Genomic DNA, 250650 nt, shown 5'->3' with positions numbered 1-250650 from the left:
TTATCGTCTGTTTTATGTTTCCATTCTGTTCCTCATTTCTTACTATCGTTCTGACTTTATTTTTATTTCCATGGGCTCCTTTTTTTCTTTACTACTACTAAAATATTTTTTTCCCTTCTCCTATTTCTTTTTTTCCCTTCCATTTTCCCTCTTTCCCTTCTCTTCCCTTGTTCTTTCTCTACGTCTTTTCTTTTCTGCGTATCCCTGTTGCAGGTCTTTTCCCTCCTGCTCTTCTGTTTCCATCTTGTCTCTTGTGATCTTTTTTTTCCTTCACTAAAATATTTTCCAAATCCTCGCAGTTTGGGAATATCTCTCTTTCTTCTTCTTTGAACTGATTCTTTCACATACCACTTTGTTTGGCTGGTTTTTTGTTTTTTTTTTTTTTTTTTTTTTAAATCTTCTTTCTACATCCTTCTTCCTTTCTCTTCTCCCTTACTCTCCTCCTTTCTTGTCGTTGCCTCCCCTTCTCTTCTACTTCCATACTTATATCTTCTGTACATTCTTTCCTTCAACAAAATATTTTAAAAATACCCACAGCAGCCCTGCCACGAACTACAGACACACCCTTGGGCCAGAGTCTCATTTCTCCTCTCTATCGCCTCCTACCCCAGTAGACAGGAAACAACTCACTTGCTGTCCATGCACCTGCAACTTCCCCTCCCTTCGGGATGAAGGTCACACTCTTCAGCCTCCAGTCTTCTCAAGGACCCAGCAATAACACAAGGCAGTCAGATGGCAAAGAACATCTCTGCTACATCAAAAGAGGTTCACCATCCTCTGCCACACAAGCTGAAGCCACAGTTATTGGGTCATCTGTGCAAACTGCCTTGAAAGAGCCCAAAGCCAGGAGAGTTTCTCATTCAGGAACTCAAACCCGTCATAGTGCAGCATGACAATCCCCCAAGAATGCTGAAAAAACACTGGGCAAACACAGCCCCTGAGGACTCGTCATGTACCTCGATCCTTCCTGATTCACTTTCCACCTGCATTTTCAAAGTTCTCTTCATTTCTGGCAGACACTTGCTGCCGAGACAGCACACCAAGAACCTTGGTGTCCATGGGCATTAGGCCACATGGAAAACCACTCAGTCACATTGGAATGATCCACTTGTCACACAGTCAAACAAAAGCCACGAAAGTAACACCACAACACTGTCACTAAGAACAGCCTCTTGACCTCCTACACATCTATTTAGTGAAATGGATTTTGGTCCCTCCTCCGTTCCTGCCTGCTGTCACCCACTCAAGCACTGCCTGGAAGCATCAAAAAAGGAATGAGAGCAGGCAACTGTGCTTTATTGGTGCAATAGGGTGAACATTCTGCTGATTCAACAAAAAGATGCCACAACTAACAGGAACTAAAGCACACTTGTCTCAAGAACATCCACTTTCAGTGTACGACTTACCTCTTCTTAACTGGTTCCTTCTTCAGAAAAGAAATATTTTCGGGGCAGGAAAGTTGGTTTTAAAGGATATTTGCCCATAACATTACCAGTGTTTCTGAGGAAGCTGGACAGAAAAAAATCACCTAGGTTCAACAAAAACTGGACAGTGTGCAGTGCCCATTATGCACTTCTCTCACAGGGGAAGAAGGAAGCAGACCTGTAAGCTACAGAAATGCTCTCAAAGTGACACTTAGCTCAGGAGAGCAGAATAGACATGCCCACGCTGATGGGAAGTGGCACAAATATCTGTCACACTGCCAATGAGAAACAGGAAATAAACCAAACAACAAACAAACCCAGCAAAATTAAATCATGTGCAGTTTGATGGAGAAGAGAATAAAACAAACCCCCCCCATTCTGCTGTATTGAAATGCAAGTTTTGGCAACATCTTGAATACAAGACCAATCTAGCAAGACTAAGAGCAGAGAGATAATGAGGGAAAGATTCAGAGAAGGCACAGCAGCATGATCCAAATGTCAAAAAGCTTCTCTTTGACCAACAACATTCCACATCAAACCCATGTAAAGGCACTCCACAAGCAGCAATACCAGAAAGAACAACAGTGCCCTAAGATATGCAGAACTTCTGGGTGTCCTGAGAGGATCCCAGGAGAGCAGCACTGTGTGGTGGGACCCTCCTCACGATATTCCACTGTAATCATCTGTCTTACACCCTGGGAACTGGGATCTCCAGTTAAGCAGACATTCTCCATTTCCTCCCCAATTATGCATTCAAATCCTCCCCTTCCCCCATGCCTGGCACAAAGAATATAGAGAGTGCTGCAAATCCATTCTGTGACTCTTGGACTCTTTCCACATGCCAGGATGCTTTGTGTCTTTTCAGCAATTTCAAATACAAATCGAGTTCTTAAAGGTTTTGTGGTTAGAGTCACGAACAGTTCTCATCCCAGTCCCCACAGATCTCCCCCTTTAAGAGACCACACCAAAAGATGAAGCACAAGTGCACTCAAAATGACAACTGGGTGGGAGAATTTCTGCAATAGAAAACCAGGCTTGGGCTGCTCTGTAGATGAGGATGTTTGGTGTGTACAATCCAGACACCAGAATGAGCCGTGTGTGATAACAGCACACACCATCTCTACCCACACTGACTCTGCAAGAGCACAGGAAGGGGAAGAAAAGCTCAACAAGATTACACCCATCTCCTCAACTGCCATGAAAATCGTGTCTGAAGAGGAGCACAGACCCACCATGGCAGGAGCTGTGGGAGCTGGTATAAACGCCCTACAATACACATGGAAAGCAGTTTGAAGTGCTACCCTCCCACAACACCACTCCCAAAGCAGCAGCAGCAGCAGCAAAAACGTTCATGAGTCTGAATGTTACCAACTCTTATCCAGCACATTCCACATGTCAGGCCAGTGGCAGCACAAGGGACTGTCTCTGATGGCAGATATTCATAACCTCAAAGGACTCTGTGGCCATTTCAATAGCACATAATATCTCAAGATCCAGAAGGCCTCCAACTTCACACCCTTGGAACTTGGGAAAGGATCCTGGGCAGAAACACTCTGTGCCCCTCCTGGCTCCTGCTTTCCTCTAAGCATCCTCCATTCCCCAGTCCAAAACAGCTATTCTCCAGAAAAGGACATCATTTCCATTCCTCTCCTCTTATGACATGACCCATTCTCTTAAAAATTATTCCAGGTTCCCTCAGACAAGTCCTCCCAGTGCTCAAGGTCACCTTTCACATCAGGACATAGCCGGACCCTTCTCAGTGTCACTGCCACCTTCACCTCTGTGACAAGGCACAATTTGCTTCCCCTACCTCAGGAATCAATTTGACTTTTGCTTACCCTTCCCAGCAATGAGAGCACTACAAAACCCACACAGGTGGCATCACATACATGGGCTGGCAGACTCTGCAGCTGCACCTTGAGCTCTGGCAGTGTTACAGATCTGACACCAATATTTTCTATACAGGACTGCTCTCATGGCAATGGACACTGATCTCTTGCTGAGAGAGACCAAACAACGTGGTGATGAACACACCAATACAACGGATATCTACTGTGTAGAAAAAATTGGTAGTATGATTTTTTTTGTCGTTGTTGTTTAGAAGAGGAATTGCAAGGAAATTGTAAAGGTGTTCCAAATGTAAATATTGAAAAAACATGTCAACAAAAGGTCAGGCTCCATCAAGCCACCTCTCCAGCCAGGAATGCAAGTTAGCAACTGCAGCTAACAAAAACTGGGCGCGAAACAAAACATGAAAAGACCACAAAGCCTTCCCAGTTTTCATAATGACGTGAGAACACAAGTCCAATTGGTCACCTTGCCTCGCATCTCTTGTAGAGGACACATGACAGAACATGAGGGCACAGAAGAAACCACATGTGATACCACCACAGTCAGCGAAGGCAATGAGGAGGTACACAGCGCTTGGGGGACTGTCACTGTCACAGCCTGTCCTGCACAGCTTCAGCAAGCTCGGGTGGAAAATCTACACAACCAGCAAGCAGGAGCGTTGTCTCCAAAACTGAAACCTGCAGGCATCACAGGACAGCTCCCATGGCAACCAGCTGTGATTTCATTCTAGGGCAGAACAACTCACATCCACACCAGCAAATCCCAGGTGCGTACCCAGAGCGGTTACCGCCGTACCTTTACCCTGCAAGGACGAGGCAGCAGACACAAAGGTGCAATTAACACACTTCAGCACCCACCGCCCTCAGGCCGAGAAGGCGAAGCTCGGCTAATAGCAGAGACAGGCTGGGAAATGAGGGAGAAGGGGCAAAGGGAAAGAGAAAGAGTAGAGGCGGGCAAGGCGGTGCCACTGACCGTGTCCAGGAGAGCGGAGGGCTCCGGCTGCGTGTCCTTGGCCGCGGGGCCGGGCGGCGGCGGAGGGAAGTTGGGGCTGAAAACCATGAGGTCGCTCTTGCCCGCGCCGTCCGCCACGCACAGGCTCCGGCTGTGGCGCTGCGAGTACGACCAGCTGCCCACTTCGCTGGCGCACACGAGCGTCGTGGGCCCGGGCCCCGACAGCACGGCCGCCCGCGGCGCCCAGCGCGACGCCCCGTACAGCACCACCGCCAGCAGGAACAGGCTCGACACGGCGCAGATGGCCACCACCAGCCACACGTTCGTCGCCGCGCTCGCCGCACCGGCGCCCAGCTCCGCGCCCGCCGCCGACCGCGACGACGACGATCCCGCGGCCGCGGCCAGCGCCGCCTCGGCGGCCTCCACCAGCGACACGCTGAGCGTGGCCGTGGCCGAGCGCGCCGGCTCGCCGTGGTCGCGCACCACGATCAGCAGCCTCTGGCGAGGGCCGTCCGCCTCCTCCAGCGCCCGCGCCGTGCTCACCTCGCCGCTGTAGAGCCCCACGCGGAACGGGCCCTTGCCCCGCGGCTCCCACAGCTCGTAGCGCAGCCACGCGTTGTAGCCCGAGTCGGCGTCCACGGCGCGGATCTTCGCCACCACCTGCCCCGCCGGCGCCCCCCACGCCGCCCACGCCCACAGCGTGCCCGACACCGAGCCCGAGCCCGCCGCCGCCGCCGCCGAGCCCGCCTCGCCCGCCACGCCGCCCGCCTCCGGCGCCGAGCCCGCAGGCGGCAGCAGCGCCGGCGCGTTGTCGTTCTCGTCCAGCACGAACAGCTGCACCGTGGCGTTGCCGCACAGCGGCGGCTCGCCCGCGTCCACCGCACGCACCTCGAACTGCAGCACCTGCAGCTCCTCGTAGTCCAAGGGCTGCAGCGCCCACAGACGCCCGCTCTCCGCGTCCACCGACACGTAGCTCGACGCCGGACGCCACCCGCCGCCCACGCCGCCCTCCCACACCGAGTAGCTCACGCGCCCGTTGCCCGCCTCGTCCGGGTCCCGCGCCCACAGCCGCGCCAGCTCCGCGCCCGCCGCGTTGTTCTCCCGCGCCAGCACCGTGTACACGGCCTGCGCGAACGCCGGCGCGTTGTCGTTCACGTCCGACACCGCCACCCGCAGCCCGCGCCTGCCGCGCAGCGCCGGCGCCCCGCCGTCCTCCGCACGCACCTCCACCTCGTACTCCGACACCCGCTCCCGGTCCAGCGCCTCGCGCAGCACCAGCGAGTACGAGCCCGCGAACGTCGCCTCCAGACCGAACGGCGACGCCGGCCACACCCAGCACCGCACGCGGCCGTTCGCCCCCGAGTCCCGGTCCGACACGCTCAGCAGGGCCACCACCGTCCCCACCGACGCGTCCTCCGGCACCGGCACCGACAGCGACGTCACCCACACCTCCGGCGCGTTGTCGTTCACGTCCAGAACCTCCAGTTCCACGCTGCAGTGACCCGACAACGGGGGTGTCCCTTTATCTGTAGCTTCGATTTGCAGTTCGTGTAAACGAACGTTTTCGAAGTCCAAAGTACCCGTCAGTCTGATCTCGCCCGTCTTGGTGTCAATGGCAAAGAGTTCTTTGTTACCGACAGGAATCGAACTCAAGATGCTGTAAGAAAACTCCTTATTGCTGCCTTCGTCCGGATCCGTGGCATTCACACGCACTACGAGCGAACCCTGTGCAGCGCTCTCCAATAGCCGCACTTTATAGACAGAGTGGTTGAACTGGGGTGGATTGTCGTTTGCATCCAGCACCGAGATCACCAGCTCCATGGTGCCCGTCAGAGACGGCCGGCCCCCGTCACTCGCCGTCAGCACCAACCGGTGAACAGGAATCGTCTCGCGGTCCAAAGACTTTGCGAGCACCAGAAACAGAGACTTCCTGTTTTCATCAGAGGATTTAACATCCAGTGTAAAATGCTCGCTGGGGCTGAGTGTGTAGGAGAGCTGCGCGTTCGCTCCGATATCCGCATCCGACGCGCCCTCCAGCGGGAAACGAGACCCCGGCAGAGTGGTGAATTCCGCGATGCTGAGGTTTTTGCGGGCGGCGGGGAAGATGGGGGCATTGTCGTTGATGTCGGTGACCTCCAGCTGCACATGGAAGACGCGCAGCGGCCGCTCCACCAGCACCTCCAGCCGCAGCGCGCACGGCGCGCTCTTGCCGCACAGCTCCTCCCGGTCGAGCCGCGAGCTCACCAGCAGCGCGCCGCTCGCCCCGCTCACCTCCACGCTCGCCCGCCGGCCCTGCGCCACCAGCCGCAGCCGCCGCGCCTCCGCCTCGCCCGCCTCCAGGCCCAGGTCCTGCGCCAGACGGCCCACCACCGTGCCGGCCTTGGCTTCCTCCGGCACCGAGTACCGCACCTGCCCGCCCGCCAGCGCCCAGGCCGCCTGCAGCACCAGCACCCGCACCACCGCACACCAACGCTCCCCCATCGCCGCCGCCGCCGCCTCTGCCGCTGTGGCTGCCGGCCCCGGCACGGGCCCCGCACGGCTCCCCGCCGCCGCCCGGACGCACCGGCTCTGCTGCCCGGCCCGCGCCGCCCCCCCGCGCTCACAGCCGGGCTCTCCGCCGCACCGGGGCGGAGCCGCCCACACGCCGTTCCTGAGCCTGCAGCGACACCGTGCGCTGCTCCGCCGCCTCACACGCTCCGCCACAGCGCCTGCGTTTTTGGTCTGTCACGGACATCTCCTCTGCTTTTTCGTCTTACGGTACTTCCTTTTTCTTTTACTTCTTTTTCTTTGTCGCCTACTGTTTCCTTGTAAATATTTCTTTCTTCCTTCCTCTTTCTCGTCTGCATTTCTTTCCATATTTTTGCCTTCAGTTTTCTCTATTGAATAATTTTTATTTTCCCTCCTCTTTTCTACCTCTTTCCTTCTTTTTCTCTGTGTTCTTTCCTCCCCTTCCGTTTTCATTCTTACCTTTGCCTTCTTCTTCCATCCTTCTCTCTTCTTTACCCCTGCTGGCAGCTGTCCAATCGCCTCCGGCGCTCCTTCTGAGACCATAAAATTCCGAGTCATCAGCGATAATTACGGGACTTCAGCTCCAAACGCGCTGCTCTCAGCAAAGGGGGAGGCTTTTGGGGACCAGCTCCGTTCAGTGTCTAGAGACAAACTCGGTGCATGCTGGTCAGCTCTTTTATAATCTCTACTGTTCTTTATTTCTTTCTTTGGACTTGCATGGAATCCTTCTTTTCTTCCTAATTCCTTCTATGTCTCCTTATGCTATACTCTTTATACACTTTACCTCTTCCCTTTTCTTTTTTTTCTTCCTTTTATCCTTCCTTGTTCTCCTTCACTTTATCTTCTCTTTCCTGCTCTATTTTCTTCATGTCCTTTTCCATTCCCATCCTGGTCTCTCTATTCTTATTTTCTACCTGCATCAAAATACTTTCCAAATGTCTACAGCATGCTTGCAATGAAGGATGTAAATGCCTTTTCGAAAGGCTCTATTCCTCTTGTTTGCCTTGATTCCTCAATTTTTTTTTTCTTTTTCTCAGTCATGGTTCTACCATCTGGAACAGAATCTCAAACCCCAGCTACCGAGATATCTAATTAAAAAGTACACCGAAGATTACAAACAACCCAAGTGAGTTTCTCATTTGGGAATTCAAAGCCATGACAGCCCAGAACACCAATCCTCCAAGAATGCTGCAAAAACTCTAGGCAACCACAGCACCCGAGCATTTCTCATATACCTTGATGGTATATTCTTCCAGTATAACCACCAGGGGAACACCACGGCCTTGCCACTGAGAAAATCTGCTGCATGCCAAACACATCTAATCCAAGAAAGCCATTCGGGTAATTTCTCCATCTGTCCTTGCTTCCACGTGCTCATCCTGTGCCAGGAAGCAACAGGAAAGGAATGGGAGCAGGCAGTGGTGCTCCAAACCCACGGGCATTTCAATCCAGGCAACATTCAGTTGATCCATCATGAAGATACCACAGCTGAACAGGAACCAAAGTACATCTGTCTCTCACACACAGCCTCTTCAGGTACAGGCGACTTACCTGTAGCATCACTAGTGTCATCTTCAGAAAAAAAAACATTTGCAGAACAGGAGAATGGGTTTTAAGGGACATGGTCCCCTAATGGTATGAGCAGTTTTGTCGCATGCTGGACAGAAAAAAAATACTCACATTCACCAAGAGCTTTGAAAAACAGGGAAAGTGAGTAGTACTTCCTTTTGCACTTCTGCCACAGGTGAAGCAGGAAGGACACCTGAAAGTTAGTGATATTCTCTCAACAGCAGCCTCAGCTCGAGAGAGTGGAAAAATTTTCCCAAGACCAATGGATTACTGTCTAAACACCTGCCACCTGGCAGCTGCCAATATTTCACCATCTGCATCTCCTCCACTGTTACCAACACATTGCCAATGTGAGAGAAGAAAAAAGGGTGAGTGTTCTCTCTCAGACAAGAGAAGAAAACAGAGGAACCCATCCCACTGTACTGAAACACCAGATCTGATAATATCTTGAATATGGACACAGTTTCTTCCCCTCCCTAGCAACACCAAGATCAGAGAAATTATTCGGGCAACATTCTGAGAAAGCTGACACAACTACACAAATTTCAAAAAGCTTTTGTTTGTCCAACGATATTCCACAACAAAGACAAGCAATTAAAGGCATGTATTGCAGGTAACTTTATAGGCAGTAACACCACAGAGAACAGAGCACGAGGATATGCAGAACTGCTGGAGGTCCTGAGAAGATCCCAGAAGAGCAGCCCTGTGTGCTGGGTTTTTCCTCAATGTTTTCTACTGGCATCCTCTATCCTGTGCCATGGGTAAACAAGACCTTTACAGCTAAGCAAACATTCTCCATTTCATCCACAATGACACAGACTATGTTCTACTCTGCGCCTCCATTCCCCTGAGGCAACGCTCTTCCCCACTCAAATTCCCCCTCCCCATCATACAGGTCCAGGCCCTACTTGTTGCCATTCAAAGAATCACTGCCAAAATATCAAACATTTCTCAACTCCAGCAACATGTCCCATCTGTAAATCCCACTTTGCATAGGATCTAGGCCTTGGCACCTCTTCACCTTCCCTCATGATCACCACAAAGGACATACGAAAACTCTTCAAAGCTACACAGCCTTCAGCAGGCTCTTCCCACCTGCACAAACATCACCATGAACACTTTGCTTCATTTTAGCAATCTCACATGGAAATAGCACAGAGCTGCGTATTAGAGCTCTTAGAGATTCTGTGATCAGAACAGGATTGAAATCAGCATACATGGATTTTGTTCTTCAAGATAACCACACCAAATATCATAACACAAGCGCTCAAACAAGTTCAACACAGAGAGTTTGTACTGCACAAATCTTGAGCTGGGACGCTCTGCAGGGCTCGCCCTGTACCTGCACATGTCAGTACAAGCCATGTGTGACAAGAAGACACACCATTTCTACCAGGTTCAAGTGCACAAGCAGAAGAAGTCGAGTGGACAAACATTGCACTCACCACCTCATTACAAGCACTGAGATAAGAACCAAAACGCTGACAAGCACAATACCATAATGGATTATATTGAGTGTGTAGGAGAAATTGGTTTGGGTTTTGTTGATAGGGGTTATTTTCTGGATTGTTTGTTTTCTTTCTTTTTATAAAAGATTATTTCCACGGCGTTTGAAGTGATACTGCTGTCGATATAAATTTTGATACAACATCAAAAGACTACACCCTATTTCATACTACTTTTCTGGCCAGGAAAGCGCATTCACAACCCGGGGAACAGCGGAGCAAGGAAAAGAAAATTCCACTTTCTAACACTTACCCTTGGAGAAAACTCCTCACTTGGAACACATACTAATTCTAAGCAGAGATTCTTGGGAATAGATCATAGGAAAGGCACATCACATCTTCCTGTTTCATAATGTCTCTAGCGTTAGAACCAAATTTGGCAGCTTATCCTTCCATGGACTGCAAAACGGTGAAGTCCCAACCTTGTTTAACATTGTTAGAGAGCAGAATCAGAGGATGAAGTCAGGTTTTGTTGGGAAAAATCTAAACACAAGACTGTCCAAAAATCCCTGGGAACTGTGAACACCACAGCCGGCATGTCTTTGCACTCATGAAATAAGATCCAGTGAAAATGCTACCCATCAGAGGGCATGTGCATGTTCTGCAAAGCTGACACCTCAGGGCACCTCTAATCGCAATGCTCAGTGATTTCACTCTAAGGGAAAATTCACACCTACAACAGAAAAACCACACCTACGGATAATAGCTGCCGAGGAGTGCCCTAATTGATTTATTTCCATTCTACCACCTTCACCACCTCAGTACACGAGCAAGAGCCGAGTGGCTCCGGCGGCAGAGGCAGAGGTAGGATTCACATCCTTAAGAACTCGTCATGCATCGATCGACCAGTGGACGCGGAGCCCGGCTCCAAACAGCAGCAGTAAGGAGGGCGGGAGAGACTGGGCAGAGAGGGGAAGAGGCGTCAGTGAACGGGCAAAGGAGAGCAAGGGAAGGCCACTGACCGTGTCCAGGAGAGCGGAGGGCTCCGGCTGCGTGTCCTTGGCCGCGGGGCCGGGCGGCGGCGGAGGGAAGTTGGGGCTGAAAACCATGAGGTCGCTCTTGCCCGCGCCGTCCGCCACGCACAGGCTCCGGCTGTGGCGCTGCGAGTACGACCAGCTGCCCACTTCGCTGGCGCACACGAGCGTCGTGGGCCCGGGCCCCGACAGCACGGCCGCCCGCGGCGCCCAGCGCGACGCCCCGTACAGCACCACCGCCAGCAGGAACAGGCTCGACACGGCGCAGATGGCCACCACCAGCCACACGTTCGTCGCCGCGCTCGCCGCACCGGCGCCCAGCTCCGCGCCCGCCGCCGACCGCGACGACGACGATCCCGCGGCCGCGGCCAGCGCCGCCTCGGCGGCCTCCACCAGCGACACGCTGAGCGTGGCCGTGGCCGAGCGCGCCGGCTCGCCGTGGTCGCGCACCACGATCAGCAGCCTCTGGCGAGGGCCGTCCGCCTCCTCCAGCGCCCGCGCCGTGCTCACCTCGCCGCTGTAGAGCCCCACGCGGAACGGGCCCTTGCCCCGCGGCTCCCACAGCTCGTAGCGCAGCCACGCGTTGTAGCCCGAGTCGGCGTCCACGGCGCGGATCTTCGCCACCACCTGCCCCGCCGGCGCCCCCCACGCCGCCCACGCCCACAGCGTGCCCGACACCGAGCCCGAGCCCGCCGCCGCCGCCGCCGAGCCCGCCTCGCCCGCCACGCCGCCCGCCTCCGGCGCCGAGCCCGCAGGCGGCAGCAGCGCCGGCGCGTTGTCGTTCTCGTCCAGCACGAACAGCTGCACCGTGGCGTTGCCGCACAGCGGCGGCTCGCCCGCGTCCACCGCACGCACCTCGAACTGCAGCACCTGCAGCTCCTCGTAGTCCAAGGGCTGCAGCGCCCACAGACGCCCGCTCTCCGCGTCCACCGACACGTAGCTCGACGCCGGACGCCACCCGCCGCCCACGCCGCCCTCCCACACCGAGTAGCTCACGCGCCCGTTGCCCGCCTCGTCCGGGTCCCGCGCCCACAGCCGCGCCAGCTCCGCGCCCGCCGCGTTGTTCTCCCGCGCCAGCACCGTGTACACGGCCTGCGCGAACGCCGGCGCGTTGTCGTTCACGTCCGACACCGCCACCCGCAGCCCGCGCCTGCCGCGCAGCGCCGGCGCCCCGCCGTCCTCCGCACGCACCTCCACCTCGTACTCCGACACCCGCTCCCGGTCCAGCGCCTCGCGCAGCACCAGCGAGTACGAGCCCGCGAACGTCGCCTCCAGACCGAACGGCGACGCCGGCCACACCCAGCACCGCACGCGGCCGTTCGCCCCCGAGTCCCGGTCCGACACGCTCAGCAGGGCCACCACCGTCCCCACCGACGCGTCCTCCGGCACCGGCACCGACAGCGACGTCACCCACACCTCCGGCGCGTTGTCGTTCACGTCCAGCACCTCCACCAGCACCTTGCAGTGACCCGACAGCGGGGGCGTACCCTTATCTATCGCTTCGATTTGTATCTCATATGAACGGATGTCTTCATAGTCCAGGGTGCCCGTGAGATGGATCTCGCCCGTCTTCGCATTTAAAAGAAAAACTTTTAATCCATTTTCAGGAAAAATATTGCTTGCACTAAACACCAGTTCACCATTGCTTCCCAAATCTGGATCCGTGGCGTTCACACGCGTCACCAGCGTCCCTTCGTCCGTGCTCTCCGGCAGCTGCACTTTATACACCGTCTGGTTGAACTGGGGCGCGTTGTCGTTTGCATCCAGCACCGAGATCACCAGCTCCATGGTGCCCGTCAGAGACGGCCGGCCCCCGTCACTCGCCGTCAGCACCAACCGGTGAACGGGAATCGTCTCGCGGTCCAGAGGTTTGGTGAGTACTAGAAACAGGGATTCTCGGTATTCCTCACTCGATTTTTGTAAATCCAGAGAGAAGTGCTCGCTGGGGCTGAGTGTATAAGAGAGCTGCGCGTTCGCTCCGATATCCGCATCCGACGCGCCCTCCAGTGGGAAACGAGACCCCGGCATTGTAGATAATTCCGCGATGCTGAGGTTTTTGCGGGCGGCGGGGAAGATGGGGGCATTGTCGTTGATGTCGGTGACCTCCAGCTGCACATGGAAGACGCGCAGCGGCCGCTCCACCAGCACCTCCAGCCGCAGCGCGCACGGCGCGCTCTTGCCGCACAGCTCCTCCCGGTCGAGCCGCGAGCTCACCAGCAGCGCGCCGCTCGCCCCGCTCACCTCCACGCTCGCCCGCCGGCCCTGCGCCACCAGCCGCAGCCGCCGCGCCTCCGCCTCGCCCGCCTCCAGGCCCAGGTCCTGCGCCAGACGGCCCACCACCGTGCCGGCCTTGGCTTCCTCCGGCACCGAGTACCGCACCTGCCCGCCCGCCAGCGCCCAGGCCGCCTGCAGCACCAGCACCCGCACCACCGCACACCAACGCTCCCCCATCGCCGCCGCCGCCTCTGCCGCTGTGGCTGCCGGCCCCGGCACGGGCCCCGCACGGCTCCCCGCCGCCGCCCGGACGCACCGGCTCTGCTGCCCGGCCCGCGCCGCCCCCCCGCGCTCACAGCCGGGCTCTCCGCCGCACCGGGGCGGAGCCGCCCACACGCCGTTCCTGAGCCTGCAGCGACACCGTGCGCTGCTCCGCCGCCTCACACGCTCCGCCACAGCGCCCGCGCCTCCGCTCCGTCATGGCCATCTCCTCTGCCGTGGCTTCCAAAAGTGCTCCTTTTTTATTTTATCCTTTGGGCTTTTTTTCACTGCTCTCTTCTTTATCCCTTCTGGTATCTCGCCAGTCGCCTCCGGCGCCGCGCGGCAAACAAAAGAATTCGGATCCACCAACTCTAATTACGTGGCATCAACGCTGGAGCACCGGATTCTAATCCAGGCGGAGGCTGTTGGGAACCAGCTCCGGCCGGGAGTTAGAGGCATCCTCGGTGAGTAATCCCTTCTCTTTAGCATTTTCCATTCTTAATCACCTCCTTCTGTCATTTCTTCCTAGCATCTTCTTTCTGGTTTACTTTCTCTTCTTCCTTTCCGTTTTTTCCTTCCTTTCTCCCCTTCCTCCGTTTTTGTGTAGAGTAGAAGTGTCGGTGACACGCCAGTAAACTCAGTTCCAGTTTCTCCCTTGCTCTCTCTTTTTCTACTCCTTTCTTCCTTGCTTCCAATTTTCTTCCATTTCCGTCCTCTATTCACTTTTCCCTTACCAAGGAGGGAGTAATCTTACCATGTCTACAGCATTCTCGATGTGGTGTAGGAACATATTCTTTGGCAAAAGCTCTACTTCCTCTTCCCTTCTGCATTCCATCTCTCCAGAGAAGTAAAAATCTTCCTGCTTTCCTCCTGTCCATGCACTTGCAACTTCCCCATTTTCCAGGATAAAGGCCACACTCTTCAGCCTCCAGTACTCTCAAGGATGCAGCAATAACACAGCAAGGCAATCACACGCCAAAGAACAGCTCTTGTGTATCAGAACAGGTTCCACCACTCTCTGACACACCAGGTGAAGCCACAGCTACTGAGACATCTGTGCAGGCAAGCCTGAAAGAGTCCAAACAACTCGGGGGATTTTCCTGTTCAGAAACTCAAAGCTATCACAGCCCAGCATGACAATGCTCCATAAAAACTTTAAAAAGCACTGGGAAAACACAGCTCCTGAGCTTTCTTCGTGTATCTCGATTCTTCCTGACTCATTTTCTAGCTACAAAATGTCAAGTTTATGCCTTCCCTTTAAGGCAGGAATGCACTGCCACAACAACACACCCAGAACCTCAGGATCTACGAGCATCGCTCCCCACACAAAACCTCCCAACCATTCGCATGATGCACCTGTCACACAGTCAAACAAAATGCACCGAGGTAACACCACGGCATTGGCACCAAGAACATCCCCGGGACTCCCAACACAGCCACTCCCTGAGGTGGAGTGCGGTCCCTCCTCCATTCCCAGTGGCTGCCACCCACCCAGCTGTGCCTGGAAGCTGCAGGGAAAGTACGAAAGCAGACAATGATGCTTTGGTTGTCCCATAGGGTCAACATTGTGATGATTCAACCTGAAGATGGCACAACTGAAGAGGAGCTGAAGAACCGGTCTCAGACACATCCACTTCAGGTGAGTGACTTACCTGTGGCATGACTGGTTCCTTCTTCAGAAAAGAAACATCCTCAGGGAGCGAAACTGGTTTAAAGGGATATTTGCCCTTAACATTATCAGTATTTCTGGGGAAGCTGGACATGAAGAAAATTACTCAAATTCTGCAAAAACTGAACAGAGTGCAGAGCCCATTATGTATTTCTATCACAATGGAGGATGGAAGCAGACCTGTAAATTACAGACAATTCTCTCAAAATTAAACTGAGCTCAGGCAGAAAAGGGACTCCCTACACCAGTAGGAAACAACTCAGCGTCTGACACCTGACAGCTGCCAAAATCAGGAATCAGCATCTCATCCAACATTACCAACACTTTGTCAATATGACAGGGGAAAAAACAAAAAAAATAACGAAAACACTGCAAAAATTAAAAGGTTGGGCAGGTCTTATTAGAGAGGAGAAAAGAAAACTAAAATGTTCCATTCCACTTTATTGAAATGCAAGTTAAGGCAACATCTTGAATACAAGACCAATCCTTCCACTCTCTAGCAAGCCTAAGAGCAAAGGTAATCAAGAAAATGCTCAGAGAAGGCACAGCAGCATGATCCAAATGTCAAAAAGCTTTTCTTTGACTACAACATTCCACATCAAACCCAAGTAATTAAAGGCACACAGGGCAGATGTCCCCACACGCTGCAAGACCAGAAAGAACAACTGTGCCCTAAGATATGCAGAACTTCTGGGTGTCCTGAGAGGATCCCAGGAGAGCAGCACTGTGTGGTGGGACCCTCCTCACGATATTCCACTGTAATCATCTGTCTTACACCCTGGGAACTGGGATCTCCAGTTAAGCAGACATTCTCCATTTCCTCCCCAATTATGCATTCAAATCCTCCCCTTCCCCCATGCCTGGCACAAAGAATATAGAGAGTGCTGCAAATCCATTCTGTGACTCTTGGACTCTTCCCACATGCCAGGATGCTTTGTGTCCTTTCAGCAATTTCAAATACAAATCGAGTTCTTAAAGGTTTTGTGCTTACAGTCACGAACAGTTCTCATCCCAGTCCCCACAAATCTCCTCCTTTAAATGCTCACACCAAAAGATGAAGCACAAGTGCACTCAAAATTACAAGTGGGTGGGAGAATTTCTGCAATAGAAAACCAGGCTTGGGCTGCTCTGTAGATGAGGATGTTTGGTGTGTACAATCCAGACACCAGAATGAGCCGTGTGTGATAACAGCACACACCATCTCTACCCACACTGACTCTGCAAGAGCACAGGAAGGGGAAGAAAAGCTCAACAAGATTACACCCATCTCCTCAACTGCCATGAAAATCCATGTCTGAAGAGGAGCACAGACCCACCATGGCAAGAGCTGTGGGAGCTGGTATAAACGCCCTACAATACACATGGAAAGCAGTTTGAAGTGCTACCCTCCCACAACAACACTCCCAAAGCAGCAGCAGCAGCAGCAGCAAAAACGTTCATGAGTCTGAATGTTACCAACTCTTATCCAGCACATTCCACATGTCAGGCCAGTGGCAGCACAAGGGACTGTCTCTGATGGCAGATATTCATAACCTCAAAGGACTCTGTGGCCATTTCAATAGCACATAATATCCCAAGATCCAGAAGGCCTCCAACTTCACACCCTTGGAACTTGGGAAAGGATCCTGGGCAGAAACACTCTGTGCCCATCCTGGCTCCTGCTTTCCTCTAAGCATCCTCCATTCCCCAGTCCAAAACAGTTACTCTCCAGAAAAGGACATCATTTCCATTCCTCTCCTCTTATGACATGACCCATTCTCTTAAAAATTATTCCAGGTTCCCTCAGACAAGTCCTCCCAGTGCTCAAGGTCACCTTTCACATCAGGACATAGCCGGACCCTACTCAGTGTCACTGCCACCTTCACCTCTGTGACAAGGCACAATTTGCTTCCCCTACCTCAGGAATCAATTTGACTTTTGCTTACCCTTCCCAGCAATGAGAGCACTACAAAACCCACACAGGTGGCATCACATACATGGGCTGGCAGACTCTGCAGCTGCACCTTGAGCTCTGGCAGTGTTACAGATCTGACACCAATATTTTCTATACAGGACTGCTCTCATGGCAATGGACACTGATCTCTTGCTGAGAGAGACCAAACAACGTGGTGATGAACACACCAATACAACGGATATCTACTGTGTAGAAAAAAATTGGTAGTATGATTTTTTTTGTCGTTGTTGTTTAGAAGAGGAATTGCAAGGAAATTGTAAAGGTGTTCCAAATGTAAATATTGAAAAAACATGTCAACAAAAGGTGAGGGTCCATCAAGCCACCTCTCCAGCCAGGAATGCAAGTTAACAACTGCAGCTAACAAAAACTGGGCGCGAAACAAAACATGAAAAGACCACAAAGCCTTCCCAGTGTTCATAATGACGTGGGAACACAAGTCCAATTGGTCACCTTGCCTCGCATCTCTTGTAGAGGACACATGACAGAACATGAGGGCACAGAAGAAACCACATGTGATACCACCACAGTCAGCAAAGGCAATGAGGAGGTACACAGCGCTTGGGGGACTGTCACTGTCACAGCCTGTCCTGCACAGCTTCAGCAAGCTCGTGTGGAAAATCTACACAACCAGCAAGCAGGAGCGTTGTCTCCAAAACTGAAACCTGCAGGCATCACAGGACAGCTCCCATGGCAACCAGCTGTGATTTCATTCTAGGGCAGAACAACTCACATCCACACCAGCAAATCTCAGGTGTCTACACAAAGAGCGGTTACCGCACTACCCTTACCCTGCAAGGACGAGGCAGCAGACACAAAGGTGCAATTAACACACTTCAGCACCCACCGCCCTCAGGCCGAGAAGGCGGAGCCCGGCTAATAGCAGAGCCAGGTTAGGAAATGAGGGAGAAGGGGCAAAGGGAAAGAGAAAGAGTAGAGGCGAGCAAGGCGGTGCCACTGACCGTGTCCAGGAGAGCGGAGGGCTCCGGCTGCGTGTCCTTGGCCGCGGGGCCGGGCGGCGGCGGAGGGAAGTTGGGGCTGAAAACCATGAGGTCGCTCTTGCCCGCGCCGTCCGCCACGCACAGGCTCCGGCTGTGGCGCTGCGAGTACGACCAGCTGCCCACTTCGCTGGCGCACACGAGCGTCGTGGGCCCGGGCCCCGACAGCACGGCCGCCCGCGGCGCCCAGCGCGACGCCCCGTACAGCACCACCGCCAGCAGGAACAGGCTCGACACGGCGCAGATGGCCACCACCAGCCACACGTTCGTCGCCGCGCTCGCCGCACCGGCGCCCAGCTCCGCGCCCGCCGCCGACCGCGACGACGACGATCCCGCGGCCGCGGCCAGCGCCGCCTCGGCGGCCTCCACCAGCGACACGCTGAGCGTGGCCGTGGCCGAGCGCGCCGGCTCGCCGTGGTCGCGCACCACGATCAGCAGCCTCTGGCGAGGGCCGTCCGCCTCCTCCAGCGCCCGCGCCGTGCTCACCTCGCCGCTGTAGAGCCCCACGCGGAACGGGCCCTTGCCCCGCGGCTCCCACAGCTCGTAGCGCAGCCACGCGTTGTAGCCCGAGTCGGCGTCCACGGCGCGGATCTTCGCCACCACCTGCCCCGCCGGCGCCCCCCACGCCGCCCACGCCCACAGCGTGCCCGACACCGAGCCCGAGCCCGCCGCCGCCGCCGCCGAGCCCGCCTCGCCCGCCACGCCGCCCGCCTCCGGCGCCGAGCCCGCAGGCGGCAGCAGCGCCGGCGCGTTGTCGTTCTCGTCCAGCACGAACAGCTGCACCGTGGCGTTGCCGCACAGCGGCGGCTCGCCCGCGTCCACCGCACGCACCTCGAACTGCAGCACCTGCAGCTCCTCGTAGTCCAAGGGCTGCAGCGCCCACAGACGCCCGCTCTCCGCGTCCACCGACACGTAGCTCGACGCCGGACGCCACCCGCCGCCCACGCCGCCCTCCCACACCGAGTAGCTCACGCGCCCGTTGCCCGCCTCGTCCGGGTCCCGCGCCCACAGCCGCGCCAGCTCCGCGCCCGCCGCGTTGTTCTCCCGCGCCAGCACCGTGTACACGGCCTGCGCGAACGCCGGCGCGTTGTCGTTCACGTCCGACACCGCCACCCGCAGCCCGCGCCTGCCGCGCAGCGCCGGCGCCCCGCCGTCCTCCGCACGCACCTCCACCTCGTACTCCGACACCCGCTCCCGGTCCAGCGCCTCGCGCAGCACCAGCGAGTACGAGCCCGCGAACGTCGCCTCCAGACCGAACGGCGACGCCGGCCACACCCAGCACCGCACGCGGCCGTTCGCCCCCGAGTCCCGGTCCGACACGCTCAGCAGGGCCACCACCGTCCCCACCGACGCGTCCTCCGGCACCGGCACCGACAGCGACGTCACCCACACCTCGGGCGCGTTGTCGTTCACGTCCAGAACCTCCAGCTCCACTCGGCAGTGACCGGACAGTAGAGGTGTCCCTTTATCTCTCGCTTCAATCTCCAGGTCATATGACTGAACGTCCTCGAAATCCAGTTCGCCGGCAGTCCGTATTTCCCCGGATTTTCTGTCAATTTTGAAAAGTTCCTGAATTTTGGCAGAAATCGCGTCGCTAAAAGAGTAATATATTTCTCGATTAATTCCCGCATCTTTGTCAGTCGCTGTTAGCTGGAAAAACACAGTTCCCGGGGTCGTATTTTCCGGTAGCTGAACTTTATACACTGACTGGTTGAACTGTGGTGCGTTGTCGTTTGCATCCAGCACCGAGATCACCAGCTCCATGGTGCCCGTCAGAGACGGCCGACCCCCGTCACTCGCCGTCAGCACCAACCGGTGAACGGGAATCGTCTCGCGGTCCAAAGATTTCGCTAAAACGAGAACTACGTATATTTTGTTTTCGTCCTTGGATTTCACTTCCAAGCCGAAGTACTCGCTGGGGCTGAGTGTATAGGAGAGCTGCGCGTTCGCTCCGATATCCGCATCCGACGCGCCCTCCAGCGGGAAACGAGACCCCGGCAGAGATGACTCCGCGATGCTGAGGTTTCTGCGGGCGGCGGGGAAGATGGGGGCATTGTCGTTGATGTCGGTGACCTCCAGCTGCACATGGAAGACGCGCAGCGGCCGCTCCACCAGCACCTCCAGCCGCAGCGCGCACGGCGCGCTCTTGCCGCACAGCTCCTCCCGGTCGAGCCGCGAGCTCACCAGCAGCGCGCCGCTCGCCCCGCTCACCTCCACGCTCGCCCGCCGGCCCTGCGCCACCAGCCGCAGCCGCCGCGCCTCCGCCTCGCCCGCCTCCAGGCCCAGGTCCTGCGCCAGACGGCCCACCACCGTGCCGGCCTTGGCTTCCTCCGGCACCGAGTACCGCACCTGCCCGCCCGCCAGCGCCCAGGCCGCCTGCAGCACCAGCACCCGCACCACCGCACAACAGCGCTCCCCCATCGCCGCCGCCTCTGCCGCTGTGGCTGCCGGCCCCGGCACGGGCCCCGCACGGCTCCCCGCCGCCGCCCGGACGCACCGGCTCTGCTGCCCGGCCCGCGCCGCCCCCCCGCGCTCACAGCCGGGCTCTCCGCCGCACCGGGGCGGAGCCGCCCACACGCCGTTCCTGAGCCTGCAGCGACACCGTGCGCTGCTCCGCCGCCTCACACGCTCCGCCACAGCGCCCGCGCCTCCGCTCCGTCATGGCCATCTCCTCTGCCGTGGCTTCCAAAAGTGCTCCTTTTTTATTTTATCCTTTGGGCTTTTTTTCACTGCTCTCTTCTTTATCCCTTCTGGTATCTCGCCAGTCGCCTCCGGCGCCGCGCGGCAAACAAAAGAATTCGGGTCCACCAACTCTAATTACGTGGCATCAACGCTGGAGCACCGGATTCTAATCCAGGCGGAGGCTGTTGGGAACCAGCTCCGGCCGGGAGCTAGAGGCATACTCGGTGAGTAATCCCTTCTCTTTAGCATTGTCCATTCTTAATCACCTCCTTTTTTCATTTCTTCCTAGCATCTTCTTTCTGGTTTACTTTCTCTTCTTCCTTTCCTTTTTCCTTCCTTTATCCCCTTCCTCCGTTTTTGTGTAGAGTAGAAGTGTCGGTGACACGCCAGTAAACTCAATTACAGTTTCTCCCTTGCTCTCTCTTTTTCTACTCCTTTCTTCCTTGCTTCCAATTTTCTTCCATTTCCGTCCTCTATTCACTTTTCCCTTACCAAGGAGGGAGTAATCTTACCGTGTCTACAGCATTCTCGATGTGGTGTAGGAACATATTCTTTGGCAAAAGCTCTCCTTTCTCTTCCCTTCGGCCTTCCATCTTTTCAGGGAAGTAAAAATCTTCCTGCTTTCCTCCTGTCCATGCACTTGCAACTTCCCCATTTTCCAGGATAAAGGCCACACTCTTCAGCCTCCAGTCCTCTCAAGGATGCAGCAGTAACACAGCAAGGCAATCACACACCAAAGAACAGCTCTTGTGTATCAGAACAGGTTCCACCACTCTCTGACACACCAGGTGAAGCCACAGCTACTGAGACATCTGTGCAGGCAAGCCTGAAAGAGTCCAAACAACTCGGAGGATTTTCTCCTTCAGGAACTCAAAGCTATCACAGCCCAGCACGACAATGCTCCATAAATACTTTAAAAAGCGCGGGGCAAACACAGCTCCTGAGCTTTCTTCATGTACCTCGATTCTTCCTGACTCGTTTTCTACCTACGAAATGTCAAGTTTATGCCTTCCCTTTAAGGCAGGAATGCACTGCCACAACAACACACCCAGAACCTCAGGATCTACGAGCATTGCTCCCCACACAAAACCTCCCAACCATTCGCATGATGCACCTGTCACACAGTCAAACAAAATGCACCGAGGTAACACCACGGCATTGGCACCAAGAACATCCCCGGGACTCCCAACACAGCCACTCCCTGAGATGGAGTGCGGTCCCTCCTCCATTCCCAGTGGCTGCCACCCACCCAGCTGTGCCTGGAAGCTGCAGGGAAAGTACGAAAGCAGACAATGATGCTTTGGTTGTCCCATAGGGTCAACATTGTGATGATTCAACCTGAAGATGGCACAACTGAAGAGGAGCTGAAGAACCGGTCTCAGACACATCCACTTCAGGTGAGTGACTTACCTGTGGCATGACTGGTTCCTTCTTCAGAAAAGAAACATCCTCAGGGAGCGAAACTGGTTTAAAGGGATATTTGCGCTTAACATTATCAGTATTTCTGGGGAAGCTGGACATGAAGAAAATTACTCAAGTTCTGCAAAAACTGAACAGAGTGCAGAGCCCATTATGTATTTCTATCACAATGGAGGATGGAAGCAGACCTGTAAATTACAGACAATTCTCTCAAAATTAAACTGAGCTCAGGCAGAAAAGGGACTCCCTACACCAGTAGGAAACAACTCAGCGTCTGACACCTGAAAGCTGCCAAAATCAGCAGTCAGCATTTCATCCAACATTACCAACACTTTGTCAATATGACAAGGGAAAAAACAAAACAAATAACGAAAACACTGCAAAAATTAAAAGGTTGGGCAGGTCTTATTAGAGAGGAGAAAAGAAAAACAAAATGTTCCATTCCACTTTATTGAAATGCAAGTTAAGGCAACATCTTGAATACAAGACCAATCCTTCCACTCTCTAGCAAGCCTAAGAGCAAAGGTAATCAAGAAAATGCTCAGAGAAGGCACAGCAGCATGATCCAAATGTCAAAAAGCTTTTCTTTGACCAACAACATTCCACATCAAACCCAAGTAATTAAAGGCACACAGGGCAGATGTCTCCACACGCTGCAAGACCAGAAAGAACAACTGTGCCCTAAGATATGCAGAACTTCTGGGTGTCCTGAGAGGATCCCAGGAGAGCAGCACTGTGTGGTGGGACCCTCCTCGTGATATTCCACTGTAATCATCTGTCTTACACCCTGGGAACTGGGATCTCCAGTTAAGCAGACATTCTCCATTTCCTCCCCAATGATGTATTCAAATCCTCCCCTTCCCCCATGCCTGGCACAAAGAATATAGAGAGTGCTGCAAATCCATTCTGTGACTCTTGGACTCTTCCCACATGCCAGGATGTTTTGTGTCCTTTCAGCAATTTCAAATACAAATCGAGTTCTTAAAGGTTTTGTGGTTAGCGTCACGAACAGTTCTCTTCCCAGTCCCCACAAATCTCCTCCTTTAAGAGCTCACACCAAAAGATGAAGCACAAGTGCACTCAAAATGCCAACTGGGTGGGAGAATTTCTGCAATAGAAAACCAGGCTTGGGCTGCTCTGTAGATGAGGATGTTTGGTGTGTACAATCCAGACACCAGAATGAGCCGTGTGTGATAACAGCACACACCATCTCTACCCACACTGACTCTGCAAGAGCAAAGGAAGGGGAAGAAAAGCTCAACAAGATTACACCCATCTCCTCAACTGCCATGAAAATCCATGTCTGATGAGGAGCACAGACCCACCATGGCAAGAGCTGTGGGAGCTGGTATAAACGCCCTACAATACACATGGAAAGCAGTTTGAAGTGCTACCCTCCCACAACAACACTCCCAAAGCAGCAGCAGCAGCAGCAAAAACGTTCATGAGTCTGAATGTTACCAACTCTTATCCAGCACATTCCACATGTCAGGCCAGTGGCAGCACAAGGGACTGTCTCTGATGGCAGATATTCATAACCTCAAAGGACTCTGTGGCCATTTCAATAGCACATATTATCTCAAGATCCAGAAGGCCTCCAACTTCATACCCTTGGAACTTGGGAAAGGATCCTGGGCAGAAACACTCTGTGCCCCTCCTGGCTCCTGCTTTCCTCTAAGCATCCTCCATTCCCCAGTCCAAAACAGCTATTCTCCAGAAAAGGACATCATTTCCATTCCTCTCCTCTTATGACAAGACCCATTCTCTTAAAAATTATTCCAGGTTCCCTCAGACAAGTCCTCCCAGTGCTCAAGGTCACCTTTCACATCAGGACATAGCCGGACCCTACTCAGTGTCACTGCCACCTTCACCTCTGTGACAAGGCACAATTTGCTTCCCCTACCTCAGGAATCAATTTGACTTTTGCTTACCCTTCCCAGCAATGAGAGCACTACAAAACCCACACAGGTGGCATCACATACATGGGCTGGCAGACTCTGCAGCTGCACCTTGAGCTCTGGCAGTGTTACAGATCTGACACCAATATTTTCTATACAGGACTGCTCTCATGGCAATGGACACTGATCTCTTGCTGAGAGAGACCAAACAACGTGGTGATGAACACACCAATACAACGGATATCTACTGTGTAGAAAAAATTGGTAGTGGCATTTTTTTTTGTCGTTGTTGTTTAGAAGAGGAATTGCAAGGAAATTGTAAAGGTGTTCCAAATGTAAATATTGAAAAAACATGTCAACAAAAGGTCAGGGTCCATCAAGCCACCTCTCCAGCCAGGAATGCAAGTTAACAACTGCAGCTAACAAAAACTGGGCGCGAAACAACATGAAAAGACCACAAAGCCTTCCCAGTGTTCATAATGACGTGAGAACACAAGTCCAATTGGTCACCTTGCCTCGCATCTCTTGTAGAGGACACATGACAGAACATGAGGGCACAGAAGAAACCACATGTGATACCACCACAGTCAGCAAAGGCAATGAGGAGGTACACAGCGCTTGGGGGACTGTCACTGTCACAGCCTGTCCTGCACAGCTTCAGCAAGCTCGTGTGGAAAATCTACACAACCAGCAAGGAGGAGCGTTGTCTCCAAAACTGAAACCTGCAGGCATCACAGGACAGCTCCCATGGCAACCAGCTGTGATTTCATTCTAGGGCAGAACAATTCACATCCACACCAGCAAATCTCAGGTGTCTACACAAAGAGCGGTTACCGCACTACCCTTACCCTGCAAGGACGAGGCAGCAGACACAAAGGTGCAATTAACACACTTCAGCACCCACCGCCCTCAGGCCGAGAAGGCGGAGCCCGGCTAATAGCAGAGCCAGGTTAGGAAATGAGGGAGAAGGAGCAAAGGGAAAGAGAAAGAGTAGAGGCGAGCAAGGCGGTGCCACTGACCGTGTGCAGGAGAGCGGAGGGCTCCGGCTGCGTGTCCTTGGCCGCGGAGCCGGGCGGCGGCGGAGGGAAGTTGGGGCTGAAAACCATGAGGTCGCTCTTGCCCGCGCCGTCCGCCACGCACAGGCTCCGGCTGTGGCGCTGCGAGTACGACCAGCTGCCCACTTCGCTGGCGCACACGAGCGTCGTGGGCCCGGGCCCCGACAGCACGGCCGCCCGCGGCGCCCAGCGCGACGCCCCGTACAGCACCACCGCCAGCAGGAACAGGCTCGACACGGCGCAGATGGCCACCACCAGCCACACGTTCGTCGCCGCGCTCGCCGCACCGGCGCCCAGCTCCGCGCCCGCCGCCGACCGCGACGACGACGATCCCGCGGCCGCGGCCAGCGCCGCCTCGGCGGCCTCCACCAGCGACACGCTGAGCGTGGCCGTGGCCGAGCGCGCCGGCTCGCCGTGGTCGCGCACCACGATCAGCAGCCTCTGGCGAGGGCCGTCCGCCTCCTCCAGCGCCCGCGCCGTGCTCACCTCGCCGCTGTAGAGCCCCACGCGGAACGGGCCCTTGCCCCGCGGCTCCCACAGCTCGTAGCGCAGCCACGCGTTGTAGCCCGAGTCGGCGTCCACGGCGCGGATCTTCGCCACCACCTGCCCCGCCGGCGCCCCCCACGCCGCCCACGCCCACAGCGTGCCCGACACCGAGCCCGAGCCCGCCGCCGCCGCCGCCTCGCCCGCCTCGCCCGCCACGCCGCCCGTCTCCGGCGCCGAGCCCGCAGGCGGCAGCAGCGCCGGCGCGTTGTCGTTCTCGTCCAGCACGAACAGCTGCACCGTGGCGTTGCCGCACAGCGGCGGCTCGCCCGCGTCCACCGCACGCACCTCGAACTGCAGCACCTGCAGCTCCTCGTAGTCCAAGGGCTGCAGCGCCCACAGACGCCCGCTCTCCGCGTCCACCGACACGTAGCTCGACGCCGGACGCCACCCGCCGCCCACGCCGCCCTCCCACACCGAGTAGCTCACGCGCCCGTTGCCCGCCTCGTCCGGGTCCCGCGCCCACAGCCGCGCCAGCTCCGCGCCCGCCGCGTTGTTCTCCCGCGCCAGCACCGTGTACACGGCCTGCGCGAACGCCGGCGCGTTGTCGTTCACGTCCGACACCGCCACCCGCAGCCCGCGCCTGCCGCGCAGCGCCGGCGCCCCGCCGTCCTCCGCACGCACCTCCACCTCGTACTCCGACACCCGCTCCCGGTCCAGCGCCTCGCGCAGCACCAGCGAGTACGAGCCCGCGAACGTCGCCTCCAGACCGAACGGCGACGCCGGCCACACCCAGCACCGCACGCGGCCGTTCGCCCCCGAGTCCCGGTCCGACACGCTCAGCAGGGCCACCACCGTCCCCACCGACGCGTCCTCCGGCACCGGCACCGACAGCGACGTCACCCACACCTCCGGCGCGTTGTCGTTCACGTCCAGCACCTCCACCAGCACCTTGCAGTGACCCGACAGCGGGGGCGTACCCTTATCTATCGCTTCGATTTGTATCTCATATGAACGGATGTCTTCATAGTCCAGGGTGCCCGTGAGACGGATCTCGCCCGTCCTCGCATTTAAAAGAAAAACTTTTAATCCATTTTCAGGAAAAATATTGCTTGCACTAAACACCAGTTCACCATTGCTTCCCAAATCTGGATCGGTGGCGTTCACATGCGTCACCAGCGTCCCTTCGTCCGTGCTCTCCGGCAGCTGCACTTTATACACCGACTGGTTGAACTGGGGCGCGTTGTCGTTTGCATCCAGCACCGAGATCACCAGCTCCATGGTGCCCGTCAGAGACGGCCGGCCCCCGTCACTCGCCGTCAGCACCAACCGGTGAACGGGAGTCGTCTCGCGGTCCAGAGGTTTGGTGAGTACTAGAAACAGGGATTCTCGATATTCCTCACTCGATTTTTGTAAATCCAGAGAGAAGTGCTCGCTGGGGCTGAGTGTGTAGGAGAGCTGCGCGTTCGCTCCGATATCCGCATCCGACGCGCCCTCCAGCGGAAAACGAGACCCCGGCAGAGATGACTCCGCGATGCTGAGGTTTTTGCGGGCGGCGGGGAAGATGGGGGCATTGTCGTTGATGTCGGTGACCTCCAGCTGCACATGGAAGACGCGCAGCGGCCGCTCCACCAGCACCTCCAGCCGCAGCGCGCACGGCGCGCTCTTGCCGCACAGCTCCTCCCGGTCGAGCCGCGAGCTCACCAGCAGCGCGCCGCTCGCCCCGCTCACCTCCACGCTCGCCCGCCGGCCCTGCGCCACCAGCCGCAGCCGCCGCGCCTCCGCCTCGCCCGCCTCCAGGCCCAGGTCCTGCGCCAGACGGCCCACCACCGTGCCGGCCTTGGCTTCCTCCGGCACCGAGTACCGCACCTGCCCGCCCGCCAGCGCCCAGGCCGCCTGCAGCACCAGCACCCGCACCACCGCACACCAACGCTCCCCCATCGCCGCCGCCTCTGCCGCTGTGGCTGCCGGCCCCGGCACGGGCCCCGCACGGCTCCCCGCCGCCGCCCGGACGCACCGGCTCTGCTGCCCGGCCCGCGCCGCCCCCCCGCGCTCACAGCCGGGCTCTCCGCCGCACCGGGGCGGAGCCGCCCACACGCCGTTCCTGAGCCTGCAGCGACACCGTGCGCTGCTCCGCCGCCTCACACGCTCCGTCACAGCGCCCGCGCCTCCAACCGGCGATGAGCGTCTCCTCTGCCGTCTGTTCCTGCCATGCTCCTCTTCCTTTTTCTTTTTTATTTTTCGTATCTCTTGCTGTTTCCTTGCAAACAGTCGTTTATATCTTGGTTTTACTTCGTTTTTCTCATTTTATTTTGCTTTCTTCTTTCAATTCTTTCTTTTTAGTCTCCTTTCGTTTCTTTTCTCTTTCCTCCTTTTCCCCCCCTCTTTCTACTCTTCTCTTTACTTCTTCTCCTTTTCCTTCTCCCTCTATTTCGTCATTGCCCTCCCGTTCCCTATTCTTTACTTCCTGTTTCTTTTCTTTCTATCCTCCATTATTCTTTAGTCCCTCTGAAAGGTCGTCCGTTGCCACCAGCGCTGCGGCACCGATCATCAAAGTCGGAGTCATTAGCGCCGGAACCTGGTGCTATAGCCACGATGGAGTCTTGTTAGGTACCAACTCCGCTCAGGGTCTGCAGACAAGGTAGGTGTGTTCTGGTCATCTCCTGTATCGTCGCTTCTATTTTTCCATCCTGTTCTTTTCTCTCTTACTTTCCTTCTGGCTTTATTTTTACTTGCATAAGCTCCTTGCTTGCTGTTTAATTTCTTCTTACTTCCTTTTGTTATTCCTTTTTCCCCCTTCTGTTGTCTCTCTTTCCCTTATCCTTCCTTGTTCTGTTTTCCTGTCTTTCCTATTTATCCCTGTCCTATTTTGCCGCCTCCTCTTCTGACTCCACCCTCTCTATTCTTCTCCTATTTTTTTTCCTTGACTAAAGTATTTCCCACGTGCTCATGATGAACAGTGTAAATGTCCTTTGGGAAAAGCTCTCATTCTTCTTTTTGACACTGGTTCCTTCAAGTCCGTATTAATTTTTTTTTAATCTCCTTTCTACTTCCTTCTTCCTTTCTTTTCTTCCTCTCTCTCTTCCTTTCTCTTTGTTTTCCTTCCTCGGACTCTATGCCTTGTCATTGCCTCCCCTCTCTTCTGCTTCCATCCTTGTAACCTCTGTTCATTTTTTCCTTGAACAACCATTTTAAGAATACCTATAGCACCCCACTATGAAGCATGGACATATCCTTTGGAAAGATTTCTCATTTCTTTTCCCTACCACCTCCTATCCCTGTTGATAGGAAACAACCTTTCTTACCTCCCACCCATGCACCTGCAAATTCCCCTCCCTTTGAATAAAGGCCACACTCTTCAGCCTCCAGTTCTCCCAAGGATCTGCAATAGCACAGCAAGGCAGTCAGGCGGCAAAGAACATCTCTGCTACATCAGCACAGGTTCCACCACCCTCTGACACAAAAGCCAGAGAAACAGCTGCTGACGCATCTAATAAAAAAGGCTCCAAATACTCCAAACAACACTGATGAGCCCCTCATTCGGGAACTCAAACCCAACACAGCCCAGCACGACGATCCTCCAATACTGCTGAAAAAGCACTGTGAGACCACAGCTACCGAGCAGCCGTCATACACTTCTGTGCAGAACTCTTCTTCCTGACTCTTGGTCCACCTGCAAATCCAACCCAAAGCCACAAGTGTAACACCACGGCCTTGCCGCTGAGAACACCTGCTGCATGCCCAACAACACCTACGCCAAGAAATGCATTAATGTCACTTCTCCTTCTGTCCTTGCTTCCACGTGCTCACCCTGTGCCAGGAAGCAACAGGAAAGGATTGGGAGCAGGCAGTGGTGCTCCAAACCTACAGGCATTTCAATCCAGGCAACATTCAGTCGATCCAACATGAAGATACCACGGCTGAAAAGGAACCAAAGTACACCTGTCTCTCACACACAGCCTCTTCATGCACAAGTGACTTACCTGTAGCATCACTGGTTGCTTTTTCAGAAAAAGAAACTCCAGCACCAGAAGTATTGGTTTTAAGGGACGGTGTCCCTTGATGTTACTAGCAACTTCCTGTCCCTAGCAAGACCAAGACCCGAGAAATAACCGAGGAAATGTTTCAAGAAGGCTGGCAGAATGATACAAATTTGAAAAACCTTCTGTTTGACCGACAACAGCCCACACAAAATACAGGCAATAAAAGGCAGGTAATGCCACAAGCAGCAATGTCACAGGGAACAACAGAGCACAAGAATATGCAGAACTACTGGAGGTCCTGACAGGATTCCAGGAGAGCAGCCTTTTGCACGTGGGCCTTCTCTCAAGGTTTTCTACTGACACCCTTTATCCCATTCCATGTGAAACAAGATCTCAACTCCTTCCCAATGACATAGATTGTGTTCTACCCAGTATCCACATTTTCCTTAGGCAACACACTCCCCCACTTAAACTCACCCTCCCCACCACATGACTCCAGGCCCTATTTAGTGCCACATGCAGAATCACTGACAAAATATCAAACACTGCTAGAACCCAGTAACATGACCCAGCTGTAAACTCTGCTCTGCATGTGATTCAATTCTTTGTACATCCTCACCTTCCCTCGTGATTGGTGTAGAGAACATACTGAGGGCTGAAAAGCCGCACAGCATCTTGGCAGACTCTTCCCAGCTGCCTGTTCACCACCAATGCTTTGCTCCTTTTCAGCAATCTCAGGTGGGAACACCACAAAGCTGCACTTAGACTTCATGAAGATTCTGTGGTTAGAATTGTGACAGATCTGATCCCGGTCTACACATCTTTGTATCATCAAGAGAACCACAGCAGAAAACAAAGCACAAAAGCACTCACATGGTCAGTTCAGTGGGAGAATTTGTATCACATGAAAGCAGAGCTGGGCTGAAGTGCAGGTTTGTGCCTGCAAATATCAGAATGAGCCATGTGTGACATCAGGACACACCACCTCTACTGCCCCACCTGTGCAGTGCACAAATAGGGGAGGTTGAGCACATAAAGATTACAGCCACCTCATCACGTGTCCTTATAAATCCCACCTGAGGAGGGGCAAGGAACCATCGTGGCGACAGCAGTGGCTGTGAAAATGACTATAAATGCCCACCACTACACAAGGACAGCAGCTTGAAGTGTTCCCCTTCCACAACACCATTTCTGAAACAAGCAAATCATAAAACAACATTCAGCACTCTCCATCTCACCAGCTCTTACCAAGGCATGGTCTCTGTCAGGCAGGAACCACCACAAGGGCCCGTCTCTGATGAAAGATACTGAGAACCTCAAAGGAACATCTGTGAGCATTTCAGTATCACACGCTGTCTCATGATCAGGAAGGCATCCACTCCAAACCCTTAGGGCCTAGGAAATGATCCTTGGCAAGAGCATTCTGTTCCCATCCTGCCTCACGCTGTCCTCTAGGCATCCTCCACTCACCACTCTGAGATGTGTTCTCAAGGTAAATATATGATCTCATGTTCTTTTCTTACGTCATGACCCATGGTCTTCCCATGGATTTGCAGTTTCCCCAAAAACATGTTTTCCCACTTCTCAAGATCACCCTCCAGATGAGGAAATGGCCAGGCCCTACTCAGTGTCACAGACCACAGCTTCCTTTCCTATCTCAAGGCTCAACACGGCTTTTGCTTATCCTTCTCAGCAACGACAGCACCATAAAACACTCAGAGACGGCATCATCAACGCAGTTTACAGCAGAACCTCTGCTGCTGACATTTCATGTCTAGTAATGCTTCAGCTATGTCAGATGGAAGTGTGGCAGACCTGGGAGCAAAACTCTTTCTAAAGGTAATATTGGGACAATGGGACATCACTGATGTCATGCTCGGAGAAAAAGACCGAATTGTTGGTGAGAGCACCAGTGTAACACATGACAGGGACCATGTAGGAGAGTCTTATTTGAGACTTGGCTGGGAATGGTGGTTCTTTCATTTTTGGGGTTGTTACTTTGTTTCTTCATTACAGAAGAGATTTCCAGAGCTTTTGAAACGATGTTGCCATTTATGCAAATTTTGAAAAACATCAAAACGGGCCAGTGTATTTCATGCTATTTCTAAGGCCAGGAACACAAATCCACAATCTCAGGTATAGGGGCAGCAGGAAAAGGAAAAAATGTCTTGCTTTTCACACCTTCCTTGGGCCATACTCCTCTGGCCCTACACTTCATGCTACCAGTTAAAGCAACATGATACGTGGAAAAAGATCACGGAAATATGTAAATGGTAGCCACACTCTCTCTACTTTCTTAATGACTCTGGTAGAAAGAATATAGTGAACTTTTGTCCATGAAATACAGTTGTCACCTTGTATCAGATCTTCTCGTGAGCAGAATTAGAGAAGGATAAGAATTTTTCATATGAAATCAGATTAAAACCAGCACGGTTAGCAGTCAATAAGGCCATAAGGCAATACACAGTGCCTGGGGGACTGCAAACATCACAACCTACATTTTTTCGATCCTTGAGCAAGCTTGGGTGGAAACGCTACACACCAGAAGCCAAGACTGTTTCGAAAGATGACGCTTTGGGACACCTCACATCGCAATAGGCAGTGATTCCACTCTAGGACAGAACAATTCACACCTAGAGCAGCAAACTGCAGCTGCGGACCATAACTGCTCCGGGGTGCCGCAATATTTCCATATTCCCCCTAAGGGCAGATGCAAATGTGCCACTGATATCCTTAAGCACCCGTCAAGCGCCCATCGCTCTCGGGCCGTGGGAGCTGAGCCTGGATCTCAGCAGAGCCTGCGCACCTGACGGAACAAAAGGGTTGGGTGCGGGAAAGAAACGAGCAAGGGAGGGGCACTGACCGTGTCCAGGAGAGCGGAGGGCTCCGGCTGCGTGTCCTTGGCCGCGGAGCCGGGCGGCGGCGGAGGGAAGTTGGGGCTGAAAACCATGAGGTCGCTCTTGCCCGCGCCGTCCGCCACGCACAGGCTTCGGCTGTGGCGCTGCGAGTACGACCAGCTGCCCACTTCGCTGGCGCACACGAGCGTCGTGGGCCCGGGCCCCGACAGCACGGCCGCCCGCGGCGCCCAGCGCGACGCCCCGTACAGCACCACCGCCAGCAGGAACAGGCTCGACACGGCGCAGATGGCCACCACCAGCCACACGTTCGTCGCCGCGCTCGCCGCACCGGCGCCCAGCTCCGCGCCCGCCGCCGACCGCGACGACGACGATCCCGCGGCCGCGGCCAGCGCCGCCTCGGCGGCCTCCACCAGCGACACGCTGAGCGTGGCCGTGGCCGAGCGCGCCGGCTCGCCGTGGTCGCGCACCACGATCAGCAGCCTCTGGCGAGGGCCGTCCGCCTCCTCCAGCGCCCGCGCCGTGCTCACCTCGCCGCTGTAGAGCCCCACGCGGAACGGGCCCTTGCCCCGCGGCTCCCACAGCTCGTAGCGCAGCCACGCGTTGTAGCCCGAGTCGGCGTCCACGGCGCGGATCTTCGCCACCACCTGCCCCGCCGGCGCCCCCCACGCCGCCCACGCCCACAGCGTGCCCGACACCGAGCCCGAGCCCGCCGCCGCCTCGCCCGCCTCGCCCGCCTCGCCCGCCACGCCGCCCGCCTCCGGCGCCGAGCCCGCAGGCGGCAGCAGCGCCGGCGCGTTGTCGTTCTCGTCCAGCACGAACAGCTGCACCGTGGCGTTGCCGCACAGCGGCGGCTCGCCCGCGTCCACCGCACGCACCTCGAACTGCAGCACCTGCAGCTCCTCGTAGTCCAAGGGCTGCAGCGCCCACAGACGCCCGCTCTCCGCGTCCACCGACACGTAGCTCGACGCCGGACGCCACCCGCCGCCCACGCCGCCCTCCCACACCGAGTAGCTCACGCGCCCGTTGCCCGCCTCGTCCGGGTCCCGCGCCCACAGCCGCGCCAGCTCCGCGCCCGCCGCGTTGTTCTCCCGCGCCAGCACCGTGTACACGGCCTGCGCGAACGCCGGCGCGTTGTCGTTCACGTCCGACACCGCCACCCGCAGCCCGCGCCTGCCGCGCAGCGCCGGCGCCCCGCCGTCCTCCGCACGCACCTCCACCTCGTACTCCGACACCCGCTCCCGGTCCAGCGCCTCGCGCAGCACCAGCGAGTACGAGCCCGCGAACGTCGCCTCCAGACCGAACGGCGACGCCGGCCACACCCAGCACCGCACGCGGCCGTTCGCCCCCGAGTCCCGGTCCGACACGCTCAGCAGGGCCACCACCGTCCCCACCGACGCGTCCTCCGGCACCGGCACCGACAGCGACGTCACCCACACCTCCGGCGCGTTGTCGTTCACGTCCAGCACCTCCACCAGCACCTTGCAGTGACCCGACAGCGGGGGCGTACCCTTATCTATCGCTTCGATTTGTATCTCATATGAACGGATGTCTTCATAGTCCAGGGTGCCCGTGAGATGGATCTCGCCCGTCTTCGCATTTAAAAGAAAAACTTTTAATCCATTTTCAGGAAAAATATTGCTTGCACTAAACACCAGTTCACCATTGCTTCCCAAATCTGGATCCGTGGCGTTCACACGCGTCACCAGCGTCCCTTCGTCCGTGCTCTCCGGCAGCTGCACTTTATACACCGTCTGGTTGAACTGGGGCGCGTTGTCGTTTGCATCCAGCACCGAGATCACCAGCTCCATGGTGCCCGTCAGAGACGGCCGGCCCCCGTCACTCGCCGTCAGCACCAACCGGTGAACGGGAATCGTCTCGCGGTCCAGAGGTTTGGTGAGTACTAGAAACAGGGATTCTCGGTATTCCTCACTCGATTTTTGCAAATCCAGAGAGAAGTGCTCGCTGGGGCTGAGTGTATAAGAGAGCTGCGCGTTCGCTCCGATATCCGCATCCGACGCGCCCTCCAGTGGGAAACGAGACCCCGGCATTGTAGATAATTCCGCGATGCTGAGGTTTTTGCGGGCGGCGGGGAAGATGGGGGCATTGTCGTTGATGTCGGTGACCTCCAGCTGCACATGGAAGACGCGCAGCGGCCGCTCCACCAGCACCTCCAGCCGCAGCGCGCACGGCGCGCTCTTGCCGCACAGCTCCTCCCGGTCGAGCCGCGAGCTCACCAGCAGCGCGCCGCTCGCCCCGCTCACCTCCACGCTCGCCCGCCGGCCCTGCGCCACCAGCCGCAGCCGCCGCGCCTCCGCCTCGCCCGCCTCCAGGCCCAGGTCCTGCGCCAGACGGCCCACCACCGTGCCGGCCTTGGCTTCCTCCGGCACCGAGTACCGCACCTGCCCGCCCGCCAGCGCCCAGGCCGCCTGCAGCACCAGCACCCGCACCACCGCACAGCAACGCTCCCCCATCGCCGCCGCCGCCTCTGCCGCTGTGGCTGCCGGCCCCGGCACGGGCCCCGCACGGCTCCCCGCCGCCGCCCGGACGCACCGGCTCTGCTGCCCGGCCCGCGCCGCCCCCCCGCGCTCACAGCCGGGCTCTCCGCCGCACCGGGGCGGAGCCGCCCACACGCCGTTCCTGAGCCTGCAGCGACACCGTGCGCTGCTCCGCCGCCTCACACGCTCCGCCACAGCGCCCGCGCCTCCGCTCCGTCATGGCCATCTCCTCTGCCGTGGCTTCCAAAAGTGCTCCTTTTTTATTTTATCCTTTGGGCTTTTTTTCACTGCTCTCTTCTTTATCCCTTCTGGTATCTCGCCAGTCGCCTCCGGCGCCGCGCGGCAAACAAAAGAATTCGGATCCACCAACTCTAATTACGTGGCATCAACGCTGGAGCACCGGATTCTAATCCACACGGAGGCTGTTGGGAACCAGCTCCGGCCGGGAGTTAGAGGCATCCTCGGTGAGTAATCCCTTCTCTTTAGCATTTTCCATTCTTAATCACCTCCTTCTGTCATTTCTTCCTAGCATCTTCTTTCTGGTTTACTTTCTCTTCTTCCTTTCCGTTTTTTCCTTCCTTTCTCCCCTTCCTCCGTTTTTGTGTAGAGTAGAAGTGTCGGTGACACGCCAGTAAACTCAGTTCCAGTTTCTCCCTTGCTCTCTCTTTTTCTACTCCTTTCTTCCTTGCTTCCAATTTTCTTCCATTTCCGTCCTCTATTCACTTTTCCCTTACCAAGGAGGGAGTAATCTTACCATGTCTACAGCATTCTCGATGTGGTGTAGGAACATATTCTTTGGCAAAAGCTCTACTTCCTCTTCCCTTCTGCATTCCATCTCTCCAGAGAAGTAAAAATCTTCCTGCTTTCCTCCTGTCCATGCACTTGCAACTTCCCCATTTTCCAGGATAAAGGCCACACTCTTCAGCCTCCAGTACTCTCAAGGATGCAGCAATAACACAGCAAGGCAATCACACGCCAAAGAACAGCTCTTGTGTATCAGAACAGGTTCCACCACTCTCTGACACACCAGGTGAAGCCACAGCTACTGAGACATCTGTGCAGGCAAGCCTGAAAGAGTCCAAACAACTCGGGGGATTTTCCTGTTCAGAAACTCAAAGCTATCACAGCCCAGCATGACAATGCTCCATAAAAACTTTAAAAAGCACTGGGAAAACACCACTCCTGAGCTTTCTTCGTGTATCTCGATTCTTCCTGACTCATTTTCTAGCTACAAAATGTCAAGTTTATGCCTTCCCTTTAAGGCAGGAATGCACTGCCACAACAACACACCCAGAACCTCAGGATCTACGAGCATCGCTCCCCACACAAAACCTCCCAACCATTCGCATGATGCACCTGTCACACAGTCAAACAAAATGCACCGAGGTAACACCACGGCATTGGCACCAAGAACATCCCCGGGACTCCCAACACAGCCACTCCCTGAGGTGGAGTGCGGTCCCTCCTCCATTCCCAGTGGCTGCCACCCACCCAGCTGTGCCTGGAAGCTGCAGGGAAAGTACGAAAGCAGACAATGATGCTTTGGTTGTCCCATAGGGTCAACATTGTGATGATTCAACCTGAAGATGGCACAACTGAAGAGGAGCTGAAGAACCGGTCTCAGACACATCCACTTCAGGTGAGTGACTTACCTGTGGCATGACTGGTTCCTTCTTCAGAAAAGAAACATCCTCAGGGAGCGAAACTGGTTTAAAGGGATATTTGCCCTTAACATTATCAGTATTTCTGGGGAAGCTGGACATGAAGAAAATTACTCAAATTCTGCAAAAACTGAACAGAGTGCAGAGCCCATTATGTATTTCTATCACAATGGAGGATGGAAGCAGACCTGTAAATTACAGACAATTCTCTCAAAATTAAACTGAGCTCAGGCAGAAAAGGGACTCCCTACACCAGTAGGAAACAACTCAGCGTCTGACACCTGACAGCTGCCAAAATCAGGAATCAGCATCTCATCCAACATTACCAACACTTTGTCAATATGACAGGGGAAAAAACAAAAAAAAATAACGAAAACACTGCAAAAATTAAAAGGTTGGGCAGGTCTTATTAGAGAGGAGAAAAGAAAACTAAAATGTTCCATTCCACTTTATTGAAATGCAAGTTAAGGCAACATCTTGAATACAAGACCAATCCTTCCACTCTCTAGCAAGCCTAAGAGCAAAGGTAATCAAGAAAATGCTCAGAGAAGGCACAGCAGCATGATCCAAATGTCAAAAAGCTTTTCTTTGACTACAACATTCCACATCAAACCCAAGTAATTAAAGGCACACAGGGCAGATGTCCCCACACGCTGCAAGACCAGAAAGAACAACTGTGCCCTAAGATATGCAGAACTTCTGGGTGTCCTGAGAGGATCCCAGGAGAGCAGCACTGTGTGGTGGGACCCTCCTCACGATATTCCACTGTAATCATCTGTCTTACACCCTGGGAACTGGGATCTCCAGTTAAGCAGACATTCTCCATTTCCTCCCCAATTATGCATTCAAATCCTCCCCTTCCCCCATGCCTGGCACAAAGAATATAGAGAGTGCTGCAAATCCATTCTGTGACTCTTGGACTCTTCCCACATGCCAGGATGCTTTGTGTCCTTTCAGCAATTTCAAATACAAATCGAGTTCTTAAAGGTTTTGTGCTTACAGTCACGAACAGTTCTCATCCCAGTCCCCACAAATCTCCTCCTTTAAATGCTCACACCAAAAGATGAAGCACAAGTGCACTCAAAATTACAAGTGGGTGGGAGAATTTCTGCAATAGAAAACCAGGCTTGGGCTGCTCTGTAGATGAGGATGTTTGGTGTGTACAATCCAGACACCAGAATGAGCCGTGTGTGATAACAGCACACACCATCTCTACCCACACTGACTCTGCAAGAGCACAGGAAGGGGAAGAAAAGCTCAACAAGATTACACCCATCTCCTCAACTGCCATGAAAATCCATGTCTGAAGAGGAGCACAGACCCACCATGGCAAGAGCTGTGGGAGCTGGTATAAACGCCCTACAATACACATGGAAAGCAGTTTGAAGTGCTACCCTCCCACAACAACACTCCCAAAGCAGCAGCAGCAGCAGCAGCAAAAACGTTCATGAGTCTGAATGTTACCAACTCTTATCCAGCACATTCCACATGTCAGGCCAGTGGCAGCACAAGGGACTGTCTCTGATGGCAGATATTCATAACCTCAAAGGACTCTGTGGCCATTTCAATAGCACATAATATCCCAAGATCCAGAAGGCCTCCAACTTCACACCCTTGGAACTTGGGAAAGGATCCTGGGCAGAAACACTCTGTGCCCATCCTGGCTCCTGCTTTCCTCTAAGCATCCTCCATTCCCCAGTCCAAAACAGTTACTCTCCAGAAAAGGACATCATTTCCATTCCTCTCCTCTTATGACATGACCCATTCTCTTAAAAATTATTCCAGGTTCCCTCAGACAAGTCCTCCCAGTGCTCAAGGTCACCTTTCACATCAGGACATAGCCGGACCCTACTCAGTGTCACTGCCACCTTCACCTCTGTGACAAGGCACAATTTGCTTCCCCTACCTCAGGAATCAATTTGACTTTTGCTTACCCTTCCCAGCAATGAGAGCACTACAAAACCCACACAGGTGGCATCACATACATGGGCTGGCAGACTCTGCAGCTGCACCTTGAGCTCTGGCAGTGTTACAGATCTGACACCAATATTTTCTATACAGGACTGCTCTCATGGCAATGGACACTGATCTCTTGCTGAGAGAGACCAAACAACGTGGTGATGAACACACCAATACAACGGATATCTACTGTGTAGAAAAAAATTGGTAGTAGCATTTTTTTTGTCGTTGTTGTTTAGAAGAGGAATTGCAAGGAAATTGTAAAGGTGTTCCAAATGTAAATATTGAAAAAACATGTCAACAAAAGGTGAGGGTCCATCAAGCCACCTCTCCAGCCAGGAATGCAAGTTAACAACTGCAGCTAACAAAAACTGGGCGCGAAACAAAACATGAAAAGACCACAAAGCCTTCCCAGTGTTCATAATGACGTGGGAACACAAGTCCAATTGGTCACCTTGCCTCGCATCTCTTGTAGAGGACACATGACAGAACATGAGGGCACAGAAGAAACCACATGTGATACCACCACAGTCAGCGAAGGCAATGAGGAGGTACACAGCGCTTGGGGGACTGTCACTGTCACAGCCTGTCCTGCACAGCTTCAGCAAGCTCGTGTGGAAAATCTACACAACCAGCAAGCAGGAGCGTTGTCTCCAAAACTGAAACCTGCAGGCATCACAGGACAGCTCCCATGGCAACCAGCTGTGATTTCATTCTAGGGCAGAACAACTCACATCCACACCAGCAAATCTCAGGTGTCTACACAAAGAGCGGTTACCGCACTACCCTTACCCTGCAAGGACGAGGCAGCAGACACAAAGGTGCAATTAACACACTTCAGCACCCACCGCCCTCAGGCCGAGAAGGCGGAGCCCGGCTAATAGCAGAGCCAGGTTAGGAAATGAGGGAGAAGGGGCAAAGGGAAAGAGAAAGAGTAGAGGCGAGCAAGGCGGTGCCACTGACCGTGTCCAGGAGAGCGGAGGGCTCCGGCTGCGTGTCCTTGGCCGCGGGGCCGGGCGGCGGCGGAGGGAAGTTGGGGCTGAAAACCATGAGGTCGCTCTTGCCCGCGCCGTCCGCCACGCACAGGCTCCGGCTGTGGCGCTGCGAGTACGACCAGCTGCCCACTTCGCTGGCGCACACGAGCGTCGTGGGCCCGGGCCCCGACAGCACGGCCGCCCGCGGCGCCCAGCGCGACGCCCCGTACAGCACCACCGCCAGCAGGAACAGGCTCGACACGGCGCAGATGGCCACCACCAGCCACACGTTCGTCGCCGCGCTCGCCGCACCGGCGCCCAGCTCCGCGCCCGCCGCCGACCGCGACGACGACGATCCCGCGGCCGCGGCCAGCGCCGCCTCGGCGGCCTCCACCAGCGACACGCTGAGCGTGGCCGTGGCCGAGCGCGCCGGCTCGCCGTGGTCGCGCACCACGATCAGCAGCCTCTGGCGAGGGCCGTCCGCCTCCTCCAGCGCCCGCGCCGTGCTCACCTCGCCGCTGTAGAGCCCCACGCGGAACGGGCCCTTGCCCCGCGGCTCCCACAGCTCGTAGCGCAGCCACGCGTTGTAGCCCGAGTCGGCGTCCACGGCGCGGATCTTCGCCACCACCTGCCCCGCCGGCGCCCCCCACGCCGCCCACGCCCACAGCGTGCCCGACACCGAGCCCGAGCCCGCCGCCGCCGCCGCCTCGCCCGCCTCGCCCGCCACGCCGCCCGCCTCCGGCGCCGAGCCCGCAGGCGGCAGCAGCGCCGGCGCGTTGTCGTTCTCGTCCAGCACGAACAGCTGCACCGTGGCGTTGCCGCACAGCGGCGGCTCGCCCGCGTCCACCGCACGCACCTCGAACTGCAGCACCTGCAGCTCCTCGTAGTCCAAGGGCTGCAGCGCCCACAGACGCCCGCTCTCCGCGTCCACCGACACGTAGCTCGACGCCGGACGCCACCCGCCGCCCACGCCGCCCTCCCACACCGAGTAGCTCACGCGCCCGTTGCCCGCCTCGTCCGGGTCCCGCGCCCACAGCCGCGCCAGCTCCGCGCCCGCCGCGTTGTTCTCCCGCGCCAGCACCGTGTACACGGCCTGCGCGAACGCCGGCGCGTTGTCGTTCACGTCCGACACCGCCACCCGCAGCCCGCGCCTGCCGCGCAGCGCCGGCGCCCCGCCGTCCTCCGCACGCACCTCCACCTCGTACTCCGACACCCGCTCCCGGTCCAGCGCCTCGCGCAGCACCAGCGAGTACGAGCCCGCGAACGTCGCCTCCAGACCGAACGGCGACGCCGGCCACACCCAGCACCGCACGCGGCCGTTCGCCCCCGAGTCCCGGTCCGACACGCTCAGCAGGGCCACCACCGTCCCCACCGACGCGTCCTCCGGCACCGGCACCGACAGCGACGTCACCCACACCTCCGGCGCGTTGTCGTTCACGTCCAGAACCTCCAGTTCCACGCTGCAGTGACCCGACAACGGGGGTGTCCCTTTATCTGTAGCTTCGATTTGCAGTTCGTGTAAACGAACGTTTTCGAAGTCCAAAGTACCCGTTAGTCTGATCTCGCCCGTTTTGGTGTCAATGGCAAAGAGTTCTTTGTTACCGACAGGAATCGAACTCAAGATGCTGTAAGAAAACTCCTTATTGCTGCCTTCGTCCGGATCCGTGGCATTCACACGCACTACGAGCGAACCCTGTGCAGCGCTCTCCAATAGCCGCACTTTATAGACAGAGTGGTTGAACTGGGGTGGATTGTCGTTTGCATCCAGCACCGAGACCACCAGCTCCATGGTGCCCGTCAGAGACGGCCGGCCCCCGTCACTCGCCGTCAGCACCAACCGGTGAACAGGAATCGTCTCGCGGTCCAAAGACTTTGCGAGCACCAGAAACAGAGACTTCCTGTTTTCATCAGAGGATTTAACATCCAGTGTAAAATGCTCGCTGGGGCTGAGTGTGTAGGAGAGCTGCGCGTTCGCTCCGATATCCGCATCCGACGCGCCCTCCAGCGGGAAACGAGACCCCGGCAGAGTGGTGAATTCCGCGATGCTGAGGTTTTTTCGGGCGGCGGGGAAGATGGGGGCATTGTCGTTGATGTCGGTGACCTCCAGCTGCACATGGAAGACGCGCAGCGGCCGCTCCACCAGCACCTCCAGCCGCAGCGCGCACGGCGCGCTCTTGCCGCACAGCTCCTCCCGGTCGAGCCGCGAGCTCACCAGCAGCGCGCCGCTCGCCCCGCTCACCTCCACGCTCGCCCGCCGGCCCTGCGCCACCAGCCGCAGCCGCCGCGCCTCCGCCTCGCCCGCCTCCAGGCCCAGGTCCTGCGCCAGACGGCCCACCACCGTGCCGGCCTTGGCTTCCTCCGGCACCGAGTACCGCACCTGCCCGCCCGCCAGCGCCCAGGCCGCCTGCAGCACCAGCACCCGCACCACCGCACAGCAACGCTCCCCCATCGCCGCCGCCGCCGCCTCTGCCGCTGTGGCTGCCGGCCCCGGCACGGGCCCCGCACGGCTCCCCGCCGCCGCCCGGACGCACCGGCTCTGCTGCCCGGCCCGCGCCGCCCCCCCGCGCTCACAGCCGGGCTCTCCGCCGCACCGGGGCGGAGCCGCCCACACGCCGTTCCTGAGCCTGCAGCGACACCGTGCGCTGCTCCGCCGCCTCACACGCTCCGCCACAGCGCCTGCGTTTTTGGTCTGTCACGGACATCTCCTCTGCTTTTTCGTCTTACGGTACTTCCTTTTTCTTTTACTTCTTTTTCTTTGTCGCCTACTGTTTCCTTGTAAATATTTCTTTCTTCCTTCCTCTTTCTCGTCTGCATTTCTTTCCATATTTTTGCCTTCAGTTTTCTCTATTGAATAATTTTTATTTTCCCTCCTCTTTTCTACCTCTTTCCTTCTTTTTCTCTGTGTTCTTTCCTCCCCTTCCGTTTTCATTCTTACCTTTGCCTTCTTCTTCCATCCTTCTCTCTTCTTTACCCCTGCTGGCAGCTGTCCAATCGCCTCCGGCGCTCCTTCTGAGACCATAAAATTCCGAGTCATCAGCGATAATTACGGGACTTCAGCTCCAAACGCGCTGCTCTCAGCAAAGGGGGAGGCTTTTGGGGACCAGCTCCGTTCAGTGTCTAGAGACAAACTCGGTGCATGCTGGTCAGCTCTTTTATAATCTCTACTGTTCTTTATTTCTTTCTTTGGACTTGCATGGAATCCTTCTTTTCTTCCTAATTCCTTCTATGTCTCCTTATGCTATACTCTTTATACACTTTACCTCTTCCCTTTTCTTTTTTTTCTTCCTTTTATCCTTCCTTGTTCTCCTTCACTTTATCTTCTCTTTCCTGCTCTATTTTCTTCATGTCCTTTTCCATTCCCATCCTGGTCTCTCTATTCTTATTTTCTACCTGCATCAAAATACTTTCCAAATGTCTACAGCATGCTTGCAATGAAGGATGTAAATGCCTTTTCGAAAGGCTCTATTCCTCTTGTTTGCCTTGATTCCTCAATTTTTTTTTTCTTTTTCTCAGTCATGGTTCTACCATCTGGAACAGAATCTCAAACCCCAGCTACCGAGATATCTAATTAAAAAGTACACCGAAGATTACAAACAACCCAAGTGAGTTTCTCATTTGGGAATTCAAAGCCATGACAGCCCAGAACACCAATCCTCCAAGAATGCTGCAAAAACTCTAGGCAACCACAGCACCCGAGCATTTCTCATATACCTTGATGGTATATTCTTCCAGTATAACCACCAGGGGAACACCACGGCCTTGCCACTGAGAAAATCTGCTGCATGCCAAACACATCTAATCCAAGAAAGCCATTCGGGTAATTTCTCCATCTGTCCTTGCTTCCACGTGCTCATCCTGTGCCAGGAAGCAACAGGAAAGGAATGGGAGCAGGCAGTGGTGCTCCAAACCCACGGGCATTTCAATCCAGGCAACATTCAGTTGATCCATCATGAAGATACCACAGCTGAACAGGAACCAAAGTACATCTGTCTCTCACACACAGCCTCTTCAGGTACAGGCGACTTACCTGTAGCATCACTAGTGTCATCTTCAGAAAAAAAAACATTTGCAGAACAGGAGAATGGGTTTTAAGGGACATGGTCCCCTAATGGTATGAGCAGTTTTGTCGCATGCTGGACAGAAAAAAAATACTCACATTCACCAAGAGCTTTGAAAAACAGGGAAAGTGAGTAGTACTTCCTTTTGCACTTCTGCCACAGGTGAAGCAGGAAGGACACCTGAAAGTTAGTGATATTCTCTCAACAGCAGCCTCAGCTCGAGAGAGTGGAAAAATTTTCCCAAGACCAATGGATTACTGTCTAAACACCTGCCACCTGGCAGCTGCCAATATTTCACCATCTGCATCTCCTCCATTGTTACCAACACATTGCCAATGTGAGAGAAGAAAAAAGGGTGAGTGTTCTCTCTCAGACAAGAGAAGAAAACAGAGGAACCCATCCCACTGTACTGAAACGCCAGGTCTGATAATATCTTGAATATGGACACAGTTTCTTCCCCTCCCTAGCAACACCAAGATCAGAGAAATTATTCGGGCAACATTCTGAGAAAGCTGACACAACTACACAAATTTCAAAAAGCTTTTGTTTGTCCAACGATATTCCACAACAAAGACAAGCAATTAAAGGCATGTATTGCAGGTAACTTTATAGGCAGTAACACCACAGAGAACAGAGCACGAGGATATGCAGAACTGCTGGAGGTCCTGAGAAGATCCCAGAAGAGCAGCCCTGTGTGCTGGGTTTTTCCTCAATGTTTTCTACTGGCATCCTCTATCCTGTGCCATGGGTAAACAAGACCTTTACAGCTAAGCAAACATTCTTCATTTCATCCACAATGACACAGACTATGTTCTACTCTGCGCCTCCATTCCCCTGAGGCAACGCTCTTCCCCACTCAAATTCCCCCTCCCCATCATACAGGTCCAGGCCCTACTTGTTGCCATTCGAAGAATCACTGCCAAAATATCAAACATTTCTCAACTCCAGCAACATGTCCCATCTGTAAATCCCACTTTGCATAGGATCTAGGCCTTGGCACCTCTTCACCTTCCCTCATGATCACCACAAAGGACATACAAAAACTCTTCAAAGCTACACAGCCTTCAGCAGGCCCTTCCCACCTGCACAAACATCACCATGAACACTTTGCTTCATTTTAGCAATCTCACATGGAAATAGCACAGAGCTGCGTATTAGAGCTCTTAGAGATTCTGTGATCAGAACAGGATTGGAATCAGCATACATGGATTTTGTTCTTCAAGATGACCACACCAAATATCATAACACAAGCGCTCAAACAAGTTCAACACAGAGAGTTTGTACTGCACAAATCTTGAGCTGGGACGCTCTGCAGGGCTCGCCCTGTACCTGCACATGTCAGTACAAGCCATGTGTGACAACAGGACACACCATCTCTACCAGGTTCAAGTGCACAAGCAGAAGAAGTCGAGTGGACAAACATTGCACTCACCACCTCATTACAAGCACTGAGATAAGAACCAAAACGCTGACAAGCACAATACCATAATGGATTATATTGAGTGTGTAGGAGAAATTGGTTTGGGTTTTGTTGATAGGGGTTATTTTCTGGATTGTTTGTTTTCTTTCTTTTTATAAAAGATTATTTCCACGGCGTTTGAAGTGATACTGCTGTCAATATAAATTTTGATACAACATCAAAAGACTACACCCTATTTCATACTACTTTTCTGGCCAGGAAAGCGCATTCACAACCCGGGGAACAGCGGAGCAAGGAAAAGAAAATTCCACTTTCTAACACTTACCCTTGGAGAAAACTCCTCACTTGGAACACATACTAATTCTAAGCAGAGATTCTTGGGAATAGATCATAGGAAAGGCACATCACATCTTCCCGTTTCATAATGTCTCTAGCGTTAGAACCAAATTTGGCAGCTTATCCTTCCATGGACTGCAAAACGGTGAAGTCCCAACCTTGTTTAACATTGTTAGAGAGCAGAATCAGAGGATGAAGTCAGGTTTTGTTGGGAAAAATCTAAACACAAGATTGTCCAAAAATCCCTGGGAACTGTGAACACCACAGCCGGCATGTCTTTGCACTCATGAAATAAGATCCAGTGAAAATGCTACCCATCAGAGGGCATGTGCATCTTCTGCAAAGCTGACACCTCAGGGCACCTCTAATCGCAATGCTCAGTGATTTCACTCTAAGGGAAAATTCACACCTACAACAGAAAAACCACACCTACGGATAATAGCTGCCGAGGAGTGCCCTAATTGATTTATTTCCATTCTACCTCCTTCACCACCTCAGTACACGAGCAAGAGCCGAGTGGCTCCCGCGGCAGAGGCAGAGGTAGGATTCACATCCTTAAGAACTCGTCATGCATCGAACGACCAGTGGACGCGGAGCCCGGCTCCAAACAGCAGCAGTAAAAGGAGGGCGGGAGAGACTGGGCAGAGAGGGGAAGAGGCGTCAGTGAACGGGCAAAGGAGAGCAAGGAAAGGCCACTGACCGTGTCCAGGAGAGCGGAGGGCTCCGGCTGCGTGTCCTTGGCCGCGGGGCCGGGCGGCGGCGGAGGGAAGTTGGGGCTGAAAACCATGAGGTCGCTCTTGCCCGCGCCGTCCGCCACGCACAGGCTCCGGCTGTGGCGCTGCGAGTACGACCAGCTGCCCACTTCGCTGGCGCACACGAGCGTCGTGGGCCCGGGCCCCGACAGCACGGCCGCCCGCGGCGCCCAGCGCGACGCCCCGTACAGCACCACCGCCAGCAGGAACAGGCTCGACACGGCGCAGATGGCCACCACCAGCCACACGTTCGTCGCCGCGCTCGCCGCACCGGCGCCCAGCTCCGCGCCCGCCGCCGACCGCGACGACGACGATCCCGCGGCCGCGGCCAGCGCCGCCTCGGCGGCCTCCACCAGCGACACGCTGAGCGTGGCCGTGGCCGAGCGCGCCGGCTCGCCGTGGTCGCGCACCACGATCAGCAGCCTCTGGCGAGGGCCGTCCGCCTCCTCCAGCGCCCGCGCCGTGCTCACCTCGCCGCTGTAGAGCCCCACGCGGAACGGGCCCTTGCCCCGCGGCTCCCACAGCTCGTAGCGCAGCCACGCGTTGTAGCCCGAGTCGGCGTCCACGGCGCGGATCTTCGCCACCACCTGCCCCGCCGGCGCCCCCCACGCCGCCCACGCCCACAGCGTGCCCGACACCGAGCCCGAGCCCGCCGCCGCCGCCGCCGCCTCGCCCGCCTCGCCCGCCACGCCGCCCGCCTCCGGCGCCGAGCCCGCAGGCGGCAGCAGCGCCGGCGCGTTGTCGTTCTCGTCCAGCACGAACAGCTGCACCGTGGCGTTGCCGCACAGCGGCGGCTCGCCCGCGTCCACCGCACGCACCTCGAACTGCAGCACCTGCAGCTCCTCGTAGTCCAAGGGCTGCAGCGCCCACAGACGCCCGCTCTCCGCGTCCACCGACACGTAGCTCGACGCCGGACGCCACCCGCCGCCCACGCCGCCCTCCCACACCGAGTAGCTCACGCGCCCGTTGCCCGCCTCGTCCGGGTCCCGCGCCCACAGCCGCGCCAGCTCCGCGCCCGCCGCGTTGTTCTCCCGCGCCAGCACCGTGTACACGGCCTGCGCGAACGCCGGCGCGTTGTCGTTCACGTCCGACACCGCCACCCGCAGCCCGCGCCTGCCGCGCAGCGCCGGCGCCCCGCCGTCCTCCGCACGCACCTCCACCTCGTACTCCGACACCCGCTCCCGGTCCAGCGCCTCGCGCAGCACCAGCGAGTACGAGCCCGCGAACGTCGCCTCCAGACCGAACGGCGACGCCGGCCACACCCAGCACCGCACGCGGCCGTTCGCCCCCGAGTCCCGGTCCGACACGCTCAGCAGGGCCACCACCGTCCCCACCGACGCGTCCTCCGGCACCGGCACCGACAGCGACGTCACCCACACCTCGGGCGTGTTGTCGTTCACGTCCAGCACCTCCAGTACTAACTTGCAGTGGCCGGACAGCGGGGGTGTCCCTCGGTCTCTCGCTTCAATACGGAAATTAAATACCTTGACTTCTTCGAAGTCCAGGGCTGCTGTGAGGTGAATCTCCCCGGTATTCGGATTGACGGAAATCACATCTCTTCCACTCGGGGGAACGAAGTTCGTCACGCTATAGGTCACCTCACTGTTAATACCCTCGTCCGCATCCGTGGCGTTCACACGCGTCACCAGCGTCCCCACCTCAGCGCTCTCCGACAGCTTCACTTTATACACCGACTGGTTGAACTGGGGCGCGTTGTCGTTCACATCCAGCACCGAGATCACCAGCTCCATTGTTCCTGTCAGAGACGGCCGGCCCCCATCACTCGCCGTCAGCACCAACCGGTGAACGGGAATCATCTCGCGGTCCAGAGATTTCGTTAAAACAAGTTCGGGTTCAATATTTCCCTCATTCGATTTTTGTAAATCCAGAGAGAAGTGCTCGCTGGGGCTGAGTGTGTAGGAGAGCTGCGCGTTCGCTCCGATATCCGCATCCGACGCGCCCTCCAGCGGAAAACGAGACCCCGGCAGAGTGGTCCATTCCGCGAGGCTGAGGTTTTTGCGGGCGGCGGGGAAGATGGGGGCATTGTCGTTGATGTCGGTGACCTCCAGCTGCACATGGAAGACGCGCAGCGGCCGCTCCACCAGCACCTCCAGCCGCAGCGCGCACGGCGCGCTCTTGCCGCACAGCTCCTCCCGGTCGAGCCGCGAGCTCACCAGCAGCGCGCCGCTCGCCCCGCTCACCTCCACGCTCGCCCGCCGGCCCTGCGCCACCAGCCGCAGCCGCCGCGCCTCCGCCTCGCCCGCCTCCAGGCCCAGGTCCTGCGCCAGACGGCCCACCACCGTGCCGGCCTTGGCTTCCTCCGGCACCGAGTACCGCACCTGCCCGCCCGCCAGCGCCCAGGCCGCCTGCAGCACCAGCACCCGCACCACCGCACAGCAACGCTCCCCCATCGCCGCCGCCTCTGCCGCTGTGGCTGCCGGCCCCGGCACGGGCCCCGCACGGCTCCCCGCCGCCGCCCGGACGCACCGGCTCTGCTGCCCGGCCCGCGCCGCCCCCCCCGCGCTCACAGCCGGGCTCTCCGCCGCACCGGGGCGGAGCCGCCCACACGCCGTTCCTGAGCCTGCAGCGACACCGTGCGCTGCTCCGCCGCCTCACACGCTCCGCCACAGCGCCCGCGCCTCCGCTCCGTCATGGCCATCTCCTCTGCCGTGTCTTCCTACCGTAGTCCAATTTCTTTCTCCCTTTGTCTCTTTTGTCTTTCCTTCTTCTTCTTCTTTCTTCCTTTCTCTTCGTTCTTTAGCCTTCTCTAGTTTATCTGTTATCTTTTCTTCTTTTTTTTTTCTTTCTGTTCTACTTCCCTTTCTTCTTTCTTCTCTTTGTTCTCGTTTTCGTCCTCGCCGTGCCATGCCCTCTCGTTTACTCCCCCTGCCCTTCTCTTTCGATCCTTCTCTCTTCCTTACCCCGCTGGTTGGTCGTTAGTTGCCTCCGGCGCCGCGGTGGAGATCATCAAAACAGGAGGGATCAGCCCTAATTACGGGACATCAGCGCCGCATGCGGTGCTCTCAACAAGGAGAACGTTTTCAGAGACCAACTCCGTTCCGCATCTAGAGGTAATTTCGGTGCGTTTTGGTAATCTCGTCTGCTTCTCCCCGTCCTTTCTTCTTTGCTGATTTACGGATATATATTCCTTCTTGGCTTTCTCCTTTATTCCTGTATTCTTCTGCTATATATTTTGTGCACTCTTGTAATCTAATCTATGTTTCATCCTATTTTCTTGTCTTTGTAATCTTTTTTGCCTCCTTTATTTCTTCCTTTCTCACATTCCTTTCTTTCTGTGTACAGTGATACCGACAATGACATGTCACTAAAGTAGTTTATGGTTTCTTCCTTTCTCTCTCTCTTCCCATTTATTGCTTCATTCTTCTTCTCTTCTCTTCTCTTCTCTTCTCTTCTCTTCTCTTCTCTTCTCTTCTCTTCTCTTCTCTTCTCTTCTCTTCTCTTCTCTTCTCTTCTCTTCTCTTCTCTTCTCTTCTCTTCTCTTCTCTTCTCCTTTTTTTTTTCTGCATTGTTCCTTCCTTCCTTCTCATAGTCTTCCTTTCCCCCGATTCCTTCTCTTCTTCTCTTTTTGCCTCTCCTTTATCTCTTTAACCAACTAATTTTTCATATGATTACATCACTCTCGACATGGAGTGCGGACTCTTTTGGCAAGAGCTCCCCTCCCTCTTTCCTGACGACTTTCATCTCTCCAGGTGAGGAACAAACTTCCGGCTTTTCTGCAGTTTATGCAAGACAGACTGTCCCTTCTCCATCGCTTCCCTCCCCTTTTGGAAGACGGACACATTCTTGAATCCGTTATCTCAATGAAAAGAATCCACCTCACTCTGATAAAAGTAGCCCAAGCCCTGGCTACTTTGACATCTGACCAAAAAGGCTTCAGTTACACCAGAGAAACCAGGGGATTGTTTGAATCTTTCCTTCGGAGATTCAAACTCACCACAGCCCAGCACACCAATCCTCCAAGAACGCTGAAAAAAGCACGGGACCACCACAGCTCCTGTATGCTATTTATAAAGCTTGATACAGGTTCTTCCAGCCTCCTTTTCCACCCGCATGATGAATGGCAAGCTCTTGGTTCTCCTTTCTGGAAGAGAAGCTCTGCCAGGATACAGCAAGAACCTCTGTATGCAGGGGCAGAGGTCTCCAACTAGGCAACCATTCTACAGCTCGTCACCAGTGACACAGCCCATGTGCTACACAGCATCTCCTTTCCTCAGGGAAGATTCTTCCTCGCTCAAACGCAGCCTCCCTGTGACAAATCTCCAACCTCTACTCCGTGCCACTCAGAGAGAAGGATCACTGCCACACTACGCAGGTACTCCCCCACCACAACAAGATGCCTCATTAATGGGAAAAAAAAAAAAAAAAAGATGTCGCAGTCTCCCCATCTCCACCCCGGCAAAGCCGGTTGCGTGGCTGTGGGAGGATTTTCTACCACTATTTGAAGCTTCAGGGCAAAATCCTCCACATGCCAGCAGAGCTCTCGTCTGCCTTCGTTCACATTCACCACCCGTCCCCGGGCCCCGCAGGCAGCGGCGCCGCGGCCACAGCACTTCCCTCAGGAGGCCTAAGGATGGCTTCTGCCGTTACATCTGTAGCTTCTGTACACAAACCACGGTTCAAAACATCATAAAATACGATTGTGCTACTGACCTTTTTGCGTTCCTGCTTTACTGATCTCCGTGGTGCCTCCAGTTCATATGGAAACCTGCCACTGAAGGCAATCAGGCTTTCTGTGGACATTAATGATGTCTTGCTTCCAGATCCATCCCTGATGCCATTTTTGTCTGGCCTATGCCATCAATGCAAAGATGAACTCTTCCTACTGCATCTCTGTAACTTACCTGCATTTTCATATTGCAGACAGGGACAGGGTTTTCTCCCCGAGGAAGACATTCAGAGAGTTTTATGTTTCATATCCCAAATCCTGGGGGAACCAGGCTTTGAAGATAAAGACTGGTCTTCCCCTCCAGTGCTTCTCTCGAGTGGAGCAGCCCACGGTAAACAGCAAAAGGAGCCTCTAGCAGGCACTGCTGCTGCCGAGGACTCGGGTTTATTAAACCCATTAGCACATCCTTTTCTCATTCCTACCATCCACATGGGTTTCGTCCATCTCTTCCACGGATTAGGTTTGCAGATTCACACTCCCATTACTCCATAGACCACAGGTAAACAGACACAGGCAAATCCATCCTACCAAGTAGAACAGCATTTGTTAACTTCTTCCAGGTGCAGACAACAGAATCGATCTTTTTGATAACAGAGGACTGTCAAGAAAGATCCTGAACAGCTCGATTTTTGTCAGGTTGATCTGGAGACATGTTCACCACCTCTTGAGTTTCCTGGAGTCTTCTGGCACTTTTTAAAAGTTTCTGTAGCAAAAGGAAATAACTGTTTGGGTAGAGATCACTGTCTTGACTTGTGGACAGGAAGAGATGCTGGGGATGATCCTCTACCAACAAATCAGTCACATTTCCTCCATGTGAGTCCCAGACGAGAGGTTTAAGCCAGACAGATTTTAGCCTTTGGCTTGGGTTTTTTTGGTTTGTTGGTTTGGTGTTTGTTTGGGTTTTTTTTTTTTGTTTGGTTATGTTTTGGTTTGGTTTTGCTGTTTGTTCGGCTGGTTTTGTTTTTATTTTTGTGGTGAGTTTGTTTTGGTTGATTGGGGTTTTCCTCCCTACTTACCTGTTTGCTAAATTAATTCACTTACCTGGAATAAGTAGGTCTTCTCTGGAGGAATATTTCATGCCGTATTCATGGAGATGAAAATGTAATGCCAATGTCAGCAAATTCAATCTACAAGTATCTTAAGAGCCGTAGTGAGTTAAGATTGCTGTATGCAAATTGTAGTAGGATGTTTTAAATCAGTAAAACAGCTGTTCATGAGATGACAAGCACTGACGTCGAGGACATAGGACACGGTGTCCTTTTTATTGTGGTCTGAACACCTGTCTATATCGTTTTCATATCCAGCAAGTAGCAGCTTCAGTAAATGGTCCCACAACGCCGGACATCTGAGCTTAACTAGAAATAAAAATGCTCCTATATGCAAAGACAGAGTCAAAGACTCCAAGATCACCTACAGGAAGAGCTGTTTCTTGCTTACTCGAATCCAGTCCATGTGAGATTCTCACACTGATGAAATGCAGCTACTTCCTGAGTAGCAGTGGGGTAGTGGGTGACACTGGCAAATCCTTAGGCATTGTAGTGTAGCGTTACTACCACAGATGCACAACTAAGTGCCTTTTATATCACCTGCACCTATAACGAGACCCCACAAAGGTCATAAAAAAAAGCTGAAATGATCCTGCAAAAAGCTCACGAGTTGGTGGAAGGCTTGGTTTAGCTATTTCAACTTTGGTCAGTCTCAGAGCATTCCCAGTGCTTCTGACTAAGCAGCGAGACATGAGGAGTGGTGATCCACAGCGGGGATCTGTAGAAAAAATCAGTATAAACTATTCATCTTAAGGTCGTGAAAGCCCATCAAGTGCCTGAGCGTTACTTTGAGCCTCCTTCCTTAGGCAGGAACAGATGAAAGCCTGGTTAAAGTCCTGAAAAATAATAACCGCGTGTTTCGACATCCCAAGTTCAGTTCATCCATCGGAGCTCACGGACTGATCGCTGGACTCTCAGAAAAGCAAGTGCAGCCCAGGGGCAAACACAGGTCAAAAGGTTCATCTGCTGTTCTTCTTTAGACAGCAGAGAGACACACAGACTTCTCGAGGGGTGTTCAGAATGCTCTGTTTAGACCCCCGCTGAAGTTAGATCATGACTTCAGTTACACTTGGAGACAAGAAACTGAGAATTGGCAAGGGAAAGGAAAACAGCAGCTCCGACAGAATCGCTCCCGTCAACCAGGACACTCGCAGCGCTACCATCCCAAAATGGAAAGTACCGCACAGCAGCTCCACATCAGCCGGCTCAGGGACACTGCCTCCGCCGACGAGGATCCGGAAAGAAAAGCCCGTCCCCTCCAGAAGGGCAAACGAGTTCCGAAGTCGCATCGTCGCGTTTGTCTTCGTGTCCTTCTCACTTCTTCAGCGCAGTTTAGCGGCTAGAGCACGGCACAGAAAAGCCGGGTCTGGTTTCAAAGCCTTCTGAGGCCGAAAGCTTTAAAAACAGCCTCCGATATCATTCAAGAGTACCCTAAGCACCGGGAGAAGAACTGCTCACACGGGGACCATCGGTCTTTCAGCGAGGCACTCCTCCCTGGACAATGCGGGTGGGGGGCGAGGAAGGAGATGACCTGGTGGCACAGCGGCTGGAGCACACACCGCCGCGGCGTTTAGTCTTCGCTTCTGCACATCACCCCCAGCATCCACCGAATAGAAGGCGGCAGGCTCAGAGAGCGGGGGACGCACAACAAACCCGTCCCCTTCCACCTCTGTCTTCGGGTCGCTGGCACAGCTGAAGTCCCGATCTTCTTCAGGAAGCTGCCGGCGATGCTCGTCGCCGCGCCCCCAGGCGCTGCTGCTGCTCGGCCGGTGACGGGACCGCGATCGGCCCTGAGCTGTCCCGCTCTCCAGGGGGACCCAGCGCCTTGTCAGCTCCTTCATTCTCTCCGCAGCGGCCCGGCTCCCGGCTCGGCCGGGTATCCATGCCGCAATCCGCAGGAAGAGAAGAGCGGCACCAGTCGGAAAGCGCGTAAATAAAATATATAAAACAAAAGAAAATGAGATTTAATACTAATAAAACAATAACAGCCACTGCCAAGCCACTCCCCAGGCAGCGCGTCCGTCCCGGGCGCGCACGGAGCCTCTCGGTCCCGGGGCGCTCCGAGGCGCGGGCGGAGCCCGTTTCCCTCCGCTTCCCTCCGCTTCCCTCCGCCTCCCTGCTCCGGAAGCTCCCGGCAGCCTCCGCTCGAATCGCGGCGGCGGCAGCTCCGGTGCTCGTTCACCGGCAGGAGATGGTGCTGTCACCCCGAGCGGGTCCGGGCTCTCGCTCGTCCCCCGCGGGCTGATCCCGCTGGCAGCGGCTCTTCCCTCGCTGTCTCTCTCTCCTGTCGGTCGAGGTGTCGTCCTCATGTGCCCTTTATTTCGGCTGGAATTTCTCTATGCGGGGTTTGTGGGAGCCAGGATTTTCTCACGTGTTAAGAGTTTTAGGGACATAGTGCCCACCGTCTGGCCGCTCCTGGATTCTCCCTCTTAGGGAAGGCATGTCTGCCCACACAGACTGCGGGCAGGCGGAGATGCCCTTCAGCTAGAAACATTTTGGCTGCTTATTCCGCGATGAGAGCTCATGCGATAACCACTCCACGCTCCCAGCCTTGCTCAGTTAACATAAGTGACATCCAGACATTCGCGGTAGCCCAGGGAGTCCCCGCTTTCCCGGGGGACAGGCGGCACCGGGCGCCGGCCGTGGGCTGAAGGAGGTCTGCTGTGCCCGCTCCTTCGCTGCCCAGCCCGGGGAGGAGCTGAGCTGAAAATCCTCCGAGAAAGCACATGGGGCACCGTTACAGGTGGAGGATAAAACGTGGAGAACAGTATTTATGTGCGGCAATTAGCACTGACCCAGAGGAAAAGCGGGCGAGATGGGCGTCCTCGCCCAGGGGGGGGACACAAGGCAGCCCCTGGGAGCGGGGGTTTCTGTGGAGCAGGACCCTTTGGAAAGGATCTCGATAAAGAGCGTGAGTTCCCAGGGAGCTGGCCGAGCCTACGAGGCTTGGAGAGATGATGCCCACGCTGGCCTGAATCCCTGTTCTTTGCGGATCCATGCGGGTCCTGCCCCGGGGGTGGGGGAACCTCTGCGTTGTCCCACTATGGAAAAGCCCTGCGGAGACCGGGCACTCCGGGAGCCTGGCTGGCCGATCCCATTGCTTTTCATTTGCTAAGTTCATTCTCCAGACACCATTAGAGCTGCCGCTCGGGAGCAGATGGTTCCCCTCCGTCCCGAACTTCATCCCGGACAGATTGCATACAATTTATTAATAACCCAACAGATGCTGGGGCACTTTCCAGCTCAGATTATATTTCCTGATTGCTCAAATCCCGGCGGGGGGGAGCTGTTCATTTATCTTCCACCGTTCCTCTTTGTGCCTTACCGGCACGGACCCGAAAAGGAGGGAAAGGGTGAAATTCTTGTGTGCGTGCCCCCATCCTAATTCAGTGTGTAAACGTCTGATAATGAAACGTGGCCTGATGCCAGCCTTGGTTCGGCCCTCCCAGCCCCGTGCCCGGGAGAACCGCCCTTGTGTGCTGCCGGGGCCGCCCCACTTCCCCCCGGCACTGCACGGACGGGGCCCCCCGGTGCTGCTGCAGAGGCTCCTGTTAGCAGCCAGTGTCTGGCAGGGAGCGACACGTCGTGATTCCTGGTAAAACATCAGGGACTTATGCCCTTTACTTCCAAGGGTTATGCTAATTGGGCCGCGAAGAGGCAGCTTCCCCCTCCCGGAGCTGTGGGGATTGCTGTATCCAGGTGAAATTAAAACAACATCATGAAAAAACCCTCGACACGAACTCCCCCAGCCTTGGGCAGTACGGTCAGTGAGACAGGCAGAGCCGAGGGCCAGTAACCTCTTCTCCCTCACGAACACAGGTTCTTAAGAGAGGAGTATTTGTATTTTAAGGAGGGGGATGTATGAGAAGATGTACAGGGCATAAGCCCTGTGAGACCCCGTCCGGAACAAGATAAAATGCTCTGAGCGCCAGAAAAAGCCATCACAGACCTTTCAGCAATGTTATGTTCAATTTTAATGTATAAAATGGGCTTTTCTTTGCTCTGTAGGGAGAAGCACAAAAGCAGCAGGTTGTTTATCCTACTGAATAAACTAAATGCAGGTCTCTGAGGGATCTTATGCAAACCACTTACCTTGAAACACAACCCCACGGGAAAGTGAGCTATGGAGAGAGGCATAGTTAATGTTTTACATCTTCAAAGCAGCATCCAAATGCCTGGCTCAGCACCAGTAACCATCAGGCATCACAGAAGATGGGGACTATGGCTATAATTAGGAATGTAGGAACTGCTTTTAAGACATAGGTAACAGGATATTTGGGGCTGGAGTTTATCAGAGGCTGAGGTAGGGGTTAACCCTAAGGGCTCAAGACTAAAATTAAGTCTTGAAGCTAAAGGTTAATTGCTAAAGAGAGTGTTTGGAGGGAAAATGCATTTATTATTAGGATGCATGCCACAGTGTAGCTTTAAAATAAAAATAGGCAATCATTTCTGCTCGGTGGTAAAAGGCACTTCACTTTCTGTGAATGCAGGTGAGAGACGCTCTCAGCAATAACAGCAGAAGAATATTAAAGTCTGTTACATTTTTCATAGCCCTTGACATTTGCAATATAATTCCACTTCCTTGCCTTCACCACGCCAAACAGATTTAGTGCAGGGGGGAGTTTTCTTCATTTCAGCCTCTGTAAATAAAGTCAGAGAATGATGCAGTTGCAGGAAAAACAGTTCCTTCCTCTTTGCTCAACAGCAAGAGGGAAGAGTGGCATGAAATGAGGCTGTGGAAAGGGAAATCAGGGTATAAAAGCTGAGGAGGTTGTGTTAAGATGGCCAGAGAAGATGATGCAAAGGGGGGTTGTGGGCTGTCAGAGACTGAGCTCTTTGCAGTTTCAGGCAGAATCCATATAATACCGTGTACCCTGAACCCATAGCAATTTCATTTCTTATCCTTAGGTTCCCCTAATACCTCAGCTTCCCTGAAATGCCCACCAGAAAGGAAGTGCAGGGAAATTCCAACACTGGTACAGATTTCCTGGTCAGATAGAAGCTTTCAAATCCAGTTTTTAATGTTTTGTCCATCCTTCTTCCTTGCTTCTATAATAACAACTACAAATATTATCCAGTGGCAGAAAGTCTTAGTTGGTTAAATCAGACAAATATCTACCCATAGTTCTTTTCTTTCACTCTGCTGAACACCAGCTGTGCAGGTCCTGAAAGCCATCTCCTTTTACTTTCACAGGCCTTCCAAATACTTAAATCTTCGATGAGTTTTCCTAGGTCACAAAATAAAAGCAGAGAATGAGCAAAACCTGCAACAGCAACAAATCATTTTCTGGATTGCTTAACGTTCTTCAGTCACTCACCACTTTGTGCCACTGGCAAATTGTCACCACAGGAAGTAAATCTTCTTAAGTCACACATGCATTTTAAGGGAATGATGTAATGATGTGATGTGATGCTGTTTTGCTTATTTCTAGTCCTGACCTCCTCATCAATGAACTCGAGAAAAGGGAAATACAAGCACCACCAAAATAACAGTGTTGCAAAATAGAACCTTGTAACAAACCAAACAAAAATTGGAAGGATTCACTTCCTCCATTTTTTTCCTTTGTTCCCATCACAGTTGCCTTGTGAATGAAAGGCTCAGCTGTACTATTCATCACTTGGAGGGAAGAAACATCCATAAAGACCAAATGGAACCATCCTCTGAAAGATCAGCTGGATGAACTTGCAGGAGAGAACTCAGTTGGGAACTTCAGCTGTCACCAGAGAAAGGGCACGTGGAAATGTTAGGGGAAGAGAGAAAGAGGTGGGGAACTAGGGCTCATGCAGCAGTTATTCCAAGGAAAAAATGTTCATTATCTGCAGAGTGTTTCTGCCTGTACAGATTTCTAAACCAGCACTGGTAGTGATGCAGGCCAGGCTCTGAGGGTTGTCCTTGTACAGTTTGACAGGAAGACACTGAAGTTTTCTCTAAGGTACAAATGTGGTACAAACCTCTGTCTATATTGTAGACAGAAACAGCTGAATTATAAGTGATTGCAGAGGCTTGTGCAGTTTGGAAAATTGCTATGACCAGTTGGCCCTCTTCCACGTCTTAAGTCACACTACAGTCTTAGCTAAAACTCTCCTCTCCTCTCCTCTCCTCTCCTCTCCTCTCCTCTCCTCTCCTCTCCTCTCCTCTCCTCTCCTCTCCTCTCCTCTCCTCTCCTCTCCTCTCCTCTCCTCTCCTCTCCTCTCCTCTCCTCTCCTCTCCTCTCCTCTCCTCTCCTCTCCTCTCCTCTCCTCTCCTCTCCTCTCCTCTCCTCTCCTCTCCTCTCCTCTCCTCTCCTCTCCTCTCCTCTCCTCTCCTCTCCTCTCCTCTCCTCTCCTCTCCTCTCCTCTCCTCTCCTCTCCTCTCCTCTCCTCTCCTCTCCTCTCCTCTCCTCTCCTCTCCTCTCCTCTCCTCTCCTCTCCTCTCCTCTCCTCTCTATTCCCAAAACTTCCAGTGTTTAAGCTCAGGTGAAGGATCCTGACATTGTCACTGAGACAATTGCTTCTGCTCCAGCGGTACCAAAATTACGAGGTTGCCCTATATCTGAGGTGGGAGGCCAAAAATTTGGGTCAGCCAGCAGAGCCTGATGGGTGTGCAACTAATGGGAGGCATGATTAGTGCAGGGCACATCCAGGCTTTGGGAGATTCCTGGGAAGCTTGGCTCCAAATGAGAGAAACAAACAAAAAAGTTTGCTTGATAGCTATGTGGAATATTGCCCTGGGCTGTGTGTTGTATGCAAATGTGATGGAAATACGGAAGTGTCCAAATTGCCTCATTTCTTGCTGTGGCCACAGCAATGTGTTTGGCTCTTTTGGGTTAATGAAAGCAAAAAACTGTCATCACTGAATCCCAGAACAGCTGTGTTTGGAAGAGATCTCTGGACAGTATTTAGTGTGTCATGTTGTGTCCCCTTCCTTTGTTCAGAGCAGGTTCCTCAGGACTGAATCCAATCAGTGATTTTACTGTTTGTTTCCTTGGGATCAGCTTTTAGCATTTGAAAGCTGAAAAAAAGTGGATTTATTTGAAAGGTTTTGCTTGGTTTGTTTTGAGAGAGATGTGTCCCCATCATTCTCGTTTCAGAGGCCTTTCTGTGTACATGAGCTTAAAAATGTTCCCTGCCTTTGTCAAGCCTGCTGCTCTCTGCTCATCTTTAAGGCAACAACCAGCTGTATGTGTGCCAAAAGGTTTTACTGGGAAAAAAAACCCATAAAGCAGCAAGCAATCCAGTTAAGCCAATGAATGACAGCACCACAGCCCCAGCCCAGAAAGCACTGAGACCTGCATCCAGACTGATGCTTAATTTGCCACCAAAATAAGTAAATAAATCAAGCCTTAAGCACCCTGAGGTTCATCAGGGAAACAAAAGCCAGTGCAGATTAGCAGATTCCTCACTAGTAACTGGGAAGAAAAAAAAAACCTGGAGCCCGACTCACAGCATCAGCCCTTGCAACAAATCCAGGCATCACAGTCCCCTACATTTTGCAAACTGCAGGATATCAAGGACTGCAAATTTCCATCAGCCACCCTGGTCAGACTTGCAGCAGACAGTCCCTGGCCTCTAATTTTATTTTTTCTTTCTTCAACATTTTGGTCTCTTTAGGTGAAAAGCACACTCAGGTCCACCCCACAGGAAGATCTGCTGTCTCTTCTCTCTGTCCAGGGCTTCAGTTCCAAAGGGCTCACTAGAAAGCTGCAGCTTGAGGGAATCTGGAGCTGCTTTATTTGTTCTGGAGAATATCAGACAATGCTGTTTTCCCAATTTTTTGCTAATACAAACTTCTTGTCATGCTTAGTCCACTGCCTTGTTTACCACTTCATGGCTTTTCTACTGAATCCCAGAAAGAAATCAGACACACAATCCTAATGAAAAGCTCAGCATGTAAAGAGAGAATTTATATTTCAGTTCTTGCCTTTGCTATTGGTTTTACAAGTGATTGCTCATCAGAAACCAATTACCCCAGAAAGACTTGGGTTTGGGTCCCTACTGATGTTAGCAGGATGAATAGCCTCATTTACAATCTCTCAACTGGAAAACAAAAAGTAATGATAATAAAAAAAAAAAAAAGTCTTTTCTAATTCTCTCTGCCCCCTTGTAATTCACAAGAAAATTAAACTAATAACTCTCTCTGTGAGCGTGTTATGCAGATGCCAGGAGTCAGGGATAAATGTATGAAACTATCCCAGGGAAAGTCCCCCGGGAAGGAACCTCTGAGCAGGCAACTATTATGCCTTGCAACACTCAGAGCTTCTCCAGCAATGCAATCTGTGCAGAGAGGAGGCTGTTTCAATTTCCTTTCTTCTCCCTCCCCCCTTTTTCGATTGAATTCCACTGGCAGGCAGCAAAAACTTCCATGATTTTTTGCTGGGCTTATTTCCCACTCCATCTCCATTTCCCATTTGCATATAGAGGCCTCTTCATGAACAAAATTCTCCATGCCAACAGAATCAAGGCCTTCAGAAGTAGCTCCCAGTGGCTTCCTTCCTAATACCTTCAGCAAAAGGCAGGAAGGCTTGGGGGTGACACGAGGGTCCCCCCTGTGTTGCCAAGCTCTGTGCTGTGATTCATCCCTGCAGCTCACATCCAAGTTTTTAATTCATTTTTTTTCTCATTTTAAAGAAGAGATAGCATTAAAAAAAAAAGTCTGTAATTTGTCCCTGCCCATGTCTAAGAGAGGAGGAGCAGGAGCAAACTTCTAGCTTCTCCCTTGCCAGATTGGAGTGCCTTGCTGGTCAGCCGTGATCCGCTGTGTAGTTCCACCCTGGTTTTTGGACACCACGACGCTGGGCACAGCAGGGCACAGGAGGCACAAGCACAGCAGATAGGATGGTCCCGTCCCAGCTGGGCGCTGTGCATCATGTGGGGAACATGGAGGGGGCACCATTTCCCCAGGGATCTGGCAGTTTGCAGCCGAGTCTTCATGGATCTTTACGGATGCACAGAAAAAGCGGAGCAAAATAGGGACACCCGGACCTGATTGGGTCAGGCTTCTGCTGAAAGCAGGGTCAGATTTGATTGAAACGCACTCGGAAGCTACAGCAAATATAACATCTGGACCCAAAGAGAGGCAGAAAAAGGCCGGAGGGTGGACCCTGCAGTGACAGGAGCAGCCTGCAGGAGTCTGTTCAGATATCAAAGGAACATGACCAACAAGGTGTATGACATCTGACAGGCATTGAGGGAGTTAAATGGCCCATGTCATGTGGCACAACGAGCCAAGAGGACTCTTGGGGAACATAGGAAAAGGATTCAGCCCCAGACGATCATCCTTTTGATGATCTCCTTACATTCTGGGGCAGCTGTCAGACTATTTTGCAGGGAGAGATTAAGAGGAAGAGGTGGTTTGGGTAAGCAAATGGATTATAACATTGCGTTTCCTGGAAAGAGGAAAAAATAAATTTTGGTTTGGGGAAATAATTTCAGGATCACATTCCTGAAGTTTGGTCTGTTAGGGGATACTCGAAGCAAATGGCAAATCTTTTTTTCTGATCTCTGGTAAAATGCCAGTGTCAGAGAGGTGCTGGGCATGTCTCCTCTAAATGATATTAAAAGAAGATCAAGAAGGGAAGTGGGGACAAGATGGAATCCTACAGGTGGAATTCAACCCTAGATTAAACTCCTTATATTTAGATCCCTGTGTGGACATGTTCCATCTGTACTCTGGGGAGTTTTGGAGATTTAGTCAATAGAGACTGAACAACTGCAGAGCAAGAGCAGTGATAAATTAATCCTAGAGCCCTCAGCCTTCGCCCTTGGCAGTATGAAAAAAAATTCCTGTTAGCTAAAATACCAAGAAATATGGACATGGACTTAAAAGTAGATTCATCAAACCAGTCAGGCTCCCCTGTGATGCTACAGCCGAAGCTAACCTCTGAATTTCAGATATACTTGGGCTGAAAAAGTCCCTGTGTAGGGATCTGCGTTATTGTCTGCACCGTGCTGAACTCCAGTGCTTTCCAGAGGAAGATTTGGGTACAGAAATTGGGTGACTCACTGCAGCAGAACAGAACAAATTCAGACAGCTCATCTTTTCTCTGGGTTCACGCAACAGTTTAACCCCAATTTTTCTATTTCCCATGTAGCCTGCTATCACAGAGTCTCTGCATCCTGGCCTATCAGAAATCCTACAAATGCTCATAATAATTTTCTTGATTGATGGTTGCTTTTCCTGCTTCTATTTCCTTTGTATGATTTATTTTCTATGCAGGCAAAATGTATGATAAGACAATTCTGGAGCTATTTAATTATATTTTCTCTTGTAGACATTATTGAAATGGATGGATTGGATGCGAAGACTTTAGTGATCCTTCTGGGAATCTTCACTCTCTCTTAATTTCTTCTGACGCATTTTTTTCACCTGTTGTTGCAGATATTCTTAGCAATGAATTAAAATAAATATCTCATCAGAAATGCCTGCAGATCCTCTGAATGTATTCCTGATAGTTGACTGCACAAATGTTTTATTTTTCAATCCGTTTAACATGAACTTGTTTGCCTTGCTTCCTGGCGCCGGAGAAGCACTCTGAATTCTGAATGCTGAAATAAAAATCACTGCTATTGTTTAAAACATGCAAAAATGTATCATTTATTCAAATGTAAGATTTGTAAGTCATTGAATTTCATGGGAGACGAATCATTAGTCAAAGTGCAGACTGCACTAGGGGTCATATTTAATTTATTTTCAAAGCCTTCATTCGTGCTTTTTGGTCCAGTGTGTCATAAGTTATTCAATACACAAAGGTGTCTACTTATGTCTCAAAGTAATTAAGCTGATTAAGTCATATTATCACTAACAAGAAGCATTAATTCCACTTGAGTGAATGCTGCAAAACAGAGACAGTGACATTTCCACTGCTTAAACCGAAAACACATTATAGGCTAACTGGGAAGCAAAAGCTTCCCTCAGCCCTGGCCTGTTCCTGCATCTGATCTCTGTGGAGGAGTTGGCAACTGATGTTTTCAGAGCAGTGAAAAAGGGAAAGGTGCAAAGGAGCAGAGAAAATCAGCACGTGACAATCATGCAGACGTTTTTGAGTGTGGCAGAGGTTAAGTTATTATGACAGAAGCTAAAGGATATTTATTTCTACAAAACATCTGCTGAGATCAAAAAGGAAACTGGAGGAAGTGATCCAGCTAGGAACAGCAGGCTGTTCTGTGTGGTGGGGTTCAGGGAGACATTTAAGACACTGATGCAATTCTAAAAGAAATCTGAATGGATCTTGACCCAGTCTTAAATAAATTAAGGTGTTCCAGAATTATGAGGAGAGGAGAGGAGAGGAGAGGAGAGGAGAGGAGAGGAGAGGAGAGGAGAGGAGAGGAGAGGAGAGGAGAGGAGAGGAGAGGAGAGGAGAGGAGAGGAGAGGAGAGGAGAGGAGAGGAGAGGAGAGGAGAGGAGAGGAGAGGAGAGGAGAGGAGAGGAGAGGAGAGGAGAGGAGAGGAGAGGAGAGGAGAGGAGAGGAGAGGAGAGGAGAGGAGAGGAGAGGAGAGGAGAGGAGAGGAGAGGAATTTCTAGCATCTTTGGAGGATCTACTTAACCACTGAGTGCCACAGACTGGGCTGGATCCAAGGTCCATGCAGAGGCTCCCACTGGTCCATGGATTTTAGCTCTGTCCTGCCAATACCACGCCCTCTGGGAGCTGAGACCCACCCGTATCCATGGCTCTACCCAGCCTGACCCAGCTGCATGCAGAGTTCTGTGTCCATGCTAAGGCTTTCTGGGGAATTTGCTGGCTGCTTTTTGTTCTGTGTAGAACTGAGCATCAGCCCCTCTGGGTCTTTCCCTCTGGCCTCTTTTCTCTCTACCTCTGGATTCATTTTGTCTCGCTGGGATACATTTTCAAGTCATTACAGAGATACAAGTAATGTTTCCATCCGAACAGTCTATTCAGCAAGAGCACAAACCCCCTGTTTGTGCTGGTGCCCAGAAGCGCTGTGTGCCTGCCTCGCATGGCCTGAAGCATTTTTGCAGCCAACTGCACCACATGGCAGCTTTCCCACTGTCCTAGAAGCAAATCTCAAGCTGGCTGGCATGTCCCTGAAAGCCAAATTTGCCTCTGGATCTCTGAGAGAGCTGGAAGATGTGAGAGGGGCATCTAGAGAGTGTTCTGCTGAGCAGATCTCCAAAGGAGCTCTCATGCCCAGTGCATTACCAGGCTACAGAAACCAGCTAATGCTCATCAGCTGTGCAGGAGTGTAAGCACAGGGAGAGTTGTAAAAATAACTAGTTGTAGGGCAAAGACCTTGCATTTTTAATGAGACCCTGTCCCTGTGGGAGATCTTCAAAGGAGATCTCATATATTAGATGGACGATTCTGACCAGACATACCCTTTGAAGAGGGATAGTAGTGTGCTTGAATTACATTTATGCAAGTCCTCTCTCCCCTAAAGCAAGTCCCTTTTTATTGTCCTTTTTATCAATATGGTGATTGAAATGAAAGATTGAAACTGAGCTCTTGTCAGTGCAGCTTTTCCTTCAACTAAGCAAAAGTGGATACTCAGGGAATGTGGGGTGTTGGGGCCTGGGCTGGGTGCTGTGTTGCTCAAATCCCTTTTGGAAGACGCCTGACCCATGCAAATGTGGGGGTCAGCAAGGGGTGTGTGTATCTATCTCATCCCATGGGCTGATGGTCAAGAGTAATGGAGAGGAGATGAAGGGAATTCAGTGGGCACCAGTGAGCCTTGGTAGCAGGAATTTAAAAATGCCAAGAAAATACACTGAAGAGTGACAGGGGAGGTGGCAAACCTGTCCCCTGGATTGCTCGACCCCATGATTTTCCAAAGACAGAGATGCAGAATGTCACTTTCAAAAGCCTGTGGTTTTGGGGATCAACTTTGAGAACAATTTCCCTTTGGGGAAAATTTTATACAAAACACCACTTGCATGTGTTCATTTAGATCTTGGATGCCATGAAGCACAGGATGTGCTGGGTGCTTTTGCTGTGTGAGCTGGAACACAGTGAGCAGCTCGGCCCTCCTGCAGAGGGGCTGCAGCTGAGACCCCTGGGCTCTCTGCAGAGGGGCTCCAGTCCTCTCCCAGGGCCTGACCAGCACCTAAAAATGCAGGGAAGATACTGCCAGAGTTAATCTGGGAGGGGGAGATGCTTGTACCCTACAGGGAGTCAGGTCCATTTGATGCTTTTATTACTTCTTGAGGCTGTTATTAATCTTATTGTATCACTTTACATAATTCCCTTGTTCTTTTGAAGCACTGGAACGGGCTAATGCTGTACAGAGGTCTCAGGCAGTAGCTGTTTGGGGTTCTTTCTTACCCTTAACGCTCTCTAGAGACCCTTGAAGAATGCACTTGGCAGCATAAAATCCTTCATCCTACCGTCTAATTGGGACAGGGAATATTTCATCTACCCGCAGTCAGGCAGATATGAGCTGGGACTGAAGTCACCAGAAGCAGCCAGGTCCCTTTCATGTCCAAAGCACTGTCCTCCCGGGCCCCTGACTCCCACGAGGCCCCTTTGAGTGCTCCCTACCCCCTGCTTCCACTGAAGAGCACACTGCCCACTTGTAGACAAGGACTTTTCTGGGTTAATCCCAAAAGCCGCATTGCAGCCTCCCCAAGCCACTCACCAAGTGAGTACACAGTATGAGAAGGACAACCATAGCCTGGCCACTTCAGGACTTCATCTGAAGGGGAAATGCTTCCCTCATCAAGCCAAGAGACATCCCACCAACAGATACAGGCTTGACTATTCCCAGGGAGCTGGTCCCTACACGTGGCTCACATCCAGGCTGTCTCTGTGGCTCCTGAGGCAAGCTGCTGGTCCCTAGTATCCAGGGGAAAGGGTAAATTAACCAGAGAAAGCACCAGAACAACCACAAGCTGTTATGCCATTCGTGCCACATCCAGCCCCTCTCCCCAGCAGCTCGTGTATGCCCACACCATGGAGCAAATTCCCCCCTGCCTGAGCTGGAGCACGGAGAAAGGAGCTGTGTGACATCTCCAGCTCCTTCTGGCCATGAGCCCAAAGTGCTCCTGAGTCCAGGGCAGGAGGGAAGGGGACCTTGAGCCCCCAGAGTCCAGGTGAAGTGAATAAAATGAGCTCTTGGCATAAAAGGAGCTCTCTGCTCCAGAACTCCGAAGGCCAGAAGGACAGATGTATTTCCTGGAGTTGGGAGAGCTGTGCAGCAATCCCTGCTGTCGTGTGCAACTCAGGGACAGCCAGGAGCCAGGGTGAGCTATTAAAATACAATTTATTGGTACAAATCAGACATAGTGAAACAAACTCAGTTTAGAAAGAGCTGTCATGTTCTGCACAGATGGATTCAAAATGAACTGTCCCGTGACCGGAGCAATTGGCAATGGTGACAGACAGACTGGTGGACAGGTGCAGGGTGTGCAAGGCAGGGGAGAGACTGTTCTGGGGCTGGAGTCCTGCCCTTGAGGGCTCCTGACTGCCAGCTAAAAGTTCTCAAAGAGAAACAGGGCAGACTTGGAGATGCTTGTCCTATGCAGGTGGGGTGCCCAGTGCAGGGGGTCCTCCAGGCATTCAGCACTTGGGGAAAACAGAGATCTGAGGGAGGGCAGGGGCAGGAGGGAAGAGACTGTCACCTGTGCTGGGGTCACTCCAATGGTTGGGAAACTGTTTTTCATTCACATGATGTTGCCTTGGGCTAGAGAGCTACCCAGCAGGGCCTCAACTTGTGCATCTCTCAGGTACTTAAGCTAGCAGCTCTTCTGGCCATCCAACCCGTGTGTGCACACGCTGCTCCTGGAACAAAGGCTGTCTCTGTCCTGGGCCCTGGCTGTGCCCAGCCTTGCAAGTGTTGGGTCAGGGTCTGAGGAGAAGCACTCATGAAGGCTGGGTTTTGCACTCACTTCCCAGAGAAAACAGACACCAATTGCTGCTCTAGACATGCAACACATCCCACTGGATCTCAGGGACAGAGCAATGGTCACTGTCCCAGTGTGCAAGGTCAGGCTTGGCTGAACGAGGCTGGGTCTGCGTACACTTTCCTTGCCTACTGGGACAGAGATACAGGCATGCAGCTCAGTACATTCACACAGCCAGACAAGACAAAGAAGTGACAATGTTTACAGAGAGGAATGGTCCCTAAGGGGACATGGGAATGGGTAAACTCAAGGCAGATTTGCTTAAATCTGGTCATATGGACCTCAAACAGCACCTGCTGCCAACACAGCTCTGCAAGATGAGATGGGAGAAATTCCCCCTGCCACCACCCCCCTATCCCTGTAATTTTCAGTCTCTTGCTCCTTAAGTCCTTCCCCCTTGCTCTGTTGAGCCACTCTCCCAGCACCCCATTAAGTCTTGATCAGTCCATACATGGAGGCGATTGCTGCGGGTGGACCTGGCAGCTGAAATAATGCAGGAGATTCCAAGGATAGAGCCATCCAGGCTATTTCAGGTCGTTGTTGATAACCACACTGTCATGCATGTCACAGTAAGTTGTCATCTTCTTCCTCTTGCCAAAGGTGGAGAAGCTGTTTTTGTTCTCCCGGCCTGGGAAGAGGGGCCCATCCTTGCTGGAAAGCAGAGCGGGGGTGCCGGGGATGTAAACGTTGTGCTGATAATCCAGGGCTGGGTACAAGGGGCTGTACTGGGGTGTCCAGATGCTGTTGGGGCCTGATGAAGCTTTCTGAAACTCTGGAGGAAAAATGAGCTCAGTAAGATTGGCTCAGGTCACATCCACACCCCAGGATGCAAGTCCTGTGTCACCAACCTCCATTCCGGTGCCTGGACACCCCTTCCACCCTCAGAACTTCACCACTGCCAGGAACAGGGATGTGACCCCCCCACTGCACCTCCAACAAGTGACCAGAGGGTCTGGTCTTCCCAGCCCCACTGTCCCAATACTAACCAGAGACAGGGGTCACCAGCGTGCACAGCCTCTCGTGCTCCTTCTGAAGGGCTTTACGGATTTCCCCCACATCTTCCAGGCTCTGAGAGCTAAAGAGAAGAGACTGGTTCAAAGTTGTGTTGGAGATAACCTCCCCATTCCCATATCCCCCTTCCACCTGCTTCCTCTGTTCCCCCAGTGCTGGATTTGGTACCTTTTCAGGGCAGGTCGCTGTGTGCTTGGAGGCAGCCAGTCTGTGTTGGGCTGCTTGGCCTGGAAAACACAGGGAAGAGCAAGGCTGGTTATTGGGACTCTCTGTCAATCAGCCCTGGGACCCTTTGCCAAACAGCCCAGCCCTGCCAGCACAAGGCTTCAGCAGGCAGGGATGCAGGAGCCACATCTCCACTTTCCCTGTGCCCTTTGTGGAGAAGCAAGCGGCACATTCCCCTTTTGGGGAGCCTGAGACAACGTTGAGTCAGCCTGTTCCCTTCTGGACCTTCCTCACCCTCCTGAGATACTGGGGTGGTTTGGGGCTTGTCCTCTGCCTCTGGGAGTTTTAAGTCTGGCATTCTGGGGAGAGACAGGTGGTTTTCCTATTCCTGTTAATTTTCAAAAGCATTTTTTGCATATGTGATGTTTACTTAGTCCAGGTCTGAGGTACCAAATGGTGAGAGATGCAGAAATTGGCTGCATGCTCCATGTTCCAGGAGGGCTGCAAAAACTACAGGAAAATCTAATTAAGCATTAGGGAAGAGAGTCCAGGGGTGCAAGGAGACACGTGGAGAGACTCTCTTGGCAGAGAGTCTTGGGATCTCCTCGGAAGGGCTGGTTTATTAAAAGTCAAACGTAAGTGGATTAGACGCCTCATCACTCTCCATCCTTGTAATCGTGTTTTGGAGAGTCTTTCATCGGGAAAATTAGACATTCCTCATTTCAATACCTAACAAATGTTGACATCAAAATCCCGCCCTGAAGACCCCACTCCCTGCCTGCTGGCACAGCCTGTGCAGAGCAGCAGCCAGGCCCAGGACACTGCGGCCCCTGCCAGCACAGGGGGAGCAGAGCAGCAGTGATGCTCAGACTGCCCCAGTGTGAATTACTCACCCAGGCTAAGGAGAAGCCACCCCCACTATCCCACCTCCCCTAAGGCAGTGGAGCATCTCTGTTGCCTCTAATGGCTACAAAAGACGGTGAGAAGGGATTTCCTCTCGCCTCAGCCGAGCCTGACGCTCCCCCGGTAATTAGACCCGTCGGGAAGCTCAGTGGAGATCCCGCTGCCTGACTGCTCCTAATTCCCGCACTGATCAAAGGCTCCAGTTATTCTCTGGGAGAAGCCGTGCCTGCTTTCCCTCGTGGCAGAGGCTGAGGGAGGGGGCTGGGGGCACCCGCGGAGCACTGGTAAGCACTGCTGGGCATTCTGTTACCTCTTTGGAGACCTGGAGATGCTGGTCTGGCCAGGACCGCTTCCCGGGATCCTTCTCGTTGTTCCGGGGGGGGCTGCAGGGTTTGAGGAACATGAAGTCACTCTGAGCAGACTCAGGACCAAGGCAGACCTTGTAGCAGTAGCCTGGGGGGCCGCCCGCAGGCACATCAAGGCAGGTGGCAGCCGTGGTCCCTGCAGGGGGCTGTGCCGTCAGGTTGGAAGTCTTCAGGCCGTCAGAGGAGGGTCTGGACCCAGGACAGCAGTGGCAGCGAGGTGGTGAGCAGCTGTCCCCTTGGCGGGAACGCCGCTCTCCACGGCAGCGAATGGCTGTGAGAATGAGGATGGCAAGAAGGAAAGTGAAGGAGATGGAGCCCAGGGAGACAAGGAGATAGAGGGTGAGTGGGGAAGATGAGGACACCTCTGGAGGGAGGCTGAACTCGCTGAAGTCGGAGAGAGTCTGGGGCATGGTCTCCACCACCGAAAGCAGGAGGGACACGGTGGCAGAGAGGGCTGGCTGTCCACCATCCCGCACCTGCACCACCAGCTGCTGCTGGCTGGCATCCTGCTCCAGAAAGGAGCGGAGGGTGCGCAGCTCACCCGTGTCAGGCGCCACGCTGAAGAGGGTGAAGTCAGTAGCCTGGAGGAGCTGGTAGGAGAGGCGAGAGTTCAGCCCCGCATCCGCATCCACTGCCGACACCGTGCCCACGAGGTAGCCAGGCCTGGCTGAGCGTGGCACGAGTTCAGTGGCAACGGAGCCATTGCGTGGCATGGGAGAAACGATAACCGGAGCGTTGTCATTCTGGTCCAACACAAAGATGTGGACGGTGACGTTGGCACTGAGAGGGGGAAACCCCGCATCCTGTGCTTGCACCTGGATCTGGAAGCTGCGGATCTGCTCGTAGTCAAGGGAGCGCAGGGCGTACATGTGCCCGCTGTCTGAGTTGATGGACACGTAGGTGCCCACAGGCATGCCATGGATGTGCCCATCTGCAATGGAGTAGGACAGGTAGGCGTTTTGTTGGCAGTCAGGGTCCAATGCACTGACAGAGCAGATGGAGGCACCTGGTGCGTTGTTCTCCATCACATAGACACTGTAGGAGGGCTGGAGGAAGCGCGGAGCGTTGTCGTTCACATCAGATACTGGGACGGTGAGGGTGCTGCGGGTCAGCAGGGCAGGCGAGCCCATGTCTCGTGCTGTGATGCTTACGTTGTACTCAGGCACAGCCTCCCGGTCCAGCGCTTGCGTGGTGACCAGTGTGTAGTAGTTCCGGAAGGAGGAGCGGAGCTCAAATGGTACATTGGGGCCAACCTCACAGCTCACACGCCCATTGTCCCCAGAGTCCCGGTCCAGAACACTGATGACAGCAATGACGGTGCCTGGGGGGGCATCCTCCAGCACAGGTGTGGACACAGAGGTGAGGGTCACCTCTGGAGCATTGTCATTGACATCGAGGAGGTGCACAAGCACCCTGCAGTGCACAGCCACAGCTGAGGGTCCGCGGTCCTTGGCTTGCACATAGAGCTCGTGGAGGCTGGCCCGCTCATAGTCCAGGCGGCCCTTCAGCAGCACCTGCCCACTCCGGGGCTCTATGTGGAAGAGCTCCCGGACACGTGGTGGTGCGTGCCCACTGAAGGAGTACTCAATCTCCCCATTGGGGCCCTCATCCAGGTCAGTGGCATTGAGCTGGATGACCAGAGTGCCAGCAGGAGCATCCTCAGGAAGGCTCACACCGTAGGAGGGCTGGTCAAAGGCAGGCACGTTGTCGTTTGCGTCCAGCACCGTGACGAGGATGTGCGCTGTGCCTGAGCGTTCGGGGACACCGCCGTCAAGAGCAGTGAGCAGCACCCGGTGCACACGTTGCTGCTCACGGTCGAGGGCACGCTCCAGCACCAGCTCTGCAAACTTGCTGGCATCACTGCGTGTCTGCACCTCAAGTGAAAAGAAACCATTGGGGCTGAGGCGGTAGGTGTGCACAGAGTTGGTACCCACGTCAGGATCCTGGGCACTCTCCAGTGGGAAGCGGGCACCAAGCACGGCAGACTCAGCCACCTCCAGCACATATTCTTGCCAAGGGAAGGTGGGTGCATGGTCGTTTATGTCCAGCACCTCCACCTCCACGCGGTAGAGCTCCAGTGGGCTCTCGACGAGGAGCTGCAGGTGAAGCAGGCAGGTCCCCCCGGCCTCGCACACCTCCTCCCGGTCAATCCGCTCGTTCACGAAGAGGATCCCGTTCTCCAGGTTCACCTCCAGGTGCTGCCTGGCCCCGGCCCGTGACACGATCCGGAACCTCCGCGCCGACAGGGTGGACACATCCAGTCCCAGGTCCTCACCCAGGTTGGCCACGAAGGCTCCGTGCTCCAGCTCCTCTGGCACGGCGTAGCGCAGCTGCCCCCGTGCCGGGTGGCGTGCCGGGGGACCGGCCAACAAGAGGAAGAGGAGGGAGCGGAGGAAGAGCTGCCCCCGCCCGGAGCCTGCTCCGGCCCCCATGGCCCCGCAGCAATCCCGGGGATGAGGAGTCGCACCCGCGCCGCCGCCTCCTCCCTCGCCTTCGCTTGCCTCTTGCACTTTCAAAGAGTTTCGGGCTCGCGGGGGGCGGCGGAGGAGGGCCTTGCCCAGAGCTGGGGGGCCGAACCGCGGTCACCAGCAGTCACTTAACCCTTTCTTTGCTGGCCTCCGCAAGGGGCTGCAATCCGGGTCCCGGGGCCGCAGCAGAATTTGTTTACCGGAGCCGGACGCACCTGGGGAGGGGACCACCTTCGGGGAGATCCCGTTAACGGCGGTGGGAGCTCCAGCGAGACCGATCGCTGCCCGGGGCACCAGTATTACCCCGCAGATGCTGCGTTCGTCCCCGCGGTAGATTAAGAGGAGCCCAGATCGCGGCTGTTGCCAAATCCCCCGGCCGCGTCCCCCGCCGTGCCGGTCCTAACCTTTACCAGATGGTTAAGCCCCTCCAGACTTGATTACATTTCCCTGCACACCGTTTTCCTTGTAATGCGGAGTTTTTAATTACAGGAGCAGGGGGATTACAGCCCTGGATAAAGCTGAGCCCATCAGCGCGGAGGCACAGAGACCCCCCCCTCTTTCCCTTTCCCTGCCTGCTTCCACCCCCGACACCCCGCTTCCCCACACCCCCGCGTCCCAAATCCCGCTCCCCCACCGGGCACCCCAGTGTCAGGCCCCTCGGGCTCTCGGGGCACGATCCTGCCCAGATACCCCAGGATCTGCCTCCCCACACCCCCAGCGGTGCCCCCCCCGCGGGCACAAACTTTCCGCCCCCCGCGGAAGGCGAGGGGGAGGCAGGAGCAGAGCGAGCCGCGGGTCCCCCGCCGGCCCCCAAAGCGCGACAGACGGCGTCCCCTGCGCCCCCCCGTCCCCTCCCCGCCCCGGTACCGCTCACGGTCCCTCCGCTGGCCGATCCGTTCTCCCCGCAGACCCGTCTCCAGCCGCCGCCGCGCCCGGCCAGCTCCGTGCGTCGTCTCCCACCGTCGCCGTCCCCGGGGGCGCTCGGTAACGGGACGGGGCGGCCGCTGCCCCCGCCCCGCGGCTGCTCAGGGTGCGGATAATCCCCTAACGATCTAGTTAAAGGCTCGAAGGGGCTCGGAGCGGCTTTAGCCGGGCACTGATATTTCACCGCCTTTGTCTCTGCTTGCCGGTCCCCGTTGGGAAGGGAACCGCCGGCCCCAACCGCTCCCCCCACCTTGCTCCCTACGGGGAGCCGAGTGGGAAGCAGGATCCAGGGGCGACCGGGAGACCGGAGGAGGCAGGAGGCGGCGGAGCTGGAGGGGTTTGTCGGGCTGGGAAAAGGATTTTGTCCCTGGGAGTGCAGCGAGACCCACGCGGGACGTGCCGCGCTCGTGGGGTCGCCGGTCGGGGAGGAGGGCTGGCAGGGGCGGGCAGGTGGAAGGATCGGAGCGCCTGGGGCACGCGTGGGCTCGTGCCGCTCACGGGTGAAATCGGGACGGCTCCCGGTAAGTGAAGCCCAGCCTGCATCGGCAGCGCCGGTCACTGCCAGCCTGTCCCCCGCGCCATCTCCCACGCCAAGACCACCCCTGGCGGCGTCGTTGTCACCCCCGCCTCGATCTGTTTCTTTCTAATCCCCCCCAATCCCCGATTTGCGCCCCCCCCCCGCACGCCCCCCGCCCCTCTTTCCATCGCCGCCCAGCCCTCCCGGGGCTGAGACCCCGGAGGTGGGATGGAGTGGGTAGCGCTCCTCCGGGAGCCGCCTCGAGTGCTGCTCAGGCCAGAGGGGGATTGAGGGTGGGGGTGAGACGGGACACAGAAATTTTCGGGGGTCTTATTTCATTCCCTCCAGTCCTTCCCCCGTCTCCGACCAAATGCATTCTGCAAAATCATTGGAGCGGCTCTGGTCCTATTGTTTGATTTAGAGTAAAATATTCACCACCACCTCCTTCTCCCCCAGGTGCACCGGCAGGATCCGAGACTCCCCGACTCCCTGCCCGGTCCTTCCCGCCCTTCTTCAGCTCTGCTTGGCAATGCACCCCCCACCCCCAAACATCTTCATCGCTGCTTCCTTGGGGGGGGGGGGGGGGCGGGGGGAACCGTGTCATGTCCCCTCTTGCTTCCCTCCCCTAAGGGAGGTCATAGGATAGCCCCATTCTGTTCCTTTTCCTCATCTCCCCAGACCTTGTAGTCTCTTCCTGCTTCCCTCCCAGACCCCATGATTCCAGGGGACCAAGGTCAAACGGAGCGGGGAGGAGGGGTTGGCCTTGAGAGGGAGCACAGACTTGTTCCAAGGATCCCTTTCCTGAAGGAAATGGCATAGGCTGGGGGTGCTGCAGAGGGAGGAGGAATCCAAAGAAGAGCCTTTTTTGGGGGAACAGAGCAGAGGAGGGTGAGCAGCAGGATGGGGGGGATGGAATGGGGACAGCACACTGCTAACACCCCACTTTGTATCCTGTAGATTTTAAGGCCCCTCTTGTGGTGCAGAGGAGCGTTCAGCTGCCAGCCCTGTTCTCTCGGGGTAGGGAATCAGGATGCGGCTGGGAGCTTGTTTTTGGAAAATGCTGGAAGCTAGAAGGGGGTATGTCTCTCTGAGATGTCTTGGCACAGGCGGGCGGGTGGCCAGTTGCCGCAGGTCAGCACTGATGTGCCTTGGCAAGGCCAGACAGAGAGATCAGGGTGGGATGTAGGAGGAGATGCCGCAGGTTGAGCTGCCTTGGAAAAGTCATGCAGAGAGCAAAGGACTGGGGGGGGGAACCATCACTCAGCTGCCTGTGGGCACTAAACCTTGCCCAGCCACCACTGTCACTCCATTTTCCTGCCTGCTGCGTGCTGGGGCAGCAGAAGGGGCTGCAAGAAACGCTGTCCCTGCCAGACCACACAGCCCTTCCCCCAGCTCCCCAGGGCGCCCGTCTGCCCAGCCGTGCATGTGGCTTCGCTGCTCCCTTCTCGCTCCAAGCGGGAGCAGTTACAGTTTGTGGTGCCCAAGAGGGCAACCGCAGTGGAAGGGGGGGGGGGGGGATGTCTCCTGGTGGGAATGAGAGCACCCCTGGCCCTGCAGCTGGGAAGTCACTCTGGGGTTGCTTCTGTAGGGTCAGGTGCTGGGGCTTTGGTCTGTGAAGCCACAACGCTCTCTGCAGCAGGATGCCCTCACCAGTGCTTCTTCCGCTCCAAAGCTTTGGTTCCCTGCCTTCCCTTGGGAGGAAAACCCATGCCCTGAAGGGGATAGTGGCCATTTTGGCGTGTTTATCAGGGCTGGTGGGCACTCTGCCTGCCCTTGTGTGCTGAGATGCAAGATATGACACATGCCCATCTCCTTTCAGGGACAGGATGAGAAAGGGCATGAGCTGTAGAAAGGAAATTCTTATTAAGGAAAAAATCTTTACCATGAGGGTGGCAAAACACTGTCACAGGGACCAGACTGGGGAGGGGATTGTCATCCTGCAGATCCTTCTGGGCTGCACAATCTAGTTCTGAGTAGGGATGCCCCAGGATCCTCCAGATGTCCCAAACAAAACCCTTGTGAACCCAGAAAGTCCCAGTCACTGAGCAGAGGTGAGTAGGTCACCAAGGCAAGGGAAAGGGCTGCCCAGAGAGCCCAGGCTTCCAGAGCACAGGTCCCAGATTTGTTAGGAGCCACTTCTCTTCACAGGCACCATGCCCAGGGGTGGATGGAGCAACGAAGGATGCCAGGACTCTATTCCCACTGGAAGCCCTTGTCCATGGGCTTTGCTCTGCAAGGTGCTGGAGTTGCTTAGTACCCTCCTCTTCCTCTGCAGTGGTGCAGGAAGAAATTTTGTACCAGGTATGTGTTCCAGGGGGTTCGTAGGTGAGAAGATGTAGCTGAGGTGACCAATTCAAGGCTCACTACCGGTGGAAGGCACTTGACTCTCTTGGCCAGCCACACATAGGGACAACTCCCCCAGTCCCTTCTCTTGGGATAAGTGGAAGCTGAACACAGACTCAGCTCTGAGCAGACCCTCTGTAGCTGTCACCTCCTTTTGAGCATTTTCAGGACATGGGGCCCAGTCCTGCTCAGCCTCTGGGGGAGGCAGTTCTGACTCCTTGTAGGACACAGACTTCAATGGCAGCTCAGGAAGCCAGGTCACCCCTCCTGCTCTGGAGGGGGGGAATTTCTTGCAAACCCAAGCTGCCAAAGGAGCTGTTCTCATGGCTGCTGTCTTGTTCAACTTGAAGTAAGACACTCGGGACCCAAAGCAAAAGCGAAGGGATGTGTCCCCATTATCCTGAGAGCTGGGACTACTCATTTTGTTGTGGGCATCCTCTTAGAAGGTTTACCTAAAATGTCCTGAGGGAATGTTTCCTTTCTGCTGGGAAGGACTAAGGAATGGGGATCAGTGAGCAGGAAAGAAAGGTGGGCAACAGTGTGATGATTGCATGGGGGAAGAGCAGAAGCTTTGTGAGAGAGGAGGTGACACCTCTCCTCTGTCAGGCACCAGTGTGACTGGTGTTGGAATATTACACACAACACCTGTGCTTGAAGTTCTGAAAGGTTAAAAAACTGATTTAAGGCTTGGAGCAATACCTCACAGGGAGAAGTGTAAGTGAAACTGCCTGAACTCTGTGCAGAAAGAAACCAGAGGAGAAATGATGGTAGGGCCAGGGAAGTGCTACCAGGAGGAAATGCTTTGGACAGTTAGAAGGAATGCAGAGCCATGGCCTGAGCCTGACAGCTTCATTTATTGGGCAGTGAGAGGGGATCAAGCTGTCAGGACTTTTGATGGGGTCTATGTCTTTTGGTGTCTGCAGATCCACGTGGAACAAAAGACTCCCAAGTTCCCCAGTGTATCATAATAAAATGGGAAGACTGGGCCTGGGAAGAGGGGTTCTGATTGATCTCACCTCCCCCAGCAAAGAAACCACTGCAGCTCTTCTACTCATGCTGAAGCTGGGACCCCAGTGAGGAGGCCAAGGGGCAGAAGTTGGAGTGGATGTTTCCTCTCCCCTCAGGCATCTTGCATCAACACCCAAACAAAAACTGTGTGCCTGCAGTTCACATTGAAGTCCCACATCCCTGGGATAGGTTGGTGGTTTCAGAAGGGAATTGCAAGAAAAGGCATGTCCTCCTTTATCCCCATTTCTAAAATCCGAATTCTTCCAGTCCTGGGCAGATATGGGGATGTTTCCTGCTTCCCTGTCCCTTCTTCCACTTCATTTCTCTGTCTCCATTCCCAGGATAGGGACCACCTCTACCTTCCCACTCTCCCCTGGTCCATGCCAGGGACTTTGTCCCCCTGAGACACACCCCACCATCCCCATCTTCTCCTGGGAGCTTTGCAGATCCTCCAGGTCTCCCTTTTCTCCCCCACCAGCCCTACTTCTTTCCTCTCTGTCTGAGAGATCAGTCATCGAGGGTGTCAATGCACACGCACCCGACTCCCCCGGGAGGATGGGGAGCTGGAAGCTGGGGGTGGTGTTCTGCTGCGAGAAGGCAAAGCTGCCATCAGCAGCCGCTTTGATCTGGAGACAATTACAGACGAGTGTAGGACCCTGCTCCACTCAGCCAATAAATAATGGAATTTGTGTGTTGACACAGACAGATTTCCCCCAAACTGTCAGAGAAGGGGAGACGGAGTGAGTGAACGGGAGCCCGAGAGGCTGGAGGGAAGGGGAGAGAAGCAGGAAGGAGAAGGAATGAAGCAGGCCTGTGGGAAAAGAGGGAGAAGGGAAAAAAAAGAACTTTGGGAAGGCAACACTGATGGGGGGAGCTGGGCAGGGAGGAGAAGGAGCCTAAGGAACACATATTTGTAGAGGGAAAGGAAAATCAAGACAGGAACTGTGGGTGGAAAGGGGGGGGGGGAGTGCTGCATACGCAGCTGGAAGCAGAGGGAAAAAAATCTGAAGGTGGAAAAGAAAGAGAAGGAGGAACAAAGGCATGGCAGTGTCCCCGGGGCTCCCGGGCTGCCTGGCAGATCACACGCTCTCCGAGCAGGGACCATATTCCCGCAGCCCTGCGCAGAGCGGCCCTGACCCCCCCGAGGCGCTCAGCACTGCGGAGCTGGCGATGGGGAGGCACGCATGAATTGGTGAAATGGTGCCACTGGTGCGCAGCCAACAGCAGAAATTTGCTCTGAGATCACAAGTCCCTGAAAAACCTCCTGTGGATGCCCTGTCCCCATGCTCCTCCTGCTCCTCCCCATCTCCCTCTCCCTGCTCCCTCTCCAGCCTGGAGCTGTTTGTTCTCTGGCTGGTGATGGTTTTGTACTTCACTTACAACAAAGTAAAACCTCCCTTGTGCTCAGGAGCTCCACACCGAGCCTGGCAGAAACCATCCATCCAGCAACCCTCCAACCTGGATGCAGCAACAGACCTGGCAGGGATGGGGGAGGCACTGGGGTTGTCTCCTTCCTCCCAGTTTGAAACACTCAAGAGCCCTATTTGTTCCCTCTTGGTCCCATCTGTGGCCTGAGCTGGCTCAGCCCCAGAAATTGAGTGTGTGGAGTATGGCCCAACCTGCTGAGGTCTCCAGGCCAAGCACCACTTCACTGTGTGTGTCTGTGGCTCCTAGCTCGATCCTTTTTGCTGAAACAGGCATCCAAGTTTCCCATCCAAGCTCCAGATGGGAAGCAAATACCTCCCAGCCCAGGGATTTTCCCCTTTACAAATCTTCACATCACCCTATCTCTGCCTCCCACCCCCTCCTGAACCAATGCCCGGAGAAGCTGTGGCTGCTCCATCCCTGGAAGGGTTCAAGGCCAGGTTGGATGGCTTGGAGCAATCTGGTCTAGTGGAAGGTGTCCCTGCCCATGACAGGGGCTTGGAACTGGCTGATCTCCAAGGTCCCTTCCAACCCAAACTATTCCAGGATCCTATGATTCCTATTCCCTTTTGCAGCAACTCCAGCTCTAATCAGGGGCTGAACCTTTGCCCTTGCACAGATCAGATTCTCCCCTGGGGACCCCTTGTTCCCCCCACATGAGGAAAGCAGGACAGGATACAGATTGGGCCAAGCATTGACTGATCCAGGTGGCTCTCAGTGTCCATAGAGCTGGGAGGGTGCAGGAATACTGGCTCTGGAGTTGTGTGGGATGGTGCCACAGCGGGTTGACTGATGGGAGCGTGAGAGACCCAGGAGCCTGGACAGAGCAGGGGCTGGTGGCACAGACTCCCAGTGCCACTGCACCAGGTCAAATCCAGGCAGGAGGGAGGGTTTCCAGGGATATTGCCTATGGATGTTGTTTAGCTTTAACGTTGGGAAATGGCAGGAACGCCTGCCTAACTGGGGCAGCAGTAGCTTGTGGCCTGAGCAGTGGGAGGACTGGAGCTCCTGCCAAGTGTTTAAATCTTTCAGGATGTAAAACTGGTGTAAATCACTGGAAAGCCAGGTCGTTCTGCTAATAAAGTCACAGGGAATGATTCAGCTAGCCCAGACAGGGTAACACACAGAGCCAGGCTGGGACCCCTTCTCCAGAATCACTTCAGGTCCCTGGTCCCAGTCATTTTACTGGGATGGTGGGAATGCTGCTGCTGCTGCTCATCTAGTCCCACGCAGGATGTGTTGAGAGTGAGGACAAGGTGGATCAGCAGGAGAGGGCAGGGTTGAGGAAGTGCCCAGAAGCCTCCCAGGGTGCCCAGGAAGGGAAGAAAGAAGAGCAGCTAGGTATTTGTGCTCAGCCCCTCCATGAGGCCTCAGCCCTTCATCCCAGGATGAGGCCAGGGAAGAGGTCTGGGAAAGAGGAAGTGGAGGTAGCAAGAGAGATTTGTGTTTTTTCTGGGGTCTGCTGTGACACCCAAACACTGCCATCAATATTTAGTGGGATGGAGGCAAGGGAGGCCAGTTCAAGCTGAGCACAGTCCCCAGCCTTCCTCTAGGTCCTCCAAGCCACAGGTCACGAGCAACTTGCACGTCTGCCCAGGCACTGCGAACAAGCACCAGGGTGGCTCCAGGCACCTCAAAGCACTTTCAGGTTGAGAGCAGGCAGAACATCCCAGCCTGGATGAGCAAACCATGCAAAATGTCTCTCCTTACTCCACCAGATCCCAGTTTTAATTCGTGGAAGAGCTAATGAGAACCAGGAGGGGCAGAGCACCCTGGCCCTGTTCACTGGTGAGGAGGAGAGCTGCAGAGCTGGGTGTTCTCCACCTCCAAGTAAAACCCCAAGTCCTGACCCATACAGGCACATCCAGCACCTTAAATTCAACATGGAGATGGTGAGTGCTGACAAAGAGTCGTGGAGAACCACTGCTCCAGCACTGAGGGCTGAGAGCTAGGGGTTAACACCTCGCTAAGCAGTGGTGGGAGCAAAGGGTTAACATGGCTGGTACAGGGAATGTTATCTGCCTCTTCTCTAAATATTATTTCCTCCCATGAAACCAGCTTTTCATCCTTGGCTAGAGGCAGCTCCCGCTGCTGGGAATCCAGCAGGAGCTTGTATCTGCTGCCGCACACACCACTGCTCCCAGCAAGCTGCCGAGACAAAGAGCTGCGCTCCCCTGGCGCCAGCAGCCCCAGCACAGGGAGCTGGAGCTGGGGCTTTGGCCCCCAGGGTGCAGGTGGCCTCGGGATGGGCTTGGGGATGACAGGCTTTACACCGAAGAGGAATCTCGTTAATGAAAGCACTGCACTGTGGAGGGATTTCCTCCCTTTCTTGCAGGGACCAGGAACAGCAGGCAGGGACGGGCAGGGGCAAGTGGCAGGAGGCTGTGCAAACCTCACCACCACCCCAGGAAGGTTTTTGTGAGGCTGCCCATTTCACACCTCACCGCTTGGGTGTGCCAGGATGGACAAGAACATCAGGAGACACCGTGGGAAAACCAAGACAGCAGTCACTGGCTCCAAGACCACAAGCTGGAAAAGATGGGGGGTGTGGGGCAGCCTCTGCCCCCTTCTCAGCAGCGCCAACTGAATGGCTGCATTGAGGGGCTGGGTGTCTGCAAAGCTGGTGGCTGGAATAAAATGGCTGCTGTTAAATCTTCTCTGAAACATCCTAAACTTTTAATGTGTATGAAACCACGGCAGCATCCCTTTCGCACCCCGGAGGGCACAAAGGCGCGAGCGTCTCCGCTCTCCCATTCAGCCGGAGCCACGTGCTGCAGCCTGAACAGTGCTAGGAACGTGGCTGGAATGAAAGTTGCCCTCCCAGCCCGTGTGTTCAGAGAGCCGAAGTCAAAGGATTGCCAAGTTAAAAGGGTCAAACCTCCAAGGACAGCTGTATCTGACTGGCTATATATCATTTCAATAGCATCTTCAACGGGGATTATAATCTGAATTGAAGCGGAAAGACCTGAGGCAATGAAGCTGTCAGCAGGCTAAGATTAAGGAATTAAAACAGCAGCACAACATTACAGGATTTGTTCTAGATGTATTAGAAAGAGCAGGCTAAACACTGCAGCCTTCCCCAGGCTGGAAATTTCATACGAGCACGGAGAAGGGCAAGCGCAAGGATTTCATCAATATACATAAAAAGAGAGAGGAGAGCGAGACAGAGCTACGAAAACCCAGCCATGCAAAATATAAATCCTAACTGCAGATGGAAATGAGTCACACAAGGTTTGACTGAGGTAAATAAAAGCAGAAATGAAGTGGATTTAGGGGGAGGCAGAGGTGAAAAGACACTGACAGCCAGTAGACAGGAAAAAAATGGCCCTTAATATACTAAGACTGGTAAAATCTGGAACTCAGCCCAGCCTGTCTTGGACTGCCTGATGGGAAGGAAGGTCCCAGCCCTGGACTCCCTTCCCCATCCATATTCTTACACCCATCTCCAGAATTACTTTAAAAAGCTAAGAATGATGGCAGTGGCCTGCCTAGGGCAGCTGGGAGCTGAGCCAGGAGAGGAGGGCACACAGCTTGCCTCTGCCACCATTGGGGTCCCCAGAAGGCCACCCCAGCTCTGTGCTGCTGGGAGACACCAGCAGCTCTTCTCAGTGGGAAACAGAAGCTCTCAAAATAAAGAAGGCATCAAACCCCCACCAAAGGGCCAATTAAAATGTTCCATTTATTTCTGGCAAATTGTACACAACTTTCTTTCATTGGCTGTATCCTAGACCAGTCACGGGGAGGAATTTCTCCCCTACCTTAAACATACTGAAATTATGGGATCAAACACAAAGAAAATGAGGGAAGTCTCCCTTGCAGATAAAACACACAGGAAAGTTTCAGCAATCCAGACTCCATGCAGCCACCAGCTCTGCTCAGCACAAGCCATAAGGATGCACCTCTCACACTGCTTACTGTGGCACATTTCCTTCCATTATGAGCCTAAAAGCAACTGACTCCCTCCAGCGTCTCAAACACAGCCTGGGTGACAAGTAGGGCCTGGCTGACAACTAGATTAGTCCTGAACCAGGCCACCTGTGCAGAATGGCTGCACTTTATTGACAAAAAAAATGTACCCAACAGAGCACTTCCCTGCACACACACGGCCACAGAGCAGCTGAGCAGCCAGATCTAGGACACAGAAGGAGAAGGGAAGCTAATGAGAGGCAGAGCTTGATCTGCAGCACAGGTAGAGCATGGAATTGCTTTTCAACTCTTCCAGCCAACTTCTACTGGGAGATTTACATATAAGTCCTCAATCAAGTCTTTGAAGTGTTATCCAGAGTTCCCTGGGTAAAAACAAGATGTTTAGGAAAGAGGAGAGTCCGGAGCTGCTCAGTGGTTCTTTTTGGTTGAGCCAAAACCAGAGAAACCCATCACAGCTGCCATTTCATCATCCTCTTCAAAGGTCAGATCTTCCTCTGCCCGCCTCTTCTTCTCTCTCTGCTTCTCCTTCTTGTAGGCTTTGGCCTTCTCCTCCTGCAGCAAGGGACACAACAGCAAAACAATTTGCACCTCCTGAGCTGAAGGAGTTTTGAGACACCAGGTACTGCACAGTTAACACAAATCCTGCCCACAGCTGCCAAGTTGTGCCTGAGGAAATAAACGAACAGCAGAAATCCTGGCCTGCAGTCTTCAAGGAGGAAGTTTACCGGTGAATCCAGACCACCCCACGTCCCATGCCAAGAGCAGAGCCACACACACAAATAGACAAAAGGAAGCACTATGAAACTCTCTCTTCTGAGCAAACATCACAAGTTTTGCCTGGAATTAAGGCTGAGGCAAGAAGGAGCTGGTTTAAAAGCAGGAGGCCATTCCCTTGTCCAACGCTTCATGCCAGTGACTGTGATGCCTGTTGGCTCTCAGCCTGGCAGAGTGACAGCTGCTCACTGGAACAGAAGCCGAAGCTCTGAGCAGCTTTGAGGGGGGTTTTGGCATCAAAGAGGTTGCGCTGCTCTAATCAAAGTGTTTTGCTCTATGAGGATCATGAGCCCTGGAACGGAGCCAGGTTTGTACCAGGTGACACCGAAGGATGGCTTCAGCTCCCAACTTAGCAACTGCTCCCACCCTTCTCATCACCATCTGCTGTGCCACAGCTCCTGAACACAGCTGTGCCCTGGAGAAAGCTACACCAGGAGTTGCTGCTGATTTCCTTCTTGCCATCCATTGACTGGCAGCAGCTTTTCAACCCACAGCACCCTCTTTGCTACTGGGGCACCTCCTTCCTATCCCTTAAATGGAGGGGGCTCAGCAGCACCACATCCTGCCTGAGTGCAGAGCACGGGGCTGCTCTGTGAGCACCTAAAGAGCTCCCCTGTGGTGAAGCAAAGCTCAGGGCTTGGGCAGGGAGACTCGAACAGGCAGTGATTTGTAACCTTGGGTTATGTCTCTGCTGATAGAGGAGAAGCAGCCATAGAAGCTTCTCAGCTGCCAGAGCTTTGTTGGGTCTTCAAATAAACTTGATGTTCATGTTTATTAACACCTAAGCCCCAATTTTGAGAGAAATCTGCTTTTATTATCTCCTCACACATCTCACACCACACCATACCACTCACAAAGCCCTTCTACACTTGGGGAGGCCACACAGAAGCAAGTGCCATGTGGAGGGGGATTCCAGCAATCCTAAGAACTGTGGAAGATAATGGATGAAGATGCAGACCTGCTACCAGACCACACAAGTTCCAACACAACTAGCGGGAGATAAAAAAATGGGCTTATGCTGTTCTCAGTGGAAATCTGAACCATCAAAAGTTATCTTCACACAGAAAGAGGGGAAAAGTGTTTCCAGGGACAGCAATACAAACTTTTCAAAAGCAAAGAAACAAACCCCACTCATAGGAGCAGATGAGGAGCCCACGCTATCAAGAACAACACTTCTGAGGAACAAGACTAGGAAGCAGGGTTGATTTGGCCCCAAAACATGTTTCTGGGGAAGCTTTGCTTCCTCAGTTGCTGCCCAGACTCACCTCCTCACGGAGTTCCTTCATCCTCTCCTCAAAGTCATAGTCCTTCTGCTTCTCCTCCATCTTCTTCTTGTTCACCTCAAAGCGTTTCTTCACCTGGTCCAGCGTGGAACGCTCCACCCGCATGGACATGCCCAGATTCCTCTGGTCTGGAGAAGAGCAGTGGAATCAGCAGTGCTCAGCAACACTTCAGTGTTCTGCACAAAGTCTCCATCCCTGATCCTGATTTAAACACCACAGCACCATCTTCCTGCCTGTCATCCATCCCCTCAAAGCAGCTTCCAGGGCCAGACTAAGGATTTCTTAGGTGGGAGAGGTGGGCTTTAGGGGCATACCATAACCCATACAAGCAGTGGCCACAACAATCCAAACACTGCTTGTAACAAGAACACAGGCTATTCTTTAAAGGTTCCTTATTTGGATGCTCCCTGTCATGTTGGTGCTCTGATGCTTCAGGAAATTTAATCTTGGACCAGTGGAATAAAAAAGTGTTGGAGTACTGAAAAAGGAGGCAGAATAAAACTGACAGGCTGGCATCTCTCAGCTGTGGGTGATGCTAAACAAGACATGAGTGGCACTCAGAGATCCTGATTACACAGGACATTCCTAGCTAAAGCAGAGAACACAAAGTCAGGCCTCTGATTCAGTAGCTCTTTAGAGCAGATTCACAGTTTTTCACTTGTGGGTAAGCCTGTGCTGACGGGGCCACCCCCAGAAATGTCTCCAACCCACATTCCTGAGTGGATCCAAACAGCCTGTTCACTCCAGCAGCCGTGCACAGGTTTGTCCTAGGGATGCAGCAACACTTGGAAGATTAAACTACACACCAGAAATTGCCAAGAACAAGCAGGTTTGAGCCAGATTTATGGGCTGGTTTAAAAGTTCCCAGACACACTCATACTAAGGTACTGTGCAATCAGCCACTTTCCAACCCCAGCTCAACCCTCCATCTTGTGCCCATCCACACAGCCATGCCAGGATTTTTGATTCCAGACTCTCTCAAATGAACTTCTTGCTAATTTCCCAACGTGTCAAACAAGGTACATCAGCACCTTCCCCCCATTCACATAAAAACACAGGTTATTACAACACTGTGTTTTCTTTTCTGAGCTACAGAAAACCAGTCCTCAGGTTTCTTCTGAACCTCCAATTCTCAAACAGCCCCGTGTGCAGGTCTGGAGCACACTCATCCCTGCCTACTTGTAAAGGGGTCATTTTCTGACTTCTACAAGGAGCCAAAAACACCTTCATGAGGAGAAGCAAAGTGTGTCAGTTTGTCCTGCTGCTCCTTTACTTTCTGTACATTCCCCACTCTCTGAACATGTCAAGAAGCAATACCCACAGTCAGGTCAACAAGGGTATAGTCCTCTTTTCCAAGTTAAACACATTAAGGGAATGGACTGATAAACTGTGAGTTCTTTCCCCTTGTCCTTATCCTGACTTAACTGCATCATCACAGAAGTGGAGACAAGAAGTAGAGTGAGGTACAGGACACCACCACCACACTGCTGGACACAGCTCCAGGGTCAAACTGCCCCACTCCTGCCTTCACTCATCCTCTGCCTCCATCCTCACAAAGCCTGATCCATACTCTGGAGCTCAGGCACCAGCCAGTTCTGAGCTTTATACTCAACGTCTACAAAGAAAAGTTTCTGACCCAAAAATGGGCCAGTCCCAGACCTTTTACTTACCTAAGTACTTCTTTACAGTTTCAGTGCTGTAAAAAGCCTCTCTCCAGACTTACAGAGGAGACATCATGATTTGCAGGGTGGACTAGATGACCTCTGAGGGTTCCTTCCAACCCAAACTATTCTAGGATTTGCTGATCCTGGGTTTCTCAGAGCATAACACATCACATGATGGGTGGGGAAAATATGTCCACCAACCAGAGTACACCAACCACTGTTTCTGCTGGGCTTATTCCACAAAAGTGGTCCAGCACTCTGGAAGGTGTCAGGAGATCAGGGCAGCACCTCCACAGCTCTCATGATGAGCTTCTCCATCCTGATCTCCTAAGCTCCCTGATCCATGGATAAGTGTTCAGCCCTCAGACATGGGTGACAAAAGGAACAGTCCCTCCAACTCAACCAACCCTCCAATGAGGCAAAGAAATGGTCCTTACGTTTTTTGCCGTTGATGTGATCCAAGAAGTTAATGGAATCTTTCACCACGCAGTCACATACATTACAGTAATACCTGTCAGGAGAGACAGGAAAAATGAACCCCAAAGCATGAGACAAAGCTCAACCCACAGAACAGCTACCTGAGACAATCTGAATGTCACCTGGGATACAGGACACTTCTCTAAGACAAGAGGGCCCCAGTGAGGACACACCCGATGGACAGGGCTGCCATGGAGGTACCAATCCTTATGCTGATGCCCCTCTGATATGATACAAATCAAATTCTGAGCTGCTCTGCAAGATACCAGCCACAGCATCTTCCCCTTCCAGTCACACCCCACTGGGTGGGATGGACTTTGTGACACAGCCTGCCCTCCCCCAAGGCAGGATTGGCCACTAGCCCAGGTTTCAATGGCCTCTCACCTGGCTATAAGGTAAGTGCTACCATCCCTATCACCTCACAGAGCAAGTCCCTGATGAGCACAGTAGTGCTTTCTGCCCATCTTAAGAGCTGCTGCAGAAGTCCAGCCAGGGCCTGAACTGCCATGCTTGGATGCTGTCCAGGGCTGCACATCTCCCTGGCACTACTGCCCAGGGAGACACTAACAGACTCATTCCTGAGGTGACACAAACTCAACACATTCTTTTCATGCTCTTGATGGCTTAAGGTGAGCTCAGAACCCTTTCAGACTGTGGTGGAACACAATCCACACGAACAGTGGCCCAGCATCATCCCTAAGAACAGTTGTCTGAGTGTTTCTTCCATTCCCAGCGCACAGAAATCCAAATCAGCAGCAGTCCTGGTCTCAGTGCAAGCAGGCCTGGCTGAAGAAACCCAAGCAGGCAGCAGAGATCTGCCTCTGTTGGTCCTACAGGTGGGCAACACTGACACCAAGGAATAATGTCCAAAGGGGCTCAGCCTGCTGGGTGTCTTCCATATGTTACCCCAGGAGACACAATTTAGGTGTAGAAAAATGCAGCCCCACCATTCCCAGGCTCCAAATAGAAAAGGACACCAGCTCCTGGTGCCCTGTGAGGGGTCCCTGCTGTGTCATAGCTTCCCAGCCTAACCAGCATGACTCTGAGACTTCAACAAGACCACAGCCTACCCTCCCATCTCTGACTGAGGGGTAGTTTTGGTGATGACAATGGTTTTCCCCAGCTTGGATTCCAGGTCCACTTTGTAGTCTCGGTGCCGCAGAAGTTCCCTTTTGACGGGCTGAGCTGGTTTGCCTAAAACACAAACAAAAGGTCAAGCTTGACATGCTGGATTTCATGTTCCCCTTGGTGAAGAGGGGCCTGCTGGGTAATTGGGACTGCCTAATTCAGGCAGAAAATGCACCTTTGTTTTTAAATCAGTAAAGGATATAATTTCCTGCTCCCTGTTTCCTGGTTCCTATTAGAACCAGGTACATCTCTGAGTTATCTCCAGCTCTGACCTGAGTAATATTCTGAGATCTCCTTGTTTCCAGCAGCTGATTGTTCCCCTCCTTCCCCAAAGAAGAGTCAGCCCCTGGAAAAATTCTCACTAATTCCTTTTGCCAAAAAATTATACTCAGTGGCAAACACAGGAGTAAGGATGGGAGCAAGCCACCTCTTTCCCTTTGGGATTTGACTTCTCATGGCTCTCTCCCTCCCAAACTCCAGGGGTTTGGGAGCCTCACTGCCAATCCAGCACAGCCAGCACACTACACACCATCTTTCTTTTCTCTCTCCTCCGTGAGCCGCTTCTCTGCGAGTTTCTCATACTCATCCTTGTCCCACTTCCGGCGGAAGTCCAGGTTCTTGGTCTGGGAGGGAAACAAAGTTCATTAACATTTATTATGCAGTCTGATCACCTCTGAGGGGGTAAAGAGGTAGAATCACTTGGCCTGTGAGGCCAGTGCAGTAAATTAGGAGAATTATATTATATCCCCACGTTCTCTGTTTTCCATCTAGGAATTATGGATGTGGTTTAAGATAATCACTCTCAGCATGCCTCTAGCTACTACTAGAATAATTTCAGAGCACTGAAAGAAGAAATGAGTTAATCTTAACAACTCCTGAGATGATCATCCAGGCTTTTGCCTTGAAAAGCAGACTCAAATGGGATTGAAACAGCTGGATCTAAGGCCTGGGAAGCATCCCCCGACAAACACAGCAGTAGGATTACACCTTCCAGAAGTCAAAAGAACCCAAGTTGCAATGTCAGACAAGGAAGCTGTAAAACACAGCCTGAGCTATAGAGAGTTTGAGTGCACTGCAGGAGCAGGGAAGGCTGTGCCTGTCTGCTCTCAGCAGTGTGTTACAGGCATCAAAGTGCCGAGTTTGCCATGAAATCACAGGCACCAGTGTGGGATTCCCAAGTGAGCACATCTACAAGCAAACCAGAACAAGCTCTGAAACCCTGTCTGTCAAGGCAGGGCTTGGAGGTACCAGGGAAGCACCTGTACAAAATCCACAGGTTTTGCTGTCCTGCTCCTGCAGCTTCACACAGGGAAGGGCAGAAACACCTCCAAGGCATGCTGGCCCTTTGGGAGCTCCACAGAACTATCTGGCAGGGATAGGATACTTTAATAGAATCCTGGAATGATTTGGGTTGAAGGGACCTTAAAGATCATCTTGTTCCACACCCCCTGCCATGGGCAGGGACACCTTCCACTAGATCAGGCTGCTCCAAGCCCTGTCCAGCCTGGCCTTGAACACTTCCAGGGATGGGGCAGCCACAGCTTCTCTGGGTAACCTGTGCCAGGGCCTCCCTGCCTTTACAGGGAACAATTCCTTCCCAATATCCCATCCAGCCCTGCCCTCTGGCAGTGGGAAGCCATTCTCCCTTGTCCTGTCATTCCATGCCCTTGTTCAAAGTCCTTTTCCAGCTCACTTGGAGCCCCTTTAGGCACTAGAAGGGGCTCCAAGGTCTCCCTGGACAGAGACTGGTGTTCAGTCTTCCCCAGGCTGAACACCCCCAGTCTCCATAGCAGCCCTTGGAGCATATCCATGGCCTCCTCTGGGCTCACTCCAACAGGTCCATGTCTTTCCTGTGCTGGGGCCTAGGAGCTGGCCACAGCATTTGCATGAAGATAGACTGAATTCAGGTGAAGCTGGCACTGAAGAATACAAAGACTACTTTTTTTGGGTGGCTTTTCACCCAGTCCCCAATGCAGAGGGCAGAAGTGATTGGGCAAGAAGTCTTATTCCACTCACATCCACTCTGACCAAACCAGTTCAAGCTCTTCCCAGCGTTTGCCCCAACTGCAGCTCAGGCCCCTGCACTCGGGATCAGTCACGGTTTCACTCAGCCACTTCCTGAATTTCCTGAGCAGATAACTCCTCTTTGGATAGAGCTGCATTTCCCTCAGCACGGCAGGGAGAGCCTCTCAGTTTCACATTAAAGAAAGGACAAGATGTATTTAAAAACACCTCCGGGAGAGAAGGACCCCCCCACACCCCACCGCCTTCTCCGTTCAGCCAAATCGAGAATCCAATCACAATCCAAAGGACACAAATCCCATTTGGAGCTACAGCAGCAGCACAGCCATTTAAAGTTCTCTCCTCTGGCAATCCTTCAAATGGAACGAACAACTACTGATAGGGATGAAAATGCCTTGGGGAGGCGTAGAAAAATTCTCATTTATTCCCAGAGCTTCTTAAGCACTTTAAGGATGTCGTAACAGGTTTTATTAACCACCCTGAGCAAAAGAAAAGAAAATATCACTGAGTGTAAATTAACGTTTGGGGGTATTTTCCAGACTCTCCTGCATGCCAGGCATTATCACAAATCGTAGCTGGTGGGAGCCTGCAGAGGGGGAGGTTTATTAGCTGCTTCTCTCTCCTGTTCTAATAAAAGGAAAAGAGTCTTGCAGCTCTTTTACCAATCTGCCTCATCCAGGCGTGGGGAAAGAAATTAAACTAAACTGCGTGACAAAATCTTGGTTGGACAATATTTGAAGGGATGTTTCTGAATTGCTCTGGTGGAAGCAGTGGGGCTGCAAGCCCCAAAATCTTTATCTCAGAGCTGGTTTTGGGTGACAAGCCTCCTGTTCCCTCTGGAGACGGACACCAATGATCTGCCCCGTATCAGCAGCAAAGCCTATTAAATGATACAGGAGTCTGCAGCTGGGCTCAATCCAACAGGAATTCTCAGCTGGCAATAAACCACACGCTCCACCTCCTTCACGGGCAGACATCCTGCTCCTGACCTCCCCCAGCACTGCTCACTTCATGGAATGAATCCTGGAATGGTTTGGATTAGAAGGAACCTTGAAGATCATCCAGTCCCACCCCCCTGCCAAGGGTAGGGACACCTCTCACTATCCCAGTTTGCTCCAAGCCCCATTCAACCTGGCCTTGAACGTTTCCAGGGCTGGGGCAGCCACAGCTTCTCTGGGCAGTGCCAGTGCCTCAAGGAAGGAAAGATGGGCCAAACCCCCTCAAAAACACAGTCCCCATGCTGCTGACAGCTTTGGGATGTCACTAGAGGTGTTCAAACAGCCTGGCTCTCCAGTCAGGCTACACATGCAGCTCTACCTTACCCATCCCATTTTAGCATTCACAGAATCACTGAGGTTGAAAAAGACCTCCAAGAACATCAAGTCCAAGCTTCGACAGATCCCCACCTTGTGACTCAGCCCAGAGCACTGAGTGACACACCCAGTCATTCCTTAAACACCTCCAGGGATGGTGACTCCAGCACCTCCCTGGACAGCCCCTTCCAATGCTGGACAACGCTTTCTGGGAAAAAACTCCTCCTGATTTCCAGCCTAAACCTCCCCTAGTGCAACTTTTCAGGCTGTTTCCTCTCATCCTGTCACTGGTTGCCTGGGAGCAGAGCCCGACCCCCAGCTATCTGCACCTTCCTGTCAGGGAGTTGCAGAGAGAGGTTTCTCCACCAGGATAGGAAAGAGACAACCCTTTCCCTGGGGAGGGAAGGGAAGGAGCCACCTCCATGAGCCACCGCCCAGCCCCTGGAGATTGGTGGGGGTCTCTCCCACGGGGCTGGAGGTGGGTGGGCATCTCCACCCCGGGGGCTGAGGCAGCTCAGTCTCCTCATGCCCCCTGGCTGGGACAGGCGGAGGTCTGGCCCTAGGATGGGAGGATCAGAGAACTGCTGCGATTTGAAAAAGTCCTCTGAGATCATCGAGTCCAGCCTATGACCCAACACCACCGTGCCAACTAGACCAGGGCGCTGAGTGCCACGTTCTGTGGCGTCTCGAACACCTCCAGGGATGGCGACTCCACGACTTCGCTGGTGGGCGGGATCGCCGTGGGACCACCCCGCTTCCAGCCCTGAAGGTATCGGGGCCTCTCAGGGGAACCCAAACTTCCCACCGCCCACTCACAGAGGTGTAAAGAGCAGGGATGAGCCCCCTCCCACCCCACCCACACTTGCCCACCGCGGCACCCCCGGCCCCACCACATCCCTCATCCCGCGGCCTGGCAGCGGCTCCGAGCGCGGCGCGGCCCTGCCCCCGGCCCTGCCAAGCCCGGGAGGAGCAGCGGGGGCGGCCGAGCGGCCGGCAGCCCACACTCCGTGGGCAGCCCACACTCCGTGGGCAGCCCCGACCCGGCGGACAGCCCCGGCAGCAGCACCTACCCCGCTGCCCGACGCCATGGCGAGCTCAGGGCACAGCACCGGGAACTGTCGCGCGGCGCCGTAAAGCGCGGACGCCCGCCCGGTCACGTGCCCCGCCGCCGTCACGTGCCCGCGCTCCCGGTGTCCCGGTGCCGGCCATGCTGCGGCTCGGGCCCATCGCCGCCGCCGTCCGCCGGCTACCGGCGGGGCCCCGCCTCGGGCCGCTGTGCCTCGCTGGGAGCCGGGGCAGCTTCGCCCGGTCCTGGCCGCCGGCCGGTGACCGCGGACCCCTGTCCCGGCAGGTGCGGGCGGCGGCGGGCGGCGAGCGGGTGCGGGTGCTGAAGACGCCCAAGGTAAGGGCGGGAAGCGGGGGCGGCGCCGGTGCTGTACCGCGTGTTCCCCCGCTCCCTCGCCGCTGACGGCCGCTCTCTGTCCCGGGCAGGGCACCCGCGACCACCCACCGGCGCAGACGGCGCTCCGTGAGCGGCTCCTGGGCGCCGTGGTGTCGTGCTTCAAGCGGCACGGGGCGGCCGCCATCGACACCCCCGCGCTCGAGCTGCGGGTGAGGCGCGGCGGGACCTCTCTTCCCCCTCGCTGTGGGGAGGGGACCCGCCCCAGGGGCTGTGGGTCCCCCTCTGCTCCCTCCTATGCGGAGCACCCCCTTCCCCCGGGCCCTCAGGGCAGGTTTGGGGGCTCTCCCTGTGTGGGGCATGGCCAGGTGGACATTCGCTCTTGGTTCTCCTTTTAGGGGGCACGGGGAGGTGGGCTCAGGTCCGAGGGGGCTGGAGGGGGGATGTGTGTAATGCCCGGTTCGTGGGGGCCGAGCTCTGTGCCCTGTCTCAGGGGACCCTTCACCCCAGAGCCCCCCGGGTCACCAGCCCCTTTGCCCCTCCCCAGGAGACGCTGATGGGGAAGTATGGGGAGGACACGAAGCTCATCTACGAGCTGCAGGACCAGGGAGGGGAGCTGCTGGCCCTGCGCTATGACCTCACCGTATCCTGTGCTCCCAAGGGGATGGTGGCACCCTGAGGGGATGGTAGCAGACCAAAGGAGTGGTCACCTCTGCCTTGAGGGATCGCTCTTACTCTGGCCTGCCTGCAGGGTCCACTGGAGCGATGGCAGCCCCCTTGGCCGTCCCATCTGGTCTGGCTGTCAGTGTCCTGACCACACCATCCCCCAGCCAGGCCAGGACCCACAGCAAAGTCCCTTCATGCTGTGGACATGCACCAGTATGCTCCACTGTACTGGTTTTATCTCCTCCCAGTTACAGTCCCCACTGCTGCTGTGTCCATCCCACCTTGCCAGAGCCACCTGGAAAGGTTTTTGCTGCAGGTGTCTATCCCAGGCCTTCTCAACCTCCACATCTCAACAAAATCTCTTTCCTTCAATGTCCATATGGCTGTGCCATGCGTTGAACTCCCCCTGATCACACTGTGAGAGGGTGGAACAATGAGAAAGGGTCCTTGTGCGTGTGATGTTGTCATACTGTGGGTCTGAAGGAGGAAATGGAGCTGTCCCAGTGTTGAAGGAGCTCAGGCTGTTCATTGTACTCATCCTCAGCCAGGGGAAGGATCTCCCCAGAGGCCATAGAGTTAGAGAATATTACAAGTTGGAAGGGATCCACAAGAATCACCGAAGTCTAACTCATGACCCTGCACAGGACACCCCAAGAATCTCACCATGATTGTGAAAAAAATTGGGAAGCGTCTGGCAAAGGGAAGGGGAGATGGGAGGCTTTGAGGCTCAGCTTCTACAGCGCTGGGGATCTCCACGTTCCCATCCTTAACTCCTCGGGCCCAGGTGCCCTTTGCTCGCTATCTGGCCATGAACAAGGTCACCAACATGAAGCGCTACCACGTCGCCAAGGTGTACAGGAGGGACAACCCAGCCACAACCCGGGGCCGCTACCGCGAGTTCTACCAGTGCGTGAGTGTTGTGGTGGCCAGTGCTGCCTCCAAGGCCACAAAGCCTGCAGGGTTTTCCTGGCTGGAGTGCCTCCAGCTGCTGCAAGAGCAGCAGGGTGTGCCTGGCCAAAGCCCCTCAGCTCTGCCAGGAGCTCCCATCACTTCTTCTGCTCCCAGGACTTTGACATTGCCGGGCAGTTTGACCCGATGATTCCCGATGCTGAGTGCCTGAAGATCGTGCACGAGATCCTGAGTGACCTGCAGCTCGGGGACTTCATCATCAAGGTGAGATTGGGTGGGGTCTCTGTGCCAGGGTGGGAAGCAGTGGTCATTGTCCTGTGGTTTTACACAGGAGTACCTGTGCCCACTCTTAGGCCTGACCCAGAAGTTCATCCCACCTCTCTGCCTCCTCCTGGTGTATATGCAAAGGCTGGGCCTCAGCTTGGACATGCCTTGAGCTGGGAATACCAGGAGTTTTCCCGAGGCTGCAGTCAGCAGAGTTCTCTCCAGGACTAATGACAGTCCCTTGCAAAATTCCAGCAGCTGACTAGATCCATAGAGTCACAGGATGGTTTTCATATCTGCACATCTTCTCTTCCCATGGAAGTTGGGTGCTGGGGAAAAGGCACGAGGAAATGCCAACAGCTGCAGCTTCCCTCACACTGGGACAAAAGGAATGACATCAGAGGGTGCTTCCAAGGTAAGCATGCCTCTCCCTCCCCCAGGTCAACGACCGTCGGATTTTGAATGGTGTGTTTGCTGTCTGTGGTGTTCCAGAGAGCAAGTTCATATCTGCCTGCTCCACCGTGGACAAGCTGGACAAGGTCAGCACTGGGCTCATGGGAAGACACTTCTGGTCTTGGGGTGGGTGATTAGGCTGGGCAGTGTTGTGGCCGTTCCTGTTGCAAAGAGTTTCACAGCAGCTAAGATGGTGTGTGTAAAGGATTTGAGGAGTTCTTGGGCCTGCTTAAGAATAAAGCCTGGTGATTTGTTAAAAATTCCTGTGAGAGACAGAGGCACGATTAGTAAGATTGCTGACTGTTGTTCCACACAAGCTGTGCATGTGTGGGCTGATGGAGGCAGTGGGTGAGGAGAATGTCCTGCAGCAATGGATGCCCTTCTCTCCCCCCTCAGGTGCCATGGGAAGAAGTGAGGAGCGAGATGGTGGGAGAGAAGGGGCTCTCTCCCGAGGCTGCGGATCGCATTGGGGAGTATGTCCAGCTCCATGGTGAGCACCCCGGGGTCGTGCCCTTGGCCTTGTTCTGGGCTGGGGATGGAAGGTGCAGGGCACCCGCCCGGCTGGCCGGGGCTGCCCCGGCGGGTGCTGCTGCCCTGACGCTCCTGAGGCATGGCTGGTCCCCACAGGTGGGCTGGACCTGATCGAGCGTCTTCTCCAGGACCCAAAGCTGTCCCAGAACAAGCTGGCCAAGGAGGGGCTGGGGGACATGAAGCTGCTCTTTGAGTACCTGACCTTGTTTGGCATCACAGAGAAGGTGAGGAGGTGTGGGGGCAGGAGGGGGTGCTGCCCTTGTGTGTCCTGGAGCACCCAGTGACGGGGCCTCCCTTGTGCCCTGCAGATCTCCTTCGACCTGAGCCTGGCACGGGGCCTGGACTATTACACGGGGGTGATCTTTGAGGCTGTGCTGCTGCATCAGGAGAACGAGCACGTGGAGGAGGCGGTCAGCGTTGGGAGCGTGGCCGGAGGCGGCCGCTATGACGGGCTGGTGGGGATGTTTGATCCCAAGGGCCGGAAGGTGCCCTGTGTGGGGGTCAGCATTGGGATCGAGCGGATCTTCTCCATCCTGGAACAGAGACTCGAGGTAGGTGAAGCAGGCAGTGCATTGGGGAAGGCTCTAGGAAGCAAAATACTGTTTATTAGAAGTCTCCAGCTCCACAGTGCTCAAGGGAAAATAATTCTGGGGGAGAGGGTGGCTCCTCCCATGCCTAAATGTCCATGCACATAAGACAGAGTCCTTTTCTGCAGCCCATCAGGATGCAGGCGTGGGGAGCTGAGGGCAGCATTCCCTAGGAGATGTCAAGGAAATGTTAGAGGCAGTCCTGGCTCTGAGCTTTGTGCCCCAGTCACTTTGTCCTTATGTCTTGCCTCTGAAGTTTTCTGTCCTGGGGATTCTGAGACAATGAATTTGGTAACAGCTGTGAACTCACTCTAATAAACCCCAGGAAATCTGCTGTGGAGATTCATCATTCTGTGTTTGGTTCCAAGCTTGTGATTCCTAGCAAGTGAATCTGAGGCTACGTGTTTATACCTGAAGAATCAAAGGAGACATTGGAAAGCTGTCCTGGTCCCATGCAGGACGGTGGCTAGGGTCCCCTAGGAACAGCAGCACACAATTAAGTAGTGTGACACAATGCAGAATCTCTGGGGGGCTCATTAGTGGTGCCCAGGTTGTCACTGGCTGAGTTAAGGTCTGGAGATAGATGAGGTGAGGTGTTGCAAGCTGCAGTTCATCACAGAGTCACTCCCATGAGCGCCCCATGTCTGTCCCTCCAGGCTTCTGGGGAGAAACTTCGAACAACTGAGACACAAGTGCTGGTGGCTACACCACAGAAACACTTGCTTCCTGCCAGACTGAAGCTCATCTCCGAGCTGTGGGACGCAGGGATCAAGGTAAAGGACGGACTTGGGCTTGGCAGTGTCACGGGTGAGGGAGGGAGAGCCTGAAGGGAGCTGTAGTACAGCAAGACCAACTCCATTAGTTGTGTGTGTCTCCAAGATCTCTGCCTGTCTGAGACCACAGAGTCATTCGGGTTGAAAAAGACCTCCAAGATCAAGTCCAATCTTCAGATCTAGGCAGGCAGAGAAGAACAGCCCAGAGCAGTAAAGGCAACTGATTGCTGCAGGGTTTGGTATTGGTGCTTTACTGCAGTATTCGTCAGAATGAAGCTGGGGTAGTGATTCACCCTTCCCACTCCCTCCTAGGCAGAGATGCTGTACAAGAAGGATCCTAAATTGCTGAAGCAGCTGCAATATTGTGAGGACACAGGGATCCCCCTTGCTGCCATTGTGGGAGAGCAGGAGCTGGCAGACGGAGTCGTCAAGCTGCGAGATGTTGCAACAAGAGAGCAGGTGAGAATGCCCTTTTACATCAGGTTTTAAAGTACTTCCAAACTCTGGAGATCACTGAAGCACTCTGGGTTTTCCCTCAGCATTCCTTTGGGAGGCCACAGATCTGTTGGGTGACTCCAGAAAACCAGTCACAAACTGCATTAGTATCTTCCCTTAGTCCTTAAACTGTGCTCTTCTCTAATGCTGCTACCTCCCCCTCTCTGTTTGCTTTGTAGGTTGACATCCCCAGAGAAAAGCTTATTGATGAGATCCGGAGAAGGCTGGAGCCCTGAGGACTTCTCTGGCTGGAGCTGCTTGGCTGAACTGCTGTACAACTGGAACCCTCCTCCAGCACCCTTAGCCATTCACTGCCTGCTGTGGTCTGGGTAACATCCACTAGCCTAAGGCCCATTGCCTCGGCTAAGGCAGTGAGAACAGAGGAGTAAGAGGGTTTTAAAAGTTATGGACGGTGCACTCACCAGGTTAACCTTCTGGTTAGCTTCTCTGAAGGACGGGTCAAGTTTGTGGGTTCCTAGTGCTGCAGTCCCTGTACAGCCACTTCCATCTCTGTAGGTGGTGGTGGCACAGGCACAGATGGATGTGGTGCAGCTCAAGCAGCATCAGGCAGAACTCCAGATTTGGGAGGGCGAATCCGTGGTGTGTTGGGCACCTGCAAGCTCAGGACATGGGGCCAGAGGGGCAGTGGAAGGCCACCCCCGCCCCTATTTGTGCTGCGGGGACCGGTCCCAATCCGCAGCCGGGCGGGCGCGGAGCTACGGGACTGCCCTGGAGGAAGCACCTGTCCCATCACCGAGGGGCACAGCGAGCGGCTGGAGCAGCTGCGCAGGCAGGGGCGCGCGTGGAGAAATTGTATTTTTATATTAAAAGAAAAAAACCCAAAAAACAACAGAACAATAATAAACCCAACCCGCACCCTCCGACTTCTATTTCCCCGCGGTGGCGGCGCTGCGCATGCGCGGCCCTCGTTCCGCGGCGGCGGCGGTGCCGCGGGAGCTGCGCATGCGCGGCGCGGGCGCGGACCCGCCATGGCGGAGGAGGCGGCGGTGCGGGCCCAGGCGGACACCGTGCGGAGGCTCAAGCAGGACAAGGCCGATCCTGACGAGGTGTGGAGTATTCCTGGGAATGGGGTGCTGGGGGAGCAGCAGTGTGACTGGGAGGGGCGGGGAATGAGAACTGGGGCGCCGGCGGTGTTGGGATGGGGGAAGAGGGGCTTGGGGGTACTGGGGGCACGGGTGCTGGGCGGTGGGTGGGGTTGCGTGCTGTGGAGAACTGGGAGTACTGGTGTAGAGGTTACTGGGCTAGGGCTGGCGGCACTGGGAACAGGGATGTCGGGAAGGATGGGAGGGCAGAGCTGGGAAGTGGAGGGGCTGAGGGTGCAGGGGAGACTCGTAGTGGGAACTGGTGAAACTGGTGTTAGATTGAAGGGAAGGATGCTTGGGAGTGTTAGGGTTGGGAGGAGGATGCTGGAAGCCGCTAGTGCTGAGGTGCACGTAGCAGGAGCTGGTGGTGCTGGGTATAGGAATGGGGAGCTATCTGTGGATGGTAATGGGGTCGTGGGAGTCAGGAAATGGTGGGAGTGTTTGCGTTGCCGAGATAGGGGTGCTGGTATCAGAAGTGGGAAGTACTGGAGAGGAGCAAGGAACGTCCCTCTGGTTGCTGAGAAACTGGGAATAGTGGCTGTATTGAGGTTGTGGAGTCCGGGTGCACTGGGAATGCTGAGGCTGAAGGTACTGTGGAAGGTTGTGGGCTGGGCCTGGTGGGTGGTCTTATCCCCAGCTCCCTCCTTGTTCCATCCCCAGATTGCAAAGGAAGTGGCGAAACTGCTGGAGATGAAAGCACAGCTGGGGGAAGATGAGGGCAAACACAAGTTTGTGCTCAAGACCCCGAAGGTAACTCCCCACAGCACGCTCCCGTGCCCCTCTGCATGCATGTGCACCCAGCAACCCCCCACATCTGTGGGCAGAAGTCCAGCATGGCCACACCTGTCTTTGTTCGCATTTCTGTTTCCCTTTCGCTTTTAGCAGCAAGGGGAGAACGATGAAAACATCCCCTGACAGCATTCAAGCCTGATACCCACTACCTTAGAGACTTCTGGGTGCTTCTGTGATTTTCCAACTACTGCTGGCGTGGTCAGGAAATTCCCTTTTAATCAAGCTTTGTTGTAGCTGCCCAGTGTGAGACGTCTCATATCTGCCCTTAGTCTGAGGGGCAGAGTAATCCCATTTACTGAGCAGGTCTGGCCAGCTGCTGGAATTTCTGTGTCCTCTTGTGGAAGGACCCTTCCTTCACAAGTAGTTTTTCAGTCTCCAGGCCCCTAACAATAGTGTCCATAATGCAGTTTCTGCTGAAATACTTTGTAACCTGAATGTTTCAGCTGATCAGAGACCAGCTGCTTCTGTGCTGTGCCGTGGAGACAGTTACAAATATGCTCACAAACAAACCAGGCTGTGGTGATGCCACTGACACAGGAAATCATAGAAACATGGAATGGTTTGGGTTGGAAGGGACCTTAAAGCTCATTTTTTTCCACCCCTGCCATGGGCAGGGATACCTTCCACTATCCCAGGTTGCTCCAAGCCCTGTGCAGCCTGGCCTTGGACACTTGCAGGGATGGGGCAGCCAAAGCTTCTCTGGGCAACCTCACAGGGAAGAATTTATTCCCAATATTTAAATCTCTCCAAACTGTCACCTTTGTCCATTTCCTTTATGATATGTTTTGTTAAATGTAATTGTGGTGTGATGCCTGGAAAGTGGAAGGGTATTTCACTGCTTAAAAGTGTGGAGAAGGGGATTTTGCAGCCCTGTTGAGTGCCAGAGAAACACAATTGAGTTTCCAGCCCATCTCAGGCTTGTCAATGGCAGCTGAAGGCCACCTGAGTGACCTGTGGGTGAGGGTGCCTCCTCCTGCCTAACTGCCAGGCCTTAGAAAGTGGAAGTTGGAGGTCTAGCTAATTGACAATGATTTATATATTACTGAGAGCATTAAGGTGGTCATTGAAATAATTCAGTGATCCTTAACACCAAAGAAATGGGAAGGGAGCATGCCCCTGTGAATTGTAGGCAGATGTTTCACTGGTGTTGCATTTTGAAAGATGATTTTTCTCTATGTTTGGAAATTGCAGAGCTGCTGGTTGTTCTACAGTTTCAGAGCATCTGTTTTCTGTTTCCACCTTTGGGGTGGCTCATTGGGCAGGGGTCTGGCTAATAGGTCTGAATCAGAGCCGTGGACAGGTCCTGGCTGCACTGTCGGGCTCGAAAGCACTGAGCTCTGACTGCTGGATCTGTTTTAGCTCCTTTGTTTCCTGTACTGTGATACTCCTGATTTAGGTTTTGCTCTGCGGGCCGTGGCAGACTCTGTCTCAGCTGTGTCCTGATGTTTTCCAATATTTTTAGTGCTGCTTTTTACCAATATCTGGTGTCTGGACCTGATCTCTCTGGCTTTGTTAGCAGTATGGCAGCTTCTTCATATTGCTTGTGGCATCTTTCTCACGGCATGCCTCTAACCCAAAGTGTCCTTTGCTCCTTTCCTCCCTCCAGGGCACACGGGACTACGGCCCCAAGCAAATGGCCATCCGTGAGAGGGCCTTCAACGCCATCATCTCGTGCTTCAAGCGCCACGGAGCCGAAGTCATCGACACGCCCGTGTTCGAGCTGAAGGTGGGTGAGGACACAGCAGGTTGGCTGAGCTGCTGAGGATCCTGCAGTTGAAAGTGTTGAGGGTTGAGTTTCCTTCTTCCATTCCTAGGCATTCTCCCTTTCTCTCCTTGTTTTCTGTGTGCTCTAGGGCTGATCCCCTGTCACTTAAGATGCTGTTTGTTCGTGTGTTGTTTTGTTGTAGGAGACACTGACAGGGAAATACGGTGAAGACTCGAAGCTCATCTATGATCTGAAAGATCAGGGAGGAGAGCTGCTGTCCCTGCGCTATGACCTGACAGTATCCTGCCACAGCTGGTGCTGAGGGGCCTTGTCTGTCTTCCTTTTGGGGCAGTGCCATCCTGAGGGGGACGGAGGACCCCAAACTGAGAGGGAGAACATGAGCAGGCAGTGTGGTTCAGTGGGTGCAGAACCCTTGCTCGGTTATTTACTGTGCATTGCTTCTGTTTGGTGAAGGAATGCTTAGAATCATGGAATATCCTGAGTTGGAAGTGACCCCAAGGATCATCGAGTCCAACTCCTGACCCTGCACAGGACACTTCAGCCATGTGCCTGAGAGCATTTTCCAAATGCTCCTTGAGCTCTGTCAGGCTTGGTGCCATGACCGCTGCCTTGGGGAGCCTGTGCCAGTGCCCAACAACCCTTTGGGGGAAGAACCTTTTCCTGATACCCAGCCTGACCCTCCCCTGACACAGCTTCATGCCCCATGTGTGGAAGTAAAGAAGATTTGTACTGAGTGTGGTTTCTCCCAAGCAGGGTTCCCAGACCAGGCTGCTGCAGTACACAGCCCATGTGAGACTGAGATCCAGCCTGAGCTGCTGCTGGAAGAAGCCTGAGAGGACACTTAAAGGCAGCACGTGTGGAGACCTTGGGGAGCTGTGATAAGTCCAGCTGTCTCTTAGCAGTCCTTTGCCCCATGGGTGCTGGGTGGGGAGACAGTGAGGATCCAGCACTGCCTGTGACTGATAATGGGGGGGGATGATCCCTTCTTGTTCCCATCCTTAACTCTCTGTCTCAGGTGCCCTTTGCTCGCTATCTGGCCATGAACAAGATCACCAACATCAAGCGCTATCACATTGCCAAGGTGTACAGGAGGGACAACCCGGCCATGACCAGGGGCCGCTACCGCGAGTTCTACCAGTGTGTGAGTTTGGCTGTGGGCAAGGAACTGCTGGGGCAGGCTGTGGGCTGGGCAGCACCTGTGGACACATAGCACTGTCAGAATACAGGATGGAACGCTGGGTTACTCTTCCCTGTGGCTTCAGAAAGCTCTGAAGGATCCACTAATCTTCTCCTCAGTGTGTCCTTATGAGTGTGAAAAACATCTGGAGAGTGCGAGAGTGGGCATGACAGCTGTGACACGGTGCTGGCGTGGTGTGGAACTTTGTCATAGAGCCCCCAGGTATCACCTCCTTTGCACTGTATGGGAGGGCAGCTCCTTGCTCCATCCCACAGTGCTTGCCAGATGGGCGTCTGGGAAGAATTTCCTTCAGATCTCAAATCTGACAACAGTTCAGCTCTAGGTGTGTTAGCAGGACATACAAACCAGGCAAGGCAGTAGCATTGGCTACTTCTGTTTCCTGTTTAGTCAGTTTTAACTTCAATGGGAGGGAAAACCCAGAGGCCAAGTTACAGAACAAGTAACAAAGTAATTTCCTTTGTGGCTCTCTCATGGTAGCCCCAAGGAACAGCTTTGCTCTGCTCTACTGACACAGTCCCCAGGGACTCACATTGCAAACAGGTTTTTTTGTTTGAGAATATTCCTACTTCATTATACAACCCCTGGGAACACCTTCCAGATTTGGCTTGGTGATTCCCATTTTCAGATGACTTGGGGTCATTGCCTCCTGTCTCATTTGCTGCTTCAAGATAGCACTCCTAGGGTAGCTGGAAATGGTCTTCTAATATCCAGGCTAAACTTACTTGTACCTGATTGTTTCCTTCCTCTGGTTTAAAGAGTTCAGCTCTTTAAACAGTAGCTGTCATCTCTTGATATGTATTCTTCTCCTTTCCCAGGTAAACATTTGGGAAATGTTTAGAGAAATCTTCCCCTCCTTAGACCATGTAAATCAAGCTCTGTTACCTTTGTTTACCTTCTTTCCTTGGGGATGTTTTCATTCTTTTCTCAGCCTTGCACCTTTTCCTTCAGCTTTTCTTCAATATTATTCACCAGCCCTTGGGTTTTTTTCAGTGAGATTTCATCTGTGCCATTCACAGCGATATCAGCACTTTACTGATTTCCTGTACACTTCCTGTACTTCCTCACCCAACTTTCCCAGGGATTGCATCAGCCCTTTTTGCACTCAGCTGATCAGGAATTACCTATGTGATCCCACCTCTTCCTTCCTCCAATGCCCCAGTTTATTTTGAGAGCTTGGTGAAGCCTTGTTTGAATATATCCACATAACAAAAATTATTCTTGTACCCAAAATCTCACAGAAGACTTTGCCTCTGGGGATTCCTAAACAGGAGTTGAGGAAGGGCTCTCTTGTTGCTTCTGTGTTTTATTTCTTTCTGAACACTGATGTTGTTTCCAGTCATGGGCTACCAGCCTAATAAAGCATCTTGATGTTGGGCTTTGGTTCTTCTCTGTGCTAGTTCATCTGGTAATCTCTGGTGGGGACTACTCAGGCTTCCTGATTCCTTTTTCTGTCTTAGCAGTTGAAACTTTGGTTTTGCTTCTTCTGCCTTCCCTAATCATTAACTTGATTGGCATGTGTATTAAAAAAAGCATCCTAAGAATCAAGGTGAGACATTTGGCATTTAGGTCATAGCAAATGGAAAGTAGTTTTTCCCTCCCCTTTCTGGTTCCTTTGTTCTGTTTATTTACTGCTGCTCCTCCTTTTTGTTGTTTATCGAGGATCTCTGTTTCAGAGTGTCACACAGCAAGTGCTGGGTCAGGGGAGCAGGTCACAGTGTACAAACTCTTTGAAATGCAGTGGATGTGAGAGCACTGCTGCCTTCCGTGGTAGAGGTCCTAATCCACATCCTGTCCCTTCTGCATCCAGTCTGTAAGGGACAGTGCTCCCTCACATCCCAATTCTGTTGGTTTTTGTATACAAACTGCTGTTACCAGCAGCTGAAGCTATTTTGCTGCAGCCATGCTGTGGTGCTGAATTGCTCACTGCCTTTTCCTCTGCTCCCAGGACTTTGACATTGCCGGGCAGTTTGACCCAATGATTCCCGATGCTGAGTGCCTGAAGATCGTGCACGAGATCCTGAGTGACCTGCAGCTCGGGGACTTCATCATCAAGGTGAGATTGGGTGGAGTCTCTGTGCCAGGGTGGGAAGCAGTGGTCATTGTCCTGTGGTTTTACACAGGAGTACCTGTGCCCACTCTAAGGCCTGACCCAGAAGTTCATCCCTCCTCTCTGCAAATGTGCTTCCTCTTGTGCTAAAGATTGGACCTCCACCTGGACTTGCTTTGAGTTGGGAATGACAGGAGTTTTCCTGAGGTTGCAGCTAGCAGTGTTCTCTCCAGAACTAGCCACAGTCCCTTGCAAAATTCCAGCAGCCAGCTAGAATAATAGAATGGTCTGGGTTGGAAGGGACCTTAAGTATAATCTGGTTCCATTACCCTGCCATGGGCAGGGACACCTTCCACTATCCCAGGTTGTGCCAAGCCCTGTCCAGCCTGGCCTTGAACACTTGCAGGAGTGGGGCAGTCACAGCTTCTCTGGGCAACCTGTGCCAGGGCCTCAGCACCCCTATAATAAAGGATTTCTTCCTAATGCCTATGTAAGCAGGTGATTGTCATATTCACTGCCTGCAGTAAAACAGGCTTTGGTCCAGGATTCCTGCCCTTATCCCAGCTCCTGATGTCTCCTTAGCAGGGGCATCTGCTCAGTGTATGTGGTGTTGCCTGCAGAGTCCTTCCTTTCTACCAAGTCCTTTTTGGAGCTGAAGCATTTCCTAGAACAAGAGCTGTGCCCTACTGTAGGCTGAGCTTGCTGTTTGCTTCCAGACACCTCTGTTCCCTTGGAGCAGCAGCAAATGGTGCTCGATGTGTAGGTGAGGCAGGATGGGAAGGGTGCACAGGAGCAGGAGAGCAATGGGTAGGAGTGCTGGATGCACGGGAGGGCGCTGGGATCTGGGAGGGACCTGGAGCTGGGCCACTGCTGGGCACTGCAGGGAGGTGAGCACTGCAGGCTGGATGTTGTGTTCCTGTTGCAGCCCCATGGGGCAGCAGCCAGGTACTTCCCCTTGAACCTGTCTGGGGTGAGATGGAGGAACTGGGTGTTTGCACAGTGGTGAAAGTGGTGCCTTTGAGGATGAACACACTCCTGCAGTGGGGAGCAACAGAGTAACCTGCCTGTGGTTATTCTTGTCTCCCACAAGGCACATTCTGGTTCATGTTTATGCTGGAGGATTCCAAATTTCTTTGTGCAATTTCTTTGTTTCTGACTAATTGTAGATGTTCTCACTAGCCGTGGAAATGTTGAATCCAGCTGAGTCTTTGGCCTCAATTATGTACTCTTACAGAGCATAATTAAGCTACAGAATTCACTGTACTATTGTAACAAAAAAAATCCTCACCGAGGATTTAACATAATCAGATGTCCCTTTGCTCTTATCCTGAGAGTGTAGGGTAGTACTCTGAATTCATGTCCTTGGCTATGGTCTGTTCCTGAGCTGTTTTTACATGTCCACATGAAAGGACTCATAGGCCCTGATGGTTTTTTTTTTCTCTGGTGAGTGGAGGTGTCTGTGGCTCTAGAAGGAAATGTGATGGCTCTGCCCAGGCTTGGTAGATGTCAGCTGTGCTGTTTGATCTGCTCTGGGAAGCTCAGCTCCCCAAGAACGGGAAAGAGAAATTGCAAATAGCAAAAAAAACCCTTGGCAGACACCTCCTATATTCTCTTCCCTGCTTAAAACTACAGGGGGACAAAGCAGGACACTGCTGAAGCATCTGGTTGAGTTCATAATTCCTGATGTGCTGCTCTCTTTCCCCCAGGTCAACGACCGGCGCATCCTTGATGGGATGTTTGCAGTTTGTGGGGTCCCGGACAGCAAATTCCGAACCATCTGCTCCAGCGTGGACAAACTGGATAAGGTATGGGCTGGAGCCCCAGGCTGCAACTGCTGCTGCTGGAGTCTCAGTGAATGACCCATGGTCTGTGAGAATTGGCTGGAAAACGCTGATAAGCATCGAGTTGTTCCCACCTTTCCCTGGAGGGGATTCATGCAGGGCACAGCATTCATGGAGGAAAAGTGGATCCTCTGGTTTTTTCTCCAGTATCCCATAAGGTCCTGATAAAAGGAAAGGTGGGAGGGGAAAACTGCTCTTCACATGGGAGGTTGAACATCCCAAACCTTCACCTGCTCAAGGTGCTGCTGCTTATGAACCAGGCTCATGAAAACGTGCACCAAATTAGGCTAGGCATTGACGAACCTTTTTGAATGCATCAGGTTTAGTCAGGTGGTGTGAGGAATTACAGTTGTGTCCTGGAATTATAGAACAGCCCAGATTGGAAGTGATCTTGAGAGATCATCCAGTCAAACCTTTATTAAAATTTCAGACTTCAGGTACCAGGCAAGTGTGACATAAGCATGAAGTCTCTGTGAGAGCAGAGGAGTAGAGCAGTGCAGTTACAAGTGACAGTCTGTACTAGTCTGTAAGGCAGTTTGCAGGGGACAGGGCAGAGCAAAATGGAAATCCACAAGTGAGCAGGCTGACACAGTCGTGTTGTCCAGGACCCTGTTGATAAATGCTGTCCTGCAGGGTGCTGCTGTTCTCTTTTGGTTGATGTGATGTTCAGCATCCCTCTGAGGACGCAGAGCCTGCAGCCTGTGCATGGTGCTGGCCAGGCAGTTCCAGCATGATCCAGGTACCACTGGACGGCACATGCCTCTGGCTGTGTGTGGGACCCTCAGGAGATGGACACAGCAATGAGAAGTGAAGTGGATTGGGGGAGGTTTCTATATTTTCCCTGGAAATAGAGAAGAGGATTGGAAGTGATGAGTAAGAGATCCCTGCTCACTTCATCCACACTCTGCTGACTTGTGCTGGTAGCACAGGTGCTTGTATCAGTCATGCTGTGTGTAGCCAGGTTTGCTGTGACACAGAACAGCCCCTTCAGTGTGCAGCTGCACCTTTAAGACATGAGGCAGGAAGTCTCAGGTTTTGGGCTCAACAGGCTGCCTGCTTTGGAAGAGCACTGGCTGTTATGAAGGTCTCCAAGGGATTCAGGCCATTTTGTAGCCTCTAGGGAGGAGGGAAAGGTGCCAGTTGTCCAGGGACAACTTTTTGTTTGCAGCTGATTATCTTGGCTGTAGGCCCTAGTCAGATAAAGATGCTGGAGATCAGTCTCTTCAGTGTGTGTACAGCCCTCCTTTAGTAGCTAAGGAAAAGGAACTTTAACATGAAGTGCAGTCTCAGGCTTCAGATTTCTTGGTTTGGGATCTGAAGTAGAATTTGGAGCTCAATTTCTGTGTGTTCAGATTCGTGTGGAGGACACGATGTGCTTTGTGCTTCAAAGAGTGCTCCTAACCTTTGTGTTAAACCCTGCTAAACACAGCAGCTGTGTCTCATGTGGTCATGGTTCTTTGTTGAAGGGTGAGCTCCGTTTTCCTGTGGGGGCCTCATCAGATGGTCAAGTGAAGTCAACTGGAGGAAGTCTCACTCACAGCCCTGCTAGCAGAGATCCATTACAAAGGCATGACCGAAGTTTGGGGTTTGGGGCTGTGTATGCATGGAAGAGCAATGGGAAGGCAGCACTGGGCTTCTTTCTGATAGGATCATTTCCTTGTGATTTATCTCAGTGGAGCTGGATGTAATCAAGACTCAGGTTCTCTTTGACCCCTTGGTCATTGGGAACATGGCAGCATATTTTGCTTACATTGGGTTTTTTCCATTACCCAAGCAACACCTCACACCTTTCCAGGTGATTCCATGACCAGCAACACTTTCCTGAATGGTGTTTATGATTAAGTACCTAACCAGGGAAACCCCAGCAGCAAGATGGCTCTCAGACTTGGTGGTTATACAGTGCTGATACTTGATTCTGGCCAGAAATCAAACAAAAAGTATTTTTATAGGGTTGGGTTACAAACAGGCTGTACCAGAAATGGAGTTATGCACATGTGACTGTGCTCTGAGAGCTGCTACTTCTCCATGCACCTTCTAACCATGATGATGGGATTCTGCCGTGCAGAGGAGAGCCCGTGTCCTTTGTGCAGTGGCTGATGCCCTTCTCTCCCCTCTCAGGTGCCATGGGAAGAAGTGAGGAGCGAGATGGTGGGAGAGAAGGGGCTCTCTCCCGAGGCTGCGGATCGCATTGGGGAGTATGTCCAGCTCCATGGTGAGCACCCCGGGGTCGTGCCCTTGGCCTTGTTCTGGGCTGGGGATGGAAGGTGCAGGGCACCCGCCCGGCTGGCCGGGGCTGCCCCGGCGGGTGCTGCTGCCCTGACGCTCCTGAGGCATGGCTGGTCCCCACAGGTGGGCTGGACCTGATCGAGCGTCTTCTCCAGGACCCAAAGCTGTCCCAGAACAAGCTGGCCAAGGAGGGGCTGGGGGACATGAAGCTGCTCTTTGAGTACCTGACCTTGTTTGGCATCACAGAGAAGGTGAGGAGGTGTGGGGGCAGGAGGGGGTGCTGCCCTTGTGTGTCCTGGAGCACCCAGTGACGGGGCCTCCCTTGTGCCCTGCAGATCTCCTTCGACCTGAGCCTGGCACGGGGCCTGGACTATTACACGGGGGTGATCTTTGAGGCTGTGCTGCTGCATCAGGAGAACGAGCACGTGGAGGAGGCGGTCAGCGTTGGGAGCGTGGCCGGAGGCGGCCGCTATGACGGGCTGGTGGGGATGTTTGATCCCAAGGGCCGGAAGGTGCCCTGTGTGGGGGTCAGCATTGGGATCGAGCGGATCTTCTCCATCCTGGAACAGAGACTCGAGGTAGGTGCCTTTGGTGCTCAGGTAAGCACCAAATTAATGGTTAATCCCCCACTCCAGCAGAGCTGAAGAGAGTGGTCCTTGCCCCAGCATTTGGAGAAGCCAGCCAGGATATAAGCTCCAGTTCTCTCTGGCCTGGCAGAAGATATCTGGGGCTCCCACTGAAGACAAGACTCTTCTTTCCACAGCCCTCAGACACGGCTTCTGCAGCTGGAGGGGGCACTTTAATCCTCAGCAGTGGCAGGTACCTGGGGCAGGTACCTTAGTGTTCCCCCCTGCGTTAGGCATCCGTGTGAGCCCATGTCCTCGTTGGCAAGGCAGCATTGTTCTGCAAGGGAGGCAGCAGCATTGTTCTGCAAGGGAGGCAGCAGCCTCACACATCTATTTGTCCTGCCTATGGCACTACAGAGACCAGACAGGGATCATATGTTCCAGGGCAGGAAGTGCAGTGCCTCTAGGGGTGTTTCCCAGATAGCTTTTTCCTCTTCCCGCTCCTCAGAGTTGTACTGTTCTCCATCCCAATCAATGGGTGTTAAATAGGTCTTTGTAAGCTCCCAAAATGTGGCCACATGTTCCCCTCCCCCAGAAGTCTGGTGTTGGTTCTCTCTTGGCAGCCAGACACAACTGGGATTTCTAAATAGAAACTGAATTCCTCCCTCACCACCTCCAGTCCTGGCCACGTTTGTTCCTTTGCAGGTGACCTTTTAAAGGCTTCTCCCTTCAGCAAGGCAGCAGGAAAATGCCACATGGAGTATCCAGCATCTGCCACAGGGGCTGGTGGAGCATTCAGCTTGCTGCTGTTTAACCCATAGTTCGGAGCTCAGCTGTAGAGCAGACAGCTGCCCGTGTCTGCCTTCTCCTGGGTGTGTTGCTCCTGAGGTGCTTGGAGCAGATACTTAGGAGGCCCTTGGGTGTGCAGAAACAGAGGGGAGGTTGTGTTAAGCACACATCATGGAACAACTGCAGAAAATGAGATTCTGCTTTAGGGTGGGATCTCTGGGACCTCCCTGACTCTGAATTTATGCTGTTGATCCTTCTGAGCCCAATCCTCTTCACTGCTAGATTGATGGAGCTGGGTGGTCACCCATCCTGCTCATAGAATCTCAGGTGTATCGGTATGTCTGTGGCATCTTTTGAGTCTTGTCCCCTCTCTAGGCCTCTGAGGAAAAGATCAGGACAACGGAGACACAGGTGCTGGTGGCCTCTGCCCAAAAGAAGCTCCTTGAAGAGCGACTGAAGCTCATCTCTGAACTGTGGGATGGTGGAATCAAGGTATGACTGGGTGATGGCAAAGTTGAGAGCTGCCTGGTTCACCCTGTGTCTGGGAATGGACCAGATCTGGCTTTGCTTTGTGAAGGAGTTACAGGGAGCAGGTGGGGAGCAGACTGCCTTCCTGAGTGGAGCCTTCCTCTTCCCAGTGTCCCAAATTATGGGCTCTCCACGAAGGGCTGGGCAGCAGGACTTGGTTAGCCCTATAACTGCAAGGGCTGCTCTGTGCCTTACCTCAGGACAGATTCCCAAAGCAGGCAGCAGGGCCCTGGTCCCTGCCTGCTGCGGACAGACTGCCTCAGTGAGGGGAGAGGAGTGCCTGGGTGCTCTGCTAGGCTCCTGGCCCTGTAGGGACACCCCAGGTGACATGGACTAGGGTTAATGGCCTGGTGATTCCCAGGATAAGCAGTGTCTTGTCAGCACCTTTGAGCTGTGTTGTGTTATTACTCATTGGCATAATCCTTCCCATTTAGATTGGAAAGAGCCCTTGACACCATTGAGTCCAACCATTCACCCAGCACTGCCAAGGCCACCACTAAGCCATGTCCCCAAGTGCCACATCCACATGTCTGTTACATCCCTCTGGGGATGGGGATTCTACTGCCACCTTGGGCAGCCTGTGCCAATGCCTGACTGGCCTTTTGAGGAAGAAGTTTTCCCTAATATCCAACCTGAATCTTCCCTGGCTCAACTTGAGGCCGTTTCCTCTTCTCCTGTCACTTGTTACTTGGGTGAAGAGCCTGACCCCCACCTGGCTCCACCCTCCTGTCATGGAGTTATGGAGAATGAGAAGGTTCTCTCTGAGCCTCCTTTTCTCCAGGCTGAGTCCTCCCAATTCACTCAGCCGCTCCTCATCAGACTTGTGCTCCAGACCGTTCCCCAGCTCTGTTCCCTTCTCTGGATGTGCTCCAGCACCTCAGTGTCTTTCTTGCCCTAAGGGGCCCAGAACTGAACATGGGATTTGAGGTGTGACCTCACCAGTGCCCAGCACAGAGGGACTGTCACTGCCCTGGTCCTGATGGACACACTGATGCTGGTACAAGCCAGGTGCCTTCTTGTCCACCTGCATACACCTGCATACACCTGATATTGTGTTCAGCCACTGTCAACCACCACCCCCAGTTCCCATTCCATGAGGCACTTTTCAGCCTGTCTGCCCCCAGCGTGGAGTGTTTCATGGGGCTTTGTGGCCCATGTGCTGGACCCAGCACTTGGCCTTGTTGAACCTGGTGCCCAGCTTTCTCCATGAGTCCATCCTCTCCCCACCACACAACCTCACTCACCAGACTGGCCCAGCAATGCCTGGTTGAAGGGGTCCAGTGAAACATCCCAGTTTGATGATGGTGTTGTGCTTTGGCTTTCTCCCAGGCAGAGATGCTGTACAAGAAGAACCCCAAGCTGCTGAATCAGCTGCAGTACTGTGAGGACACAGGCATCCCTCTTGTTGCCATCGTGGGTGAGCAGGAGCTCAAAGATGGAGTTGTCAAGCTGCGCATCGTGGCAACCAGGGAGGAGGTATGGCCTGTGGCAGCTTGCCATGGTGGGGGTGGCTATGTGACCCTCTGGACCCAGTGGTCTTTCCAGCAACTTCTGTAACACACAATATTGCAGTTCCTTGCTCCATGCAGCTTCCTGGAGTAATGAAATGCTGTTGTCTCAAGCTCTGGAGAGCTTCCTATTATGTAGCCTCCTTGAACTCCTCAGTTCAGGAGCCTGCAGCATGGAGGGGTGATTCAGTGGCCTGCATGGCTGCTCATGCTTTCAGTCCATGACATGGGACCGTCGGTGAAGGTCCTGGAGGTGTGCTCTTGGCAATGAGAGACTGAACAGAACTTGGTTAGCCCTGAACTGCACGGCTGCTTTGTGCCTATTATCTCAGGACACATTCCCAAAACAGGCAGCACTGGAATCAGTGCAGAGGTCACTGGCTAGATCACTGCATAGATCACCTAGATCAGTGGCTTTGGAACCAATAGGAAAGACTGGGAAGAGAATCATTCTCACAACCATTGTGCAGGAGAGGGCTTACTGGGGTTGCTGGTGGGTACCTGCTCTTTCAGGTTCAGCTCTGTGGCTGCTGCAGCCTGCTTGATCCCTGTAGAGGGACTGGTGCCACCTTGGTGTGACCTCCTGAGACACAGGGCCACGGCTGTGGGGGCATGTCAAGCTGTTGGAGTTGTACTGAAGCAACTTTTTGCTCCCCCTGTGTAGATCAATGTTCGCAGGGAGAGCCTGGTGGAGGAGATCAGGATACGGACGAGTCAGTGTTAAACGCCTTCGGACGCAGCTACTCCTTTGCTGGATTCTGGCTGACGGATTTCCTTCCGTAAATGCCTTCACCAGGCTGTGCAGCAGTGGGGGGGGTGTTGGGGTGACTTTGAAAGCTGTATTTATTCTTGTCTTATGCCCTTCCTTCCCTGGTGGGAGCCAAGAGGCTGCACTGACTCCTGCGCCATGCCCTGGCCCTTGAGAACGTTGCTGGGAAGATGTTGTGGAGTGGCTCTGGCAGATGCCAGCTGCACGTCTGCCACAGCAACCCATGGAGCCCCATGCTGGCAGCAGATCCTGGGGGTTTGGCTGCAGCTTCTTGTTCCCGTCGCTTTGAATAACCATCCCAGCCCATCTCTCTGCTCTGGCTGCAGGGGGGTGACCTTATCCCCAGCAAAATGTAATGGCACTGCTCCCAGAAACATAATAAATCTGTCTGTCCCCTGCTGTGACTCCTGTCTCTGCTTGCTGCTCAGGGCAGGGATTTGCTCACCTGCCTCATTAAGCCAAAGCTGTTTTTTTAAAGGTCATTGTAGATGTTTCTGCAGCTCTGATGTTTCCTGCTCCCTCTGGCTACTCCTGGCGCTGCCAACCCCTGTGACAGGTGTGGAGCTGAGCCCCCACAGCCCGCTGGAGCTCCATGAGCGACGTCCCAATTACGGGTGTTACAGGTCCCCCAATCTTCTGTGGGTGGCTTGGAGTGCCCCCCAGGTCCCTTCCCTGCTGAGCCACACCTTTTGCCTGATGTGCCCAAACCAGGTCAGTTTTTAAACCTGTGGCTCTCTAAACAAGAGTTAGACAGGGATAAAGAATAAAGAAACAATGCATCTTTTCTGTGCATAAAAAGGGAAGACAAGACAAGGGCGTGGTAGGGAGAACAAGGTAAGAAGGCGCTAGGCAAGGGTCAAACAAGGAGGCAGAAGTAAAACAAGGCAAGGGAAGGAAAAGTAAGGCAAGGGAGGGGTAGGCAAGGCCTCCCTTCTCCTACCTTGCCAGCTCCTCCCTTGCCCTGCCAGCCCCAGTGTGCTTGGTCCCACGGCGGGGGGATGGAACCCCCCAGGCAGCTCCTGCAGTCCCCAAGCTGCAGCTCCATCCCTTTGCCCACAGGATTTATTTCAGCTCCAGAGCCCCAGCGTTCCATTTCACCTCCACATTGGTTTGGGTTCGGCTCCAGCCCCAGGGCACCTACTCCAGCCCTAAGGATTTTATGTCACCTCTGGCCCCACAATCGGTGGTTCAGCCCAAACTCTACAACCTTTATTTAATAAACATTATGTATCTAATAACAGAGTAAGAATAGAATAAAAGTACAGTAGTTCAATAGGGTAGCACAATAACCCATTAATGCAATGAAAAAATGATTGGAATACCAAAATAGCAGAATAAAGAATAGACTAATAAGAGAAAATAAAAGTAGAATAAAAGAATAGTAATAGACTAAAACAGCTTTATTGCCTTTATTTTTAAATTTACTTTAGATCCCTGCGAGGCCGCATCCCTCCGCCCCTACTCTCGGGACCCCCATCCCCCGGGGCAGCGGCCGGTGCCCCCGCCGCGCACTCGAGCCCTGCAGCAGCCTCTGGCACCACCGCTGACCGACTTCCGCGACAGGCAGCGACAGGGCCAGGCCGGCACGGCCGCCAAGGGGCACCGCCCGCCCGAGGGCCCGGCCCAGGCAGGCGCGGGGGTCCCGCCTGGGCTCACCGGCGCTGCCGCACCGGCGCTGCCGGCCCCGCTCCCGTTCCTGCCGCCGCACTGGCACCGGCGGACCCCTGCGCACCCTATTTATACCCTCCTGCCAGTGCTGCGCGGCCCGGCCCAGCCAATCACAGGCCGAGGGCATGCCCGGCCCAGCCAATCCCGGCCCGCCTGTTCCCTCCCCGCTCATCTCCCCCAGCCCCGCTGTCCCTTCAGGTCCTGCTCCCGCCGCCGCCGCCGCCACGCCGGGGGCCGATCGCGCCCTCTCCTTCCCCCGGGACAGCTCCGGGCTGGGACCCGAACGGGGAGACCCCACCGGCCCTTCCCGGACCCCAAAAGCACCTGCGGGGGGCTGCCACAGCGAGGCTGCGGCTCCGCCGTCTCCCGGAGCGGCGCCTCAGGCGAGAGGGGGGGCGGAGCCGGGCTGAGGGGCCGGGCCGAGGCCGGGCGGGCCGGGCTTGGCGGGACCGCGGCCTGATTGAAAGGACGGCTGTGATTGGACGAGGCGAAGAAAGGCGGGCCGGGATTGGCGGGGCCTGGAGGTCGCGGGGCAGCGGCCGTGGGAGCCGCCGGTGCGCGGGAGGGCGGGCGAGCGAGGGGCGAGGCCAGGAGCGCTCCCGTGCGTTCGGGTACCTCCGGGCAAGGCCTGGAAGGGGTCGGATAAACAAGGCATGGAACAGGTAGGCAAGGGAGGGAATGGTACAGCAAGGCAAAGGAAGGCAAATCAAGGCATGGGAGGAGAAGGCAAGGACGGGGTAGGCAAGGGAATGGTGGACAAGGCACGTGAGAGCTTGGTAAGGCAAGGCAAGGGAGGGGTAGGGAGGGGAAGGCAAGGGAGGCATAATCAAGGTAATGCAAGGGAGGGACAGGGTACAAAAGGCAATGCAAGGGAGGGGGTTGAAAGGCAAGGCAAGGCAGTGCAAGGGAGCGGCACAGGTTTGGGGTAGGGCTGCTGGAAAGCTGCCTTGTTGGAAAAGGCCCTGGGAATGCTGGTTCACAGTGTCTGAACATGAGCCAGCGTGTGCCCTTGGCCTCCTGGCCTGTACCTGCAAGAGTGTGGCCAGCAGGACCAGGCCAGTGACTTCCCTCTGTCCTGGGTACTGGTGAGGCCACACCTCGAGTGCTGCATCCAGTTCTGAGCCCCTCACGGCAAGAAAGACATTGAGAGGCTGTTGCATGTCCAGAGAAGGGACCGGAGCTGGGGAAGGGTCTGTGTGTCAGTCCTATGAGGAGCAGCTGAGGGAGCTGGGGGGGCTCAAATTGGAGAAAAGGAGACTCAGGGGGGACCTTCTCACTGTCTTCAACTCCCTGACAGGAGAGTGGAAATCAGGCTCTTCTCCCAGGGAACAAGGGACAGGATAAGAGGAAATGGCCTCAAGCTGCACCAGTGAAGGTTCAGGTTGGACATCAGGAAGTTTTTTTTCACGGAAAGGGTGAATGAGCACTGGAACAGGCTGCCCAGGGCAGGGGTGAAATCACCATCTCTGGAACTGTGCACAAAACAACTTGACCTAGCACTCAGTGCTCTAGTTTGGCTGACGAGGTGGTGATTGGTCACAGGTTGGGCTCGGTGATTTCGGAGGTCTTTTTCAACCTTAATGATTGCATGATAAAAAGGGCAAAGAAGAGCATTGAAAACCACCTTTGCTGATCTTTTTTTTTTCATTTAGAATGTTTAATTATATTTGTAGACATTAATTTCTGTTTGCAGTTATGCTTTTCCTAAAGGTTGTGCATGTCAGCCTTAGGCTGTTGAAATGAAAGCTTCCAACAGGGTTAAAACTGGGAGCACAGATAGTAAATGTGAATTAAGCCTTTTTAGTAAATGGAGAATCTACTTTCATCATTAAAATGAAAACAAACCCAGATTTTTCGTTGTTGTTTGATGGCTCGTGTAGTAACCAAAGAAAAAAGAACAAACCTAGTGCAACACAAATGTGAAACCATACAATAATTAAATAATGCCTTTATTAAAATGTTAAGTAATAACACCAGGCACTAATTCTTATCTGGTTTAAATGAAGACAAACTATAGTTCTGTAGTTGAAATTCGATGCTGGTGCAGTGTTTCCCCCCATTTATTTATATAGCTTAAGGTTTATATGTTTCCTCGTTATACTTTTTAGCACGTACCTCAAGTCTTTACTCATCATCACTATTAGGCAGTGGAACTAATTAAAAAGAGAGCAGTACTGCTGCAATGGAGGTCATTTAGATTTTAGTTTAAAGCAGTAAAAATATGCTTAGAACCTCTGGATATAATTTCACGTCACTAGTAGGGATCCTGTGAATTAGCAGAGGAAAACAGCCACTTTGCACTGGTGATCCAGTGGTTAAAGAGTTGCAAAGTTCTGACTAATTCCTCCACTAACAAAGTAGCTGAAGCTGTTTGGTGGCCTGAGGTGCTGGTTCTGGGAAGCATCAGAACTGTCTCCAAGAAATTAGATGAAGCCAAGAGCAGCATTTACTCTTACTAACACTCAACGTTTTAGCTGCTGATTTTAAGTTCCTTTGAGAAGTACTGGTTCCTCATATTAATTATTTGTGTTCCAGGGTGTGTGTGCTTCAAACTGGCAGGGAATTGATTTCCTCACTGTCAATCCCCACCCCCAGGCTTTCTGAGATGAATTAGTAGTGGGTGACAGGAAAATTTAAATGTGTTATCTGAGTGTGTGTGAAGCAGCTTGAGAAACTGAAACTATGGATACTTCTGCACTCAGTATTATAAGAGAGGTGTGAAATGATCAGAGGATATTAACAGAATTTCTTAAAAAAAACTTATGGAACAGGCAGTGTTCCAGAGAACTCTCTGGGATATGGGATGGAACTGTATGTACCAATTCAATCCATAGTGCCAATAGCTCACAGCAGCTCTGCAAATCAGTGCTGTTCACAGAAACCAGGCAGTTAAACAGAGAGAAAAAAAAACATGGCTTATTGGAATTACAGTTTCAAATGAATTACTGCATCAAATGTGATGTTCTGGTATTTTTTCTGCATTTCAAAGTCCTGATTCCATAGGTTTAGGGGGTTGATTTGGACCTGTCTGTGTTCATCTTGTGGCCTCTTCCTTTCCTCTCTGCTTGACTTGCACAACTGAGGTGGAAATAAGTGATGGTGGAAGCACAGAAGCAGCTTAAACTGTGTTTTTTTTCTGCCAGGTGGGGTGTTGGGACAGGGATATTTGATAACTACAGATAACTGAATCTGGGCTGCATAGCATGATCTTGGTTTTCCAGTAGCTGGGAGGAAGGTGGTGGAAAAGCAGAATTGCTGCCTAAGATTTCACTTGATTTCTTTTATGAAGGGTTTTCATAACCTGAAAATTATTAATCTGTCACAACAGAAACCTCCTTCTCCAGAGTGAATGAAGACACACACTGGAAAAAATTGCCTGATGGAACATGGATATTTTCTTTGAAGGAGATTCTGTCTTTTGTCTCAGGAGCAGCACAGAGAGAAACCTTGTATGTTTATCCCCTGGAAATATGGCCTGTACAAAAGATCTGGTTAGGAGTCAAGTTATCTATTTTGTTGTCTTAGGTAAAACTGAGCTGGACCTGCTGAGATCTGAATCTGATTTCAGCTATGGAGTATTTTCATGACACGTAATGAGCCTCTTTAGGAGTCTTTTGATCCACAATTGACAGATCTGAGAACCCAGACTGCTGCAAGGAAGCCCTGTGAGTTGTTTTTTCTCTTTTTGAGGGAAGTGTCAGAGGGGCTGAGAGATCCCCCTTATATTGTGAAGAGATCTAGCTGGTGATTTTACTAGGAAGATAAAATTCAATCTCTACAAGGAGAAATCCTTTTCCACTTCTCCAGGATTTCATTATTCAGGCCAGAAGAAGAGAGTTTTGGTTTCTAACCCAGCACCAAAACTGACACTTGCCACCGTACTTCTGCTTCAAGCACAAATCAAACCAAACCAAACCCAGATCTCTCACTCTTCAGGGCCAACACCAGAAAATTATGGAAGCTGAAGAATTACAAGATATCTCATACCTTTCCCTGAGAAGTATAATGGGTATAGGCTTTCCTTATCCTTATACTTTCCTTATCCTTTTCCTCTCATGAACCACCAAAAACTTCACCACTCGTGCCCAGGCAGCTCTGAACAGCACCACTGCACAGAAGAAATATGATTTAATGAGGGTCTAGGACAGACTACAGTGCTGAAACATGCTGCTGAGGCAGGCAGGCATATCTACCACTGCCTACACATCACCAAAATATTTTCTCTCTTTTCTTCCTCCCCTAGTCCCTCCCTTTCCCCTTCTCATGCCTGTTCCCTGAAACATCCCATATGACATTTCATACAGTTCATAAGTTCTGCTCTGCGCCATCCCCAGATTCTCCTCCCTTGCTGCAAGTCTTGCATCACATGGGCCATCATTGCCCTTAAGCTTCAAGACATTGCCAGGAGAGAGTTGCCTTCACCTTGGTGGGCTTGGATGAGCCAGAAGAGGAGTGGGAACAGTTTGTGTTGGGGTTGTTGCCTCCCGTCTGATCAGCTGAGTGTGGTTTTTGAAAGTGAAATGTGTGTTAAGGACGAGGAGAGACGTGCAGCAGAGGATACCAGAGCACTGCTAGTCACCATAATAGGCTTGTTCCTGGCAGGGGTGAGCTCACTCCTGCCAAATGGAAAAGGTGGAAGTCTGGGGAAAGCAGAAGTCAAGGTGAGACCTGTGACCCCTCAGACACGTCTGAACACAGGGAGCCACGAGCCTCCCCTGCTCTCTCTGTTGGGCTGGGTTGGGCAAATAATGTCCCAAGCACACAGTGCTTCAATCAAGTGTCAGAAATCCAACTAGCTCTGGACAGATGCAGAAGAAAAAGCCTGTCTCCAAAAAAGCAGCTGCCACCAGGAGACAGAAATGATTGTGGACAATTGCAAGACTGGATTATGGAGCTGGTACTGTTCTCAGGCCATGGGAGCAGGATTAAAATGCAAATAGGAGAGGAGGGTGTCTCACAAAATCAGAGGCATGTTAGCCCATGAGATGCATGAATGAGGCCAAGCAAAGAGGCAACGCCTCACTGAAAGAGAGGGACCAAGCATGGAAAATCCATTTTGCACTTCCAAAAACTGCGAGCTCTGTGGATGACTGCGTGGAAAGGAGCAGGGCAGTTGAGGTGGCATGGGAGGCTCAAGGGCTGCATGCAGGACTACCAGCTTCTGGCTCTGAAGAAGAAAATGTGGAGAGGCCATGATGGACTGTCTGGAAAAGCCACCTGTAGCAAACCATCTTGCTGCTAGTCTTGCATAACATGGGCCATCATCATCTTGGAATATTTCATCAGGCAACTGTAGCTTGGAAGGACTTTGCCCTGAGCAGTACTCAAGGAGCTCCATGGGGAATTCAGGTGTACAACAAATGACTCCAGAGCTTCTGTTCCTGTGTGCTGAGCATTAGCCGGGATTGTCCACTCAGGGTAGAATGGAAAAAAGTCTCAAACTGGAGATGCAAAGCTCTTGGCCCCCGGTGAGAAGGGGAAGGTGACCAGCATGGACATTTGGATGCCTTCAGCACTGACTGGTGTGGGCTGGACACAGGCAGAAGGGAATGGGCCGACCTGGGCACGAATGGAGAATGAACAGTGGGTGGAGAGGAATGATGCATGATCTGTGGGAACAGGGAAGGGAATGGAGGAACCCTAAGAGTGGATGGAGGAGAAGGGAATGAACCTGAGGGCACAAGGGGCTGACCTGGCTCTGCTGTCTGTCGCACTCAGAAACCTCCTTTCCAGCCCCAAAAGCCCCTTCCCTCCGCAGGGCCCAATTTTCTGCCCCGAGACACACCCCAAGGGCTCCGGACAACCCCGCCCGTTCCCCAGCTCCGTGCGGGCGATCCCCCCGCGCCCCCCCGGCTCTCTCCAGCCCCGCCCCCGGCCCGCCCCGGCCCCACCCCTCCCGCCGCAGCCGCCGCGGGTCCGGGCCTGGGCAGGCGGCGGCGGGGGCGCCGCGCCGGGCGGGCGGCGGGGCCATGCTGGGCAAGGACTACATGCTGGCCATCGTCCTGGTCAACTGCGACGGTCAGCGCGGCGGGCAGGGCGGGCGCGGGCACAGCCTGAGGGGTCAGGGGCGGGTTGCAGGACCGGGGACGAGTTGTGGGGCCGGTGTCGGGCTGTGGGGCCGGTGTCGGGCTGTGGGGCCGGGGTCGGGGTGCGGGGCCGGGGTCGGGGTGCGGAGCGGGGCCCCAAGGGTGGGAGCGGCGACCGCGCCCGGCGCTGTCCGCGGTGCTGATCGGGGCCCGGCTCGGCCCGGCCCCGCCGCTCCCCCCCCCCCCGCCAAGGTCGCCGGGAGCCCACCCACTCCGGGGCCAGCTCCATACCCAGGTCCCCCCACCCCCAGAGCACCCCCACCCTCCCATGGCCGGGACTTCCATCCCCCGGGACCCCCGCCCAGCCCCACAGCCCCGGCCGGTCGGAGCGCGCCGCCCCCGCGGGCCCGGGCTCGCTTCGGCCGCGCTGCGCCACGGGCTCGAGTCGGTGCCCGCGCAGGGCTGGGGGAGAGGGGGCCACGGCTGCAGCCCCCGGGCACAATCGTCTGCCCGGAGCCCGGGTCTGTCCCGGCGCCTTTGCCGGCCGAGGGCAGGGGAGCACCGGGCTGGAGGCCGTGGGCCCTGGCCTCTGTGCCCCGCCGGGGTTCCGCTCTCCCCCCAGGAGCCAGCGAGGCAGTTCCCTGCACTGGGGTCTGCCACCGCCGCAGCCTCGCTGGCATCGTGCCACGTTCCCTCGCCAGGCTCCTCTCCTGGCCCATGCGCCCAGCCACGCACCCAGAGACCACCGCAGGACCCTTTCGCTGCTGGGCAAAGCTGTTTGGCTCCTCAGGGCAGCTGGGAGATCTTCCTCCCCACCCCATATCTCACACACTCTCTCTCTGCACAGACAACCTCTGGAGCGACCAGAGCCTGGAGACAGACCCTGACCTCCCCCCAGGCTGGAGGAAAATCTGTGACTCTCTGGGTACCTATTACTGGCATGTGCCAACAGGCACGACACAGTGGCAGCACCCTGCACGCACCACCAGCCCAGGAGGGCACGCAGAGGCTGATGGAGAGGAAACGCTCCAGGGAAGGGTAGGGAATGCGGGCAGGGGTGTGAGGGCTGTTGTTGGATTCCACCCCTGGCAGAAGCCTGCTGAAGGGCCCTCTGGGCATGACTGGTCCAGCCTCCCCTTGGAGCACCCTGTCTGTGTCACCCTGAAGTCCTGCTCAGCCCATTTATGTCTGGGGTTAAGCCCTTTGAAAGGTTCTGGCGGGCCCCATCCTGGGGTCCTCCTGGTTGGATTCATCTTGACTACCCAAGATGCTCACAAGCTTGCTGCTGTCCTGGGAGGGAGGGCTCCTACCTGGTGCCTCCAGACTGCTTCTCTTCCAGCTGTCACCCCTTTCCTCTTCTCTCCCAGGAATGCCAGGCCCCTGCAGCGAAGCACTCAGCAAAGGACAGGCCCATTCCCAGCCCCATGGCTTCTCTGTCCCGGAGGTAGGGCTATCCTTGTGCTTTGCTGGCTTGTTTGTAGAGTACCATTGATCCTTGCCCAGCGCTGGGTGCTGGGCCCTGGTGCTCCCCCCCTAGAGCAGCCACCCATGCTGAAACCAGCAGGACCATGCTGGGCACCCCCAAGGGATGCTTCCCAGCTGGTGGCATGGGGGTCTGCTGGTTCCAGGGCATCCTGATGCTTCCCTGGGTGCTGCAGGAGCACGCAGAGGGAGCTTCCCCTCACTGCCCCATCCCTCTGCAGGCACTCACTGTCCTGGCACGGAGATGACTTCCAGCACAGCGCAGAGCCCGGCTCCAAGGTACCGCACCCGCCAGCTTCACTGCTGCATCGTGGGCTGTGCTGGCAGAAGAGGAGGAGGGTGGCAGCTGGCAGGGATGTGGATGGGAGCCAGAGCAGGGGTGACCACTCTGGCACAGTGAGTGGTGCAGGGCGGAGGTGGCTGTGCCAGTGGCACTGGAGCTCCCTGTGTCTCTGCTCAGTGCTTTGCTGTGCGCTCTTTGGGCTGGGTGGAGATCCCTGAGGAGGACCTGGCACCTGGCAAGAGCAGCATCGCCGTCAACAACTGCATCCAGCAGCTCTCCAACAGCAAGGGCCAGAGCTCTGCGGAGAACCAGGGTGAGGTAAGAGCCTGGAATGGTGCTGCCAGGCAGGGTCCCACCCCAGGGCCACTCTTGCTGAGACTGGACTGTGCTGGAGGGGAGCAGGGACCAGGGCTGGTGGTAGAGTCAACTCTCCACACAGGGCATCCATCTGATGGTCCCAGGTGTAGAGCAGGTGGGTCTGACAGGGCTGTTCCTTGGGAACAGTGCCAGGGTACCAGGGTGAGTATGGGAATGGTAGCTGGGGAAGGGCAGGGGAGGAACAGGGCTGACCCCCCCAGTTGGGGTAGAGAAGGCTGGGGGGACAGGGGTTTGCCTACACAAGGCCTGGGTGCTGGGGATGCCCAGGCTGTCTGCCAGGCTGAGGGAACCACTGCCCCTCTGCAGGGCCAGGACCTAGTGATGATTCTGAAGAAGGACACCATGAGCCTGGTGGACCCCCTCGACCGCAGCCTCATCCATCGCCAGCCCATCCTCAACATCCGTGTCTGGGGTGTTGGCTGCAACAACGGCAGGTGCCAGGGGCTAGGGCAGAGCTAGGGCCCAGGGGAGTGGCTCTGCCCACTTGGGGGGAGGCACCCCAGCAGTGACCTGTCCCTTCTCCTCCCTCCCAACTGCTGCCATGGCTGCAGGGACAGGTAAGGGGGGCACGGGGCTGGGGGGAAGTACAGGCAGGGGCTGCCTCTGTCGGGGTCTCACTGACTTGCTCGTGGCCTTGCAGAGACTTCGCCTTTGTGGCCAGTGATAAGGACACCTGCGTGCTCAAGTGTCACGTGTTTCACTGCAATGTGCCTGCCAAGGGCATCGCCAAGGCTCTGCATGAGATGTGCTCCAAGGTGGGATGCAGGGGCCCTGGAGGGTGTGAGCATGGCCTGGGGGTCTCGGAGGTGAGGGGAGGCACCGGGACCCCCGTCTCTTGCAGATCGTGGCCGAGCGAGCCGTAGCGAGCAGCAGGCTGCCACGGGCCGCCACGCTGGAGCCCATCTCCGCCGAGGACCTGCCACTGCAAGGTACTGTCCCCAAGCACTGCCGGCTGCTCCCCCTGCCCACAGTCCGTCTTTGAGCCAGAACCCTCTGGCTTGTCCGGCTATTTCCCCGGGGTCCTTGGGTATGGGGGGACACAGCAGTAGCCCCACCTCTCCTGTCCCGGCAGTGGATATCCTAGAAGCGGTGAGGCAGTCGATGCAGACCTACGAGGCGCTGTACATCGGCAGCCTGCCCGTGCCCAGGGCCATGGGTAAGCGCCGCTGCTCCCCCCGTCGCTGGGGGACGCCCAGAAAGCTCCCCCGTGCAGTGGGGCGGCCGGGCAGCCCTGGAGGAGCCCTGCCCACACCACGGCCGCAGCCGGGGCCGATGGGATGGGGTGTCCCTCTCCCCAGGGATGGATGTGTTGAACGAGGCCATCGAGAAGCTGACGAGGCGCCCTGGGCGGGAGAACTGGACGCCGTCCCTCATCTACGTGTCCGACACGGCCATGAGGGTGCACCCGGCGCAGGTGGGGAGGGGACAGGGGGCTGTGGCCGGAACGGGCACGGCGCTGCCCCCCGGAGAGCGGACCTGGGGGGCGGCAGGGCCGCCCGGGCGGCGGCCAGGGGTGGATGGGCCCGCGGGGTCCCCGCAGGAGCCCGAGGAGGCGGCGCACATCTGGGAGTGCCAGGTGCGGTACGTGACCTTCCTGGGGGTGGGCCGGGACGCGCACACCTTCGCGCTCATCGTGGACACGGGGCGACGCTTCCAGTGCGCGGCCTTCTGGTGCGAGCCCGACGCGGGCACCATCTCGGAGGCGGTGCAGGCCGCCTGCATGGTGAGCACCGGCGGGGGGAGACGCCCAGCCCTGGGGCGGGCGGGGGTGACCCCGGTGCGGAGTCCCCCCCCCGCGCTGCCTCTCGTGTCCCCGCAGGTGCAGTACCAGAAGTGCCTCGTGGCCGCCGCCCCGGGGGCGAAGGCGAAGAGCGCGGCTGGCCGGGGCCGGGCCGGGCCGGAGGCCGCGGGGGACGCTGCCCGCGGGGCGGCCAAGGCGGGGGGGGGCGGCGGCGGGGCGGGGGCCGGGGCCCGCAAGCGGGGACTCTTCTCCTTCCTGGAGGTGTTCCGCCTCCGGCGGGCCCTCCTGCACAGCCCGTAGCGGGCCGGGCCGGGCCGGGGCCGGGGCTGGGGCCGCCGGGGAGGAGCCCCGGACCCCAACCCCGGCCCCGGCCCCGCCTCCAGCCCCGGCCCCGAGCGCGGCCCCCGGCGGGGCGGGGACGCGCCCGGCCCCGCCCCTCCCGCGCCAGCGGCCGGAAGGGGCGGGCCCGGGCGTGACGTGGCGGGATGGCGGAGTCCTACGTGAAGCCGGGTGAGGGGGCGCGGGGCGCGCGCGGCGCTTCCGGTGCGTGGGGGGGGGGTCCCGGTAGCGGGACACCGGCTCTGCCCGGGAGGGACCCGCGGGGCCGCGCCCGGGGATCGGCTCCTCCGGGGGCCCGTGTGTCGGGGGACGCCAGGGCAGTACCGGGTGTGAGGGACGTGCCCGGGGTCCCGCCCGGGGCGAGGGCCCCGCGGTCTCACCCGGTCTCACCGCGCCCTTCACCGCTGCAGGGAACCAGGAGCGCGGCTGGAACGACCCCCCCCAGTTCTCGTACGGGCTGCAGGCGCAAGCCGGGGGCTCCCGCCGGACCCCGCTCACCCGCCGGGCTGCCCCCCCGCCTGCGGGGGCACTCCCAGGTCAGCACCGCCGAGCCCCCGCCAGTCCCTCCACCCTGCCCGGCCCCAGGGGCCGCTCCCCGCCTGGATCCGCGGGGACCCTGCGGCCCGGCCCCGCCAGCCGCGGTGCTGGGGTCAGCGGAGCCGGGGCTCTGGGCCCCCCTTCTGCGGGGCCCGGTGCCAGCTGATTCCGAGCTGACGGGCTCGGCCCCACCGCCTCTGCCCCGCAGGTGCCCCCCCGGACCCGCCCAGTGCACCCGCCGACCCCGCAGCGCCGCCCCCCCGGGCTCTGGGGCCGCCCCCGCAGGGTGCTGTCGGCGCTGCCCCGCGGGCCGAGGGCCGGCCGAGCGCGGCGTGCCCGGAGCAGGAGGAGTGCAGCGTGTCCGCCGACACCGTCCTCGCCCCGCTGCGGGCAGCCCTGGACGCCTGCCGGGCCACGGTGCAGGTGAGGGCGCGGCCCCTCCCGCCACCTCTGACCCCGCCGTGCAGGAGGGGCGGCAGCCGGGGCAGCCAGGCGGGGGCTGCCTGTTCCCAGGAGACCTGAGGGGGGAAGAGAGCTGGTGGGGGCACATCCCCTCGCTCCCAGCTCACCTCTGCTTCCAGAAACAAGTGTGCAATGACATCGGGCGGCGGCTGACAGTGCTGGAGGACGCATGGGCTCAGGGGAAGCTGTCGGCACCAGTGAGGAAGAGGATGAGCCTCCTGGTGCAAGGTATGGGGTGAAGGGGGCTGCATCCACACCACCAGCAGGCCCTGGGGCAGAGGCACCTGCGGGACAGTGAATCCTGTGCCCCTGATGGGGTCCCCTGTCCTGGCAGAGCTTCAGCAGCAGCACTGGGATGCAGCTGATGAGATCCACCGCTCGCTTATGGTGGACCACGTGAACGAGGTGAGCCAGTGGATGGTGGGCGTCAAACGCCTCATCGCTGAGACGCGGGACCTGCCCACCGGAGAGACAACGGACGGCAGCGCTGACACCGAGCCCACAGCTGAGCCCGCAACCGAGACTGCGACCGAGCCGGGGCAGGAGGAGCCCTGACAACAGGGACGGGGCTGTGGACTGTGACCGGGGCAGCCCCTGCCCAGGGCCACCGGCAGGAACAGGGCCACTGCTGCTGGAGGGAGTCTGGGCACCCCCTCTGCCTCCCAATCCTCATCCAGGAAAAGGGGATTTTAATCATTGCGACATTTTAGTGGCGATTCATTATGTTTAATAAACAGCACCAACCTGCCCTCTCCCACAGTCTGCCTGAGGGTTCTGGCACTGACTGGTCCTGCGTCTCCCCAGGGTCAGCAGGAGATGGGATTGCTGGGTGAGGCCATGGCTGCTTCATCAGGCTTGGCCAAGGGGCTTGGGCCTTGGCAGGGTGCTCTTACCCAACAGGATGCCAAGGGAAGGATCATCAGGAGCTGGCTGGAGCAGGCAGTACTGTGTGTCCTTGCTGCACTGGCTGGCAAAGCTTGGCCCCTCATCTGGCAGTGGGGAGCCTACAGCAGCCCCAGAGCCCAGCCCTGCTGCAGGAGGGGTCCAGGCTGGCTGGAGAGGCCAACGTGCCAACAGCCCCTGTCATGACCAGGGTTTGTGCTGCAGCCACAGCCCCGGCTCCCATCTGGGCTCCTGCTGTTCTGGCACAGCTCAGACCTGAGTCTGGAACCCAAGAGACCTGGGTGACCTCAGGGACAGGGAGGGCCAGGGACAGACACATGCCCAGTCAGGTGTTAACTGTGCTGTTCCCCCCCTGTTCACGGGACAGCCTCACCAGCTGCCTCCACCACAGCTGAGAACAGACCCCCAGGCCTTCACCACCCCCCACCTGCAGTGTCACCCTCTGCACCCTCCTGGTGCTGCTCACCGTCCCTCCCCGGGGGCAAGGACCCCGCTGAGCCCTGACAAAGACACACACCAGGTTAGCTCAGGGGTTTCACGGTGTTTATTGATCAAGCATGAGCTCCTAGGCAATTGCACCAGCCACTTGTGCTAGAGCCTGAGGTGTCACACGTCCATCCCCAGCAACAGAGAGGGCTGCAGCCAGCTGGTCACGGTGCCAGCACCTCCACGAGGCCCAGGAACAGGCCCAGCCATGGCCTGGAGACGGGGAGATGGAAACTCAGATGTCCATCTCAAACTGGTCTTGATCTGCAAGGGCATGGATGGATACAGGACCAGGGTTAGGGTGGGGCTGGCTTGGCAGACATAGGCAGGCAAAGGGGGCAGGAGCTGGAACTGGGGCGAGGTTGGGATCTTGCCTTGTCCCATGCCCCTGGAAGGTGGTCCATGGGCAGGGGCTGCGGCCCTGGGCTGCTCACCTGGCATGGCCTCTTCGCTCTCATTCCGCTCCTTGAGCTCCTCCAGCTTGACGAGGCTGGACTGGGCCAGGGATGTGACACCGGGGGTCTGGGGCAGGCAGCAGGGAGGGGTCCTGGCCGCGGGTGAATTCTTGCACTCCAGCAGGAACTTGCGGTCGCAGATGATGCGGGTACCTGCCAAAAGCGGGGGCTGTCAGGCACTGCTGGCCCTGGCCACCCCCGCCCCTGAGCACCTCAGCCCAGAGCAGGGGGTGGGACCCAGTGCTTGGCCATGGCTCATGGACACGTCTGGCTCTGGAGCCACCATGGCGCTTCCCACAAGGCAGCGCCTGCGACGCCAATCCTGCCCAGCAGCTACTCCCCACATTACTCCTCCCCTTCAGGCTCCTGGAGCTCTGCAGGATGCAGCACATGGTGTTCAGCCTTCAAAGGGCTACCCATGGTGGCCAACACAGGCCACCCCTGTGTTGCCTGGAGGACAGGGCCAGTCCTGGGGCACACAGTGAGGCCCCAGCCTGCTGGCCAGGCAGCAACAGCTTAGTGCGGTGCCCTGTTCCAGGGTGGAGCAGCAAGGGGTGGGTATCCCACTGTGGGCACCCTAGGGACACCGTTCCCATCATCTCAGCCAGCCACCTGCTGCTCCCTGCAAGAGGACAACAGCTGGGCTCGATGGGAGGCCTCCTCCTCCAGCCTGCTGGGTGTGCAGCGTCCACCTGGGGCAAACACTGCCTCCTCCCCACGCTCCAACTGCCTGCCAGCAACGCCTGAGGTCGCAAGAGCTTGTGTGCCACGTCTGCAGCCCTGCTGCCGTCCCCTGCCCCTCCCTCCCTGCAGCCCAGCGCCAGTTCCCTGCAGCAGGTGCAGCCCAGGGTTCCAGGGAGCCCAGAGCTGCTGCCCACGGTGCTGGTGAGCCCGGAGCTGGCACCACAAACATCTTACACAGCCCGCGCCTGCCACAGCCCCACAGCACCGGGCTGGGCTCTCTCACCCCACAGAAGCTTAATTGAAGGCACACGATGGAGCCAGTGCCCACAGGGCGGGCAAATGTGGCTCTGCCCAAACATGCCCAGCTCAGGAATGAGGCACATGCTTCCCCAAGGACAGACAGCAAAGAAAAGGACCTGCTCAATGGCTGACCCAGGGGGTCAGAAGGGGGATAGAGGACAGGTCTGGGGGAGCCCTGCCACCCAGGGCTGGTGAACTCGGCACGAACTCTGGCGTTACCCCCGTGCGTTCCCTGGATCCAGCCAGCCCGCCCTGAGGGACCAGCACTGCACTCACCAGCCCCCTGGCACTGCCACCAGCCTGCTCCCCAGAAGCACAAGTCCCTGCCTCTGCCCCCCAGTACCCATGGGGCAGTGATGGTCCGAACTTCAAGCAGGATCTTCCTACAAAGCTTTGGGGTTCCCTTTTCCACTTTAGTGGAGGCTGCTGGGGGCACTCGGATCTGGTGCCCAGAGCAAGTGCCTGTGTCCCCAGGGAAGGAGCTGCACAGGGGAGAACCCAGCAAGGGACCCATGCATAGGCTGCCTACATGTGGCCAAGGCTGTTCCAGGGACAGCTCCAGCCCCACCCCCATCCTGGGTCTTGTCCCCTGGTGTCACAGAGTAGAGACTGTGCCACCTGCCCTGGAGCTGCAGCCAGGATGGGGAGACACTGGCTCTCCAGGATGGGGCAGGAGGAGGTGGCACTGCTTGCTGCAGCCAAGGAACCCATAGAAGCAGGCACCCTACCCCTCCTCTGCACCTCGCCCCGAGAGCACACACCTACTGCACCACAACACTGCTTGTTTTCAATACAGCTGCTGCTGACACGTGTCCCTGGCCCATGCAGGGCATTGGACTGGGTGATCTTTAAGGCCAGTTCCAACACAAACCCTTCTGTGACTGATTCTGTGTATCTCCTTTGGTGTTGGCACTACACCAGTGGGGCGGCAGCAGTTAAATTTTTTTTGCATTTCATCCTCAAATACCAAGAAAAATATCTGAATATACCATCCAGTAGTGCTTCCGAGGCTGATTTGCCTGTGGTACTTGGATGCTGCTTGTGCAGTTTGCGTTTTCAGTACTTCTTTATGTTTTTACTGGGGGAACTCTGCAGCTGCACATAAGGATTTGTCTGGATAAGGTGGAAGAAGGTGAAGTCTCCACCTAGTCTGAGACTGATCCATTAGATTAGACACTATGTGCACTGGAGTTTTCTGCTTAAGGAATGGATCCAACATTCCATGTAGTTACTGCATCACTTTGAAGCAAAAGCAGAAATAGGCACAGTCCAAGTGCAGAAAGTAGAGAACTGGGTCAGGAATTAATGTTCATCTTAAGCAGTGTGCAAAAATCCTCTTCTTCCTCACAGAAAGGACTTGAGGAGCTCTTAGCAGATTTACAGCATTACAAGAAGCTTAGAACTGAATCTATTACATTTTCCACTAGTGGGAAGCACTTTTCTAAGATCCTCTTCTGGGCAGATGAAGGAACCCTGCATTCACCTATCAAAACCTGATCTCTCAGGCGACCACCTGCTGCAAGTGCCAGAAGCAGCAGAACTAATCCGGAAGGAAAAAACCAGAACACAGAAGCAGGTTCACACAAATAAAAGGCTCACAAGTGGCAGGGGCAAGGACTCTGCAGACATCTGTGGTTCCAAACCCTCCCAAACCTGACTGCACCCACGTGCTCAGTACGTCAGCCTGGGGAGATGTGTCACCAGGCACGGCAGCAGCTACTGAGGACAATAACATACAGCCCTTTCCAAAATTCTCACACACAACCTATAAATGCTGTTTGCCTTTTATTGAGTATTCAGGTAAATATTTCACATTAATACAGGCTACATAAAGTAGAGCCACTATACGACATGAAATTTACTCAGCTTTTCCTTTTAAGTCTGTAAACAATTATACAGGTATTTACCACCCTAAAAGGTCGAAATCATGTCATCAGCTAGTTCTCTGCTGCATACAAGGAGCATTCAGTAGTGTTTAGCCAAAAGCACTAGTTTTGTCTGATTTTTAAGTTTGAAGTGGCTAAACTAACTGGAGAACAGAATCAGTTTGTATAGGTAAGTCAATTTGTTCTTATACAACGGGCAATCGAGATTCCATTGTTAGAGCCCACAGAAAATTGCTTAGTTAGGCACATGAAAAAAATCCCCAGGGTTCTTCAAGGTCATAAAGATTCCCAAACCAGGCTAAAAAAGGACAGACCCCCTTAAATCAGTTGACGTACTTGAGATGCATGTTTCCAATGTGAGGTGCCCAGGTGCCAGGCCAAATCTACAGCAAGAAATAAAAAGACAAATCTATTATAAAAACAAATAAAGGTTCCTTTAACAGTGTTTTACCGCTGAGGGCGAGCATAAGGCTTCCCTCCAAATACAACCAGACTGTCCAAAGGCAGGAGTTCTCCAGCTCTGGCCAAGGTCTGACTGACAACCTGCAGGGTGCTGAGTACAGATACAAACCCTCTCACTTGTCCATTACCTGGCTGAGCAGTCTCGAAATGCTGCTCGTTTTACCTGGAAGGTTTGGTACTGATAACGCCGTGGATATTTTATGAACACACACACACAGAGTAGGGAAAAGTCATGCAAACAATCTCAATCCTAGTTTCAAAGAACTGAAAAAACCAAACGTGTCACCCAGCCAAAACTGGGTATCACAGCACCGGATAAAGCCCCAGGAAAGCACAGGAGGGAAAAGGCAGCCACACTACCTGCTGAGCATCAGTACATTCTGTTGAGTTCTGGACAACTTTGATCATGGGATTCCAGGCAGGATCTGGAGTATGGAGCCCGTTAAAGAGGGGCCCTCCTGGGCCATCTGCCAGTTGGGGGTGTGAGGGTATCAGAGTGCCGCCGTACATGGAGATGGGCAGGCCCTGAGGGGACAAGAGAGCACTGGTGAAGGATGTGGGGAAGGGTGGCTGTAGGACCAGACAGGGCCAGGTCACCTCCATAGGTAATGTTCCACTAATGGCAGGAATCTCAGCACTGTGAGGGAACAGCAGGGCAGAGTATGGAACAGTGACTTCAGAGTTGGAGATTCCAGCCAGCTTAGCCATGTTTCTGAACTTACACCTAGCAGAGGCTGCAGCACCCACAGAGTTTTCAGATAAGCCCACAAAGCCAGGCCAGCAGCTGAACACTGTGACCTCAGTGCTCCCTCCTCTCTGCAGCACAGGACAGCCACAGTGCACACAGGGCTGCACTGAGCCAAACACACTCTGGGTTGAAGATTTTTCTCTAATTCTTAATGGCCATCTAAAATAATTCTGCCTGTTCAGAAAGAGCAAATTACAGAGCAGTTTTTTGCAAGGAGAATTATTTTCCTGTGTGTGAATGGCTGCTGCTTTGCCACGCAAATGCCAAGAGCACATACTATGGCTCCTTCTGAATATGCTGGGAGTCCTCTCCTCCTGCCACTTCCCTAAGGAGGGTATTGATATTGGGGCCATGATTTGTGCTGAAAGCATTAAGCAAACTTGTAATCAGCTTCAAGAGCTGAGCAAGCTTTGTCAAACATTTCCGGGCGACTGAGCTTCAGAGAGACAAAACACTGGAGAGTGATGAAGGCCTTCAGCTGCTGACCAGAGAATATCTGCAGTCTACAAACCCTGGCTTTGTTTAGACCTGCCTCCAGGCTTGGGCATCTTTTCTGGTCAGTTCTGGGACGAAAAAAGTTTCAGGACTGGGGTGACGAGCAGTGGCAGCAGAGGCACACACAGTGTGAACAGGCAGAACAGGAGATGCAACAAAGTCAGGCCTGGATCATTTCATAAATCCAACTCTCTGTAACTTACTTTAGAAAAATCCACAAAACTATTTGGCATAGGTTGGTGGAAAATATTCGAGGGAGCCACTATTCCAGAATCATCTCTCTCCATTGGCTGATGCTGAGAAAACGTGCCCGGGTCCGACAGCTGCTGATGCATTGGGTGACTTCCCATGACAGGCTGAGACCAACCCGACAAGCCTTCTGCAAAGAGATTAAAAATGGCTGATTAAATTCATTGCAGACACTCGAGCAGAACTCAGCAGCTGCACACACCTAAGTCTACCCAAAGGCACCCTGAGAACACACAGCCACAGAGGGATCTCAGGTACCCAGACAAGGGTGGAGAAGATGGGGACTACCACAAACTGTGAGTTCCACGTGTCCACTGCAAAATGCCTAAAATCCAACAGAGCTCCCAACACTACCTGTAAGCACATACAAACTTTTCTTGAAAACACATGGCAGTGCTGAGACACAACCAAAGTGTGGAGGGCTTCACTGAAGCATATAACAAATGCAGAACTCAAATGCTTGTATTGAAAGTTACCAATGGAAACACTCTACACCTCAAACGTTGCACCTCCTCCTTTCCACAAAATCTAACTACCAGGAAACTGAATGTAAAACTTCAGCTGTTTCAAAGTAATTCTTTGGGAACCAAGGCTGCCTGGAACAGAAGTTATCCCATACTGTTCAAGAGTCACAAGGAAATCAGTGCAAAACCCAGCATCCACAGCTCTGTGTCCCTGAGTGCATCAGCTGCACCTCAGCTGACACTGTAAAATGTAAGTGGAAAATGAGAGAAACCTGGACAGAGAGAGCCAACAGTCAGGCCTGGAAACAGGCCCCTTAACAGATAGAAAGTGTTTACTCTAAGCTCTGGATCATTCAGAGGACTCCATATGAGGTCTCTGCACCATTTCAGGCCCACATGTGCCCCGTGACCTGATCCAGGCTGGGTGAGCATCAGGAGGGGAAACCACAGCGTTCCCACTGACCTGTGCTCTCCCACACTGACGCCAGCTCTCCCCTCAGGACATACTACAGGGAGTACAGACTGTGGAGCCTTACTCCTCCTTCCCAACCCAGTCCTTGCCAGGGGCCCTGGCAGTTTTGTCACAGCAGCTGCACGAGGACTCACCAGACACGCTGTTCACCCCGAAGGACCAGATGCCGCTGTGGCCCACGGGAGCTGTGAAGTTGGTTCCCAAGGGCGTCGGGGTGACGGAGCCTCCCTGCCGGATCCTGGCGAGCCTCTCTGTCCCGATGGGAGGGGGCACCTTTCGATCTTGATTGGTGTTACCCGTTTTTGGCTGGCCCAAATTAGCAGGTGCAGAAGCAGCTGAGAGGGGCGAAGATGATCCTGAGGAAACTGATGGAATAGGAGATTCACCTGCTGAAAAGAGTATTTCTCTTGCTTAATTACACACAAAATAGCAAGCATAATTGCCATCCCATTTATTTCCCCAATATTATCTCAAAGCAAATGATAAAATGTTTTAAAGGCTTTTTTGGAAAGCATTCTTCAAGTCTTTCACAGAAATTCTGTCTAGGAATTATTTTAACTCTAAAATCAACATTATAACACAAATGCTTTCAGCCATCAGAATCATGACATTCTCATGACATAGCAGTGTATCTAAATTAATTACAAGAAAGAATAAGAAACATGGAAGAGTTTCAGGAAGAGGTGAAAACATCAGCCAAAATACCATAAATATTGAAACAGCCTGGTTTTGGTATCTACCACTTCCAGCAGAAGAGAAATCAGACAGCTTCCCAAAGCCACAGATGTGACCCAAGAGCATAAAGTCCTGCCAACTTCAGAAGTGTCACTGACTCTCCTTGGGAAATCCAACTTCCTTTGAGCACTCATTTAAACATTTTGGTTCTTAAACTCAGAGTGGCAATGAAGTTGCATGCAGTGACATGAAAAACCTCTTTAGCTAAGATTCTGAATCAAAGACCCATATTTTCTGTAAAGCTACTTCCATGTTCTTTCCATTAGGAGGAAAACCCACTGTTACCTTGGATGATGCTTAACGATTTTGGAACATTTTAAGTATAATTCCAGATCCCAATTAAAAAAAAAAGAAAAAAAAAAGAAAAAAGGCAAGTATAACTTCAAACCATGGCAAACATGACATTTTCACCTAATATTGCACTCATACTACTTAGAGGGGAATCTTTAGCTTGGTGTAACCACCTCCACTCCCCCACAGCTCCATGCCCTCTCCTCTCGAGAGCCTACAATGACTCATTTTTTTGCCCAAATGTGCCTTTAGTAATGCTACCAGAACTAGTGGCATGGGAAAAAACCCACAAAATAGCACAGCTTGGGATTTGCACGCCATCCTCACAGCTGCTAAAAGCAACTGGAAAGCATTTTGTGCATTACTGGGTAAGTTCCCCTCAAGTTAGAAATCTACTAAAGACAATAGCTATGAATTTATAGTTAACTAAGACAGACCCATGAAGTTCCTACATGAATTTGTTGCGCTTGTCCAAGGATGTGGTGAAAAATGCTGTCTGTTAAAGCTGGGAGTCCCAACAGGCGCTGGCCCTTGAAGGTAAACCCGTGCTCCTTGTATGTTTGCTGAAAAGCCTGTCAAAGGACCTGAAGAAGAAGTTGTAGAGCTGTTGGATGGATCTAGAGAGGGTAAGCCTGAAATAAACATAAATTTGATTAAATATCTCTCTTTGGGAACCTGCTTCAAAGCACCAGAGAAAGCTAGTGCTCCAAATATAATTAAAGCATCTCATCACCTTTGGGGGCATCTGCACATGGTAAGGTCATTTTACAGGTGCACGATTCTCCCTTAGAAACCGCAGAGGCATTTCTGGAGGCTCTCTGGTTTGGCCTCAAGTTTTAACAAAAACAGCCATCCCTTTGGTCACTGAAAGAAAATGATCTTAGCAGGGAGGGCAGAGCAGGAAAGCTGGGAGCGGCCACGATCTTTGCTTATAAAAAGCCAAACAAATCCAACAGGGATACAGGGCTCTGTGAAAGTCCCAGGGGAGTCCAGCACCGGGGAAGCAGTTCTCTGCAGGATGGGCTTTGCCATCCCTTAGGTACCTTCATGGAGAGATCAGTCAGAGCACGCTGTGGCCACAGAGACAGGGCTGACGTGGCACAGCACCACAGGGGAGGGGGCTGCTTCCTCCAGGGACGTGTGAGAGGAAGAGAGAGAGATGAAGAAAGAGTTCAAAGTCCCACAAAAATTACTAGCAAGGGTGAATTACAGTTTTTTTTTAAATAAGCCAAAGCTTTTAAGTACTTTTCCAAAACGTTGTAAAAGCTCTTATCACAAGTTATTACCTGAAAACAGAAATGGGCATGGCCGTAAGTTCACCTGAGTTTAGGGTTTAGTTTCAAGGGCCTATTAAACAAGATTAGTTTCAAAACCATTTAAACATTTCAAAATGACCACAACCAGGACCAGCCTATATTGCTGCAGAGTGAGGTTGAAGGTTGTATCTACATACACCCCACCACCAACAGCAGTGCTGCCAGGCAGTGCCTTAGGTCAGAAACTAGAGGGGCACCTTTCAGTACCTGGATAGTTCCTGAAAGCCAGGTCTTCTCCCCCAGTATTATCAACCAAGTCAACCTGACTTACTCCTTCCAGAAGTGCCAGATCCAACCTGCTCACATGGACAGAAGTGATTTGTTGGATTTGAAGGAGGTATTTTTCTCACTAGCCCGAAGGTTAAAAAGAGAAGTCCCCCTTATAGCCAAGGAGAAACACATCTTCCCCCCCCCACTGCTGGAACATGGGGTGCTCAGCCGAGGGACCCCCAGCACGGGAGGACAGTCTCCCTGGGTTTGTCACAGCACAGACTCCATGGCTCTGAGGAGGATGCCAGTGCCTGTGACTGCAGTGTGGTTGACCTGAGTTTGGCTGGTGTTGCAGCTGGGCTCCAGCACGGAGCTCTGGCACAAGCCGATGGTGGCACCTGCAGCCCAGGGCTCTCCCCGGGCATCTGCTGTGGAGCCACTGACTGGACACTGTGGCCAACCCACAAACGTGGCAGCCAAAAGGCCCCTATGGGGACCAATTCCAGCACACACCAAAACACAAACTGCCAGCTGGCTGGCAAACCACACAAGATCTCCAGTCTGCCCCAGACAGAAGGGTAACAGAGCTGCTGCCACCCAGGGGCACAGCGGGGTTCCTAAACAGAGAACAAGGCAGGGATTGTGACAAAAGCAGCTCTCCTGCAGGAGAGGGATGCCCAGCTGTCTTTTGATGGCTCAGTAGGATGATGGGCACACAGCTTTTGGATACACAGCCTGTAAAGTGCAATGACTGGACAGTCAAGACCACTTCAGCACTGCTGGATATGCTCCATGGGCTGAAGGGAGGATGACAGCCAGAGATGCACAAATCCAGAGGAGTCAGGTCACAAAGAACACTTTTTAACATTATCTTGTCTTTCATAAAAGTGGATGAAAAGCTTAGCTTGATATTAAAAATGGCTACTCTGAACAATAACTTACCAAATCCCAACTGCAATAACAAGCTTCCTATTTGTGTACTTACCAACAAAATCAGATTTTCTAATACTAAAATCTTCTGCAATACCATACTCTGCAGTCACTTGGGCCATGAACTCAAACTCCTCATCGCACTCTGAAGGCAAAACTGAGCTTTTGAGAGGAGCGTATTGATCTCACACAAACTCTGCTCAAAATTCAGTTTATCAAAGATGCCAGGCAGATGTTGGTTACTACAATGTTACCCTCACCTTTAGAGAATGGGCCACAGCACTTGATCACTCTGTGAAACAGAGTCCAGCCATTTCCTGCAGTTCCCCCCTCATGTGCTGCTTTCTAAGCTGGCATATTTCCAGTTTGTGACCCCTTTTAAGATGCAAGGTCTCAAACTCCTTAAAATGAAGAGGACAGAAGTAACAAGCAGATTTTTTTTGGTCTTCTCCACAGCCTCCCCACGTGGCTGGGCTAAGCCTGCCCTCAACTGCAAACTGCCAGGACAAGAGACCTAAAAATGTGAGACAAATAGGCCATTTCCAGAAGGGATCCACAGCCAGTGAGGAGATCTGCAGAGACATCTGTGCCTCAAAGGAACCAGTGAATCAGAGAAAACTCAAGCTGCAGCTGAGCTTACCCATGAACAGGAAAAGCAGACTACCCAAACTCCACCCTGAGGTGAGAACTTGTTAAGAAAAAGATGGTTTAGTGCACAACCAAACTACATTAAATCTTCAGCCAATCAGTTTAGAGGTGATCCCTTAGAAATGTTGATTGGTGGAAAAATTTGCCTTGGGCCCACTGTGCAAGAGAGGCACAAATTGCAAACCTCTGCCCCCTCAGGTGTAGAATCACAGCTGAGATCAGAGGATGGGTGTCCACCTGCTCTGAGGCCATTACCAACCCCTCTCATCCCATGGAACTGCCAGGCCAGGCCCTGGCTGCTCCCTGTCCATTGTGCTGCTGCTGGCCAGAGCACGAGCAGTGACTGACCCTTCTGCCCCCTTCTCAAAATCTCATGAACCCTGTCACCAAGCCCTATGGAAACAGCCATGGAAGTCCCCAGTTCAACCCACCTCGGGGCTGAGCACAGGACAAGGTCCATTCCCCTGGGACAAGCTGGTGAATGAGAGGGGTGGACACACCACACTTAGGCCCTGAGGGAAGGCAGCAGAAGTCCTCAGCCTACTGTACTCACTCATTTCCTCTCTATCACACCTTCCAAACACCCTCTTGTCTTCAAGCTCCCCTAACTCCCCTCCTCCTGGGACATGTAGGTTCTGAAACAAAGGTGATCAAAAATAGCATGAAGTAAAATGACATTAAACAAATCAGCCAAGGACCTGACTAATCAGTCACCTCCTGCCAGGCACAATTTTAGCAGCACACTACCTATTCACAGTTTTTTTTCACTTTGCAATATCCTAATCAAATCCTAACTCAGAAGAAGTGTGTTCTGTCCAAATATTTTTGAGCTTCAGTTGAGAACTTCACACATATTTCCCCCAAAGTCAACTGTGCGAGCTCTCCTTGGCTATCTACCTAACCTTTCTAAAGGCAGAAACAGATTTACACTGGTTTTTAAATACTTACAGTCGCTTAAGGATATATAAAGTATAAAAGGATATATAAAGTAGAAATACAACAATTTTTCCCCCATTACAAGCAGATGATCTTAACATAAGGGAACAGCAAAATTGGTGCTGTGGGAAGTCCCAGTCACCCATGTTTGCACATGCACGATGCCATCGTCAGGGAAATCAGCAGATCCCATTTGCTGTAAGTTTCCTTCCTCAAGATTTCAGCAACAGCCAACCCCTGTTTAGAGCACTGCACAGGAAAAGCTGAGCCATTGTCAAGTGGTTCTGGAGCCTGCTGGGGGTCTGTCAGCTCTTTATTAACAGTCTCTGGTGCACAAGGTCCAGTGACTATCTTACACATCTGGTTCTGCTTACTATGCTGAGACTGGACGTGGCACAGAGTTCTAGGTGTGCCCTCACTTTGCAGAGCTATACAGCCCAAATGAAACAATTAAGAAAACTACAGTCATAGCAAACACCCCAGTTTTGTGCTTAAAGCCAGTCAGAGAGAAGTGCTCTGGTTTGCAGAAGTCCTGTGCATTTGTCAAGCAACTGAGAGGAAAGGGAATGCTGAAGATCTGCTTTCCTTACATCTTCCAAATGCTCCCTTCTCCTTTAATCTGAAAGTCAAACTACTTGACTTGTCCCAGCCCAGCATTCAAGTCCTGAAGCTTTAGCCCAAATACCCAACACACACTGTGAGGGTAAGGATGACTCCAGAGCAAGGCTCTCCAGACACCCAGCTCCAGGGCACTCCACAGTCACCATGGCAAGGACAAAGGGGTGGCACAGAATAGATCTCTTGAGGGTCCCTTCCAACCAAATGAGTGCTGTCTGCAACATAGTTTGAGCACTGAGAAGATAAAAATCCTGCAGGCAGAGCACAGCAAGGGCAGGGAGCTCAATGTCAGTGTTCCTAACCCATTCCAATAAATCCAGATGTGCTAGTACTGCTATACTGAACTTCTGAATAAACCACCCCATGCAGCAGCACACCAATAAACTCCACAAAGTGAGCTTATTAAAATCCCAGAGCCATATCAGGAATCAAAAGGCACAGAGAGTTCACCCTCACTGAGTCAAGCTGGAATCTCACATACAGTATGGAACACCTGCATGCAGTCACTGCTGCAGCTGGAACCTCCAGGGGTCCTCAGGTTTGGTGTCACCCCACACTGCGTTCCATTCCAACCCAAACCCTAAAATCGATGCTACGCTACGAACAGGTGGGAGCATTCCTGTCTCACACAGAGGACAAGCAATGCAACACCTGAAATCTTCCCAACACCTGACAGCCTAGAAGAGCTGAAGAAAAAAAAAATCATCAACATTTTAAAAAGCACTTGGAAAAAACAGGCCATCCTCAATACATGAGCATTCTCCAACTGTCATTTGTTGACTACTTCTCCACCACTATGATGATCAAAGTGCAATGGCTGAAGAAATAATTTTGTCCAGTGCATGATCTTAATGACTTACCTACAGGACTAGTTGAAACCCGTTGGGAAGGTGGCCTGAAACCAGGAGCCTTGGAGTTGTCGGGATGGACGTTTTCCACATGTCCTAGCACAGAGTTATTCAGAAAGGTAGACTGAACAGTGAAAGATGGGTCAGCTGCTGCTCGGGTAGAGAGTGGACAGTCTCCCCATGCTTGGTTAGCTGGCACCTGGTTGCTATCAAAAAGACTACTAAAGTGATTGAAGAGCGTTGCTGGCCCAAAGGCAGGAGGCAATGATTTGTTTGCTGGGTTAATGTGCATCTGAGAACCATTCATAACGTTCATGGCTGACGAAAGCTGCACTGCAGCAGGTGGACCTTGAGAAGGTGTTAAAGGAACTTGATTCGTAACAAAAATAGACTGAGGATCTTGATGGAGGTTTGCATTTGGTACCACTGAATAGAAAGAACCTCTGGACTGCATCCTGTGAGTAACTCGAGGTGCTGGTACAGCTACTTGAGGTAAGTTACTGTTGTCCTGATTATCTGCAACAACTGACCTGGGCGATGCTAAGCTTAAAGGAGCAGTTTCTGAGCTGGATGAAAAAGGCATCGACATGGAAGGGCTGATCTCAGACATGCTGGTTGGCAGTATTTCATCTTGGGCGTTGTTGAGCGGTGCGGGGCTGCTCGCCGGGCGTGTTTCGGTGCCTCCTGAGCTGCTGCTGGCTGACACACTGCAACTGCTCGCGACTGAAGCTGGCGCGCCCGTGCTTGTGGGTGGCTGCTCGGGGGTCAACACCTTCTCCTTGGGTGCTGAGACAGCCGAGAACGAGTCCGCTTTCAGGGCGGAATGCTGCGCTTGCGGAGCAGTAGATGGCAGAAACGCTGTGGGCACTTGCCCGTTGTTTGGGGGGGCAGAGGAAGCTGAGGGCAGAGTGCTACAGGTGCTCGTCACAGTTGAGATGGCTGTTGCTGCAGCGCTCGTCTTGGGGACGCAGGCAAAGAGCTGCTTCCTGACCGAGGAGGGAGTCCGGTTACTGGTCACACACAGCGGCTGGGTGGAAGCAGGTACAGACGAGACGGTGACGGGACAACTGGACGTTGTTAATCCAGGAGACTCCGTCTGCAAAACGTTTCCATTCTGACTACCTACACGACTCGAACTATTATGCTTTGGAGAGCTGTTTGTGCTGCCAGGGTTAACTGGTCTCACCGGGAATGGTCCCCAAGTGTTCGGTGAAGGTGAAAAGGTTCCTCCAAATTGGGCCATAGGTAAGCGAGGGTGCCGGATCTGTTGCATAGTTTGGGCAGCCAGCAAGGCAAAATGAGGGTGAGAATAAGCGAGAGGAAGAGACACCGGAAAAGATGAGCGCACGTTTGCTGGGACATTCTTGTTTAACTTGTTAGGAGGCTGGAAAGTAGATAGTGTTGATGACTGTGATGTGACCAGGGGCGGTGCTCCGAGAGGAAACGAGTTCTTGTTGGAAGCAGTCGCAGTGCTGACTCCAGATGAAAAGTTTGCATGGATTGATTTGGTACTCGAAGCAGGTGTTCTTATATGAGTTTTAGGAATCAAGTCTTCCAGTTCCTTGGCAGGATCTTGAATAAGGGCATTGATGAGTTGCACTGCGTATCGCGTGGACTCTGTACCGCCCCTAGGTTAAACACAAACAGATTTACCTTTTGCTAAAGGAAACCTCACTTTGCACAACGTTCCGTAGCCTCAATCTTACACTGATCTGTAAGTCTACTGTAAGTTTAGTGCAGCAAGTTAATCCTTGACTTCTGTGTATCTTAAGGATTATCTCTGAAGTCGACTGTCAGCATATCTTGGCAGCAGGAATGTATGTTCTATTCTAGAACAAAGAAGCTAAATAGATCCTGCTGTAGAAAGCAAACAAACTCTTCAATAAATGACACTGTGGACTAACTCAAGACTTTCATTTTGAGATACTGTACCTTATAGTGATCATTCTCTCTCCATTCTTATCTTTTTGCTTATCAACATCAATGTGGGCACCAGTGACATCTTGAATTGCTGTGATGTTGCACCCACCTCTTCCCATTATTCTAGATACGACAGAAGCTGGGACTGATAATTTCTTTGACCTGTATCACAAAGATCAGAAATCTGTGAAATGCATTCAGACTTCAAAGACAGACAAAACCCCTTTACTGTCTAACAGTGGCTGAAGTAATATTCTTAAGGGCAGTAAGTGGTTTTCTGGTGATCCTTTTTTCACACTTTGGAGCCCCTTTTAAAGTCCCCCACTCAAATTACTCATCATCCTCAGTACCTGACAAGGATTCTCCACTAGCATTTATTCCACCACTATTGTAACACAAATATATGAGCCTCACACTACTTCAGAACCACTTTTGGATTTTATTTTATCTTGGGTACCTCTCCAAAGTGAGACAAATCCTTAGCTTATCAACCTGAATTGGCATAAGCTAACATAAAAACCCATGGCTTAGCTACTTTGACTGTTTATAGCAAGGAGAAGGTGGCTTTCCAGTGTTTTCCCAGTGATCAGCTCTGTAATACCACCTGCATCCACAGCCTTTTAGTATCCACCTCCTTCAGACCTCAAGATCTGGAAGTGCAGTGTCACCAATAAACAATGGTGGGTGAAAGCAGGTGAAGGTGTGCAGTGCTGAGATTTAGGGAGCTGCTGGAAGCCCCTGTGATGGCAGCCTGGACTTGCAGGAGCAGGCTCACTGTCAGGCCACAACACTGTCACCAAAGTCAGTCAGTTCAGGGTTTTCCTGATTCACATGGTACTGGTGGGTCAGAGCAAGCACACAGTACTGGGAAGTGTCTGAACACAAGCTCTGTTTGCAGGCAGACCTCAGCTGAGGTCTCTGGGCCACCACTGTCCCCAGACTTTAAGGTGTGTTGGACTTCTTGCATCCAAAGCTGCTTTGAGAGTTGCTACTGATGTGCACTGGCTCAATGCTGAACAGTTACAGAGGATTCAAAGGGGTTTCAGACACCACTGCAGTCCCAGGTGCAGGTGCCTCTGAATGGGGTACAGATCCCCACCACCCGCTGGAAAAGCTGCCAGCTTCACCCAGCTATTCCAGTCTTGGAAACTTGTAAGTAACTTGATCCTCAGGGAATTGTCACTTAACAGGACTTAGAGGAAACCTGTTTTATTTTAAACATCTAAACACATGGAAATGTTAGAGAGCAACAACTTATGTTGCTTTCACCAAGGTGTTTTTTCTTTCCTCCATTCCAGCCAGGACAGCACACTACAACCCTTTCCATCCCCAGAACCCCCCAGTGCATGTGCCCAGCTCTATCCTAAGGCTGTTTCATGCTTTGGGTTTCCTTCCCCACCTCCACTTCCAAGGCTCCCCTCTCAAGACAAACATCACAGTCACTCCCTCCCCAAACCAGAGCTCCATCATCACCTAAGTTTCAAGAACACCTGTATTGCTCACAGGCTCCTGACTGTATCTTGGTCTGCTTCCACCTCAGCCCACTGGGGACCTCTGGCAACCACTCAAAGAGGCATTTCTCTTCCAGGAGAGCCCACCCCAGTGCCCAATGCCCTCCCACCCATCATCCACAGCTGTTTCCCTCCCTCCCTCCCAAGGCTGATGGTTTTGACCTAGAAAAGTGTCCCAAAAAGTACCTTTTTGCTCCAGAACAGCAGCGCCCTCCTCTCTGCAGCTGAAATTGCTCAATTGGTGTTGGCTGCAGAGTGTTGCTGGGGGGAGGGTCTTTCAAAACTCTGCCCACTTGCCTGTCAGGGGCAGAAGGGATGTTTGCATTGGTTACTTTGATAGACATCCCTTCTAGCTGGGGGTCACTCACAGGAACAGGGAAGAAGAATTCTTGTTGAGACCAGGAGAGACTTTAGTAGAGGGAGCTCCTGGGCACTGCACCCGCATCTACGGTCACCAACAACGCTCTTTGGCAGGACACACTTCCATCAGTCAGGGCACAGCAAACACCAGTGCAGAACACTGCATGGAATGTTCCTTATGGCACAGGGCCTGATTCCTCAGGAAAGTGGATAGGGCAGGTTCTGGATGCCATGTCTAGAACACTGCCATGACCAACACAAGAGCAGACAACACCCACGTGAACATTTGGGCTGAGCCAAAGAGACTCGAGAGCCCCTGGAGAGCAGGAGCAGCCCCAGGTCAGAGGGCAGCCAGGGCTGTCTGAGGGGTCCCTGCCTGCACAACTCCCCAGCTGGGGGCCAGGCTGCCACCACACACCCAGCAAGGCCACGTCACTGTGGAGAGCCCCATTGGTGACCACATCAAAAGGCAGAGACCAAACCAACTCTAAGGGGTCAAACACAAATTTTCATATTAAACTGCTTTTTAAACCTTTATTAAGAACAGTCTGTGGCTTTCACTAATCCAAATGCACTAAGCCCTCTGTACAATTATGTTCTTTGCACATAGCCTAAAATTCTCCAAAATGAGCACATCTGGTCATTGCCACTGCAGAACACAAAAGCAGGAGGGCTTCCTAAGTGCACCCAAAGCATCTGACACCGGTATGTTTGTGCTGTATTCCTTTTTGATAAAGAGAACAAAAAAAGCAAAGCCAGACAATCACTCTAGTTAGAATCAGTAGACAACACAAAGGTTACAGAAGAGATACTGGGGTGTTAATGGCCATACACCAAAACCCAATAAATTTTCAAAGGAAAAGACTGTTTTATAGTAAATCTTTAAATCTAACTGTATCTCTAAGCACTCACTTTAAGGTGACACAATTTTCCATTGAATCAGTGATCAAGGTCACTGGCCAAAGCACAATGAATTTTGGCCCTGAAGGGATCATTTGCCTCTCATCTACTCACATCCATTCTGCCTTTAGTTCATGGGCAATCATCTGCTGTAGGGCTTTTCACTCCCTCTGCTCCCTTCTCCTTTTATCTTGTCCCCACATCCTTTACTCCACTAAAATCACAGGTTTGCTTTATTTTCCCATGCCAAATACGATGTTTATGTCATGTTCACGTTAAGTTAGTGAGGAGCTACTACAAATTAGGGCTGCAGTTGGTTTCCCCAGCACCGCCAGAGAAAGTGGGGTAGGATTTTCTTCTAAGTTAATTCTTCAGTTATATAATCTTGCTGGACATTCTGTATTTGAGAATCATTTACAAGCTAAAAAGCTCACAGACAGTTTTTAAACATAGTATTAAAGTCTTTACCTTCTAACCACTTCTTTCCAGCCTTCTTCTCTTTTCTGGCCTCTTTTTGGACTGGTCAGATTCAGTTTTACATTTGGAGAGGTCAGAGGCAGGGAAACAGCCTTATAAGCAGTCGACAAAGAATTCGAGTGACCTTCACCATCAAGTCTGGGAACAAAAATGTACTGATTACAAATTACAGAATAAAATGTCAGCATACAGTTAACATTCCTGCAGCTTAAAACTAGTAGCATGAACTGTTTCCATTCTTATTTTCTACCCTGAGCAACTGTTGGGTGACTTTGGGGAGGGTTTTGTTTTTTACCTTTTAGTCCAGTCTATACCCTTCCTTCAGAAAGCAGAGTGTTAAACTGAATGAAGTAATACCAGAAGCACTAAGGACATCAGTATAAAACAGTTTTAATAGGTGGTACACAGCCACTTGGGCATCTCCTGATTATGTGTCTATACTGTGCTCTCCCTTCTTAAATAGCTCTTTAAGAACAGGTACTTTGGTAATAGTGTCTCTTTCTTATTAAATACTTGAAAATGCCTGGGTTTTAGCTCTGTCACAGATTCCTATAAAGTGGTTCTAGCCCTCACCCCCCACTTTATGAATGGGTAACTGAGACACAGGTATTTGAGCATAATTGTATATTTATGTTGCAGCAGCATCATTTGGAAGCAAGTGCCAGATATTGTTACCTGTGCTAATACTGCTCCAGCAATCATATATTGATTTATAAAGTCTGGGTGAGAGCGAAAAAGAGGGAGAGAGAGCAATCTCTTGTTGGCCTAACTGGTCTGTATGGAGGTGGAAACAGAAGCACTGGGAGCTCACAAGTTCCCCTGCAGCACTGAAACAGGCAGCAGTCTTCACCAGTCACTGACAACCTGGCCTTGTGTGATTCCACCAGCAAATTACAGCATAGCTCAAAAATGTAGAGGCCTTCCTGCTTCAGCTCTCTTGGTAAGCAGCACTCCTCTATTATATTCAAGTTTTTATTCATCCACTTTATTCCCCATTCTTTACAGCATTTATGTTTGCTGTGTCTTCTCGCAGGCAGACTGTTTATACTACATTTCATACAAACTTCAGAGATGCCACCACATCTCAGTAACCCAAGCATGGGGATTACATGAAAAGCAAAGATTAAACAATAAGGTTTTTAAGATGGCAGCATTTTCTCTCTTTAGCTTTGTAAGTTCTAGCTCTCTGATAATACACCTAGCCAAGGCATCTGCAAGTTCTCTGGAGAACTTGTCCTCAGGTAACTGTAAGAATGAGGCAAAGAAAACAAGAAAATGCATATGAAAGAAAAGAAAAAAGACCACCAGGGAATATAAATTCCAGAGCGGAATTAAAACTTTTTCCTGCTTTATCTGAAAACAGCTAGGTATTTTCAGAAGAGCATCATTATGCAGTCTGAGTTGCAGTTTCAATTACAATCATTGTCATCAGCATGTCTGTGACTAAAGAGGAATTCAGAAAGAGCAAACTTAGAAATAATTTTCAGACAAAGTCTGCCTAGTGCACAGGCCAGAGAAGCCACCTGCAGAAGTTCATAAATATACCAGCCCCATTTTGATGTTTACATACTGTCTTGCTTCCTCAGTGTACTTTATCTAACAGAAGAGCCACCTCTAACAAGGAGTCAGAAGGATGAATTTAGCTTGTCCTGCTGCAGGGAACTGCACAGGACCCCAAGGCTCTTGCAGCAAACCTTGGATGAAAGGTCCAAGGCAGAAACAATTTATGTTCGTAGAACAGAACAGAGACAAATTCCAACTTCTAATGCTCCTAAGTGGGAGCCCAAAACACACACCCTCTAATCACAAGGGCTGATGAATCCATTCATTCTGCATCTAACTTGAATGTGGGGAAAAATAGGAAAAAGAAAAAATCCTAACTCTCCTTCCACTCCCAGACAAGCATCTCAATCAGTCTGACAACAGCCCTGCCTCACTGCCCTTCTTCATGCCACAATGTCTTGTGTTCTTATTGAAGCTGGCCTCTCAGTCAGCTCAGTGTCCTGCAGATCAACCTCCATGCCCTCTCCTGCCAGTGCAGAAAATGGAAAGAGAAAACAAAACTATGGGGGATCAGAACTGTACTACTTAGATGTAAAAAGAAAGACTACAGACCCACATGGGATCTAAGCTTTCTGATTCAGACCAGTTCAGAAAGTGGTGTTGTAAAAGTTATCAGCACATTCCCAGGCAATTGAATGACCTTTTGAACCATTCATGTGGCCCCTGTACATTCCCTGAGTTCTTCTGACTCTCACCTCTGGCTTGACAAGGTTATATCAAACTGGCCATCAACCTGGCAGGTGAAATGCTCGGAGTCATCAACTTCTTCTCTCCTTAAAAGAAAGAGATTGCAAGTCAAATGAGTTAATGATGAAGCCATGAAATAATCAAAAGGTAACAAAACCACTTCTGTACATGGATGATAAGTAAAGCTGGCACTTCCTTATTAAATTCTCAACACATTCCCTTTAAGATGTATTCTAAAAAAGCTGACAATGCAACATGGATGCTTAAAAAGTGCAAAGAGAAAAGGCCATTTTGCTCAAGTAGTATTAAAAACCAGCCAACAATGCCAAAAAATCTTCTTCTTACAAGATTTTAAAGAGGTTATGTTCAACAAACTTAACACAGCTAGGCAAATAAAGCAGCCTCAGTCTCTCTAGGCTCTGGGAGTGTACAGTTGGTGTAGAGCTTAAGCTACAGAAAATTTACACTGGCATAGGTGGAACCTTGTAAAACAACAGGGAAGCAACAGGGCAGTCTCACCTCGTTGGTGCTTTGGAAGCCGAGGTGCTGCTTTTTTCTTCCTGAGAGGGGATGAGCAGTGAGGCATAGCGCCGCTCCGAGGAGTTCGTATCCATTGTGAAGTTCAGCTCTTGGCTTTTCCCTCCACTGCTGCTTTCACTGTTGCAATCTGTGCTATCCAAGTTATCTGAATCGCTGTTCCCACTCGCACCACCACCTCTTGGCTCTCCATTTATTTTATTTTTATCTGCTTTTTGCTGTGCTAGAGATATATGCTGATCTGGCAAAATTATCTGCATATTCTGAGGAGTCTCTTTTGTTTTATTTTTCTTATTTTTTCTATTTGTGCTGGGGGTAGTCACCACATTAGCTCTCTTTTTCCCGAAGGCATTTGTGAATGTAGTTGAAGTTGCAGAAATTCCAATTGTAGTTGTAGTAGTTGCACTTGGAGGCTCTATAGGAACTTCTTGCTCCACTGAAAGAAAAGCAGTTTACATACAATCAGAACCCACAAAACAGAGAAATCAGTGCCCTCACTGAACACACTACAGCTGAAGTTATGCTCCTTGCTGAGCTGTCAGACTACTTGCACCACATTCAGCTGTAAATCCTCCAAGAGTGAAAGACTTTTGTGAATGAAGGAGGGGGTGAAAAAATGAGCAAAGGAGTTTTGCCAGGAGCTCTGACTATGGAGGGAAAAACCAGGGCAGCAGCCATGCAACACTGTCAAATAGGAGAGACCAGCTTTCCAACAGATTCCTTTACCTTGATGGTTAGAAGGCGGCACCCCCACAACTGCATTGTTCACAGAAACAGTTGCTCTTTACCTTCATCATCGTTTTCTTCTTCATCATCATCTTCTTGCAGTTCTAGAGTTTCCTTAGGCTTGTTTTCTTCATCTTCTTCTTGTTTTCTTTTTTGTTCCTCTTTCTTCTTCTTTCTCTTTTCCTTTCTTTTCTCCCTTTTGGCTGCAAGAGCTTGTTTTCTGCTCTCCTCTCTTGACTGTGTAGGAGAAAAGAATCCATATTTAAACATTTTCACACAGACTAAATTATACTTATTATTCAGATCTTCTCTAGAAGTCTGGAGGGAAGGAGAAAGGAGAGCACAATGAACTAGAATGACTTTGGCACATACTGAATCATCACACAGAAACTGGGCAGACCTTATGCAACAACAGGACTAGCTGGTCCCAAAACTTCTAAGGAAGATAACAAAGTAACAGCCAAAATAGAAGTATTAAAAAAAAACAGTTTTACAGAAAAATCTCTCATCTTCTCAGTCCTTTCTCAAACAAACATTTAATAAGCTCAGTGATATTTTTGGTGTGATGTATACATCTTTGATTCAAAAGTCAGGACTCAAAAGAGTATTTTATATAATATGGCTTTAATTTTAACCATTTTAAAAAAATATATGGAATCAGTCATCTGCTGCATTGTTTGTGCACAGCAGCTGATGTGTGTTTAACAAGTCCACAACCTGGAAAACTTAATAAACTAATGTGGAACATGTCAAAAACTGTAAGAACCTCATTTACGAGAGCCCACTCAAGAGTGTGTTACTCCAGAACAATTTACAGTATTCTCAGCAAAGGGAGAAGGGGATTTTCTCAACTATCTGCTCAACTCCCCTGAGCAGAAGTCCATAAAACACTTATGGACTACGATTTACACACATAGAAACACACCATGTACCACACCATGAGACTGGAGACCTCCCTTACTCACACATCCTCTGTGATGAGGTGATCCCAGAGAACTACTGCCTAAGGGAACTATTGGTAAGTCCAAGCTTTCCTAGAAAGGACAATGAAGTGGCTGAAGCAGAAGTCAGTTCTAATTTGTCACCCTCATTACGTGCCTCACTTGTGTGGTAGATTTAGGGGAAGGAACACACATACAGTCCAAGCATGAAGACTGACTGCCCCAAGAAGCACCAAAGGAAGTTCAAACACTGCTGCACAACAGCAATGCTCTACTCACCTTTTCCAGGTCTAGCTCCTTCAGCAGTATAGTTGCATTTTTATTGGCTTCTGCAGCCTGCTGGTCTTTAGCTTTCACAATTGTCTCCACACACTGGTGACACTTTTTCAACAGGTCCTGAAATACAAACTTGTCTTACTACCACAGTAATAAACAACAACTGAGGAGTGAGGCTTGCTCTACAAACATGAGATTAGCTCCTCTCTATTCATAAACATACAAACTATTCCACAGAATATGATCTAAATGCTGATTTCCTTTTTAAGGGCTGTATTAAAAAGGAGACATGCACCAATCTCCAAATCAGACATAGATGAGCAAACATGTACATTCAGTTTTTGAATACTTAAGAATTTCCCATGGATATTTTTTCTGGAAATTCATGCCAGGGTCTTCTCCCCAGGTCCAACTCACCTTGTCCGTGATGGTCGCTATGTAGCGCATGCACTCAATGTCTGAAGGAAACTGGTTAACTTCTTTCACCAGGAACTGAACTACTTTCACATGCCCCTAGAACAGCAAAGAAAATTCAAATCTTTTGTATACAATTGTCAACATTCATCATCAAAACACAGGTGTGATATCTCTTAGCTCAATGCAAGGACTGAAAATAAGCAAGAAGGTTTCTGGTAAGCTGCTGTTTGGCTTGCTCAGTGCTGACGGCACAGCCACTGCTCTGCTTCAAGGTAGCAAAGCTACCAACAAGCTCTTCCACAAGTTATTTTTTATTTTAAAATACAAGGACAAGAGGCAGATCTTCATGGTTTTAGTAGCCAAGACACGAGACAACCCTCTTTAGACACCATCTGTCACCCAATCACTCTCCTGCCACTCACCCCATGGAGCTAACTTTGATTGTTCAATTACAAGCTAAGTCAGCTCAGGGAACTGAGCCACCTGAATGTTATCCTGGCAAGCACATTCCTCTGCTGCCACTGTGCAACCACACAAAGCACCCAACTGCTGCTTCTGAAGTTATGTGAAAGCCAGGCAGTGAGAAAGCAGGGGCAAGTTCAGCACTGTCGTTTGTCAGAAAAGCTGCACACTTATTTGCCATTCTGTTAAAGGCAAAGCAGCTACAGTTAATAAATTCCTCTGTCACAGCTATGCTCCTTGCATTCAACACCACAACGGATGGAACCATCACAAAGCAATGTTCTTCCTGCCAAGAAGAAAAGGCAGTGGGTGACAAAAGAGCCAACTACACAGTGTCCCATCACAACAGATTAGGAACAGAACAAGAGAAGCACAAAGGAATCGGGACAGCTTATTGCAGACTGGTATGTCAAAAGCAGGACTGAAATGAACAGTACAGACTGCAGAAATATGGAAACCTCAAACAGTCAAATTTTTGCACAGCGTACAAACGGAAATTATAAAGCTAACGTCATTTATGGAAGGAAGCTTTAAGTCTCAAAAACTGGATCTGTGTGAACTACAGTAATTATGACTTTGAAGAAGATATTTTATCCAAGTAGACATTTTGCCACGTTATATGTGACTCTTCCAAAACCAAGCATTCAGATTCAAGACTGAACGAGAGGCACTGTTTTGAAAACATAAAAGAACTTGGTCTCCTACCTTGCGAAATGCTGACATAAGAGGGGTAATTTTCCGATTATCTGCAGCATCCACATCTGCTCCTGCTTGTACAAGCAGCTGGACCACGTCGTAGTGCCCACCATTAGCTGCCAGCCACAGTGGGGTGTTTCCTTTCTTGTTCCGAACATCAATGTGTGCCCCTCTAAAAACACAAACCGAGTGAAATGGGATGAGTAAAGGTGGAAGTCAGAGAGCAAGACCACAAAACATCAGAGTGCAACTGGATATAGAACTTTAATAACTGAAATACAGTGGCAAGGTATGAGAAATTCTGTCCCTGAAATTTGCTGTTTCATTTGCAGGGAGTGACACGGGGATTATTTAAACCTCCTTGACAGAAATGAACATTCATTTCATGTCACCTACTGCACCAGAGATATGCAACCAGCAACCTTTAAACTAGCAGTGTGGTGACTACCCACAGGACAAAGCAGCCCCTTCAGATTTTAGCAGTACACTGCATTATGCTTGAAAAGCTCAAGAGCTACTTCCAGGCTTTGCCCCCCAAGTGACAGTGAGGAAGCACTCACATGGGAGCTGCTGGATTCATACACAAACAAGCTGTCCAAGCCAGACAGTCTGCCTGCCTCTGGTCCCAGCTGCCTGCTTTGCTTAATTAGCACTGCAATAGCGAGATATTCCAGGACAACCCTGAAGAGTAGGGAACAGATTAACCATCCTACTTTCAAAGCTTCCCTTTGCTCTCAGGTGCACGAGATAATGTGAACAAGAGCACCCTTGCCACAGAGGAACACAGATATGGAACAAATGTGCCACTAATCATTAGTCACAGATGCTTTGGGTTGGAAGGAACCTGAAAGCTCATCTTGTTCCAACCCCCTTGCCATGGACAGGGATGCCACTCATGAGATCAGGTTGCTCAGGGCCCCACCCACTCTGGCCTTAAACACTTAATGAGAAGAAATGATTTACCGATTAATGAGGAGCTCGCAGAACTTGTAGTGACCCTTATCTGCTGCAATTGTTAAAGCCGTATCTCTTGAGGAAGGCACAGGTGGGGCGTTCACATCTGCTCCTTTATCAAGGAGAACCCTTCCAACCTCTGCATAGCCTCCTGAAGCTGCTTCCATCAGAGGTGTGAGACCAGTCTGTGCAAAGAGAACGAGTTACTCTGTGAAATCTGTACAATATACTTCAGATAAGACATACATGATTCCTACAAAGGGAAATCAGATTTTTATTTAGCTGCTTATATTTAGTTTAGGAGCCTAACTTCAAGCAGTCTCTTCCTCAAAAAAAAACCCCAAAAACCCAACCAAAAAAAACCCCAACAACAAAACAAAACACCCACACACAAACCAACCAAACAAAACCAACCCAAAACCCAAACACTCTTGGGCTTTGATTTATACAAACCCAAGCAAACTGTTGACTAAGAACCACCAGATACCTGTCTCAACAGCGAATGCAAAGTATATAACAAGATCTCTACAACAGAGGTTAGAACAGATTCAAATGAAGACACAAGTGTTTCTACAAAAATACTCAGAAACTGGCTTTATAGCTTTTCTCTAGCCTCCCTTGGCACTGAGACTGATCTGGGCCCAACTTAGTTGCCAGGTCAGACTGTTAAAAAAACTTACACCAGCTGCTAACATGCCCAACTGACCATTTGAGAGCTGGCTTTTATCCATATCCCCTTTTCTCCAGCCACAGTCATTCCAGAAGCAGGCGGGGTAGACAGACACAGCAATTATTTCAGCAGCCTTAGGAGTTACCAAAAATTCCTTTGTGCTGGGGAAATCAGTCTGGCTGTCTACACAAGCTTTAAGCTTGCTTTATGGCAGGAGACACAAAGCTGTCCCAGAGCACCAAAGGATGGGACCTGTGGAGCATTTCAGAGGCACAGAAGGTCACAGTACTGAAGCCATGGGTTCTACAGCAATGTAAAAGCTTTACAAAGTTTGACTGCACTACTTCTGTTGTAGACAAGACGTCTGTTCTATATGAGAATCACAAGTAACACTATTCTCTTCCTGCCTAGACTTCACTTGCATGTAAAAATATCTGTATCTCTTCTGTTAGTATCACGTCAAGTTTAAACCTGAAAAAGTCTAGACAAGAGTCAATCTAAGTTTCATTATAAACTCAGAAGGACCAGTCAGCTTTTCCCTAATGCAAAAAATTCCTCATCACTGATGCTTTTTTAGTTTTTAAAAGAAACCAAACTTATTTCAGAACATTTAAGTGCTCTGATGTAATAACTCCTCTGAGCCCAGAGAGGCTCAAAGTTACAGGAAAACTTGAAGAAACTGGATGACTCAGAGGCAATAAGTCATAAGGAAAGGCAAGTTCCCCACTTACCTTTGCCCTGTGCTCGACATTGGCCTTCCTGTCCAAAAGCAGACTGACCACCTCTGCCCGGCCCTGGAAGCAGGCCAGGGTGAGGGCTGTGTTGCGGTTGGTCTCGATTTGGGCGTTAATATCAGAGCCCATATCAAGCAGCAGCTTCACGGCAGGGACGTGGCCATTCATAGCAGCCAACATCAGAGGAGAAATCCCCAGCTTACTGCCAGTCCTAAGGGAAAGAAACAAACTGCAGTGCCCACAGCCAAAGAAAAGCTCTGGGAAATAGAAGTGTATCCAAGAGCAACAACGTATTTTGTTGTAAGTCAGAAAGGAACATATAACCTACACAAAATATAGGCACTGACCTAAAATAGTAGCATTTTTAACTGATTAGGAGAAACCACCAGAGGAACTGTATGCAACAGACAATTGCAATTTATAAACAAGGAAAATACATTTCAGCTGTTAGACATTCTGATGGCCGAAGCAGACATAAGCCTTAAGCTTCATATACTAAAATTGAGGCTACATCTGATTTTTTTCAAAGAAAAACATGCTTCTAGCACAGCTGCAGCTTGAATTTTCCCTAGTTAAGAGTTCTCTTGCTCTATCTAGTGTTAGAATATATGTAAGTTTTCTTAAAATGAATAGAGAGCAGGCCTAAGAGACACTGCTGTGTAAATTTGTTCCTCTGCCTGAAAAAGACATCTTCAAACACAGAGCTGCCCTGAGCACTTCGGCTGCCTCCTTGACATGGTTCTATTGGAAATAGTTTGACTTCCAGACCTGAGAATGGTGGAAAAGGGAAAGAATAGGTTTGCAAACTCTAATCCCTTAAAACTTAGGTATAAGTCAGGTGAAGTCTGCGATAGTCAAAGGCAATTTAGAAGCACTAAGATAACATGAACATAAAAGATGTCATCAGTGTAGGAAGACTGCTGTAAGGAGATCTGAAAGCACCTGAGATTCCAGCCTGTGCCTCAGGATGGAGCCAAGAGGGAGTGCCTGTGCCATGCTGCAGCTCAGCTGGTCACATGGTACATTACCTGGAATTGATTTCTGCCCCAGCATTGAGGAGAATCTTGATGATGTTAACGTAGCCACCAGACGCAGCAAGGCTTAACGGCGTGTAATCAGACACATTCCGGTGCTCTTTATTTGCTCCCCGGGCCAACAGCAAATCAACAACCTCAAAAGACAGGACATGTATTAACAGACATATTGTGGCCTTTGCTATTATCCAGGGAGTGAAAGGATGTTATCACAAACTTTCCAATGTGCTACCAGTTTCCCGTGTCAACAGACAAGATTCCATAGGAAAACCTCCACCCTTTTCTGCTTGACTTTTCCCTATCTCTGTACAGCCCCCACAGCCCACGACCACAGCAGATGAGCACTTGTCCACCAGAAGGATTATTTTACCTAAATAAAACTGCAAGGCCTTAAAGTGAAGCTCTTCCTGGGAATCTTAAGTTTGCAAACAAGAGATCTACCCCACACCCATAATGTCTCACAATGTTTGAGCATCTCTTTCAGAAAAACTCATCTGACAACTTGAATTCAAATGACACTTGAGCCAAGTTTGACCAGCTGTATTATATGAATTTTCCAAAAAAACCTGTGGTAAAAATCAGCGCAACTGATGTTAATGGAACCAGGATGAGGAAGGACTCCTCTATCAGAAGTTGCTTAAGAGAAATAAAAGGGAAGAAAATGAAAACATTTTGGTGATGTACTGTACTTCAGTGGGCCTCATTTTACTATTAACATAAGCTAGGTGATTTCCAAACAAGCCAGAAAAAAGGTTGTCTTGCTAAGCCAGAAACATAAGAGGTAGATTCTGGGATAAAGAAAAAAAATAAAAAGGAACAACAGAAGATCTCAGCTGTTCAATACATAATGCTACTACTACAGGCCACGCTGATCTTGCCTTTTTTTATGAGAAGCACTTTTACTGTTAAAGATCTGCAATTGAAAAGCGAAGTGGAAACTTTCCAGTTTTGGCCAATTATTTTAATCCTTATATTAATCTACTCCAGAGCTCTTGGACATCTCCATGCCATCTTCTAAGGTACTATGCACATGACTGAAATAGGAAGGATTTAACAAATCTTATTTGGACAACACCACACACACCAAATCTGACAGAACTCTGAAACATCCTTAAAAGACTGGTACGTGCCCTGCACTGCATCTGCACTTATCAGCCCTGTGTATTATCACTAAAGCCATGTACTGCCCACACAAAATCCCAGTTTCTGTCCTTGTGTGCCTGCACTGGCTGTTTTGGGTTTGAGAACAGGGAAGATGAGTAAGGGAAGTTCTCAGTGAATAAAGTTACTCAATAAATATCTGTCTCCCTCATAGAGGTACTTACCCTGTGAGGATACACTGACTGAAGAAATACCACAAGTTATCACAAGTGACCATGACCATTAACTAACAAAACTGGGATAGGCAAAGGAGAGAAGAAACAAGTCTTACATTTCTTCTTTCTTTCTTGGAAGAGGAAAAAGCCTTAAATTAGCTACACTTAAACAGGTGAAAAACCTTCCAGAAAAAAACTAAGATGTACCATCAACAGAAGAAACCCAACACTGAACAAAAAAACCTATCTGCAAGTAACAACTCAAGGCCTTTGAGGACACGTCTGTACCTCCTGGCGTCCACCGGAGCATGCCAAGGAAAGCGGAGTATCCTTTGTGCGCTCGGACTGTGCTTCTATATCCCCACCTTTGTCCAGAAGAATTTCCACGACACCAACATGTCCAGCAGTTGCAGCCAGAATTAAAGGTGTAAAACCTAGTAACATGAGATTGCATTAAAAAGCAACCCCGAGCACCTCGTAAGTGTTATTAAGGAGCAGAAATTCACAAATGGGTTAATTCACAATGACTTCTATTGATCACGTCTCTCCCGCAGACTGGGGGGGTTTCCTGGTGGATGCCACAATCTCAGAGCCTTTCCCAACTCTCTTCCAACCCTGTCACATTGAGGTTCTGATTCCAGCCAAAGGCTCTTCAAAAGAAATCTAAACAGTGCTTGAAGTGACCAGTTTGGATTAAGTTCTGACCAAGTCCTCTCCTTGGAGAAGTCAAGGCTTTCTGCTTAATTACTGTTTAATAAAGGTCCAGCCAGTGACCACATCTGCCCTGTGTGTGTTGCTGATTGCCAGTGGTCAGTATGAGCTTCAATGCACGTGGCATGGTGGTTTGGTTCTCTCAGCTCTAAAAGATGTCAGATCTTGCTGAACTCTGTTCCTGAGAACAACGATACCCAACTTGACAACTGCCACCCTTCAGCTCTGTCAGCCAAGATTGGATGGTTACCCCCATCACCTCCTCTATCCAGTTTGCTGAGGTCATTTGTAGAGGACAAGTCATAAGGACAGAAGTACCTCATGGTTCACAATGCTTAAGATCCCACTCAGATGCAGACAGAAGCTCACTGGCTTTTTTTGACCAATGCTACTATGTGAAGTGCAAGAATCAAGCTCCCATTTTGAAATTCACTGTTTCAAGCTGCAGCTCATGGTCAAACTGTGTTCTGGCTTTCACTTACCCTTCTTGTCTCTGTGTTCAATATTGGCACCACGTGCGATCAGCACAGACACGAGCTCCTCGTGCCCTCCCGCACACGCGAGGGTCAGCGCAGTGTCGTGATTACTTTCAGTCTTCACGGATAGCAAAGAAAAAGAAGCAGATTTTCAGAAATTAAAAACAAAGAGGATTTTAGTATTTCTACAACAGTACCAGATCCACTCAAAGCTAACATTGATTACTCACATGTGCATCGATGTCCACTGATGGATACATGGGGAGCACGGACTGCGAGGGCACGCTGCTCGCTGCCTGCGGGCAGGGCTCGGGCGTCGGGGACTCGGTAGTGTGTGAGGAGCTTGTGGAGCCGCTGGGCACTCTGCTATTCACAGCTGAAAACAAACACCAGGTTATTAATCCACTCCCAGGAATGTCCCATTTAATGTGAAAAATATTAAGCCCCATAAAACTGCAATGGTCTAACATCAAAACAGTAATGGGGGAAACAAACTGAATGTTCCTAAAAACAAAAAGCAGCTTTCCGGCAGTTAAACAGTGTAAGCATCATCTCCAAACTGTGATAAGTTAGAAAACAATTTTATGAATTAGTCTGTATGCATTACAAGTGTAAATTATGAAGGTGATTAGTTACCCTTTTCTAATTGTAACCTTCACTGTTAAAAAGAGTTCAATCATATGCTCAGTTTAAGCAGGCAAATTCTTTATCACTAACACACAAACCTAATGTTCAAAAACATAGTCTTATCCTGGAATCCCAAAATTTTTCACATAAAGGTTAGTGCACACTTAGCCTCCAGAGAAAGTTTTCAGAGCAAGATGACTGACAGCAACTCACACTATATTAATCATGTCTCAGAGTTAAACCAACCCAGGAAAGTGGAAGGGAAGCAGACAGGAGGGGGCAGTCAACAAAAATAAGAAAGCTGAAAACTCAGTGCTCCCTAAAATTTATTCTGATTGATACACAGCCTGCTAAAGATGTCATCCTGAAGATCCAGCATTGCTCGGGGACACAAGGAACCCAATTTTATCTGCTTTTAAAAAAAAAATAACAATAAAAAAAATTTAACAACTGAGCATCAGATTTTTTTCCATCTAGTTTTAAATCAACAAGCAGAGAAATCTCCCTGGACATATCCACTGCAGGGCCAGGACTCCTGCCTGCTTCTGTAACCTGATGAGAGTCCAAGTGGAGCCCAGATCCCTGTAATCAGCGGGGATTACCTGCCAGGAAGGTCTAACACACCTACACACTAGCTCCATGTGTGCTCTAGCTTCAGTAATCCCTGCTCACAGAGCAGCTGGATTTGACAAGTATTGTCACTGCTGGATTGCCAAATGTCTCTTGTGCAGCCTCATCAGCTGGAACACGCAGTGAGCTTTAGTTATTCCAAAACACACAGTATTTAGCAGTATTCCTGGAAGAAGCAACTGAAGGAAAACACTGACAGCTACAGGTAAGAAACAAGCAGCAGCATTTTGCTTTTGTCCAAGCATTAAGGGAAGAGGAAGGATGAACTCAAACCTGTGTATGACTTAGAGAAAAAATTTTGCAAACCTTTCCCAGCTCAACCTTCCTCATTCCATTGACAGATTACACACCAGCAATTACTCACAGGAAAATAGTGTAGATAGGAAAGTCATAGAAAAAGCCCCAACATGACCATTAATACCACTAACTCACCCTATAGAGCTGCCAGTGCCTGACAAAGTAAACACAGACTGAAGCACGGGAATATGGGTCACTGGGTTCTGGAAACATGGCAAGGGAGGTTCACTGAAATCTGGGGAGGTTCCATTTTCAGTTGTACTTTTAAGCAAAGCATTCTCCTTGGTGCATAGGCAAAACCAGCATTAACATTTGGTCACCACATTTAAGCAATGAAGTACCAGATCTGAATTCCTGTTACAGCCTTCGTGAGCAAACCGGATTTGTATTAAAAGTTTCAAATACGAAACCTCCCACCTTCATCTGCTCACTATGGATTATCACTTACAGCAGCAAATGAGCATTAATTAATGCAATACCATTGTTTTCTTGCTTAATGCACTGAAGTGCAAGATAATAATTGGATTTCTACAGATTACTCCTTCCAAAATACAGACACCATAGCACCCTGTTAAGGACTTATGTTAAGTCAAGCTGGTCCTTCCTTGTGGAAGACACCGGCTCAGTTTCTTCCGATCTTGCAACTACAACATAAACCCACATGCATGTGCTGTGCATGCAGAGCAGGGTGTGCAGAGGGACTCCACTGGAGCCAGCTTAAGGGTCTTAAAGTAATATATTCAGTATTGCTGTCACAGGTTTCACAAATTCTCTGTATTTCACAACCATGACTGAAAATATCAAAGTATTTCTCACATACTTTAGATTTTCATCATGTGTTTGAAACATACGAGTGTGCACTAAGCACTTCATGTGCACAGTAATAATGTTAAACATGACAGAGAACACCAAAGGCAGTAGAAATGAACATAAACCCTGCATTGATAGCCTAAAATCTGGTTTAAAATAAAATCTAACAAATATTCCTACAACACCCACCAACTAATCACCCCCTCTATAACTGCTGAGTTTACAAAATGGCAGGATTTTTCTAAATGCTATTTTTTACTTCTTCAGTGTGGCTGGCAAGCTGGGCCCATAGAGCAGCAGCATAATTTGTGCTCTGTGGAGCAAAAAAAGCCTGAGAACTTCTGCCTCCATTTCATGGGGCTGATTTATCTCAGCTCAAGTTACACAGCAAAATACAGATTTTTAACTGGAAAATGACCTTGCAGCAATGGTTCCAATGTGGCATTAACATGGAACATCTGTGGTACCACAGCTTAGCAGTGAAAGCAGCACTGACACTGCTTGCCCTTGACTCCAAGGAAATACCAATTTTGTGACAGAGGTTTTAGATGTGTCCATAGACTTCAATACTCAAAAGACTTGCATTTAGAAAAAAATTATTGTGCACATGACAAACTCCAGGTTTCCCATGTTCTACAAAGGGTTAGCAATGTTCCAAAGGGTCTGTCTTAGTACGAGCTGGAAGCTGAATGCTGGTCTTTGAAGACATGGATGACTATTTTCAAAGTTACAAAAAAATATCAAAGGAAACATGAGTAAAACAAAAGAAAGCAAAAACTTGGTATTTTATCCAAGTACAACTCTGGAGCATTGACAGTACCTGGAGCAAGCAGCTCTGGATGAGATTTCAGCTGTAGGCTGAAACTGTGGCTACCCAACCGCTGTGATGACACGAGCATTGGCAGTCAGGAATACTGGACTTAGGTTTGAGTTCCCCTTTCCTCAAAGGAACTGGGATTTTCAGGACAGAGAGAACCATCCTTTTTCAAGCCTGAGCAGCCTTTCAGCCTGTCCAGGCAGCTTCTCAGTAACCTGCTACTGCAGAGGCTTTTGCACGTTGGTAACTGCAGCTCCTTTCATTGGTCACCATTCCTCCCTCTATAGATTGTCCTGGCAACCAGTTTTACTCCAAACACCAATCCTCAACACAGTAACTCAGATGTCACCTTCCAAATCCTTACCTTAAAATACCATAATTCTGTATCACCGACTACAACCAGAATGTCAGAACAAAGTTTCTCAGAACACACCTGAAATTTCAGTTTAGAAATATCAGCTCACAGGAACGAGAGCGAGACAGAAAAGCACACACAAGTCTCTTGACTAGAAATACCACTGAGCAAAACAAAGAGAAATATAAATATTCCAACTAGAGACAAACCCCAGCGACACAGAAAAGTAAGTTCCTCATCTTTAATACCCTAAACCAGAAAAAAGCCTCAATTCAGATACTACAACTAAGAAATTTACTATGGTAAATGCAGAGGATGAACTGAAATGAAACTCCAAATATGCAAGAGGGTCCAAGAAACCAAATAGATACTGAGTAACAGAAATGATAGCTGTGTTCCAAATTAATTTATTGCTTTCCCACTCTAAACTGCACCATGTCTCTGTCTCTTTTGTAAACCTGGTTAAAATTTTGACTAAGTCACACCTGTAATGTACTATTAGGTGCAAGATTTTTGCATCAGCGTGTCTAAATAAAACTCCATTACAACAAAAACATTCTGGAGTGGAAAGAGCAGCTTCATTTTTAGGTTTTAGCTGTCCTTCCAAAAGGTACTTTGTTACTTCTGTGTAGCTTTATGAAAGAGGGGACATGTGCCATGACTCACTGACACTTTGCACCTTGACATTCACCACCTGAACACCTCACAGCTGAGGCAACCTCCCAGCAGAACAGAAGATAAATACTCCATTTGTCTACACTGGCACTGTTAAACTGGTCAGCAAAATACAAATTTGTACCTTCACAGAAATTGAAGTTCTTACTTACAACTGAGGCTTGGAAAAACTTGCCTCCTACATCATAGAATCCCAGCATGGTTTGGGTTGGAAGGAACCTTAAAGCTCATCTCATTCCACCCCCTGCCATGGGCAGGGACATTTTCCACCATCCCAGGTTGCTCCAAGCCCTGTCCAACCAGGCCTTGGACAATTCCAGAGATGCAGGGGCAGCCACAGCTTCTCTGGGCAACCTCAGGGCCTCATCACCCTCACAGGGAGGAATTTCTTCCCAATATCCCATCTAACCTCTGGCAGTGGGAATCCATTCCCTCTTGTCCTCTCCCTCCAGGCCCTTGTCCAAAGTCCCTCTCTTGGAGCCCCTTTAGGCACTGGCAGGGGCTCTGGGGTCTCCCCTGAGCCGTCTCTTCTCCAGGTGAACACCCCCATCTCCCAGCCTGGCTGCAGAGCAGAAAGGTTTCAGCCCTTGGAGCATCTCTGTGGCCTCCTCTGGATATCACCGCTGGTAAGAGCAACACTAAAGGTATTTCAGGGCAGGGGGAAAAATAATTTCTGTTCTTCTAAAGCAGTCCCCACCAAAACTGAAATACTCAGCAGGAATAAAAATGTTAATATCTCTTCTAAACCCAGTCACTCACTACCATCACTGCAGCTCCAGTAGCGGGATCAAGGGGACCCCTCAATGACACCCCAGTGCAAGACACAAGATCCCTAGGAGCCAGGCTTCCCAGGCACAAGCCCCTGAACCATTTTACCTGGCATCTGCAGTAGGCATGTAAAAATCAGATCTTGTAACAGTTTTTATTGCTCAAAATGTCTTTATAAAATTAAGGACTAATGGGCAAGTTTGTGGAAAAAGTGCATTTTAGATATGGATCAAAGAGTTCGGAGTATGAGTAGGTAAATTCACAGTTTGTTTTTACACAGGTATAAATCTGATATAGTAGGATTATAATTTACATGGGGTTACTTTTACACTGTCTGGATTTATAAAGTGAGAAAAATATCTTTCGACAATTTTTTTTGGAGGGAAGTGAAAGAAAATTATGAATTTCAGAAGAAACCATATTTCAATAAAGCAACATCAATACATTTTTGCAGAAGCCTCTGGAACTCAACAGCTAAAGTCTCCTCAAGTTGCATTTCTGTAAATGTAGTTTCTAATGCAGAAGAAGGTGCTACTTGTAGTGATTTTTAAAAAAGTAAATCTCATGTCTTAGCAAAAAATGTCTTTAATTACTTAGCAAAACCAGTAGCTGTTTTCAGAAAACAAACCAATGCCTATTCACTTTTAAAAATTATTTTTAAGATAACAGTTTTTCTGCTTGTTTGCAATCTTTTTTCCCACAGCACAGTTCTCACACCCAGCTGGACTGCAGCACTTTTCACAGTGGGGACACTGAGTTTGTGGCTGTAGAATGAGCTGTTGACCACGAGAGGGTACAGACTCCATGGCTTTGTGCCAGACACATTCAACTCTCAGCAATGACAACTACTCCAAAGATTAATCCCTTGTTGATTATGTTTTGCATTACCCATTCAAATTTTCCTCCTTACACACTCCAGTACTAAAATTCTAAGTAATAAAAATTGAGAATGTTTTAATGTTGGCTGAGTATTCTGAAGAGCACCACAGAGCAGGGAGGGAGGCTTGCCATGCCAGAACAGGGGGAACTAAGACCAATGCTCTATAAAACAACTGGAATTACACCGAGGAGAGGATGGGAGCTGATCCAACCACCCCACTACTTCACCAACTCTGGGTTCCATGGGAGGTTGCAAAGTCACAAGTAGTTTTGACTTGCATGAGCTCGATGCAATTACCATTCCAAAGGCTCCCAGGAATGGCTGGCCAAAGATCTCACTGCACACTTCTACAGCCTTGACGTGAACTTCAGAGGACATGGCAGCGACTACGAAACGGGAGGGGCAGGGGAGACAGACAGGAAAATAATGGGCAGGGGGACAGGCACAAGGTACAAAGAAAAGTTGAAAAACACTGAATAAAAAGAAACTACAGACCAAACAACACTGGCTATATCCTACATACCTCCAGCAGCAAACCTCAATCCTAGTCAAGTCCACGAAATGAAGTCACCCAAAGTGATCCCTGCTTTTGCACAAGGGGATTCACACAACCTGACGTGTGGGCATTCCCATTCCTCTTCACACCGTACCAACACGTGGAAGGATGCTGGGGTTTTTGCTTTTCATCCAGCTAACAGGACACGTTTTTGCCATGTGGAACATCTAACGAGCAGATATTCCTGTACAGTGCTTGGGGTTTAGCAGGGATTCTGCAAACACAAGCCATCACAGAACGGAGCGGTTGTGCGTGGATTCCAGGCTGTGCTTAAGCTCCAGCAGCAAGGAGAGGGACATGTTTGTCCATAAAAGTGACAATAATTTGGCTTTTTCTAGAGATGGCTACCACATTGAAGAAAGTCACTGATAAGCCTGCACAGAAAATTCTACAGAAGATATAAATCTGTCACACTTTTGGGTTTCCTAATGGGCACTACTAATTACTCATGATGAGGCTTTTTAAAGAAGCACAGAAACAGATGAGGCCAAAGGGGCTAAAATAGATGTCCAGTACAGGAAGTTTTGCACTTTGGAAAAAAAGATATTTAAAAGTATCATGTTAGAATTGGAAGTCACTGTTAGGATTAATAGCACTAATCAGGAACTTTATTCTTAAGCAAGTATTCCCAAACTGGAAAACCCCAAGACGTATTTGGAGGGAAGGAGAGAGAGGGAAACTGAGCACACAAATTAATGCAAAAATAGGTATATTTCTTAACCCACCTGCTATTAGGTCATCAAGAGTGTCGGTAAGCGTCTGTGCTGGAGTGGCAACCATTAATCCGTCTGGTTCTTGAACTAAGAGCCCCTGCCCAGCAATTTGCTGCTGCTGTCCTACATTCTGCTGATTCCCTAATGCTTTCTGAAGTTCAAGAGACTCTGTCCCATTATAACCTAAGTTACCAGAAAAATTACATTGCGGTGCTGGCAAAGGCTGGATAGGGACAAACTCTATTTGTTCAGCAGGTGGTGGAGACTGGTGTTGCTCATCATCTTTAGACAAGATTGTGTCAGCCTGAGGTAACCCTGAAAAGTTATCCTCTGGCAGACCCTTATCAGCTTCCACTTCTGGGAAGACCCCTGTAAGTGAGCACTGCTGCTGCAGGGCAGGTGGTGTGTCTGTCTGACCTTTGGTCTCCAAATATTCTTTGGTAAACTGCTGTTGGGTTTTCATCTGCAACTGCCTTTCCACCTTCTGCAGCTCCTTCAATATTTTCTTCTTCTTCTGTACTTGTTCTTCTCTGTTCTTTTTAAGTTCTTCAATCTTATCTTTATTTAAAGGTTCACCTTGAATTAATTCCAATGATTTAAGTTGTGCTTTTTCAATAGCACTAATTCTCTGTCCAAGTTCATTCAGCTTGCCTTCAGTCTCTTCTACTATGCATTCCAAAGGCTGGTATGGGTGAAAAGGTGGCAGTAGGTCCTTATCTGCTACCTGCAGGGAACTTGACTTCTGCTTGGATGCACCTAAGCACATGAAAAATGTTTGAAAAAATGCCATGCTGAAGATACCCCAAACCTCCCCTCTCACCCACCAAAAATAATAAAAATAAAAAATAAAATAAAATTAAAAAAAAATCTTTACAACTAACACTGCACAGCTGTCAAAGCACAGAAAGGTAAACCCTACACTCCATGTTAAGACAAGAAAGGACAAAGCAGATAGGCGGAATTTTCGGTATTGATCCTCATAACCCTTTGAGCACAGCCATAGTTTACAGTTTCTGACATACTTGACAATGCACTTGGGAAGGGGAATCAGCAAGAACAGCAAGGCAATTTACATGATTTACTGAGTTCCCAAAGTTCTTCTGCAGAGCTTAAAATAAGAGTATTTTCCAGAGGCTGACTTCCAACAGCAAGGTTATGAGCAGAAAGACTCTATAGTTGAGAGCAGACTAACTTGACAGTAAGATGATACTTTGAACTAGGATTTCTCCAAACACTGTAGCATTCACCTTCACATTACAAGCAGAATCCTGCCACTGCAAACTTAGTACTTACAAGGGGAGTGTGAAGTTTTAGCACCTTTTTAAAAATTCTGGGACCAAATGAACAACTTGCTCACTTTCCCCTCCAATAACAAAGGAACAATACTGTTCATTATAAAGATTTTAAAAATAACCTTCACCAAGGCCCACCAAAGCTGGGCAGCCCTGCCCCAAGTGCTGACTGTCCTCAAGCAAACCATGGCTACTTTCCCAAAAGCCACATCTGGGAAACTCTAGTCACATCTTACTAAAAGGAATCTATTAAGTGCTGAGAGTTTAATTATTACTTCAGTGTCAGAACTTTAATTAGAAATGTGAAAGGTTTTAGCCTGATTAAATAATTTTCTGCACTAATACTCATTTGCTTTACCCAAACACTGATATATGGAGCCTTCAAAAAAAAAAAAAAGTTGAAGTTTTACAAAGCAGACTCACATAATTAATCATTAAAAGGGGTACTAAAATGATGTACAGTTTGAGCCATGGTTTAATAAAGTTACCAAAACATCACACAGTTAAGTGAAAGTCTGGATGCAAGAACTAAGTTGTAGAGGAGTCACCAGCCCTGGAAGGATTAAGTTTCCTGAAGCACAGATTTATTTCTCTCTGGGCCATCCTTCACAATACACTAATTCACAAACAATTTCACTTTGCATTGCTGTCAAAACAAGAGTCGTGTACACCTCACGTTGAAATGAATCTTTTTTGGAGGAACTAATTGTAAACCAAACAAATGTAAGATTTTTCTCTTATAAAGAGAAAGAACAAATATTAAAATAGAATTGGATCAACTCTGTACTGCATACCTTCAGCAGACTCCCAGGAGTGAAAGCAAACCATATCTAATTAGATGGGAAACAACAAGAATCTGACTGATGCCAGGAGAGAGCCCAGCATCCCACATGTGGCCCCTGGAGCCACCCACCCTTCAGGACACTTCCTCTGCAGCTCTGCACTCTGTGCAGGTCAGTAGTTCCAGCTGAGCACCTCTCCCTTAGCTCTGAACCATGAGTGAGTCCCCAGCCAATTTCTCAGCAGACAAGAAGGAATTTGGGGGAAGTTCAGCAATCCCTGGCTCTGTGCCGGCTGTTTAGCTCGAGCCTGCTCTAACCTGTGGCCCCTTTGGCTTTGTCACACACTCAGGGTTTATCCCTTAATTGTAACAAGTGTAACTTACAGGTTTTTGAGAACACTCTTGAGAAATAAATTTGCACTCACCAAAAATCTCTGAAAGGCTTGTCTATACCATTGTTTTGAAACGAAGCTGTGCTTCACTGCTATCATAACCAAACTGCAAATGAACCCTGCCTTCAGCTGAGATGGGAACCCTCTGCCCTGCTCTGTTTAATGTCCTCCCTAAGGTTCCTGTATCTATCATTCCCAACCTAACAGAAGGCATTCCCACAACCCAGCAACTCTGGACACCTTCCATCACTCTAGGAAAGAAAAGCTGCAGTTCCAAGAGCCCCCCAAATAATAAAGTTATCAGTGTTGTCCCTCTCAATTAAGCCTGAGCTGGGGAGAAAAAAAACCTGTCATGGGAAAGCTTTTTTAGGAGCACAAAAGGAAGGAAAGAGCAGAAGCACAACCCCACCTTGAGAGCTGGGCTGGGCTGAGGAGCCAGGGCTGGGCTCAGAGAGCACCAGACAGCAGCTCCAACCGAGAATCATCATGGAAAGGTGGGACAGTTCCTGAAGACAGGTGTTAGGAGACCAGCTGGGCTCTCAAGTTCCAGAAAAGGTACAGAAATTTACATTAATCAGCTGCTAATTAGATAGAAAGGCCACTTTTCAGGTTCCAGATCACCCTTTCTATGCCAGAAAACAGTTGCAACCTGTAAATGGAGATACTGGAAGAGGATGAAGGGCAGGAAGAAAGATCTGCTAAACCTGCCATGTCCACCAGAACAGTCAGGTCAAACCAGAGGTGGAGAAGGGTATATAGCTACACTGGTGGCAGCTTTGAATATGCAAATATTGGATGTACTAAAAAGTAGCATTTCCTGGTTTATCCAAATCTCTATATTACAATATCCTGAAAAATACTGTGCCTATTTTAGTACATAATTATGAACAGATACTTTATACTTTCACTTTTGAAATATGTAAGTAGAGTAAGACTTAAGAATCCAATCACAGGCCAGATCACAATCACGTCAACCTTTTTTTTTTTTCATTTATTTTGTACATTTATCTTTTGGGGGCAGCATCAGTCATCTACACAATCAACCTACTACCAAATTACACCTAGCAACATTAAGCTGTCAATCTGGCCTCTAAAGCAACTGTTTTCATCATTTTTAGAAGACTTGTTTAATATGAAAGTTAAGTTGTTTAGACTGAAGATGACTGAAATCCAGATGTTGCTACACAGATACCACCTGCCATCCAGTACCACGATTACAGGAAAAAAACTTGATCAGCAAACCCAGAGTGGTACTGGGCATGCTAGGAAAGCCACAGAGTAAAGAAGGGACTGATTCCCCAGTTATTTTGTGAACAGTATGACCAATTGCTCTTTGATTTGCATTTCCACATTCCCACAAGTTCTGGTCCCTACCCTGTCCAACTCAGCCTTCACCACAATTGCTGCAGAGCATGCACATACCTTCAGCCAGGTTTGTGACCAACATGTATGACTCAGGCTAAGACCCACTCTGCCCAAACACAGCTTCCCATCCACTTCTCTGATCTCCACTTCTCTCCAGGAAGTGACAGCTGTTTCCTACAGCCATTTCCTGTACTTCTCCCATACACTTAAGACCATCTCCCACAGACCTGAGTTGCAACAGCCCATTCACCTCAATGAGCCTCTCCCAGGCATCATTCCTGTCTCTTGAGCACGCAGTAACATGCAGAGAGGACACCATGACCAGGTTTTAATGCTTATGGCTGCAAATGACATTTAAAGTCCCTAAACACTGTGAGCAAGAACCTTGAAAAATAGCCTTCAGTTTTGTAGTCCTTGGGTGACTTTCTCAAGCAATTGAACTCTTCTAATTTAAGTTTGCTTAGAACACATTCAGTATTTATACAGTTGCTGCCAACAAACAAGCCTGATACCATATCTCCTCATGAGTGGTTATGATTCTCAAGGACCTTGCTCTTCTAGCCCTGACTGATAATCCATAGGATGTCACTTCTCCCTGGAAAGAACTAATTTATATGCCTTTCAGCTGTATTATACTTAATGTTTTATTAGACAAAATTCTGAGATTTGTGGACAGCTCCTTAATTTCTGTTGTCATTGTTAAATGAAAAAAAAGTGGATTGAAATCCAAACAGTAAAGTCCAAAAGATTTTTTCCAGCATAAAAAAAATGACAGTAAGAAAAAAGTCAGCTGTGTGATACCCATTTGTACATTCAAATACATCTTCTCTGCTGGAGACCCTGTTACATAAATCTGTATGAATCACCATGTCATTTGTATGCTCTGTAACAGAATTGCTTGTCCGTTGTTCTTGTACTTGAGGTTTTTTTTTTTTTAAATCTGATTTCACTCAGAAGTTGAGAGCTCAATTTGCAGTCTGCAATTAAAACTCACCAGCCTCATCAATATGAATAAAATGAACTCAATATTGAATTGTCATGAAAATTCTGTGTTTAAGTAAGAAATTCATCTCTAAGGACCTGGAGAAACAATCAGTTGCTCCATACACACACAAATGCAAAGCACAATATTACATAATCTTGCTGATTTGGAAAACAAAAGAAGCCTGCTTTTCCCAAGCAAATTCATCTGCCACATGGTTTTTAATACATACTGATTTCTTCTTTATAAAGAAGAGGTTAATTGGTAGAAGGCTGAATGATGACTTTGTATGTTCACAGTATCCCTCCTGGAACCATGGAGTAATTTTGCCAGTCTTTATCACACCTGCAGCTGTTTCTATGGAAAATTGCAGGGAATAGGTGCAATGCTATCCAACAGGCAACGGCTATACAGCTGGAAGAAACCAAGCCAAACTGAACTCAATTTTCAGCCATTCAAAAATTTGAGTTCTTTCCAATCTTAGTCTTCTTCCCAGGTTTCCTCTGGTGGCTTCATGGTATATAACTGGAAAATTGCTAAGATGTAATTGAATTAGTTGGTGGCAAGCAGGTGACTGAAGCTTCAAAGGAGCAGAAGTTCACAAACCACCGTGAAAGTTACACATTTGTGCTCCTGGGACCTACACGTGTCTGGGTGTCAAATCACCTGCCTGCACTGCTGAGGATTTGCAGAAAAAAAGTCTTTAAGTCTACAAAGAAAGTATTAGTAAAGTTCAGAAGTCAGGAGGCATGGATGGTGAAATCTCCCTTGGGAACTCATCCCAGACACCTGGGCCAGCTGCTGACCCAGGCAGGAAGTTTCCAGGAGGAAATGGCAAGAGTTGTCAGAAGATGTTGAAGCACATTAAACAATGAAGCAGCAGGAACTGTGCAGTAGAAAAATCTGGTAAAAATCAGAATGCAAAAGCTGGAAACGCTAGAATATCAATTTGCTTTACTAATGCTTTTACCTCCATGAAAGTTATATAACTTCCTAGATTTACTGTTAACCTGGCCCCTATTTTTATTAAATCACACAATGCATGAGATCTCTGCTGGGATACATAACTCAGTATTAGGCATAGAAGTCAGATATCACAGTAAAAAATATTTATTGAATTTGTAGCCATTGGAGTTACACAGAGTTTGTTTTTCTTCCCCTTCTCCACACCATCAGATTGTTAGATCTAGCATGGGGATCCAGGAGATACCATATATTGAATATTTAGCTGAGAAAGCTTATAGATTCCAAAAGTACCACTCAACTTTAGGGGAACTCTGGTCTCCTTCACAGGGATCAAAGGCAAATGTGGGCAGCTTTCACCTGAGTAAGTCTATTGGGTCTTGTGGAACTCTAAAAAAACCCCACACCCCAAATGAGAACCCGCTGCAAGTTACTGGCCACTTAAAAATGACAGCAGAGAAGTCTAATGACAGCATGTTGACAGGTTTTAAGTACTCACTTTAGGTCAATTAGTTCATTTGTAAGCACAATTTCAGAATAAGTATGAAGTAAAACAAATCTGGAGAAAAATTTACTGAAAACCTGGTACCTCATTCTCCAAAAGCAGACTGCTTTGAACTTTGACATGTTTGTAAACAGCTGATGTTAGTCAAAATACTTTGACTAAGGAAACAACCCTCCCCAGGCTCCCTGAGCATCCCTTGCTGTCCCAGCGTGTTTGATGACAATCTAGAACGTGCTCTGTGCTCCAGCCCTGCACTCCCCAGCACACTGCACAAGGCTCTGCAGGAACCATTCACAAAGTAGATGGGATTACCAAGAGCTGGCTTCCTGAAGAAATCCAGTGGCATTCCTTTGGACTGCTCCCTGGGCTGGGCTCCTCCTCTCCCAGGGAAGCAGGTGCAGGGCCACGTGGAGCTGCAGCACAGCCCTGCACTGGACAGCCCTTGTGGGGTCCCCTGGGAAGGACCCTTGGGCCTGTGGAAACAGCACACTTGGGTTTTGTACCCAAAAAGCTCTTTGTGCTGAGCTGCTGCACCACAGCTGCTGCTGAGCAATCCTGCCCCTGCTCAGCAAGGGCAGCAGCTGGTAGAATCTGCCAAGGAAGGCATCTCCTGCCTCTCCCCGTGGGAGCAAAAAGAGCTGAACTGCACCAGGATTTCTTTTACATGGACACAGCAGACACATGCTAAATGTAGTGCACTGAGAACAATCCTTCCTAAGCAAGTAGGAGCCGAGGTCTGGTCAGTCCCATAACTAATTCTGTTCCTTTCTTTACCTGATTTTTCTTCAGTTCTTTCCAAATTACCATCTTGGAGTGTCACCTTTATCTAAACCTCTCTAGATTCACTGTTGCCTCGGAAATGATTCTCTTTTCAGTTGCTAAACACTGATATTAAATCCTTTCCCAAAGCAATTATTCAAATGGTAATGATCCCATGTGCCTTCCTGCTTTACTGAAGAATAATAATAAAATTCAAAATTAGACCATAAATTCCTCTTGAAAAACCTCATGTCATATCTGAATTGTAATAGGAACACTTAAATGTCTTCAAGTTTTATATTTGACTTGCCAAGAAGTCTTCAGAAAACAAAGTGTCATTATTGCATTTCTTGGAAAACTCACACAGGTCCGTAAAAAAATCTTACCTTGCTAAGGTTAAGAAGGCAAGGAACTGCTCTCCTGCCTCCCAGTAGCTCACAGTTTATACAAAAACTCAGGGGCTACTTCTAATCAAAGGCAAGTAATTGTTCTGCCCCCAGATAAGCAATTTTGTTATGCAAGAACTTGACTGCTCTCCTGCCTCAGAAATAACGACCACCTCAACTCACCCCCTCTTTTGCCCCTCCTCTCCCAGAAAGTTTAGTGATGGAAGTCTGGTGAATTAAAGCCACTTGTGTGTAACAAGTTACAAATGGCAGTTCAGCACAGCACACCAACTCTGCACTCCAGTGAGCACACAGCGTTTAGCACAAAAATACCATTTTCCCCCTAAAGATCTGACAGATACAAGAGCTTTGCACAGAGTTTTTGGGAATGCTTCATCAGCCCGATGACACATTTGGGATTGCTGCATCTCCTGCAACACAGCAGGAGTTTTGCTGACACGCATGAAGCATGTCCTGAACCCCTGAGAACAATGAGATCTCCCTGTGCCCATCCCAACATCATGGTACTGCAAAAAACACACCTAAGGATGTGCTGACATTGGCAATATGGTTTTTAAGAGCTGTTTCCTAAACTACAGTCAACTATTTGCCTTACATAATTTAATTAAATAACACGAAACTTTTAGCTTTAAACTTCAGTCTTCTGACTCAGCATCAACTAATCCCTTACTGATTCCCATGCACCACAAAATGTGCTCCCAGAACACTCCCACTCCACAGTGCTAACAGGCATGGAACTGGAAGGGCACACATGCTGGCATACAGCTTTTTGATGGGTTATTTGAACCAGAAGTTGTATATTCTTTTCATTTGTTTGGTATTCATTTTTATGGAATCCAAAGTATCAAGTGTTGCACATCCTAGGAAATGAGACAGCAAGGGCATCTGAAAGGTCACACACATGGCATATGCATGGAGAGGGACACAGCTGCACATTCAGGCACCAGCAGGTACACGATGTTTTTCTCTCTTTATTTGTGCCCCTAAGGGATTCATGGTTGTTTGTTTGCTCTGGAATTGCTCAGTGCTTCCTCAAACAAAGGATTTAAGCCAATCTAGCTAACAGAGCTTTGGATACTGTAATGTTTAAGATCCCCGTTCAAAACTGTAGATCATTAGGAGCTGCAGTTTGTAACTTTGCACTTGAGAATCTGCTTCTCTTTCTGAGCTGACTTAGCAGATATGAAGATTTTGTTACAGAATCCACAGCTGGAAACAAACTCCTTAATTGCCATTTAATGACTGCTAGGAGTTTTAACCAATCAGTTTGACCATGTTCAAAGCAAAAACTCTGATGTTATGATTACTTACAAGAGAACTATTTCTAATGCAACAAAAACTCTCCCGTAAGTAGATCTGCACCAGTATTTTATAGGGCCAACATTCTTGCATTGCTACTGAAGGAACAGGAAAAAGTTGGTGCATCAAGTTCATGGATAAGAGCTGCAACTATTCTAGAAGACCAATGTACAATATTCAAAAGTGAACACCACACCTAGAGTACATTAACTTTTTTATCTGTCTGCACCATGGCAGTTACCATAAGCATTTCCTTCCACAAAAAATTGAATAAGCATAATTCTAATAAATTAGAATAAGCATAATAAGATTAGAATAACCAACGTTGCTATACTGTAGAATGCAAGAAAATAAGGAAAAAACTATGAACTATATAAAATAGTTTTAAATTATACTTCATTAGAGATGTTCAAGAACTGATGGAATGGACTACACTATGCATAAGCTCTAACAAAATGGTCCCCAGTCTATCCATTTCCAAACCATACATATTCTCTGAGTGGCTACATACTGACCTTTCACCACTCCCAAGAGAGGTGGGGAGTTCTCTTGAGGGGTCCTGTCAGGCTCCTGGGGAGGTACAACCATAGCGAGCGTATGCACCGGGACACGGGGAACCTTAAACAAAGGCACAGACACGTGCTCAGCTAAAAACACCTTCTGGCAGAGCAGATCTTCAAGTGTTAATACAAAGGTACAGATGGACAGCACACTCCAGCCCACTCCTCCCAAATTGTGTATTCCATGCTACCTCTTGGTATGACCTGTCCTGTGCTTTTTTACTGGGGATAGTATGTCAAAGTTAACTGTGCTACTCTGTGTGAGATCCCAGGCTGTGTTGACTGGAAAACTGTTAATTCCTTTAGGCTTTTAATCAGCTAACTCCCCTGGAAAACTGCCTCTTCAGACTTCAGAACTCTGAATTTACACAATATGTTTTCTTTTATATAAGAAACAGAATCAGTAACACCATGTGAGGGGTACTACCACAAGGCTTTAGAACTGTTGAACGAAAATACTGAGCAAATGCAGGAAAGAAAACAACATCCTTTTGAAATCCTAGGTTTGGGACTATCCTGTCCAGGGAGTAGAAAAGGGAACAAAGCTCATGTGTTCTTCAGGTCTCTGCAGCTAGGACCAACCAGTTCTCTCACTTTCTACCATTCTCATGTGTGCAGGGTTTTTAAAATTCCTTCCACTGTTTATGTTCATTTTTTGAAATTAACAACTACCCAAGTGTTTCTTCCCAACATTGATGGTGCTATTTAAAGAAAACTCCTTATGCCTTACCTGAGACTGATCCTGAGATGGAGGTGTGAGCTGGGACAAGTCTGCTGCAGGAACCGACAGAACATTGTTTGGGTAATCCAGCAAGTAAGAAACAACATTTGTGTGTCCTCCCTTGGCAGCTTCAATGAGCATTGTTGAGCCATCCTGAAGTGAGATTTTGGAAACAAAAAGCCAGAAGATTAGTTTTTCTCCCTGGTGCAGTATCCCCACATAAGATATAATTGTATGATTTAAATTTACTACTCCAAAACCAGCCAAGTGGTTCTTTCAGAACCTATGAAACATAACAGCTGCAAGCAAATACCTTGAGCCGATGAGTAGGATCTGCCCCGTGAGCCAGGAGAAGCTCAACCACGGCCAGGTGACCTCCAGCACAGGCCAGGGACACCACTGTGTGATCATTGTTGGCTGTAGCCCTGTTCACATTGGCACCTAGTAAGAAATGATCTTAGAATTAAACACAAAGAAATCCTTTCTAAAAGAAAGTATCGACAAGTACAGTATTTTGTGGAACAGAGACAAACTTTACTCTTGTAATCCAATTACTTCCTACACACTTCTAGGGAAAAAGCAAGGGATTTTGACTAACTGATTGGCTTCCACACATCCTCCTCCTCACCTTGTAAAGACAAGGCAGTTGCAACAGCAACAGTGGGCTTTTAAGTGTTAAGTGAGGGAACACATGGTGTAAGAAACACAATTCCAAATGTTCACTCTGAGCAGCATCACTATGTGGTGCAGTTGCTACTGTTTCAGACAGTACTTGATGTGCTTTTCTGAAGGAGGAAGTGCTTTTTTAAGAAACTGAAAATATCTGCTGTACTTCAAATCTATCTACACAACAGAGTAGGAAAAGTAACTAGCAAAATATTTTGTAATTCATTCTATCATGAACTACATGAAATTCAAAAAACCCTTACGTGTTTGACAAATGCTCATATCCACATAACCAGAATAATTTTGAATATAGATCACAAACATGTGGCACTGTAAAGTGGCATTTTAAGCTTTTTAATTAGTTATGTAAACTAGCATTTACCTTTGCTAATAAGGAATTGCACGGTGCATAAGTGACCAGCTCGTGCAGCCTTCATTAGTGGGGTTCTCCCACCTTCAGATTCATGCTCCTAGAGAAGAAATAACAGGTGTATAAATGGGCAAAAAATTGTACCATTGTTTCAGCTCCTGAAGTATTTTGTGGTGGGACCAGAATTACCCATCTCATCAAAGACCTATCTCACAAGCAGACTGTAATAAATATAAACTGACTGGAGTTAATTTTCATGTTACCTAAAATACCAAAATACACCGTTAAAAGGAATTAGGACCACATCCATATTGGTATCACACCAGGAAGCTTCCACACTTACACAACCCCCTTTTTTATTTTAGTGTTCACATGCATAACATACATGAGAACAGTAACATCTTGTTTCCTCCTCAGAAAAGGTGGAAGATTGAACACAAATGTCACCCAGCATCAGGAAGTGCACAATAACCACAAACTGCAGTGCCTCAGTCCAGAGAGCTGCCACGTGCTGCCAGACCTCAAAACTGCAATAATGCCTCGAGTGCACACAACATTTATAAAACATAAGGAAGAGGATCAGAAATAAGAATGAGACAAATCACTGCAGGTCACGAGAAGTCTCTAAGAGGATTGGAGAATAAAGCAGAAAGACAATAAAAGGATGATTCAAACCAACAAAAAGGGAATGAGGATCAAGAACAATTTTCTAATCTAAAAAGTTTCTGAATACTGAAAAGACGTGGTTGAATACAACTGTATTAGAGCAGTTACAGAACCAGACAATGTGCCTGCTATGTAGACATGATCAATACCACAAAGAATGCTGAGCAATGATATCAACCCTCCCGCAGAAAAAGGGGAGAGAACATCATCTTCCTGCGAGTGTTCGTACGTGCACTCTATATTCAGTATTACCCTATTTAAATAATGTTCAGTCTAATCAATAATATACTAGGAATGCGTGGCTTTTAATCAAATATCTGGGAAGCCAAGCTCTAAATTCACTCTTTACTTCGTAATTTCATGTATACCTGATAGTGAAAGTTAACATTTAGTACTGACAGTGGATGACATGGCTACAAATCAAGAAGAGATTTGACAGAACAACTCAATTCCTTCCCATAGTTTCTGTGTTCCTGAAAACTCTGCATATGTCCTTTGACATATGGCTTGCTTTGGTTACAAGCTGCACATTAAGTTAGTTTTTTGTTCATACACTTGAAGAGGAAACCTCTTGACTGGATCTTCTGTTGGAGACTGGCCCCCAATCCAAGCCCATCCTTCACTGTAAGAGGTTACATTGCTCCTCTCCTGCTCTGCTCCTCAGCCTTCACAAGAGCTCTGTGTTCCTGTCCACCACTGCTTTAACACACAGCTAAATCCCACAGTAGTGCTCTGATTTCTTTACTTACTCAGTAGTATAACACACAATCATATGCAGGCAGACAGAAAACCCTACAGACTTACTACTGAAGTCATATCTTTTTCTTTTCTTTTTTTGTTTATTAAATAAATTCCCTCCACACAGCAATGACTGCTTAGATGTCAATAAATACCTGCTTCTGGACTGTCTGCATGGCAGAAACTGGCAGAATTGCAGGACTTGTAAACCTAATTATGTTAACATGTGGCCCTACGACTGCAAGAATTTAGTAGAGTGCCCTTGAGCCCTGATGCTTACTCTGGTATTTGGCATAGTTTTTCCTTCCTCAGCCACTGCCAAGAGATCCTAAAAAGCCAGAAACTGCTGTGTGCCTGAAGCACAGCAAACCCCTGGTTCCCCCAGCACATCACTCCCAAAGCAGCTGTGGATGCAAAGAATTCCTAACCACCACTCTGTTCTGAGCAGGACCTGGACACTGCTGCCCGAACTATCTCACACCCAGTTCTAAATCCTCACTGATGCCAAGATGGCAAGATGCAAAATTTCTTTTAGGTCACCTTAGCTAGATTCAAGGTAGCAAAAAGCCTCCTATATTGCACTGAGATACAGCAGATAACTGGCAGTAAGGTATAATTATTTGCAACATTCTGCCTTCCTAACAGACTTCACTGTTGGAAGTCTTAAACACGGACGCCAGGAGGCTTCCTCATTTAAATGCAATGCAGTGATTCTGCCCAGTTTAACCAACTGTCACTTCCTCAAGCAGGCAGAACTTGATCCTCAGCTACTACACACTTCCAATCCTTGCAGCACCATGCACACCATCAGTCCAGCCAAACCAAACCATTTGGGTGCCCACCTGCTGCAGATCTTCAAAACTTATGGCATTTTGATGGTATTTTTCACATTGGAGGATGGAAACGCATATTTTATTTTAAGATGAAATTAATTCTGACTTCAGCACTCTCTATAGCCCTAATAATGGCCACCAGACAGCATTAACTCAAGCTTTAAAGGAAGACATCTAGGACAAGTCAAAATAAGAAGCTGAGACAATACAGAGCCTTTGTCTACACACATCCTGTCTTTTCACCTAGAATAATCATAAATTTCAAAGATTATATATATCTATATATATATATATATAGATCTAGTCTCTTTTTCAGCTGCATTAGATAATCAAAATCAGGACAGAGAAAATGAAAGTTGTCCCAAAGCATCCCCATTACCTTTCCAATGTGCTTTTTCCCTTGTATTTATATGAAGTGCACACCAGTGCTTATTTTGTATGATCTAAACCCAGTAAATTGTCTCCAAACACAATTCCCTTGCCTCTCTGCACTGTAGGAGTCACCACAGTATCCTGCCTCTTGTCACTGCTCCAGCCCTGAGGAATATGGTAGTTTGCAATCAGGAAGAGGAAGAAAGCAGAACACCTCTGCCACAGTTGGAAATAAATCCATTCTCTAAACCCCTGGGTGATGTGCTCTCCTGCTAATTCTGCTGGGATAGAAAGAACACCTGAGAAGAATTTTCTGTGTGTTTGGGTAATGGATAGGAAGGGAAGGGAAGGGAAAGTGAGAGTGTTACCCAAATCAGGCAGGAGTTTACACTGTCTGCACCTTTTCCACTGAGACTCAAGAAGGAGATGAGATTCCAGTCAGCAATAATTATTTCCTTTCTAGACAAATCAATACTTCCAAGAGCAGAGCAGAAGCAGAGTCATCAGGAGTATCTTATGACAATCACTGGTATTTTTTAATTCTTCCTTTTGAGTTCTCTGGTTTAGGCAATTCCAAGATCAGCTACATAGAGGCTTTTCCCCCACACAATTCTTCTTCACAAATGTTTATGGTTATATTAATCACTAGGATAGTTTCTCTGAGTTTTTTCTTTTCCAGTGTTTCATGTTATTTAAAAGTTCAGGAAGAAAATCTGTATTTTCAAAGTAAAGGTCAAACTTTTCAGTTGTTTAACAAGCCCCCCTCATCCATGTCAACTGTGACTATTTAACAGAAATCTAAATATTATTCTAAACAAAATGATCTAGAGAAAGCTTTTCATGCAAAAAAATACAGTCCCTAACACTTTGCTGATTTTCAAGACTGAACTCCTATTCCAGCAGTCACCAACCTACCTACCCCAAATAACCTTCCTGAAAACTCAACTTGCCCTTTAGTTTAAAGCAAACACCTAAAAAGGGAAGACCTTAGAGGAAACTAACAGATTTAAGAGGGCTGCTGTCAATGAGACAAGCTGCTGCATTTGGGAAGGTTGGGATATTATTTTTTAAAACCAGTTTTAGAAAACCCAACAGAAGGGAAAATACAGGACAAGAATGCCCCATCTAGTCCATACAGTGAGTCTCTCTAGATCTTTGAAGAGACTGAGATGCCTTGAAGCCATGCTTGTCCTTAGTACGTGTCCTGAGGCTGCAGCTTACAAGCATCAAAGGCCAACCTCACCTGATGCCTGCCTGGCTCTAGGGCCTCCACAACTGTCTTCTTAAAGTCCTGCTGCTTGTCCTGCAGAGGGAAAAAGAAGAACTCACGGCTCTTGTTCTACAAACAAATGTTCCTGGTCATGAAGACCCGGAACATGAACTTAAATTGGATGAGATCCACCAGCTGGAAACTGGCTTGCTGGCATGAGGCAAGCAAGAACAATGGTAAGACCAAGCAATGAAGCTCTCATGAGTTCAGACTCCTACCATGAACCATCCAGATCCACAAAGAGAGCACAAAGGTCAGACACAGCAACTTGTTACAGACAAGATGGATTTTTTGTTCACTACTGGCAAAACAAAGAATTTCATTGTACTTTGCACTATCCAGAGACTTCAACAGCCAAAAAGTGTTGACTACAAAAATGAGCTTCACATGTCCTACCATGCTTTATCTGTACAAGACTAAGAGCCAAGTCTAAAAAATCCAGAAACCCCTGACCTTCCCCTGATGGTTCAAAAACCAGTAAGGAAAAACAACAGCACCTCGGATTCCTCCCTGTAACAGCAACACAGCAACCTCCAGAGCTGTTGAATTCAAATCCAAGAAGACTGGCTGCTTTTGTAGATGTTTAAATGGTGCCTCATACACAATGCATCAAACCCACAGTGTGTCACATCAAGGAAAGTGAGTTTTTAATTTAGGAGCCATGTTACTGTGAGGGATGATATCCCCTGAAGGCAAAACAATGATCCCTGCCATGACAGAAACATGTCTGTAAAAGCATTGTGTCATAGGAGAAGAATTAAGAGGTAGTCTGGCATGCATGTTTGGGGGTTTTTTTGCAATTAGAGTTGTGTGGATGCCAGGTAGCCAGTTTTAGTCTTCTAAGCAAAGCAAGACATGGAATCTTACCAAGTACTGAAGAGTTTTGTGGAGACCCTGACAGTGTAAAATGAGAAAAATACAAGGATGAAGCTCTCCTTGTGGGTTCTCTTCCATTTCTCAATTTCTGCATAAAAGCTCCCGTATATCTTGTAGGAGAAAGGTAAACTTCATCACTAGATCAGCTCCTATGTAGCAGAGCCTCATGTACAGCTGCAAGAGGATCCAGGTTAAAAAATCCCAATTTAAAACTATTTTCTGTATTTTCCAGCTGAGAAAAGCTGAGATGATCTCACTGTCCAAAAAAGAACATCTCTCTTTCATTTGCAGCTACACTGAAACAGACAAAGATGCAACCACCCTGTCAAGAGCAGTGCTGCCTTCAAAAGGGACACCAGAATCTCCTTTAATCCCAGTGTGATTCTACATCAAAAGGGAACAGGCATCCAAAAAGGTCCTTTTAGTTTATTGAAAGGTAAGCAGCTTAAAAGCAGGATATCACCTCTCATTAAACATCACCAATACTCATTGTGAGATTTACAGTCCTTAACCCAGTTCCTGTGGGAGCATACATGTACCTCCCACGTCTTACCTTACACAACCCTTGAGATGAAGGTAACTACTACTGGGAAAGACACAAAGAAAAAATAGGAAAGAAAAAAAAAAGAAATCTTATAGGAAAAATGATCCTCTCACCTTTGAAATCAGACAATCCTTGCTACACTGGTAAACAGATGTATTACTGAAGTGATGGATATTTTTTCCTGAAGTTACTAAACCCTACATCTGCTTTCAAACAATGCTTTAATCAATTCATATTTCAGAGTTTCAATCTCCAAAATTTTACTTACATAGATCAGAAAATCTAGGTGCTCTGTCCCCATAAAGGTTGCAAACAAGTAAAATTTAAATTTGATCCAGTGGTAAGAGCTCAAGCTGAGACACTGGAAGTTCCTGCTCCTGAAGGGGATGGGGGAACTAGAATGTAACTATGGCACAGATGGGAGCACAGGCTGAAGGCTTCAGATGTGCCTCAGATTCAGTCATTCATACACTTGGCAAAAGCAAGCTGATTTCAAAATGCATACATTAACAAGAAAAGGTGCAGGCCTGCCAGCTAGTTTTGCTACAGATTTTGACAGGCCAACTTTGTAAGGACATGGAAAAAATCCCTTAAAGAAGGGCATCAGAAAAGCACAGAAGAATTGTTAACAAGCCAGACTTCATGAACAATTAGTCACAAATTCATCAAAGTACCACAGAGGATTGAGCAGTTCTCCAGCAGACAGATGAGCACTCTGACACTGCTCATTTCTAGTACAACTTGTCACTGCAGAGCTTTAAGAAAAAATTAACCACAAACTGAAGAAAGTTCATCCCAGCCATCATTTTTAAAAATTCTCCTGGTGGTTACAAAGCCACATTGCTTAACGTATCTAACAGAGCTCTCAAGATCTTCACTGGTTCCTGAACTGAATTACATATTTGATATCTAGGCCAGAGGATCAGTCCCTGAAAAGCATCAGTTCCCATTTTCACTTGCCAGAACACCTGTTTCATGCTGAGATGTGGTGGCAATGATCACTCCCAGTTCAGACAACTCTACTGGGGACTAAAATCATTTTACGTAAAACAATCACAGAATGGTCTGGGTTGGACAGAACCTTCAAAGACCATCCCATCCAACATCCCTGCCATGGACCAGGACACCTTCCACTACACCAGGCTGCTCCTGTTTTATTTTACTGTTTAGGACATAACCAGTCTCCTCCTCAAAAAGAACTGCTTTCCAACAGGGTAAAATGTTGCATGTCCAGCTCCTCAGTGACTCTGAATTAAACCTCAGGGATAATGAAAGTTTCTGGAAAACAGTGAAGCATCAGTGAAAGCAATCCCAGGAAAGACAGAAGCCACAGGATGAAAAAGGAAGGAAAGAAAAGCAACAGCAGATGTACTTCCTTTTGCTGTGTCTGAACACCAGCAGTAGAGCAAAATTAACTGGACAAATGTAGACAGACCAGCTACATGTCTAAGTCCAGATCTTCATTCAATTCCCAGCTTGCGGGGACAACTCGATGGAAACATCTAAACTCATTTGAATGAAAATTGAAATCTAGAAGAACAGTCTCCCATGGTACTGCCAAAGAAGCTTTTTCATACCCAGCAGTAAGGTAACACCCTTCAGAGCCCTCCCTCAGCCCATGACAAACATAACAAATCTATTCAAACACCTTCCAACTTCGAATAAAGCAAAGCAACACAAGGGTTTGAACAGAAACTGCTTCAAACCAGAGGCACCTGCCATCAGCATTGCTACCATTCTGCAGGCATTTCCCAATTAGCTTATAATCAGAATTCAAAACTGGCAGATTTACATAGCAGGAATTCCTTTCAAAGCAATTTTCCTTTGCTTCCTTACCCTATTTTCCTTGCCTGTTCCACGTTTTCATTAGCAGTGCAAGAAAATGCAGTGAAATAAAACTTTAGAAAGGACTGAGATTGTCCCCTGCAATACTGAGAAGTTGATGTTGGTGGCCACAAGCACTGCTCACCTTAGTGATGGGAGGGGGGGAAAATGACACAACTCCAAAAATCTGAAGTGTCATTTAAGCAGCAACTCTTGCATGTTTTAAAGTTTATGCAAAGCACTTCTTTTTTTTTTTTTAATTTCAGGCTTTGCTCCCTGCAATGAGATACTCCATGGGTTTTACCTTTATATAACCATGTACTTCAATATTTCTTTTTAAATACCCAGTAGATCCCCCCAAACCTATGCTGCCTCTACTAGAGTGGCTCCTGTTTGGTACCCAGCACTGAATTGAGCTAAGTGCAGTAGGCATGCCAAAAATCCCATAACCCTCCCCATTAATATGACTTTCCTCCCTGATAAGAGCAAATAAAGCAGGACATTACTGACATTACTGCAGAAGAATTAATAAGACCTAAAAAAAGTAACATCTCAAAGAATGGAAATATACTCCCAATTACAGCATTAGTTTATTTATATTTCTAAATAAAAAAAAACCCACTACATTAATGACTGAAATTAAAGTAACTTCATTAGTATGTTGATTTATCAGGTTCAATGAGAAACTTTTCTGGCATTCTTGGTTTTTTAAAAGGAACAAAAATTCCAGAAAATCCAACCAAAATCCCAACCCACACCCAAAGCAAAATAAAACACAGAAGCAGTGAGTACATATGGGGGGGAAAAAAGGAGAATACTCCTCCTAGGCAACCAAAATAACAATCTTTCCTGCTTGAGCCTTGTTTGACATAAGGCTCCTAAACACCTTTGGAAGACTAAAGTATCAATTGCTTTTAGTAATTAAAAGTCAAATGTTAACATCCCTGTAGGTGGTGAAAAGACAGTTCTGGGTTTCCTGATACATAATAATGAAAAAAGACAATTATGTAAACAACTTAGTTTACATTACAGAAGACAAACATGGGGAAAGCAATGTGCTAAACCCAAGAGTTAGAAGAAAGAAAGATCAGATTATGTTGATAATTTAAAAGACATTGCTTTGTTTGGGGTTTTTGTGTAGTAGTTTGCAAAAGTTAACAGACTAACAGTGTTCACAGACCAACACTGACATAGGGAAGCAGTAGTTCCTAATACCAAAACATTTTAAATTCAGAGCAGATTACCCATAAGGACTTTCATTTGGTAGACCAAAGAGAATATGCAGGCTTTTTATTAAAGCTTCTTTCATGCCTCTTTTCAGAGCCATACATAAATGTCTATTCCTAAGCTCATCACTCTGTTCTCTAAGCACACAGCCTTTGCCTTACAGCTTGAAACCAAAGCACTTTGCCCACAAGATGCAGCAGAAGCCTTACCAGATCAGCACCAGCCTGAAGCAACACATCTGCCACATCTGTGTGTCCATTTTCACAGGCGTAGGTCAAAGCTGTATCTCCCGTTGCTGTAGTGGCATGAACATTAGCTCCTACAAAAAAATCATTTTTTTCTTATTGCACATGTCCTTATAAAGTATTTCACATGAGATAAACTTAAGAATCTCTGACAACAGCTATATCCTACTGACCAACAGCCTCCACAGTCCAAGGGCATTGCTCTCATAGTGAAAATACTTGAAGGAGAGGGGGTAAGCCAAGGCTTAGAAAAAGCATGACTGACAATCTAAGCAGTTAAACCTACATGCTCACTTATTCCTACAGTCCCTCTACAGCAAGAAAGATTTCAGTTGTTACAGCAAGTAAAAGGGAATCCAGACAGTTGTGCAGACTGTCCATTTGACCTGGAGCTGTATGCCAAGGGAAGCCAGACAAAATGCACATTACTGAATTAGTATTAATACAACAAACCCATACACTTCTACAAACTTCCCTTCTTTCCTGCTCTTTAAAATCATTTGCTTTAAAACCATTTTGTTGAAATAATTTGTCTAGCTTCATATACACCAGCTCTGTAAGAACTACCCATGACTCTTGATACCTAACACATAATTCTTAAAAAGAGAAATGCCAATGTGATTCGCCATTTTCTTATTTTTAAGGTGTGAGGTGTAATTAGAGACTCCCTGATGCCAAAACAAGGCTCCTTAATCAACTTTCTACACTATCAGCAGTGAAGTGCAAGCAGTGAGTGTTCCAAGGGAGCTGGTGACAGGTGTCACATGCACCAAGTGGCACAGTTGTTACTGTCCCTCGATGAGCATGGAGCTTTACTTTCTAAAATTACAAATCCACCCAATTTTATGCTTATTCTTAGAAAAGAGCATACAAATAAATCACCTTCCACAACAAGGAAGATATCCCAAATACAGCTTCTTTTTCTTTATTATTTTAAGCAGAACACTTTAGACTCTACCAACTTTATAAACTGAAAGATGAACACTGAAGCATCATTTTACCCCAAACTCCAGCAAGATTTAATTTTTACTACTGTATAATGTAGTAGTAAAGCTCATTCATCACAGAAGTTCAGTACATTCCAGAATCTGTCTTGCACACCACTTCCCAGCACACCATTCCTACAGAACTGGTTATTCAGGGAGACTGAATGCAGATAACCAGGCTTAGTCAAAGCTGGAGTAGCAAGCAAAACCAAGCATTATCTGAAAATTTAGTCCTAGATGCAGATAGCTGGAAACAATGTTTCTAATGAATGTGGATGCTTTCTAGATATGGAACAGGATCCAGTGCTCCAGGAGGCACTTTCCTCTGTTAACAGTATCAAACAATATTGAGGTGCAACATATGCTTTTTCCTTCTTGCTAAGTTATCTGAGAATATTGTTTCTTGTTACACCACTGCCACTGTCAAAAGCCCAGGTATCTTCCAAATCATACAGAACACATCAAGTCTATGGTATCTGTGGGCTTAATCACTTGCTCTGAACACATACCTGCTGCCAGCAAGTATTTCACCAGTTCAAGATGACCCTCTTGAGCAGCTTCCATCAAAGGTGTTGAGCAACCAAGCTCTATATCAGCTCCTGCCTTAATAAGGAAGTCAGCGACTTCAGAAAAGCCTCCACAGCACGCCAGGGTAAGGGCTGTTTCCTGCGTTTCTTCTGTCTGTGCATTTATATTTGCCCCTGGGAAACAAAACAGCCATTACTGACCTGGCCACACACTGGTTGGGAAGGTGAATGCTCATCACCCTCACACAGTTGGGGTGTTTGAGCTCTGCTTGGTGGGTACTGAGCAGTGCCAGCCCCACGCTACACCAGAGCAATCTGCACAGGACACCTGTTGGTCATGGATCACACTGTGTCCCTCCATCACCATGGGATCTCACCTTGTGCCAGCAGCAAGGCCACCATCTCTTCGTGGCCTTCCCGGGCAGCTTCCATCAGAGGTGTGTAACCTTCATCATTAACCTCCTCCAGGTTGGCTCCCCGTTCGATCAGCAGCGCTGCCAACTCCACGTGCCCGCCGCAAGCAGCCAGAGTGAGCGGGGATTCGAAGGAATCCGCGGGCATGTTCACCTGGGCACCGCTGTCCAACAGCAAGCGTGCCACCTCCACGTGGCCGTCCTGCAAGCAAAGGGCAACCCAGGAGTCAGACAGAATTGAAGTCACTTGATGCTGTAGCTGCAACCATTATCATACTAGGTCTGAAAATGATCCTACAAATGAGCCTTTTTACTTATGATGGTTTAATTATGACAGTTGTGGTAATACTTGGACCTAACCAAGATTTAGGTTTCCACCTACATCTAAGTGAGGTTTAAATGCATGAGGAAAAAAGAGCTAGATATATGTTGGTGTTTCTATTTCTTGAGGGAAAAAGAATTATGGCATAAGACTTAAATACCCAGAACAATCTTTGGGACACAACAGTATTAGAGATAGCCAACAAGTGTCGTAAGTAATAAACCCACTCCATGACTAAACCTCAAAACAAGCATCAGAAAAAAAGATTTTCTTATTCTTTGTAGTAGTAGTTGATTCATGACTTCTACACACAAAAACAAAAAGCCCCAGTTGACAACTTCTAGATCCTGGGAAAGATACCTGCAGAGAAACTGATGTGGGTAACAATCAGGCAGGTAACAGGAAGAGAGGACTTGGAAAAACTCTTAAAGGTGACTGAAAATGCCTTGGGGTGAAGCCATAGAAAAGAGAATTAGGATTGCCAGAGCAGTCTGAGTCCTTACCAATCAAAGCACATAGATGCATCCGTCAGCTTCTCAAGAAAGTACTGTTAAATTTCTCAGTTACTTCAAATAGACCAAGTACCTAAAATCCACATTTCACCTAGGGTGTAGTTGGTAGAGTCAAACATTGGCAAAACGGGAAAGCTTAAGGTGACCATGAAGCAGGTCGTATGTAACCTGAGATGGACAGCAATCAGGGGTGCACATTAAACAGGCTGTTGTTCTCAGAGAGGTTGGCTAAAAGCCAACAGCCACCTCATTAGAGGCATTACCCTAAGTGTGGCACTGTCCCGACCAAAACAAACTCTGAGGCACTTAGAGCAGAATTGGTGACCAGAGACCAGACATCTCAGCAACCTGTACCTGCTGCATTCCTTAGATGGAAAGAGATGAAGGCTGGGAACAGTCACAACAATTTGGTGGAACAGCTCCCTTGTGCAAGGGTGCAGCCAAATGATAACAAGAAACAAATTCCTTGTTATGGAGTTGGGACTTCAAAGGCTCATCTTCCTTCCTTCTGCTTTCAAATGTCAATACACTCTTATGTCAGAACACCTAGTCTGAAACACCTAAGAGCTGAAAACACGCAGGCAAACATCACAACTCTCTCCTCCAAGTGAGGTGCTTCACAGCCTCCAAGTCAGCCCTTGGATTGTTTCACCAAGAAACTAAGAAAAAGTAAACAAAAAACCCAACCTAAACAGAACAGTGGACTGATTAACCTTTAGTCTGCAGTCATGCTGCAATCTCCTTTAGGTGACAGCATACACCCACTGTCCTTCTGAATTCCTTACTGGCACCAGGCTCTCCTACAAGGAAGGCTATTCAAGGATATTATTACCAGCTCACTATCAGAAGACTTGGACACAGCTCCCCACGTTACAACCTGACCTTGGTCGCTTGCATCATCACCTCACAACTGCACTGAAAGAACACTTGATCCTCCAGCTCCCAGCAGACTGGAGGAACACTGCAGCCTATCTTCTAAGGATTACAGGCTACTGGGGGAAAATTCATTTTCTCTCTTTTTGCTGTGCTTCCTATGGAAACAAGGTCCCTGTTCTTTCTTCAAAGAAGTTCCCCAGCTTGAAGAAGAGAGAAAAGGTCACCCAGCAACAGAAATGGTTGCAGATATGCTTTCACACAACAGCACACTCTTTATTAAGATGATGCTCTCGAATAGGGAAGTTTTTCCTCAATGGCTGCTTTGAAATTATGTGGACAGTTGCTAGAGAACTAAGGACTACATTATTTTTCAAAATAAAATGGTAGGTCAAAAGAAAAACCTCACAACCTCATTTACAGAAACCTAGAAGAGAGCAAGTGATCTCTCCATGTAAAACACTTCCTGCAGTGATGAACAGACAATTGTAATGCATGAATCAATGTCTCGGGGTAACTTCCAGCTCAGTGCACTTCTAGAAGGCTCATTCCACAATATTCGGAGAGACTTTATTTATAAAAACAAAGGTGGAAAACACACTATAAAAAAAAAACAAAACAAACCCCCAAACCAGTGTACTGCACTGCAGATTAGTCACCCCTACACTTCACACAGGGAGCATTTAGAACAACACATCATTCCCCAAAAATTATAGAGTATTTTTTTCCTTTTGAGCAGTCAGAGTGAGAAGCTGGTGGGAGCTACAGCAAGCACTTTCTTACAATAACAACACACACATTCTCGTGCAGCCCCCAAACAGCTTGTTACTCAAGGCTCACTCTATTTTATCACCTCCTGCATTCCTCTCTCCCTGAAGAGGGAGCAGTACAAACAAAGGTATTTACCATGCAGGCCTCCATCAGCGCCGTGTGCATCTCATCTGTTTTGTGTTCTTGATCAGCTCCAGCTTCAAGCAAAAAACGAACCATATCTAAATGGCCTTCAAATGAAACAGATCAAAATAAATAAGCATTTCACAACATCAACTTGTAGTAGTACAGACAATACACTTAATGAAATAATTCAGATTTTCACAGTTTGCTATTACAATCTTCACAAGTTATAATTGGCAAACCTTGGCTTTTAAAGTACTCTTTAGAAAAATACCAATGTGAACAAGTCAGCAGCCTTCAGACAGCCTTTCCCAAAGATTCTGCTCAGCTGTGAGATGAAGACAGACCTGTCTAATTCACGTTTACACAAGAACCTTTCCTTGTGACTTCAAGCTACAAAACTCTGCTTATTCCTACTGAACTGTATAGTGACAGATCATTTAAGAGTTCCAAGGCAGCACACAGCTGGGGGAATGATCTTTTAGGGATGAGTCCATGTAGATCTGAACTCAACTTTAAGCTTTTTGATAACACCCACAGACATATTTCTTAGAACTGATACATGCATTATATCATATTATCTGACACTATTTTTAAAAGCTTCTACTGAGCTTTACCTAAACTTGATTTCAACTCTATTACAGTTTGTCATTTTAGAATTTGCCCCTTCTAAGCTTTTAGCCTCCTAATGAGCATTCTCCTCCAAGGCAAGACTTGGTCCTACATAAACTGACAAGAAAACCATCAACCATGTTGTCAAAGATAATACAGGACATCTCTAGTCAATCAAGGCACATGACTCAATTCAGTTTTAGGTCACAAGAAACAAGAACGACCCTCCAGCATATTCAGGGATACTATTACTGGAATTTCCCTGTAAGGAACTACCATATGCTGCAGGAAACCCATGACAAATCCAGATGCAAGTCCTCAGATAGGTTATACATAGCATGTATCCTCCAATCCTAACCACAGAGGCAACGTCTAACGTTACTATGACAATAATCCACATCCTTAGTTTCTATTTGTAGAAAAACAATGGTTGGAAAACCAACTATAGAAGCACAGTGGATTACCATTACACCGCTACTTTACACAGAAGTTTAAATAGCAAAAGAAATTAAGTCAAAAGTCCCTAAAAGTTCATAATACTTAAGAATTCATAGACATTCTCTCGAATTACACTGAAGGAAAAGAATTCAGTAATAATGGAGGCATTGTGACCCCATCAGGTATTACAGAAACACATTCCAAATCTGCATTTTTTGAAGAACCACCAGAGATGTGTTCAGAATTCACAGACAGGTGGTGAGGGAAACGGGAATGAAATAGGGAATGTGGTAGTGTGGGAAGGAGAGAATGGTGGTGTGTCAAAGCATAAGTTTGGACACAGCCAGTCACAAGTTTTCATCTGCAACATGTCAAACACATCCACCACATCTGGACACAAACACAGACTTAAAACCACTACACCACAGAGGAGCACTTCCTGACATTGAGTTTAAAACCAAAACCCAGTACTACAAAACTCTTAGGAAGATATTCAAAGTATTGCTGAAAGTTTTACTCAGATAAATCCTAGCAAATAAATTTAAACAAAAATACAAACCAAGGCAAGAGACAATACCTTTATAGCATGCGAGTGTAAGTGCACTTTCTTTGAACTCGTTGGAGTGAGTGTTGATTCCTGCACCATATTCCAGCAATACTCTTGCAACCTCGACATGCCCTGCACTGGCTGCTTCCATCAGGGGGGTATGTCCGTTCTCATTGTGGTCTTCTATGTTAGCACCAGCTTTCAGTAGCACCTTCACAACGTCCACGAAGCCCCCGGCACAGGCATACGTGAGAGCAGTGTTCCCTGCAGAGCAGAGTTTGCATGAGAGCCCCTCCCATCACCCTCTCCTAATTTGGGGAAGGAGATCAGTGTTAACAGCTCGGAACAAAACCAGGTACATCACCAGCAGCAGCCTTTCACCTCACAGCAATGTCACTCCAGCCCATCATTCCAGGCTGGGTATAAAATCCCAACATAACTGTAACATGTAAGTTTTAATGCTAAGCCAGTATTACAAATCAGGATTTTTTTAGTTTGAATATTATGTTTCCTACTTTAGCACACAAAAATAGATCAAATAAACACACACAAAGAGATCAATGAGTAATTTTTATGGTAGAGTTGGGGGGGTTGTTTTTTTTGTTTTGTCTTTCTTTTTTTTTGCCTAAGACTGTATTCTGTAATTTCCTGAAAAACTTCTACTGGCTGGCTGAGAACAAATTTATAATTTAAAACTCTGGTACTGTAAGTGACAGACACTCACATATGGCTCATGTTTTAAATGCTACAGTCAATTTTAAGGTAAGTTTGCTTAACATGGCTAAACAGCAAGATGAAAGAATATCTCATCGTTTGGACACACAGTTTGTTTGAAAATTTGAACAAAGTTTAAATTCTATCTTAATAAACAGAATCCAACTGCAGGTAAATGCTCTCAGGGAGGTTAGTTAAGCTGTGTTCAAGAACCAGCAACATAGAGAACATTCAATGCACTCAAAGAATTTTAACTCCTCTTTGGTAAAAAGAAACAGAAATAACTGGTCTTGATGGGATGCATCCCATGGTCATCTTACTGGGTAATTTTGGATTATACCAATGAGAAAAGATAAGCTTCATGTATTTTTCTTGCCCTCTAACACCAGAGTGGTTTTCACAGGAACAGTGCTTTCTATCAGAATTTATATTAAAACCCATCTTTAATAATGGCCAGTTAAGACTCCAAACACATTCGCTGTGGATCTGGTCTATTCCTAACAGTTCCTGTCACGTTTTCTTGTGAATCAAAGTGTTAGACAAAAACACAGATGTTCAGAAGAGCTGTGTGCCTTATGTGCCAGCCTTACTAACTGTGCTCTTGCTCCCCAGTTACCTGTGGAGGACTGTGCATTGACATCTGCACAATGGACAAGGAGGAGTTTAACGATATCCACGTAGCCTCCACTGGCAGCTGCCATCAAGGGAGTGATGTCACCTTTATTCCCTCGATCTTCAACGTTGGCGTGCATGGCTAGTAGCACCTAGGGGAACATTCACTACAGTGAGTAAATTGTAACACAAACCATTTGATTTTAGTTCAGTGGGGTTTGTGAGACTGGTTCCCCAGCCAGCTGAGACAGCCCCTCGCAGCCCAGCCCCACTGTGAAGCCCAGTGCTAATCCCAGGATCATTTAGAGTTACTGCCTGCACTGGGCTCTGCTGCAGCAAGTCCTGGGTTCCTGTTTTTGTTCATATCTGCAAGTTCCAGTGAAATACTGACATTTTCAAAAGTCACAGGGCAACGCACTGACGAGAATGACAGCACACAAACTGTCACCTGCAATAACGACCAGGGCACCCACAGGTCAAGCTCGTGAGAAGTTCTCTCCCTGTCCTCTGTCTGGGCACTAAAACATGAAGTTGGGCATTTCTGAGAACTATCACCTAAACATCTCAATGCAGCTGCTCTTAGATACAGAAGCAATATAGCTCAAAATTAACAGAAATTAATGCACTGTTGATACAAATGTGATTTAACAAAAGGACTGTGCAACTGAGACATGAGTTTTTAGAATGTAACCAATTGCAGTATTGGGGTTTGCTGCTCTTTTAGATCCTCTTGCTTGGCAGAGCAGCTGGACTGCATCTAGAACAATGCCAGAAAAGTAGATACATCACAAAACATAGGATTCATTCCTCAGACAAGTCCCTTCAACCTAAAGGCATATATGACTGCATTCTCCATCAAAGAAACCCAAACAATAACTGGAAACCCACAATAAGTTGTATTCACTGATATTCTGTTGAAATAATAAAATTATAATAACCATAATAGCTAAAACATTTACCTGTTAAAGAAGCCCCTCAGACAATGCTTCACAAATGTTTAGTTCTAACCATATTTGTTACTTACTTGTGCCAGTTCATAATATCCTGCTGAGCAGGCCAAGCAAAGCAGACTCTCCCCTTCTTCAGTATGTTCATTTACGCTCCGTCCTTCATCCAGCAGCTTCCGGACAGCATTTACATCCCCATCAGAGCATGCTTCTGCCAAACTGCGACTGCAAAAGCAGTTACCACACAGTGAGCTCAAAATACACCTGCAAGAGGTGGGCAGCTTTCCTAGGCATGGAGGAAGCCTTTAAGTAAAGGCTCTTGACTTCAGTGCTAAGCTTTACTCAAAAATACACCTTATAGATTTTTTTTTTAAAGTATATATATATATATATATACAGACACGTTATTTCCACAGATGAAATGGAGATAGACACCTTCCTTATTGTTTAAATTAGCTTGTTCTCATCAGTTGCTAATTCATAATATGCTCTCAATACAGACCAGATGCAGAGAGGAGTGCTCAAAGCTGGTTTTTGTGGTGTTTGCAAGACAGGAGCAAAGCTCCCTGATGCTATTCCCACTTCAGGGAATGCCAGACACACAGAGGCTGTGACCATGACAAACTGCTGACTGCAGGTGCCAAGGCAAATTCCTAGTACAGACAAGACCAAAAAGTCAGCAGCCAAGTATCACAGAGACCACTAATACGAATACTGCAACCAGACAAACTTCTGTAATTAAGAGAGCAATCACCCACTCTTCTACAGCTAAAAACTTAAACCTTTCTTGAATAAGAACTCAACTGTCTGGTACACAGAAAGAGCAGCAGGTTAGAAAGTAACTTTTTTTGTACTTTTCCCTCACCCTGTGAAGCCAATAACCTGATGGGACAGTAGCTACACCTACAGGTGCAATACCTTTGCTTCTGCGAGCAGTAGAACAGCTCTATCACTAAGCACTACCAATAAAATGAACTGGATTTGAAATAAAATTACATTCCCTAGCTGGAAGCGGGGGTGGTCAGTACGTACTTGTCCACCTGTCCGTTGTTGTGATTGTTCTCGGCTCTCATCCGCGTCAGCGCCGCGGCCGCCTCATCCAGCGCGCAGCTGACGGACGACGTCAGTCTCCGGAGAACCTCGGGATCTGCGAAGGCTTTGCCATCGGCAGTGGACAATTTACCAATTCCTTCCGTGCACGTTCGTTCATCAGTCAGGTTAGTATGAAAGTCACACAAAAGAAATGCAAAGACACTGTTTTAGAGTTCAGCCACATGCACTATTAGTTAAAGATCATTTGCAAACATGCCAGATAATTAGCTACTTAAAACTAAACTATCTGCTAATATTTGCCTGAGACCTGAATAGTTAATTAACTATAATAAAGTAGTAAAAAAACCTTTCAACTTTAAACTGGCAGCTTTGTTACTTGTCCCAAAGTCTCAACTCATACTTTTGAAGAACTTAAAAAAAACCCCAACACCATCATATTGGGGAAATAAGGATAAACCCAGGCATTGAAGCCCAAAACCAGAAGTTTGGGAAACAGGCTTGATTTAATATTTTCTGAATATGAAGAATTTTTCAACTTAAAACACTTATTACCCCTTTCCCACCCAAAACAAAGCACACTGAGGTCTAATATATCTTTTTTTTTTTTAAGAGTAGGAAAAAACTTTAAAGTTTATTGGTTTAAACCGCCCAGTTCTAGCTACAGCCACAAAAGTTACAAAATTAAATTTCAAATATTTTAAGTATACTTGAAATCAATGCCTCTCCTTCGCAGACATAACACAGTAGATATGCTTAGATTCAAGGAACTTTCTTAACAGTTTCTTTTTTTATAACAGGTTCTTTGCTCAAGTTTTACTTCACACAGGCTTTACTTCTCATAGTTCAGCACAGCCTATTTAACACGTGCAATCACTGCAGTGTGGGCAGGGCTTGTATCTTCATGTACAAATGTACAAATGGCACCTCCCAGCCACCCCCAAAAAAACCCCAAACATAAATTAATCGATTTTGTGTGCTACAAAAAGCAAATGGTTACTGGTTTATAGATCAGTCCCCTTCACCAGTCATGAATCAGTAACTTTTCAATTCCTTAACTGTTAAAAAGGGTCAAATTAGATACTAACCTCTGGAAATAAGGCACCTTATCCCTCAGAAGATTTGCTATTTGGTATGTGCATATCCCTGCAGGTTTGATTTACACCACATTTCCCACAACCCAGCTTGTAATTATTACAGAATAAATACCCAAATAGTATTTTAAGTTTGAATGTTGTCTTCAGACAACATAGTTCCCCAGTTTAAGAGCATCCAATTTGCTTCTCGATAGTGTAAGAATCAATACTTACCAAATTTCTCCACCCTAAACCTCTTTATGCCAGCACACACCAAGCACACTGTGTGACATGACCGTGCATGGCTGGTGGTGCAGTGCTCCAAGTGCCAGCTGCAAGGTGGTGTTGCTGGAAATGATGGAGAGCCCCTCTCCTGCCATTGAGACAGACACCTTCCCTGGGGTGCAGCAGTTTGCTTGGCCCATGGAAATGAGCAGTGGAGGTTCAATGAGCTGCTTAAGAGACTTGCACACCTCCTCCCCGGCTCCAACACTCTACACTTGGATCCCTTCAGTATTGTCAAGGGGCTATGAAAACCAATTTATAACTAATTACCCACTCCACAATGAAATCAGAAATCACAGCTCCATCTGTCTGGGTTGGAAGCCTGGCTAGCCCAAAGCAATCTGAGCACAAAAATGAGGGGCCATGGACTCTCTGAGGCCGCTGGCCACATGCCCCTTTCCACCTCCAAACTGTCAAGGCCATCACCCTTGTGGCCATTGCTGCTCAATACAGCGAGGTTATAAACAAGCCTCAAGTGCCACAGCTCACGCCTCATGTACTCGCGTAAATTGAATTTCCTGGTGGTGTATAAGGGTTGGACATCACTGCAGCTGGAGCAGGTGGGACAGTGGGGGACAGTCACTGCAAAGCTGGGTCAGGACATCAATTCAGTACCAAACACACCAAGAAAGTGACAGTTTTTATACAGCTCTGCTTCCCCAGGATGGCTCACAGAGTAACTGCTGAGATGTTTACACTGGCTATTTCTGGTGGCAGAGCTGGCTCACGCTGCCTTGTAGTGTACATAAAGCACTGCTGAAGGAAAGACAAAGAATTAAGTCCTCACAACTCAGTACTGAGGCCTTATCTGGGACTGCTGCAACCAAAGCTGAACACCATGGTAAACAATATGGAAAAGTACTTGAGAGAAATCCACAGGACCCCTGAGCTAAAGCTAAAAATGCACAGATTTATCTTACAAGGAGCATCACAACTGCAGTTTCCGTCCACTTTAAACGGGTCCAGTTGAAGGAGCTGTTAACAGCTCTACTGTTGACAAGAGAAGTGGAAAATATGAAGTCCAGCCAAAAGAAACCAACCCAAAAAACTACCAAAACACCACCACCAAAACCCCACACAACCCAAAAACCAAAGTGACCTGGTTATCTGCAACTACAGTGGATATCTCCATCATTTCAGCCCACCAAGGCAGTAGGACTGACAGGTTGCCTGGACAAGCAGGACCTACACTTGATACCCTCTCTGTTTTAACAGCTTGTTGTGGCATTCATACCTGGGATTTCTGAAGGCAGAAGTCACACCACAGATCTCCAGTGCGTGGTAAAGACAAATGAACTCGCTACACTGGCACTACAGCTCTCCTATTCTGAAGGATCTGTTTTCATGGATTACAGCCGGTGGTCTCCGGGAGGACTCACCAACCACAGATCTCCAGCTCTTCCTTCTGGACAGTCAAAGCACACTTACAGCACACTCCAGTTTCCAACTTTGTTCCAAACACCGAGCTATAACCACACCAAGGCCTTTCAGAGGGGAAGTGGAAGGTGCCTTTTATTTACCTCACCAGCTAGCGCTCAATCCAGGTGCCATCCCCAGCTCTTAATTTCATACTTTTATATTGCATGTGCCAAAACTAATCAACAGCCACAGAAGGCATCAGAGCTGACATTTGTTTGGCTGGCTGGATCAAAGGGAGACAGACTACAAGAATTACCACTGCAGACACCCATTCATTCACTCCCCTTTTGCACATCATACTCAATAATTTACTATATAATAACAATTTGAAGTTTTTATTTTGCTATAATTTAGGATGATTATGCTGTAATGCTCATATGTCTTTTAATCTCTAATTTACTTAATTTTGTGCCCAAACCACTTGTTCTTGTGTCACTCACACACACAGGGATCGCAGCAGTCTTATTTATGTGCAGGATCTGAGCCAAAATTCTTCTTGCCTCCTTCCATCCAACAAATACAGAAAGCATCCTTAGGACCATTTTATGCACCCTTGCACAAAAGTGATCAGAATTTCTCACATTATTACAGTCTCTCTAATATGTTACTGATCTGATACTACCTGAACTGAACCCAGGGTCTGACATTCTGTACTTCCTGGAATATTACACAAGCCTCTACAGAGGCCATCCTTTCCATCTTTTCATGCAGTGATCACTGTTGCAGGTTTAAGTCTGAAAAGAGAATATGGGATCCACTGCTTTTTACTGAGAACAGTCCACAGCCATTAATTGTATGGAGAGGGTGATGTTTCTAATGCAAAGTTACAGCTTACCACTAAAATTATGAAGAGTATGCTTTTAAGCGAGCCAAAAGGAAATGCCTTCATCCAACATGAGCTGCCATGCAAAGACCAAAAAGGTGAAACCAAAAATAGCTTGGACAGAATTACTGTAAAGCCTGTGCCTTCTATCAGCCTAAGAACAGTGGCCCTGAAAGTCACAATTTCAGGATATGCCTGAACAATAGAAAACAGGAAGAATAAAGAGTGGAGAGACTTTCACCTGCACTGTGATGCTCCTGCTTCACCCCCTGCAGGAAAAAGCAGGGCCACTGCAGGGTCCACAGAGCCAGACACATTTTCACACCTTCTGTAGTGGGCAGTTCTTCATCTGAACACCTGCTGCTGGAGCCACGTGCCAGCTGTTCACAAACCCTGGTGGGAACAAGGCCAGCAGCACTATCCAACAATGGAAGAGGGAGACGGCTGAACTCGGAGCCAGATGTTCCACATCTTAATGCCATATTACTGGACTACTTAAATTAGCCTGAAGTTGATTACAGAGGTGTATTAGAACAAGGAACTCCCCTCTCAAGGGACAAGCTTGCTCATCAGATACACACCTACACTCCTATAACCACCACTCCAATTTCCTTGTTGACTTTCAGACTCATCAAGGTATTTCCACCTTGTAACTACCAAGGTTAGAGTTTTAAGGTAACCTGAAATGATCTGGTAACTTCTCAGTGTGATCTGAGTTTAACAAGTCAGAGATACAGATATCACCTCAAAAAAAATGAAACACCAACAGGTTTGTGTCTTTGGAAAACACAGTTAAGCACCTCATGGGACACACAGCTGGTATCAACATACACTTTGAACATCAAAGGAGACTGCTCCAAAAAGTTCAACATATCCAAGAGTTAATGTTCAATAATCTTCACAAAGCCCTGCAGATTCAGTGCTGATTGGGTGCCTTCCCTGTCAGTTCCAGCATGCTGCATGTTCTAACACACACCAGAGGACATTTACTTGTAACACGTCCAATTTATGTCCTCACATTCATCATGAAGTCTAACTCAACTTCAGTTCATACAGAATCAGCTGGGGGTCCTTCAGGGCTTACACACCCCAAAGACAGGTTGTGATGGAAACGTGGACAGCTTTAAAAGCCCAAAAGAAGCACAAAATGAGAATCATGGCCCAGAAATGCATCTCTTATCTTTTTAACAGTATGTCAGGAATCTGCTCTAATCAGCCTGGTGTACAAGTAGCACCTCAAACAAGGTGAAAAGGGTTCAAGGAAGGACAGGGAGGAACTCAGTTTTAGGTTCTTTACTGGAATCTCCATTCAGAGGAATTGACAAGTTCTGTCCAAAGCAACTGCTACAGCCTCGTGCCAACAAGCAGCAACCCCACCAGAAGAGTGTTAACTCCTGCACATCATACAGCTACTACAAGACAAGAAGGCAACAAGCAGAACTGAACACATGCTGTTCTGTAAGGTCTCAGGTGGCTAATTGCCCGTGTAACTAACAAAAAGTGTGCACTTGGCTCCTCTCTGATGATGTCTAAATATTTTCCCAAACACAAGTTTCATATTACATCAGTTTCACAGCCAGTAAACCAAAGAATAGCATTCTCTGTTTGCTTGTAAAGAGCAGTCCAAAGCCAAGCAAACGAAAAGGAACAGTCATTTGCAAGTTTCACTGCATTCAGATATCTAATCTGCAGCATCAGAATGAGGGACATAAATATATTTACAATTTTTTGAATATATTTTAAATATTAACATGTGGCTTATTGTATGCTGATTGCTCAGACTAAAGTCCTCAAGGCAAAAGCCACATATTGAGTAGAAGAGAAATTAGAAAATACTAATAATTCATTCTAGTGTACCCATCTTCTAAAATTCATATGCTTTTAAAATCTTTCACATGAAGTGTTGTTAAAAAAACCTAATTCACACTAAGCTAAAGAACATCAGAGTTACAGGGAAAGTCTACTTGTAGTATAAGGAAAATAACTGTTTTAAGTGAGAGTATACCCTGAGCAATGCCATTTGGGATTTTTGGGTAAGCACTTTATTTTGGAGAAAAGCATTATCCAGAATGCTTCTCCATTTTTCAGTGGGTCATTTCAACACTACTATTCCCAGACATGGAACAGTAGAGATTTGATATGGTAGGGATTATTTTAGCTTTGTTTTCTAAAACACTAAAAAAACTACACTGAGGCTTTCAGTCTTTCCAAGCCAAGCACATGCCTTTGGAATCACTACCACTGAAAATCACAGTTATGGTTTGATCTCAGCACAGCTCCAGTGCAATGAAAACTCAGTGTACCTCCACCAGCCCTGGTGTATCTGCTCGTCACACGAGAACATATCCTTTTATATACATGATACAAATTTTCACTATAAAACTATTTTCCTCACCAAGTGCATGGCACAAACAGAACTCACTGGCTGCAATTTTTATTTTTCTTCTTCTCAATTAGTATTTGGACATGCTAAATAAAACTCATTTAGCATGAAATTAAGAGCTACAGCTTGAGGGTTTATTTTATTTTATTAGCATTTTACAATATTTCATGTGTCACCATCACAGCTCTGCAGAGACTTCAAGAGCAGCCGAGTTCTCAACTGCTACAAATCATATTCCTGACAGCAAACTGTGACACTCAAAGACGACATTTTCAGTGCAATCTGAAAAATCACGTTCAGATCATCTGCTAAGCATTTTCTGGCAAAAGCAGAAATTTATTCTGCTGGACTGTATTTCATGGTCTTAATCTCAAAGTATCACTTCTTCCCAAATCCACACCCTTAAACATAATAGGAAACCACCCACAATATCCATCAGCAATATTCACAAGTGAAAGGGGATGCCTGGAAAAAACCTGAAAGGCCATTACAAACATACACACACCTTTGGAGAAAACTTCCCCTAATTTGCACCTACTTGACACTACAAACTCTTAACACTACACTTGCATTTCAATGCACTTGTCAGAACAGGAGCCAGCCATCTCCATCACATTCTCTCCACTTTCCAGCAGGGCAGCTGTAGCAGCGAGATTTTCCTTTTCCAGAATCAAAAGCCAGGAAGTACTTCTCCAGCTACAATTAGTTCTTACTGTTATTTCAGTAACATTTTGATGGCAAGTGTTCCTTTTTGAGATCATCTCCTTTTACATCAGTGTACTCAAATATCTCAAAATCTGAAAACTAATTTTAAATTACACACAAACATGAATCCTTGATTAACTAGTCAATATTTATTAACATTTCTTTTGAGAAATTAGATTCATTAGGTTTCAATCTAGAAATTTGGATTTTAATTTAGTCTCCTGTCACTTCAATAAGGATTACCTAGTCAGGGAATTCACTACCTCAGTCACCAACTTCCACTTTTAGTAAAGCTTGGGAGCCTAGTAAGCAAATTCAGCAATGAAAATCAGCTCTACATAGACTTACAGATGTTCCTAGAAAAATCCCAATCTTTCCAAAGAGTCGGCAATTTCATCTAATTCCTCTCCACCAAGCCAATCCACCACATTCCTTTGTTTTCAGAATGCAAGGAAGAATACAGGTATTTGACAGATAGGGAATACCAGATATATTTTAGTTTAGAATACCCAAATAAAGGATCGGTTTAAACCTTGTAGCAGAGATTTGTTGCCATATGAGAGGCCAAATAGGACAGAATAATACCAGAAAAATTATCCACATAACTACCTCCTCAATACTCCTCATCTTATTTAAAATCCTGACCATGCCAGACTTTGCTAGGGCAGAACTCTCAATTTTTCTTTCAGTTTGATTTTTCCCAAGCTTTCATGAGGCATCCATTTTCTCCCAGGTACGAACATTAAGTTACCTTTTCTAAAGCTAAAATAAAATGAGCTTTTCTGTGCCAATCTAACCTTTGGCCACTTCCAGAAGAATGACTTTGTGTTCCTCCTCTCCCCGTGTTTCTCCAGGCATTCCCAGCAACCCCACTGCCCTCACACTGGGGGAAAGAAGAGGGACTTTTCTCTCAGCACAGCAAGATAAGTCTGACCAGCAAAAGGTCTTTCTAGGCACCACCAGAACTGGTGAAAGAAGAGAAAACCATGCAGGAACAGCAGATTGCTGCCTGACTATGACAGCAAACAGCCACTAAACCACCTTACCCACCTCACAGACCTTCCCCGTCACTCATTCACAATGTCTGTTCCAAATGTTTGTTTCCTAATCCAGGATCTTTATAAAGAAATTCAACCTTTCAATTTTTCAAGATTTTGCTCCTATTAAATCTCTGTCAAGGAACCATTTGGCTTACTACAAGGCAACAAGTTCCCAGATGCAACCCTCAACCCTGCTGATTCCTTACAGGAAACACGACTTCCAGCCACTCTCATCATGTATGTGCATAAAATTGTGCTGATCACTCAATCAAATGCACTTTGATCCCATACATATTACATGTAGTTTATATGAAAGCATCATTAATTACTCTGGTATCATGATGACACATGTACTTCAGCAGCAGCAAGCAGCTTTTCCACCCATCTCACTGCAGGTGAGCATCTGGAAGAGAACTCCAACTCTTGGGTTACCTTGTGTTTTAAAGCAGCAGCTACAATTAGGACAGAAGCAATATTACAGTGAAAACAATTGCCAGTTCTGTCTGAGACTGAAAGCTATTTCTGCCAGCTCCAGTAAATTGTTGGGGTTTGTTCTGGTTTGGTTTTTATTTTTTTTTAATGAAAAAAGCACTTTTACCCATTGGCAACTAAGACCTTCTTCCCAACTTGTTTTTGACTGCAAGAAAATATAAGATTTGAGAAAAATATGTAAAACACAATACTAACTTTAATTCACATTATAAAGGAAAAGAATGGGATCAAACAGTGCTTTATAAACACCTATGTGACTCTGAAAAACCTGAATTTGTTTTGGTGCTTTGCTGGGATTAAATGGGAGTTACTGGATATCACAGTTAAATTGGAGCTCAGCACTTCATTTAAAAAATCTTTTTCAATGACCAAGTCAGGGATTTCTTTTTTAGGTTTGGTTTTTTTTCCACCCCTAGCACAGATAAAAGCCAGCAATACACACCCAGAATGATTTGCCACAGCAGCAAAACCACAGCAAACTACTTGGGTGCCCAATGCCTTTTCCCTTCCAGTCTTCTCTTTCCTCCCTCGCTATCTCTTCCTGAAACAATCCCACCACACCTTCCACAGGGCTGCAGCACCAGCGAGTATTCAACTCCATTTGTACTTATAAACCTAAAACAAATGCTCTTTTGCTTGTATCACACTTGCCAGCCTCGCTGTGATTAGCTAAGGGAAAAACTTCAGCCACAGGCGGAATTGTTCGCCGGGCTTTGTTTGGCTTTGAACTGGACACAGTTGAACGGCAGAGTCAGCACATCTCCCGAGCTGGGCAGTCACCTGCTCCCAGCCTGCCCAGCAGAGTGTGAGCACACACATCCCAGCACATCCCAGCAGCCCACCCAGCAGCACATCCAGCAGCACACCCAGCAGCCCATCCCAGCAGCACATCCAGCAGCCCATCCCAGCAGCCCACCCCAGCAGCACATCCAGCAGCACACCCAGCAGCCCATCCCAGCAGCCCACCCCAGCAGCCCACCCCAGCAGCCCACCCCAGCAGCCCATCCCAGCAGCCCATCCAGCAGCCCACCCCAGCAGCCCATCCAGCAGCCCATCCAGCAGCCCATCCAGCAGCCCATCCAGCAGCCCATCCAGCAGCACATCCCAGTAGCCCATCCAGCAGCACATCCAGCAGCACATCCCAGTAGCCCATCCAGCAGCACATCCCAGTAGCCCATCCAGCAGCACATCCAGCAGCCCATCCCAGTAGCCCATCCAGCAGCACATCCCAGTAGCCCATCCAGCAGCACATCCCAGTAGCCCATCCAGCAGCCCATCCAGCAGCCCATCCAGCAGCCCATCCCAGCAGCACATCCCAGCAGCACACCCAGCAGCACATCCCAGCAGCCCATCCCAGCAGCACAGCACTGAATGGACACAGGGAGCTGCCGTCACCCACCCAGAGCCCAGCCGGAATCACAGGAGTTCTGCTCAAATTCTGAGCTTTGGGCATCAGCTCAGACACTCCTGTATGTCAAGGAAGTGTCCAGGCTAGAGACTGAGGAGAAAGAATCTGATTGCTTCTGGGTGGTTACACAAAGTAGTTTTTGACCCTCAAGTCACTCTTGGGGAATTTATTTTAAGCTAAGATTGCAGTGTGCACAATATTTACCCACACAGCTAGAAAGGTGGCAACTTGGTAAATGATCCAGAACCAGAGATTATGACCTCTGTAAAGAAAGCTATGAATTTTTTACTTTGTGGCAGGAACTATGGGAAAATGTACACAGTTTATTTAATTATTTTACAGGAAAATATCATAGCTAATGGTTGGCAATTATTCTTCATTTCCTGGCTCCTCCTTTCATGCCTTATCAGAGAGAAGTATTTTCCTCATTTCAAGTCTGACAATTGCTTGGCTCCAAGAATCTGAAAGATACATGTCAAAGAGCTAAGACTGCTACTGAAACATGGAAAGGAAGGACATGGAAATGACACTGTCCACTGTGGGAGGGTAAGAAGCAAAGAAAAACCTCACATCCTCACATATCCCTGGAAAACATCAAGAGAAGAAAAAAAAAAAATCATGCTGAGAAAGGTGCATAGAATTCCTGTTCTTGACTTCCAGCATTCTAACTCAGCCCAGCATTTCACATCTCATCCTCTTTAGGGCTTGTGTCCCTTGAAAACAAGTTACTTTACAGCCACTCCCACCTATTCAGTGGGACAAGGAGAAGAGGACAGAATTACTTTCTGTTCTTTGAGTAACCTAAGGCTTATGAAGGGAAAGTATCTATGGAGACTGACGCCAGGATATGACCCCCCTGCACAACAGAGATGCAGGAAGGCAAGAACTCAAGTAACCTTTGAGTGCTATTTATAGGCAAACAGCCCACTTGAACTCTTCTCAAAATTTCTGGCAGTCAGGGGGAAACTGAGCCCCAAGGGGCTGTTCCTGAATCACAAAGCAACTCTGACTCAGTACAGTACTCAACGACTATCTGTAAAAAAAAAATAATCTGAAAATAGTACTACATTTTCAAGCAAAGATCTAAGAGTAAGCTGAGTGCCAGTAACATCACTGACTTAACTCAGAAGCCCACAGACTTCTAGCCCCCAGTTTACGGCAATTACGTATGGCAAAGCAAGACAAAATACTGAGTATTTTCAGAGACTGATCAAGTGCATTTCTTTTAAAAACAATCACCACACTAATGGTGTATAGCACAGACTAGTGTATAAATTCATGTTTCAAACTGAACATCTGAGAAACTCTTCATAAAACCCTCTCCTCTGCCTAAAATGGTCCACAGCCTTTCAGCATACTGTCATCATGACATACACACTGCATAACAAAAGATCCTGAAAGTAAGACCTTTGAGAATGCCAAGGTAGACTGGAGTACCAAACTACCAAAAATCAGGAGACTTACAGTCTTCAGAAAGAAAATATGGAATTTATTTTACCATGACCCAACTTGAAGAAAGAACACACCCATCTGCTATTAACCCTCTATAAGAACAGCCATAGGGGGCTCATCCCATCTTTTCTTTTTTGCAGCATCCTCTTGCAGTTTTAAAAACAATAGAGAAGAGATGTACTTCCATCCAGGTTCACATGTCTGAAGCTCTGGTGCTGCTTCAGATGGGAGATTTTGTCCATCAGAGACCACAGAATCCAACATGTGGCACCACAGAGAACAAGTTTTACTAAGTTTCTTCAGATGCAATGAGAAACTTAGTAAAACAATGCAGGGAGAAACTGTAACAAACATGAATCCAATGGAGGGAGTTGCTTCCAATAGTGAATATGGAAAAATCCAGCCAATTGAGGTTCTACCAAAGCAAACTTCTTTGCTTCTTTAAAGCAAAGGTCTTTGCTCTTAATTTGTGTAAAGACTAAAATAAAGTTGTTCTGCCTCTTGCTGTGTCTTTACAGCTGGGGAGGATCAGGCACTGGGTGTGCTCGCTATAGGCAAAGGCTAATAGCCAAAAGCACAGCCACAGTGCAAGTTTATCCTCTTTTCATTAGCAAATCTTCCTACTTTCCCTTTAGAGATTTCCAAAGCATGCTGCTTACTTGGCTTTGGCAATACTAGACAAAGTCAGGCCAGGTTGGTTAGAACATTCTTGCTTACTGTGGTCTTCCTCTGCTACTCAAAAGCCAACTAATTCTTTGAAAGCAAAGACAATTTTAGCCTTTTTAATGATTCTGACTTGAGAAGCTTTTTTAAAGGACATATTCAAACATGAGTGTCAGAAAAAAAAATATATACACACACACACAGAGGAATAGCCAACTGCACACACAGGAATAATCAAATGCACAAACATGGAATAATTTGTAACAGTACTTCAGAAAAGTAGTGGTAGATTTAAAGTCAAATTCAACTTGCAAACCAAAGGCAAAAGGCAGACAACAAATGGAGATGTATAAACAAAAGCACAGCTTGCAGGACAGATGAAATAACACTCCTCTCTCCATGCATCAATAGAGCTCAACTTCAGTAACACGACTCATTTGGGGCATAAAGTTATGAAGAACAGAGATCACGTACAGAGACTCCAGAGGAGAACAAGAGCAGATGAAAGTCTAAAGAACATGAGTTAAGGGCAGAGAAAGGTTCGATGTTATTTAGTGAAAAAAAAAACGAAAACAAAACCAACCAAACTAAAAAAAAAACCCCGTAACTGAGGGTGATACCAGTCTGCAAGCCAGCACTAAGGATGGCTGCACTGGAAAAAGGAACACTGAACCCAGAGAGATGCATTAAACAAGCAGACAAAGCCACTAAAAACCATCAACTGCTTTACTACATCTTTCTTCCTTCCCTCTCGAAGGTCTTCCAAAAGAAGCAGCTCAGTGCTCCCTTCACCCTTGAGTTACCTATTTCAGTACATAACCCTGAGGGCTGGCAGTCCAAGAAACCTTCTCATCCCAAGGACTGCAGTGGGCTTGGCATGCTGTGGAGCTTCCAGCACTGGAGATAGTCTGTCTAACCAGCTCCTAAAGCCACCTGTCAGGAATGGCACAAGCACAGTTGAATTTGCCTGGGGAGAAGGAAGAGAAGAAGATAAAACTGAAGCTACTGAGACTTTTTTCAGCCAGATTTTTAAAAAACCTTACAGAAGCTGTACAGAATTTGAGAGAAAAGTGATGCCTAAATGACAAGTTAACAATTCTTGGTTTGGAGGCAAGCATTGTTACACAGGGGGAAAAGTCCCTGAAGAACTGCACTGTGCATTTTGCTCCCACAACAACTACTTTCCTTATGGATACAAGCAGGATAACTTTATGCAATGCAATAATTTTTTTTAACATATTCTAGTATGTATTCAATCTTTAAGTATTTAAATAATTCATATTCACAAAGAACATAATCTGCCTTTTTGGGCAAGATGTTTAATGTACTACAACTCATTCTAAATCTAGAGATTTAAGTTCTTAGCTTTTGAAGTAAGGTCTGTAAAACAGCACAAAATAATTTATAGCAGGAAATGAAGATGCTCGTACTCCATTGCAAAAAAAGCCACTTGTTTCCACAAGCAGAATCAAAGATGAGTGGCAGTACATTTTTACATATTTTGTTTTTCATTCACCTGGTGAAAAGTAGCTTGACTTTCTAGAAATAAGCAGAACTTAATAACTTATGCTATGCATATACTATATTGCCATTTGTTTTCTTAGAAACCTGCTTATAATTACTTCCTAAACATACAACAGTAGTATTTTGTCAAAGGTGAGTAAACAATTAAAAAACCCAACTGATTCATGTGTTACCCTGCAAAGTATTGATGACTCAGTAAATCTGTTACTTCTGACACTTTAAAAGACCCCAAATATTTGATAAGAGTATAAAACTGTCAAAGGTGTTATAGATAGCTGTGTTATAGCCCACACCAAGAGCTCCAGTAACTCCTCTCAGGTGTCCCCAGGCACTCACAGCACACGACCCAGACGGTTTTGGCAGCAAACAGCCCTGCTCTAATGCAATGAGTCCTCACAGGACACTTCCATCAGCTCCAGGAGGGGTGGCTCTACATCCAGACTATCAACCTGACTTACCAGTTAGTCCAGTATGAAGCTAAGTGGCTGGCACTGGTTACTGCCACCACGCTTGAATATTAAGCTACAGAACATCAAAAAAAAAAAAACAACCCAAAACCAAAAGGGAAATCTGATAGATTGATTCAGATCTGATCATCTGCACACTCCAAAGCATCCAGCCAATGCTCAAACTCTCTTTTGAACACTTCTAAACTCTGATTTTATCCCCATGTGCTAAGGAAACTACATGACGGACAAATGCAGACAACAATAAAAAACGCAAACACAGATTTCAAGTCAGTGTAATTGAGGTTTTTTAATAAACTCCTAAGACTCTCCTGGCAGGAGATACAAGCAAGAGATTGAGGCTTGTCTACCTCCTCACTCCTTCCTCACTCTCTCCTGACACATTTCATTAGAAGAGTTACATTCTGGGGAACTCAAACTTCCGAGAGCAGTAACAGTTTCATTTCCCACAGCTCCCAACTCTGCTCCCCTGTCTCCCATCATCCCAAGGACAGCACAACACCAGAGCCACGGGCTGAGAGAGGAAGCAGAGACAGGGACCAAAGAGAACAATTCTGAGACCAGAGAGAACAACTCTGTACCAGGTACATCCTGCCTCAATTCAGGCACTACCCAGGACTGTCAATAAAGCACTGCTGCTTTTCTCCTGCCCAAACTCTCCCTACATTCCTTTTGGCTGAGGCTACTCCAAGCACTAACATAGGAAGAAGTCCTGAAATCAATACTGAACGGAAAATAGTTTTTAACCAGCAAGAATATGTTCCCCATATTGGAACAAGAGAGCAAAGGGTGTTTTATCTTACAAAAGAATCCAACTTGCATGAAAAATAAAATATAGCAGAAGGAAAATAGAAAGGAGAAGCCGAGTTAATACAAACTATATTCAGGACTGAAAAAATCCTGAATAAAGGGAGGATTGCACAAATTGTTTATGGTAAAATCATGAAGAACTTGCTGATTACTTGATACCTCTGAGATACATACACAGATATATATATAAATATGTAGTCAACTTGAGAGATTAAGGAAAACCCTGGCCAATTTTTATACTTCACAAAATAAAACTGGTAATTTTTCTCTCATCTCTCCCCACTCCCCATCCCCTCTAAGAAAGGTTAAAATCATCTTTGCCAAAGAACTCCAAAAGTATAGCTTTCAGAGCTGGTAAGGTAACTTAGCCATCTGATACCTAAAGGCATCAATTTAAGTGTTATGACAATGAGACTGTTCTTCACAGCAAAATCCATCTGGAAAACAGCTAAAAAATATGAAGCTGGTACATTTAACACACTGTCAAAGCACGGAAGTTAAGTTGACTAAGAGCAGGATTAGACTAGACTTTTTCTAATTCAAAAGCCTAGTAGACTAGAAAAAATATTTAAATCATGCAAAATCTCAGAGAAATATAATATTAACAACTCAATTACATGCACACAATTCAGTTTATCCAACTTACTCAAAAGCACAACATATCTGTATGTTTCACATACCATATATTCCTTCCCACTCTGAATCTTTAGATGGTGAAGAAAGAGAGTAAGTCACTGGAATGTGCCAGTATCTCAAAAGGACGAAGCTTTCCAGTTAGCATGACAGTGGTGATTTCAATGGCAGTGCAGTTTTTATCTCTAAAGAAACACCTACCACGAAGCCTATTCCAACTGTCCTAGTGAAAGCTCTTTCTTGTATTTGTCTGTATACCATGTCCATATAACACCAAGTATTTAGAGCAGATCAAATTATGGTGAAAAAACCTTTCTTGGTTTACAGTCTGTCACAATAACTGGACTAAGGCAAGATTTTGGCCATGTTGAAGGAGGCTAAACACACTTCAAATTTGATATTGCGACATTTTTACAATAAAGTTACATCTTTGCTCAAATTCCAACAATCCCCTCTGATTTCCCCCCCAAAAAGACCCTACTTCTCTTTTTTTTATTTCATAACACCAATACAGATCTAGATATGCATTTGCTATATTCCACAAGCACACAGGAGCAACCAATAAATTGACAAACATGAATCTGTTTTCTGCAGACCTCCACTTCTATAGTTTCAAGTAGAGCTTGGACAACCCTTCAGACATTAAGTTTCTAATGCCCACCTTCATTTAAATCACAGCTTAGTTACTCATCAGCCCTACAAAAAGAAACACCAAGTCCACGCATGAATCTTATTCATCATAAATAACATGATCAAAGAATTTCTCTAACCCAGTCTCTGACACTTTCCAAGGGTTCCCTCGGATGCAGGATGAAAGCAAGCTGTGCCTCTCTGGCACTGTTCTTTTAGGCCACAGCTCACTCCCTGGTAACCCTTGTTGTTAGTGATGATGAATGGATTTGATCACATCACAAGGAAAAAAAAAAAAAAAAAGCAGGTTTGGTCCATAGGTTGGCAAGTGAGTAAATAGAAATAGCATACACAGAGGAAAGCACCCAATTTCACAATTGCTGAATCTACTCTAACCTTTCAGTTTATCCCAAAGCAGGTGGATCTCATCTGGGCTCATTCATACTTTGATCTGTGTTCTACATTCCCACTAAGGAAATGATCACTTCCACTTTTTGCCTTTCCCAGTTACAAAAGACACAATCTATTCTCCCCCCATCACCCTACCAGCTTTCCAAAGAGCAGTATCAGGCCCTCAGGCCTGAATGAACTATTGAAATTCACAGGTATTAACAGACACATTATTAGAACTCGATTTCTCTTTCACCATTTACACTACAATTAATCCCTCAAAGTCTCCAAAACACCAAACCATTTATGTGAGGGGCTCCAGCCACCTCTAATATTGTACTTCAACAGAAAAGAAGGATGTGGATAACTCTGCTCCCTGTTTGAACATAAGGATGGACTATTCACATGTTTCACTAAACAAACCTTTGGCTCAACATTCTCCCTCTCAAAATATTTTCCTCACAAGCCTCTTTGCAAACAATAGTAGGAGTCCTGAAGAACTCACTGCTTACAGAACTCCTCCCTGTGTAGATACTCAACAGGAACATCATGTGCTCCAAAGGCAGCCAAAGTTTCTTTACCACTTTCTTCTGCATCTTCTTTTGATGCTTTATTTTCAAAGTGTTTCAACGTTCAGATTGAACACACTTAAAATCTCTGCTGGTAGGGACACAGGCACTCAAGTTATTTCCTCAAGTGACTTCCCAGAAAACTCTGCCAAACCGTGCTGAAACACTATCAACAGGGTAATCTAACTGCAGGGATTCACATTTTGACATTTCACAACTTTCTGTAGAATTCTGTGATTTTGGTGCAGAATTCACCAAAGGGGCATCCAGGATTTTTATCTGGCCACGTGCCTGAACCAACACCTTTCTCTGTCCTACAAAACAACCCACAGAAAGAGGACTGCACAACACAAGAGAGTCATTTCCCCTTCCTGATGCCGATACAAGTTGGGAACAGAAAATGAAACAGGTTTAACCTGTCAAAATTTTCCCACTTTGCCCTTTTACCAACACATGTTGAGGACCCACAAGGAACCCAAGAAGAGCAAGAGCTTTCAACACTCTAACCATTCCTTCCCAGTAGCAAAGAGCTCTCATCTCCAGCTGTCAACTACTGTTCCTGAAAAGGGCTTTTAACAGACTTTCTTACTGAAGATCCACACAAGAATCATGACTTTTTAAAGCTGAAATATTATTTTAAGAAATCAACAGTACCCTAATTAACAGTGGAGAAAAATGTTTCTAGTGCAGAACAGGACTCCACTCTCAGAATACCAATAATCTGTTTAATTACAGCCTAAAAAATGGAAACGTCCTCCAAGCAGGATGGTTCTCATTCCATAGGTTATTTTACCTATATATCCCATCTCTGCTAATAGGAGTTAAACTGAAGGAAGATATGCAAGATCTGGTTTGCTTAGGCTAAAACTTGCCAAACAACAGGATTCAATTGTTTTAATTTATCTTCCATTTCTGAAGGTGGAAACATATTTACAATGCTCTCTTGGTCTTCAGATTGTAGAACTATTTTTTTGTGAAATAATACAAACACTGACAGTTGTTTAAAGATAGTTGTTCATTAATAAAGTGCCTGCTCTTTCACAGAATAAAGTATGCTTGTCTAAACTGATGCTCATCAGGCAGGTTTTCAGAGGACCTGGCAAACACAAGAAATCTATGTTTGTGTGCACATGGATATGTACATGTGTGTAATTGCTGCTATGCCAAGAGGGGTGAGAACAACCCTCTTGCTAGAAATTTGGCTTAAGGCTGTCACCTTCAACATCCACAATCCTTGAAACAGAATAAGCAAGTTGAACAAGCAAGTGAAAAAATATCCAGCACTCTCATGGTGGGTAAATACAGATATATATACAGATATATAGAAACATTTTCAAGCAGTTCAAATAACCTCTGGCTTCTACACTCACGTATGCAGCAGCTCTCAAATCAAGACAGCTACTTACAAACAAAACACAACTCCTCCAAATCCTCCAGTACACAATAGCTGAAAACCACTTCTGCACAAGTGCTTTGAAGAATAATATCCCATGTGGCTGCAGTTGCTGGAGCTTACCTTGCAGGACTAATAAACGACATGTCCATGTGAGATCTGAGCACTAAAGGATTCAGGAAGAATGAGCAAAACTAGTTTTGCAAGTCATACTCATTAAGATCCTAATGACACAGCCACAGATCTGGCATGTGAGAAACCCCAAGAAACCCAAGACACTAAATACAAAACTGATTTTCCTCTAGGCTGTAAGGCAGAATCAAGCCTATCACAGGAGAGGGGGACCATCACAACCAAGACCAAGCTACCCCTGGAAACTATAGATAAGGCTTTAAATTAAGTTCTTGTTTGAGCCATAGTTCTGCCACCTACTTTTCCAAGCTGTCCTTAATGCTGAGGACTGAACTGGGACTAAAACAACAGCAGAAACCACCTGCTTTTGCCAAACTGCAATAGAATACAAAGGCCCAACACTAGGCTGCCATGATGGAAGCCCAGAAGCTCACTTAGAGTTAAAAAGGGTATTTTCAGCAAAACCAGGCAGATAAATCCAGTGAAGATAATAGAACATCTCCCAGAAACACTAACTTCTTTTTCACCCACTGTCAAATTATGGCTTTTATTAATGAACTACCAGATTCGCAGCATCTTCTTTAGGTTAACCTGGTATTTTTAGTGTTCCAATTCACAGTGGGAAAGACAAGTACAGCTTAACTAGAGAACTTTCCCCAGAGTATTTTCACTCTTTTGATCTCACACATTCATCAAGTGGCATTAATTTTGTCCAGTCTTTTTAGAAAGGGAAACGAAGTCCTTAAACAAAGGCACTCTTTTTTTGATTTGTGCTTCTTTCCAGATTCCTTCCATTCTCCCCCTGTACTTGGGAAAACCAAGGCAGGGAAATCTCAGCTTAAAAACAAATCATCTAATCTTGGGGACAAATACCCAACTACTGCTTAGAAATCTGCAGACTGCATTCTCACAGGTGTTACAAGCAGCAAAGGCACCTCCTGCATATGTCCAATACTGTGAGATCCCTGTGAGCACTGCAGCCCCAGCTCTAAGCACCTCAGAGATGCACTGCCCCTTAACACCAGCCAGATCCACTGGCAATTTATAAAGCCAGAAACAGGGTTTGGGACACAGCAGCCACCAGGTACATGAGAGGACCCAATTTTCATTTTTAAAAGTGCTTAAAAAGGACTAAATTATTCCAATTCCCTTAGTGCACGGAGTATCCCAGGAACAGCCTGTCTTCCCTGCAAAACAAAGTTTGGTCCTCAAGAGTTACAGCAGATAGGCTGCTGCAACTTCCTGATGACAAGAGCTGTGCTGTGTTCTACACTGGGTTTTTTTTCAAATCCAAAATGCAAAGAGAACCCAAATCCCAAATCCCTGCCCCCTTTGCTTCCTCAGAATAAAGTTCTCCTTTAAGATTGTACACAGCTTAGCATCTAAACACCTGCAAATAAGAGCTATTTTATGTAGCTCTTTAAGTGTTCCAAAGTAACATCTGAAAACTCCAATTTCAGCACACCACTATAAGTCTGAGTATACACCCATGATGATCACATGGGATTTGTTTCAAAGCAGGGGTTTTACATCTTTTTGTCCTTGGAATTTTTAAACTAACAAATAATTTTCAAATCCAATGCAAACACCCCAGTAACAAATCATAGGAGGATTTGAATTAGTCAAGCTTTCACTCTTAAGCTAATAAATGTAGAGGCAACTATGTTCATCAAGTCTGGTTCCAAAACAGGAAATTTTAATATGTATTTTTCAACACTGATAACCTCAGAACTACAGAATGCAAAAATGTTTTTGTGAAAATTAAAACAGAGAAAAAAGTATTTTTTCTGGAGTAATGAATTAATAATTATATATTGACCAAAGCAGCAGGAAAAAAAAAGTCATTTTAGCAAGTCTACTTCCTTCTATTCTCTCCCCATTAATCCTCCCTCTGGTAACATATGTAATCTCAAGTCAATGAAACACCATTTAATTAAAATTAATTTTTCTAACTTTGTATGTACAGAAAGAGTGGGCCAAGCAACCTGCAACACTTGTAAGAGTTATGAGCTTGTTTTCCGTGTTCTGCTCATCATGGTAAATTTCCAGACTCCTGAACACTTTGTTAGTGTCAGAATTTATGTGCTGCCAGATCCACGTACAAGTCAGGTTCTGAAGAAAAACTATACAAAGAAAGTACCTGCTGCCTCCAGTAAGGCTTCTAGTCTTGCTTGTGTTTCTGGATCCACAGTTCTCAAGTCCGCACCTTCTGCAGCACTCGATAAGAATAACTCCGATGTGGTTTTAAGTACTGGGTTATCAAGATCTTCTTGGTCCAAAATAAATGATTCAACCTGTTTGCCAAGTTAGAAAAACAGTTTTACTATTTTTGAAGCTTTAAAGTAAATCTAAAATATTACCAAAAAATACCACAGAAATAATCTAACTGTACTATCATAATTGTGTTGTATCTGCCAAGAACATAGAACAAACCTGCAAAAAACATCTGGTAAACTCACTGAAGAGGTAGTTAAAATCACCAAAAAAACCCCCAAAACCCTACATAAAAAAAAAACCCCTGCAAAAATTACAGTTTAAAACACCTTAAATACAGCAAGGTGAACTCAGATTAAATACTGAATAAGTGTTATGCATGTTTGCACAGTTAACAACTCAGGCAGGCAGCCACAAGAGGCTGTAACATCTTTGTCACCAGAAGTTCATCTACCATGTTATTAATAAAAGCCACCAGTAATGACTTTGGTACAGCTGAACCTATCTGAATGCCAGGGAAAGATGGAATGTTTTCCCGAGATGCCTTTCACCTCTCTTCTAAAAGTAATTTCAATGGAGGTAGCACAAAGATTTTGTTTGTTTTGAGCATGAACACAAGAGTTGACCAAAACTCAACCCCAAAACATCTGTCTCCAAGCTGGCACTCGGTATTACCCCAGTCTGCACTGCTTTCTGGACAAGAACAGATCTGCAGAACGATTAAGCAGGCAGGTATTCCAACCGAGCAGCAATAATGCTGTCCCACCAGTGCCCCACGTGACCTCCAAATACAAGCCCATGGAATTACTCAACATAACACACTGCAGTTTTATGACAGCTTGCCAGAGTAAACAAGGAGGATACCTGACTCACACTCTAATGAGAGCAGAGCTGCATTTCAGAATCTCCCAAGTTCAGACAATTTCCTCTGCTTTCAGTAATATTTTAAGACAAAAACACTATTTCATAATTAGACGTTGTCTGTTATCTGTACCAACACTATTGGTGCCTTAGATATGCCACAGAAATGACACATTCCTGTTACTCAGCCACCACTGCCCTCTCCCACTTCATACCCCAGCCTCATCTTCCTTTCTCAGTTTTCCACAAAATACTTCCCCCTATTTTTCTCAACCCAGCAGAAAATTACTTCTCGTTTCCCCGGAAAGGGAAAATTTATACTTTAAAAAAAAAAAAATCAAATCAGGCCATCTGCAAATTCATTAAGCGCTCCATTGTGTGAACAATGTTAACAGGATCTGGGAGCAGCACAGAGCACTGCTATTCAAGAGCAACTTGGGTTCGCTCATTTCTTCCCCTTTTTGATATGTAAATGGCTGTAACACTATCCCCTGGTGTCCGAGCCAGCCCTGTGTGCCAGTGAAATGCTAACATTGGAATATAAGGGGAATCAGGGAACAAGTATGACTTTTTAGGAACACCGAACATGAGGTCCACATCTCTGTGGATATGTGTGATCCTGGCCAGCTTACAGATAGATCTTATGTACCAGACACAAATATTAAAGGTAAGGCAGCAGGCTCTGATTTGGTGCTCAGAGAAGCAAGATTTCTAGGTTAGTCCAGGCAACAGTCCTAAAATAAGACAACTGTCATTGCAAGAAAGAGAACATTTAAACAAGCAGAAAAATAGCGACCTAAACCAGTGATACACATTTGTACTACAAAGAAGAGCTATTTACAACTCACAGCAAAATGCATCCCTACAGTAAGATGCCCCTCAGCAGAACTCAAATTCCAGGTTAGTCCATAGCCAGCTTAAGGACTCCCTGCTTTCATGAGCTCTGATGCAAAACTGACTTCTAGGAAAATTCACCCTTACCTACGTGAGTACTTCAGGGTTTTTCATGTTTTCCCACAAGACTACACAAGGTACTAATAAGATGGAAATACTATTCCTATTGCAACATGTTTGTGTGATCTGGTGAAGGGCAGAAAATCCCACTGTATGTACATGAAAATTCATTATATACAGCTGAGGACTAGATACAAGAAATTTTATTAGATGCTTATGGACATTTTTCTTTGTCAACTACATCACTACATTTAACAGCAGTCCTCCCTTTTGAGGGCATACCAAAAGGAGCAAAAAAGTCACCCACCACTGAAGCAACTGCACTTGAGAACAGCAAGCACTGGAGAACCACTCAGTGGCTCCTGGCAAGCCTCAGGGCTCAGCCTTGGGAAGAGCCAGGCAACCCTCAGGCAAAGGGAAGCACAGCAGCCTTGCAGCAACCTGCCAGAAGCTGCCCTGCTGCAAGTCCTAAAACTTCATGGTTTTGACACTTTGGGAAAGATATGGACCATTTTCTCCCCAACTGCTACCAGCCCAAGCTCAGTGGGATATGTTTACTGGATATTACAGGCAACAATGCACCTCTTGAACCTAAATCAGTGTTAATCCACTATTCACAAATACTCAGCTTGCAAGGAACCTCTCTCCCCCCAACAGGGAATACATTTTCTCTACAGGAACCTCTAAATAAGTCTGTCTTTTTAACAACGATTGTGCTAACACTACTAATTAAAGTGAATTACACACACAGTTTGTACTTAAGAATACAACTTGGGTAGTACTGGTGCAGTCTGCTCTTTTCACCACTCTTTTCACCACTCTTTTCAACTCTTCCTGCCTTTCTGCTCTTCCTTACACCAGCAACTGTACTTCCAGAGACCTTGCACATTTAAAATCACACAAAAAATCTTGCTTCATATACAGTATTTTCATCATAGTTTTATATCACAGGAAAGCAGATGCTTTCATTATTACTGCACATGTTAAGCATCAATTTATAGGTTTTGTTTTGATTTTTAGTAAGAGCTTAATAACATACCCACAATACAAATATAACTTCAGTGTGAAAATACTGAAAATCCATATGCAAAATGTTAAAATAGCTGCATCACCGCCAGTCTCCCAGAAGAAACTTCAATGTATTTTCAAGTCAGAACATCTGACATTTCTGTAAATCAATGCAGTTTCTCACACACTAAGACAAAGCTAGAGAGAATGAAGAGTTGGATAGCTTATCACTCACAGCAGAGTGAGAAATTACCTAATTCATCAGATGCCTCTTGTGAATGGACGTGACCTACAATGACCACATATTAAAAATAAATTGTTTTAAAAATCACACTATCCCAAATATGTCAAACAAATTTGGCTTTTCAAACAAAAAATAAACTTATTTAAGAATCAAAACAAGCAAGTAAAAAACCCAAACGTATTTCATGTTAGCATTCCTAGAAGACATAATACACTGTTCATGTGGCAAAATTTAGGCACTCTGCTCTATTCTAATCAGATCTGCAGCAAAGTGATAGAGTAACCAGTCACTGTGCTATTTTTGGATTATTTTGCGAGCTGCTTTGGGCAGCTAATAAGCATCTTACTTGGGAAGGCTCATTAGGAACACATGGATTCAAGATATTATTCTAACTGCCAAAACAATTTCACCTTCCCAGTCAAAACCCAAGAAGCTGCACAGGACCGGAGGGCAGGGCTTCACCACCCCGTGTGTCTCGTGCTCTTCCACAGCAATGATGGACCTTGCCTGACGTTCTGCCAAGGACTGCAGCAGCCTCGCAGCTCTGCAGATCCAGTTACACCCCTGGGTCCTCCCTCCAGAGCAGCTACATCGCAGCTACGTGGCCTCAACTCCATCAGTGTCTGTATTTTAACACCACGACTGAGTTTACTGCAGGTCAGGGGTAGCAAAGGGACTTTGCAGGCACCGACATCACCACTAACCCTGGCAATTCTGGTGAGATGGACAATGACATGCAGGGTTACAACACATTTCTAATATGAAATCTAAACCGATCTTCTTTATGTTGCACTACTGCAAAGTACTTTTCCCAGAATAGCCTGGACCTGCTCACAAATAGCCTGTTCCTGACAGGCTACAGACGATGGAAAAGCTTCCTGGGTAGCTGTACAGCAAGCACTGTTCTCTCCTCCTCCTGCAGGCAAGGGCAGCAGCAGAGACAGATCATTCTACCTTCCATTTGTGCCAAACTAGTGCCCCTGGGAACACTATCTTTACAAAAAGTGTTGATAGGAAAGGAAAGGTGCTGTTAAATTATTTCCTTGAAATTGTATTTTCCAGGAACCCCTTGAGCTATCAACACTTTTTTGGGGTAACAATACTCTTCGCTCTGTTCGTGGAGTGTTAACAAATAAGGAGTCCCAAGCTCTCGACTGGGACTCCTGAACTCCTATTTTTAATGCAAATAAATGAGTACCTGAATTTCTCTTTTGTGTTAGGAAACCCTTCCTAATTATTTCTATAACAATTCCATTTGGACATTTTCATTCCATAATAACAACATGTGCAATGCTGTATTAGAATCACACTAGAAAGTTCGTGTGGATTTGTCTGATAAACCCAACCTCTAAGAGTTTATGGTGTCGTGTCCTTTATTAAACTGAATGTCAATATTGGATTAATACTTGCAATCCTGCTCTAAAAGTTTTGAGGAATGGTGATAGGACATAGCACTAAGTTAAGACTGAAAATGAGTTCGTGTTTCAAATTTGACATCAAACACTTTTAAATTCCACATAGAAAGGATGTCAGCTTCAAAACCATAATTATTCCAAGCAGAAAGTAAAGTGAAGGACTTTGTCCCTGACAGGACACTCTTAGATGCTCCCTGTAACAAGTAAGTGCAGCACTACCCCCTTGGTGTGAATTTAACACCACCAAAAGGCCCGGTTTTGATTTACCAGAAGATGCACTTTTCAACACTCTTCCCCTGCCAGCCCAGCCAAACATTTTTGCACCTGCTTAAGGTGCCTTCCTGCACAACCATTTCAGTTTCAAGAGATGGAGTAAAGCAAGAGGAAGAACCACACACTAATGTGGGTATTTTCACAAAACCTTTCAGTAGGGTCTCAGGACACTGTCCTTTCTTGGCACTTCAAAGCTACAGAAAGAAAATAAACATTTCAGGGAAGTACTCTAGAGTCAGTACCTAGAAACAACATAGAATCAATGGGAACAACAATTCAGACATAATTAATGATATAAAACCATACCCACTCTGTTTGGCTTGAGCTGTAATTTGTGAAGACAGTTTCTTCCATTAAAAAACAAAAGTTCCAGCCCAAGAAGACAGAAGCCACCAAGACCTGTGAATCACCAAGAGAGCATTGTCCAGCACTATGGATGCTGTGATTACACAGCATCCTGCAAGCCCAGGGGGGCACAGCGTGCTTGGGGTCATCACCACCTCAATGGAGAGCATAAAGTACATGAAGCATCATTTCCAGTCACTGCTCACCTTGTGACAAGTCAGCTGTCAGACACTTTCATAGGTTGCTTTAACACATCAAAAAGGGAGAAAACTCAGGGGAGGAAACAAGTAATTTTTCTACCACTTTACTAAATTTCATGGACTTACAAAGGGGTCTGACAAGCTGGAAGATCATTCTTCTGGGAACAGAAAGGCATTAGATCACCTCAGCTCCCTGTGAAGCCATAAATCTGACCACAGCTCCACCTTTAAGTGGAGCTGTCAGTGCTCAGCACCTGCAGCAGCAGCTCTGTAGGCAGGGCATTAGATCGGGAGGATGGGGAGAGAACGGGTGCAAATCTGTTTAGCTCTGATTGCAATAGAAAGCTGACTGACTGGAGGCAGGATTATCTAAAGGACAGCCTTTATTCCCATAGATATTAAGCAATTACCAGCTAATGAAACAAGCAGCTCTAGGATCTGGGCTGTGGTGAGCTCGTTTCAGAAAAGGTTCATGTTGCAGACGCTGCTATAGATACAGTGTAAATACAGGTGGACACAACCTCAAGATTTGTTGCTGCAGGCCAGGAAAGGCCCTCACACACACGGTGTGGGCCATGAATCCAACATCCACATGTGTAACACCATGTTCTTGATGCATTACCACACCAGCTGACTAAAATGATGGGAGAGACAGCAGACAGTGAGCAAGGAGTGACATCTTAATGGCTACTCCACCACACGGTCTCAAGCCTGGCACCCCAAGTCACCAGTCAGTTCTCAAAATTACAGCTGTTCTTTGAAACATGCAGAAAAAACAATAAATCAGAATTAATGTTTTGTAGTACTACTTTTCCTTTCCAGAGATTGCTGACCCTGGTTTTCAATTTTCTTGCACTCGTACTGAACCATAAGCAGACATTCCTGGACAAGCACCTGTCAAAAGGTTCATGTCAATTTAACCACTTCCCTGATTTCTCTCTTGAGCAAACAACTGACACTATGCTATTTAAGTAGTTCTGAATACTACAAACTACCCCTTATCACATGCCTCTGGAAAGAGCTGTCTGATCTATGGATCTTCTAGAAACAGGAACACTACAATTTATTTTTATTAAAACCCTGTTTCACAACAATAAGCAACATGATTGCACCCTGTTAGCCCTCACAGAATTAAGGCACAGAACACACAGGTTGACTCCTCTTGGTACGAGAAACTGGCAGTGTTACAAAGTTTCTCTGTATAGCAGAAAAGAAAGCTTTACTCATCTCAGTAACTACTGAAAAAATGCAAAGAACTGCTAAAACCAGCCTGTAGCTACCACATATTAAACGTCTGATAAACAAAAATAATTATGACTATATTTTCCCAATGCACAAAACAATCTTTTGCAGCAAGGAGCTGTCATGTACAGAACTGGAACTGACAACTGAAGCTTATTCAAAATTCACATCAATCCCAGTAAATCAAGTGCCAATTCTTGACCTATACTTTATACCAAAGAAAACCTTTGAATGGAGACCAGGAAACTTGACTAAAACAAGCACCACTTGCACTAAGCACTCCTTATTTTCTTGTATTCTCTCCCAGTCCACTCTAAATCATGTTTTCAGTGCTCCATCTCCCCCATGTGCTCTGGGATTCCCTCCTCACCTGTTTTTTTCTATGTAATATTCCCACAGAAATAGCCCCTCTTCTTTCCTCACAGCTGGCATAACTCAGTATTCTGATTTATTAGAATACAAAACAGAATTGTTGCATCAATTTATCCAGGGCTTTCAGGATGGTGTCCTTGCTCAAGTATTAAATCCCAGGCATTAAAACAAAGTGAAGGCAACTTTTAAGACAGAAGAATAGATGCATTTGTTTGCTGATGTAAAAGCTCACACCCAACCAAGATGGGAAGGATTCTAAGCCACCTTCTTGGAAATGACCTTTTAAGATCTCTTTTCAGTCCAAGGGGACAATGCCTAAACAGACAAAAATCGTACAAGTGGATCTTGAATACAAAAGTAATTCAATAATCTGATTCCAGGCCAACCTATACATTTCAGACAGAGGAGTCTCAACATTTAAAGTGACTAATTAAGTTATCTAGAGGCTTATAGCAAACTGAAAATCATCCTGGGCTTTCTGCTCCTCTCAGAGCCCAAGCTAGTGGCAGCTATTCTTTTCAAGGCCTGGATAAACAGGTCTGTGCATGCTGTTCTACTGCCAAAGCAGCACAAACCCCATGTAACTCCTGAGCCATCACTTAGTCATTTGAAAGAAACTATCAGAGAGCCCTGCCTAAGCTATAATCCACTGAAAATTCAATATATGTAGCACTATAAGGGCTTAAAAATGTAACTATTTTATAAAAACAATTAAAAGAGAGACATTTATCTAAACTGTTGGATTTATCATAAGAAATCCTAAATGTCAAGCATCCATGTGAGAGACTCCCTTCTCCCCTGGCTCCCTTTCAGGCTGTGGAGGAACTCTAAACAGGTGATGCTCAGAAGTCACCATGACTGAGGATCAGAGTTTGGAAGCAGATCATTCAGCCCCAAATACTGCTCTCCCCTCTTCCCTTGGTTTGAAATACAACTGACTTACGACCTACCTGCCATGTGACACTGTTAGTTTTATTCATGATTTTGGAAAGGGAAAAGTTCAACAGGTTTAGGGACTTTCCTAGAAGAAAATCTTAGTTAATTAGTAATCCCTATGTTTTACTGAAGGCAAGGGAGAATAACTTAGGGACCCAGCTAAAACCTAATGCTAAAACCTGAAATGTTAAAAATATGTGAGATGACTTTCTGGTGGCCCACTGTCCACCAGTCAATAAAACATTCTCTTCTTTTTTTTTTTTTTTTTTTTTTTTTTTATTAGGGAATATTTTCTTCCTGTAAGATGGGTATGCAGCTTGGAACCTTTGAAAAGCTCCCCTGGCCAGAAGGGCCAGCCACACTTGTCTCTTCTCAGCTACCACCAGCATTCGGACAAACACATCATCATAATTCAACTGTGAGTAATCCCTCTCAGTCTACAGCACTTTTCCTACAGATTCTGGGATGCTTTGGAAGAGCTAAAGATGAAAATACTTCTGAAAAAAAATCTCAACTCCCTCTTGAAAGCAAAGGACAAAAGTGAGCAAGGGGTCTCATCTCACAAAAAGCAGGAAAGAAGTAACAGGATCAAGAACAGGAGCAATTATTTTATCTATGTTGTATCATAATAAGTGCTTTCTACCTGCACTTGAGCAGAAGATACACAATACTGCAAAAACTGAGAAAATTTTCTAGTATTTTAAAAAACTTTCAAATAATCAACATTACATAAGAAAAAAATTCTTAAGTAATGAGTTGCAAGAGTAAAAAGAAGATACTATCCTATAATAGGATGCATTTCCATAAATTTCACTTGCTCAGCATTCCTCTAAAAATAGGCTACATAAAACCTCTGCACTTTCACAACAAAAAGGGAGAACTACTTGTTGGGGGGAAAAAAACCCCAAACTATCTGTATTCTATTACAATATATATCTGTGTATATTATGAACTACAGCATATCATCCTAACTAAATTAACCCCTCAAACATTAATTCACTTGTACCCCCCTTTGTCAGAGGCAGCATGGTTTTATCACATAAAGGTTGCAACCTTGTTACTGCAGTCTGTTGCTACAAAAAAGAAGTATTTGTATCATTTCAAAGTCAAACTAATCTTTAGTTTATCGTAGACCAAGGTCATATGAGGTATCAGCAAGAAAGTTTCTATTTGAGATGAACAGTGCCTGGCCTCAGAGGTTAAAACTTCCTAATTCACCCAAGTACTTGCACAAATCACTGATTTCTGAAGTTTGCTTACAGTACCCCATCCCAGCAGAAGGCCATTCCCACTAGGAAGATAAGGTTCACACGGGGCCTTCAGGTGGTGTTTGCATGGCACATGGGGGGCTGCTGGGGAAGAAAGCATCCACAGAAGACAAATGAAAGCACCCTGCTGAAGAGTGAGGCTTTAGAGCTTAACTTAAACAGAGTGCTGCAAAGAGTCCTCAAACAAGATGCAGGAGTTATTTTTCTTGCTTCGTGAAGTTTTCAGTGGGAAAGAAACCTAAGAAAAGTTCCTTTTTCCATATGAGTCAAGACTTGCCTCTGTTTTAAATCCAAGAATCACTTTTATTCCACAATAACAGCTTAATATTTTAAAGGAATCTTCATATATGCTACAAGAACTCAAAATGACCTACTAAGATCGAAGCTCTGCAGCCTCCTCACCTGCAGGGTCTGACCCCAGCTGTGAACTCCAACAAACACCCCAATTCAGTCCTGGAGCTGCTCCCAGTTTTAAAGGCCAGGCCACACGTGTGCACAGAAAAAGGAGTGCCTGTGTATTCCCTTCCCTTCCCTTCACACTGACCCTTCTGTCAAGTGAATGTTGCAGGGATGGTCTGAGCTCCGAGCAGAGGACAATGTCCCAATGGCACCATCCAGCTGTCCTTACAGCTGGATTTCAGTATCCTTCAAAGCAAGGAAAGGAGACAGGAGAGCAGCCCAATATCAAGCCCATGGGGGAGCAGCTGGGTAGCCCCAATTTAAATCAGAACACAAGAACCCATGATTCACCATTAATGCTCAAACAAACCCTTCCCACCCCCCACCAGACTGTAACTAGTTGACTGGTGAAACCTATGTGCAAATTTGTACCTAAATATAGATGTTCTGCTAAATTTGGCAAATCTCTCCTTCCCAAGGGGTTGCACTGCATATTTATATAATTATACAGTAGTATTTCACATCTTTATTTTCTACACCTATCATTAGAAAACAGTTGCTGACATTTATTTTAGGTCATGTACTCAACTGGGTCAAGCTGCACTAAAGGGAGACCCAAGTTCTGCAAGAAACCTTAGAAACCAGTTCATTGTAAAATGTTATTGAATAGTATTAACCATAATTACACTGCTTGTTTCTGGTTAGCACAGCCCAGACTTGCAAAGTTACTGAGGTATGTACCATGATTTTTCTGAAAGCAATGCCTAATCAGACTGGGAATAGATGAACACTCTACTAACCAGCTCTCTGCATCCTGAAGAGTCACCTCAATACTTCTGGAAACCTGAACATGTTACCCCTTGATGTTTTCTAATCAGTGAATTATTCCTGGAAGAAAATGTTACATTTTCTTCCACCTCTTACCTCCTCAACTTTGAAAGACCTTGTCAAAAGAAAAATATCAACTGCTCAACTGAAAACTACATTTTTCAGAGAAAAGGCTTTTCTGCTTAATACTATCTACCTGAATTTGCATCCACTTTTTGAATTTCTATTCCTTACAGTAAAGAAAATGCTGCTATTTACATTGTTTCTAATACAATGAAAACTAAAATGTCTGAGCATTACATTAACCTCAGAACTCAAAAGATGCATTGTGCACAGCATTTACAAAGCAGATCCATGTTAAGGTTCACAATACAGCAATGACTTTAATAGACAACACTGCTAATTTGAAACGAACTTCATATTTACTCTGAATTCCAAACCCAGTTTAACAATTAAGAGACTTGAGACTGCAGGGAGGGGGGCCCCAAACAAAATCTCCAGGTACTGAACTGCTGTGGAGTGCATGCCATTCAACTACTCATCCTACTCCTTGTAGGAGGTATGTTATGTCTGATTTTTAATTATGCTTTATGTAAATATCCCCAGAGGCTTATGCAATAGGTACAGGCTTAAGTAAGGCGAGCTGGTGGAGGCAGCTCAGGAGAGGGAAGCCGAGAGCTGAGCTGACTCCATAGCCAAGGGCTGGGTGAGCTCCAGTTGTCATTGAGGGCCTCCAAACCCCTGAATTACAGAATATGAGAGATTTGCTACATTTGTACACTCACTGCCAAAGGCCACTTACTGAACCAAGCTTCCAGATCCCCTGGTACTTCTGTCGGCACCGCCGGCTTCTCCTACTTGATTTACAACAGCTCAGCAAACGCACTGTCCCCGAGCACTAACACAGCCACATTTATCACCTGCTTCAACTCTTGCCTGCCACACTTTGCTGCTGTGAGGGTTTTGAGGAGGACCTGCACGTTCTGTGGCCACCAAAGACGCCATGGACATGCACTACTCAGCACTGCCCTCCCTGCACACCTTCACCTTGACCTACAGCACTCCCAGCCAGGGTGGAGGAGGCTGTTCAATGCTCGTGCCTTTGGCACCACTGTAAGTGCCAGCAAAATTCACAAGGAGTGGTAATAATACACTTAAAGTCACACCAAAAATCTCACTCTAAACAAGTTGCAGGCTGTGTTCACACCCTGATCAAGCTTGGAAGGCAACTAAGCAACTATTTGCACTGAGGTCAAAACCACTTCATTTCTCAGGCTGCAACCAGCAGTGGAAGTTTCTCCGAGCACCCAGGAGATCCACAGCAGCCTGCTTTACACAGGAACAGCGCAAACCTCCTGGCCTCGTCCCTCCATGCCAAAAGACATGCTTCAGCTTGCAATTGTTTCTATTTGCATGTGATAATTTTAACTGGTAATTCTAGAAAATATTCTGCACAGCTGCATTTAAGTTTCACCTTGTGGACCTGATACAACTCATTTGTACAGGATCCACTTTAGCCCTTGGTTTCCCAACCAAGAGCCTGGTCACTACCATAGGCAGACACTGAGCTAGGAAACCAGAAAGCTTCGATTTTCTCCCAGTTCTGCAGGCCAGGATAAATGGGGCACACCCTCTTCACCTGTAAAATGGGGACAGTACTCTCCACTGTAACGTACTTGGAGATCTGATCTAAGAAATGCAATATATTTTCAAAAAGGTTAGGTTAAAATATATCGCTCTTTTCATTCTCTAGATAAATGCTTCATTACACCCTTTGTCCTGCACTTCCATGGTGATTTTCTTTTTTAACTATTTTGCCATTTTGACCAGTCCAATTATTTTAGCATATTAAAACTCAGACTAATACAAGGACACAAAACCTAAATACCACTGCAGACATGCAGCAGAGCCTACAGAATATTGTACCATTCTTTTTGTGGCTTCAAAAGTAGAGAGGAGAGTACAGATCAAGGCAGCATGGCAAAAACTCACTTTTTTTTTTTTTATTTTTAATTCTCCCTTTTAGTTCTCACTAATTCCACCCACTGGTAATAGCTGAAGGCATACACCCAAATCAGTGACTCATGGCACAAGACCACAGTCCAAACAGTGACTGACTGGCTTCTCAAAGCAGCGCTGTTCAAGAACTGCAGTGTTCCATCCCTGGACCTTAACTGCCTTTTCTTTGCTCAAAAAAGAAAACAAAACAAAGAGAAACCCCCACCAGGGACAACAGGTGCTTCCTTAGTTCTCAGAAAAAAAAAAAAAAAAAAAAGAATTCCCCCTTGGTGCTCCCAGCCATGTAGCCTAGCCTAGGCACATTCTTCCCACCCATGCTCCTTCCCCAGGTAACTCTCCACAACCAGAAACACAAGACAGAAGAACTCCCCAGGCAATTTCAGCTTCGAGATTAGCCCACCTCCTCTCTGCATGTGCTGGAAAACTTCAAGTATTTCAATTCCAATTGATTTCTTCGGGTCTATATTTTAAACAATGAATGTTTCTCCAGGTTTTTCCAACGAAACATTTAACAGCTGTTTGGGAACCTTTATTTTTTTGACCTCAATGCCAACCTCCCCGACACATTATTTATAATAGGTCGTCTTTCTTAATACTTGCTATTAGTCAAAAGAGTGCTTAGTAAACACCCTACCTGTCCAATCTTCACATCCCTTAAATAATGGGGTGGGTTCAAAAGGGATAAGCTTTTAAAGTAGGACTCTGCTCACCTTGTAAAGAGCCACAAACACCCTGATATAGCCCACTTCCCATCATTTTCCAGGTTCTGTAGCTACTGCTTTGTAGCTTCAAAGATACATTAAAATGTGACATAAAAGACCTCCTAGAGAGCAGACGCTCATCAATTACTTGTGTCCTACTCTATCCAGCTCCCCAAAACAGGTATGTACTGGAACACCTAATTCCATATGGGACTGAACGTGTCTGTCCAGGACATCAATTGCACAAGGAATGTTCACATACAAGTGCTCATCTGCCTGATCGTTAGATTTTGAGTTTAGTTAAATGACCTGCTGTTAGCACCGCTTCTAATGTAGCTTAGGTGGCCATGAGCAAAATACAAATGTGGATCTGCATCAGTTTCATCACTTTTTTATTCAGATAAGACCTGGTTCAGGAGGGCTGGATACAAGACAGTCATCAATAGAAGGCAAAAAATTTAGCCACAGGAGGATGACTGCAGGCTCCCCTCCTTCCATCCCTTCAAAAGGAACAAGGACACATCCTGAAGTACACTTGCTTGGCCTCCAAATTAAAAATGGTATGCATCACCTTGGCTATTTTCTTCCTCCTGCAGAAGCCCAAAGGAACTGCAAAAAGCCTGCAAGCAGTAGCCACTTTCTCCTGCTTTCTGCTAAAACTAGGTAAGGACTGTGATGCAGCTGGGATCCCATCTTTTGCTAAGAGACTACTAAGGAAAGAAGATCCACCCTTTGGTGCAGCACTGTCAGATAAAAGCCTTCATTTATCTTCTCTCCCTAGGCTACATAAAGCACCATTAGATGCCAGTTTTCAGGTCCAACAACGCTCCATTTGGGTTGGGATAAGGCCCCCGTCCCACCTCCACACCCTCCCTTTTAACCTCTCCGCAGGTTTGGAAGATCAAAGGAAGACACCTCCATTACCCTCTTCCATTTTGTTGGGTAAGAAACGTTTCTGTTGCATAAAAGCGTGTGTGTATAGCTATATCTACAGGAATTTATCCGTGCCTGGGAACCCCGAGTCCAGGGCAGGAATAGTGGGGCTGACGGCTTCACTTTGTTCTCCGTCGGGTGCAGAATCTCGCCTCCCCCTCCAAACCTGCTCCCAGGTGGAAGCCGCTCCTTGAGGTCAGGACACATCCTCATCCCGCTCCGCGGCCGCGGCGCGCAGAGGGCCCGGCCGCCCCCGGCCACCCCCGGGGCCGCCGGGAGGCGCGGCGGGGCGAGACCCCCGCCCTCGCTGCCTCCTCCACGGCCCCGGGCCGCGCTGCCGTGCGCGGCCGCCGGGACCCGCCCATGGCGGCGGGAGGCCCGGGACGAGCGGGTGCGGTGCGGCCGGCGCGGCGAGCGGGAGGGCGGGCGGGCCCGGGCCGGGCCTGTCAGGAAGCGGCGGAGGGGAAGGAGGGCGGGCCAGGATCGCTCACCTCGGACACCTCGTCCTCGTCGCTGCCGGAGCCGCCGCCGCCCCCGCTCCGCAGCACGGCGGCCGCCAGCTTGAAGTCGAGGGCGGCCTCACCGGCCGCGGGCGCGCCGGGGCCTCCCGGCCCGCCGGGCCCGGCCTCCCCGAAGAGGCGCACGGCCCGCAGGCCCAGCGGGGAGGGCCCGGCCGCGGCGGGCGGCTCGGCGGCGGCGGGCGGCGCGCGGGGCGCGACCGAGTCGATCTCCTCGTCGGCGGCAGCAGCGGCGGTGCCGTCCGTGAGCATCGCGCTGGTCCGGGCCCGGCCGTCTCCGTCCCCTCACGGCACCGCGGCAGCGCCACTAACTTCTCACACCCTACCCGGCCGCGGCCGCCGCGCCGCCCCCCCCGCCGCTCCGCGCACGCCTATTGGGCGCGCTGGGCCGGGGGCGGAGCGCTATTGGCCGCCGCGGCCGCCACTCAGGGACGCGTCACGCGCTCCCAGCATGCTGCCCTGAGAGCGCACGCCGAGGCGGTAAGAGTGCGCCGCCCCGCCCCGCTCGCCCAACCTCGCTTCCTGAACTTTGCGGGATGTGATTGGCCCCGCTGAACATCAATCATGGGCCTTGGCGGAGCTGCGGGCACCGATAGGGCAATCGGGCTGTCGATCAAAGCGCATCCAGGAATCACGGTTTTGATTGGTCCAAAGGCACATCGCTCAAAGGCACGGCGTCTGGCGTCTTCCGATTGGCTTCTGCATGCCCTGGGCCCGCCTCCCCTTCGAACCCCTCTGAAGGACTCCGTCAGCGCGAGAGACCGTCACACGCCTGCCTGTCCCGAGCGGTGATTGGGTCGTGGAGCTGCCAATCAAAGCGAAGGGCACGCCTTCTCCCGGCCCCGCCCCCTCCCCGGTGCAGGCCGCCATAGGCTGGGCGCCCTGGCTCGCTGCTCCGTCGGCCACGCCCACTGTGACGTCACCGCGCGGCCACGTGGCCCAGCGGGCCGGGGGCTTTCGGGTCCTCCGGGGGTCTCGGGCCGTGCGACCCCCGGCCCGGGGCGATGCCCCCGCACAGCCCCGGCCCCCGCCCCGGCCTAGTTCACGGAGAGGTTGATCTGAGGTCCCGGGCGGTGCATCGGCTCGCACTGTGGGGGCAGTAGAGGTTTCAGGGCTGACTCCGCGCCCACCCCGGGCGCCCCCGCGCCAGCTCCGCCAGCGGCTCGGCCCCCGGGGCAGCTGCGGCCGAGCGAGGCTCCCAGGACACCACCGACCTCCTCGGCTCTGCTCCCCTGCTCCGGCCGCTGCCGGGGGTGTGTCCCCGCCGCCCCCGGCCCGGGCAGGGGCCCGTCCAGCCAGCTCAGGTCGTGCGCGGAGAAGATGCGCTCCAGCCCCTTCCGGATCCCCACCAGCGCCAGCAGCTGCGGCCGGGGCCAGGCACGGGTCAGCATCGCTGGGGCCGGGGGACAGGCAGCGTCTCTCTGTCACAGCCCTCTGTCACCCCAGGAGATGCCGTGGTGGCCTGTCACCTCTCCTGGCTCTGTCCCAGGGAACCATACTTGCCCAGCAGTGACACTCAGCCTCTGGTGACAGCCCCACGGCCCCAGCCCGGCGTGTGAAGGCTGGTGGCAAAGCCACGCGGTGGCCCCAGAGGGCCTCTGCCAGCCCTTGGGTGTCTGAGCACCCCCATGGACCCCCCCCCGAGTGCTGATGTCCTCTCCCAAAGGATCATTCCGGCCCGGTGATGCTCAGGGTGGGCAGCACCCAGCCCAGCACCAAAGCCGTGCTGCTGATTCAAGGGGTGCCATACCATCACTGGGAAAATAATAGCGGCCATGGTGGACTTGAGAACCCAGAGCAGGGCCAGGCAGAGCAGCTGGATGACGGTGAAAAGATGCACCCGGCGCAGGGGCACATGGCGGAGGTAGGCAAGGTCTGGCTGGTGCTTGGCTGGCATCAGGAGCAGCCGCACACGGTCCATGAGCTGCAGCGAGAGGATGGCAGGTGGGTCACACCTGTCCAGCTACTGGGCAACTCTCACCCACCTTCCTGTTGGGACCAGGGCCAGCAGGATGGGGTTTCACCATCATTTCTGCAGTTCAGCCCTCCTGCTGTCAGTGCTGACCCCCAGCTGATGCCTGAGCCAGTGCGTTTGTCTGCAAGACCAGGGGTCCTGGTACCACCGTCACCCCAGGCCAGGGGAGCGCTTTCCAGGCAGACCTCTAGAAAGAACTCTAGCTGCCCTTATAGGGTTAATTGAGAGATAACACCCCTTGATCCCCCTCACTTCACAGGAAGCTGCTGCAGCCTCATCCAGAGCACAACTCCGGGTTTCCCAAGCGGAGGGATGGTGGGAGGTTCCCAGCCTGTCATCCAGAGCAGGGTAATTGCAAGGAGACTGTACTATTTAGAGGAAAAAGTGGTGTAGTTAATTCTGGAATGGGGATTTTTTTCCCCCTCAGTTGGTTTCTTGGGAGAAGAACAGAACTGGCACATGAGCAGCAATACCAGAACCAAATGATTGTCATGTCCCAGCTCTGCCTGCAGCTCCCAGGTGAGGAAATCCCTGTGGCTTTGAGAGCAAGTCTGTATTATCCACTGGTCCCACTTTTCCCAAACCACCTGAGCCATAAGTGCACGAGTTTCTCCTGCTTCTCAGCATCCCAGACCCCTGCTTTTCCCTTTCCTTTGCTCTAGAAAGGTCCCTCTCTCCCCCCTTGTCCTGGTGGCAGACAGCTCCGTGCCAGGCTGTACATCACACAGAGCCAAAATCCAGGCTCTGCTGTGCAGTGGCAGCTGTTGCTGAGCAAACCCAAAACAGCCCCCACCAGCACCCCCTCCCAGTGCAGCCCTCCCTCACCTGGATGCTGTTCAGCGCCGTCACCCCCATGTGCAGGAACACCCCATAAAGCACCGGCATCGGGATGTGCTGCAAGACAGTGGGATGGGGGATCAGCAGGGCTGTTCCCTGGGGGTCCATGCCTGCTACGTGTCCTCTCCTGTAAAAGCCTGCAGGTGTGTCCACAGCCTTTGCCTCCTTTGTTCCCAACAGCCCAGTCTGGCCTTATTGAACCACTTGAGGTTCACATGAGCCCATGTCCTCCTTCCCTTTGGATGGCGTCTCATCCTCCAGGTGTGTCCCTGCATCTCAGCTTGGTGCCATCTGCAAATGTGTCCATCCTGCTATCTATGCCTTTGATGAAGATATTAAATAGTAAGTATTTGTCCAGTAGGAACACTTGGAAGACACCACTTGTTACTAATTTCTGTTTGGAATTGGGCTACTGACTGTAAATCTCTGGACATGACTATCCAAGCAATTCCTGATCCATCTAACAGTTCTTCCATCAAATCCAGTTTGGAGGTGAGACTTCTGGGAGGGTCCCATATCAAAGGCTGTACAAGACCAGCCTCAGAGGTGAGGAAAGAGGTCGAGAAAAAGAGACCTCCTGTCTGCCCACAGGTAATCCAGGGCCACTGGAGGGGCTTTTCCTAGCACGGCAGTGGCAGCGGGTGAAAGCCAACAGCAGCCAGGTCATCCATGTGGCAGTGTGGAGAGGTAGTGGTGGGGTGTGTTTGGAGAGCACAAGGACCCCGATACACATGGGGAGGATGGACAGGTGACATGGGGCCACAGTGCCTTGTGTGCCAGCCCTCCAGTGGCACTGGAGACAAACCCTTGGCCCAGTCCCTACCCACACAGTGCACAGCTCCCTGCCTGCCAGACAGGCTTCCTGTGCTGGTTCGATGGGTCAGGGTGAGGAACCTCCAGCCTTGCAGGATATGGCCACCTCGCGCCTCGGAAAAGAGGCCAACCCAGCCAGGCTTCATACCTTGAGCACGGGGGCCATGAAGACAGAGACTCCCATCAGGATGAAGACAGCCAGGCCTGTCAGCCTCTGCTCCCTGTGGGTGGCAGCACAGGTGGCACAGGTGCCTGGGGTCCCTTGGGAGCCCACCCCCCTGCCTACCCTGCTGGCCCCCAGGGTCTCTGCACTTTGCAGTTTTGATGGCCACAGGGAAAGGGGTCAGCTCTGGGGAAATCCCCAAAGCCAGGTCTGATGGACAGCGTGGGCATGTCCCTGTCCCCTGGCTCCACAGCCATGGGCAAGGGGTTCCCCAGAGTGGGGCCCAGGCTTGTTGTTTACCTGATGCCCAGGAACTCGGGGTGCTCGCCAGGGGCTGAGGTTTCACTCTCCTTCCTCAGGCTCTCCATGTGTGCCAGGGAGATGACAGTGGCTGAGACATACCAGGGGAGGCCGGTGACAGAGGTGACAACCATCAGGAGGGAGACACAGAGGAGGTCCAGGTGGAAGCCTGCTCCTTTCTGCAGGGGAGAAGGCAGCAGGGCTGGGGGCATCTTCCCACTTTCCTGGCCAGTTTGAGGTTCTGCTCTCTCCTGGCTGCTTCTGTGGGGCCCAGCCAGGACCTGGGTCCTCCGCATTGGCTGGTGCTGCCTGTTCCCTGTCCCCTGCTCACCTGCAGCTTGTACTCCCTGCGGTTGAGAATGACAGCTGTGATCTGCTGGTCCATGAAAATGAGGATGGTGACGAGGACAGCAGGCACTGCGGACACCAGGCAGACCCACCATGGGTTGGCTCCGAAGGGGAAAACAATCCAGCCCCGTGCTGGGTTTGTGGGCTGTGGAGAGCAGGAGGGTCATGGCAGCTGCCACCCATTTGTGGGGCGTGCAGTGCAGCTGGGTGATGGGACCAGCCCCAGGTGCCCAGGCTGGAGCCCTACAGGCACCCAGGGATGCCCCACCTCGGGAGTGGAAGAACATCCTCGCTCATCGTGGGGATGCAGCTGGGCACAGTGCTCCACCAGCCCTCCACAAGGACACCCTGGCTGTGGCAGAGCAGGGTGTTGCTCTTGGACACCACAAGCCAGGAGCTGGGCATTTGCCCATGACAGCAGGTGGAAGAGGTGGCATTGGGCAGCGATGACGGTGAGCCCAAGGAGGTGGTGCTGAGCCCCAGCTGTTCTGGGGCATTGCCAGCCCGGCTCCACACCCAGGGCGAGAAGCCCAAGCCCGGAGCTGAGCTTGTGGCTCTTGCTCCAGTGTGATCTGTACAGTCCAGGATTGAGCCAGGTTATTTACTGTGCATGGGATCAGCTGTGTTCAACCCCTTCTCATTTGCTGGGGTGCAGCCTGCACCCCGAAGGGCTGGAGCCAGTGATGGGAAGGACAGTGACTTCAGGGGCTACTGAGGCGGGCACAGACCCAAACCCTGACAGTGCTGTGCCCACCCTGCTGGCACCTTCAGCTCGCTGGGGACAAGAAGTTTGGGGGTCTCCAGGCCCAGGACAGCATCGACAGCGCAGGAGGCGAGGATGGCCAGGATGACAGCGAAGTCGCTCACCAGCTTCCGCACCTGCAGATGGAGATGGAGAGGGTTTGGCCCAGGCTGGCTGGGGTGGGGGCTGCTCCAGGAGCAGCCTTGGGATGCAGCACCCAGAGCCATCCCCACACCAGTGGGATAGGTGGCCACATCACTGGGGTGGCTGAAAGATGCTCACCCCCACAGGGAAGTAGCGGCTGCTCCTGAAGCGCTTGAGTGCAGTGCAGAAGAGGAAGGTGCCCCCAAAGAGCAGAAAGGAGATGAGGGTGACATCGGGCACGTAACGGCAGCTGGTACCCAGGAGATGCCCACCTTGACCCAGGCACTGGGTCCTGCTCAGCCCTTCTGGGGTGGCAGGAGGCTGCAGGGACAATGTAGGCAGTGAGGAAGGGTCACACATGGACACCTAGGGCCCACCCCAGCGCCTCACCCGCCTGCCTGGGAGCAGGGGCTGTACCTGCCGGGTGGCCAGGGGTGAGGGCAGCGACGTGTCATTCCCTGCAGAGCTGTGACCTGCAAAGAGACAGGGGGTCAGATTGGTGCTGGTTTCATCAGGATGACTGGGATGATGCTGCCATCAGGCTGGGTCCCCAAGCTCTTCCTGAGGGCTCAGGGTGCTGGATGGGGCCCCATGGGACCTCTGAGGCCCCAGCTCTGGCTGATGCCCAAGGAGCACCAAGGGGGGATATCCCTGTGAAGGGCTTGGCTAAAGTACCAGACACTCAGAGGCACCATTGGCCCCAGGCTGGCCAGCACTGATGTTTTTGGCACATGGTGTAGGTCCCGTTGGGGTCAGTGTGGGGTCGTGTCATTTCCAGGGTCATGTCTTTAAGCTCCAGGAAAGACCCCCTGATTTACAGACTGGGTGAGAAATGGCAGAGCAAACCCATCCAGGTGCCCCCCTCCAGCCTCTGCCATCCCCCATCCTGGAGGCATAGGAGATGGGCCAAGGCTCTCCTTGCTCCCTGTACTGCCCTGCCTGGTTCCTGGGCAGTTCTGGGAGGCAGGAATAGATGGACAGACTGTATGGAGGGAAGAGGAGGATGGTGCAGTGTGGTCAGGAAGGTGAGGATGGGATTAGACAGCCTCATCCTCCAGTGCCTTCCCCCATCCAAAGAAGCGGGAGGTTCCCAACGGGATCCTGGGGCAGCAGCAACCCGCCCACAGCTGCTTGGGCTCACCGGGGCTGGACAAGTTGCAGGTGCAGCTGTAGGAGGTGACGTTGTCCAGCCGGTACTGCCAGTTGATGGGGAAGGCATCTGCCAGGCTCAGCATCTTCTTCAGGGAGTCATAGATGAATATCAGGCTGATGAGTGCACAGAAGCCTTCCTCGGTAAAGCGGGTGAAGTACCGCACCAGGTGACTGGCCTCGGTGGCCACCAGCACCACACCAAAAAAGGCCACCCAGAGCCCAATCCAGAGGCGGAACTCCAGGTAGTCCAGGCTGTGGTCCCTGGGGGAAAGGGTGACTCAAAGCCTTGCCAATGACACCCGCCTGGAGTGATGGTGGCCTGTGACAGTGGGCTGAGGATCTGTCCCTGACAGCGAACTCACTGGCTGAAGGAGAAGAGGAGGCGCTCAAAGACGAGCACGGGGCCGGTGCTGCTCAGGATGGTCAGGGGCTGGCCCGAAAAGAGGCAGAAGACGAAGCCAGCAAAGGCTGTGCCCAGGAAGCTCTCCAGCACCCCCTGAAATGCAGGGAATGGGTGCCAGGTGCCAGGCACATGGCAGGGAGGAGGCTTGTGGGCCTCTCCCCCACAGCAGCACAGAAGAATACAGGGTCAGTGCTGGGGACCACGGGGGAAGGAGGCAGAATTGAGGCGATGCTCAGGATGTCCTGGGGATGCTGGTAGGAGGTGGGCAACCAGGGGCCCTCTGGACTGGGCTGAGTAGGGTTGGTACCAGGCACCCTACAGCTGCACTGACCTGCATGTTGGCGGTTGCATCCCCCAGCATGCCCCCGAAGGTGATGGCGTTGGTGACTGTCGCCAGGTAGATGTAGAGCACTGCTGAGAGGCACTGAGGGTGCAGGGCATCGGAGAAGTCACTGCCGTACCATGGTGCCTTCCTCTGGATGTCTCGCAGCAGCCCCCCAAAAAGCCTGAGGCGGAGGAGGGAGTTCTCAGAGCAAACTCCCTGGAGAGATGCACGGCAAGGGATAATCCCTTCCCCTGGATACAGCGGCTCAGAGGGACTTGGACACGGTTGCCCCATGAGAACCAGTGACCTGCCCCAAGTCCAGCACCCTGCTGCACCTCCCACTGCCCTTCCAGACACTGACCTGCCTGTCCTCTCCAACTCCTCCCCAGAGTGTGGGTGCCCTGTGCTGGCTCTGTCCCCAGCTGCTGTCATGTCCCCATTACCATGTGGCTGCTGGTCCAGTGGGTCCACAGAGGTCCTGTGGCAGAGCAGAGCCTGAGACAACAGACTTCAGGTTGGGACCCTCAGGACCCAGGCACATTTAGGGGACACTAGGAAGGGAAAGGGAGAATGGAGAGAGGACGGGGATGCAAACAGGGGGGTTGTGTATCCCCTGATGAGGGAGAGGAGAACAATCAGGAAGAGGAGGAGAGATGGCAGATGATGATCATCAAAGGTCTCTTCCAACCCAATCGTGATTCCCTCTAGCAAGCCCTGGAGCCAGCCCTTGCAGGACTAGTTTTAGTGGAGGAGCTGGGCAGAGCCCAGGGTGTCCTGCTCAGAGGATGAGTTTCACATCCAAGTGCTGAATCCCAGTGCTCCCATCAGCTCCCTTTGGAGGACACATGGTGGGGATTTGCCATCCACTGCCAGCAGGACTAACAGGGACAGCAGGACTAACAGCAGCAGGGGCCAAAGCAGGGATGTGTGGAGGGGCTTGGCTGGGAGGACACCCCTGCTCCTGGGCAGCTTCATCCTCACCGAGATGGAAGTTCCAATGTTACAGGCAGAGGTATCCCTGTAGGACCCTGCAGAGGGGCTGGCAGGGATTGGGATACCCTCCCTCCAGCCCACCTCCTGCGTGGAGATGGCAGATGGCTTGGTGGAGGAATTCGGGTGCTAAGGTCCCATTTCCCAGGAGGAAGCACAATCAGCTCATCCAGGAAGGCCTCTATCCCTGCGATGAGGTCCTCTCGGTGCTCAGCCTGCCGGGCAACCCTTTGGAAGAGCTGTGGGGAGATGCCGTGGTTTAGCCACCATGTCCCTGCGTTAATCCACTTGGAACCTTCCTCTCGGCCTGCAGCCATCACCAGGAAACAAACCCATCCACTTCAGGGCAACAGGTGCCCTACATCCTGCAAACCCACCCAAGCTTTTGTTTTCTTATCCTGGGCAAGGGAGGCCACCAGCTCACCCCATCCTCTGCTCTCCACTGCAGCCTGCAGAGGAGAGGAGTCCTGGTGTCCCCATTCCAGGCCCATCCCATCCATGGATGCTGCACCCAGGCTCACCTCATCTGTCAACAGTGTGGCCATGGCCCTGCCAACCTTGTGGTAGGCTTTCACTTTGGGGGGGCCCAGCAGGATGAAGAGGAACCTGTGGCAAGACAGCACATCTCCAGAGCAGCCCTCTCCTCCCCAGGGGATGCTTCTCTGGGTGGGGGGACCATGGGGATGTGGGAATGCTGGGGATGGTGGCTGGGCAAGCCTGGGGGGCTTCTGCCACCCTAAAAGTGCAGTCAGGGGCAGAAGACAGGACACATCTGCAGTGTCTGCTGCCACTGCATGGAAACCTCACAGAGACAATGGGACACCAGGACCCTGGCTGGATCACAAGGGTCTGCAGAAATCCAGACTGGGAGGTGTGGGGGAACAGGTCTTTGGGACAGAGGAGGAGAAATCCTCATCTAGGGGTGTCTGTGGCATCATTTTCCTGGGAATGTTGCTCGCAGGCAGGATGCTGGAGTATTAGGGAAAGAGAGCTTGCCAGCAGCACGGGCAGCAGGTTTGACAGGACTCTGGGGACATGGGAGGAGACTGGAAAGAGAGCTGAGAGCCCTTGATAAAATATGGTGAAAATCCCACACTTCAGAGGATGGTGCAAAATCTCCAGAGGGACAGTCCAGACAAATGTTTAACTGAGTCCTCCATGCCTTTCCAAAATTGGCAGAAATGGTTACAGTCCTGAAAGCCTGAGGTTGTCAAGAGTTCCAGTGACTGTGCGCTGAGCAAACCCCCAGAGAGAGGGCAGGGAAACTCCTCTGGCAGTGCAAGTGGGACTTGACAGAACCCCCTGGTGCTGGAGGCATCTGGAGCCTGCTCCAAAGGCACAAGTTGCCACATGGGATTGCTTTCACCCGGGCATCCGCAGCAAGGCGATGGGAAAACCTTAAGACGCTAGAGACGGATCTGGATGAGAGACAACCCTGAGGTGGTGGCTGCACCTGTGGAACAGACTGGCATGGCCAGCAAAAGGGATGGCACCCTGGGCAAAGGGATGGGCAGGGACAAGGTCTCCCTCCCCCTCTGGTTTGGGGGAGGAAAATACGGGGCAAGGGGTTATCATGGAACCCTCGAGACCCAGGGGCATTCACGGGGACTTGCCACCCCACTCCCGCGGAGGAGAGAGCAGCAGGTAGGTGGATGTGTGTCCTGCTCCTCGCAGCTCCGGGAGGCCGGGTGCTCTGGGCAGACTGACCAGGAGGTGGCAATGTCCCTCCTGATCCCCGACTGCTTCCTCCGCGCGCTGCCTGAGGAAGTCCCCGGCTGGAGGCACACTGCCCATTTCCCCTCGCGGCTTCAGACGATGCATTCCTCAGCCACGGGGAAACCATGGGGACCTCCTGCCCTGCTCCTCTCCCCCCACCCCGTCCCAGCCCTCAGGAGAACAGCGGGAGGGCAAGAGGCTTCTAAAAATCCTGCATCCCGCCCCGCCGCCAGCCCCCATGCTCCCGGCAGTAAGCGGAGAGCATCCAGAACCAACTAAGGACAGGGAATGCAGAGCCCAGTGGGAATGACACTGGGGATGTCCCTTCCAGGCTGCCCAACAGATGCTCCACACTCAGCCCATTCTGGAGTGCTCGTAAGAAGCTGGGAAAACCCGGAGGGGAAGCAGTGAGAGGATTCTGGGAATGCATGTGGCGCTGGGTGCCATTCCCTTTGCTTTGGACAGGCAAAGCCTTGTCTGGTGTGGGAGGAAATGGAGAGACAGAGATGGGGGAGTGCTCTGTTACCTGCTTGGAAGAGAAACCTCGGCCAGTGAGCCGAGGGACACTGCACATCTGAGGCGAATGAATGCAGCAAAGGGCTTTTCCAGGAATTCAACTTCCCCCACAGCAACGTGGGCTGCTTCGGCCCCCGGCAGGACCTTCTTCTTAAATCTGTTTCTCAGCTGAGAGGAAAAGGATGCAGCAGCTGGGTACTCAGGATGCCGTGGCTGGGCATTCAGGATGCAGTAGCTGCTCCCAGCCCAGCTCCATGCTGCCATACCTGCTCCTTAAGAGGCGTTTCAGAGATTTGGGTTCTGGGCTCAGACCTGCCTTTGGCTTTCCCTGCAAAGAAAGAGAGGAAGCAGCAAAGTCCGTGTGCAAGCGAACGGCCAGCGTGGGTACTGCCCCGGGCTGGAGGCAGTGGGAGGATGCCTGGAGGGACAGCCGCGTTTCCTACCTCGGCAGGGAGAGAGACCAAGCTCGGCAAGGAGCTGCAGCAGGGATTTTGTAGGCTGGTGCTGTGGCTGGAGGAGCAGGAGGGCTGCCAGGCGCTCCCTTAGTGCAGGCTGCAGCTCTGCTTCCTCGGGCTGCCCACAAAGTGCTTTGTCTGCATCAAGGACAGGGACAGCTCTGAGTCTCCCTGGTTCACTGCCCATTGGGGAGGTGCCCAGGGGAAAACCCCCTTAGCTGGAGTAGCAGACAGCCCCCCCAGGTACCCAGCTGCCATTCATCAGTGCTGTTCTACAGGCATCTCCTGGTGGCCTGTCCCTCTCTGGTGACCAGCCCATCCCAGGAGATGAACCTTTGCATTACCCATGTACCGATTATTTCCTTGAAACTGGTGGCATCCAGGTCCAGGAGCATTGTCCCCTTCTGCAGGCATGTCCTCAGCTGGAACAGGCTGTGCAGGGGGAGAGCTGGGACATGGGGTGTGCTCCAGCGCTCCCCACCATCCTCCACCTTCTCCTCGAACTTTATCCACCTGCCCAGGGAGATGTGGGGGGTCAGCAAGCAGCAGGGTAGGTGCTGTGCCCCATGCCAAGCAGTGGGAGCTGGAGCCTGGGTCCATCTTTGAGCTTTGCATGAGGTTGGCACAGGGAGGGAGGAGTTTGGGTGGCTCAGAGGGGCTTGCAGCTGGTTCACAACATAGGGGTAGCTGGGCAGACAAAGTGGTCACGCCCCTATTCCTGCAGACCCACACCTCGCTAAGATCTGATCAGAGGAATTCCAACTGTAATGAGATGTCAGGATGCTTCAGGTTGGAAGGGACCTTAAAGCTCATCTCATTCCAACCCCTCCACCATGGGCAGGGGCACCTTCCACTATCTCACATTGCTCCAAGTCCCATCCAACCTGGCCTCGAACACTTCCAGAGATGGGGCAGCCACAGCTTCTCTGGGCAACCTGTGCCAGGGCCTCACCACCCTCACAGGGAAGAATTTCTTCCCAATATCCCACATAATGCTGATCTCTGGCAGTGGGAAGCCATTCCTGCTTGTGCTGTCACTGCAGGCCCTTGTTCAAAGTCCCTCTCTATCTCTCTTAGAGCCCCTTTGGGCACTTGAAGGGGCTCTAAGGTCTCCCCCGAGCCTTGTCTTCTCCAGGCTAAACAGCACCCCACCTCTCTCATCCTGTCTCCATAGCAGAGCTGTCCCAACAGAGCTGTTCCAGCCTTCCAATCATTTCCATGGTTTCCTTTGGATGCACTTCAACAGGAGCTGGATGTGGTGCCCCAGGGGGGTCTCACACAAAGCAGAACAGAGGGAGCACCCCCTCCTCACCCTGCTGCCCGTGGTGCAGCCCAGGATACACTCGGCTTTCTGGGCTGTGAGCGCACAGTGCCGGCTGATGTCCCATCTGTCACCCACCAGCACCCCCAGACATTTTCCACAGGGCTGCTCCCAGCCCATCCATTCCCCCAGCTGTGCTGGGGCTGGGGGTGGCCCTGCCATTAGCAGCGCTTGCTGGAGTCAGAACAGAAGCGTCTTGAGCTGTTTCCACGCTCGGGCCATGCCAAATATTTTAACGCCGGGCACAGACAGAGCTTTCCTTTGTCCCCGTGGGTGGGCGCGCAGCCGCGGGGTGCTCGTCGTGCTGCACGGGCAGAGCGTGCCCCGGCACCGCAGGCTCCTGCCGAGGGGCAGCCGTGCGGGGATAACGGGGCTGGGTGCCGGGGAGAGCCACAGCCCGGCGGCTTTGGTCCCCACAGACCCTCCGACCCCGAGCGGAGACCCACTGCTGTCCCCAGACCCCTGTGGCCCATGTCCCCGTTCCCCTGCCGGGTGGTGGAGGGCTGCTATGGGGCACGGGGACATCCCAGCCCTGGCGCAGCCGCTGGAGCCTTGGAGAGGCGACAGAGAAGAGCGGGAGGAAGGGCGCTGTGCCTGGCCTGCCTGACATCCTGCCCTCTCCCATGAGATTAAGTCAGCCCAGCGCGAGTACTGGGGGGCAGAGCCCTGCCTTGGGGCTGAGGCTGAGGAACCGCCAGCCTCGGGACATGCTGAGCTGGAAGGCTGGGCTCCCAAAGCTTGGCCCAGCAGCTTGTCTCTCAGGTGTGCCTACCTGGCCATCTCCCTCCACTCCAGCCCCGCCGGGCTGCTGAGGAGCTGGTTGAGCTGGATGAAGAGCGGCGGGCAGGTGACGTCCCCCCTCTCCTCCCACTGCAGGGCGGCACCAGCTCTCCTGGCCGCTGTGGCCGTGCTGGAGGGGAAGATGTTGCAGCCGAAAGCCTGTGAGGGAGCTCCAGGGCTGCTGCACTCTGGTCTGGGCTGTGAGCAGTTGTCTGCTGCCCGGAGAGCCGTGCCACCCGCCCCGGGCACGTGGGCTCTCATGGCCACCGGCACCAGCAGCCACAGGCGTGGGCTCCCCTCCGGCACTCACAGGATCCCACTCATCCCACACCTTATAAAACCTGTGAACTGGTTTAAACTGACCACAAACCAATACACAGGAGCCAAGCCCAAAACAACCATCTCAAAACAGCAGGGTCAGCCCCACAGGTCCCAGCGTGGTTGTGTCCTGCCACGTCCAGCCGCCCACCTGGGCCAGGCACCAGGGGACTCACCTGCCTCCTGCAGGTGACCTGTGTGGAAAAGGATGTTCATGGGGACCAGTGTGTTCCCAGTTCTGTCTGCACCCTGCAAGGCACTGGTGAGGGGGTGGCAGGGCCAGCCCTGGATAGCTGGTGGCAGTATTGGTGCCTGTGCCTGTGCCCATGGCAGGAGGGGTGGCACGGCCACAGCCCTGACGCCGTCCTGGCCCTTGCCGTCAGCCCTGCCACTGGCAGCCCCTCATTTCCCCACTCTGGATTTGCTCAACGGTGCCACATCCTTCCCCAAAGCACGTCCCCATACCCTCTTTCCCAGGAGGAGCTGCCATGAGCCGTGCCAGCCCTCCTGCCATGGGCACAGCACGGTGTTTGGAAGGCTTCTGTGTGAGCTGCAGCAGGTGAGCAGATGGAGGGGGAAGGACATAGGCACAGCTGCAGCACCCTGCCAGGGACAGGGACAGGGACAGGGACAGGGACGGGCCTGCACAGCGCTGCCAGCAGAGAGCAGCGCCGGTGCTCGCTGTGCCCACCGCCACCTCCACCGCGCTTGGCCCCTCGCCCCCCCGCAAACCGCGGGGCTGTGTGCACTGCAAACACGGCGGCGGGACCGCAAACACCCGCGGCTGCGGCACGGCCGGGCTGTGCTGGAGCCCGCTGGACCCGGCAGGATCCACCCCAGGAGCAGCTGGAGCTGGGCCAGGCACCACCACGGTAGAGTCACGTTTTGGGGAAGTGTGGGTGGGAGTGTGGGCTCCTGAGGTCCTGGTACCTGCCTCGCAGGAACTGAGGCCAAGGATCTGGCTCAGGGTGTCCAGGCTGTTTGCTCTGCCATACCACTGGGTACCATGGTGTGTGGAGGGGTGCCCTTAGCTGGGGTAGGGACCACAGGAAGGCCCCTGGCAGAAGGACCCACCGATAAGGAGAGTCAGGGATGCCATGAGGCACCCAAACCTTCCCAGGGGTTCACCTCCCCGTCCTGTGGGGGCTGCCTCAGCAGCATAAGATGGGGCATGACTGCCAGGAGGTGCAGGCAGGGAGGCTGTGAGGGGCTGCAGGAGATGGGCAGGGGTCGTGGGAGGCTGTGGGAGGCAGAGGGGAAGAGGCAGCAGGAGGCAGAGGCAGGAAGCAGAGGCAGGCAGGATCAGCAGCCTGCACATATCCCCCCCCTTGCCCGCTGCCAGCCCTCTGTGCCAACAGCCTCTCTGGCTGACGTGAGCTGGTACCTCCCTCTCTCAAGCTGCCAGGTCAGCTGGCAATGCTGCCCGCACACATTGCCTGTGCACACCCAGCCCGGCCTTGGGGACGTGGTGGGGGACTGGCAGGGGCAAAAAATTCCGTCTCAACATGGGGACCTCCCCAGGAGCCAGTGTGCAGGGCTGCCCAGGGACACGCTCCTCGCCCGTGCCACCACCTTGCTCTGCTGCCAAAGACTTTGGGCTCCTGATGGCCAGATGAGGCGGAAGGAAAAACAGCCAGTAAACAATTGCAAAAGTCAAGTCTGAGCAAGAAGGAGGGCGTGAACGGGATGGGGGGGGGGTGCTAGATCCAGTGATATTCCTTGGAGACAGCAACAACAATGGCAGGAATATTTGCTCATGACTAGCTGAGCCCAAACTGGCCAGGGGTTGGGAGCTCGGGACCTCGAGGAACCAGCCAGGAGCCTCTGCTGGCCCAAAGGGGAGCTGGGGCAGGACCCTGCACTCGCCCACCGCTGATGTCAGTGATGTTTTTTGCGCTGTCACCTGTGCTGAGGATGGGGCCAAAGGCAGCACACGGTTGCCAGCATGGTGAAGTGGATGGGGAAGTTCTGGCAGTACCCAAACTCAGCAGGCTGAGACAGGGACAAGGACAGTCGCTGGCTGGGGGGGTTATTGTGAGACGAGGCTGTGACCCAATCACAGAGGGACCTCAATAGGGGCCCAAAGGAGGACTTGGGGACAGAAAGGGTCTCTGCTGCCATCTCAGACTGCCACCACCTCCCTGTCCCACCGCTGATGCAGTGGCACATGGGTGGCAGTCTGTCCCCTTTCTGAGGGTCAGCCCATCCCCAGGGCCAGGAAGAGGTGCAGCCCTCACTCCTGACGTCCTGCCTCTCACTTGATGCTCCTCTTGCGAGGTGCACCCGCTCCCCCAGCACCCTCAGGCCACCTCGGGCACCTGCCAGCCGGGGCCTGGGGCCACGGGGACCATCGGGATCCCCCTCTTCTCACCATGGCTGGGGCCACACTTTCCCCAGGCCGTCTCCTGCCCTCTGCGCCCTGTAGAGACCCTTTTCTCTTCAGGCTCTCACCGCCCAGCCCATCCCGCAGCGGCACCGGGGCGGCGGTGGCTGTTGGGTCCCTGGCCCACCCCCTGAGCGAGGAGAACCCACCGGGCCCAGGTCACGGTCCCCGACCCTGGTCCCGGTCCCGGTCCCAGCGGGCGGGACGCCCCCGGGGCGGCGGGGAAACCCTCCCGGGGGCGGGGCGGTCGCTCAGCCCCTCCCCTCCCCGCCCCGCCCCGCCGCCCGCAGCTTTCTACCCGCGGCGGGGCCGCCCTGCCGGAGAACGGGCACTGCCGCGGGACCGAGCGGAGCACGGCAGCGGCTGGACGTGTGTGCCCGCGGGTCATGGACGGGCGGGCGGTGCTGATCCAAGCGCTGCTGGCGGCAGGTACGGGCTCGCGTGGGGACGGTCCCGGCTGCGGGTAGCGCATCCCAGCGCCGTGCTCGACTGGAGGGTCCCGAACACGTGGGGGGGGGGGGGTGGTCTTGGGCAACGCGGGCATGGCCGGTCCTGGGCGCGGGCAACGCGGTCCTGCTCCCGGGTGTGGGCGGACGGGGAGGTTGACCCCTGTCCCGCGTGGGGGGGTCCTGGGTAGGGCAGTGTCAGCCCCCGCTCCTGACCGCTCTCTCCGCAGTGTGCTCGGCGGCGGCGGCGGGCGGGCTGCGCCGGGACGAACTGCACAACGAGGTGCTGCACAAGGGCGGCGGCGGGGTGCCGGTCCCGGCCACGGCCCCGCTGCTCGACGGCAGCCCGGAGAAGGAGGGCGGCGGAGCGGCCTCGGGGAACGACTTCAGCGAGCTGCCGAGAGGTATGGACGGGATAAGGAGTCCCAGGGCGGGGCCGGGGTCGCGGGACGGGCTGAGCTAGGCTGGGGGCAGTTGGAGCCGGAAAGGTCGCGAAGGCGCCGGGCTGAGCTCGCCTCAGTCCCGCGGGTGCCCCAGCAGCAGCTCCGGCTCCGCCTCGGAGGGACTTGCAGTGGGAGCAGTCTTCAGGTACCGAGCCCCGGCGGCAGCAGACCCGAGTGGGACTCGCCCGTGGGGCCCCAGCCCGGAGCAGTGGAGCTCCTGCCAGGGGCTGTCCGTGTTTCTGAAGTCCCCGGCAGGGCGGGTTCCAGGGGGTCCCGGGCCTCAGCTGCTTGGCCGGGAGGAGGCAGAACCCCTCGTGGCGGGGGTTGCCGTGTCCGGGCACCCGCGCTGCCCTCCCGGCGGTGGCCGTGGCGCGGGGACCGCCGTGAGTCACCGCCGCCCACGCGCGGCTGCTCCTCATTCCGCGGCAGGGCTCGTCAGCCGGCGGCCCCGCCACGGGGGCGGTGGGGGCACTGCCGCTCTCCGGGGCTCCCGAGCACCCACACCGGGCTCCTTGCCCCGGGCTGGCACCAGAGAGTGTCCCGGGGACTCTCATGGGGGTTGGACGGGGGGTCATCGCGGGCTGAGGGGGTGGTATGTACCTGTGCCTCGAACACGCGGCGGGCCGAGGGCAGTACCTGGCACCAGGAGCGTGCTCTGCCCCGTGCAGCTCACCCTCCCATTTTCCCGTGTTTTTCTTTGCTTTCTGGCTGTGCCAGCAGACTGTGACAAAAAGCTGGCAAAACCGGGGTGAGCTACTCGCCCCGGGGGGACTCAGCCCTCGGGAAAAGCAGCAGCGTGTGTCGGCTGGCTATGGCTGGGAGATAACCCGCCGGGCAGGGGACGGAACAGCCTCTGCTGTCAGCCTCATCCGGGGGTTTCTTCAAGCCACAGAGTTTCCTGGAGTATCGGTTTTCTCCAGTGTGGAGTGTGCAGGGCAGTGTGGAGGATGTCGAAATAACTTTGCTAGGTGTGCAACCGGTGTGTGCCGGCATGAGAGGCGCTGGTTCTGTCAGGAAATGGCTGGGAAGGAACTGGGCAGGTTACAACTTGCCGGGTTGGACTCTGCTGCACTCTCCTCCCCGAGCAGCCCAGGGCTTAATTCACTGGAGCTCCTGAGCGCCGTAGCTCGGAGGGGCTAAAAAATCCCCCTTGGAGCAGTGAGTGCTCTCCAACACCTCAGCACCTAGTGAGATCAAGCTGGGAACTGATTTTTTTTGGCGTCTGCTCATTTTAAAAACCATTCCAGTACCGTTGCTGGTGTTGGGCTGTGGCTGAGTGAGGAGCTTGGTGCTCCAGCTTCCACCAACCCAGCAGGGGGTTGGCCTCGCACCAAAAGCCGCTGGTTATTGCACCACAATTAAAGCATACCGTTGTAATTCACGGGAACGATGCCCTCGCCATCTCTTTGGCTCTGCAAAAGCAAAACTTAAGGCAGGCTTGCTCTTTTAATCCTGCCCTGGGGTGAGCAAGGCATCCTCGTGCCCACGGGAAGGAGAGTCCATCAGAGCCATGAATAGGGTCTTAGAAAAGCCTGCTGCTTGTCAGGGAAATAAAGGCCAGATAAAGGGGCAATTAGCAATGTTCTGTATTCAGTGGAAACTGGTGCATATAATAGCAGCATTTGAGATGTATAAAGCTCTGTTCCCCCTGCCCGACTCCTTTCTTTCCTTGAGAATTGTTCTTATGAATCGGAAAGGCCATGATATTTGTGAGGAGCTGAAAAAAACGCCCCCCCACCCCGGGCTCGGGGGCAGCTCCCAGCACAAAGGGCTGTGGGAGCCAGGGCTGAGCAGTTGTGGCAGCCCTGGGATGTGGCTCTGTCTTCCCTTTGGTTGGCACGTGGAGCTGATCTGACTGCTGTTCTCTCCTTCCCAAATTGTTTTCCAGTTGCCTTCCTGTCAAAGCCTCAAGGCCTCGTTACTCCCAAGAAGAAAGGGAACGGCAATAAAAGAAGAAAAGGCAAAGGCCTGGGGAAGAAGAGGGACCCGTGCCTGCGGAAGTACAAGGATTTCTGTATTCACGGCGAGTGCAAGTACATCCGAGAGCTGGGAGCTCCCTCTTGCATGTGAGTTGCTGGCGTGTGCCTGTGCGGGGGGAGCCTTAGTCACGGTTCCTTCAATTCTCCAGGCCAGGCAGAGGAAAAGCAGAGATATTTTTAGTGCTTGTTCCCTATCCAAGCACGGACAACTCTGACTTGGCCTCTTCCTTGTACTTCTTGAGAAATGTCCACCCTTCCCCCAAAACCTGTTATGGCCTTGGAGCCAGTGTTCCCTGCCAGCACGGTGAGCTCTGGCCGAGCTGCCGTGCTGGGGGCTGCAGAATGGGGTGTAGGGCTGGGGTCTGGCAGCTGAGGGCTTCTGCAGGTCTGATGTGGCAAAGCTCATCCTGTATATACCCCACTCTGAGATCTCGGGGCTCCTGCATCTGTCAGGGTGCACCAGTGCAGGTGGGAGGAGCATCTCTGCCAGGCTACCAGCAAAGCAGAGGGGAGGCAGCACCTTTGGGGACAGGCTACCAAAGCCATGCCTGAGCTGTCCTTTTGGCCTGATGAAAGACAGGGCTGTGTACCCCTCCTTGCCCACCCCCCAGGATGCAGAGCAAGCAGGGACTAGATGAGGCAAGTGGAGGAGAAAGTGTTTGCCTGCTGCTGGGGCACCTGGATACAGCACTGCTACTGCGGGAAATACCCCGGGGTGCATATTTGATCCCCGCTGACGTGGGCAGGACTTGAGCTGGCAGATATGTAAGAGGCTTTGTTCTTCACTATCAATCCTCTAAGCCACCCAGCCTTGAGCCTAGGGAAGATAATAGCTCCCTGGCTTATGGTGCCCACAGGATCTGCAGTCCACAGGGATCAAGCTCCACAGAGCTCCTCTAACCCCCTAGTTTCTCCCTGTGGAAGCTGTCATGAAGTTGGGCCCTTGCATGGGGGACTCAGGACTGCCAGCGAGGGGAGATCTTTGCAGGCTCAGTTTGGGTTAGTGACCCAGCACAATGTGGGTTGCAACACCCTTGCTTAGGACTGGGACAGCCAGGTGTCCCCTGATCAGATCCCTGGGGCTGGGAGAGAACCTGGGACACAGGCAAGCAGCAGGGATTTGGGGGCTGCCTTTTAGTAACAGTGGCCAGCTTTCCCAGTCTCCTCCAATAAAGAAGCCTCATGGTGACTGATGTCACTCGGTTGTGGCTGCTCTTGGTGGGCTGGCTGTGCCTCTGTCACAGGGTCTCCTGGAGTGTTGCTTCCTGGGGCACAGGGTGGAATGAGGATGCTGTTGGAGTGGATCCTGCACCTTTGCCATGTGCCCAGCCTTGCTGCTGTGCCTGGGAGGTGATGCTGGCATGTGGCATTGTGAGCCCAGGAGGAGGGTTGGGCTGAGTGTGGCTTGGAGATCAGCCTGAGGGTCAGTGGTGCTGGATATAGAGGGATATATATATCTGGTTGCATCAGTGCAATGTGGCTCAGGGAGGGCTGGAAGCCTCTCAGCCTGTGTGGAGCGTTATTTCTGTTACATGAGCAACCTCCCAAGTCTCCAGGGATGGGACACCTCTCAGCTGGCAGGGTGTGCAGGGACATCCTGCTCCATGGGAAATGCTGGGCCAGCTGCCTCACTGCTCCCTTGCCACTTCCAGAGGTGCTCTGGCCAACCTGTGTCTGCCTGGGGTGACTGGGAAGAGCACTGACCCCAGTGCCTTCTACTGGGGGAGAGCTCAACCTTTCTAGGAGTCTTCACTTGGTGCAGAAGAAGCTTAATTTACCAGTACAATAGAGATGATGGTGACACCAGACCTTCCAGCTGAAGGGCGTGGGGACCGAGGGGAGCAAGCACGCTGCTGTCTAAGGCTGAGCACACAGGCATCGCCTTCCCATGGGGTGTGGGGGACACGAAGACCTCCTGTCCTTGCTCACCACTGACCTTTATGACTTTTCTTCTTGCCCAGATGCCAGCCAGGGTATCATGGAGAGCGCTGCCACGGCCTCTTGCTGCCAGTGGAGCACCCACCCAGCGCGTACGACCACACCACAGCCCTGGCTGTCGTAGCTGTTGTCCTGTCCTCCCTGTGTCTTGTCATCATCGCAGCCCTGCTGATGCTCAGGTGAGTGGGATGGGACTGAGCTCTCAGATGTGTGTCCCAGGGAACATCATGTGCAAGAGGAGGGTGGCAGGGACTTCTCCATGCCCTGAGCATCCCTTTGCTTGGCCTCGCAGGTGTCACAAGAGGGGTGGCTACGATGTAGAAAACGAAGAGAAAATCAAGCTGGGCATCACTGTGAATCACTGAGGATGCCAGGTGCTGGCGAGGTGAGCCCCTGGCTGGGCATGGGGCAGCAGTGGGGCTGGTGGACATCCAAGGGCTCTGCTGTTCATGCTGGCTGGGACTGCTGTGTGGATCCTGTGCCAGAGCTAGGCAGGAGCTGAAGGCAGCTTGAGCCTGGAGAAGCAGCTGGCTGGATTTGGCCTGAGAGCCTGGGCTGCCCTGTGGAGCTCCAGCCCTCTTTTCTCCCCTTCCTGCTGAAATCCCTGTCCCCCTGACACCGCTATCACTCCTACCTCCTTCTTTCTAAACCCAAGTTCCTACTCTGTGCTGGTGTTCCTTGCTTTGGGCATGTTTGATAGTAATGAAGCTGCGTCTGTTTTGTTTAGGTTTTTTTCCCACTTGTTTTGCTCCCTCTCTGACCCTCTGAGTCACTTCCCCTCCTTAGATATTGCCTCTATTTATACATATGTGTAAAAAGCCCCTTTCCTTTTCATTCCCACTCTGCTTATTACTTGCACCAGAGCAGTGCCTATCAGCTTGGCACAGGGGAATCTTGCTGCCAGCCCATGCCATGTTCCTCTGGCTGAGTTGGGGTGTGCGCTCTGTCCTAGGGGTGGCTGTGGGGCTGAAAAGATATCAGACTTCCTCTGGTCTGATCTAAATCCTGATGTTAGATGTGGTCATGCATATTACAGTTGCTTCTCTTCTTCAAGAAAAAAAAAGAAAAGTCATTGTTCTTTGTGAAGATGAAGTAATGCCTTTGGAGAATTTCTGTCATGTTCGTCATAGTGCTGGGGGTGGGAATTTTAGCTGTTCATAGGAGCTGAATTTTCGGGAAGGAAACCTGGTACAATGCTTTCCTCACTGTCCCCTTTACCCTGGGCACTACTGGGGTGGATGTGTCCAGGGGAAAAAAATGCTGTTGTCCCTGGAAGGGAAGCATGGTGGGGTATCTTGGCTCCCCTCCTCCCGGCTCCAGCCCCGAGAGGCAGTGAGTGGCCGCTGGGGCTTGTGTGGGCCCGAGGTTCTCCCGCCGGGCTGGGTGAGACCGCACCTCTGTCCCACCGTGCAGGGATTGCTCTGCGGCAGAGCAGCCCGGGATCGTGGTGTGACTCTTCCGCCTCTCTCTTGCAGGGGTCGGCACTAATGCACTTCTACCTCCTGGAAGAGGCGAGACCGCGGCGCCAGCGGCACGGGGCTGCGGCACGCTGGGGGCTCGCCGGAGCACCAGGACGGCACCCACGGAGGGGCCGGTCAGGCAGCGCGGTAGCTCCGTGGGCATCTCCGGCACGGAGCGGGCTCGGGAGCGGTGCTGACCGGGGGCACAGGGCCTCCTCTCCGGCGGCTCTCCGTCCACTGCAGTGTGTGCCGAGGAACAAGCTGTGAAAGGGAGGAGACCGGGCTCGGGGCTTCCTTCGCCGCAGGAGGGGGGGGAGGGTAACAGCTATTTAACAAGATATTTTTCATTTTAAATTATATATTTATTTTAGATAAACTGTACATAGTATTTATATTTATTGTAGGTCTGACCCTGCATCCTTCATGTAGGTCAAGATGACAGGGTCAGACCTCCCTTATTTTTTAAGTGCAATGCAATATTCTAATAAATAACACTTTGTAACAAACGCTTGGGTTGTTAATTTAATCATGGAGGTGGAAAGGAGTCGGAATTCTGAAGGCTGCGTTCAGCACCAATTCCGTGCTGGTGGGGTACTGCCGCCAGCAGCAGAGACCCTGAGTGTGTGGTCAGGGCTGCTGGATCAGCTTGTGCCATCCTTGGGGAGCAGTGTGGTGCAAGGGGTTGGGGGCAGGATCCATCCTGGCTTGGCCCCATGGGGATGATTTTGGAGATTTTCTTCATCTTTGCCAGCCGATGCTTGGGAGGGGTGTGATGTTTGTGGGTCTGCTCACCAAGCAAAGCTGCCTCTGGTATGAATAAAGCCACGCTGGCCCCTGATCCATTCAAATGGGAATGGTCCCTGGTTTTAGGCCAGCATTTGGAATTTAGACACTGGCACAGATTGCCCAGAGAAGCTGTGCCTGCCCCATGACTGGAGGTGTTCAAGGCCAGACTGAATCTCGCTTTGAGCAACTTGGTCTCCTGAAAGGTGGACTGGATTGTCTTAAAGGTCCCTTCCACCCAAATAATCTTATGATGGTTCTATGATTTGGCAAAAAACAATTCCAGAGGTGGACTCCCACCTCTCTTGAAAGGAATCCCAGCTGTTCTTGTGGTGATTGCAGGTTCCCGGAGCTGAGGTAATTCCAGCAAGTATCACTTCATACAGTGGGTCAGGAATGATTCCTTTTTTGCAGTTAAAATAACCTCTTAATCAGTTCTTTCCTCTCCCCTGGGGGAAGTGAGTTCGGGGGAGTTGCTGGCTCTGGTAGAGAGCTTTGAGGCAGAGAGAAACCTGCTCTCCCCTGCCCTCAGCGTCTGTAAACTCCAGTTAGCAAAGGGCAGAGCTGAAAAGCTGCTTTCCACACCAGCTTCTACAGTGTGCACGAAAGCCAGGTAATAAGGAATCTGCAGAGCTTTTTGGCCTAATTTGCCCAAACTTGAGCTCTGATAAAGTATGAAATAAACCCCTCCGTCAGTGAGCATAAAGCTTGCATAGGAGGCAAGTGTGGGGGTTCATCATGGTTGCGCAGCTGGTGAGTTTTGTGGTGGCAAAGCCTGGGCTATGGGAAGGGGGAACACAGCAATACCTGAGCAACATCTGAGCTTTCTAGTGCTTCCTGTGATGGGGCTGATGGACACAGCTGTGGCCAAGGAGAGAGAGGG

At 50.4% G+C, this 250650-nt stretch overlaps 14 protein-coding genes and 2 pseudogenes across 18 annotated transcripts; 5 read left to right on the top strand and 11 right to left on the bottom strand.

Annotated features, from left to right (window-relative positions):
- Positions 1-3853: 3853 nt before the first annotated feature.
- On the bottom strand, positions 3854-6713 carry LOC138118308 (protocadherin alpha-3 pseudogene; annotated as a pseudogene).
- Positions 6714-10170: 3457 nt separating this feature from the next.
- LOC138118306 (protocadherin alpha-13-like) lies at positions 10171-13962 on the bottom strand. Its single transcript, XM_069029214.1, has one exon. The coding sequence runs from the start codon at positions 13231-13233 to the stop codon at positions 10639-10641; it is 2595 nt and encodes an 864-aa protein (XP_068885315.1). The 5' UTR covers positions 13234-13962; the 3' UTR covers positions 10171-10638.
- A 3221-nt stretch (positions 13963-17183) lies between these two features.
- On the bottom strand, positions 17184-20296 carry LOC138118210 (protocadherin alpha-2-like). Its single transcript, XM_069029069.1, has one exon. The coding sequence runs from the start codon at positions 20294-20296 to the stop codon at positions 17771-17773; it is 2526 nt and encodes an 841-aa protein (XP_068885170.1). The 3' UTR covers positions 17184-17770.
- A 4528-nt stretch (positions 20297-24824) lies between these two features.
- Positions 24825-27659, bottom strand: LOC138118364 (protocadherin alpha-2-like). Its single transcript, XM_069029303.1, has one exon. The coding sequence runs from the start codon at positions 27351-27353 to the stop codon at positions 24825-24827; it is 2529 nt and encodes an 842-aa protein (XP_068885404.1). The 5' UTR covers positions 27354-27659.
- A 4524-nt stretch (positions 27660-32183) lies between these two features.
- Positions 32184-35147, bottom strand: LOC138118363 (protocadherin alpha-5 pseudogene; annotated as a pseudogene).
- A 3803-nt stretch (positions 35148-38950) lies between these two features.
- Positions 38951-41791, bottom strand: LOC138118311 (protocadherin alpha-3-like). Its single transcript, XM_069029220.1, has 2 exons — positions 40022-41791; positions 38951-39970 (listed from the first exon to the last, which is right to left on the bottom strand). The coding sequence occupies exons 1-2, from the start codon at positions 41789-41791 to the stop codon at positions 39263-39265; spliced, it is 2478 nt and encodes an 825-aa protein (XP_068885321.1). The 3' UTR covers positions 38951-39262.
- A 3912-nt stretch (positions 41792-45703) lies between these two features.
- Positions 45704-48319, bottom strand: LOC138118361 (protocadherin alpha-6-like). The gene has a single exon (XM_069029302.1). It carries the CDS (start codon positions 48317-48319, stop codon positions 45704-45706), a length of 2616 nt encoding a protein of 871 aa, XP_068885403.1.
- An 18679-nt stretch (positions 48320-66998) lies between these two features.
- Positions 66999-71350, bottom strand: LOC138118355 (protocadherin-10-like). Its single transcript, XM_069029294.1, has 4 exons — positions 68864-71350; positions 67654-67712; positions 67461-67549; positions 66999-67246 (listed from the first exon to the last, which is right to left on the bottom strand). Exons 1-4 carry the CDS (start codon positions 71348-71350, stop codon positions 66999-67001), a joined length of 2883 nt encoding a protein of 960 aa, XP_068885395.1.
- A 9912-nt stretch (positions 71351-81262) lies between these two features.
- Positions 81263-91352, bottom strand: ZMAT2 (zinc finger matrin-type 2). Its single transcript, XM_069029231.1, has 6 exons — positions 91262-91352; positions 87386-87479; positions 86799-86922; positions 85689-85762; positions 83570-83715; positions 81263-82082 (listed from the first exon to the last, which is right to left on the bottom strand). Exons 1-6 carry the CDS (start codon positions 91277-91279, stop codon positions 81939-81941), a joined length of 600 nt encoding a protein of 199 aa, XP_068885332.1. The 5' UTR covers positions 91280-91352; the 3' UTR covers positions 81263-81938.
- Positions 91353-91371: 19 nt separating this feature from the next.
- Positions 91372-96841, top strand: LOC138118314 (histidine--tRNA ligase, cytoplasmic-like). Of its 3 annotated transcripts, none has more exons than XM_069029227.1 (12): positions 91372-91593; positions 91683-91802; positions 92138-92233; positions 93041-93166; positions 93322-93429; positions 93870-93968; positions 94279-94372; positions 94510-94637; positions 94722-94964; positions 95657-95773; positions 96086-96232; positions 96448-96841. In XM_069029227.1, exons 1-12 carry the CDS (start codon positions 91399-91401, stop codon positions 96502-96504), a joined length of 1530 nt encoding a protein of 509 aa, XP_068885328.1. In that variant the 5' UTR covers positions 91372-91398; the 3' UTR covers positions 96505-96841. The 3 variants fall into 3 exon arrangements, with proteins under 3 accessions (XP_068885328.1, XP_068885329.1, XP_068885330.1); XM_069029228.1 differs by lacking the exon at positions 93870-93968 and adding an exon at positions 93752-93844; XM_069029229.1 differs by lacking the exons at positions 91372-91593; positions 91683-91802; positions 92138-92233 and having other exon boundaries at positions 92254-93162.
- A 385-nt stretch (positions 96842-97226) lies between these two features.
- On the top strand, positions 97227-111765 carry HARS1 (histidyl-tRNA synthetase 1). Its single transcript, XM_069029230.1, has 13 exons — positions 97227-97335; positions 98032-98121; positions 99770-99889; positions 100071-100166; positions 100905-101030; positions 103033-103140; positions 104841-104939; positions 107094-107187; positions 107325-107452; positions 107537-107779; positions 108932-109048; positions 110414-110560; positions 111257-111765. The coding sequence occupies exons 1-13, from the start codon at positions 97258-97260 to the stop codon at positions 111314-111316; spliced, it is 1506 nt and encodes a 501-aa protein (XP_068885331.1). The 5' UTR covers positions 97227-97257; the 3' UTR covers positions 111317-111765.
- Positions 111766-118998: 7233 nt separating this feature from the next.
- APBB3 (amyloid beta precursor protein binding family B member 3) lies at positions 118999-123239 on the top strand. 2 transcript variants are annotated; one of them, XM_069028861.1, is made up of 13 exons: positions 118999-119047; positions 119903-120093; positions 120423-120499; positions 120759-120816; positions 120998-121138; positions 121505-121632; positions 121750-121755; positions 121839-121953; positions 122040-122127; positions 122271-122354; positions 122497-122612; positions 122739-122921; positions 123018-123239. In XM_069028861.1, exons 1-13 carry the CDS (start codon positions 118999-119001, stop codon positions 123237-123239), a joined length of 1458 nt encoding a protein of 485 aa, XP_068884962.1. The 2 variants fall into 2 exon arrangements, with proteins under 2 accessions (XP_068884962.1, XP_068884961.1); XM_069028860.1 differs by having other exon boundaries at positions 122497-122921.
- A 128-nt stretch (positions 123240-123367) lies between these two features.
- Positions 123368-125039, top strand: SRA1 (steroid receptor RNA activator 1). Its single transcript, XM_069028735.1, has 5 exons — positions 123368-123449; positions 123689-123814; positions 124024-124238; positions 124397-124505; positions 124612-125039. Exons 1-5 carry the CDS (start codon positions 123425-123427, stop codon positions 124830-124832), a joined length of 696 nt encoding a protein of 231 aa, XP_068884836.1. The 5' UTR covers positions 123368-123424; the 3' UTR covers positions 124833-125039.
- Positions 125040-125706: 667 nt separating this feature from the next.
- On the bottom strand, positions 125707-227701 carry ANKHD1 (ankyrin repeat and KH domain containing 1). 2 transcript variants are annotated; one of them, XM_069028822.1, is made up of 37 exons: positions 227011-227701; positions 212448-212601; positions 191996-192152; positions 191041-191188; positions 190021-190168; positions 188721-188954; positions 187106-187200; positions 184457-184694; positions 184062-184253; positions 182531-182640; positions 173984-174071; positions 173249-173376; positions 172945-173088; positions 172170-172272; positions 162922-163665; positions 156012-156157; positions 155788-155899; positions 154883-155028; positions 153273-153415; positions 152242-152455; positions 150850-151025; positions 149896-150058; positions 148729-148824; positions 148315-148431; positions 147157-147331; positions 146351-146804; positions 145840-145917; positions 143573-143719; positions 142031-142141; positions 140346-140495; positions 138426-140041; positions 133345-133539; positions 132016-132270; positions 130900-131075; positions 129814-129978; positions 126101-126274; positions 125707-125930 (listed from the first exon to the last, which is right to left on the bottom strand). In XM_069028822.1, exons 1-37 carry the CDS (start codon positions 227287-227289, stop codon positions 125787-125789), a joined length of 8115 nt encoding a protein of 2704 aa, XP_068884923.1. In that variant the 5' UTR covers positions 227290-227701; the 3' UTR covers positions 125707-125786. The 2 variants fall into 2 exon arrangements, with proteins under 2 accessions (XP_068884923.1, XP_068884924.1); XM_069028823.1 differs by lacking the exons at positions 125707-125930; positions 126101-126274 and adding an exon at positions 128878-129374 and having other exon boundaries at positions 133360-133539.
- A 300-nt stretch (positions 227702-228001) lies between these two features.
- SLC4A9 (solute carrier family 4 member 9) lies at positions 228002-240314 on the bottom strand. The gene is made up of 21 exons (XM_069028824.1): positions 240010-240314; positions 238269-238429; positions 237905-238054; positions 237728-237789; positions 237472-237629; positions 235751-235835; positions 235314-235468; positions 234601-234717; positions 234246-234420; positions 233874-234007; positions 233501-233772; positions 232777-232832; positions 232498-232680; positions 232239-232352; positions 231457-231618; positions 231126-231304; positions 230811-230883; positions 229838-229906; positions 228788-228961; positions 228252-228398; positions 228002-228125 (listed from the first exon to the last, which is right to left on the bottom strand). Exons 1-21 carry the CDS (start codon positions 240276-240278, stop codon positions 228075-228077), a joined length of 2946 nt encoding a protein of 981 aa, XP_068884925.1. The 5' UTR covers positions 240279-240314; the 3' UTR covers positions 228002-228074.
- Positions 240315-243049: 2735 nt separating this feature from the next.
- HBEGF (heparin binding EGF like growth factor) lies at positions 243050-249490 on the top strand. Its single transcript, XM_069028900.1, has 6 exons — positions 243050-243147; positions 243395-243568; positions 245496-245673; positions 247548-247703; positions 247817-247909; positions 249000-249490. Exons 1-5 carry the CDS (start codon positions 243105-243107, stop codon positions 247887-247889), a joined length of 624 nt encoding a protein of 207 aa, XP_068885001.1. The 5' UTR covers positions 243050-243104; the 3' UTR covers positions 247890-247909; positions 249000-249490.
- The last annotated feature ends 1160 nt before the right edge of the window (positions 249491-250650 follow it).

Source organism: Aphelocoma coerulescens, chromosome 13, assembly GCF_041296385.1.
Source record: "Aphelocoma coerulescens isolate FSJ_1873_10779 chromosome 13, UR_Acoe_1.0, whole genome shotgun sequence".
In the NCBI taxonomy this organism is placed as follows: Eukaryota; Metazoa; Chordata; class Aves; order Passeriformes; family Corvidae; genus Aphelocoma; species Aphelocoma coerulescens.
The sequence above is the reverse complement of the archived record's forward strand: the minus strand, read 5'-3'. Positions and strand labels throughout refer to the sequence as shown.

Bases quoted from the DNA above. Each gene is read 5' to 3' on its own strand.
- SLC4A9 (XM_069028824.1), bottom strand. From the start codon at position 240,278: ATGAGAGCCCACGTGCCCGGGGCGGGTGGCACGGCTCTCCGGGCAGCA. The intron at 235,469-235,750 runs GTGAGCCTGGGT...ATCTCCCCACAG, and splicing joins CCACACTGTTGACAGATGAG to CTCTTCCAAAGGGTTGCCCG. The intron at 233,773-233,873 runs GTGAGTTCGCTG...CCTTTCCCCCAG, and splicing joins CTCCTCTTCTCCTTCAGCCA to GGACCACAGCCTGGACTACC.
- LOC138118361 (XM_069029302.1), bottom strand. From the start codon at position 48,319: ATGGGGGAGCGTTGCTGTGCGGTGGTGCGGGTGCTGGTGCTGCAGGCG.
- ZMAT2 (XM_069029231.1), bottom strand. The intron at 86,923-87,385 runs GTGTGTAGTGTG...TTTGTGTTTTAG, and splicing joins GGAGAGAGAAAAGAAAGATG to GCAAACCAGCTCAGCCCGTC. The intron at 85,763-86,798 runs GTAGGCTGTGGT...CTCTCCTGACAG, and splicing joins CCTCAGTCAGAGATGGGAGG to GTATTACTGTAATGTATGTG.
- LOC138118364 (XM_069029303.1), bottom strand. From the start codon at position 27,353: ATGGGGGAGCGTTGGTGTGCGGTGGTGCGGGTGCTGGTGCTGCAGGCG.
- LOC138118306 (XM_069029214.1), bottom strand. From the start codon at position 13,233: ATGGGGGAGCGTTGGTGTGCGGTGGTGCGGGTGCTGGTGCTGCAGGCG.
- LOC138118314 (XM_069029227.1), top strand. From the start codon at position 91,399: ATGCTGCGGCTCGGGCCCATCGCCGCCGCCGTCCGCCGGCTACCGGCG. The intron at 93,167-93,321 runs GTGAGTGTTGTG...TTCTGCTCCCAG, and splicing joins ACCGCGAGTTCTACCAGTGC to GACTTTGACATTGCCGGGCA. The intron at 93,969-94,278 runs GTCAGCACTGGG...CTCCCCCCTCAG, and splicing joins CCGTGGACAAGCTGGACAAG to GTGCCATGGGAAGAAGTGAG.
- ANKHD1 (XM_069028822.1), bottom strand. From the start codon at position 227,289: ATGCTCACGGACGGCACCGCCGCTGCTGCCGCCGACGAGGAGATCGAC. The intron at 173,089-173,248 runs GTATTTGCTTGC...ATCTCACTTCAG, and splicing joins ATCCTACTCATCGGCTCAAG to GATGGCTCAACAATGCTCAT. The intron at 129,979-130,899 runs GTAAGTTACAGA...TTGTCCCCTCAG, and splicing joins GTTTTGTGGATTTTTCTAAA to GGCCTGCCCATCTCCATGTA.
- LOC138118311 (XM_069029220.1), bottom strand. From the start codon at position 41,791: ATGGGGGAGCGTTGCTGTGCGGTGGTGCGGGTGCTGGTGCTGCAGGCG. The intron at 39,971-40,021 runs GTGTCGGGCACG...CCGGCGGGGCAG, and splicing joins CGGCGGCGGGCTCGGGCTCG to GTGGTGGCGAAGATCCGCGC.
- LOC138118355 (XM_069029294.1), bottom strand. From the start codon at position 71,350: ATGGGGGCCGGAGCAGGCTCCGGGCGGGGGCAGCTCTTCCTCCGCTCC. The intron at 67,550-67,653 runs GTACCAAATCCA...TCTTCTCTTTAG, and splicing joins CAGCGACCTGCCCTGAAAAG to CTCTCAGAGCCTGGAAGATG. The intron at 67,247-67,460 runs GTTAGTATTGGG...TTTTTCCTCCAG, and splicing joins GCTGGTGACCCCTGTCTCTG to AGTTTCAGAAAGCTTCATCA.
- APBB3 (XM_069028860.1), top strand. From the start codon at position 118,999: ATGCTGGGCAAGGACTACATGCTGGCCATCGTCCTGGTCAACTGCGAC. The intron at 122,128-122,270 runs GTACTGTCCCCA...CTGTCCCGGCAG, and splicing joins CGAGGACCTGCCACTGCAAG to TGGATATCCTAGAAGCGGTG. The intron at 122,922-123,017 runs GTGAGCACCGGC...GTGTCCCCGCAG, and splicing joins CGGTGCAGGCCGCCTGCATG to GTGCAGTACCAGAAGTGCCT.
- LOC138118210 (XM_069029069.1), bottom strand. From the start codon at position 20,296: ATGGGGGAGCGCTGTTGTGCGGTGGTGCGGGTGCTGGTGCTGCAGGCG.
- SRA1 (XM_069028735.1), top strand. From the start codon at position 123,425: ATGGCGGAGTCCTACGTGAAGCCGG. The intron at 123,450-123,688 runs GTGAGGGGGCGC...TCACCGCTGCAG, and splicing joins GGAGTCCTACGTGAAGCCGG to GGAACCAGGAGCGCGGCTGG. The intron at 124,239-124,396 runs GTGAGGGCGCGG...CTCTGCTTCCAG, and splicing joins CCTGCCGGGCCACGGTGCAG to AAACAAGTGTGCAATGACAT.
- HBEGF (XM_069028900.1), top strand. From the start codon at position 243,105: ATGGACGGGCGGGCGGTGCTGATCCAAGCGCTGCTGGCGGCAG. The intron at 243,148-243,394 runs GTACGGGCTCGC...CTCTCTCCGCAG, and splicing joins CCAAGCGCTGCTGGCGGCAG to TGTGCTCGGCGGCGGCGGCG. The intron at 245,674-247,547 runs GTGAGTTGCTGG...CTTCTTGCCCAG, and splicing joins CTGGGAGCTCCCTCTTGCAT to ATGCCAGCCAGGGTATCATG.
- HARS1 (XM_069029230.1), top strand. From the start codon at position 97,258: ATGGCGGAGGAGGCGGCGGTGCGGGCCCAGGCGGACACCGTGCGGAGG. The intron at 99,890-100,070 runs GTGGGTGAGGAC...GTTTTGTTGTAG, and splicing joins CGCCCGTGTTCGAGCTGAAG to GAGACACTGACAGGGAAATA. The intron at 103,141-104,840 runs GTGAGATTGGGT...TCTTTCCCCCAG, and splicing joins TCGGGGACTTCATCATCAAG to GTCAACGACCGGCGCATCCT.